The sequence below is a fragment of the Anolis carolinensis genome, chromosome 3 (genome assembly GCF_035594765.1).
Source record: "Anolis carolinensis isolate JA03-04 chromosome 3, rAnoCar3.1.pri, whole genome shotgun sequence".
In the NCBI taxonomy this organism is placed as follows: Eukaryota; Metazoa; Chordata; class Lepidosauria; order Squamata; family Dactyloidae; genus Anolis; species Anolis carolinensis.
This window is the reverse complement of record NC_085843.1, coordinates 265518670-265807027: the sequence shown is the minus strand read 5'-3', so window position 1 is coordinate 265807027 and position 288358 is coordinate 265518670. Positions and strand designations below refer to the sequence as shown.

The 288358-nt window shown below is 38.4% G+C and overlaps 1 protein-coding gene across 1 annotated transcript; it reads left to right on the top strand.

Moving 5' to 3' along the window:
- Positions 1 to 49866: 49866 nt before the first annotated feature.
- si (sucrase-isomaltase) lies at positions 49867 to 215874 on the top strand. The gene is made up of 94 exons (XM_062976725.1): positions 49867 to 50059; positions 54757 to 54874; positions 58056 to 58129; positions 67392 to 67512; positions 68247 to 68356; positions 69201 to 69352; positions 71112 to 71283; positions 74525 to 74624; positions 76117 to 76229; positions 79993 to 80118; positions 83451 to 83582; positions 90005 to 90124; positions 93591 to 93704; positions 95099 to 95183; positions 96707 to 96824; positions 98647 to 98818; positions 100802 to 100918; positions 101028 to 101182; positions 103613 to 103697; positions 106604 to 106660; positions 107376 to 107500; positions 108094 to 108182; positions 111015 to 111064; positions 122379 to 122549; positions 127614 to 127763; positions 129506 to 129712; positions 130492 to 130646; positions 133967 to 134135; positions 135409 to 135505; positions 136140 to 136252; positions 136357 to 136482; positions 137074 to 137202; positions 139046 to 139153; positions 139981 to 140043; positions 140811 to 140945; positions 141851 to 141935; positions 143338 to 143476; positions 147748 to 147881; positions 149012 to 149046; positions 149141 to 149257; positions 150361 to 150509; positions 153344 to 153428; positions 153533 to 153589; positions 156037 to 156161; positions 157357 to 157445; positions 157818 to 157867; positions 158161 to 158334; positions 159527 to 159679; positions 160126 to 160332; positions 161119 to 161273; positions 161456 to 161624; positions 163105 to 163201; positions 163295 to 163407; positions 163623 to 163748; positions 166777 to 166905; positions 167411 to 167521; positions 167734 to 167796; positions 168624 to 168740; positions 179691 to 179775; positions 181301 to 181439; positions 181595 to 181728; positions 182318 to 182352; positions 182462 to 182578; positions 183430 to 183578; positions 184514 to 184598; positions 184713 to 184769; positions 185667 to 185791; positions 186149 to 186237; positions 187094 to 187143; positions 187449 to 187622; positions 189534 to 189686; positions 190115 to 190321; positions 191220 to 191374; positions 191571 to 191739; positions 192559 to 192655; positions 192749 to 192861; positions 193152 to 193277; positions 196496 to 196624; positions 197252 to 197362; positions 197575 to 197637; positions 198739 to 198855; positions 201031 to 201115; positions 202834 to 202972; positions 203242 to 203375; positions 203763 to 203797; positions 203906 to 204022; positions 204991 to 205139; positions 205907 to 205991; positions 206102 to 206158; positions 207048 to 207172; positions 208754 to 208842; positions 210737 to 210786; positions 211423 to 211590; positions 215277 to 215874. Exons 2-94 carry the CDS (start codon positions 54757 to 54759, stop codon positions 215352 to 215354), a joined length of 10797 nt encoding a protein of 3598 aa, XP_062832795.1. The 5' UTR covers positions 49867 to 50059; the 3' UTR covers positions 215355 to 215874.
- The last annotated feature ends 72484 nt before the right edge of the window (positions 215875 to 288358 follow it).

The following is a 288358-nucleotide window of genomic DNA, read 5'->3' as shown; positions in this document are numbered from 1 at the left end:
TGATTTTTCTTCCCTGTTTTCTACACCCACTGTTCTCAAATATTCCTCATATTTTCAATTGAGATTATCCAGAGGCATAGGAACCTTTGAGCCGAGCAACAATCATGGTCATTTATTTAGTGAGGAAATTTTCACCACAGTTACCATGGATCTAACCAGGTATTATTGTTTGGATATACCAAGCAGTTCTGGACTACTCTGCTTTGGAATTGCCTTGGATGCTCCATATGGAGTCCACTTGAACCAGCATGGAAGTACCTTGAAATCATTTTGTAGTTCACATGTCTGGCTGGACCAACAATAGATTAATGCCAGTGCCCTGTCCTCCTGGGGGCTGCTGCTACCACTTCTGCTGTTTCACCAGGTAGAAACAGTGACCTGGCAGAGCCTTGCTGGAATATATCACTTCTGGTGAGGTCATAGCAGGGCTCCCAGCCATGGTATAACAAGAAGTGACATTGCCAGGAAGGTCTTGCCAGGAACTGCTTCCAACTGATGAAACAGCAGTGGGTGTTTCTGACGTGTGGAAACTGCGTTGTCCCAGATCCAGCCAAAACCTACTATCTATACACAACACTGAGTGTTGCTCCAGAGTTGTGGCTCTTCTTCTGATGACCAAAGGCTGGAAGCAGCACTTATGCTATAGAACTGACCATAGTTCACATGAACTGCTCACAGTGAGTTCAAGGTAAGTTTGTTTTAATTGGCAGATGTAGACATGGAGTACATCCAGTTGCTTTTTTCACTTGGGCTTTCCTTACTAGTTCTGAAGATCTTAGTAATATTTTTCAATTGATTTACACACACTTTTCATTGATGAGCAATTTTAGTCATTTTTCTCAAATAGTAGGTCACAATTGTTATGTTTAGAACTGATCAAACTTTTTTGGAACTGAACTGAATCACAATGCATTTTTAGATTTAAATGTTTATGAACATGTACTTGTATGTAATTTATGATGAAGAAATAACGGAGGAGCACCCTTCCATAAAGTCACTAGAAATGCACCACTAGCCTTCTCATACCAAATGGGCTTGAAATAGTTGTAGTTTTTTGGCATTTCCTTTAGATTTTGCTTCTAACTGATTTATAGAGTCAAATTGTCATAGGATAGCACTAGAAATGTCTGCTAATCGTAATGGCTATATATTCACCCTAATATCAGAGTTAATAGGTCTGTTTATTGCAGTTGCTAGAGAACATATGTTGGAAGGTATTGGTGAATGCATGCCTTTTGTGAGCTTCCATTAGGCATCTGATTGGTCATTGTAAAAACCAGAATGCTGGACTAGATAGGCCATTAATCTAATCCAACATAGTTTCCCTTTTGTTCCTGTTTCTCTTTTCTGAATACAAGTCTGCTCTGAATTAGTGATATGAAATCTTTAGACAAGTTCTGTGTATAAACATACTATTAGGCCATTCCAGAGGATGATGTGATACTCTTTAATTGTTGTTGGCTATTTGACAACTTCTTAAATCTGCCTCTGTCCTCTTTTGCGCTGTTGGCAAAGTGCATATTGAACAAACAAGGATTGGGGAAATTGGATTCACTCCCTTGTTGCCAACAGGTTTAAGCATAATCAACAGATGGTTTCTGAAAGAATAATCCATCTTGGGGTAATATCAACACTTTCATTTGCTTTACCCTTTATTATATTGGTTTATTTTCAATATAAACTACAATCAGAGCTCATTATCTACATGATGTTACATCCTTCTCTAAATAGAAGAATGTACAGAGTGTGAAAAATTAGAGAATTGTAGCTGGTAGTGGAGATTTGAGCAAATGACTTATAAGAAGCTTTTGAGTGTTATCAGCAACTGTAAAATGCAGCTCTGAGAATATTTACCCAAGTGGCCATGATAATTGAGGTGAAAGAATATGTGTCTGTTTCAATAGCTTTAGACATGGTCCTTCTCTCATGAACTCATCCATTAACTGGTAATGGTTTTTATCTATCTATTATTTTTAATGAATGTCCTACTGCTCTATAGCCATGTGGCTCTATACAAATACAAGCATCCTTTTCAAAATGTTTTCCATTAGACATGCAATGTTTGCTTTGTCGTTTTATCTTTCATGCAACTCTATTTAGTAACTAGTAAGTGTTAAACAGAACAATCAGACCATATATCAATACATGAAGTTGAAGAAGCCTTCTCATCATACAAGAAGCTATGTGGTTAGTTGGGCAATTCAGCTGAAAGGGTAATCTTCCAACTGACAAGCACCTTCCGTTGTTCAATGTGTTTATATGGCTGGCCTCAGCTATGACACAACTACTTATAGTCAGAGATCCAGTAGGATTCTGCCAGAAACCGATTGTTGCTAAGAAGGCTTGAAGGAGGAGGGGTTAGTCTGGATTAGCCAAAGTGGTGCCGATCCATCTGCACATGGATCTAAGCTGTCAACGTAAAAGTGCCCGTAGTTGATGGAACTGAAGGCATGGTTATCAAATTTGTAGATGAGACCAAATGCAGAGCAGGCAGGTGGTGAATATCCTGGGGGGGGGGGGCAAACTAGCAGAAAACATTTTAGTAGGGTACCTGCAATGTACTATAATGAGGGTTGGAAAAATATTATATCTGGCTTGAAAGCTGTACATGTGAAAAGGATTCTCAACCCAGTACAGGCTAAACATCATACAGTGTCAGAAAAATCATACAATGTCAGAAAAACCCAATGCCATTCTAGGCTGCTTCAACAGCAGTATAATATCCTAACTAAAGGAGGTAATCTTACCACTATATTCTGCCTTAGTCAGACCTCACCTGGAACACTGTTTTCAATTTTGGGCACCACAGTTCATATAGGGTATTGACAAGGGCACATCTACACTGACATGTTATCCTAAGTGGGGAGGGGGTTAATCAGCTCCATGGTGATTGTATGATGGATAGTAGGCATGTGTGATCCAGGAAAAAAAATTGTTCTAACCTCAGTTCGAAAGTAGGGGGTGCTGGTGCTTCGTAACTAAAATCATTTCTGAATTTTGAAGCAAAAAAAATCAAAACTTTTAAAAAATTCAGAATATCTTTAATTAATTCATTCTTGGCGGACACACATGCACAATAGCACAAAACAGCACTGAGGGGGGAACTTTAGAGGACTCTCCCACCCTAATTTTGAGCTATCTTGATGAAACTTGCTATAGTGGTAGAACACATTTATCATTGCTAGCTCACCAAATTTCAGAACGTTTCCCTTATCAGGTTTTTGGTGAATTTTCATAGTTTATATAAAAACCATTTTTAAATAATTGCAGAAATCTGTTCCTGGTTTGATAGTATTTTCCTGTTTCATTGGATTGTTTTTACTTTGAAAATTATTGTTCTATTATGGAAACTTTGTTTCTGTGGCTGAAACTCTGTTAAATTGGTGGACAGTGGACATTCAGCAAACCATAATATGCTACCATAACACGATGTCCCTTGCGCAAAGACAAAGTTCAGGCGGTGTAATAAAGTTTTGTCATGTTTTTGTGACAGAACCAATTAGGAAGTGACAGTTACCAACCAGGAACAGAAATCACAGCACACCATCAAACCACTCCCGACAGATGCCCATCGGCCTCAGAATAAAGAAATCTGTTCCTGGTTTGAAAGTGTTATATCCCATTTCACAGGTCTTTTATGGGCTGAGTGTTTGTGGCTTGAACCCCGAGGGCTTGAACCCAAAGAAGGATTCAGCTATGTGTAACGTGGCTGGGGTCCCTAGAATTAGGGAATACACTCCAGCAGAGAGGGTTTTTGGAAATGAGTCCCACGCAGTGCTTTGAGGAGGCCAAACAAACAAACAGACAGAACAAGAGAGGCAGGACCTTGGTTGAACCCAAAGGATTCATCAGTGTAACTTGTCCAGGTTCCCCAGACTTAGAGCACCCAGCAGAGAGGGATTCTGTGAGTGATGGGACATGCAGTGCCTTGAGGCCAAACAAACAAACATAAAATAACCCCTTTCCCCTAGTACCAAAATACCACCCTACTTTTTAATCCAAAAAATAAAGGCTTCTTCTAGCTGCTTGTGCTGGATTTTAAAATGAAATGCTTCAGATACTTAAACAACTTTGCCCTACCAGACCAATACCACCACCAACCCCCACTTTATTATCCAAAAAAAGCTTCTTCTAGCTGCTTGTGCTTCATTTTAAAATGAAGTGTGTCAGATACTTAAAGTAACTTTGCCCTACCAGACCAGTTATACCACCACCAACCCCCACTTTTTATCCAAAAAATAAAAGCTTATTCTAGCTGCTTGTGCTTGATTTTAAAATGAAATGTGTCAGATATTTAAAGTAAGTTTCGCCATCCCTACCCCCACCTTTTTTGTCAAAAATAAACGTTACTTCTTTTGCTTCTTTATTTTAGAATGTTAAAAGAAAAAAAAAAACAACTACCCTCTTTCCCACCCTTTTCTTCTTGATTAAGTTCTTCTTTCAATGGCTGCCCCACAACAACAGGCCAGGCAGACAATTAGTGAGTAAGACAGCAAAACAAAAGACCAGCCTTCAAAATCGCGGTTTATTTCCGAAGGGCTAACGCGTGTCGGAACCCCATTCACAAATTGGATTAAATATTATTTTAATCCGATTTATGACGATTCCGATTAATTTGCACATGCCTAATGGATAGAGCTGATTCATGTCACCATGGGCCAAAGCTGCTTAATGTGGCCTTCTACTGCATTAAAAATCTGAGAATCTAAAGCAAATCACTATTTGTATAAGCCATTTGACCAGTACCGGCCACAAGTATTTACACAGCCATCCCATATTTTCCAGACTCAGGTGGCCCAGGGATACAGGATGGCACTCACAGTCCCCCTCCCATAGTGACAGCCATTGGGTTTGATATAGCTAGTGTCTGTCACTCATTGCCTGAAGTGATATCAGCCAGAGCGCAAGGGTGATTGGAGAAGGAAAGGGGGGAAAGGAGAACACATTTTTTTTCTCTTCTCCCCTCCCTTCTCCTGCTGGCCACCACAATGAAGAGAATAGGAAGGGACCATAACTGAATGGTCATGATTCTCTCCTGCCTCTGTAATGGCCAGGGATGGTGGCGATCTAAATAATCCTGGGGACGATCTGGCATTTGCCATGGTAGAACAGCCCAGGGATAAGTAGAAACATCCTCTGCCACAATTTCTCCTCACACTTGTATGAAGAGAAGTGGGAATGTGAGTTAGCTTATTCTTGACCAATGAGAGAACAGATCCCCATCATTGGCAGTAGACACTACCTGATAAATGGGGACTGGTGGACATTCAGTTTCTACTTATTCCATAAAGCAGATAATATGAAAACAAATCAGCCATGAAGGATTCTGCATTTGTAACTGCCTTAGTGAATTCTGGCCATTGTTTCCATAATTATTGCCATACGTGCATGTTTTCATACTAGGAGCAACCTACAAAGGAGTATAATAATTCCACATGAAATTAGCATGTCTGTCTTATTTGTTGACTTTACTAACTTAATTTACTGCTCAGTCTCATTTAAAAAGACAAAAAGACACATATCATTGACTTGCTCAGTGTTCTTAACCCAAACCTTCACAGTGTGTTGGCTATTTTGGAGAATATTACAGAAAGTTATGGGCATAATCAACTTGAATGGCATTAACTAAGATGTAGATATTTTTTCTTGTAAAAATGTCTATAAATTAGGCTAATCTGGGGAACTGGAGATTAATTTCTTTTCCTTTCTTATAATGGTGTTTGGTGCAACCAATCCTTCCTGATACACATTTACTAACTCAAACTCTGTACTTAGCCTAGATAAGAATAACTAATTGCTAACCTCCATCTGTGAATAGAAAGTGAGAGAAACTTTTCACCTTAAATTGAAAATAACAGGAAAACAAAAAGTTTAAAAGTTTTTTAAAGAAAAGAAAGTATACTCTTCTTGTTCAGGTTCCTTTGTATTTCAAACGGCTTTGGTTTAGCTTAATAACTCTAACTTGAAGTGGGCTATTCTTCAGCTCTCCAGTCAAATGAAAAAAACAGACTATACAACTCTCACAATGAAACTCTGGTCACCTTCTTAGCAAGTGAAGAATAACCAGCATAAGTGCCATAATACATGATGTTTCAAAAAGATGGACCCAATTTGAAAATACTATATCTCCGCAACCACAAAATGTCTATGAATAAAACTCGTACCACTTGAAAGAATGGGGCAAAAAGTTTCTAAATGATTATCACTTGATGCATCTCCCCAAACACTTTTGAAACACACACTGCACGGCAATTACAGAATCAGTCTTACTGAACTGTGCTTTATATTGTGGAGTTGCCATCTTACGAATGATTGAGGTTAGGGGCTGCCCCACCCTTTCAAGTAGTAAGAGTTTCATTCATGGATGGTTGGTGGTTACAGAGACATAGTAATTTCAGATCAGTTTGATAAATTTAGTTGTTCCATTTCAGAAATATCCTTGTATTTTAGAAATTACATATTATTTAATTAATATAGTTATTTAAAACCTATACTTGTAGCTACTAAATAGAAAGATCATTTTCAGCTATCTTCATAAGCATGTTTACCCAGAAGGAAGCCCAGCATTTTCAATGGAATTTACTTCTTGTCAGAGTTTGGAAATGTTACATTTTTGGAACAGTCATTGTTTAGTTGATCAATTTACACAAAGCTGTGTATAATTGGTCTCTTAATAACACTTGATATGTAGGCTGTTTGGCTTACCCCCCTCACCCCATATACATGCATGGCTTCAAAATATCCCCTTCCCCTTAAAGAAAATCCATAAACCAAACCTTGATTTTGCCATTTGATTTAAGAGATACCATGATTCTCTTCTACTGCTGAGGTGGCTCAGGGATTCCTTTTTGTGTCACCGAACAGGATTGATCTAGTGTCTGGGATGCTGGATTGATCCCACTTCAGTTGTTACTGTTGAACTATCCCCTGTGATAGATTCACTTTAGGGTCAAATACAGACCAAATGGAAATCAACACATTCTTCCATCTTTGTTTGAGCTATGGACCCCTGGAAAAAAAATGTTGGTAAAATAGTTCAAGGTCATCATCTGAACAAGCTGGATCTTTCCGGTGGTAGTAGTGGTGCTGGAGTTGAATCAGCCATGCACCTTTAATCATTTGGCACATAAATCTTGGGGAATTTCAAACTGACTTCATTCAATTAGTTTTTTCCTTTGTCTCCATCTGAGAAAAGCAGCTTTCTACAGTGTGATAGAGAGTCACTTGGTTTCTTGTGGAAGAGAAGTAATGGAGGGAAACCTTTTCCATGCAGTTCTTCTGGTTTTCATTATACTATACTGTCAAGGTCCTTATTATTAAGTTAGAGGAGGCAGTGATAACTCACAGATGCATGAGCCATAGTCCCTTCCACTATAAAGCTGAACTGGACACAGAGTCGTTTTTATACTCTTTGTCAATTTCATTTTTCACCCACTTCACTTTGTAGTCTTTGAGATTTACTGTGCAAAATATTGTGAATCTATTGGTACTGACTGTGTACAGCAGGCATAAGAGTTTGTGTATTCAGTTGCCTAGTGAAATTTAAATAAGATGGAATCTGACTCAAAGAGGCTAGGGTACATGTTGGTGCCAGAACAACTGCAGTCTAACCTGCTAGATTAAAGCAGTATTCCTAAACAGAATATATATCTCTAATTTATCTAATACCTCATGACCTATGAGGATGCCTGACACAGAAGTGGATGAAACATCAGGAGAGAAAACTTCTGGAACATGGCCATACAGCCTGAAAGACTCACAGTGTCACGACCCAGGCTGCAGAGCACCAATAACCATACACCGAGGCCAGATTCTATCTAATATCTTTATTGAAGGAATATATAAAGTTAATAAAAGCAAGTGTATGAAATAGTCCAGAAATAGACCTTTCAGGAAAGGTCAAAATTAGTCCAAAGAAACACTGTCCAATATGAAATATTAAGGTCCAAAGTTGTAATCCAATAACCGAAACACTCACTTTGCCAGGCAAAGTGAGGGGAGATGACAAGGTCCTTTAGTCCATGGAACTTGAGCGAGGCTAGGGAGTAACTTGAAACAGGGCTTGATACAAGGCAACAAGGAACGAGGAGCAAGAACAAGATCCGTGGAATACTTGGCAAAATCCGGAAAACAAGGCAAGGCAGAGTCCTGGAAAACAAGGCTGAGTCCTAGGAAGCAAGGCAAGGTCCGCGGAGGTAAACAAGGCTGGAACGGGAACGTAGGCTTGGAAACAGGGACGAAGGCTTAGAAGCGGAGTAGCGCTGTCCACACACAACCTACTCCAGTTGCTGACGAATTGACTCCGCAAGATCCCTTTGTGGGCAAAGCACCTAAATAGGATCTAGTTTTCCCACCAAAGAGCAGTTCCCTGGAGAACCAGAAACGAAAGCTATTCTCTGAGTCCAGATGCATGACTCCTTAAAGTTTCCCATGGAAAGCAGGCTTAATCAGCTGAATGCTTAGCAGCTATCCTAGCACTCCTGCGGGACGCCTGTTGAACTCCCCTCTGTTGTTTACAAAAAGCATGGCGAGAAAACGTAGGAGATTGTGGCTCGGGGCTTGTTTGACAGACTTCTGGAAGACAAATCTCTTGCAGGTGCAAGGTTTCCAAATCTGGCTGGGAAAGTTCCAATTCTGGCTGGAACGGTGAAAAACCCAAGTTTTCCTCTTCATCTGGCACCACAGTGCCAGGAATGGGACTACATTGCCCATGGGTCATCACACTATCCCCCCCCTCAAGCCCCCTCTCAAAAATGGGCTCTCTCCCCGAGGTGCGGGACCGCGGCTTAGCAGGGTAGTTCTGATGGAAGCGGCGGGCTAAATCGGGGGCATGGACTGCGGAAGCGTCTACCCAAGAGCGTTCTTCGGGGCCAAAACCCGCCCAGTCAATGAGATATTGCAGGCGGCGGCGGTGAAAGCGAGAATCCAAAATGTCCTGAACCTCGAATTCTTCCTCCCCATCCACTAAAACAGGAGTGGGGGCCGGCCGGTCTGCATCAGGGCGCACACCATCCGCCGGAAGGAGCAGGGAGCGATGAAACACTGGATGAATGCGCATAGAGCGCGGCAGTTGGAGTTTGAAAGTCATGGGGTTAAGTTGCGCCACCACTGGATAGGGGCCAATGAAACGGGCATCTAACTTCCGGCAAGGGCGATGGGAGGGCAAAAAGCGAGTGGACAGAAGAACCCGATCTCCTACCTTGATTTCGGGGCCCGACTGGCGATGTTTGTCCGCGTGGCGTTTATAGTCTTCCTTGGCTTGGTCTAATTGCTGGAGCAAAAGTTGTTGCACCGCTGTGAGTTCTTGCAGCCAGTCCTCTGCTGCGGGAACCTCTGAGGTTTCAATAACAGGAGGGAAGAAACGTGGATGGAAGCCGTAGTTTGCAAAGAACGGGGTTTCTTTAGTTGAAGCCTGGACACCATTGTTATAGGCAAACTCTGACAGCGGTAACAGGGAAGCCCAATTGTCCTGTTGATAGTTTACATAGCAGCGAAGATATTGTTCCAGAGTGGCATTGGTGCGCTCTGTCTGCCCATCCGTTTGTGGATGGTGAGCCGAAGATAAACGAGAGTCTATGCCCAATAGTTTTTGTAGTGCTCTCCAGAAACGAGAGGTGAATTGGGACCCACGGTCTGTGACCAAACTCTTGGGCAACCCATGCAATCTGAAAACGTGCTGAAGGAATAAATCTGCAGTCTCTTTGGCCGTGGGAAGGCCATCGCAGGGAATGAAATGGGCTAACTTGGTAAAAAGGTCCACCACCACTAGGATCGTGGTGAATCCGCAGGAAGGTGGTAGATCAGTGATAAAATCCGCAGAGATTATTTCCCATGGGCGAGATGGAGTAGGAAGGGGATGCAGAAGCCCTGAGGGCTTCTCCCGTCTTGTCTTGGAGCGCTGACATATTGGGCAGGTATTGACATATTTTTCCACATCCTTGCGGATCTTAGGCCACCAGAAATCTCTTAGGATCAAATGCATGGTTTTAAATAGTCCGAAATGCCCTGCTGGCTTGCAGTCATGACACAGACGAAGTGCCTTTTCTCTGCCCGGTCCTGGGGGAATGTAGACATGATTTCTATAGCAAAGTAACCCATCCTTAAGCGAGAAGGGAAAATGTAGTCCTTGGCGAAGTTGATCCTGAGCCCAGGCATCTGTTTGTTGACTGGCCCTGATTTCCTGAGCACAAAGGGGCCCTGGAGTTGAGGGAGTAGATTCAATTGGGGTGGATTTAGTGTTTCCCATTGTGAGCGTGGCAAAGTTCTCGGGCTGCAGCAATTGGGACTCAAAAGTCTCCTTGCGCCCTGCAGCATATTCCGGTTTTCGTGACAAAGCATCTGCCTGTTTGGTCTGGGCTGGGGTTACATAATGGATTTGGAAGTCAAAACGCTCGAAGAATAAAGCCCAGCGTTGTTGTCTCTGATTTAGTTTGCGAGCAGTTCTTAGATGTTCTAGATTCCGATGATCAGTGTGGACCTCAATGGGAAATTTGGCCCCTTCTAACCAATGTCTCCAAGTTTCAAAGGCTGCCTTTATGGCCAAAAGTTCCTTTTCCCAAATAGTGTAGTTTCTCTCTGGGGCAGTCAGTTGACGAGAGTAAAAGGCACAAGGGTGAAGATGTTCTCCCACTGGTTGCAAGAGTACCGCACCAATTGCCACATCGGAGGCGTCCGCCTGTACGACAAAAGGGGTTTCAGGATCTGGGTGCTGAAGGATTGGCTGTGACGTGAATAATTTCTTTAGTTGTTGGAATCCTTTCTCAGCTTGCTCTGTCCAGCGGAAAGGCTGTTTCCCTCGGATGCAGCTGGTGATTGGATCAGACCAGCGGGCAAAGTCTGGAATGAACTTGCGGTAGTAGTTCGCGAACCCCAAGAAGCGTTGCACCTCTTTCTTGTTGGTTGGCGCCCGCCATTCCAATACTGCTGTTACCTTGGCCGGGTCCATGGTGAGCCCTAGTGGCGAGACACGATAACCCAGGAAATCTACCTCTTGTAGATCAAAAGCGCATTTTTCCAGCTTGGCATAAAGTCCATGATCCCGCAATCGTTGTAACACCATTCTGACGTGGTTCTCATGTTCTGATTGCGATCTAGAAAACACCAAAAAATCGTCCAGGTAGATGATCAAGAACCGGTCTAGATAATCCTGAAAGATATCGTTGACAAAATGTTGAAACGTTGCGGGAGCTCCACATAAACCGAAATTCATGACCAGGGTTTCGAATAAACCGAATTTAGTCTGGAAGGCAGTCTTCCACTCGTCCCCTTCCCTGATGCGAACTAGATTATAAGCTCCTCGAAGATCCAGCTTGGTGTAAACCTTAGCCCCTCGAAGCCGGTCTAAGAGGTCCGAGATCAAAGGCAGGGGATACCGGTTTCGCTTAGTGATATTGTTCAATGCTCTATAGTCCACCACCAAGCGTAGGTCCCCTGACTTCTTTTTCACAAACATCACTGGGGAAGCGGCTGGGGATTGAGAGGGTCTAATAAACCCCTTGCGGAGGTTTGTCTCTAAGAACTCCCTGAGAGCTTCTTGCTCTGGTTCAGTCAGGGAGTAGAGGTGTCCTCGCGGGATCGGGGCCCCCTCCACCAAGTCAATGGCACAGTCATAAGGTCTATGTGGGGGTAGTCTCTCGGCTTCTTTTTCATTGAATACATCCCAATATTCTGAGTACTTCTTGGGCAAGGTGATAATGGGTTCAGCGTCTGTGGCATGGCAGACCTTGGCTACTAGGCAATGGTTTTGGCAATATTTTGAAGCAAACTGCAGTTCTCTGTTGGACCAGGAGATGCTTGGGTCGTGGAGTGTCAGCCATGGAATTCCCAAAATCACAGGGAAGTGGGGAACCTCGGTAACAAAGAAGGAAATCTCTTCCATGTGTTCCCTTATCCACATTCTGGTGGGTTCCGACCACTGGCTTACTGGACCTGTCTTGAGGGGGCGGCCATCGATGGCTTGCACCACCCGGGCGTTCTTGAAGTCATGATATTGTAATCCCAGAGAGTCGGCATACTCTCTATCAATGAAATTGTTTGTGGCTCCTGAGTCTATCATGGCATGGACCATGACGGGTCCTTTTTTCACTGACCACAAGGTGACCACTAGGAGAAATAGGACCCCGGTTGGCGGCTCTTGAGTGGGGTTTTTGACCGGGCTGGCGAGCCTCTCTACGCCCGGTCGCCGGCTTCCCCCGCCGGCTGCGCGCCAGCCGCTTCAGATGTCTTCGTCTCCGTGGAGGACGCCGCCGCCAGACGAGCGGCGGGCTTCCCTTTGGCTGGACACTCTCTGGCAAAGTGGCCCCCGTTTCCGCAGTACCAACAGAGATTTAGGCGTTGGCGGCGGGCCTTCTCGGCGGCATCTAGTCTGGGACGCACGTTGCCCAACTGCATTGGCACCTCCTCGCTTCCTCGGGGGTATGGGGCTGGTGGCGGGGGTCTCCACACAGGACGCGGCTGGACGCCGGTGGGAGCGGGAGGTTTCGCTCCAGCCCTACCGCTCTGGCCTCGAATCCATTGCTTTCTGTTGGCAAGCATGACTTCAGCTCGTAAACATTGATCAATGAGTGCTTCAAGAGAGTGTGGAGGATCCACCTTGGAGATTTCCTCCAGCATCTCGATGTTGAGACCCTCCCGAAATTGTCCTCTGAGGGCTACATCGTTCCAGCCGGTGTTATGGGCCAGCACTCGGAACTCGGCTATGTACTGGGACAAGGGTCTGTCTCCTTGGGAGAGGCGCCGGAGTTTGTGGCCGGCTGCCTCCAAATTGTCCTCGATCCCCCAAGTCGCCTTAAGGTGGTCCAAGAAGTGTTGCGCTGATCTTAGATGTGGGGAGACTTGGTCGAACAGTGCCGTCGCCCAGTTGGCCGCTGGCCCGTCTAGGAGACTGTAAATCCACGCCACCTTGATGTCTTCTTGGGGAAACTCGGCAGCACGGGCCTCTAGATAAGCCTGGCATTGGCGACGGAAAACATGAACCTTAGAAGCTTCTCCGGAGAACTTGGTTGGCAACGCCATGGCCGGGAGACGGATTCCGCGCTCCTTCAAACCCCTAATTTCCCCATCCTGCGCATTGAGCTTGTCACGGATGCGGTCCACTTCGTCCTTGTCGATGGTGTAGCTGAGTGGCTGGCCACCCGGCACGGTTCCGGTAGACATTCTGGCCTAGGTTAATTGGTGCTTAGGGTGGCGGAGTCAAACTGTCACGACCCAGGCTGCAGAGCACCAATAACCATACACCGAGGCCAGATTCTATCTAATATCTTTATTGAAGGAATATATAAAGTTAATAAAAGCAAGTGTATGAAATAGTCCAGAAATAGACCTTTCAGGAAAGGTCAAAATTAGTCCAAAGAAACACTGTCCAATATGAAATATTAAGGTCCAAAGTTGTAATCCAATAACCGAAACACTCACTTTGCCAGGCAAAGTGAGGGGAGATGACAAGGTCCTTTAGTCCATGGAACTTGAGCGAGGCTAGGGAGTAACTTGAAACAGGGCTTGATACAAGGCAACAAGGAACGAGGAGCAAGAACAAGATCCGTGGAATACTTGGCAAAATCCGGAAAACAAGGCAAGGCAGAGTCCTGGAAAACAAGGCTGAGTCCTAGGAAGCAAGGCAAGGTCCGCGGAGGTAAACAAGGCTGGAACGGGAACGTAGGCTTGGAAACAGGGACGAAGGCTTAGAAGCGGAGTAGCGCTGTCCACACACAACCTACTCCAGTTGCTGACGAATTGACTCCGCAAGATCCCTTTGTGGGCAAAGCACCTAAATAGGATCTAGTTTTCCCACCAAAGAGCAGTTCCCTGGAGAACCAGAAACGAAAGCTATTCTCTGAGTCCAGATGCATGACTCCTTAAAGTTTCCCATGGAAAGCAGGCTTAATCAGCTGAATGCTTAGCAGCTATCCTAGCACTCCTGCGGGACGCCTGTTGAACTCCCCTCTGTTGTTTACAAAAAGCATGGCGAGAAAACGTAGGAGATTGTGGCTCGGGGCTTGTTTGACAGACTTCTGGAAGACAAATCTCTTGCAGGTGCAAGGTTTCCAAATCTGGCTGGGAAAGTTCCAATTCTGGCTGGAACGGTGAAAAACCCAAGTTTTCCTCTTCATCTGGCACCACAGTGCCAGGAATGGGACTACATTGCCCATGGGTCATCACACACAGCAACCCAATGATTCTGGCCATGTAAGTCTTCAACAATACATTATATCTAACTTGCTTGTAATCCACAGAATGCATGAGAGGGTGCCGAGAAACAAACAGGATGTAAATATCTGCCACATATCATTTAGGATAAATTGAATCCTGCACTAGATCATAAGGAATTTACTTTGAACTCACTTTGTCTCTTTAGTACTCAGGTAAATAAACTAACATGTGACCCACTTCAAAGCATTCCACAAAAACTGTGAAATGTGTGAGCCACAAAGATGAAAATAGCCTATCCGCTGTGTAATCATTCCATTAGACCCTCGGAACTTAAGATAGATAACCCTTGATTTATTTTAACCTCATCCACAAGGCAGGGGCATTTTAGGTTCACAGACAAAGGTTTTCTTGAAGAATCTAAAAAGAACAAAACTTACAGTGCAGGACTTCTTCAACACTGTTGCCTCGAGAGTTTTAAAAACGTATACAAGTTGAAATATATATTTTATTTACATACAAAAATGAGGGAAAAAGGAGGGGAAAGTCAGGAGTTGAGGGAGAGAAAAAAATTCAAGAATTTTCTCAATTTTTGTTCATGGGATAAATCTCCCCCATCCCCTGGACCAATATAGCATACTGGGATGAAAATTGTCCCATGTTGTTTTTCAGGGAATAATAAGAGGAAATAGCAGTAGCATGCTCTGGTTCTCAGTAGCTCAACCATACAGGGAACATTGGAATTTTCACTGGAGTCCAGATTAAACAACAAATACACAACTCTAGCATTCAATAGACTAGAAAACTGAGGAGTCTGAATATAGCCAACAACTTAATGGATCATGGTGGGGTTTTTTTTTTTTTTGGATATGCGGTTCTTGCACATGAAATAGCATTTTGCACAAAAGTAAGTTTCCAGCATAAAATAGTGCTTTCTGAGAACTACAGTTCTGGACAAAAACAAGTTTCCTGCACCTTGTCCTATCTCACCCAGCATTTCTTGTTTTCTATGGGAAAATGCTATTGCCCTCCAACATAGAAAAAGGAGAAGAGACACGGTGAAGAACTAAACTGGAGTCATTTCTTTTAATTCCTAATCTGCAGTGAAGTCATCTTAGCATGGGATTCAGTTGCACTACATGAAGAATGTTGACATAGTTGAGGAATGATTTTCAAATATTATCTAGTAATGAGGAGAAAAATTGTAATATTTTCCTCCTCATGATTTCTTCAACTGCTAAAGGTGAGCACTAGATGCCTCATGCAATCCTCTTTTCACACATGGTGACAGCAATAATCTTGTCAATGTTACCAGGAAGATCCTCCCAGACCAACAACTTTGTTCGAAGCCTGACTTGGGCTGATCTTTGCCAAGTCTACGTGCAAGCCTGGGAACTTCTTTTCATCAAAAGGATATGCAAATAGGAGCCCACTCTTCTTAATTCTTTCCCAGAGTTAGCAGTGACTGAATTCAGAATTCATACTACACTCTAAACACTTCCAATTCTAACTAGGCCCTTGATACAGGTTAGGTAAAAAAAAAAATACCACTATCTCCACCCCATCCCCATTTGCCAGCCAAATGAAATGGACCAAAAATTCCCACATTGTCCCAAATTGACACACTGAGCCATAAGGTGCTGTGGAAGTGGGCTTATAAAACCTCTGAGCTCCTCTCCCTCAACCCAACAACATTGCAATGTTGAGCAGTGCCACCCAGAGCATCTGTTCTCTTTTCAGAGGAAAGGACAAATCTGCTCCATCTTTGCAATTCTCAGATCTTCTTATGGACATAATGTGCCAATTTTCTGCGCCAAAAAACCCAAAAACTTTGCCTGGAATTTCTTTCTCAAGAGTTCCCAACAATCCTGAAACTTATTATTTCCCATGTTCCAAATATTTTCAGATGTTCTTTCCATCCCTAATGGGTAGTACTATCTATGCAGCATCTTGGAGCAAAACCTGTCAACATGGACAGCCTAGGAAATTCTTTGTGAAATCTAAGTGATCTTCGAAATGTCTGACAATAAATGGATTACAGCAACATACCTAACCTCTCCAACGGGAAGGTGAACAGTCTCTGACAGGTGTCATTTCATTTGAGAGTAAGCAAGAGCATTGTTGGTGCATTATAAAACAACTGGAATTTGCAATTAGATGCAGGTACATTCATAGCAAAGTCATGCATTATATAATGTACAGAAAGATTCAAAATAATGAGAGACATGAATCCCTTTGCTTTGTTACTACATTCCCAGAAGCAATAAGAATTCAGAATTTATTTATAGTGCTGTGTTTCATGGTGCAAATATGTATTACAGAATGCTCATAATAAAAAAGCATGAAATGAATGAAAGTGAGTAGAACATAGGGTGTTGATATCCCACATCTCAACAACAATCTTCCATCATATGAGAGGTTGAACTTTATTCATATCCCTGCGAGACTTCAATTCCAAACTCTTTTTTTTTTTTTTTTTTTAAAGGTCATCTAAATTAAATCCAAACCTAAAGTGACCTTTTAAGTGTCCAAAATGTGGCCATTTGGCCTTCTGAGTGTGTTGCATACCGGATCCAAAATTGGCCACCAGTTAAGTAGCTCATCTTTTGGCTATATATTGAAAACATCCTTTGATATGACCAATTATTGATAAAGTTTTTTTTATGCTTTTAGCAGTAGGAAAGTAAAGTGCCCCAGGGAAGTAAATCCTTTTTTTTCTCATTTGTAAGGAAGTTTTTGAATTGAAAGGAACTGGAATACAAAACTATCTGCAGCAACGCTGTCAAAAACAAGTCTCCTCTGTAAAAACAAAGGTCATTATTCTTTCCACTCTCTTAAAAAAGAGCAAAGTCCTAGGAACGATAACTGCAGCCTGGTACAAAGGGCATATGGCAAGGAGGGGTAGGGCCAATGAATCTATCTCCATTACACAGGCATATCAGTTTAATACCACTTTTACGGCTGTGGTTCAATCCTATGGAAGCCTAGGATTTGTAGTCTGAGGGGGTACTTAAGTTTTTTTGGTGTAGCTCAGGCTAGAGTTTATAACAGAATTCTAAGTATATCAGCAACCTAAAAATCTTAGAATCTCACAGGATGTAGCATGGCAACTTAGTAACAACCTATATACAACCTGTCTCTGTGTTGTTTGTGTAATGGCATTGAATGTTTGCCAAATATATGCACATTGTGATCCGCCCTGAGTCCCCTTTGGGATGAGAAGGACGGAATATAAATACTGTAAATAAAATATACTGGATATAGGACTTTATCACATGGAGGTGGTGAACTGGCACAGTAGCAGGAATGTCACCTTTGGTCCCTATTACACAACATCAATAACTGTTGCTGGTCTACTACCTCTCTGCAATGCTGTCACAGTTCTGGGACTTTGTGCCATCAGAGTGCTTCTGTCTCATCACCTGCTGCACTCCCCATAAAGTATTTTTATTGAAATAATAATAACAACAATAATTTAAACAAACAAACAAACAAACAAGGAGGTGGAAAGTTTTGTTAAACATGCAGAACTTTAGCTTCACAGAGGTCTGAGCAAAGCCACCCATCACCATAAAAGTAGGTTGGGGTTATCCCATGTCATAGAAATGGTGTGGGATAGCAATAACTATGTGATCATGTCCTAAAATCTAATCATTCTCTTAACGTTTATTTGGCAGAAATTGACAAAAAATGAAAAGGACTCCTCCTATATGAGCAATAAGTAGTTCTAATGGGAAAATTGAGAAAGATATGGCTGTACAGATGTTGCTAGCCTGGTATTCCCTTGAGCTCTAGATAGCAGAACAAAAAGTGACAAGTGATGGGATATGTTGTTCATGAACAGCTGGAACACATTCACTACCCCCACAGCATAACAGCACAGGTTTGTTCACATCAAGAATACAAATGTAACCATTGTGTTACAGCACAATGGTTTCCCCTCACAATTCCAAACACCCGTTGGCTCCATTTACTTTGCTCCTGTGTCTTGCATTTTTGTTTTGAAACTTAATTTGTATTTCTTTTCTACAAGGGGACACAAAAAAGATGAGCTCATCTGAACAAAGGGGAACACATTGATTGAAGTTCTTATATCATCTATCAAAAGCAAGCACAAGGGTAACTTTACATAAATATAACTTAAGAAAAGCAATACAGCCACAGAAAGAGTGAGGAAGAAGTCAACCCTCCCCTTACTTTTTTCTTGTTACTGAACAAAAACAAAGAAATAAACCATTCAAGTTCTTCCCAGTTCTCATCTGTTACAAGCTACTTTTTGATCTTAATGCACAGTTGATTGTTTCAGAGGTGAGCATGAAACATTTTTTTCCTCTTAGCATAACAATTATAAGAAAGCAGTGCCTGTGTTCACAATCTTCAACCTGTACTTCAAAATGAATTAGAAATATCTATGGTCATGATTCACTTGCAGATCCATGATAATTATCTGCTGAGTTATTTATTTCTTCTCCCACTTTTTCATTAACTCGCAGATAACAAAAGAAAAAGTCCAAACTACAAAATATATGGAATCACAACCACAAACTCAAAAAGAAAAAAAAGCAGTTGGGCAATAATTAATATAATAAAAAGTACCTGAGGAATGTGTCTAGAATTTTCAGAGACAAAGGCAATAAACTTCTCTGAACTTTTTTTTGTTTTGAAAAAATATATATATTTGACATCACACTTCATGGGTTCTATTTGCAAAATAAAATTAAACCAATTGTCCTTCAGGTCTTGTTGAATTCCAAAATCCATCAGCCTGAGGTCCAGGAAACAATTGTCTAATGCCTTCAAGTTTTTCAAATTTCTTGAACTTAGAATACATTGCTTTGAACAACATAGCTTGTCTCGCTGCATCTGTGAAATTTTAACAAGTAACTCTAATGGTCATAAAATGAATACAGAATCTGTTTTATTCTTGTTTAACACAATAATGCATGACATAACATTATACAAAGTCCATCTTGCCAGTATTTTCTTCTCTAACTAGTAGCAACATCACAAATTCCAGAAAGAGATCTTTCCCAATATTTGAGGTCCAGTTGGAGATGTCTGTTTTTGATTGTAGGTTCATTTTCATAGAAAACTCATATAGCCCAAGTAGAGGACTTTCAGTTTGTACAACCCGTAGTTTCCAACTTTTAAAAAAATCAATCTGTATTAAATATATAGTATGGTTTTCTTGTACATATATACAAAACACTAAAAATATCTTGTACGTCTTAGCATAATCAATCCAGAACTCTCCCTAGAAAACCCTGGCTCCCTAGAAAACAAGATGACTGAGCAGGGATTTTCAGAACATTAAGAGTAGACATGACTCACTAGAAGAAACAATAATGTTTGGTATGGCAGAAGAAAGCAGGAAAAGAGGAAGTTCCTATTACAGATTAATAGATCTAGGACCTCTTCACACAGCCTATGAGGGCTGTGTCATTGCTCTGGCAGTCATCGGCAAAAGGGGAGGTGCAGGGGATGCCTCCTGGCACCTCACGTGTCCTCGCTCCTTCTCCCATCACATGGTGGGGATGGGACAGGGCACATTAGCACCCTAGCCCCATCATATGGGGAAAGGGGGAGGAAAGTGTGGGTACCATTGGAGCTACCCAAAAAACACTTTCCTCCCCGTGATGGAAGAGGAAACATCTTCTGACACTTCCCTTCCACTTTGGAATTAATGTGGGAGGGGCACGCTGTGCATTGTCTGATGGCACTTGACAGGCCTCATCCAAGATGCAAATAAAAGCAAAACAGGGCTATTTTGCCCATGTGAAAAGGTCCTTAAGGAGGCTATGGCCCTAAGTTTGCAAGACCTGGACAGGATTGTTGACCATTGGGTGACTTGGAGATCTCTCATTCATAGGGTCAAGTTAAAGTCAACCTAACAGTAGTTAACCACCTCAACAAATGATTTTCTTTTCCCTTTAGGCAAGGTAATACCGTACACTACTTGAATAATTCTAAGGCAGGTGTACCGAAAACCAAAAACATTTCTCTTCACAAATAAGTGCAAAACATCTACTTTCAAATTAGATTTTCTTTATTTCTAACATACATTTTCAGAGATAATAAGTTCTGGTGGAGAAGGGTTTTTTTAGTTTTAAATAAAATCAAACTATCTTAAATTTGCTTCTTGGTGAAAAGGAAAATAAATTGCACCAGGATTTCTTGACATTGTTAAATTACCTCAGTTAAAAAAAGAGCAAATGAATTGTCTGCCTTGAGTGATGTTTTTAAGACTACAGATGCACTTAGAGAAAAATCAGATGAATTGCTGCAGCAGAATTTCATTCAATGATCTGTAAAAATCTCCAGTTTTTCAGGTAATAATGTGATTTTAAGCATGGATTATTCCTATTTTTAATATTGCAAAGCAAAAAAAAACAACCTACATAATTCTGATTAACTGGGTAAATTATGGCGAATAAAGAATAAGTACTGGAGATGCCCAAACAGATACACAGTAAGACAAATCTGATTTGTCTTACTTTTTCAGGTAATTCCTCTAAAAAGCAATTGGAAAGTCTTGGAGAGAGAAAACCATTAAGAGTTCACTTAGTTGAAAGAAGCTATTCATATTTGCCATTAGTATGGGGATGGAGCAGCAATGTCAAAAGAAGCAACAGTGTTAGATGTTCCATGCGTACCCCTGAAAGTACTAGTTTTAAGGTAAATTTACAGAGCACACTGGAAGTACTAAGAACCTATAAATAAAAATATCTTGCTCTGTTCCTCCTAAGTCATCGATATTAAAATGTACAACTTTGCCCAAATTGCTCTTTTGGAGTGGGGCATTGTCACAGTTATCTAGATTTTTAATTAGTTTTTGCATACTTCCTTTACCTGCATGATTGATGATGTTTTGCATTGAACATTTAATTTCTCTGTAATTTCATACTCATTTATTTTTATTAATTGTGTCATGTTTTCTTATGTGAGGCATTTGATGTTCCTTTTGTGAAGGAAAGGAGCAAAGATAAAAACACATTTCCTGGTTACAAAACCAGATTTTTAACTTTTGAACCAGGTGAGGATTTCTCTTCATCAATACAACTTTTAAAAATGATAGCAGTTTGATTTTGTAACTTTATAGTTGCCAGAAAGTTCCAGTCTGACAGCATAGTCCAAAACTTCATTCTCCATTATTTGTCATTTTCTGTTATAGAATAATCACTGTATGTGCTAAATTATTAAACTTTTGCAATAAGTACTGTGCATATTATTAGGATGTAAATCCTATGAGAAAATATGTAAAGAGTCCAATGCATCTCTGTTCATAATATGAGGTTCATGTGGAAGGGATTGCATTCCAGACTGGAATTAAGACCTAGCAGATACACTATGAATTATGGGTCTAGTTTAGAATTTAATGTGAAATGAGGCTTAGACTTTCAGCATCTCAGGGTAAACACACATCCTTGATATTTTTATGATACCAGTCACATATCTATCTTGTGGCTGAGTTTGATTGTCTTCCAAGGGTAGAGTCTTGGCTGTGAGTTCGTAAATGACTGTAGAAAGTTATTCTGGATCTGCATGGTTGTTCGCAATGTGGACATAGATATCCAGATGGAAGGCAGTCATGACAAAGGTTTGCTTGATGCACTTTCCTCTTGGCACATTTTTCGTTTTTGCCGTCTATTAGTGCCTCTTCAGGAGCCCCAGTGGCACAGTGGGTTAAACCCTTGTGCAGGCAGGACTGATGACTTAAAGGTTAGGTTGCTGACCTGAAGGTTGCCGGTTTAAATCCAACCCAAGAAAAGTGCCTCTATCAGTTCCAGCTCCATGTGGGGACATGAGAGAAGCCTCCCACAAGAATGGTAAAAACATCAAAAACATTTGGGTGTCCCCTGGGCAACATCCTTGCGGATGGCCAATTCTCTCACACCAGAAGCAACTTGCAGTTTCTCAAGTCACTCCTGACACTAAAAAAGTGTCTCTTCACATATCTGACAAGAATCTGATATTGCATTGATGGATAGATGAATCTACATTATATTATAAGATAAGGTAAGATACTATATATTATATTCTGTGTTAGCCAGTCTTGGGATATCACTTCAGTCCTCATACAATTTTTTAAATCAGGGTAAAATGCTCAAGTGCAGATCTAAACTGACTCCTTATCTCTGGGCAGATCCAGTGGGGCCTTGAACCTGTAATAGGGTTGACAGATAGCACCTTAACCATCTCCTTATCACAAGCGTCCTGCTGATCAGTCATCATCTGTAGTAATATCAGCTGGAGCAGCAGAATGATGAAGGAGGAGATACCCGGAGAGGTGGAATCATTCCCTCTTTTCCCTTCTCTGATCACCTCCTTGTTCTGGCCAATGACTAATTGGCAGGACCTACATTGTACTCAGAGACCACTGTGAAAAAGAGAAGGGGGGGGGAAGGATGGTGAGTTCCATCCCATTTCATCCTAGTCTGTCAAATATGAGATGACCGTGTAAACAATTGCAATCAGTTCCATCTCAAAATTGGCCTTAAACATTCTATGGTTAGCTGTATATTGTCATACTTTCAGTCAATTTATGTTTTAAACTGGGGACTAGAAAATAAGGAACCTCATGCTGTCCCTATTTTTTTTATCCCCAAGAATTCCAGAGTCATAGGAATCCCCTGCTTTTTGAGCTGATGGAGCCTCATCATCAAAATGCTTTTATAAAAGCCCAGTTCAGAAGTTGTAATAATTTTAAAAGATACCTAAAACCCCTCAACTGCCCTCAAACCCTCAAAACCCCTCAACTTTAGTGAACTCACTAAATAAAAGAAGTGTAGACAGGATGCTTTCTAGTTTTATTGAAGGATTATTTTTGAGCAAATGTCAATTGTAAATTAAGAAATGTGGCCTTTAAAAAAAGTGTAGTGGTGGGAGTGAAAATTACTTTCCCACTCTGTACTTCCCCATCTCTTATTCCTTTTGGAATACAAATGATGGGAAGGCTTTCTAAAGAAATGTAGGGTAAATCAGTCTCCATAGCCAATTTTGCCACAAAAATACAACACAACATCAACAGAGCCTGATTGTATTTTGTTTTAAAAGTAGGAGCCTAAAAAATGCCTAATCAAACATTTTACTGGAAAAGGCTGGAATACAATTGTAGAACCACATTAGGTGGATGTGTTCTTTGAAAAAGACTCAGAGGCCATCCACACTGCAAAATATAGTAGCTCTATCCTATGAAATCTTGTAATTTTTAATTTGGGGTGGCAAATAAAAGTAACTATTACACAAAATTACAAATCCCAGCATTCTGCTGTTATTTAAATGCTATAATTCTACAGTATGTATACAACCTCAGGGCCCCTTCCAGACAGGGCCCATTTCCTGGGACCTGTTGGATTCCAAATGACACAAAGTTAGGTAAAAGCAAAGTTATTTGAGACAAAGCAGGTAAACCCTGCTTTGTCCTGAATTAATTTGATACCCTATTAGACCCAGGCCATCCTGAAAGGCATGGGTATAACGGGGCCTGTGGATCCTGGCTTATGGGCAGTTGTGGGACTACCTGGAGGTCAGTCCCCATTGCCATCTTGTCATGAACCCTTTTAAACAAAGGTTCTTTTTATTGCAATTTCAATGTGAGAGGGTATATCAGAACTCTTACACTTACTAAAATAATGACATTGGACATACAGATTCTATATAACTACATTGAATCCACAAACAACCTACAGTTACATTGGCTAACAAAGAAAGAAAGAGGAATTACATTTTACTCAGCATTCACATTACATATGCATTCATTCATCGTCATCCATGCATCGCCATTTCTCCTGCTGTATCCTAGAGAAGAACATCTGTTAGGCCAGACCTGCTTTCCCTGCAGCCTACCAACACACACTTCCAAAACTTCCAACATGCATCCTCTTTCCCTAAGAATAAGGTCAAAGATAAGATCCCTGTTTTCCTGCAGCAGAAACTGATTCCCTGCAAGCGTATCATGACTAGTCCAAAATCGCACTCCTTTCTCTTCCCTTGAGAAAAGGAAGCAAATGCCCAGAATCCTGCTTTCCATTGCAGATCAGACACTCCCAAAGTATACCATCTCTCTCCATAAAGCATGGTGTGTGAACAGCGCAGCTGTCCGTCACAATTTTGGAATATTAGAAGGTGTCTTACATAGCAATATTTCCTGCTGATGTTGTTCCAAAGTGGTAAATGAATGATAGATGTTTTTCCAGCCTGGGACATGTTGATTCCATATGAAATCCTGGACAGATATTGACTCTTTTTAATTGGTATTGGTAAACGTAAACAGCCTTGTGCTGACTTCCTTCTTAACATAAGGAACCTTGTAAACATTTCCTTAACTTAAAAAGCCATTGTCTCTGATAATGTAAACAAGTTGTTTTTCACCAAAAGTTCATCAAGTCAACAATGTCAACAGTTAATCATTGTCACAGTTCTCATCAGCAACTTTTAATTACAGTTCCTGAGTATAGTTGTTTTCCAGGCAATATTTTAGGATTGTGTCTTCAACCGAATTAGGCTCCATTCATACATCTCTCATACAATTTCATTCAAATCATACATCACATTTATTCATGACAATCTCACTTCTTCAGGCTTCCAAAAGCTTCCTGCTCTCTATTCTCAGCTGAACCATGTATTCAGAGATGGTCTGCAGCTGAAAACTAAATTACACAAGATGATTAAAAAAAAAACATTCCTTTAAAGGCCTAGATCTGTGAAACTTCAAGTCAGTGCTTTGATCTTTACTAAGAAATGCGATTCTTGCAGAATGGAAGAAATTTTCTCAATGACTTGTGTTAGTGAGCCATAGATACAATTATCACACAAATATATGGACAGTAGGGATTTCTGAATAGCTTAGTTTTGTAGATTATGATAAGAAATACCCAGGGGTCTATTCACACTGCAGAATTATAGCACTGTTATTCCACTCTAATTGCCATGATTCCATCCAATGGAATCTTTGGACTGATTCTTTAGGGAGATGTAAGTTGCATCTAGATAGTAGAATTAATAGCCACCACTTTAACTGTCATGGCTCGATGCTATGTAATCCTGAGAACTATAATTTGTCAAGGCACCAGCAGTCTTTGGAAGAAAAGGCTAAAGACCTTGTAAAACCACAATCCCTATGATTCTATAGCATTGAGTCATATCAGTTAAAATGCATTAATTCTACATTGTAGATCCACCCATATTTAGGATGTTTTCCCACCAGTGTTATAGCATGGAGGCAATCATCAGAGTTGTTTCTGCAGAATTCTGGGAAATGTAGTTCAGGAGGAATTCTCAGCTAGAGAGGTCCTCAGCTTCACTAAACTACATTTCCCAGAATTTTGTAGGAGCAGATCAGATTATAGTCTCCATTCTATAACGCTGGTGGGAAAACATCCTTAGATTCCTCAGCTAGAGAGCTTCACTGCCTAATTAACTACAAGCCCCAGGATTCCATAGTATAGAACCATGGTCATCAAAGTGGAATAATAGTGCTACCATCAAATATAGTGAGTGGTCCCCTTGGCTTTATTCCAATTTTAGTTATATCATACCGATTTGATTGACTGGTGAATTGAAAGCAACATGAAATGAAATGAAACTTTATTTATAGTCTGCCTTATCTCCCCGAAGGGACACAGGGTGACTTACAACAAAATATACACTGTGGACATCTATGGACATCCTGTTTTACTTACCTGGGACAAAAATTGAATTAAGGCCCAGATCATCATTGTGGTGAGGAAAGTGCAAATTAAAACTTCAGTAGATTTTGATTTCATTCCAAATGTTTTGACACAGTTTTCACCAGTTTAGCTGCAAGGAAATATGCATTTCAATATTATTTTGAGATATATATCTCACAATCTTTTTGGTTTTCAGATAAATATGGAGATGAAGCAGAATAATGTAAAAACTCCATAAATGAATTATACCAGAAATAGATAGATTTGCCCATTGTTAGATATGACACACCTTTAAAATTTGATGACATATCTTTCAAATGTTTTGAAAATGATCTGTCAGAATGTCCCACACAAACAGTAATCAGTGTGCACGTTAAGGGAAAATGCCCAACTTAAATAGTTTGTGAATTGCCTTTAAGCACAACGAAACTCCTCTTCTTTTATGTTATTATTTTCTTTACTCTCCTTGGAGACTCATTATTCTTCTCACCTTCAAACACAAAGAAGCAATAATAGATTGTATTTCTCTGGGATCTTGAACTAGTATGTGAAGTAAACTTCTGAAGTGCAGGGCGTTTGATTTTAAACGTTGTTTTCAAAAAGGCCAACAAAACTGCAAACCAGTATTTTTTTTAAGAAGAAGATATAGGTAAGGAAAAGAAGAATCCAAAGGCTATGGGTTGCCTTATCTTTATAGAGGTAATAGAAGCCTTTCACTTTGTGAACATGCAAGTATGCTGGTTTTTGAAAACAGATCTTTTTTACATTGCATTTTAATGAGATCACTTGCCTTCTTGCTAATCTTGGTTCCCTTTTTAATAAACCATGCTGATAATAGGTCACACACAAGACATATTAATATTACCTGGGAACAAATGACTCTTTAATCATGGAATAAGTTCCCATTCTATGATTGAGTGAAAATGCATACACTTATTTAGCTGATAAGGGATTCATAGGATGATGGTAAATATTCCAAATGAGCAGGTGCCTTCAAAACATATTTGAAGTGCTTTCTATATATGACTTTTCTTGCAACCATTCCAAAGTCATAAAATTTTACTTTTTTATTGCTTTGCAAATGCAATTTACTATACTATTACAAAAACCCATCCTGGCATTCTTACACAAGTCAAAGAAAGTACAGTTGGAGCTAAGCCCAAATATACAATAGCAGTCTAAGCTTTGTGACAATGCAGAATTTACACCATCTTTTTATCATTTCCCGGCATATTTTCTCATCAACATTAAATGAACCCACTTCTCCATATTTGTGGGTTTTTTTAAAAAAGACAACTAGACAACAGAGCTAGAAAAGACAACTGTTTCAGCACAAAAAAATATGGGGAAATCCTGTAACCTTTTTGAAACTAAATCAGAAAAAGAAATGTGTGATGTAAGCTTTTGTAGACTCCAATCCACTCTGTCAGATAAATGTGGAATGGAATCCGTCAAAGCTTATGCTGGAAATGTTGAATCAGATGGCAGTATACTTCCTTTGGCAGTCGGAGAAAGGCTTCCTCTTTGCAGTAGGTCCTCTGAGTAAAGCCATTCATGTTATACAGATTATTTTCCTTTTTATTGATTTATTTTTGTTTAAATGTCAGAATTTTGCAGTTCCCTAGAAACACAATTTTTTTTTATTTCCCCATTGGGTTGGAGGTTACAAACTTGAATAATTGCACAACAAGAAGAAAATGACTTTGAGCAGGACTTCTTAAGGTTACTTGACTCGTGGCCTCTTTTCATAGATGAGGTTTTTAAGGACAACAAGCAGAAAGCTATGCACTCAGAAGAGGAGTCACAGAGAACAGTTATGGTGTTATCCCGTTTGGAGTCTCAACCTAGAAGCTGTGATGCTGGGAGAATATCAGATGGATTGTGACGAGTCATCTGTCTGCTGTGAGATCAGTCAAAGGAGAGAACCACAAGTGTGATGTATGTATGTATGTATATGTATGTATATATGTAGTACTCAGAAGCCATGGGTTGCCTGCTGGAAAACCATTTTCAACTGAGTGTGAAAAAGTCCTCAGCCTCTATTTTGCCATAAGATAACTTAATAGCTAGGGAAAACTAGCTATTTAAGGGGTTTTTAAAAGTCTTTTGCCAATTAAAGTTTTTTTTTTTTAGGTTTTTCGCCAATTAAAATTTTTTTGTCACCTTAGGTTCTCTAATCTTTTCCCCCCCATAATAAGCATGTAGTTTGATTGTTTGATTAGTACACATTTATCCTCATATATATATTGTATTTTGGGATAAAACAGGCAAAAGGCTGTAAGGATGAAAAACCTAATTTTGCTCTATGCCTAGAAAATAACTTGCAATCAATGGAAAGCTCTCAGCACCTGTAAAATTCCATTCTTGCTACCTTATCAAACAAGGCATTTTTCATCCTGCCTTATGAGGTGGAGGCTCGTTTTTTGGAACAGATCCAGTCAAACCCCATCATATGACACAGGCCATGGACCCATTGGTGGCCAAAGTGGCGAGGAAGTATTGCAAGGGCTTCCTTGCCAACCACAGTAAGGGAATCAACTTTGGGGTAGATCCAATGAAGCTACTCATGGTTTTCACCCTTTCTCCCCCATATGATAGGGAAAATGACAATACATCGGGCATCGGTATAATGAGGTCCATAGATTAGTCAAATATGAGTTTATGGACATTTTTCAAAAGATGTCTTTTACACTGACCACATTACAACAGGATTGCTCATATTATTCTTATACAAGACAATGTCAAAGATGGAAATTTGGTTCAACATGGCATTTCACCCCTTGAAAATCATTGGACTATTGTCTGTAAGCTAGTTTTCAAGCACATCTGCTGTTAAATATCTCTTATGGCAGTAGTTCTCAATCTTTGGCCCTCCATTTGGTGTGGACTTCAGCTCCCAGCATCCAGCAACATTGTCAGAGGCTTCTGGGAACTGAAGTAAAAAAAAGGACAGGGAGATCAAAGGTTGAGAACCCTTGTCTTACGGAATCCATGGTAATTTTATAGAGCCTTGTTAAGGTTAAGATTTTGAGCCCTGAACTGAAGTTTCGGTTTAAATATTTCTCTCAAATGTAGGACTCCTAAAAACTTCCAATTAGATTAGACGGACAACTGCAAAGGGAACAGGGGTCATTTTTCACCCATTCATCTCCACAACCTTTGCCATTACCTCTAACATGACTAGAAGTGACATCACATCACTACATTTCAATTTCTGGCCAGTTGTTGGTGCCTTCTTGGTATGTGTGAAATTGGATTGTAAACCTGAGGGCAGGAAACTGTCAAATTAAGAATTTAGAAACTGTGCTGGGAATCTTTTTAGATTAAGGTTGGGATATAAATACCCCAGATTAAAAAAAGAAAGAAAGAAAGGCACTTGGAAGATCATGGGACTCTATGCTGAAAAATTATGTATTTTGCATAAACTTTGGGCAATTTTAGGGTTTCTGATTATCAAAGGTCACCACTTTTTTAAAAAAGAAAACTAGCCTAGTCTTTATGAATTTCCGTGTGGTTTTAGAGTCCACAAAATGGGCCCCAAAGACCACATGCTGACCACGTACCATACTTTCCCCTCCTCTAGACATTTAATAATTTAATAATTTCAGTTACATTCACATTATAGTTTAGAACATTCTGAGCAAAAGTGACATTGGTATACATTGGCATCAGAGGTGCTACAGCTACATAGTCAAGTAGAGGAAAGACACATCAAGGAAATATCATAGTATCTAGTTCAGCATTTGTGAAACTCAAGTAGAGTTTCTTTGGTTGCAAATATTGGTCTCTTGTCTTTCCTTCCACCTTTAAGATAGTGGTAAGAATAGATTAATTACAATAAAACAAAGAAAGAAACAACATAAGCTAATAATCAAATTATTTGTAAAAAATTGAAGAATAACATGCTAGTTTTAATAAATGCCAGGCAGCAAAGGATAGATTCTAAAGATCAAAAGCATTTTAAGGGCACTGCTTACTTTTTCTGTAATATGTAAGGACAAACAGGTACAGGAGTATCACTTAGGGTATACGTAAGATGTAGGAGTAAAGCAGTTTAACACTATTTTAACTGCCATGGCTTAACACTGTGGAACCATGGGACTTGTAGTTTTATAAGGTTTTTAGTCTTCTCGGCTGATGCCTTGCCACACTACAAATCCCAGGATTCCATAGCATTGAGCTATGGTAGTTAAAGTGTTGACAAAATGCTTTAATCTCATTATGTAGGCCCCTTCCATACTGTGCTAACATCCCAAGATCTATGTGTTGTCAAAGGCTTTCATGGCCGGGATCACAGGGTTGTTGTATGTTTTTTGTTTTCTGGGCTGTATGGCCATGTTCCAGAAGTATTATCTCTTGACGTTTCGCCCACATCTATGTTAGGCATCCTCAGAGGTGTGAGGTATGGAGAAACTAAGCAAGGAAGGTTTATATATACCTGTGGAAAGTCCAGGGTGAGAGAATAACTCTTGTCAGTTGGAGGCCAGTGTGAATGTTGTAGTTAATCACCTTAATTAGCATTGAACAGCTTCATCTCCTGACTTCTTCCTTCCTGGGGGTATCGTTAGCTGACCCTGGTTGATTTATGTCTGGAACTCCTCTGTTTTCAGAATGTTGCTTCTTATTTACTGTTCTGATTTTTTAGTTTTTTAATACTGGTAGCCAGATTTTGTTCATTTTCATGGTTTCCTCCTTTCTGTTAAAGTTGTCCACATGCTTGTGGATTTCAATGGCTTCTCTGTGTAGTCTGACATGATAGTTGTTGGAGTGGTCCAGCATTTCTGTGTTCTCAAATAATATACTGTGTCCAGGTTGGTTCATCAAGTACTCTGCTATGGCTGATTTCTCATGTTCTTTGACTCATGTTTGTGCCTCTCATGTTCTTTGACTCATGTTTGTGCGCTGTGTTTGGTGGTCCCTATGTATACTTGTCCACAGCTGCATGGTATACGGTAGACTCCTGCAGAGAAGAGAGGATCCCTCTTGTCCTTTGCTGACCGTAGCATTTGTTGGATTTTCTTTGTGGGTCTGTAGATAGTTTGTAGGTTGTGTTTCTTCATCAGTTTGCCTATGCAGTCAGTGGTTCCCTTGATGTATGGTAAGAACACCTATCCTCTGGGTGGATCTTTGTCTTTACTCTCATGGTTTGTTTTTGGCCTCACAGCTCTTCTGATGTCCATGGTGGAGTAGCCATTGGCCTGTAGAGCCCAATTTAGATGGTTTAGTTCACCTTGGAGGAGGTGAGGTTCACAGATTCTTTGTGCACGGTCTGTCAGGGCTTTGATTGTGCTTCTTTTTTGATGGGTGATGGTTGGAAGCCAATGGCCACAGAGAATATTTTACTTTTTTTCATTGGTATCATTCTCCCATCCTCTTTTTTCCTGGGCTATTTTATTAATTTTATGAGTCATTTTATTACAATTTAGAAGAATAGTTCATAATCATGCATAGAAAAGTTATCTGCTTTATAAAAATAAGGCACACAAATAAAGAAAAAAAGAAGAAGGCAAAGGCCCTGTTTACACTGCTATATAATGCAGTTTAACTGCATTGAACTGCATTATATGAGCCTATACTGACCAAGGCAGTTTCAAACTGCAGTATAGATGGGGCCAAAATCAGCTTGTTAAAATGGCTAGGTTTCTAAAAAAAAGCATTGCAACTTCATTTTTGATGCCAGTCACCCTTCTATTGAGAGAAATTACTCCATAAATTGGAATGTTCCAATTGGGAAGACTTCTTCAATTGCTGGCACATACCTATGTAAGATATTCAGGATGAATTTTCTAATAATCTTAAACTATTTGTTCATATGTAATCTAGTTTCCTTTCTTTCCACTTTCTCTCCTTTCATGTACTTTTTGTACTTTCATTACACATTACCTACCAGTGGATGTTAACTGTTATCTAAAAAGGATTAGTGGTGATTGTGGAGAGAAGAAGGAATGCATTACTGAACACTTGTATACCTAGTGGCAGATCCTCAGGGCTTATCCTATCCAGGGTTAGTACTGGCACATAGATTTTAGCATATTCTGAGTAATACCCGTCCCTTTCCATGCCTTATTTTATGTCTTGCAGAAAGCAGACTTTTACATTATTCTCAAAAGTGGTTCTCAACATTCCTAATGCAGCAACCCCTTAATACAGTTTCTCATGTTGTGGTGACCCCCAACCATAACATTATTTTGTTGCTATTTATTTATTTATTTACAGTATTTATTTTCCACCCTTCTCACCCCGAAGTGGACTCAGGGCTGATCACATTGCACACATATTAGGCAAACATTCAATGCCTTAACGTAGAACAGAGACAGAGACAAACGCAGGCTCCGAGCTGGCCCCGAACTCATGACCTCTTGGTCAGAGTGATTTGTTGCAGCTGGCAGCTGGCTGCTCACCAGCCTGCACCACAGCCCAGCCCTTCATAACTATAATTTTGCTACTGTTATGAATTGTAATGTAAATATTTGATATGTAGGATTTATTTTCATTCACTGGACTAAATTTGGCACAAATACCTGATATGCCCAATACTGGTGGGGTTGGAGGGGATTGATTTTGTCATTTGGAAATTGTAGTTGCTGGGATTTATAGTTAATCTACAATCAAGGAGCATTCTGAACTCCACCAACAATGGAATTGATACAAACTTCCCACACAGAACCCCCATGACCAACAAAAAATACTGGGAGAGCTTGGTGGGCATTGACCTTGAGTTTTGGAGTTGTAGTTCACCTGTATCCAGAGAGGTGGACTCATATAATGATGGACCTGGACAAACTTGGAATGAATGTTTCCTTATGGTCTTTGGTGACCCCTCTGACATGCCCCTCATGACTCCCCCAGGGGTCCCGACCCCCAGGTTGAGAAACACTGTTCTAGAAGTTACTTCAACTGAGAGTGGAGAAGACAGAGAAAGTGCCATACATCCCTCTATACACATGAGTTGTTCATATTAAAAATAATGTTCAGTTTGGAAGTGTTTTATTAAAGTTTCTTTTTTCTTTAGATAACAGGTTTCATAACAAACAATCAGGAGAAATATCAAGTCAGTTTGCTTTCTCAAAACAGGTTCTTTTGCTATATTTTGCTATGTGTAAGAAGCTCCTTATTTGTCTTAAAAGTTCACCTGCCTTTTCTCCCCTCCATTCTTTGCTTCTTGGCTGTTCCTCTTTTATCTTTCTGCTTCACCCACACATGCTTCTATTTTGGTTGAGAGAGGAAAAAAAATCTTGAGCCTAGAGAAGAATTGAAATGATAAGGAACAGTCAGTGTTTCTGATCTTATGTTCTTAAAATCTCCAGTGAGATTCTCTCTCCCTTGCACACACACTGCCCTAAAGCAAGGGGGCACCTAATTACATCTTGATGTCTGCAAATATTATGACTAATATTATAGCAGGACGATAATGATGACGATGATGATGCTCTTGATAATGGCAGGTTGGCTTCAAAGCAGGTAGTTTCCTAATTGAAGGGTTGTTTTGGGGTAGTCCTCTCAGTGTCATTTAAAGGGATGCCATATGCAAGTTTATAAATCATTGTCATCAGCATCATCCACCAGAGATCAAGGATGGAAATCATGTGGTCTTCCACGTGTTGTTACACTCCAATCCCACATCAGCTCTTATTTAGATAAGTGGTGAATGTGATGGAAGCCTTATGTAGGCAGGTCTCATGATCTCAAAACCCTTGGACTCCTCATTATTTTACTCCAAGATCCCTCTCTGGATCTGATACATGACCCTCAAGGTGGCTTCTATGTGATTGATGAGTGACTTCAGTGTGATAAAGTGTAGCCACCAGTTCTCTCTTTCTTAAATGAAAACAGACAAATTTAATTTGAGAAAATATAACCAGATAAACATGAACTTCCCAAACTCTTTATACATCCAGCTTTCAAGATCTATTCCCAGCTTTCAAGATCCCATTTTGTAGTTGTTAATTGCCTACAAATCTGCTTCAACCTAATTATTATTATTATATTTATTTATTTATTTATTTATTTATTTGTAGACGGCCCTATTTTCCCAAAGAGACTCAGGGCAGTTTCTATCACATATGCCAAACATTCAATGTTGTTATGGAGATCTCATGAATGAGAGACTTACAAGTTGCCCTATCCTCAGCTCTTCCAATTGGTTCCCAACTAACTGGTTCTCAATGTATATATTTATTTCCTTGATTCCCAGAATATTAGGTGATAATAACAACCTGCATGATATAAGCACTCCCAACATCATAATGGGATGTATCATTTCCAGTTTGATCTGTACTTTACTGTTTCAGATCAGCTTTAAAAGTCATCCTGGTCATTCTGTACATAAAGTCGTTATATTTCTTTCACATGGTCTCATTCACAGCTAATCACTTTATGAAAGACAATTTCGATAATACAAGCAAGCTGGCTCATGGCTATCTTAAAGATGAGTCTGAATTGATCCATTTTCAGATTAATGTTATTCTTCTAGGCAGTTTTTTCCTCTATGAGACAGTCCTGAAAAACTAGTTTTGAAGGTTGTTCACAGAAAAGAGCTTATTCTGTACAAACTACACAATTTTGTGTAGAATATGTGTTTTTCTGCTCAGAGAAGAACTATGTCATATTCTGTGCAGCCCACATACCATTGTAGTAGAATATGAATTAAATTATGATAATTCCTATTTCATTCAAAAATCTCCTCCTTCTTCCTGATATTTGCAAAACACCCATATCGTGAGTGCTTTGAATATATGTGAATATTCATTCTGTAGTCCTCTCCTCCTTCTTACTTGATTTATATATATGAGTATATATATATCTTATATTTTCTCACCAATAATGGGACTCAAGGCAGATTTGTTTTTGTTGTTGTGTGTCTTCAAGTTGTTTCTGTCTTGTGACAACTTTAAGGCAAACCTTTCCTGTTTTATTTCAGTTTTTAACTATTTGCCAATATTTGCCTTCCTCTGAGGCTGAGGGAGTGTGACTTAATGAAGGTCACTCAGTGGTTTTCATGTCATGAAAAAAGTATTGAACCCTGTTGTCCAGTTATAGTCTGATGCTTAAACCATTATACCACACTGGTACTTATCTCTCAGGAAAGTTTAGCACTTGCTAAAAACAGTGCAGATTAAAACTATTAGCAAAAAAAGAAAAAAAGAAGAAGTAATTTAACAAACCTTGATAGGAAAAAATACACACATATGTGATTATACCATTAGGGTGCTTCCCTGCTCCATTCCACCCTTTCATCTCATGAGATGAAAAGTCATTTTACCAGTCCTGTTTATTATAGTGGTTAGTGCTGGAGTAGGACTGTCACTCCAGGTTAAAATGTGAGTTTAGCTGAGAAGGTAAATGGGTGGTATTGGGTCTGTCACTATGGTCTATCAGTTGGGGCTCAACTAAAACTATACTCCATCAATAGGGGTATAGTGTCTAGATCAAGGGAAGTAGTAGTATTGGTCACACCTAATCTGTAATGTTGTGTAAAGTTCTAGGAACCACAATTCAAGAAGGATATTGAAATGCATCTTATATTTAATCTTTGTTTTGTGTATTTTAATATGTATTTTGTGGAAATATGTTTTAATATGTGTATTTTAAATAATGTTTTTAGTTTAATGTGTGTTTTAGCAATGTTGTAACCTGCCTTGAGCCATAAGGAAAGGCGGGCAAGAAATAAAGAACCTCCTCCTCCTCCTCCTCCTCCTCCTCCTCCTCCTCCTCCTCCTTCTTTTCTTCTTCTTCTTCGTGATTTTTTTTTAATGTGTAAGGCAAAAAAAATTAGGATCACTTAGTTTTAGATGACTGTATTTTTCCATAGTTATATTTTCCCATAAACACTCTGCTCCAATTTTGCTTTCTTCTGGAGTGCAGCATTCATTTGAATGCAGCAGGGGATCTCATGCTGTTCTTTCCATGAGGACAGGTCTGGGAGATCAGGGCATATTTTAATTTACATTTTACATTGATTTTCTTTCCAACATGAAAATTCATAAGGCTTATCACAGCAACTGTATTAAACATAGAAATGTTTTGTATTCACTCTGCAAGATTAAGGCTACGAGACAAGAGAGCCCCCGTAGAATTGTTATTCTCATTAAGAAGGAAAATGCAGGTGTCTATGCAGTTCCCAAATATAAAATGAGATATATGTCCTTGAAATTCATCAGGGAATGAGTCAGGTCAGTCCTCACCCATTCTTGCTATCAGTGACATATTGACCTTTTGAAACAGGTGTCAACTAAATCTCCTTTATAGCCCTGTTTCAGTATGGTTTAAGAACTAAACTACATGTTGCATTAAATACTGTGTTAAGGTCATTTGCTCTTCTTAAAACTCCCTGGTAGGTATGTGTCCCATAGTCCAAATTGGGCCCCTCCTACACAGAGAAAGGGTCAGCTTATTTTGATTCTTTGCTTTGCAAAATTAGCTTTCTTTCATGGAGACAGTTATGATTGTTATCTTCCTTCTTTTCTTCTAGCATCTATGCCATGGGTTTAGCGTTAGGAAAAAAAACATTTAGCCAATAAATAAATAAATCTATGGTTGTGCTAGACCCTCTCCCCCAATCCCATCCCATTTGGTTCTGAATCCAACTACAATGTTAGATCAAGATTTTTATTCAATTCAGTCTGGAATCTAAAACAAAAAAGCAGAAATGTCAAGCTTTGCATTGTTGATTGAACTGTATCGGTACCCATAAATAGATGCAACCGTTTTATTTTACATTATGCTTGAACAGTGTAGATTTGTCCAAGATTATTAACCCTTCCAAAATACAGGCTAATTACTCTTGAACATATTTTAAAATGTGCCCCCCCCCAAAAAAAAAATTCAAGGAATTTTCAAACATGGTGGCCCCTTCAAAGGGAATTACTCCTGCTGAATTGCAGACACAAGGGTTTACTGGTTTTATATGAAATATCTTTAATATTTGTTTTAATAGGTTTAACATTTGCTAATATGTCTCTTTTTCTGTAAAATGGCAGCATCTGTGATGTGCATATCCACCTTGTTAAGTAAGACTTACTGTGTATATATAATTAGCTCACAAAGCACAGAAAATTGGCACAAGAAGAGAGCTTTTAAAAGATCACATTGAATCCAGATATATACCAAACCAAAAACAAGTCTATACAAATTGAATAAAAATGGGATGGAGATGATGGAAGCACAGCTGCCTCATATAAGAACCATCAAAATTATGAGATCAACATGGAGACTTCTGTTCATAAAACAGAACTATAAAATAAATAAAAATGGACCTGAATTGAGAAAAAATTAGGAAAGAACCAGTGAAGGTATGTACTGTGGCAACACCCTTGCCAAAGTATTTTCATTTTCTATTTATGGTTGTGAGAGATGGACTGTGAAAAAAGCTGACAGGATAACAATTCACTCATTTGAAATATGCTGCTAGAAGAGACTGTGGACTGTTAAAGAGGCAAATAAGTGTGCCCTACAGCAAATCCCTATCCCTAGGAGCCAAAATGATTACACTGAGAGACTCTCCTACTTTGGACATAGCATGAGAAGGCATGACTCTTTTGAAAAAATAACAATGCTCAGCAGAAAGCAAACAGAAAAGAGGAAGAAAGAGCTAGAAGTAATGTAGCACAGTCAAAGCAGGTTAATACTCACCAGAGATCTGCTATCAGACCATACTTATCAGAATTATTTGCATCACTTAGCATTCAGTGTTGACCTTTCCATTGCCTCCAAGAGTTATTCAACAAGACTGATTAAAGTATTGTTATTATTATTATTATTATTATTATTATTATTATTATTATTATTGACACAAAGACATAATATGACACAGCAAATGAGATAGATATGCTGGATTTTGTATCACAAAATCACAAGTCAAACACTTCCCAAGTGTTTACGACTGTGTGATGTATTTTTGGATGATGCATGCCGATCCCAGTAAGGTAGCCTTTTGCAGTTGACAGATTGTAATTTTGTCAATGTTTACTGTTTCCAAATGCCGGCTGAGATCTTTTGGCATGGCACCCATTGTGCGGATCACCACAACAAAGTCTATACTGGTTTGGTCGTCGCCCAGGATAAAAAGGACCGCGGTGGATGCTGCTGATTCTGGACATCCATCGACAAGCGAGCTACAAAATCAAAATACAAATGAACAGTCACAGAAGCAGCAGAAATATACAATGCCAGAAAACCACACAATCATCATTATTATTGGCAGCAAGATATATAGCCAAGAAAAAGGCTTAAGCCACAGGTTTCTAGCTAAGCATGAATTGTTAAACTAAACTGTCTTTTTGGATTATTTCATGGCAAGTACAATTCATCTATAAAGCTTTCTGCAATGGTTTGTGTTTAGATAGCTGTTAGATTTAAGTTTACTCTGTATTTTTACTGCAATCCTGTTGCCCTTTTGGCATTTGGACTATTGGAAATAAGCATGACAAACCTCAATGGACTTTAGCTCTACGTAGACATGTGCCAGACTTACTAAAGAGTTGCAATTTTCTGCAGACCTACCTGCGAGTAAACCCCATTGTCTTACTTCTTATTATATATTTGATTAATAAAGTGGTGGAAGACGTGAATCCAAAAGTTGTGAGAGGTAAGAAAAATAATAAAGAGGAAAGATAGTGAAGGAGGACAGGAGAAGCTCAGAAGGAGAGGTGTGAAATTAAGAATCAGAAGAGTAAAAAAAAGGGGTCTAAGCAGAAATGCAGGAAAAATAGATTTGTGCCATACTCATGCCCACAATTTCCCTAGATTTATTTATCTACTCCTCATACCCCATCTATCACTTTCTCTAACTCATCCTCTTCACTAAGAATTATTGTCTTTTTGAACCAGTCCTACTTCTCATGATATGTCCAATGTTTAATAGTCTCAGTGTACTCATTCTGGCTCTCAGGGATACTTCTGGACTGATGTATTCTGGGGCAAGTTATTTGTCCATTGGGCAGCCCAATGTCTCTTTCAACAGCATATTTCAAATGAGTGGATTTTCATCCTGTCAGCTTTTCTCACAGTCCAGCTTTCACAAACATAGATAGAAAATGAACATATTTGGCATGGGTGTTGCCATAGTACCTACCCTCACTAGTTTTTCCTGATTCTTTCACAAAACAGTCCCATCGTTACTTATTTTATATAGGCTTTTTATGGACAGAAGTCTCCATGTTGATCTCACTATAATTTTAGTAGTACTACTTGTATGAGAGAAGGATGCTTTCCTTATTCTCATCCCATTTTGGCTCTATATTTTTAGACTAGGTTTTTGGTTGGTTCTCATATGTGTTCAATGTGTTCTTTTAAAACAGACATGGGTAAATTTCAGCCCTCCAAGCATTTTAGACCTCAACCCTGAAATCCCAGCCAGATTACAGGCTGTTAGGAATTGTGGGAATTGAAATCCAAAACACCTAGAGGGTGTTCCAATAGAGTTTCCCCGTACCTTTTTAAAAAGCTTTTATCTTTGCCTTTCTTCCCTCTTTGCACAGCCCAAGGTTGTTTCAAATATTCTCCCGAATCACACGTAACTGTTAGGAATGTGCAAAATTTTCGGAAGTTATGTAAGTTGTAAGAAAATTTGTTTAATCTGTACATCTGAAATAATATCCGACACGTGGGTGTGGCCCACAAAATTTTTAGAATCGAAAGTTACCCAACACTTTTTAATCTTTATTTTGTAAATCTCGGAAACCTCCCTCTTAAGGTCAGCTTCATTTTCATGGCAAGCAAGCAAAGCAAAGCCAAAAAGGTTCCCATTCCTCTAAATTACTGGCCTCTCGCCATTAGAAGAAGGAAAGGAGGGAGAAAGCAGAGTTCCCTGGGAAGAGGCACAGAACTCTGGGAAATGTCGTTTTGGAAGGCAAGGAGCGCTATACCAGAGAATTCAAAAGGCTCTGCCCTAAACTACATTTCCCAGAATGCATCGGCATCAGAAAACCCCAATAAGGATGGGGGGGGGAGAGAGATTTGCTCTTCCATATCCAGCCAGAATTCCAATAAATTTGTTAATATTCCACACTATGAGTTTTGTTCCTGTGGTATAAATGTCCTTTTCTAATTGGTTCCATCATGAAAAACATGATGAAAGTTTATTAAACTGTAAAAACTTTGTCTTTGCGGGAGGGACATCGTGCTATAGCACAAATGTTTTTCAATGAATATCTCATCAAGTCTCAGCCAATTCAACACAGTCTGTGCCATGCAATCAAAGTTTCTGGAGTAGAACAGCTACTTTCAAAGTAAGGAATACATCAGGAATGGGAAAACTTCAGCCCTTCAAGTATTTTGGACTTCAACTCCCACAATTCTTGACAGCCTGCCAAAGGGCCTACAAAACACCTGGAGGGCTGAGGTTTGCCCATGCCTGGACTACATCATTAAACAGGAAATAATACTTTCAAACTAGGAATTTTCTTTATTATTAAAAATCATTTATAACAACTATGAAAATTTGCCAAAAATATGTGGATACGTGAAACATTCTGAAAATTGGTGGGCCAGTAGTAGTAAATGTTTTCTACCAATGTAACAAGTTTCACCCTAATAGCTGTAAAAATGAGGGGAAAAGGAGCCCCTGAAGTTTCCCCAATTATAACAATTATGTGCAATTACTATAACAAAGAAAGTAACAAAATTTCGTTACTCTCATTATAGTAACCAATTTTTAACTGATACTTTAGAAACACTTTAAAAACAAAGTGTCAGCATCCCCCCCCCCATTTTGCAAGGACTTTTGAAACTTTTAAAAATTGATCACACATGCCCAATGGCTGTACTTTCAATGTAGAGAAGCCACATGAAAGCATACATAACAGAGAATTTCAACTTTGTTGCATAACTTTAGGTGACTCAAGCAAATTCCAAAATTAGTGAAATTAACATTTCTGGGAAACCAACACTTCGCAAAAATCTGCGTCCTTATCAGCTGTCATAAAGACAGGTGCTATGTGAGTAGAAAAGGATGGCAGTGAAAAGATATTATGAGCTGGATCAATTCCTTGGTTGTGCAATCCAATATACATTCAAAGAAGGATAGCTGGGTAGACAGATAGATTTATCCAACTAGCTAGATAAATAGATAGTAGACAGACAATCAAATAGGTATTTCAATGTTTATACATGATTGAAAGGAACATAGAAATTGGTGGTATGTATGTTCATGATTCAAGACAAGACTTAGATAATGAAGAAATAATTTGCATAATGCACATATCTGACTCCTTGGTTGTTGTAATCCAGACAGAAAGAAAGAAGGAAATTCTTACTGTCTTCTAAGGATGGTGAGAAGAATTAGGCAAGATAAAAGCTATATGAACACTGGATGGAAGGAAAGACCAGAGAAAGAGTAGGGGAGGAGGAAAAATAGGATGAAAGTGAAAGGATTTGCAACTGAGGCAGATCTACTACAGTGTTAATGAGTATCGAGATGGAAATAAGGAGGGAGATGCAGGAAGGAGTGGAGAGGCGGGGGGAGAGATTGTACAGCTTGGAAGAAAAAAAATCACAGAGAAAAGAGAAAACTGGGCACAGACTAGGACTAATGGGTTTTGATTAATTTTAATCAGAGATTTCCACAAGAGTTGATTTATTTGTTGAATTAATTCAATATATCTGTTCCTGCTGGGATTTACAAGTGTGTTTTAGCCAATGACTGTTTCTTTAAAAAATGTGATCTCTTATATTTTTCAGGCCCAATTCACAGTGCAGGTTATAACCTATAAAGCCCCATAGGCTTCGGATCCAACCTATTTTCAAGACCACATCACTTTCTATGAACCGGCTTGGGCTTTGAGATCTGCTGGGGAGGCCTTTCTTTCAGTCCTGCCACTTCTCAAATACTGTTGGCGGGGATGAGAGAGAGGGTGCCTTCTTGATGATGACTCTCTGGCTCTGAAATGCCATCCCTAGAGAGATTAGTACCCACTCTCCATACTTTTCAATCTAGCCTAAAAACATGGCTTTTAAACGGGGCCTTTGACTCTGAGTAGTCTGAAATGGGTGCATATGAGGATTGATTATTCACATTGTCACTTTAGTTTGTTAGTTGATGGCAGCAAGTTTTCTGCGTTTTATAAATTAACAATTTTTACTATGTGAAGTTGTGTGCATTTGTTGTGATTCATGCTATAATTTTATGTTGTTATTGTTTTTATTCTTATGTATTGTATATTTTATATGTAGCACTTTGGAGTTCTTTTGTGAGCCTCCCGGCGTCCCTTCAGGGAGATAGTGGCGGGATAAGTTTATTTATTTATTTATTTATTCTCCTTTTAGAGCATTAAATGGAAAAGCAGTTGAGATAGAAAGGGGAAGATATAAATCCATTGAAATATTTCTCTGGTATTATCACCAGCAACATTTAGATATTAAACCAATGCCTACCACTGGATCTTAGCATTACAATATTGTGGCATTTTGACATTGTTTCACATGACTGAATAATTTTTACTATGATTTTATTGCTTTTATTATAAAAATATAGTACCCCAAGGGCAATTAAAGTCTTAGTTATGACAGATTCAATACATGTGGAGAGAAAGTACGGTTATTATTTTAAAAAGTAGTATTTCAACTTATCCATGTATTATATCAAATTTCATAATTTGGGCCCAAAACCTGCCCTCAACTTATACATGAAATTAATTTATACATGAGTATATATGGTAGTTATGACCATCAGTTAGGAAAGTTTTATAAGTAGATAAATTCATGTTAAATATAAATATTCATGGACACTGATCATATGTCTATACTCTATCAAAGGCAGTATGAGTTCCAGCTGTTGGATAATGGGAGCAAAGGGCTTTAGTTGCATAATATAGATGCACTATGGGCATCTGTTTAACCACGATATGAACAGAATAATGGAGAAGGTAGATTTTTAGTGTGACCCAGCATGGTTCTGTTTATGTTTTTACTAGATTCATGTCTGCTTTTTCCATATATTTCTAATATAGTTAACCAAAATAAACATCTTCAGTTTTGATATGATATACACATGACTTTGTATTTCTCATATTAAGGCCATTTTTGTTTATTACTGATATGTGCAAAGCTTAGCAAGAGAGCCCAATTATTCTTCTGAAGAATTTGAGTCATCTGCATAATGAGATCTGCTAGGTTTCATGGACTCTAATACCCCAACATTTTCTTGCCCGCTGAGTAGCTGTAGGAGGCTGAGAATTTTCAACTGTTTGCCTACACATAATTTTGCTGCTAATAGCAAATGAATTAAAAGGTCTTTATAGCTTCCCAACCACAATTCGAGAAGATTAATTTGGAAGCTAAGCTAGTAGTTATCATGGCATGCAATTTTTTAATTTAAATTTGCTCTTCAACTTTTAAAAAAATAACTTAATGTATGTGATTATATGCATAGACGATTATTGTTTTATATTTGATTGAAGATGCATTGGTAGCATGATGGAATAATGGATTTAAATTGGAGGAAAAGAGATTCCACCAAAACATTAGGAAGAACTTCCTGGTGGTGATAGCTGTCCAGCAGTGGAATATGCTGCTTCGTAATGTAGTGGAGTCTCCTTCTATGGAAGTTTTAAAACTGACACTGGATGGTCATCTGTCAGGAGTGCTTTGATTATATGATCCTGCATGACAGAATGGGGTTGAACTGGATGACCCTTGTGGTCTCTTCAAACTTTATGATCCAATGATGAATGGTGCATGCAAAAATGACTATGGACTGGAAAACAGCTAGTTAGGACATTATCACAGTACCTTTTAATTCATGTTCCAGCCTCTTCACCAACAGATGAAAGTTGATTCTCCTCATAGGATGTTCATAGGAAAAACATAGATAGACAGAAAGCAGGGTTTTTTTTAATTAAAAAAATAGGGAATTCCCTTTAATCAAAATTCCCTTTTATTAAAAAAAATAGGGAATCTCTTACCCACACCTTTGAACTGAGTGATTTCATATGTGATTAGGTGGAAATGATTCAGATCCAGGGTCTGGGCATGGGGGTGAAGCCCAGTGTGGGCTGAGCTTCTGGGTACAAAACCAAAACATGACCCTTTTCTTTCCAGCTGCAAAAAACAAAATTGAAGCTTTTATCTCATTTGAGAGCACTTTAACTGCCATAACTCAATGCTGTGTGATCCTGGGAGCTTTAGTTTCACAAGGTCTTTAGCAGTCTCTGTTTTTGAAGAGACGCCAGAGCTCTTCAACAAAGAAGGCTAAATGCCTTGTGAAACTACACTCTGAAGATTCCATAGCATTGTGCCATGACAGTTAAAGGGATGTCAAATTGCAAATCCCATTGACATCCAAATAAAGTTTTGATTCCAGTTTTGTATTTGTAGTTATTGAGAGGGGAATGGGTTAATTTTTGCTGAGTGGCTGAAAGAGACGTCACATCTTCCCCAACCCCTCTATTCATTTTGTCCCACTCAATGCTCAACTGTGGCTTTTCCTCATTGCACAGCACAGCTCAAAGTGACTTCAAAAGCATGCATACTTCAACATGTCAGGTTAGCCATGGACCATCCCATCTGGTTTTACCATATTTTAGGAGTCATGTGTAATAATGTCCTTAATCTCATCTACAATAGACTCATTGACTCAATCACTGAATTGTTAGCACTGCTTCAACAGAATTTCTCCAGTTAAAATTTGAGCAGTCGTTTTCACACTGCACAGTACAAGTCGTTCCTTAGTTACAAACATCTGACTTACAAATGACTCAAAGTTAAGAACAGGGGTGAGACAACAGGAAGTGAGAAAAATCTACTCCTTGGAAGAGAAATTCACTCTTGAAAGAGTTATCATGGAAAAACAGGTGTCTCAACTAAAGCTTTCACACCAATCCTTGTTTCCACAACAGGCCAATTTTTTCATAATCTAATCACAGGGACAGAAAGTGAAGTGAAATCTTCTGAACAGGGACACAAACAGCAAAACAAACACCACATGGGTGTTAAACCTTCCCTATGCTATCCAAAGCTTTTATATATGTATGCATATATATGGCTGGAGTTACACTTAAAAATGTACCTGTTCCTACTTACAAAGAAATTCAACTTAAGAACAAACCTACAGAACCTATCTTGTTTGTAACTTGGGGGACTGCCTGTATACTATATTAACAACTCCCCCCCTTTCTCTTTCCCATTCTGTATTTTTTTCCAATTTCTTCATGGTCACACATTATGTAGGTAAGGTTGGAACTTACAACAGAAAAGCTTTCAAAATTCATGTCCTATTACACATTTTATTGGGGAAAATTGTATTCAGGCCTTTGAGTAGGGCTTGATTTCAATTAAGTGACACTTACTCCTATGTAAGCAGGATAGGACTTGTCTACCACGGTAATAAGACAATTTTCCAAAGAAGATCAAACAGAGAAATCTGAAGATATTTTTCTTCTTTTGCAGATTTCAGCCAGCTCAGATTTCTAGAGTCAGTATTCATTCATTTAAAACGTATGAGTGCACATACCACTTTCTTTCATTAGCTTAACAATGCAAGGTTAAAGGATTTAAATAAATAGATATTAAATTAAGAAGGGCATAAAGAATAATGGGGCCATTAGATATGTGATCTTTTAAACTAAATTAAATTTGGAGTTTATAGTTCCTGCATGCAAAACATATGATTTACCACTGCTTTTTGCAGACTGTGCTTCTTGATTAGGAAGTGGACTGCAAGGAGACAGAAAGGACTGAGCTACACAGAAGAAGGTTCTGCATGTGTTCAGAAAATTTCAAACCGTGCAGATTAAAAGTTCTCCACCCCTCCTGCAGTGATTGCTCTTTGTAGCTTGCCACTTATTGCTGAACTTGATGTGGATCACTGTACTCTAATTGAAATAAATCACTCTTCATTAATCTTTAACAAAAAAGACATTTGAAAAGTGAGTGAACTGCTCATGTCAGTGGTGTGGAAAGAAAAGAGAAATGTGATGAATTGGAAACTGAACTGAAGGGTTTTTTTTTACAATGAGATCACATGCTATAGAACAGCCAATTGTGATTTGGCAGTTGCTGGACTTTTAAAATTCCCAACTCACAATCATATTATAGGTTTTGTAGTTCATGTAGGGGTGGAGTCCAGATTAGAAGCAGGCAATTTTAAAAATAGTAGAAGAGGGTTTTTTTTTAATGCAACAATAACAAAATGTGTTCCCCTGGGGTCAATAGTGACTATATCCATGCCTTTCTGTGTAAATGTTGGACACCACATCAATGAACAAATTTGTTAACCATAATGTAATGACATACTTAAAAGACAGTGTTTAAGGTAGTTAATTAACCCCCAACTTCTAACATTTAACACAATCAATTTAACATTTATATTTAACATTCCAGAATCTCAAATCGCTCCTGACACACACAAAAAAATTCCAGAATCTGATGTTTTCTAATGAGATAAAAATTGAGGTAAATTTTGGACTTGAGCTGGCACCTGCTTTAATCTGTTGAGGTCATTGTGGATGTTGATTCTGTCCACAGGAATATTAGCAACCCCTCCTAAATGTCATTTGAAAAATAGATAAGCATGCCCTCTATTCTGTCATCCAAGGTATTTATAGATGTTGCACTATAGCACTGAGCCTGGGACAAACTGTGGCATCTCCCTAGTCACTTCTCTCCAGGATGAGTTATAGTGTGTAGACTGAGGGGAGTAAAAGTGCTACTGTATTTTGCTTTAGCTAGGCCTCACCTGGTATACTGTCTCCAGTTTTGGATGTTACAATTCAAGAATGCAAGCTGGGATGTGCCTGGAGGACAATAAACAAAGTGGCAAAAGGTCTGGCTATCCTATGAAAATCAGCTTAGACACCTAGATATATTGAGCCTGGAGAAGGAAGGGGCTAGGAGGTGATATGGTAGCCATGTTTAAATATTTATAAGGGTGCCATATTGAAGCAGACTTGCTTTATGCTGTTCCAGGGACTAGGGGCACATCCACACAGCACCTAAAATGAGTGAGTGCCAGAGTTTTTACCTGGGGCATCCAAATGATGCCTCAGGTAAAAATGATATCCTTCAGGACAAAGCAGGAAAACTCTGCTTTGTCATAAATTAATTAGATACTCCATAAGATCCGGGTCTTCCTGAAAGGCCCTGGTCTAATGGAGTATGGGACCTGTTTGAACTGCCCTCTTGGAAGTTCTGGGACTTCCAAGGGGGCAGTTAGCACAGGCCTTTCACGTTTTCCGGCTGATTCAGCCCAGAATATCTAAGAAGGCTCTAACCTCCTCCCCAAAACTTCCCAAAAAGTGTTTTAAAAAATAAAATTACTTACCTGGCCACTATTAAACTGCTGCCAGAGCTCTCCTGGCACATAGAAATGGTGCACCAGGAGAAGGGGGGAAGAGGAAAATTGTTCCTGCTTCCCTTCTCCTGGTGCGTCATTTCTACGCGCCAGGAGAGCTCCAGCAGCAGAGTAATGGCAGCTAGGTAAGTTATTTTCAGGAGCCCAAAAAGTTCAGGATGGCAATGGAGACTCACCCCAGAGCAGTCCCAGGACTACCCAGAAGTGAGTCTCCACAGAAAACCTTGGTTTGTTCTGAATTAATGTATTTTTACTGGAGGCATCGTTTGGATGCCTTCTGTATAAATCAAGACAGGTTCTAGTTTTGGGCCTGTCTGGATGGGCATTCGGTCAATTTTTCATATAATTCAATGTGAAACAAATGTTAATGTTGGTGGTTTCTTTGGAATCATGTGAAACCATCAACCCCATCTTGAGTAATGATGGTATATATCCTAACAATAAACTTCCAACAGGAATGGAATTTGAAGAACATTAAGCAGTGGGTAAATTACTGAAGACTATTTTTTATTTCCTATATATTTTCTATCCCATTGTACAAACTTCTATTTTTCTATACTGTTTATATAACCCAATATTTTTGTTCTTTACTTGTATGGAGTTTTCAGTATAGAACTGAGATAGATCTTCTAATACATACTGACTCATTTTCTCCCCTGCTGAGTTTGGTACTGATTTTTTTACATTTTCATAACAAATAGTGCCTTCATTTATTTTGTTTTGGTTATGTGCTGTTGAACATTTTGAGTTTTGTGTTCAGAATAATGAGGGCCTTCGTGGTTTTTGGAAACTAGAGAGAAGTAGGTTTTAGATTAACATTAGGAGAAATGTCCTAAAAGCAGGAGCTGCTCAACACTGTAATATAGATTATGTTAAGAGGCAGTGGTCTTTCTATCCCTGGCATTGTTTAAGCAGAAGACAACCAACTATCTTTTGGGTTTGCAATAGCTTCAACATTAATGTAATAGACTGGACATTGCACTTTCCAATTTAGACAGTCTTTTAAGAACATAATGTTTTTGAAAAAAGACTTCTGAAATTACGTATTGTGATTACTGTTGCATTTGGTCAATGTTTAACTGCTTTAAATATTTAAAATTAAAATATTTAAAATTGTCTGAAGTGTTGCTAATAGTTTAATTTAATATTGATTTTGTATTAAAATACAATGTATTATTAAAACTAAATTGTACTAACTTTGATTTTAAGTCATATTAACTCCTGTTTTTCAGGTGGGGGGTGGAGGGAGGGATATAATGCAGGGTGATAATGACAACAGATTTTTAAAAGGTTGCAGATGAACTGTGGCAACAGCAATCATAAGGGTCTGGGAAGTGAGTTTTATGAGTAATGCTTGAGGGAGTTGGGTATGTTTAGCTTGGGAGGAAAAGATTGAGAGGTGATATCACAGTCCTGTTTAAATACTTAAAGAGTTATCATGTGGAAGATGAAATAAATTTGTTTTCTGCTGTTCTAGAAGTTAGTACCCAAAGCAATGAATTCAAATTGCATATCATTTCTTGCATGGCAGAAAATATGCCACATAAGAAATGTTACTTGTGGCATCATAGATCTTGCAAAATTGAAACCTATAAAGCTGCAGCATGTGAGATTTCTACAGGAAATGATCTGCCTTGGGCCACTTTAGGACTATAAATGACCTTTTTTCCCAATAGGAGGTGACCTAAAAATTGAGTTCAGAATAGCACTGAAGATGTAGCAAAATAGCCTCCATAAAAATGTTGTAGCACATTTGTAAAGAAATGTCAATTGTGTGTGAAGTACCTGATCGTAGACTGGGACCCAGTGCCTCTCCTTGTTCAAAGGACCTATGTTTGAGATCTTCTGTAAAACTCCTTCTCTCTGTCCTACCACCAACATTTGATGAGAAGACAGCAGAAGTCCTTCTCATCATCTGGTTCCAGACACTGGAGTTTCCTTTCCTTACTATCTTTCCTCAAGTAGGCAAAACCCTTTTTATTATCCAGCAAATCTCTATTTTTTTAAAAGGAAAAACTGTGTGCTAGACATTTATTTGCTGCTTTATTAATTTTATGATAATTTAATTGCATTTTGACATTTCAGCCCTGTGAATGGAATTCTATAGTGGTGACCCTTGTGGTCTCTGTCAACACTATAGGTCTATGTAACATTAGCTATAAAATACCATCATGTTTGATATCTTTCAACTACAAGTGTAATTCTTCCTTCATTTTTACTAATTTTTGGCTAAATGAAAAGAAAGACTTCTTAATTTTATTGGGGGGGTCTTATAGCATTATTGTTCATTATTCCCCATTTCTTCATTCTTTCTCTATTAGTCCATAAGAGTACTTCTCTAACTAATGGATTGGAGTGGGAATCACACAGCCCTCTAAATGCTGTTGGTCTGCCCATTCCTAACATAACCAATAGTGAGGAATGTTGGGAGCTACATTTTAAAAAGTCTAGAAGAACACATGATTCCATCCAACAATAGATTAATTATATATTAGTGATATTAAAACTGTATTAGCCACACCATGAACTCACTTTAAATATCTTTTCCCAAACATTATGAAACATATGTAATTGATAACATTGAGGTTAAGGAGCATGGAAAAATAGATAAGAACACGTGAACTTCCAATGAAAGCAATAAACTACATTGATCTGCTGCTCAGGAGTGGCAAAAAGAGAAATGATGCCTGTACTTTTTCTGTTCTTCCACGTGCTAAATGTCACATAGCTGATATGTGAGGGGAATATATTATTAATTAACTAGCCATTCCCAGGTTGTAACAAGATGACTGTGAATATGTACATCATCTACTGATAGCCTAGTTAAAGTATAATGTAATAAACTGATAGGAGAATGAATCAGTACATATAGCCAGAGGTAACAAGGTAAATCATCACTACTATTCCTGGGACTATCTACCTCGTACTGATATATGGATGAAATCAAGGAAGCATAGAGGTATCTATTAATGCATAGTCGTTGCTTAAGTTCACCTGTTGTCTAAGTAACAAGTCTGCAAATGTTTTACTGTGAATCAAACCACCACAGAATGCAAGAGAGAGTTGTGAAGTGCCTTAATTTAATGTTTTAAAATAGCTGTTGAATTTGTGCGTGTGTGTGCATGTGTGTGTGAGAGAGAGCAATTTCTTTTTAGTTCTCAATAATGATCCTCCAGGGAAAAAAGTTGGGCTCTTAACTGATCTATTGTGTTTCATCCTCTTTAAAAAGTTGTAGCTTATACTTTGAGTTTGCAGTGTAACATATTATCTATCTTTAAAAAGCAGATATCTTGCAAAAATATGTTTGTTTATGAACTGGGTTCTGCATCTATACTGAAGAAATGGAATAAAAGGAAGGGCTCATGAATGAATCTAAAATTTGACAACATTTCTTTGATGAAAAGTAATACGTTTTAGTAATGAGAGCAGAAAATAATCTAATAAGTGGTGTGTAGCCTAAGCATAGTTATTTGTGATGCAGTAACATCCTCACTGGAATTCTATAAATGGTTGAATGCAAGGCTCTATAAGCTGATTCAGAAACATTAAAATATGGCTGCTTTATTAAGAACCCCCCCCCCCCCCCACACACACACACACATATATATATATATGAAGCCTATTGGGCCTTGGGGGACTGCATTGTGAGATGTATTGTTACAACAAAGAGAGAAGTTGCTGGTGTAGTTGCGAGATCCATTACAACAGTAGCACTGAAACCACATCTGATTTTGTCATGCCTTGGAGATTAACAAGAACCCACCTGGTGCCAAATTTCAGATGAATTAAGAGGGTCTGACATCAAGCGAACTCATATTCCAACAAGAGTACCATTAATTGGGATAAAAATGGTGATAATACCAAAAATGTCCAGTCCAATAAGCCTTAATTGGCAAATATAACAAAGCTGTGTAAAATACAGTGTACATTATACAAGAGAAAGCTTCACTTTTCTCATACATTCAATTTGCAGACTTCATTCAGAAAGCTTGCCAGTGTGAGGCAAAAGTTAAAATCTTGGGAGTTTAATAGCATGATTACTTTGTCTGGATCTGTTTGTTGTTTCATAAAATTTAGAACTTGCAATAACAAGCTTGATCTTAGTTCCTGGTAGAGCGGGCAGTGCAGAAGAATATGTGGGATGGAATCCAGCTGTCCTGGGCTGCAGGAATAGAGCCTCTTGTCGCTCGGTAGGCCGTTGAGTCTTCCTCTATGGAGTGGGGATGGCATAAAATTAAATCTAGCCAGCATATGTGGGGTTAGTGAGCACTGCAATATAATAGGTTGTGTTTTCCTGTGTAAATGGAATTGCCAAACTGTCAACCTGCGTTCCATATGCAGTTTTATGCTTAGAATCTGCACAATACTCTATAGAGGCCACTATTTGGTTAACCATTATAAAATTTTGGTTACATATCCACTTCCATAGCTCCAATAACTCACTGACCCAACTCACGCTGAGTGAACTCCATCACTCAAAATGGCGCACAACAGTCCTAGCAAAGATAGAAAAAAAAATGGGCTATGAAAGTGACTCCTTGAATATGCTAACTTTCACTGAGACCCTCATTAAAGAGAGGTTGCTAGCAATGGACCATCAACAACTGCAGAGCTTGGCCAATAAATCTTGTTCGCCAACAAATTTGGCAATTCCATTTACACAGGGAATACCAAAATGTATCACTCCTTTATAATTATCTCCTACTCTAAAGGAGCTCCCCCCTCCTTTGAATGAATGGAGGGTAGGTAATTATATATTGAGCCAAGAAAGATAATTCCCTCTTTAAAAGAGGACACAGATTTTGTAGAAATTACATAAGTAAATTTAAAAGCTATAGATGCAAATTTACAGGTAAAATTACATCTCACCTGAATGAATTGTGATAAGTCGGGCACTATCTATGCTGCTAAGTGTAAAGCTCTGTCTGCTGTGTATTGCTGCTAATGCATGGCACTTGTTCCTATTTAGTGTTTTTCACCTGTAGACTGACATGCACTGGACAGTCTTTCACCTAGAAGACATATTCTAGTAAAGAAGAGTTCTTTGGACAGTAGAACACATGATCAGCCTTTATGAATGAAGGAGGAAGTTATAATACAAAGCATGATACACATTTAGCTTTATATGCTATATTTATATCATTCTTTGTTACTCATTTATTGTGTGTGTGTAAATCTTTAGCATAAATGCACTATTTCATGACTGAACCGAAAGACCATATTGGATATCAAATGCAAAAAGAAAAATCACATTAAACATCCTGCAGTGGAAAAAAATGTCCAATTGTTTATACAGGAAAATTTACACAAGTACAAAGGCGTACAGTGACTGGAGTTTGCACCACTTTAACTGATGTAGCTCAATGCTATTGCTCAAATCCTGGGATTTGTAGTTAGGTGAAGTACCAGTACTCTTTGGCAAACAAGTTGAAAGCCCTTGCAAATCTATAATTCCAATGATATCATAACATGGAGACATGGCAGTGAAAGTGCTGTCAAATTCTATTATTTCTACAATGCAATTTCATTCTAAGGCACTGAGAGAATTTTGGTAAGATGTGTCTTCTCAAATGTAACTTTAAACTTTAATTGCCTTTGTGCTACTCATTTGTTTACAACTTGATGTTTTCCAAAGTTGCAGTTCTTTAGCCTCTCACATAGTAGTCTGTCCCGATTAATTGGAAGGGACTTATTAGAGAGTGCGCCTGATCAGCCTTTTAACAACTAATTTGCATCAGTCTCCTAAAACACAGATATCTATATTTAGAGAAGGAACATAGAGTAAGAAACCTTGACCTTCATTTTTCACCTAGGTATTTTTGAGTTCATTTACATCATTGCAAAGACATTAAAACACTTCAGCAATTTTTAAAAAAATTAAAATTTAACTATCCCAACAATGATTTTTTGTCAATACAAACAAACAAAAAGGTTGTTTCCACTGTAGTTTGGCAATCTAGTGAAAAGTTTTTATCCCAGTGACAAATTGAAACCCAACTGGTGTATTGATCTAAATGCTAGAGATTGGTTTAAATGATTTTTATTGTGAGTTGCAGTTAAACATTAATGGTACCATGTCGTTGTTTACACAAGATTGAGCAGTTGGCTGAGGAATCCTAACACTTCAACAGTCAGCATTTGTCAAAGATGGGCACCGTTCCTAACTTTACTAAATATTCAGCCTCCCTAAGGATTTCTGCCAAGATGAGCAGCTGCTATATTTATTTCTTGAAAAATCACAAGCTAAGAGATCAAATTTACAGTGTATTTTAATCCAGATTCTTGTTGGTTTCCTTGTACAAATGAATGCACTGTATATTTTTCAGGAACTTAATAAATCAAAATGCTTTTATGGAGTATTTCTGTTTTCACAAGTGCAAAGTTTTTCATCCAGGAGGCATTGATCTCCATCCACAAGACAGGTGTCCTCCTTTTTAAAAAGATACCTATGAACGTCATTTTGTAGAATTTGCAAAATGGCTTAAATAGCTACAGCTATTTCCATCAATAGTATTACTTCTACACCTGAAGTACACCCAGCTGACCTGAGTCCTCATGGGGAGAAAGGGCAAGTTAAAAAATATTATTATTATTATTTATTTGAAACACAACAAGATGAGTCCACAGCAGACACTCTGCTGGCTGTTGAATTGGATCACACGTCGGATACTTCCCAAGTGTCTAGGACTGTGTGATGTATTGGTGAATAATGCGAGCAGATCCCAGTAAGGTGGCCTTCTGCAGCTGGCAGATGGTAATTTTGTCAGTGCTGATTTATTATTGTTGTTGTTAGGTTTATTATTATTGTTATTATTATTATTATTATTATTATTATTATTATTATTATTATTGCAGGACACAGCAAACAAGATAGATATGCTGGATTTTGTATCACAAAATCACAAGTCGAACACTTCCCAAGTGTCTAGGACTGTGTGATGTATTTTCGGATGATACACGCAGATCCCAGTAGGGTGGCCTTTTGCAGTTGGCAGATCGTAATTTTGTCAATGCCTATTGTTTCCAAATGCCAGCTGAGATCTTTTGGCACAGCACCCAATGTGCCGATCACCACTGGGACCATCTGCACTGGTTTCTTCCAGAGTTCAATCTTAAGGTCCTGATAGTGGCTGAGTTTTTCCTACTGTTTTTCGTCAATGCAGTTGTCACCTGGCATGGCAACATCAATGATCCAACCCTTTTTCTTTTCCACAACTGTGATGTCTGGTGTGTTGTGTTCCAGAACTTTGTCAGTCTGGATTCGGAAGTCCCACAGTATCTTTGCGTGCTCATTTTCCATTACTTTTGCAGGTTTGTGATCCCACCAGTTCTTTACTGCTGGGAGGTGGTACTTGAGGCATAAGTTTCAATGAATCATTTGGGACACATAGTTGTGCCTCTGTTTGTAGTCTTGTTACAAACTTCTTCTTCTTCTTCTTCTTCTTCTTCTTCTTATTATTATTATTATTATTATTATTACACCTGTGGGGAGAAATGAAGAACAAAGCGTAATACTTTGTTTAATCTTAAAATGACATGGTTATATTTTAACTATTTGGTTCAAAGAGCACATGTTTGTAAGACAATGAGATTAAATTTTACCTGAATGTTTCTTCTTATGATTTTTTATTTGCTTGTTTTACTCTCTCTGTCTAGATGGGTAAGAAGAAATTCAGTGGATTAGAAGTCACTCTGATCACTCTCTTCATTTTGGTGGTGATTGTAGCTTGTGCCTTGATTGGACTTCTAGCAACAGGTCATTCTGGTCTCAAAGGTAAAACCATAAGTTTCAGTGAGCTATATATGGAAAACACTTAAATAAAAGAAGTATGTTCACAGAGTTTAGGCATCTCTGTTCTATAGGATGTTTCTCATAAGATTTTGACTACTACACTTTGTTAATTGACATCAACCCCATCTACACTAATAATTTAATGCAGTTTGAAGTCACCTTCAAAGTGCAGCATCTAGACAACAAACACCCACTAAAGCATGTAAAATAAAACCCTTACTGCACATTAGTGCTCTTCTCAGCCTCAAACTGGTTCCAAGGTTTCCTATGTAATCATCTACACAGTGAAACCACTTTCTTCAATACTGGTTTGCATTAAATAGTCAGTGTAGATGTGTCCCAAGTAATTTTCATCTTGTAGGGTGTGTCTACACTGACACTATAATGTAGCTTGGAACCAGTTTGAGAGGAACCCATTTCAATGAGCAGGTGATTACATTGCCATACTTGAAACTGAAGCCAAGATGGTGATTACATTGACATTCTGGGGGCTTTCCCTTCATTTCCTGCAGAGATGCTCATTAGTACACTGAAAGGCTATAGGATTTTTTAAAAAGGGAAAGTGATATCTGATATCAATGACCCTCTCAGGAAGTCAGTTAGCCCCCTGCTACCCAGCCATACTCTTGGGGAACTTTTCAGCAGCCCTTGTTCTAGAGTCTATTATGCATATTGGCAAAGGTCTACAATGTACTCTGCAGTCTACAATGCACTCGGACTGTCCCTTTAAGAGTAGAGTGTGATGGAGAGGCAGAACTTGAGACTGATACCTTATATCAGTTTCAAGGTCTGCTTCTCCATCACACTCACACTCACATGTGGAAAGTGGAAACCTAAGCGCTGGCAATACATTCATCTTACATTCTTCAAATGGTCAGTATTACTTTTTTAAAAAATCAGGAGAAACAACAATATCCAAAAACCAAGAGATCCCTTGCCCTGCCCATAGCCTTTTATATTAAAGAAGTCTGACACCTCTTTAAAGCCACTTCTTTCCATGGGATAAAATTGTTCTGCCCCAAACCCCATAGGATAGAAGAGACAGTGATCCAGGGTAAAACCATTGCTTTCCATGGGATGCTATGGTCCTGCATCAAACCCCATAGAATACAAGATTGTTTGGCAATGAAACAGGACAGGAAACTTTGATGGTTCCTATCCTGCCTGTTTTTAATTGGAACCATGTGAGTAAAATGGGATAAGAGGTAAGAGCTCTGAACACGACTCTCAATGTGATAAGGTGATATGTTTAAACTGAATAATGACAAGATTGTTTTCCCAGTGTAGGCTGCTAGTTCATTCATAACAACACATGTGATGGAACCTTCTACCTGCCTTTAGTGTTTGCAGTGTGAAAGATATTATATGAAACCTTATTGGCATTGTATATTAACTTGAACCTGATTTTTAACTTAGTTCTGAAAATGGTGCATTTATTGTACTCTATAACCCCATATTACATTTCACTGATTTTTATAGGAATATTTGTCTCATTTTGCTTAATATTTTTAACACTCTTCTATTGCAGCCCATATGATTTTTTAAAAAACAAGAACAAAAAACAAACAAGCACGTCACTTTGGAAATATAATGTCCCATAATTTTCTTTCATAGTTTACTAAGTCAAAACATGGCTTAGTTTTGAAACATGCTATTCAGTCCACACATAAAACGGTTGGAATGAAAAAGAAAGCAAAACAAGTGAACTCAATTATTATTTTTAAAAATATCATTGCTGTGAATAAAATGTCTTAAATACAAGCAATTTGTCTAAAGTGAGCTGTTAGGGAATCATTGTAAAATAAGTGGGTTTTTATAAAATGTTTCTTAAATGAGAGCATGCTGGTGTAGCCTCAATGCTCTGAGGGAGAGAAAAGCAAAATTAGTTACTGTGCAATTATTAAAAATAGTGGGTTTGTTTTTACAGTAAGTGACACATTTGTGCTTTCAGCTATTGGCTTAGTAGTGAGAACATAGAAATGTTAAAATTTAGGTTACTGTGCTTTGCTGAACAAAACCAAAAGAACAGATATAAAAATTGAGATTAATTAAAATCATGTTCTCTACTTATTACATTTTTATAACTAATTTGTAGTCTTAAAGCTAATATCAAATTTATAATTCAGTCATTTGAACTTGGAAAATATATCTTCTTGTACTGAAGTCATGGAATCTCACGGCTACAAGAAATTCAAGGAAAGTAATTTTTCCAAACTCCCTCAATCAATTAGTCAGCTAAAAGAAACAACTGTTTCCATATATGACACAATGTTCCAACTATAAGTACAAGAATCTTCATAAGAGTAGCATGTGGAACAATAAGGGATATGATGCCAAAAATGTATTACTAAAACCAATTTTCAGTTATTGGCCCGAGCTTTAGGAAGAGTGAGGTGTCCATTTCAGGTACCTGATGAATTTGGGTGTCATTCAACCACTTCTTGGTCATTGGATTTATAACATTTCTATTTTTACTGTCAGGGACGAGAGAGGCACTTTTGATTTTCTGTGCATAAGTTGCAAAATAATTAGACTGCCTTGAGTTCTGATCCACTGCTGAGACACAACATTTTCTGGTTGACTAGGAACAAATTATTATTGGTCAACTCTGAATTTGTCCAGGCAGATTCCCAGATAGTCAGATGTGTAGAAATTCATTTTTGTTGGATCTATCAATTGCCCGAATCCTTAGCTTTTTGTAGATAGTCAAAAAGAGGAGAAGGCATTGGAAAATCACAAACCCCAATTTCTAGGCATAAACTATAGTTTCTACATACCGTTTATATGTAGAATATCAGCTAACGTTCATGGGTTCTCAATTTGTCATTTCTGCTACATGCTCTGAGTCTGCCTAGAGCTTGCAACCATTTAAAGATATGGCTGTTCATCACAACATAATTAAAGTTTGTTCTAGCTCATTGCCTGAAATTTATTAAAATGAATTCTTGATGTGAACATTGTTTTGCAGAGGCAGTTACAAGAATTTGATATAATTTTTTTCATGTGTAACAACAAAGGGCCATGTTATTGTGTTTCAAATATATAGTACTGCTGTTTTTATTCTTCATATAGTTGTTAATATTCTAAGTCCTAATAGTAGTTGTGGGACTAATAGTAATAATACTTTGGCCTTCAGTTGATGTAATTACTTGTTTTCTCATAGACTTTTCACCAACATGTCCAGCTGTAGAATTCTCTGACCGAATAGACTGTATTCCAGATCAAGTGGCAACAAAGGTATGAAAAAAAATCACATATGATTAAAGTCACTAATAATTAAACACTTATAGGTAAGATCAGGAAATAGAATAGGGATCCAGCCTGTGCTGGATGGGGTCACACTGTCCTTGAAGACACAGGTCTGCAGTTTGGGGGTCCTCCTGGACTCAGCGCTGAACCTGGAGGTCCAGGAATCCATGGTGGCCAGGAGGACCTTTGCACAATTAAAACTTGGGTGCCAACTGCGCCCGTTCCTTGAGAAGCAAGACCTGACAATGGTAGTCCATTCCTTAGTTACATCCCATCTGGATTACTCTAATGCGCTATATGTGTGATTGCCTCTGAACAGTGCTCGGAAATCTGGCCCAAAGAGCTGCAGCCAGATTGCTCACTGGGGCTTCTTACAGGGAGTGGACAACCCCCCCCCCCCCCCCGGTTGAAGCTCCAGTCTGTTTCTGGACAAAATTTGAAGTGCTGGTTATGACTTTTAAAGCCCTAGATGGTTCAGGTCCAGGCTATTAGGCTGACTACACCCCCTTGTATGAACCTGCCTCGGCCCTGAGATCTTTTCTTGATCCTACCTCCATCTTAAGCTCAGTTGGTGAGAACGAGAGAACAGGCCTTCCTTCTTGGTGTCTGCCTCTCGACTTTGGAACTTCCTGCCCAGGGAAGTTAGAATGGCCCGCTCCCTGCTGTCCTTACAGCAGCAGGCTAAAACCTTTTATTCAGGCTGGCTTTTAAAGAAGAAGATTTAAAAAATCAGGGGCTACTGTGGTTTTTAAAATGTTTTTGTGGATTAAATCTGAATTGTTTTAATATTAATGACGTTTAATACTGTTTTAATATTTTTATATTGTATATTTTAAGTTGTATTTTAATACATTTAATTGTAAGCTGGCTTGAGTCTCTGTATGGAGAGAGAAGACGGGATAATATTATTATTATTATTATTATTATTATTATTATTATTATTATTATTATTATTAACAATAATAATAATTCACACAGTGATGCTATGTCCATCATTTTAACGTGCAAGCATGCATTTGTTCCCAAAGTATCACCAGAGGTAGTTACTTTGGTGAAGCTAAGGACATTTGAACCTGATGAGTACATGGATGGGAGGCTACCTAGGAATCTCATGTGGAACTGCATGATAGGAAAAAGAAAACAATGGAAGATAAACATAATAAATGCTATCATTGTTTAATTGTAACTTTCACAGTATGGGCAGAGTTGCATTTTTTGTGAGTTGAGAGATATAAGTGAATTTCACTGGTTTTCTTTCATCTGACATGATTAAGTGTCCTCCCCTTTATTTGGAGTAATGCCAACCTTAGCACTGTTGTGTGGAGAAGCAAATACACACTAAACCAGAGGGATATTGCATGGTATATTTTTCTTTTCCTTCTCTTATTTGGGCCTCAGTGCATCTACATGTGTGGGTGAACTGTTTCTATTGCTCTGTTTCTGTCTCTTTTTCTCTCCCCTTGTACACTGCCATATAAAATCTAGATGATCTGCTTTGCACTGGATTATATGACACTATAGACTCATATAATCCAGTTCAAAGCAGATAATGTGGATTATCTGCTTTAATAATCTGAATTATATAGCAGTGTAGAAGGGGCTTCACACACACACAAATCATAACAGGATATATCATATGTATATAGTTAGCATAGAATGGGGCTTGTAGTGGTGCAGGTCACCCAGTGGACCATGGCTGAAGATATTTAGTGAACATGTAGGCAGGTAAGGTCCAAGAACTATGTCAAATGCATGGGTTTGTTTAGTTCACTGTCCTTCACCTACTCTCACACTTGGAATTGCTATTGACCTCTGCTCAGCTAAACAAACCAGAAAGCAATTAGTGTTCTCTATCATTTATTTATATAGGTGAAAATTCGGGAGCGGTTACTTTTAACCCCGGATAAGAGTTTTTTCTCAGCAGCAAATGCCCTCCATCTAGTAATATTTGCCTTCATCAACTATTAATGCAGTTATTAGTGAAATTAACTGTACTTGAGCTTTGACCTTTCCTCCCTCTTATCGTTTTTATGAGAACTATTATCATCATAGTGTGGGTGTCATTGATTATTATGAATACTAATATGCTATTGGGCACTTTTGGTTCCTTCTCTTCACTTTTGATAAAACTGATATGTGTTAATTTGTTTTACAAGGGTGTGTGCAGGGATGAATATAATTAATTTTAGCAAGTTTTCTAGTATTGCAGCTAATGTAGCTTTTCTTTTGTGTTAATTATCTGTGTTATAAGTGCATTTCTCCAACTGGGCATTGGAGAAATGCACTTATAACATTATAGGTCAGATTCCTGTTACAAGAAACTGTGCTTCATCATGATGTCCAAATGCAGCCAGTATCACTGAAAAAAAACTGCATTCCTAACCAAAACCACATTTTTTTACAAATATATTCTGATGTACATGGAATAAATCATTTGAGATATTTTTTATCCCATTTCATTGTGGAGCTAGCATTCAACAGAGTGCCCAGTATCTTAATTTTACTTCATATTGTGCTCATACAAGAACATTCCATGATGATACTATGATGACTATGATCTGAGAATCCAAATCTCATCTCACCCAGGACTAGCTAGCTGGTCTTTAGCAAAAATAGGTATCTCTGCCTGAAACTTTTGACCTTCTTTGTCAAGATCATGATTAATATTTCCCAATCTACTGGGCTTCAAAAATGTTTACCATGCAGAGTTGCAGAGACAGTGGCTCTTTAAGTGGTCTATAGATGTCTAAATCATATGTTTCAAACTCAAGACCTATGGGTCGAATCTGTCCCACCATGTCATTTTATGTGGCCCTTCAGAAGCTGGACTACAACTCCTGTATTACTCATCATTAGACATCATGATTAGAGCTGATGGTAGTTGTAAAACAATACCATCTGGAAGGCTCCAGTTTGTTCTGTTTAGTCAGAATAGTGGGGTTTAGATTTAGATACAAGGCTTGTGAATATGATGTCTAACTTTAAAATGTCCTTTAACCTTTTCCCCAACCTCAGAGCCACAAGTGCTGTTGGATTGCAATTCTCATTATCCCCAGGCTGCATGGCAGATAATCAAAAGTGATGGGAGTTGTCATTTTGGTCTAGGGAAACAAATTGGATAAAAGCTACAGAGCACTGACCACCATGTTAAAAAATGTCCATGGGTTCAACACTTCTTTGAGACAAACAAGATCAATGTGGCCCTCAATAAAAATGAGTTTGACATCTCAATTCTGCTTCTTATCTAGGATTCTTTTAAAAAAGAATTGTTTGTGGTTTCTAGCATCTTGGATCAAAATATAAACACCAAGAGAGTGTATATATTTTATTGGCAGTACATTCAGATATATTAGGTATTATTTTAATATGTTCATGTAATATGTGTGCAAACATTGAGTAGATTTTCATAAAATAAGACATAGAGGAAAATCAGTCATACATTTTCCTTCAATGCATAATTCAATAAATAGTATTCTTCCTTTTATAGGGTGACCCATATGTCTGATTTTCTCTAGAATGACTATAAGTTAATTTTATCATTACCACTATATCACTAATTCTATTTATAAAACAGCCTGAGAGAAGAGAAAGATTCCTTCAAGTGAAAATCAATGCTTATCTTGGCTGCCACCAGTAAATTTATGATCATTTGACATCATCATTATCTAACTCATTCTCAATAAGATGAAATTACATCAAATAAAATCTGTTAAGACTGAACCACATCAGTTTTTAGATCACAGGAAAAGTTCTCATCTTTGGACATTTCCAAAATATATAGTGCCTTTCCAATAGCAACACTTGCATTCAAAGAAACAAAACAATATCAAAACTCTTTTTCTCCCTTTAGTCATAGAATAAACTTTCCCCCACCCGCGCAGCTGGGGGAGGGAAGTGGATTTGCCCCCTCCCAACGAAGAAAAGACTTCTAGAAGGGGACGGGGCTTCTAGGAAGCTGCCCACCTCTTAGATCACTCACTTTTGGAGCTTCGACCCACCCACCCGCCACTAACAGTATAGCAGTAGTGTAGTCGCTTAGATGGGCCGGGTAGGAGTTTTTTCCCTCCCATGTTCTGGGAGGGTTTTTCGCCTACCCTATACTGTGTGGAGTGGTAAATTGGGAGGTGTGGTCATTTAATTAGGTGGTCAGCGGAATGCTTAGGGGAATCTCTTATTTTGGTGTGCACCACAAGGCACCTCTGTTTTGGTGTTGGCCAGAGGCGTGAATCCTCGCTTAGGGTTTGTACAGCCCCGACGAGGGTGAACGATTATGGCCTTGGAATGGGAGATTTTGACCTCATTTGTTTCGGAGGCAAAACTCTCCAACACATTCCCCTTTAGGTCATCCAGGTTTAGATAGACTGGGGACCTGGTGTTTCGCCCTAAATTCAGTCTTAATGGATGGTCGGGTATGACCACTGATATTGGCTTATGCCTTACCAAATTCTTAGATGGCTAAGGATTTTTGGCCCTAGTTCCAAATTAAAGTTAAATAGGTAACTTTAACATTCATGCTGAGACCCCCTTGACTGGTGCAGCTCAGGATTTCATGGCCGCCATGACGACCATGGGGCTATCACAAATTATAGCTGGTCCTACCCATCAGGCTGGACACACACTCGACCTAGTTTTTGTGGCGGACAGTGGAATGATCAGAGTGGAAGAACAAAACACCCTTCCTGTGTCATGGTCTGATCATTATCTGGTCAGTTTTAGGTTTTCGGCGACCCTAAACCTCCGCAGGAGTGAAGGACAAATTAAGATCGTCCGCCCCAGGAGACTGATGGATCCGGAGGGATTCCTGAGGAATCTTGGGGTCCTTCCTGCCATGGAGCCTGGTGATCCTGTCGACATCCTGGTTGATCTCTATAACAGGGAAGTGACCAGGGCGATAGATACGATCGCTCCCGAACGCCCCATCACGTTGCGTCATGACAAGCCGTCTCCCTGGTTCACCGGGGGGCTGGCTGTGATGAAGCATACGAGGAGGGGGCTAGAGCGCACTTGGAGGAGTTCTCGGGACGTGTCCGACTGAGCACGGGCTCCAGCCTTTCTTAGGGCGTATACCGTGGCTATACGGGCAGCCAAGGAGTCCTATATGACTACCCGTATAGCGTCTGCAGCAAATAGATCATCGGAGTTGTTTCGGGTCATTGGGGAACTCCTTCAGCCACCTGTGGTGGAGGAGACTTTTGACGACCCAGCAACTCGGTGTCGCGATTTCGCACACCATTTTGCAGACAAAGTCGCTCAGATACGCCTTGAGCTCGACTCCAATTCCACCACAGTGCCAGGGGAGGTGATTGAGGCATCTGCTTGTCCGATTTTGTGGGATTCTTTTAGGCTTGTTCTTCCTGAGACCGTGGTGGAGGTCCTTGGGGCTGTGAGGGCAACCACATCGGTTCTGGACCCTTGCCCGTCTTGGCTAATTAAATCGGCCAGGGAGGGGCTGGTTGATTGGTTTGTGTTGATCATTAATGCATCGTTGGAGCAGGGGGTTTTTCCATCTGACCTGAAACAAGCTGTGGTTCGTCCACTCCTTAAAAAGGTTTCCCTTGACTCCACGGTGCTGAACAATTTCAGACCAATCTCCAACCTCTTGGGTAAGGTGCTGGAGCGGGTGGTTGCATCAACTACCTAGATCAGTCACAGTCTGGTTTCAGGCCTGGTCACGGCACCGAGACAGCCTTGGTCACCTTGGTGGATGACCTCCGTAGAGAGCTGGAAAGGGGGAGTGTGGCCCTGTTGGTTCTCTTAGACATCTCAGCGGCTTTTGATACCATCGATCATGGTATCCTTCTGGGACGACTCTCTGGGATGGGTCTTGGGGGCATGGTTTTGTCGTGGCTCCGATCCTTCCTGGAGGGTCGATCCCAGATGGTGAAGCTGGGAGACGCCTGCTCGGACCCCTGGCCTTTGAGCTGTGGGGTCCCGCAAGGCTCTATTCTGTCTCCCATGCTCTTTAACATCTACATGAAACCGCTGGGAGAGGTCATCTGGAGTTTTGGAGTTGGGTGTCACCTCTATGCAGATGACGCACAACTCTACTACTCCTTTCCACCTAATTCCAAGGAGGCCTCTCAGGTGCTGAACGAGTGCCTGGCCGCTGTGACTATCTGGATGAGGAGGAACAAGCTGAAGATCAATCCGGACAAGACAGAGGTCCTCCTGGTCGATCGTAATCCTGACCGGGGTATAGGGTGGCAACCTGTGCTGGACGGGGTTACACTCCCCCTGAAGCCACAGGTCCACAGTCTGGGAGTCCTCTTGGATTCATCGCTTACGCTCAAGGCTCAGGCGTCGGCGGTGTCTGGGAGGGCCTTCACACAATTGAGACTCGTGCGCCAACTGCGACCGTACCTCGCGAAGGCTGATCTGGCCGGGGTGGTCCATGCCTTGGTCACCTCCAGACTGGACTACTGTAATGCGCTTTACGTGGGGCTGCCCGTGAAAACGGCTCGGAAGTTCCAACTAGTCCAACGAGCGGCAGCCAGGATGTTAACTGGGGCCCCTTACAGAGAGAGGTCAACCCTCCTGTTCAAGGGGCTCCACTGGCTGCCATTTACTTTCCGAGCCCAATTTAAGGTGCAGGTGCTTACCTACAAAGCCCTGAACAGTTTGGGACCATCCTACCTCCGTGACCGCATCTCCGTCTACGAACCCACGCGTTCACTTCGGTCATCTGGAGAGGCCCTGCTCGTGATCCCACCTGCGTCGCAAGCGCGGTTGGTGGGGACACGAGACAGGGCCTTCTCCGTGGTGGCCCCCCGACTCTGGAACACCCTCCCCAAGGATCTCAGACAGGCCCCTACATTGGCAGTCTTCAGAAAGAACTTGAAGACCTGGCTGTTCCAATGTGCCTTCCCAGATTAATAGGAAATCTCCAACACCAAGTCCCATAAGCACTTTATTAGAACTAAGATCGTATATCACACTCTGCACTTGCCCTATAAGCCTTATATATCACCTGTCACATCAGCACTTTTAATCTTGTACCCATTACTCTGGCCCGGCCCAGTTTTATTGTGTTTTAGCGTATTGTTTATTGCTTGTTGTTTATACTGTTTTAATTGTTTTTAATTTGCCTTTTGTTTTGTATTGTTATATTGTGTGTTGAGGCCTTGGCCTTTGTAAGCCGCATCGAGTCCTTCGGGAGATGCTAGCGAGGTACAAATAAAGTTTAATAATAATAATAATAATAATAATAATAATAATAATAATAATAATAATGGTAGGAAGCAAGAGAGAAACTATTCAAATAACGTTAAAAAGGCAAAGGCCTACTTTTAATGTTGCAGATAATACATCTCAGACAAAAGCTTATATATTCAAAAGAAAGTTACCTAACTTTGATTGAAATGTTCCTAATCCTGCGTTCCGTGTCTCTGTAAGGTATCTTGAGGCAGGTAGAAGTCTCATGATGCTGCTTACTTGAACAAAAGATTATAAAGACTTTTGGGAAGAAGAGTGAAGTGCATGCATGAAGCAATAACACATTAAGTTATATAGATCTGAGAAACAGAGGTGAAAACAAAACAGAAAGCAAGCACCATAGGGTCCCCTTGCCCTAATTTCTCTAAAAGGTTGATGCTTTTTCATTTCCAACAAAGACTTGGCTCCCATCTTCAAGATATCTCATTGTGTATATGCAATTATTCCAAAATCTGGGAGGGGGGGTCTGAAAACTAAAGCACTTCTGGTCCTAAGCATTCCAAATAAGAGATACTCAACTTGCATTACCTCCAGCATCAGAGGCAACCTATCTCTGAATATTGATCCCTAGAAACATCAAGAAACAGACTTCTGGCTAGGCGTTCTTAATATGTAAATAAATGCAACTAGAAGACTAGATAGGTATTTGATTTGAACTCAGTTTGTCTATCTGTAAATGAAAATGAAGCAGTGTGCAGACTTCATAGATAATGAAAATATCAGGCAAAAGTTAGGATGCCCTATATCCCTGACTCCGATCCCAGGTTTTCTGTTTATCCCAGATTATCTGGCAGTGCGGACTCTTATAATCCATTTTAAAGCAAGGAAACCTGGGATCAGATCCTGGGATACAGGGCCTGTCTGGAAGGACCCTTTCCCCCCTGCCTTCTGAACCTGGAAACTGGTTGTGGAGGGAGGGCCTTAAGCAATAGCAAAAAAGCACTTTTTTACTGACAATAGCACTTTTTTTCTTCTCTTTCTATTAGTCCATGCCTTTCTGAATGTGTCTGAACATAATTATCCTGGTGTAGCCATGAACTACAGTTTAATTGTTCTTGTTGCTGTTGTTGAACTAGAGTTAAGTTGTCATTGCTGTCATTATTGCTGCTGCTATTTATTCCTTACAAATGGTATCCTATTCATAATATTATTGTATGGCAGCTTTCTTTGTGAGTGCTAGTAACACCTTGAAGAAGAGAACTTTAATAACAATAAATTCTGATGAAAGCTTCAAATGATCAAGTACTGTGTGTATACCATATCTTTTCAAATGAATCCATTATCATTTGAAGTTTGTGTAGAATAATGCAGAAGTCCTTGGTTTTCTATTAGAGGTTGATAGGACACAACTGAGGAATTGTATAAAACTTGCTTGCATTAGAAATATATCATTTGGTGTGGTTTAAATGGTGGTTTGAGTTTACTTTTTCTGGTTCTTAGTATCTTCTGGCTTGCAATGACTAAAGGGAGAGGTGTAAAGAATTCTTGGCCCTACTACTGACGATAAATGATAAATGTGTGCACAAAGAATGATATGATGGTTCTGAGAAATGAATAGAAGGTCCTAGGCTGTTTCCAAGCTGAGCAATTTCTTAAGATTACTGGCACTGATAGCCTACCAGGCTGTTTTCCAATACATGCAAATTATATATCAAGAAGTAAATATCAAATATGTATAAACTGAAAATAATGCTATATCTGATCTATGGACATAATCTAGCTGATGAGAGGCTGATTCCAAGCTTAACCAAAGGATTATTTCCTCACAGAGGTAGAGGAGCCTGTAGAGGAATTTCTGTGCTTAGCAGGGACTCTTTGTGTTGCCATTAGCAAGCAGATGACTGAATTTCTAGTACCTTGTGAAATATACTATTGTCCAAGTATTGGGTACTTTGATTATACTTTACCTGCATGACAGGGGGTTGGACTAGATGGACCATGTGGTCTCTTTCAACTCCATTTATTCTATGATTCTTTGTATTTTTATGTTGCTATCCTTCCTAAAGTAACTTTGCTTTTTTTTATTCATAATATAAAGAGTCTCTGCACACTTCGTGGCTGCTGCTGGAATCCTCAGAATGAAACATTCATCCCTTGGTGCTACTTTTCTAATAGTCATGGGTACAAAGCTGATGGAGGCCAAAAACAGACAAATACAGGTAGGATTTTTTTTTTTAGCTCTGGATATAATAAATGTACATCTTAATGTTATGAAGGCCAGCATAACTAGGTGGATCAGCTGTTACATCCATGATATGATCACAAATGCAAAGCCTTCACCCATGATAGATAGTTAGATTAGACAAAAGATACAATTATGAGTATGTCATAAATGGTTTACTATCAAATTCCATTGCTTGATCTCTGTTTTCCTTTAGGAACTTACTTTTCGCAATTTATTTGCATTTCTCTCAATCTTTCTTGTGTTTATTTCTTGCCATTACTTTATATTGGATTGGAGCTCTCAGGTGGTGACTTGGACTGGCATGGAAACTTTCATGCATTTAAACACACTATTTCTGGATTTTGTTTGTTGACATACTTACCCTCAGAATTAGGATTATATCACAGCATTCCCCCATTAACTGGATTGTTTGTGCATTTCTTTTCAATTTGTCAAAGCAATTGCCATTTCAAGTGTGCATACTGTTTCATACAAAAAACTGTATGAAGATATAAATGTGTAAGACGAGATAAATAGTGAGTCTTAAGGGACACAAAACAATTGTTTTAGTCCAGCTTTCAGAATCCAATGAAATTCTTGTTCATTTCTACCATATTTCTCTTTTGACTTTTGTTTGGGAACATTAGGATGCTTTTGGTTCAAGGTATTGAAATCTATGCAGCTATTGTAAATAATGATAGAAACACTTTAATTACTTTTCTTATTAAGGATTTGAAGTTAAACTAAAAAGATTGCCTGCGCCATCCCTGTTTGGAGCTGATGTTGGAGAAATTCTCTTAACTGCAGAATATCAGACAGCAAACCGCTTTCGGTTCAAGGTTAGATTATTTCTTAAAGCAGTAATCTTCAACTGCTGGGTCAGAACACACAACTTGATTTTTTTGTAAGGGGGGGGGGGGTCACTCCAACAGCACTAATGCCATGTATGCATGTGATAAAAATTGCATAACCCATGCTTGTCTTCATGTGTGTTTCTTAAGAATGGTAGAAAATTCACACATGATGTGTATATCATCTGAGATTTTCAGAGTAATCATATCTTTTTAGGCATATAGATCAACATGATAATCATTGTATGCAGAACTAGAGTAGAAAATATATCTTAAGAATCAAATGTTGTTATTCTGAAATATTCTGGGCCAAATATGCCAAAATACATAAACCATATATTACCATGTCAAGAATAGCTATGGATAGTCATCTAGAGAGAGCAGCTGGTGCACCTAAATCTAGTACTGATCAGCTCCTCGTGGCTATGAGCGCCATAATTTTGACATCCATATATGATTCCAAAATCAGATGTGATCTGGTGCCTTCAGGGTATTCAAATCTCCCAGTAAAAACAAGTTGATCAGGAAAAACCCTTTGAATTTATGATGATATGATGAAATAAATAAAAACAAAATTATTAGTGAATGAGTCAGGAGAATGCTCTATAAATTAGAAAATTTGTGTGGATTCATGAACTATAGCAGGAGCGGGAAAATAAATAGAGAGCTTATGTATATGTATACATCATCTAACCCAAATAATCATGTTCATTAAATATATGCACAGTCATAACTGATTCAGGATACATCATGATAAGGGAAAGCTGATATGCACAAAACAGGAGGTTAGTCCTGGAATCCCTTTTAACTTTACTGTTTTTCATTTTTACAGATTACAGATCCTGCTCATAATAGATATGAAGTTCCACATACCAATGTTAAACCCTTTGTGGGACCCAAAGCAAGCAATCCAAACTACAGGGTTGAAATTACTGAAAGTCCTTTCAGCATCCAAGTGATTAGGAATACCAATAATAAAGTTCTGTAAGTTAACCATTTCATTTAATTATAAGTAACACTGAGGCTAATTATTTCTAAGTTGTTCAAAAACATTTTCATTTTCAAGAAGAATGAAATGAAAGCATTTTTTTCTAAAACGGCAGTTTTCAGTAGTTTTGTCTGATTTTAAGGGAATTGAAGATGGTTTCAAATTCTGATCACTACTCGTAGAAAAGACACTCATCTTGTTTCTGCTTTGATAGATATGATTGATTGGGTACATTTTGTATTATTCGGTTGGGTGGATTTTATATTATTTATTGTTCTGTATTAACTTTGGTTTGACGGGTGTTGCATTATTTCAAAATTACAAGCCTTTCTTGGTAAAACTAACAGTGAAAGAAAAGAGGAAAATGTATGTAAACACAGTGTGGATTTTGAAATATCACCGAAGTCACTTTTGCTCTTCTACAGAATATTATTTGTATCAATTTTGACATAATTTAAAGAAGTCTCCCACAGGAAGCTATGGGCTAATTTAACTGTTAGGTCCAAATAGAATAGACCTGCTGAATAAACAGAATGTATTAACTCAACACTCTCAAGTTGTTTCAGTCCTCATCATGCACAATTTTTTTAATTGGGTGGACTTTTAATTGAAAAGTTTACAAACATTGAATTTTTTTTTCAGTAAAATGCAGACATTTGAAAAGTGAATGCACAAAAAAGTATGTATTTCAAAAATGTATGCAAATAGGCTATAGACAATTGCTGGATGTGTGAAAACAATGCCTAGAATCTGAGGAAAGTTCACAAAATCTGCATTTTTCTAAATTATGAAGCATTTGAAAACATTTTTTATTGAGACACATATCTCTATCCAATTTTTTAAAAATCTGATACACCAGAAAAAGGTAAAAGTTTCAGTGTATCTGTACAGGCAATCCCTAACTTACTGACATCCAATTTACATCCAACTCATGCTTAAGAATTGGTATGAAACAACAGTGAGAGGAAATTTCCCCTAGGAAAGGAAATTCCCTCCTAGAAGAGTTGTGGGGAAAAGATGTCTCCACTGAAGCGTTATCATCAATCCTTATTTCTACAACAAGCCACATTTTTCAAAATCCAATTCTCACAGGGACAGAAAGTGAGGTGAAATCTTTTGAACAGGGGCACAGACAGCAAAAGAAATGTATCAGGGGTATTAACTCTTCTCTATGTTATCCAAAACGTACGTGTGTGTGTGTATGTGTATGTGTATATCGCTTGAGTTACACTTTAAAAAATGTACCTGTTCCAACTTAGATGCAAATTCAATGACCTGAAATCCTTCTTATTGCTTTATTTAGCATTACAAACAAAAATATACCCCTAAGCAAGCATGAAAAACTATGTTAAAGATACCAAATGCTGATATTTCCACATAGAAATGTGTTTGAAAACACAGGGCTTATATATATGGGCTCATTGTGCAGTTGCTCCTGGCTGTATCTATGATGTTTTGTAACTTCCAATGGTTAACTTCAGGTTAACATGATTTAGTCACATGTTAAGGAAGGTTGTGAGATCCTAAAGACTTTGGTTCAAACTCTTGAACAAATTCATGGCTTTGGCATAGTGTGAGCATCAGAACTGTGTCTGTTTTGAAGCGGTCTGCTGCCCACATGTCCCACCAACATTCATATTTCACTTCCATTATAAGTGAAGAATTTTTAAGAATATTAATTCCTTATTCATATATTTGCATATATAGAAGTCTTCTGTCCATAAGCATGATAATATTTTTTCACTATTCCAACAGCTTTGACACCAGCATTGGACCACTTGTGTATGCCGACCAGTTCTTGCAACTCTCCATCAGACTACCCAGTGAAAATGTTTATGGAATTGGAGAACATGTTCACAAACAGTATAGGCATGACTTTAACTGGAAAACATGGTCAATATTTACTCGGGATGCTCTACCTCTTGGAGTAAGTAACAAAATTGTACCATGCTATTATCATGAAGCCATTTCACTGCAGTAGAATTGCATCTTCAACAAATAAATGTGAAATGTGATTCCATTATTTCCTATTTAAGAAGGAAATGATTATTGCTAAAAGAAACTATTAACAATGCTGACTCTAGTTTTTCCTCAAATAGGTTATCCATTTGATGAAAAAGCTGAATTTTAAGTATTTCCTAGGGGGATAGGGAGGGAAAGAAAAATTGGTGTTTGCCATGTCCCAACAGAGGCTTTTATTATTTTCTTCATAAACCCTCAGTTATCCTCTTAGTTAAAATGGGCTTAGTAATTATCTGTATAGTTTTCTGTGGGAGGGAACCTTAGTTAGACCATGTCCCTTTAAGCCCCCCCCTCCTTCCAGGCAGAAATTGCAGTCCATTAGTTCTTCTCAGCAGTGCTTTTGCAGCCATTTTAGTTAGTTAGGGTACCAGGAGTCTATAGTTTGCAACATATTGCATGTTTAAGGTTTAAGAAACTCCAGTTTAAAGTTTTTATTGGGAGTTTCTAACTCTGTTCTTGCTGAAAATTGGACACCCGAAATTTAACTTGGGGGACAGAACAGTGTTTGAATTAGGATTAGGGGGTGGGATCTACCCTTGAATTCCTATTAACAATTCCAGATGAGTTGCATAAGGATCTCTCGTGAGAGATAGCTCTAGCACAGGAGGCCTTCAGTGGCACCTCCTCCCCCATCAAGCGTATGACTTGCCCCAGGCCGTGTGCAGACAAGGCATGCTTGCAGCCCTCCATGGGGCCTTCTCTTCCATTGGGCATGCAGCTTGCCCCAGTCCCGGCGAAGGGCAGGGCCAGGATACATAAGGGCGGATTGTGCCGAGGCCTTCTTCTTGGTCATGTACATGACTCACCGTGAGGGGGAGGTCAATGGAGAGAGTTAGAGCAGCCCTGCTGCCACACTGAAACTACAAGGAGGGAGAGGGAGGCAAATGGAGAGAGAGAGAGGGGGGGGGGGGTATATAGACCAAATAAACTTCTTTGTGAAAAGTGGTATTTTGGGTGGTGGGTGCTTTGATTCATTTGTGTTCTACGGGGAGTGGTTCTGGGGGTCATAAATTTGTTAGTAAGTACAGATTTAATGAAGCAATTTCGATTTACAACCCTCTTAAGAGGGTTTTGCGCAGCCCTACTGGACACCTTGTAGGAGTAAAAGGAATTATGGGCAATTCTTTCACACTTTTTAAAAAGCCTGAAATATTCCATGAGTGCAACATCAGGCAGATTTTACAACAGGTGTGGCACTGTTATGACCCTATACATCCAGGCCTGTAGCGAGGGGGGGGGGTTAGGGGTTCAACCCCCCCCCCCCCCGAAATTTTTCAGGTTAAAAAAAAACCTGGTTTTTCATGTCTTCCAAATGGTGCTGCATATGTTTAGGGTGTAATTCTTCACTAATTTTGTTCCTGAAAGAAGCAATACATAATTTTAGCAATGTTCTTCCTGCTAGGAGAAAGTCTTTAGAAACTGCAATTTTTCAAAGACAACACATTATTTTTAGTTTTATTTTATGAGAAATTTGGATGTGCTATTTTTGCATGGTAAACAGCAATTTCTGTGTGAAATGAATGTCATTCAAAATTTTCACAAAATCATTCTTGAGTTGCAAAAATTCTCATTTGTCCAGCTTTCTTCCACATCAGGGTATCACAACTCATGAGAAATACATTGTTTGACTATTTTTCAAATAATATGGTTCTTTCTACCCAGTGTTGACCAATGTGTAGGGGACTGGACCTCCCATTCCACTCTGTTCTCGTGATGGGGTTCTACTATGTTGTGAGGGGCAAATGGCACAACTTTTATCACCATTTAGGAACCTCCAGAAACTCTTTCTGTCAGGCTTCTAACATGAATCACTTCCTACAGAACAGTGGTTTCCAGGTTTTTTGAACTCCAGCTACTACAATTCCTAACCACTGTTAAACTAGTTGGGATTTCTGGGAGATGAAGTCCAAAACAACTGTCATGGCTCAATGCTATGAGATTCTGGGATTTGTGGTTTTGTGAGATATTTACCCTTTTCTGTTAGAGAGCTCTGGTGCCATAACACACTACAAATCCTAGGATAACATAGGATGGAATCATGGCCGTTCAAGTGGTGTCAAACTGCTATAATTCAGCAGTAGGGATGTCTACATTTCTAAGTAAGCTTATGCTGCCAATTTTTTTTTAGTCTTTGACATGTTACAATATTTATTTGAACACTGATATTCTAGACTAACATTGCTATGTCTTTGAGAAATGGGTTAAATCCGATGTGTTAGATATACACTTCTAAGTATAACAAATTAGAAGGTTAGCTTTTTAAAAATATTTTGGGGCTTTAAATAATTGGATTTCATTGCTAGTTATGCACATTGTACTACGGACCGCAGTGCCACACAACAATGTGGCTGGAAGGTTGGCGGTTTGAATCTGCGGGATGGGGTGAGCTCCTATTGTTAGCCCCAGCTTCTGACAACGGAGCAGTTCAAAAACATGCAAATGTAACTAGATCAATAGGTACCGTTTCAGCAGGAAGGTAATGGTGCTCCATGCAGTCATGCTGGCCACATGACCTAGGAGGTGTCTACGGACAACACGGGTTCTTCAGCTTGGAAATGGAGATGAGCACCACCCCCAGGGTTGAACTCAACTAGACTTAATATCAAGGGGAAACCTTTACCTTTACTATGCACATTGTGACCATTAGAAATGCCTTTGAGGCATACAGTCTCTTATACATAGCTGCAAACAAGGAGACAAAGTCAATATAGCTTAGCCTAATGTGTGATTGTTTTTTGTAATAAAGTGACTATTGTATGACACCCCACAGTCAGTAGTTTTTAAGGACCTGTTTTTATTTTTCTAATTACTTTCATTTATGTTATTAGTTACAGATGAAATAAACAGATTTCATAAAACTGAATACAGTAAGCTGATTGTCACGATCCAAATTCTAGGATACCTATGCTAATTGAAGTATACAGCCTCAGTTCTCATAACAGGCCAAGAATTCAAGCTGTAGTATCAGACTATTGGTACTGATTAGTGTTAGGGATAGAGGTAGTGGTGCAAAATGTTTATTTTAATTTATTGTGCTTTAGTTCTTTGATAACTGACTAATTGTGAAGATTTATAAAATCATAAACAGAGGTGCTGCATATTTCCATTTTGCTTATTTTAATTGGCTATTTATTTATTTATTTAAGGCTATGGATAACCTTTATGGTGCTCAGCCTTTCTTCTTGTGTCTGGAAGATGCCAGTGGACACTCTTTTGGTGTATTCTTGATGAACAGCAATGCCATGGGTAAAAAAAAAAAACCATACTATTTCTGATTATGGTGATGTTCAGGTAGCTCTCTTCATCCTCCTATTTATTTCTATCCTGCCTTTTCCATGGGATTTGGATTCTAGAAAAAAAGTTAATTTCAGAAGTTAACAGATTTAGATAGAATTTTGTTGTTGTTAGCTACTGTCAAGTTGACTTATGGCAACCCTATGAATAAGAGAGCCCCTTCAAATATGAATACATGAATAAAAACTTAGTGTTAAAATATAATCAGAGAAATCTATAGCAATGAAAAAAAAATTGAATAGATCTGTTAAATAGATAAGAAATAAAAATACTTAATACATTATTAACCGTTATTTCCTTATTCATGGTTTTGTTGAAGAGGAAATTTCAACAAGTGTTGCTTGTCACTAAACTGTGTAGCAAGCAACACCTGCTGATATTTCCTCTTCTACAAAACCACTAAAGCGGTGGTTCTCAGCCTGGGGTCCCCAGATGTTTTTGGCCTTCAAGTTCCAGAAATCCTAACAGTTCGTAAACTGGCTGGGATTTCTGGGAATTGTAGGCCAAAACACCTGGGGGCCCACAGGTTGTGAACCACTGCACTAAAGGTACAAAGGCCAAATTCATTTTCAGATCTGGCATTCCTAAAACTGGAGTAAATAATTGCTATAATAATCTGATTTCAATAGGTGACCAATCAATCCAACAGTTCCTATTTGTAATATATGCAATATTTCCTTTTTTATTTTCCAAATTACTGCTATTCTTGCAAATTGATGTTTCTAGTCAAGCTTTTTAACAGAGTCCTTTGAAAGGGTCCTCTGCCTGTGTTTATTCAAACAGTGTCTTGGAAAAATTGCAATTTCTACAAAATTGAGGTTACTATTTCATGGCAATGACTTAGGCCCCTTCTATCCCAGGATCTCATCCCATATTATCTGCTTTGAACTGGATTATATAAATCTACACAGCAATATAATGCAGTTCAAAGCAGATAATCTGGATTTTATATGGCAATATAGAAGGGGCCTCAGAGTTGATTGTTAAGCCCTTTTTCACAGCCAATATCAACATGGCTCATACTACAAAGGGATGAAAAAACATGTGCTTTGTGTCATGTGAATTTGTTACATATGAAATTCTAATTAGTATAAAACCAGAAATGATTTCTGACCATGGATATCTTGGCCTTTTCAGGGGACTGAGTAATTCATCTTATTTACCAAGATACTGTTCTCTAGAGCAAAGTAATTTTCCATAGGGATCAACGGAGACGTTATATAATGAAAAATAGAATGCATGCAAGTTTGTACTCATAAAACCCTTTATACCAGCTGTGAACTCCGAGATTTGTAGGGCTCACATTGGTAGCAACATGTTTGGATATTATAATGATACAACAAAAAACAAATGATTTCTTTTTTCCACAATGTGAGTTGACCCTGGTGAACTATGTCGAACACGTTTTTGTGTTTCACTAATGTTAAGATATGTCTTCTGGCAGATTTTGCTCTCCAACCTGCCCCAGCGGTTACATACAGAACAATTGGTGGAATTCTAGATTTCTACATATTCTTGGGAAACACTCCAGAACAGGTTGTCCAAGAATATCTAACGGTATGTTTTTGCTTCCAGTATCTTGTGGATATAAAGAACCCATAGCCCAGTTAACAATTAGTACTTATGTGTTAAAATCTTGTAGTACCAATGTTACTATGATCAAACACCAAGTTAACCTTTATTTTGATACACATATCTTTTATTTCAGTCTAGAATCTTTGCAAGAAATGTTTTCAGGTGTAGTAAACACGTTCAGTTCTTTTTTTTTGAAGATGAAAGGAAGCAATGAAGCATAGATGTAGATCATGACAAATGATTTACTCATTGAATTTTCCTTTGCTTTTAAGTGTTAAACATTGCTTAGTGTTTCCCTTTAGTCATTCACCTTTGATTTAGTTTATAATTGAAAATAAAATTTCATTATTTAAGGGTTCACCAGTCCAAATTAGGTAAGAACAGTCCTTATTGAGACATACTCTTTCATTCCAAAACCAGTCTTTGTTTTTGTTTGGTCTTTGAGTTAATCAAGGCAGATTGATTTATCATGTAACAAAGCCGATATATACCAACAATCTTGTTACTTTAAATGTACATAAAATGCCTATTTGTACAGAGTTGTTTTTCATCCATGCTTCTACATAAAAGCAAAGAAGTCATAATAATTCCTGTTGTGTGTAAACATGTTTGTTTCTACACTGGTGGTTTATAAGCATAGAATACAATAATTTATTAAAATGAAATATTCCAAACACCGGTTAAGTATTCCTTATCTAAAATTCCAAAATATAACATACTTCAGAATAAGGTTGATTGAAATAATGACATCTTGGTTTTGTGGTGGTTCATTGTACAAAAACCTTGTTTCATGCACAAAATTATGAAATTAAAAATATTGTGTATAAAATTATTTTCATAAGGTACATATGAAACATGCATGAATGTCATGTTTAGATCTAGATCCTGTCCCCAAGAGTTCTCATTCTGTATATGCAAGTATTCCAATTATTATTTTAACATTTTGAATAAGGGATGCTTAGCCTACAGCCAGTAAGGTAGTGCTCAAGATCCTGCAAGGCAGACTCCAGCAATACATGGAGCGAGAGTTGCCAGATGTCCAAGCTGGGTTTAGAAAAGGCAGAGGAACGGGAGACCAAATTGCCAATATCCGCTGGATAATGGAGGAAGCCAGAGAGTTTCAGAAAAACATCTATTCCTGCTTTATTGACTATTCTAAAGCCTTCGACTGTATGGATCATAATAAACTGTGGCATGTTCTTGTCTGTCTCCTGAGAAATCTGTATAAAGACTAAGTAGCCACACTAAGAACAGACCACGGAACAACAGACTGGTTCAAGATTGGGAAAGGAGTATGGCAGGGCTGTATACTTTCACCCTACCTATTCAACTTGTATGCAGAACACATCATGTGACGTGCAGGGCTTGATGAATCCAAGCCTGGAGTTAAAATTGCTGGAAGAAACATTAACAACCTTAGGTATGCAGATGATACCACTATGATGGTTGAAAGCGAGGAGGAGCTGAGGAGCCTTATCACCAAAGTGAAAGAAGAAAGTGCAAAAGCTGGGCTGCAGTTAAACATCAAGAAAACCAAGATTATGGCAACCAGACTGATTGATAACTGGCAAATAGAGGGAGAAAGCGTGGAGGCAGTGACAGACTTTACATTTCTAGGTGTGAAGATCACTGCAGATGCAGACTGCAGCCAGGAAATTAGAAGACGTTTACTTCTTGGGAGGAGAGCAATGGCCAACCTCGATAAAATAGTGAAAAGCAGAGACATCACACTGGCAACGAAGGTCCGCATAGTTAAAGCAATAGTAATCTATGGATGCGAGAGCTGGACCATAAGGAAGGCTGAGTGAAGGAAGATAGACGCTTTTGAACTTTGGTGCTGGAGGAAAATCCTGAGAGTGCCTTGAACCACAAGAAGATCCAACCAGTCCATCTTCCAGGAAATAATGCTTGGCTGCTCACTGGTGGGAAGGATATTAGAGGCAAATATAAAGGATTTTGGCCACATCATGAGAAGACAGGAAAGCTCGGAAAAGATCATGATGCTGGGGAAAATGGAAGGAAAAAGGAAGAGAGGCCGACCAAGGGCAAGATGGATGGATGGTATCCTTGAAGATACTGGCTTGACCTTGAAGGAGTTGGGGGCGGCGACGGACGACAGGGAACTCTGGAGTGGACTGGTCCATGTGATCACAAAGAGTTGGAAACGACTGAGTGAATGAAGAAGAAGAAGAGCCTATAGTTCAAATTAAGTTTAAGAGGCATCATCACAGAGGTGGATAAATGTTTTCACAGAGAACTCCTTGGATGAGGAGGGATTTTTGAGATTCTCTGAGCCAAAATGTTACAGGTTTGGATTTTTGCCTGGAGAAAAATTTGTAAACACTGCAGCTGGAAAAGAAGCGAGCCATTCAATCTAGTGGTTCTAGACAACACACTGGCAGCAACATTGTTTTTAAAATAGAAATATCCAAACTGTGTTCAAATACAGTTTTATGTAGTGCATAACTGGTTTGAGAAGTCCAGCTGACAAACTGAAATTGGGTAAGGATTCATAATGGTTGCCACTGTCGCACCTCAGAATAGTTCACCTTGCTATAGACACTCAGTCAGACACAGGAAAAGTATTTTGTAATTTTATTGAGCAAAAGCAAATATATAAATCAAAGCAGGCAGTTGAAAGGTTTTTCAAAGTTGCAGTAAAAGAGTCAATAGGAATCCAATTAGTTCATAAGCCATAAAAATCCATTAGTCCATAAACCATAGCAATCCAATAATCCATAAATCAAGGCAGTATACAGTAGATTCCAAAAACAAAGGCCCAAAGGTACAAAGATCCAGGAAACTTCTCTTAGGCATGAAGCAAGAACATCCACACAGATGAAGCGAGGATTTGCTTTGACGAAGATCTATCTGCAAACACACCCTTTTAAAAGCACCCCAGGAAGGCATTTCTTTTCCCTGAAGAGGCCTCTCTTGCCTCTCTCTTCCCCGCCAGCCTCACACTCCTATGGGGCTGAACTCCTTTCCATAACAACCAGTCAGCCCTAGATAATTCAAGGTCTCCGTTATCTTGCACCTGGACCAGAACTTGTATCTGAAACCCAGAATCCCCTTCTTCATCCTCACTCTGGCTATACTGTGGCTGAGTCACAACAGCCACGATCACTTGAAAATCTAAAGATAAAGCCATACAAATTGGGCCTAGAAATTCTGCTTCATAGAGATGTCACTTTTTACAGATAAAGCTGTGATTCCACTATTACATCATGATGTCCCCAGTTTATCTAGGTCTGGTTTACATTTCTTCATTATCAAAAGTACCATCAAACACACAGCAGCCAAAAATGGAATGATGAAAATTAGAAACTTAGTTAGATGCTGTCCTAGCTCAATTATCAAGCCTGGAATAAAATTAAAATTGGAAGAATGTGGTTGTTTGGCACTATTTATGACTCAATAATGAAGCCAGAATGTAGATCTACAGTTCACAAGATCCAAATTCTTATGTCCCGACCATATTGTGAACCATAGTAGTTTTGGTGTTTTAAAAATGCTGAGAATGACATGTTTAGGATAACATATAAGTCATAGACAATAATTAGGTGTAATGCTCTGTGGAGAGGTTCTTTGGAGGCTACCATTTCTTTGGAAAGAATAAATACCCCATTCCAAATTTAGAGGTTTGTCTATACCTTTGACCTCCTACATGTTTTATTTCTCTGAAAATAAGGTGAAGCAAAATAATAGTAACCCATTAGTTTCTTTTTATGCTTCAAACTTACAGCTGATAGGACTTCCATGGATGCCATCATACTGGAATCTGGGATTTCAGATCTGTCGCTGGGATTATGCTGATCTTGATGATGTAAAAGCTGCTGTGGAAAGGAATAGGGCAGCTGGAATACCTTTTGTAAGTATAGTGCAATTGTAGTGAATGATTTTTTCATATAATTTTTATTGTAAAGGTTTGAGGAATGGGGAAGGATACAAGAGTGGATATGGAACAGGGGCATTTAAAACATTTTACATCTTTGTCTTTTTCCATTGTTATTTAATACAAAAAAGGTTTCTATGATGTTAAAAAAGAAAGTAGAAAAAAGATAACCTTAATTTTCTAATCTAAGACAGTAAGGTAGAAAACAAAGGAGATAGAAAAGCTGAGAAATGGACCATCTATACATCATTTTGTAGAAATTTTACCTTATGACCTCATCACATGGACAGACGGATTTCAGTGTATGTTGGTAAGAGGGCAAGGCAGGACAACGTGGAGATGGATTTGCCGTGTTGCTCTGTCTCCCAGCTTAAGGACCTCCATGAGATGGGTTCTTAGTCCTTAACATCTTATAAATTTAATCTTGTGGAGCAGGTTATTGACTGAAGGTAGAAATCTAGGGATAAAGCCACAAAAATTGGCCCTAGAAATCCTGTTTGGGATGACTGGTTGGATATAAAATAGATGTGTATGAAGGAAAGATGGTATTGAGATTGGCTTATTACAATATGAATAGAGGTCGGCTGGAGTTTTCTTGACCAGGTTATCTCATTCTGAATACGAATCCATGAACTATAATTGTGGGGACACTATCATTGAGTTGATTTGTCCTATATTTGTATGCATAAGATTGTTTAATTGGATCCTACCTTGGAAAAGCAACTTACCTGCCATTAGTGATATGCATAGAGTGGGGTGAAAAACCAGGGAAATCAGAAATGAGGAGTCATTCACTGGTTATTCACACTAGAACTTAAATAGTAGAGAAAGAGTATGCATCCCATCTGAAATTATGTGTCTGTGTCCTGTAGAATTCTGGGGCTTTGAGGAGGGGATTTTAAAATGCTCAGCCAAAAAGAGATCCTGGGCCCACTAATCTACAAGCCCCAGAATTCTGCAGGAGGCAGCCACAGGATTCTAGATGGGGTGCATACTCTTTGCCTACTCTTTGGCATTCCAGACATTGGGTTGCCAAGTGCTGTGAACACTTTCCTCTGATGTTTGGATTTGATGTTCCCAGAGACTTGTAGGTTGAATATTCATGTAAATAATCTATATAAATAATCATAGGATTAATATTAGCTGTTAGGTAGCAAATATAGTGACTGAACATGGGTTAATAATATGAATGTATTATTTTAATAACCTGGGATGACTAAGGTCATTCCGAACCTTGATTTTTTGAATAATTTAAAGTGACAAATCGTGTTATCTTTAACTGGAATTTGAGTGTACTAGTCTGGCCTTTCCATAATAATAATAAAAGTTTTCTAAGGAATCAAACCAAAAATATGTAGAAAGTAAAATTAAAGATTGTACTGTATAAGGAGTGATACCTACTGGGAGCCAAGTAAGAAGATTCTCTTCCCTGGAGGTTGGAGAACTAAAATGAGAGCCAGTACCAAATTTTGTTACACCTGGGAATCATTAGTTCACTTATTGCAAAAAACAGCTGCCTGTATTGAATGTCAATTTTATATATTGAAAGTCAATTTTATCACATAGTGAAAAGGTATATTATTGCTACTCTTAATGATGTTGGATCTGTGGGAAACCAATTTTCTATGGAAACTTAATGGAAAATGATGCTCGTGATTTTTATTTATTTTTTTGCCTTTTGAAATCCAGTTTTTATTAAACCCTTTTACTTTTTATATATTAATGTGAAATTGCATAAAATATAGACATAGAACATGTTACTATGGTAATGGAAGATGAGAGTATAAATTATACATTACAAAGCAAATGGTTCTTATGTGGCTTTACATGCATTAAACTGCACAGTTAAAATGTATTTCAGAATAAATTTACCATTGTAAAGAAAGGGTGAGAGTGATCAAGGCACTTTGTAGAAAAGAAGCCTTATCATATATGCTCCCATGATGAGATTGAGAGATCAGGCCTTTGGATGTCACACCTGCAACTGTTTAATGGTGGTTGAAATATTGGAAGCAGACTTTGTGCTCAAATGCTCTTTCTTTTAGACTATTATGTGTGTCACATTAAAGAGTTATTTCCACAGTGATATGAACTAGATTATGAAATCAGATGTACTGCTAATTGTAACCCTGGTTAAAGACAATCCTAACTAATATTAGTGCAGACCTAATAGTTTATTTTAGATTTTAAATGTAGTTACACTGAAAAAAAAACTCACATTTCTGCTCTATTTTTGTGTTTCCAAAACAATTATCCTTCGCAGTAAGCTAGGCCAATGTATAGTGTCTGATCCAAGGCCACAAAATGATGCTTCTGTACTGTAGAATTAATGCAGTTTGATTTCACTATTACTGCTATGGTTCAATGCTGTTGATCCATTGGAGTTGTAGTTTTAAAGGTTTTTAGCATTCTCTGCTAAGGACTGCTAGTGCCCAGGAATCCATAGAAGTTAAAGTGGTATCAAACTGACTTAATTCTAGAGCAGAGTTTCTCAAACTGTGCTCCTCCAGATGTTTGGGACTTCAGGTCCCACAATTCCTAACAGCTGATAACATAGCGGGAATTTCTGGGAGTTGAAGTTCAAAACACCTGGAAGAGCACAGTTTGAGAACCACTGTTCTAGAATATAGATGCACTTCAAGTGGAAATTTGGACATGAATTTAAGCCCTTCTGCACTGCCATATACAATCCAGATTATCTTCTTTGAACTGGGTTATATGGCAGTGTAGACTCATATAATCCAGTTCAAAGCAGATAATGTAGATTATCTGGTTTGATAAACTGGATTATATGGCAGCATAGAAGGAGCCATAGTCTAATATGCTAGTGATTCTGCTAAACTAAAGATGGTAAGGAGAAGGAGAACAACATGAAATAAGGTAGAAAGGGTGTAGAAAGGGAGTAATCTCTGATCTCTTGTAAAATTTGAAAGAGGACTGACGAGGGGAAGCTCAACCTTAAATAGCCTGATGCCTCTAAATTAGCCCCCCCCTTTTCTTGGTGCCAAAAGCTTTGCCTGCCAGCTGCAGGTGCAGCAACTATGCTTAAGAAAACTAAAATATTTATGCTAGCATCAGTGTGAATGAAAATAATATTTCACTAGTATGTCTTGATATACATACGAGTACTTGGTAAGTGTGTTGTTTTGTTTTGACAAATGTTTTCTTATAAGGTGCACTACTGTGTTGAAATTCTCAACTCTTTGGGAGGACAATGATTTTTAAAAAGAATCCAATATAAATTATAGTTGAACAATGTGGAAGGTTGAATGCTTTTAATATGCAGATTGTTGTTATTTTTCCTTTAGGATGTTCAATACACTGATATTGACTACATGGAAGATACCAAAGATTTTACCTATGACAAAATAAAATTTGCAGGCCTTCCTGAGTTTGCTCAAGACCTTCATGACCATGGACAGAAATACATCATAATATTGGTAATTCCAATGCATTTTAATGATTTTGTATACTGAAGAGGAAAATATGGAAACTTTGTTTTACCTCATTGTGCTTTCAAGTACCAAGTAGTTTTGAACTTTATTGTTACATTTTTTAAAAAAGGATTGTTTATCTACCAGATGTGGTGATAAGACCAAAAAACAGGATGGAGTAATGAACCAAATTCAAGACATTTGGAGAGCAGATAGTTTTTTGGGATTGTCTGCCATAAAGGATATATCCTTCGATCATGATATCCCTACTGCCTACTATCTCTCCACATACACACACATGCAAAGAGAGACACATATGCTGGGACCAGGATGCCATATGCTTTCAAAGCATCAGTAGATGTTTTGCTTTGTTTCCTTAACTCCTTTGCTGAAAGGCAAGACCCTTCCACACAGCCATATATCCTAGAATATCAAGGAAGAAAATCCCACATTATCTGCTTTGAACTGAAATATATGGCAGTGTGGACTCAGATAACCCAGTTCAAAGCAGATATTGTGGGGCTTTCTGCCTTGGAATTCTGGGATATAGAATATGGAAGGGCCCAAGACTCCTTTAAAGGCAAAAAGGAAAAGGTCCCAGGAAGGGCGCTTCTTTAACCCTGTAGCTGAAATCCAGACTCCCTTGAAAGGAAGAAAAGAAAGGATCCCAGGAACAGAAAAGGGGTCCTCGTAAATTCCCCATTTCTGCCAATTGGCCTGATCTTTCAGCTGCCTAGCCAAAAACAGATACAGTATTCCCTCACTTATCGCTGGGGCTAGGTTCCAGGACCCTCCGCAATAAGTGAAAATCTGTGATGTAGGGACACTATATTTATTTTAATATTTATACATTATTTTAGTAGTTATACACTATTTTAAGTCTTTATTAACCAATCGTGTGTTGATAAATCACCTCCTTCTCCCGTTGCCGCTTGGGCTCCTTTTCTCTCCCTATGTCTTCTCCTTCCTCTCTTCCTTAGGCTGTAAATTGTAATTTTTTAAGATTTACAATAGTCTTTGAGTTTATTGAAAAACCGTGAAAAGTGAACCATGAAGTAGTGAGGGAACACTGTATTTCCATTAGCCGAATTTCAGGAGGCTCCTGAAAATGGATCTGGGTGCCCAACGAAATTCAGATACCAAGAAACAGATCACCCTCCAGCCAAATTGCACAAGCCTATTGTTTTAATACCCCAGATTTTGTTGGACTGCCAACTGCCATTACTCTGAGTTACCATAAGCAACAGTAAGTAGATTAATGAAAGTTATAGTCCAACATTTCACTTTGAATCCCATGCTGAAGTAAGGCCAGATAGAAAACATGCAAAACTTTTGGAGCTGAGAGAATCTTGGGAGGGAAAATTAAAAATGCTTCTTTCATTCCCAATTAGCCTTCTCTTCAATGACATTTATCTGGCAAACAATGCAAAATATCCTGTTGCCAAGCATGGCTAGGAATGGATATGTAAGATGTGTTTTATAACCTTAATGTCAAACCCAAACTTTGGTCCTCCAGATGTTTTGGATTTCAGCTCTCAAAAGCTTCCACCATCTTGACCAATGGTCAGGGATTCTGGGAAGTGAAATAAAAAAACCCCTACAAGACAAGAGTTTGGGAATCACTGTCCCAATCCCTTCATTGTTGAAAGGAAAGCAATTTCTTTTCTTTTCTTTTTTGAATATTTTTATTACATTACTATTAATTTTGGTAAAAAGAAAAGAAAAATCTTTACAATTCATATAATTAAGTCTTTTTGTCGTGATACAGCCACCTCTTAAAGAGCCACACACAATAAGAAAAGTTCTAAAATGTTTATTAAATGATATTTTAAACTCAGAAACACTTAACTGCAGTGTTTCTCTTCAAAAGTAAGAGTCTTAGTTCAAAAGAAGACCAAAAACAAGAACCAAAGGATAATCCGGATTATCTGGCTTGATAATCCTCACTAAAAGTAACAGAAAGATTACCAGAACTGACGCCATGCAATGCTGTGGCGCAAAGGGCTGGAGAGAAGCAAGACACTCTCAAAAGGCAGCAAACAGAAACATAGTCGAAAGCCAGGCCGAGTTCCAGAGACCAACAAGAGAAAACCAGGATGCCAAGCCAGGAGCAAGCACAGACAAAGTCAGGAGCCGGACCGGGTTCAGTAGCCAGAAAAGTCAAAGTAGAAGCACCAAAGCATGAATGCCAAGGCAAATGCCGAACTGGAAGTGCCAGAACAGGAAATCTGAGGCAAACACCAAGCTGGAAACGCTGGAGTAGTCACACCGAAGCAAATGCCAAACTGGAACCGCTAGAGCAGGAATGCTGAAGAAAACGCCGTTGTCAGGAGCCGAACTGGAGTCAGAAGCCAGGAACACCGAAGCAGGAATCAATCCAGATTATCAGGAAGCTGTACAGCCAGGACCCAAGGAAAACAAGCAGCGACAAAGCAATGTCCCCAATACAACACCTTGCCTTCTGCAAGGCCATAGTTCTCACAACTCCACTTTTAACTACTAATCGGAGTCTGATGCTGATGAGGCCTCCACCCTGTCCTCATCCTCCGCAGCTGATCTAGACCTCATCTGTGGACCATGCCATCCCTCCAGTCCCTCCAGTCCAGTCCCTCTTTGTTCAAGACTTAGATCTTCCCATGTCCCTGGAGTATGAGTAGCTTGCCACTCCCCTGATGCAGCCTCATTATCCACATTTACTTGAGTCCAATCATCATTCCCCATCTCACTCCCAGACCCATCATTCCCAGGAAAACCCACAAATAAATCATTCGATATTGGAGCAATGAGTATGTCCCGGATCTTCTTCCTTTCTCTCTCCTCATCCGACTCCTGCTCCCATGTAGACCTTTTAGTTCCTCTACTCTCTGTAAAATAATCTTCCAGCATGGACTCCTCATCACTAGAAAACCCATAAAACGTCTCATCCTCTGAAGGAGCCATAAGTATTTCCTGGACCTGCTTTACTTGTTGTTCTTCATCAAGCACCTGTTCTTTATTAGCCCTTTTTCTCCTTCAAGCTATTTCTCCCATAGAGCCATTACTGCCCCTTGGCCCAACTACAACACTTTTCCTTCCCCCAGTGTTCTACCCGTTGTGCTCCCCATCACCGGAGTCCATTTCTTTATAGTCCAACCAGAACCTCATTTCTTCTGGTGGGGGTTGATTCCCATCTTCTCTCCTTAATGTTTCTTCAATAAATTTCTTCCATATACTTTCAAAATCATTTTTCTTCCTTAGGCCTTTTTTGACATTTAAATTGCATGTTAATTTATCATTTATTGCTAATTTCCAAATGTCCTTGTACCAATCTTCTATTTTTATTTCCACCTCCCCTTTCCAATTTTTTGCTATTAATAACCTTGCAGCCGTTAGCAACATTGTTACCAAATTGTTTTCATTTTCTTTCCATTCATCTGTATTGTAAATAGATAATAGTATAGTCGCTGGGTTTGTATTGATTTTTTTCTTCATGATACTCTCTATTTCTACTATGACCTTTCCCCAAAAACTCTGTACATACTTACATTCCCACCACATATGAATATATGTCCCCCTTTCTTGACAAACCCCTCCAACATTTTTCTGAACAACTCTTATCCATATTATGTATCTTTACTGGGTCAAATACCCCAATAAAGGAAAGCCATTTCTTTGATATTTGGTTTTTCCCTTTCATAGAAGTCATAGGCCTTCCACATTCACTAGAATTAGGGGCACAGGACTTCAGTGAAAGTGAAAAATCAAAGATAAAGAACTTGCTATTTTTTTTAACTTGAGGGGACACCCCTCTAGGAATTTGTAAGTTTTCCAGCATGACTCTACACTGCCCTTTATCTCAGGATCAGATCTCAGATTATCTGCTTTGAACTGGATTATATGAGTCTCCACTGCCGGGTCCAATTCAAAGTGCAGATGATTACCTATAAAGCCCTACACACTTCGGGTCCAACCTATCTTCAAGACCACATCTCCTTCTACGAACCAGTGTGAACATTGAGATCTGCTGGAGAGGCCCTTGGTCCCATCACTGTCTCAAATATGGTTGATGGGGACGAGAGAAAGGGCCTTCTTGGTGGCGGCTCCCCAGCTCTGGAATTTCCTACCTGAAGAAATTAGACTTGCCCTCACCCTTCAGGTCTTTCATACAAGTTTTAAAACATGTCTCTTCTGACAGGCCTTTGAGCCTGTGTAATTCTGGTCAGCCCAATGACCCGATTGTGCCACTCCACACTTTATTGCTGATAGTTAACTTATTTCCAGGTTTTATTGCATTTTAGGAATTTTATAATTCTTATATTTTAATGGGATTTTATGTACATTACTGTTATATACCTATGTTACATATTTTAAATTTGTGTATTTGTATTCTATGTATTGTGGCTCAGATGTGGCACTGTAGTGCATCTATAGGGCCACCCTGAGTCCCCCAGGGAGATCGTGGTGGGGTACAAATAATAATAATAATAATAATAATAATAATAATAATAATAATAATAATAATAATAATAATGTAATCTGGAATAATCATATAATCTGGGATCAGATCCTGGGATATAGGGCAGTGTAGAAGGAGCCTATGTTAACTTCATCTGGAAGCTGGCCACAGAATCACACTGGAGGAGCTAGAGATTCCTAGAGAAAGCCTATCAAATTTGCAAAAGCCAAAGCCACAAACATGAAAGGCCAACTGTATATAACTTTCAAAATTTTGAGTCAGCTAAATAGCTTCCTAAACTTGGAGGCTTTTAAACAGAGGCTGGATGGCTATCTGTAGAAAGTGCTTTGATCGTGCTTTTCCTACATAGTAGGGGGTTGGACTAGATGTCCCATGTGGTCTCTTCCAACTCTGATTCTATGGTAATTTGAGGAGCCATACTAGATTAGGGTTGCCATATCTTGTAATCTGTGGGTCTAATTTTTATTATATTTTCATGATGCCAATTAACCTAATTCCACCACTTAGACTAGATCTATAGTGCCATATAAAATCCAGGTTATCTGCTTTGATCTGGATTATATGGCAGGGTAGATTCTGCCTATATCTCTTTTCATTTTTTTTCCATTCTTCACCTCAACTCATCTCATGCCCATACAAGCTGCCGCTCCTTTGTTTTTTGCATTCTACTGCCTGCATAGTTTACTTTCCTTCCTCTTGTACCTAAAAGGGAGGATTTGACATATTCCTTGCAGGACAATTTCACATAAGAGTTCCTCCAAATTTTGTTTCATATCTCGGCTCAGCAGGGGCTACAGTTTTTATTTCTAAAATATTAAAGCTTGCAAACTGGTCTGGATGATGGTCCAAAGTGCACCAGATGAAACACCTAAACTCTGGGGGGAAAGCAGCCAAACTGTAGGAATGGAAACTTTGTATACGTTAGGCCAACTGCTTATCTAGCTCAGCATGTTGACCTGAATCCTACTGTTAGTTTCAACAGAACGATTGAACTAATGGAAGGTACATAAGTGTTGATTTTCCATTTAGTGCTCTTGTTTGCACTAATAGCAGCTTTAGACCTCAATTCACAGTGGCCAGGTGCTTTTAAAGGCTCTAAGCAGGGCTTGAATACAAGAAACTTATCTCACTTATGTTTTCCATCAACTGGTATTTAAATGCATATTGTTTCTGATTCTGGAAGTAATATCTGGACTTCAATTAGGCAGTTATAGCTTTATCTCCCATGGCAACTTTATCTTGGCCACTTATTCTTGAACAATAGCAACATGTGTTATAGAGCAAATATGATGTAGAACAAGGCTACTTCTACACTGCCATATAAAATACAGACTATCTTCTTTGAACTGGATTATATGGCAGTGTAGACTCATAAAATTCAGTTCAAAGCAGATAATGTGGATTGAGTTGCTGTGAGTTTTCTGGGCTGTATGGCCGTATTCCAGAAGCTTTCTAATGTGTATTATCCACTTTGATAATCTGGATTATAGGGCAGTGTAGAAGGGGCCCTAGGCAACTGAGATTCACAGACTACTAATTTTGCCTCTGATATCTGTAGTAATATGCTACAGGTTGTTGTGATGTGTCTTTAAGTTGTTTCTGACTTACGTCAACTCTATATGTCAACTCTGTCAGGTGACCCCATTATAGAGGTTTCTTGGCAAATGTTTTCGGGGGGGGGGGGGGTGCCATTACATTCCTTTGGGGCTGAGAGAGAGTGACTTGCCCACCATCACCCTGAGGGTTCCATGGCCAAATCCTGCTCTCCTGGAACCCTGATTCAATATTCAAACTGCTGGACATGCAAACTCTTGGGCATAAGCATTTGTTGTTTATCCTGAAAATTTCCATAGGTGGCGAGTTTTATTGTTTTAATTTGTCATTATTTGACAAGGTATTAAGATGATTATTCAGTTGCATAATTCAGTAAAGACTAGCAAAGAATAACATTTTCTGCTCTTATTATTTTTAGGACCCAGCCATTTCTATTCATGATCTCCGCAATAATACACCCTATGAGACCTATAGAAGGGGCAATGAGATGAAAGTGTGGGTCAATGAGTCAGATGGAATAAAGCCTCTCATTGGAGAAGTAAGTATTAGCTAATCTTTCTAGGAGGCTGAGTACAGCTATGAGAAAGCTTTCTTCATTTTCCAGCAGCTCTGCCTATGACACAGAGAGAAGGACCTTTCCAACAGATTTAAAAACAGACACATTTTACATCCTTCAAAGAGTCCATTGTACTCAAGGGCAAATATTTTCAGCCATTAGCTACTAGAATGACCTTTTAAAAATGGGTTTGGTGCATTTTTGACAATCTTTCACATTTGGAGGCTTTTATAAAAAAAATGATTGTGCCAAATACCTTGGCACTGATACTTTTTTGCATGAAATAATGGGGTTTTTTTTAAACTATAGAGAAGTGGGGAAGAGGGTTGGCACATATTTTATAGATACCTAAAATGCAAAAAATATTTTACAGGAATAGACCATTTTCTCAGCAGTATGCCTTAATTGACTTCCTTTGTTTTCAAATATGAGTAAATAATTTGTACATTCCTTTTCTGCATGTAGGAGGGGTGGAGAGGGAAAGCTGCCTTAAATCCTGCTCTTGGAGAAAGACAGCATGTACATTATTAAATTAAACAATTAATACAATAAAAATAAAATAAATTGTAGCTTCAACACTGGCCTCTTTGGGAAAATTGTCAGATAAGATTTCCTCTACCCCAAAAAAACAGCTTGCCATTATGTCCAGCAAAGAAGAGAGAAGTGACAATAGTTTATTGCACTAGTTTACTGAACTTCAGTCTGTTTTTTGTTTTGTTTTTTGCTTTAGGCTTTTTTTTTATATAGATATAAATATTATATATTTATATATATATAGATATAAATATTTGCATCATTAATATTCAAATGTGATTAATATGTAATAAAAAGAATTGGAGTTAATTTCATGTGCTGCAGTAAAAGAGCTCTATATTCCTTTCCATAGTTCTGGAAATATTGAAAGAGGTGTTAACAAGAAATAAGAAAAAGTAATTAAAATAGGTGGATACAATTTTTGGGAGGGTGAGTGTGTTACCAGAATCAGCTTTCTGCCACTGCAGGCCGAGTAGGGTCATTGCCTGGCACATCTTGTTACTTTGAAAGCCAGGAAAAACGTGACCAGTTTGAAGGTAATGATTATTCACTTGGTCAGGTGGATAACAGAACAGTGTAATTGCCAAAAGAACTGACGTAACTCATACAGAAAAGTGCTGCACATTTTATAAAGTTTGGCAGATATTCATACCTCCCACTCCCTCCCCTGGTTTGTTTGTTTGTTTGTTTATTTGCTATGTTTCTATCCCGCACTTCCCATCCCAAAGGGAACTCAAAGAGGCTTACAGTTTGGCCACTTCAGTGCCACATTGCAAATATACAGTGTATAAATATAATACAATATAAATCAAAGCACATTTAACATAAAATACAAAACAAAAATCACACAAAGCATAATAATGTACAGAAATAATGTATAAATAAATATTAAGTATTGAAAACATTTAAGACCAGTCATAATTATTGCAGAGACTCATCAATTAAATAATATATTTTGCTAAGCTTAAACATCAGTGATAAACATGAGCCAGCGAGAAAATTAAAAGAAGTCTCCATAAATTAAAAGTCTCCTCCTTTTCAATGGCTGAGACTTCCTGCTGACATCACAACTGGGGTGGAGAAGAAGAGAGAACCATCCAAGCTCTAAAAATATGTTATACATTTTGATATATGGTAACATTTTCCATACAAGTTGTCAGAAAGTGTCTCATGATTAAGGGGTTTAAACCTGTATTTCTTTTTTAAAAGCACACATGTGCATAGTCCATGATGGTAAGAAAAACGAAATACCACATTATTGTTTATTGATTCATTAAAGGAAGTGTAACACTCCTGGGCAGCGTGAACACCGGGAAGCAACACAGAGGCCAATAAACAATCTAATATCTTTATTAAAGCAATTAAAGATTCAAACAAAAGTAAGCAGAATAGATAGTCAAGCAGTTGACCTTTTAGAAAAGATCAAAATTAGTCCAAAAAGTGAAAGTCTTATGTCCAGTATTAGAGTCCAAAGTCCAAAGTCCAATAACCGAAACACACTCAAACTTACTGGAAGTTTGAGTGGGGAAAGGAGCAAAGTTCCTCAGGAAAGTACTTGAAGCAATAGTCCAAAGCAAGGTTTCAAGGCAAGGCAAGGCTGTTCATGATGGATCTGAAACGCAGTCCAAACTTGGCAAGGGACGAGACACAACGCCCGGTCTACTCGAGAGTAAGTGTGCCAACAGGCCGCTTGGAAGCTCAGGAACAAGAGACGATGTATTCTTCAGTCAAAGTTAAGTTGACATCGCGACAGAGATTCTGGGCGCAGAACTTTTATTGAAGTTCAAGAGCTCCCCCAAAGCAGGTGCTTGACTCCCCAAATCTTCCCAAGAGAAACGAGCTGCTAACAATGATGTGCCAGATGCCTGCCTCCCCAATTCTTCCCAAGGGAACTGGCTTAGCCACAATCGCCTCGCTCTGCTAATCTTGCACTTCTCCTTAAACTTTGTCTTTGGGAGCGGTCTGTTTTGAAAGTAGCCCTTCTATCAAACTCCAAACTCTCCGGAGATCCGGGGAGAGCCGGCACCATCCCAAGGGCATTCCTAATTGGCTCTGGCACGGCAATGTCAACAGGAGACATCTGGAAAGGAATTGAATCTTGCTGAGGTGGGAAAAAACCCAAATCCTCTTCAGTTTGATCAGCAATGGCTGTGGCCTCAGGGGCCAAAGGAACCTGAGACCTCACAGGAAGCCATGTTTCTGCGTTTGCAAGCACTGAGCAAAGCTACTCATAACAGAGTCTTGTGAAGGTCATAGAATCACCATAAATGAAAGGTGACTTGACAACAAAAAACAACATACAGGTTGAGTCTCCCTGATCTGAAATGCTTGGGAGCATAAGGGTTTTTTTATTTTGAAATTACCTGTATTTGCATATTTATTTATTATTTATTTATTTACAGTATTTATATTCCGCCCTTCTCACTTCGAAGGGGACTCAGGGCGGATCACATTGCACACATATAAGGCAAACATTCAATGCCATAACATAGAACAGAGACAGAGACAAATGCAGGCAGGGGCTGATCAGAGTGATTTGTTGCAGCTGGCTGCTAACCAGCCTGCGCCACAGCCCGGCCTATACAACATTTATATGCTAATATAGTCATGGGATCATGTGTCCAGTGCCCACTGAGTTTTTCCTTAAGGAACCCTGAAAGGAGAAAAGCCAATCTAACTAAATAAAAATAATCAAGTTCAGTAGCTGACTTATGAATGTCGTTTTAGATTTCATTTTTTTCTCCATTTGGAATATAAAACACTAATTTATTGGAAAACATCTATGCTGGTTCCAGTTCAAAATATACATAGCTAAAAGGATTTCCATTACATTTTTGCCTTCTCCTCCAATGCATTTTATGGACTGCTTTATTGATTATTTCTCTCACACGTTTTCTCTTTTTTTAACATGCAGGTGTGGCCAGGAATATGTGTCTATCCCGATTTTTCCAATTCTGATACTGTTACATGGTGGTCTAATGAGTGCGACACTTTTCACAAAACTATTCCGTTTGATGGATTGTGGATTGTAAGTGCTACATATTTTAATTCAGAAGGGTACTTTCTGGCCAAATGGTTTGGGGAAAATATATTTCCATACCAAATAGAAAGGTCTGTTGGAAACTTAAAGACTATTTGCTTCATTAGAGACAGGATCTTGTGCACCCGATTCCATGCCATCAGATGATGTTACGCTCATTGTGAAGAACCATATAAGCCTTAAACATTTTTATCTTGATATACGAAAATATTATTCATAGCAACTTTGTATACCATTTTTTTCTTTGTATTTTTTCCAATGTACATTTTAGTGAGCCTTTTTTCTTTTTCTGCAAAATAGCATGTGGGCCTGGAAATGTACTGAATTCATACTACAAAATGTTTCCAGACCTGTTGTGTAGTCTGGCAAATATGGGTGTGGTACTTCTTTAATAGAGAAAGAAACCTGCCTCTATCCAATGAATTACTCATAAATTCCTACTAGTGCTCAAACTGAACCACAACAGCAAGAAAAGAAAAATGATGGTGGGATAAAACTGCAAATCAGCAATAATGCTCAGTGGCATGGTTTAATAAAGCAGAGATGTGGGTCTCAGGCCCTGGAACTGAAACGGATAAGACCATTTTTTCATGGCACAATTGTTTGATGATTTTCCTGCTTTCAGATATATATTTTCTGAGTGATTTGCAACAAGGAGTGAGGATCCTTTTGGCCAGTGTGGTAGGAGAAAGGGACCAAAAGGATGAGCGTTTCTTTCTCATGAAAGATAGCGGGAAAGAAAATATAAGTGTTGTGATGAACATATAGAATCATAGAATCATAGAGTTGGAAGAGACCCAAGGGGCCATCCAGTCCAATCCCCTGCCAAGAAGCAGGAAATCATATTCAAAGCTCCCCCAACAGATGGCCATCCAGCCTCTGCTTAAAAGCCTCCAAAGAAGGAGCCTCCACCACTATCCGGGGAAGAGAGTTCCACTGCCGAACAGCCCTCACTGTGAGGAAGTTCTTCCTGATGTTCAGGTGGGATCTCCTTTCCTGTAGTTTGAAGCCATTGTTACGTGTCCTAGTCTCCAGGGCAGCAGAAAACAAGCTTGCTCCCTCCTCCCTATGACTTCCCCTCACATATTTGTACATGGCTATCATGTCTCCTCTCAGCCTTCTCTTCTGCAGGCTAAACATGCCCAGCTCTTTAAGCTGCTCCTCATAGGGCTTGTTTTCCAGACCCTTGATCATTTTAGTTGCCCTCCTCTGGACACATTCCAGCTTGTCAACATCTCCCTTGGCACCCATGTTAAAGTGCCTCTTAGGTCCTGCAAACTCTAGACTATATCTGAATGTGGGAGAAAGTGTGCAATCTCTTATTCAAAATGTTCTAATTTTCTCTATTTCTTAACACATTTTACAAATTCCTTTCTCCCTAGGATATGAATGAAGTATCAAATTTTGTTAAAGGATCCACATCTGGCTGTGCACAAAACAACTTGAATTATCCACCATTTACTCCAAGTACGTTCTTGAGTTAAAATCCATAGCCATTCAGTTTGTGTGATTGTTGCTGAAAGCAACATACTGTATATAATAGTTTATAACCTTAAATGTTGGACTATATGGAAATCAGACCGGTTGTTATTTCCAAAATCACAAGGAAACTTTGCTAAAGTACAGTTGTATTGCAATTGGCAGCTGGGGCAGATTTGAGGGCTGTTTTCTGGCTACTCCATGGACTGTTTAGATGGCCAAAAACATTTTTTTAAAAACGGAACTCCTGACTACCTGGAAGCATCCAGAAGTCAATTTCTAATTTTGAAAAATTGTTGGTGCTTTCTCTTTTCTTCTTTTCTCCTCCTCTTCTCTTTCTCCTTCTCTTGAAATGTTTAACAGTAGAGTGGGGAGCTGAAACCTATTTAAAAGGGTTTTTTTTTTGCCTCAGAAAGGGCCATCCATGAAGTCTGGAGAGTTTGAGAACTATCTGCTGTGCAGAATATACACAGAATGAAATGCTGTCCATTTGCGCTCTCCACTCTGCATCACATTGATTCTCTCTCTCTGTTTGATATATTTCACTTGGAGGTTGAACTGAACTATAGTTGAAACGACTCCTCAGAAATAATTTACAACTATGAAACTGTACAGACTGTTCAAATTTGGCAGCTCAAACTCCAGCATTGGTAATCACACTGTTTCTGTTTCTAATCTTACAATTGTTTAGTGTTGTAGGCAAAATCTAAGTATGACAAAGTGTTACAATGTGAAATACATCCTTTTAGGGTTTTTCTTTCAATCTGCTATATTCATTCACACAATCAATGTTCACCCCCATGGTCAGAATTTAGTCTCTGTTGAATATGTTCAGATTTCATTTAACCTCATTTTAGTGGAATTTCTTTTAAGTAACATTCTTTTTCTTTCCTTCTCTTATCATTTTCATTCAGACTCTTTTTCTATCCACTGCTTGCATCTTTTGGGGTCCTGCTGGATCCTTCTTATACATGCCTGGTATAGTTTAGGCTATATAACAGTCATAGGCAAACTTTGGCCCTCCAGGTGTTTTGGACTTTAACTCCCACAGTTCCTAACAGCAGGTAAACTGGCTGGGATTTCGAGGAGTTGCCCATTCCCTGAGCATTTTTTCAGCCAGACAGGGGGCTGAAACCCTACTTGTCTGTATGCCTGGATGATGGTGATGGCAGTTCTTTGGTTCTTCCCCTCAAAGGAGCTCTGAGATAATAAAAAGGACTAAAACCTTGCCTTGCCTCTTACCACTTTATTCAGAGATGGGAACTGTTCCTTTATACTCAGAGTAAAGGTACAGTATTTACATTGACTTGTAGATAAGTTGATCCAGCTTTTGGGGTTTGATTTTTGACTGATATTTCTAGACTTATTCATGAGTATATACAGTATTCTGTGTTTTTAAAAACTGTTCTTTCCTTAAGTGTAAATCCCAGTTCTTTACATCATCCTGAGACTTTGTATACCAAAGCATTTGTTTTTCTTGAGTGGAATTTCTTTGCTCTTTGTTCCCACAGAAATTCTTGATGGTGTCATGTACTCAAAAACACTTTGTATGGATGCAGTGCAGAAGGCAGGCAAACACTATGATGTACACAGCCTCTATGGATTTTTCATGACTACTGCTACTGATCAGTAAGGAATTCTTCCTTTCTTTTAAAGTTAATACTTTCTAATTTGCATGTAACAAGCTTTGGTGAACAAAGTATTTGACCAGTGAAATGTCAGTTTAAAATTATATGATCCTTTTTTTTTTGGGGGGGGGGGGAGGAAATCAAGTTGTTTGGAAGTTTTGATTAAAGATGCAATACTGTTTCCTGCATGAATATTCAGATGCCTCATAGCTTAGAAATATGCCATGCTTTAAGGTAAAGAGGAGTTGTTTATGTCCTCCAAATAGCTGCAGACAGTGTTTTAATGTTCATTGCCAATTCCAGCTGTTGGGAAGAAAAATAATCTGCAGAAAAATACTCCATCTCTTCACATGCCAATTTTCCCCTATCAGTCATAAAGCTTTCATTTCAGTTACTACTCCTTTTGTTGAATTTTTTCTTGCTGTTTTTATATATATGTATCTCTTCATGTTTTAGAATGTTTTCAATGAGTCATAGGGTGCATTTATGGTGATGAAATTGTGTAGTGTGACACCATTTTAACTACTGTAGTTCAATGTGAAATCATGGGAATTATTGATTTAACAAGCCTTCTCTGCCAAAAAAATGCTGGTGCTGAACTACAAATCCCAGGCTTTCATAGCATTGAGCTATGGCAGTTAATGTGGTATCAAAGTGCATTAATTCTGCAGTGTAGATGCAGCCATAAACAGATATGACCTCTTGAAGGTTGTCCACTTGCACTAGTACTGGAATGTTCAGCATATTTACCATTAAAACACTTAATGCACCAAACACTCATCTTGTTTCCCTGTAAAATGTTCATCATCATCATCATCATCATCATCATCATCATCATCATCATCCAACCTTTTCCCTAGTCCTCAGATAAAGATTAAAACTTCATGTTACTTAAACACACAAAAGCAAAAATATTAATAACCTATCAAAGTAATTTAAATGCATATCCATTTTAAAACACAAATGCAAGTATTTACAGCACATTGCTGAAAGCACTTTTCCATAAGCCCAAAGGACAATGGAAGCAAGATTGCCTTGTGAGTCCAGATGCTTCCAAACATCCCTAAAACACAGGACAGGGGACCGAGTTTAACAAACGCAGTACCTGAGAATCCCGGTACATCGTCCCCTGTTGTCCTTACAGTTGTTTTTTTTATCTGGATTAAGATGGAGGGCAGATGGGGGATATCCAGCAGAAGTTTTTTTAAAAAAAAAATCACTCCAGAGATGCGCATATGCGATCCAGCTCATAGTGGAGCAATTGGTTTGTTTTTGTTTTGTTTTGTTTTAAAAAAAATTCTCTTGCATCTCTGTTTCTGCCCAATTCATAAGTCAAGCTTTAAGATTACAAAGTGTAAACAACAGAATTTACATTTCCTTTTCCCTTCTGCCTAAGTGAGCTACATGTTTCTGTGTTTAACAACTGATCATCTGATCAACTGTTTTGGGCTTGAAAGACTCGCACATGCTCGGGAGGAGTCCAGACAGAGGAGAGGGAAGGAAAGGACATGTTTTCCATGCCTGCAGGGATACACAGGCATGGAGAGTTGCACTTTTTTCAGGAGGAATTGAGTTTAAAGGGCACCTTTTAAACACATTTTCTAGTCCCTAATCCAATTCCTGCTGATGGCTCCTGTATTTTGGCTAATCATTTAGCTGTTTCCCCTCCCCCTTTTAACCGGATTTAACCTGGGTTATAATTCATGTATAGAAGGGAGGGAAATGCTACTATAGGAAGAAAACCTGGGTACATTCCTTAAACATAGTGCTTAACCCAGCATGGAATTTTTTGTTCTAATATCATGTAATATTTCTTATTTTAGAGCTCTCCAAACTGTTTTCCCTGGCAAGAGAAGCCTTCTTCTTTCTCGATCTACTTTTGCTGGATCTGGAAAATTCTCAGGGCACTGGCTGGGTGATAATGATGCCACCTGGAATAATATGAAATGGGCCATACCAGGAATGATGGAATTTAATCTTTTTGGCTACCCTTATGTGAGTCATTCCTATTCTAATAATAAGGTGTAACTGAATTGCTAGCTATGCTCGTAAACAACATACCATACTGTTAGTTTGACTCTGATCCATATCTTACATTACTGTTTGGTGTGATGATATGACTATTTGATGGTTTCTCCCCCCATTGTAATTCCATCTGCTGATTCTTTCTTTGGGATGCATCTCTTTGGGGGTACAGCACATGTCTCTAGGAATACAGTGCATCCTAACGATCAGGCTAATAAAAATTGTGATCCACTAAGCCAGTCTATATCACTTGTTTGAAAATGCATTATCTTAAAGTGGGGTAAGACATGAGTGGCTAGGATCATCTGATGAGACAGTAGCCAATGGAGACAAAGCCAGTAAGTGTTTTGATGAGTGAGACCAAAAGCTTCATAACACCAAAAGAATAAAGAAATCTATGACCGCAGTCATGAGAAAACATAGCTGCTGATTCTGAGTGTCCTAGGCCATAGAAGAAATAAAACAAAATCACCTTGCAACCACTATGAGTAATTCATATTGCTGGTTTTGAAGCAGGAGAACTTCTTCCAACTGTTTATCTGACACAATGGTATTCACAATTTACTATGAATCTTCCAAAAAGTTCCAGAGACACTTCAGGGTTTTTGAAGAAGTGAATAGTTGAATTGGGTAAAATCCAGTATCCACACATCAAACATCCACCAGTGCATCACCAGCGAGAAGCAACTCCCTTGCTGGCAGTATCGCTTCTCCTAATCTCATTGTTGGCTGCCCTGTTGTGATCTTACAAGAAGAGACATTGCTAGCAAGAATACAGCTGTAGGACTACTTTTTGACTGGGGAAACAGCAGCAGTACCCATGTGCATTTAGCCCAGTTGAGTGGGCTAGTAAAGGGCCCCAGGGTTATCCCATGTTGAATCTGGAACAACTCCAGACTACAAGTCTCCAGATTAATTCAGATGGTGTATTTTCAGTCTCGTTACATCCCGTATAGATTACTGCAATGCGCTCTACATGGGGTTGCCTTTGAAGACTGTTCAGAAGCTTTAATTGGTCCAACAGGCAGTAGCCAGATTTATCATCAGAGCAGCGTACAGGGAGCACACAACTCCCTTGTTGTGCCAGCTCCATTGGCTGTCAGTCTGCTGCCAAGAACAAATCAAAGTGCTGGCTTTAGCTTATAAAGCCCTAAACGGTTCCGGCCCAGTTTACCTATCTGAACACATCTTCCCCTATGAGCCACCTCAAAGATTGAGATCATCTAGAGCGACCCTGCTTTTGGTCCCACCTGCTTCACAAGTGTGACTGACAGGAATGGGAAATAGGGCCTTCTCGGTGGTGGCACCTTGGCTATGGAACTCCCTCCCTAGTGACATAAAATCAGCCCCCTCCCTCCTAGCCTTCAGAAGGGAAGTAAAAACCGGGATCAGGCTTTCGGATAATAGCTCAGTGCAATAATAAATGTGGAATATGAAGAATGATTATGGAATGGCTTTAGACTATGATTTTTGGATGGCATGAGTTTAACTGAATGTAATGTTTTTAAATGTTAATATGTATTAATTTTTTATTGGCAAATATTTTAAGCTTATGTTTTATATGTGTTTTTAAGGCATTGAATAATTGCCATATGTAAGCCACCTTGAGTCCCCTGCAGGGTAGAGAAAGGTGGGGTATAAATAGGGTAAATAAATAATTTCCAAATGTCTGGCTCGAAAAGGAGGGGAAGTTCTTTGAGGTAAAGTCAATTAGGGTAAAGTATCTTAGAAAATGGCCCATGCCACAAAACTGGTCATTCACTAAGCTAGTTAAAGGTCTTTTGCTCTGAAGGCTCTGTCTCTCCATATTTAGAAATAGACCACTTAGTCCCAGCAGCTGCCTCCTCCCATGGAAACCACTTCATAGTGCATCAAGAAAATCCTGATCTAGGTTATGTCATTGCAACCTGAAATGACATTTGGACACTTATTTAATGTATATATAATTTTCAGATTGGAGCAGATATTTGTGGATTTCTCCTAAATGCCACAGAAGAACTTTGTAGACGGTGGTTACAAGTTGGCGCATTTTACCCATTTTCAAGGAATCACAATGGTGAAAACAATGATGTAAGTTCTTTTTAAAAGCAGATCAGGTTTTTTCTTTTCTTTGTGGAACTCCCCCCCCCCCCCCCACACACACACACTTTTCACTAACAATTTGATAATTCGTTTTCAGCATAATGATCCTGCATCTTTTGGGAAAAACTCTCTCTTGGTGAATTCAACCAAACATTATCTAAACATACGTTACACCTTGTTACCATATCTCTACACCCTCTTTTATAAAGCACATGCCCATGGAGAGACAGTTGTGAGACCTGTTCTACATGAGTAAGTAGACACTTTTGTTTTTAAGAAAATATTTTCTATTTCTTGTATTTATAATTGACAATAAAAGATTATGCATTTCTCAAAATCCATTGAATATTATTATAATTTAATCCCTAATACTAAATCTTAGTATTTGTGTCAGTATTAATGTTTGGCCACAATACTAAAATCTTTAGATGCTTCAATGCAGAGGGTAGACTACTTCTCTAGATTTAAGCTCTGTAAGAGATGAAGGTGGTGGTGATAAATTAACACTCTCTTGGGCAGAGATCCAACATTCAGAGGATAAGGTAGGACAAGAGAATACAGGTTGAGCATCCCTTATTTAGAATTCTGAAATCCAAAATATTCCAAAATGGGTGGCTTAGATAGTGATATCTTTGCTCTCTGGTGGTTCAATGTACAGATTGCTTCATGCACAAAATTAGTAAATATGTCGTGTAAAATTAACTTTTGGTTATGTATATAAGATATTAGGCTTGTGCAAAAAATCAGAAAGTGTCATACATCGAATCAATTTTGTATTTATTTATTTATTTATTTACTGCATTTATATCCCAACTTTCTCATCCCAAAGGGAACTTACAAATAGGCAGCAGTTTTATGACATAAACATACATATACTAAAATAAACACTTACATTAAAAATATAACATTAAAACAAATCAATTTAAAACCTAATTAAAATGGCTCATACTACTTACTACATGATTTCCAACATGCATGAGTAGTCCCCACCAATAATTAAGAAATTGAAACTTAAGATGCCTTCGTTTCTTAAGCTTTGATTCCTTCTTAAGGTCCTGTGATGCAGTTAAAATTCAAAGGTCAACCAAGCCCTATTTAGAGGTGAAGCCAAACTTGTTGGCATGTTTCTCATACAATCAGGGCTGGTGGAGGAAGGAGGGGGAGGCAGAAACAGCTGCCATTTTGGCTTTAAATTCCAGGGTGTGCTGGATTCACACTCTGGAAGGGATTGAGGGAGGATAGTGTAAGCGAGACTTCAGGCAGGCAGGCAGAGGAAGAAGAAACATTGAAGAAGCAAGGGAGAAAGAAGGCAGAAGAAAGCAGTAAAGTTGGGGAAGCTTAAACAAAGAAAGAAAGGAGTAGAAACATGGCTATGGACTCAATGGGGCTGCGTGTGCTGGGGCTGAGTTCTGCTGGTTGGGGCTGGTGGCTCTTTTGAAAAGGGACTACTAGCTAGCACTTATAGTAACAAAATTTTTGCCAGGTACACTTTAGAAACAATTTAGAAATAAAGTGCCAGTGCCCCCTTATTTTGTAATGCATTTTGAACCATTTTTAATGGATCACACATCCCCAGAAGTGGAACATTATTTCACATTAAGGACATGACCACATTGATGAGGGGCAGTGGGGCAATCCCGGAGCCCAGCTTCACCCTCACTGACACCTCTGCATCACACGCAGGGAAGTGTCACCATGTGACTTCTACCCACACTGGCTCCGTTGTTCCTTATGGAAAATGAGAAGTCTCCTGTGTTCTGGGCAAAGCATCATAAAACGTTTGCACTACAGTTGATTGACAGAACCCCACCAGAAGTGAGTGTGCATCATGTGATGGCCAGCATGGCACTCCATGGATCAACTGTGCTGCAAGCATCATAGGATACTTGTGAAAACATGTGTGGTAAAGTCATAAGTGAGGTTTTGTAAAATGAAAATATTCTCATTTGTGACCTATGATATCATACAAAAGCACTCATAATTTCATTTCTTACCCTGGTAGAAAAATGTGAGCACTGTTTCCCTTTCTTTTAAAAATTAAATATAAATTAATGTACCCAAAAAAGTACATTGTGAAAACTCTCACAAACGTTCTTTCAACAATTGAGGAGTGGCATGAAAATGGATCCATTAAACTAACTGTATGTTAAAATGCATTGATTTCCATTTTTAAATTTCTTACCCTGGTAGGGAAGTTGGTTGAATACTGTATGGATTCTGGGAGATGCAATAAAAACGAAGCTGACAGATTTTCACATCACCGCTCCTAGATTGCCATATAAACCGTTGATTATTTCAACTCTCAGGCCCTGTAATTTCAATTTCCAGTTCAGACTTGCCCATAAAGCTCCTCCTCATGGCATGCCCTTAGTAATCATAAAGAGATTGGCATTGCATTCCCTTGGTGAACTTCTATTCTTGATTCACATTAAATTGAACTTTTGAACTATACTCTTCAGAAACAAAAATGTCCAGTCCTGTAGAGATGAGTTAAAATAAGGTTGCATAGACATGTTGCTGCTCATCTCTGTATTAGATTACAATACTGTGCTACTATATTATAATTTGCAACATTTAATGTAACAATGTTTTGTAACTGTTCCAGAAGAAATGCCTCATTAACATGATTTATAGCCTGAGATATACTCCATCAACAAAATGAGTGTCATCTTATTTGTACAGGTTTTACTCAGATGAAGCCACTTGGGCTATTGACAGACAGTTCTTGTGGGGACCTGGGCTGCTTATTACTCCAGTCCTGGATGAGGTATATCTAATTTTATTAACTTGCAATATGCCTAATTAATCATTTATAAAGTATATAATGCATGAATTCAGCATTTGTTGAAAATTCTACTGTATGAAATCTAGACTGGAATATATATTATATCCATGGGTTATTATGCTCTCTCTCTCTCTCTCTCTCTCTCACACACACACACACACACACACACACATATATATAGCTAGCCCTCCATATCCATGGGTTCAGAATACATGGATTCAACTAACCACAGCTTGAAAATATTTGGGAAAAAATCCATACAGTAATGTATAGATATACCCTGCTGTAACCTCCCACCATTCCACAGATCTTCAGCTCCCTCCAGTACTTGTTCAAAATTGTGTATAAGGGATTCAATTTTGCTATGCCATTGTAGGTAATGGAACTTGAACATTCAAAGATGTGTGCATCCATGGAAACCAGCCCCCAGAAAATGAGGGTGCATTCTCCCTCCCTTTCTCTTTTGCTTTTTGAATTTTCTGAGTCTCACATAAATTGTGTACATGGTTTCCCTAGAACCCATTAGTCAAAATTTTCCAATTCAGACACAATGAAGGACTCCTGTTATTTTTAATTGGTTATGGAAAATGAGAAGTGATTGGAGTGGCCATTTGCTCCAACAAAACACATTTGACTCACACCTGAACTTTATACACTCTGAAGAACATATTTTTATGAAACATATTAACTTGAATTATTTTAATCTTAAAGTTCAAATAATATAAAAAAATCTCACTCCACTCATGCTCCAATGTCACAATTCATTTTACATGGGAACAAGAGGGGACAAATCTATTCAATTCACCAGAGTGAAAAAAGCACTTCTCACACATAGGCTTGACCTTATAAAAGTTACTTTTTTGGACAATTTGTGAAATCTCCCAGCGACAATAGCCATTGTCTATGCAGGCAGGTAACTTCTGGAGGCTCAGTGTTCCAAGTAGTAACTTTAAACAAATTTTTTAAAGCTCTTAAGCTGCAACTACCTTGTAATTCAATTCAAACTTTTCAGGAGTGACATAACACCAAGAGGCTTTTCACATTGCATGGTTATGATTACATCTTTCCAATTTGGCTGCCATCACTGCATTTTACAGAAACCTTGGATTTGTAGTTTGCTGAGGCTGAGAATACTAAACACCCCTCCCTAACCAGAACATCTTATTATTCCTTGGGCTGAGGAATAGAGGTTAAAGTGGAATCATACTTTAAAGTATGAAAGGGATTGGGAGAGGCAGTGGTAACATCACACAGTCTAAACAATTGAAAATTCTTAAGAAAAATTAAACAAAAGTTCACTAAGAAAATTTAACAAATGCTACAATTGGCAAAGGATAAGAGGAATCCTGTGCCCAGGCACAAATCAAAGATCATTAAAGGCATTGCAGACTACTTCATCCAGAAAAATCAGCAATTATAAGCACGTCATAAACAAAGCTGGGCATAGAATATTATTTGAAAACACAAATTCTGGACCACTCTGACAACCACTTTGTCAGACTGCACAGCCAATGAAATCCACAAACACATGGACACTTTCAACAGAAAGGAGGAAGCCATGAAAGTGAACAAACTTTGGCTACCACTATTGAGAAACACCAGAATCAAGACAGTAACTAATGAACACCACCCAGATACAGGAAAACCACAGGCAGCAAGCCATCCAGGGGACAGTGAACACTGCCCAGACATAGGATGCCTCCAGGTAATAAACACTCCAAGGGAACAAATGCCTGGCTACTTCCAAACATATATACACTCCGTTTGCCTCACTGCCAACAGAACCTCTGAAGATGCCATAAGAGAATGCTGCTGGAACATGGCCATGCTGCCCTAAAAACTCACAGCAACCCAGTCTTTTAGGAGTTATGAAGAACTAAGCTACCTGTTTGAGTAAAAATAGGCTCAATATATGTCGAAAAATCCCCATTTCTAGTTACGGTTCCACTTTATTTATCTTTACAGTTTCCATTGGGCTTCTTGCTTGACCTTCCCCCATCTGATGTTACACTTTTTAAAAGTCATGCAGAGGGGAAAGACAGAGCAGATTTCATTCCTTCCTAAAACATTTATGTCAGTTCTTCTGACTAGAGATCCTTGAGACGGCTTACAACTTTTTTTTTTAAAAAAGAACAAGCTTAACAATATCATTGTAGCAGCAAAAATAAATGTCTGGAAAAGTAGGAGAAGGATTGTATACCCACCTGGAATTCAAGGAAGCTACTAGATGTCAAGCCAGACTAATAAATCTATAGAAAAGAGTAGCTTTTGGAAACTTCTGAAATAAAATGAGATTTTGTTTTGTTTGTACCAGCTAGGTATTTTAAATATGCAACTGTATCATCTTGGCATGAAAGGATGAATAACTGTGGTGGTTTTCTTCCTACTGCAGGAGAAAATGAATATTTCTCTATAGTATTCTCCCCATATTTGAGTGTCCCACAAATTGATTTTGAATGTTCCCAAATGTTATGATGGAATTATTCTGTGGAACAAAAGCCACTTTTGGCACATTAAATTGTGTGTGTGTTTTTTTCTACAGAGTAATTTCCCCACAACAATTTAGATGTTCATATTCCAGATTGTTCTGATATATTTCCCAGTGGTTTTTCCCAACATTTGGGAAATCTACTTTTTTAAATGTGAAAATGAATAATTGAAAACATTGTTTTCATTCTTAGTACCATCAACAGTGAAATGAATGGGAGCGGTTTTGTCCTGTTGCATAATCCCCTTTGAAGGATACACGTAAAAGACAATTTTGTAATGGATTGCACTCTGTTTTGAGGAAATCTCAAAATAAATTGCATTATGTACTTCTATTGATACGGAAATTCTGTTATGTGAGGAGTTCCTCTAATCTCTTTTCCTGTTTATTTATATTTCAGGGTGCAAACACAGTGGATGCCTATATGCCTGATGCTGTGTGGTATGAGTATGAAACAGTAAGTATATAGCTATAAAAACAACAACAAAATGTCAAATTAAACATGGCATCCTTCAGTGAGCTTGGGCACCAGTTTTAAAATATATAGCAATATGTGATGCTAAAAAGGTCATAACACCATGACCTGCTACCAGAAAGCAAGTTCAATGGCAATTCTGTGCACATCTAGTGGTAAGACTCCTTGACTTTCAACTGGGCTAACTCTTGTCCACAGACTCCCATTGATACAATGGAAGTGTCTAACAGAATTGATAGTATGAACATCCCCAGTTGTATCTTCCTCTGCATCCCATAAAACTAAAAATACTCCCAAAAAAACCCAAAGGAGGCACTTTTTGAGAGAAGAAAAGTGCTGCAGGGAAGAAGGAGGGTTTGCTAAGACTGTCAGAATAGTAGATGTAGGCATAGGACTGCAGATTAAATAACTGTTTGCACACATAGATTTTTAGAGAAAGAGATTTTCAATATTTGATATAAAACAACATAGACTTCTAAGGAGGACAGCTTTTCTTCCTAGACTGATCAGCGGATTAATATAGTGTGTCATTTTATGATATCAATCTGTTGAAGTGAGAGGCTTTTGAAATAACAGTAACCATGTGATTTCTAGAGAGATGAGAAAAATACAACTCTTCTTTGGATGCACTCAGTTGGAAATTCAATGTATGAATACTGTAAATTTGTATTGTGGCCTTTTCATTTCCATGAATTAGGGCAGAAAGGCAATTTGGAGGAAACAACAATGTCAGATGTATCTCCCAGCAGACAAACTAGGACTTCATCTCAGAGGAGGCTACATCTTTCCTACTCAACAACCAGCTAACACAACTGTTTTCAGGTACTCTCTGTAGGCTGGGTTTGAAGTCTGTTTTAATCTAAATCCTTTTAATCTTTGTAGATTCTTAAAATATTTAGATAGAAGGTTAGCATCATTGTTGTAAGACCAGTTAGTTGGTGTACTATTAATGCACACTCCCCTATTTCAGCTATCAGTTAAAAGTTTGTACAGGTTTTCAGTAGTGAGCAGTATAATTGTCTTTTCATATTTTTTTGCTTGTATTCTTTTTATTTTATTTTCTCATTTTCCATCTATATTAGACTATCTATTCAAGTGCTAACCAGGTCTGACCTTGTTTAGTTTAGAAGACCCCTTATTTGATGTGTCACATTCATACAGATTGAATTTCAGTGTGACAATGAACATTATGAACATTTTGGTAATGACTGAACTTTTCATATGTTTCATATATTTTCAACATGCTATGTAAATCTGCACTGATGTTCACATTGTAATAATAGCAATCAGATACTAAAAATGACTCTATTTTTTAATGAAAGGCATTTATCATTGCCAATTACTTTATTGTCCAGACTTTTAAAATGTTAATGCTTCAGGTGACATGAACCCTAAAAAGATCACATTTTTTACAGTCGTGTAAACCCTATGGGGCTTATAATTGCCTTAAATGACAACGGAACAGCAACAGGAGAATTGTTCTGGGATGATGGAGAAACCAGAGGTAATCTCAAATATTTTATACTAAAAGACAATACACAGGTCCAGAGGTCTAACTGTATAATGCCAGCTTGAGAACTAAGTGCCTCTATCACAATATTTGCAAAATTGAGATAGAATGACTCAATCATTGAAGTGATGTGTATAAAATATAGGTATGATGCTGATAGTGATTTTCTGTTCAGAATGATCACATTGTGCAAATAATTACCAAAAATACAGATGAGTGAGCCAAAAGTGGATACAAAATTATTTCTATCAGTGGCTAGCATTACATGCATGCCAACTATTTCTGAATTGCTATTATCCCAATTTTTGAATGAGTCACAGATCCTTCAGGACTGCATGACTTTCTGAAATGTTTTTGGGACCTCAATAACTCAGAGACTCACTGATTAAGTAGAAACATTTACAAATGCATTTGTTATTAATTGTAATAAAGTTTGCCAAAACAGTTTGGCCTTTTGACTTACATCTAGATACTATCTCTCATTAATGTAGAAGTACCAAATTATGGTATAGATTGTCAGACAACATTTATACAATTGACTCAGTGGGTGTAGTCTAGTATTTTATACTTAGGATCTTGCCTCTGATAGAAAATATGGGGTTTTTTTTGTTCTTCAGATGAACAACCAACCTCCCAAGCTGTCTCTAGTTACTGATATCCAGCAGAAGACTGAGCTTCTGAGTTAATAAATTGGCTGATTATTTATTTATTTATTTATTTCAATTATTTACACCCTTCCCTTCTCACCCGAGGGGACTCAGGGCAGCTTACAAGTGGCAATTGATGCCGTTACACCGTTACACAATGAACTAAAATGTTAAAACAGTTAAAACGGTCATAAAATACAATATTCAAAGTTTAAAACAATGCAAAGTGCTTATGCCATTCATCCACCAGACCTTATACAAGAGCCTTAATTCAGACCGTGTTGAAGCCAACACATACTTATTCTTCAAACACCTGCATACATAGCCAGGTCTTCAGTTTTTTCTGAACCCCAGAAGGGACAATTGTGGCATCCTTTAGTTTTATTGATAGGTACTTCTCATGCTTCAATATATTTTTTTTTATTAAATTAACCAATGCTTTTTTAAAAAGAGAGAGAGAGGGGGGGGCCAAATATGGCTAGAAATCTTTTTTATTTGTTTCATCAACCAATTCACTCCATTTAAATGGATGAGAAAGATCTTGAAAGTCTTGGATGCTCAGTACCTGCTGTGTGCATTTCTTTTGCTGCTTAAGATTGAAGATACGTGCACACATGCTCTTCTTAACAGCTGTTACTATAGGAAATGGTACCATCTGCTTTGCAATCCTAACTCTCTGAGGCTGAAATGGCAGTGCTAATTCCAAACAGCATACGCCTTTGATAGACATACCATTTATTAAGCTTTCTTTCTCTATAACTCTGTGGTGTTTTCAAGTTTTGAACTTTGAAAGTAAGAGCGTGGGAGTGAAATGTCACAAGTGCAGTGAATCCCACGTGTAAACTCAGAATATTAGAATGTCAGGGTAAATTCTAAATTATTTAGTACAAACATTCCCACTATTTCTACTTCATTTCAGAGCAGAGACTGCAATTTTGTAGCTGTAGGGCTTAAGGTTGCCAATTTACCAGCAATAATAAATTGCCCTGCCATCCTCTTTTGCCTTTAATAGCAGTGTGTGAAGATCAACAAGTGGGTGTAAAGATAAACATTATCCTCTTTTAATTGCTCCTTAGCAATCCAGCCATAAAAGCATAAATATAGTGGACAAGGCAAATGGTGGTAACTCCATTGAACCTAAACATAGGAAACACACACAAAATGTACCTTTCTGTACCAGCATTTTAAAATTCTTTATTTATCAAGTCTATATAGCTATTTCTTTTCCATTTTTTGTTTCAGTGGTCCTACTGTTCAGGTGCATAAGGAACCCACCTTTTGGTTTGTTTGTTTTTTCTTGATAGGTCTTAGAAGCAAAAATGCCAACGGAGAAACATTTCAATGCTGAGAAGACCTTTACTTCTCATGTTTTAAATAGACAATACACACAGTTGTATACAACAACAATTAGTATATTATCTCAAGAGTTTGGAACATTTTTTAATATATTTGTATAAAATGACCAGAACTGGTCAGGAATCTTGCCCAAAATAACATATCAAAGCAATGATACTTTGATATGTTCACCTGCCCCACCACATACATATTACATGTTATCACCTTTCAAACATTAATTCCAGCATTTGACGTGCCCAATAGGGATATAAAATATTAATTGTGTTTGTTTTCACAAGTGAGAAATAAAAAAACCTGTTTATCCAACTAACAGTTTAAAAGAGATTAATAGTAATTTATATTATCACTGTTGTGGGGGTGTTGGTAAGGTATTGGTGATGATGATGATACTGATGATGATAATATTCATCATTTCTTGGAAGTGTTTTGCAAACATTGTATGAAGATCTTTTTGTGCAAATCCCCTCCTGCCTCTCCTTTCTTAATACCTCCCAAGACAAGAAGAATCACTGTCGTTTCTACTGTGGCGTGGTCAAAACTTCTTGCATTTTTAAAAGCATGTCATAATCCCTCAATGTGATGCAATCATTCACCTCAAATTTTAGAAAGTTTGCAAATACTTTTACATCCTACCTACCATTGTTATTCCATATTTGGTGATTCTCTCAGTTGCATTTTATTTTTCTTTCTGCCAATAATGGATTTTGTTTGTGAACAAAAGTCAGTTTGGCATAGGCATGTAGCTACTGGTAATCAACTTTATTTAATCAGTGTTTTTCTTTAAGATATTTATTTTAAAAATGCATTTTCTTTTATAATTTAGGTACAGTGGAAAATAAAGCTTACCTCTTATATCAATTTAGTGTCTCCAATGTAAGTATGCTTTCACCAGGAATAGAGATAAGCAACATTATTTGCTAATTCTTGCTCTCTGTGGATATTAATGTCAAAAATCCAGAAATTATCTGAGAATATGAAAAATGTTTATATTTCTAAATATTTTGTTTGACAGTTGGTATCAGATAGTTGATAGTGAATTTAGTATTGCTAGTGTTTGATAGCTGTCAAAAAAGTAGCATTTATGCTACTGTCATAAAGTAGGATTTCAAAATCCAAAATCCATATTTGATGTACCGTGTTATTTAGCAATGGTTAATAGCTGCCATATTGTTGCTGTGTGACTTTAAGTTGTTTCCTCCCCCCCGCCTTCTTTCCCATGTTGATCTGGTGGCCCAACCAGCAACAATACATTCAAGGAGTGACAACCTCTAGCAATTTTGCTCCTGGTGATAGCCACTAAGCCAAGGAAATGACAGTGATGGTAACTAAGTTTGGTGCCACTAGGCTATGTGGACTCCTTTCCACCACCAGACTGACTTGGTGCCATACAGTGTGGGCATCCACCAGCTTGAAAGACTTTGATATCTCTTCCCTGCTTCCGAGCCCTAGTCCTACTGAAAATAGACCAAATTCTAAGGAATCCTGGAATATAACTTGATATAGGATACATTATGTTTAGAACTTACAAATTAAATCTTCAACTTCCCAGGTGACTGTGATAAACAGTTCAAACTTTGAGCAGTGGAACTGCAAATCTGAGGACATTCTGAAAGTTTGTAAAGATTAATTGCAGTTCTCTGCTTATCAAGAATTCTCTTGTCATTTGCCTTTTACAATATATCCTATGTAAAATCATATTACGTATTTTTGACATTAATATTGAAATATGAAATTTATACAGAAAGCTTTTCCTTTCTGTATACATATATGTGGATTGTAGTGCTAACAACAATAATGAAATGATTGTTTATAAATAGCTGACAATATTTTTTATCATTCCTATCATGTACTTAAAAATATTATAAGAGTTTATATAAATCAGCCATGAAACATTTTCCTGCTCTCCTGTTGTATAGTCTTCTGTAGGAACTCTCTTAGGCACAGATCTGCAGCTTTCTTTGTAACGGTTTATACCATATATCATAATGGCAGGCTTGTAGATACTGCTTCTTTGGGGTTTGAACTGGTGTTGTTTTGTGAGCCTACTGTTCTTCAGCTATTATTTAAGTATGTTTTATGTTGTTGTCAATTAAAAGTAAAAGCATTTAGATCAGTGGTTCTCAATCTGGGATCTGCAACTCCCAGAAATCCTAGCTGGTTTGCCAGCTGTTAGGATTTTTGAGAGTTGAAGGCCAAAAACATCTGGGGACCCCAGGTGGAGAACCACTGATTTAGATGATATTTACCATTCCTTAGACCTTTATTATGAAGGGGAGAACAATTAAAATCGAAAACACAATTTTAAATAGGAGTAGACAACATTCTGATTAGTGATTACCTATCTGTTCCAACTTACCTATCTCTCAGAAGTAATGTCTTAGAAAAACTCAAACTTTATTGAACAAGGATATCTACCTAGTGTAACTCTTTGGAAAGTCTTCTTCACTCCATCTGCCACTATGACATTTACATTCTCATTGTCAATTTTTTTTTTTTTTTTTTTTATAAATTTTTTATTGAGTTTTCAAATAAAAATTACAGTACGTGATTTAGAACACATTGGGTTCTTAGAGGAAAAAAAGTGCAATAAGTGAGTTGAAATTGAAGTAAAAGATAAAAGAGAGAGACAAAGAAAAAAGGAAAAGTAAAGTAAAATAAACAAAAATATAAAATAATTGGTCACTTCCATCTCTCACACAGATACTTAAAGAAAGATTTCTATCTTTAATTGGTCTTTCCGTTCGTTCTGCTTTGGTGTCAGCCTTTTTCTCTTTTGTTTATATATTTATTTATTTTTGTTTTATTGAATTCTTCCATCATTAACATATTCTATTGGGGTTAAATTAGCACCTTCATTTGCCTTTCAATCAAAAAGTGCTTAACCAGGTCCCAATTTGTTTGCTTTTTGGGAATGCCGTAGTTATTTTTGAGGAAATACGTCAATTTATCCATGTTCATTATTTCCAATATTTTGACTAGCCATTGGCTCAGCTCCGGAATTTCATTCTTTTTCCAATATCTGGCATAGACTATTCTTGCAGCTGTTGTAAGATAATTGAAGAGAATTTCTTTGTCTTTGTCCTTTTCTATATTGATCATCCCAAGAAGGAAGTATTTGGGATCTAATTCTATATTAATTTGCAACATCTTTTGTATTGCTTGGTGGATTTTCTTCCAATATATTTTCGCCTTTTTACAAGTCCACCAACAGTGGTAAAATGTACCCACTTGATCATTACATTTCCAACATTTGTTTGAGATTTTCTTATTGAAATTTGATAATTTTTGGGGGGTCCAATACCAGCGGTAGAACATTTTGATCCAGTTTTCTTTTAATTCGGTTGCATAGGTGAATTTCAATCTAGAGTTCCAAGCCTTTTCCCATTCTGCTAGATGTATTGTTTTGCCTAGGTTTTGGGCCCATTTAATCATGTTTTCTTTTATTGGTACCGTTTCTGTTTCCCATTCTATTAATTTTGTATAAATTATAGATATTTGTTTTTTTTCCATTTTCATTACCTTGTCCCAAAAAGTCTCTTTTTCTTCAAATCCTAGTATTTTATCTTTATTATAATATTCTTTTAATTGTCTGTATTGGAACCATCCCAAATTGCCGAATTCTTTGTTAATCTCTTCTTGACTTTTCAGAATGTATGTCCCCTTTTCCTTAATTAGGATATCTTTATATTTGGGCCAAGTTGCTCCTCCTATTTCTCTTCTCTGGCATGCCTCCAGGGGGGAGATCCATTTTGGAGTTTTCTGGTATAATTTGGATTTATACTTTTCCCAAATTTTTAGAAGTGAAGACCGAATAAAATGATTGCCGAAATTTTTTTCCATCGATTTTTTCCCATACCATAAATATGCATGCCACCCTGCCCTTAAGTCTGTTCCTTCTAATGTTATGGTTCTAGTGTTACTTAGTGTACACCAATCTTTCACCCACATGAGGCCGCAAGCATCATGGTAAAGTTGCAGGTCGGGGAGGCCTAGTCCGCCTCTTTTCTTATCGTCTATCATGTAAATTCTCTTAATTCTTGATTTCTTACCCATCCATATGAAGTTGTTGAGGTCCTTATTCCAGGTTTTGAATTTCTGTGTGTTTCTAATAATAGGGATATTTTGAAATAGGAATAATAACTTGGGCAGGATAGTCATTTTTATTACCGAAATTCTACCTAATAATGATAATTTTGCATATCTCCATCTTTCTAGGTCCTTCTTTATTTCTTTCCATTTTTGGTCGTAATTATTCTCTAATAGTTGGGAGTTTCTCGCCGTTATATTTATACCTAGGTATTTTATTTTTCCCCTGGTCTGTATCCCCGAAATTTTTTTTAGTTCTTCTTGTCTTATTTTAGTCAGATTCTTTGGTAATATCATGGTCTTTTCCGTGTTTATTTTTAAACCCGAGACTTCCCCATATTCTTTTATTTTAGCTAGCCAGTATTGTATTGTTTTTATGGGGTCGTCTATTATACATATAAGATCATCAGCAAAGGCCCTGACTTTATAATTGTGTTTTCTTATTTTTACTCCTATCAATTTGGGATCGTCTCTGATACTTTTTAAGAGAATTTCTAGTGAAAAGATGAATAGTAGCGGGGACAGCGGGCATCCTTGTCTGGTTCCTTTACATATTTCGAATTTTTGCGATTCCCCTGAATTTATTTTGATTTTTGCCTCTTGTTTATCGTAAATTTGATTAATCGCATTAATAAACTTATAACCCATGTCCAATTCCCTTATTAATAATTTGAAGAAATCCCAGTTTAGATTGTCGAATGCTTTTTCCATATCGATAGTGAGTAAGGCCAATTCATCTTTCTTTGTGAATTCATAAAATTCAATTATATTTATTATTTCTCTTACATTGTCCTTCATTTGTCTTTTTGGTAGGAAGCCCGTTTGCTCCTCTCCTATCCAATCTTTCAGGAATTCTTTCATTCTTTCCGCTAGTATCGTTGTAAAAATTTTATAATCTGAATTTAATAGGGATATTGGCCTATAATTTTTGACATTTTTAGGGTCCTGTCCTTCTTTTGGAATCATAGTTATTGTTGCATTACGCCATGAATCTGGAATTTTTTGATTTTCTAGAATTTGGTTCATAATCTTTTTAAGATAAGGTATAGTTTCTTCCCCAAAAACTTTGTAATAAATGCCGCTAAGGCCATCAGGTCCCGGGGCCTTATTACCCTCCATCTTATCTATGGCTCTCTTAATTTCTTTATCCGTTATTTCTTTGTTTAATATCTCTCTCTGTTTTTCTGATAGTTTTTCCAATTTTTGGTTACAAATGAATTGGGATATTTTGTCTGATTCAATCTGATCTTTTGAGTATAATTTGCTATAGAATTTCTTAAATTGGGCCATTATCCCTTGTTCTGTCGTGTAATTAGTTCCTTCTGAAGTGATTTCTGTAATACTGTGGGCCTGCTTTTTCTTCCTAATTTTCCAGGAAAGCCATTTCCCTGGTTTATTAGCATTTTGAAATTGTTGTTGTTTTATGAATTTTAGTTTTTTCGCTGTTTCATCTAATTCCATATGGATTTTCTGTTCTCTCAAGCATTCTAGTTCTTGTTTGACTTTTTTATTATTTGGTTCTGATTTTGATTCTTTTTCTTTTAAGGTAATTTCTTCATTTATCTTGGTTAAAATTCTATTTTTCTCTTTGTTTTTTCGGGCACTTTGCTGGATGAAATGGCCACGCGTGACAGCTTTACTTGCATCCCAAATTGTTTGTATTGCTGTTTCCTCTATATCGTTTATTTGAAAGTATTCCCTCAGAATTTTTTTGTTAATTTGGATATCCTCTTCAGATTTTATTAAGTTTTCATTTAATCTCCAGTTTAAATCTCTTTGGGTTTTATTTAATGTGAATTCCAATGGGCAATGATCTGAAATGTACCTGGGGGATATTTCAATTTTAGTCACCTTTGGGATCAGTGAAGGGGTCATCCATGCCATGTCAATTCTAGACCATGAATTATGCCTATTTGAGAAATATGTAAAATCTCTTTCTCCCCTATGGTGTATTCTCCAGGCATCCCTGAGCTCCCAATCTTGTAAGGTTTTAATAAAATTTACGGGTAACTTGCCCGATTTTGAATTCTTTTTTCCCTTTGTACTGTTTCCTTTCTTATCCCAGTCCGGGTCCAGAACCCCGTTGAAGTCACCTATAATCATTAAATCGTCAAATTCCTGTTCCGCAATTTTACCTTTTAATGTTTCTAAAAAGGTTTTTTTTGGTCCATTCGGAGTATAGATGTTGCAAGTTAATATAATCTGATTGCCCACCCTGATTTTTGCTCCCACCATTCTTCCCTCATCGTCCTTAAATGCTAGTTCTGGGTTTAGTTTTGGGTTTATGTACAAGACCACTCCCTTTTTTTTCCCCGAGGCCGATGAAATGAATTCTTTCCCTAGTTTTCTTTGGATTAGGTGTGAGGTATGTTTATGGCAGATGTGTGTCTCTTGCAGAGCTATTAAATCAAGTCTCAACTTTTGCAGGTGATTAAATAAACTATTTCTTTTATTGGGTGCGTTCAAACCGTTAATATTATTGGAATAACATTTTATTTGCATTTTCCCTTCTTCTTCTTTTTTTTTTTTTTTTTTTTAAATTAAGTTAGTTCTGGTTTTGAGAGGGTCCTCTTTCTTCTTCCTCTTCCTCTTCTAGATTTATTAGGTTTGGTGTTCGTAATGTGGTTACTTGCTGGACTTTTTCGGGGGATATAGTTCTAGCTCTCTTTCTCTCTCTCTCGAGGTCTAGTACCGGTGGGTTTGGTCCGATCTCCTTCTTCATTAAGTTCATATAAAATTCCTTCGCCTTCTCTTCCGATGTTAGCCATATTCTTTCGTTATTGTAGGTTGCCATGATTCCTTCCTTCCGTTCCCACCGAAAGCGGATGTGACGTCTTTTTAGTTCTTCTGTCAGGAACGTATATTTTTTACGTTTTTGCATCGTACTGGCAGGGTGTTCTTTGAGTATTGTTACTTTTTGACCTTTGTAACGAATCGTATTTTTTTTGCTTGTCCTCAGTACTTCTTCTCTTATTTTCTTTTTATCGAATTGTACTACCACATCTCTTGCTACTTTATGTTTTTTGGAGTAATTAGTAGTGACTCTGTAGGCTCTTTCGATACTATCTTCCATCTCATCGTCCTGTACTTGTAAGAGATCAGCTAGGATTTGAGTTGTGATTTGTTTCAAGTTTTCTTTAGGTTCTTCTATAATGTTTCTTATTCGAACTTGAAACTCTAACTCTTTCATTTCCAATTTCTCTTGTCTTTCTTCTAGTCTGATGTTCTTTGCTTCTAGTTTATCCAATCTTGCTTGAAGTTTGTCCTGATTCTTCTCCATCTTCTGTTTGTCTTCTTTGACTTCCTTCATCTCTCTTTGTAAATCTTTTATTTCTTTCTTCACCTCTATAAATTCTTCTGATAATTCTTTTCTCATGTCTATCATCTGCTCCTGTAGGTTTTTTTGACTTTCTGTGATTTTCTGAAGTTCTCTCATCACATCTTTTAGATTGATCTCATCCGAAAATGATCCTTTTCTCCCAGTAGCTTTTTTTTCTTCTATCTTCAATTTTTGCGTTGACATCTTCTTTGGTTATGCTATTGTAAGGATTGGATGTTATACAGTATTATGTCAATAGTCTTATCAACTACTACGCTCAAGGCTAATTCTATTATCACGTAGGTTTCTATATAGTCACTTAGATTATGCTCCTTAAACTTAATTTGATGAGTCAGCTCCTTTTTTTTTGAATTATAAAATGTTATTGAAATTAATTAATTAATTTATACCAAATTAATTTATACAAAAACAGAAATCAATAGTGAAATTGATAAGAGTTAATTTTTTTTGATTAATATTTATCGTAAATATGAAATGTATTTTTCTCGATATAAATAAATGAGTATGAACGCTTTTGGTTTAAGGTATGTTTCCTCTTTTTGACCTTCAAGCACCCCTCCTCTTTTTTTTTTTTATATTTGGGGTTAATCTTAACCTAGCACCTTATCTAGAACTCTCTAATATCCAGTGTCCCTCTCTTGTACCCAACCATACTAGAAGAGTAAACACTGCTTTCTTAGCTTCAGAGAAAGCCTAAAGAGTTGATTAAATACACCTTCTGCCCCGACGCCCTGTCTTAGGTTCTATCCAGTCTATGTATTCTTTACCCCTCGTACTTTACTTAATAATTTATTCTTTCCTCTTTCTCCCCCCTTCTTCTTCTGATCCTCCTATCCTAACCCTCCCACAGCTTTAACCAGTCTAATCTTTCCTTATCTCACCCACAAGTTCATATACTTCTCCTCTTTATCTGCAGTCCCTCTTCAGTAGTTCTCCTATTACAGTCCGTTTTCGTCCTCTCGCCTCCTCCGATCCCTTCACCCGTCTACTTCTCGTCCTCGTCTGTCCTCGCCTCGGGAGCTTCGCACCACCTCCTCGTCTCTGCGTCTCCGCGTCTGCTTCTCGTCCACGCTCCTCTCGCCTCGCACTCACACCACGCGCCGTCTCCCGTCTTTCGTCTCCCGTCTCGTCTCTCCTTCCCATCTGCTTCTCGTCCTCGCTACTCCTCGTTACTCCTCCTCTCTTGTCCCCAAGCCGAAGCCCAGAGTCCAAAGGCCAGAGTCCTAAGGCTCACTCTTTTTCCCCTTCCCAGTCCGCCACGCACTTGTGGCCGTCGTAGCTGAGGCTGCCTTCTTGATTTCTCTTTAGTTTGACTTCCGCTTGCGCGCTTCCGTGTTCTCTCTCTCTCTCTTATCAGGGTCTGCTGGCCTTCAATGAACTCAGTAGACTAAACAATAGCCACTCCAGGTCTTTTTATTTTTTTCCTCTTCTCTTCCGGATCCAGCCTTAACCCTTTCAGTGCAGCTCAAGACCTGAGGTTTCTCACAGCAATCAACAGCAATTTCCCTCAATAAAGGTTAGTCTCTATTGACTTGACTCTTTATTCCTCATATTTCTTCCATTATCCCCCTAGGGTTTAGGTTTTAGGTTTTAGATCTGGTCGGTTACCTTAAACATTGTCCTCTCTGTTCTCATCTCCTTTCTTCAAGCCGACTCCTGTTTCTGGTATCTGTGGGTCGATCCACTCTTAAACCACCTTTTTTCTGTATCTTATTGTATTTCCTCTCGATCTTGGAAGTATAGCCCGGCTTCTGTTCGGGCCTTCTGCCCTTCCGTCTCTCCCGACCCGCTACCCCGCTCCGATTCAGATCCTTCAGCTGGCCTCCTTGAGGGAGACCAGCCCTGGGATCCAAAAAAAAGAGCCTTGTGGGTTTGCTGTCTCCAGGAAACTCGATCCGTCCCGGAGAGTGGGCGAAAAAACTGCCCTACCCGGTCAATGAAGAGAACGGTGATCGCGAACTCCGCGATCACTCACCCAGTCGCCATGATGCCATACCCGGAAGTCCCTCATTGTCAATTTTGATAGACTTGCCTAAGCTATGATTGATCTTTTTTCTGTGACCATCTTCTTGCTAATGCTTCTATATATTCCTTTCCAGCAAAAAAAAAAAAAGTCTCATTCTTCTCGTTCCATGAGTCATCATCATTTTTACTCTCCCTAATTTATTCTATATTCTTCCTCAACATGCTTGAACTCTACTGCTTTTTTCTGCATAGTCAAATGCCCCCCACTTTCCTATTCTTTTTAAAGGTCCCCTTCGCTGCTTCTATGTATCCCCCACTGCTTTTCTCTGGGTCTTATAGTCATAACAGTTGCTGGAGCAACCATAACAATTACTGCAGTGCAGCTTGCAATCAATCCATCATTCTGAAGTGGGGAGTTATTTAAGATTGTCTCTTCAATTTGTTTCAAGCTTTATAAAATAAATATGCCTGTTCTAAATATGTCCTAAAGAAAGATCAGGCTACAACATTCAAATGAACTGAACAAATATAATAATGGGAAGATCAGTACTGGGAATTATGTATTTTAAAAAGGAATTTGTTATATTTTCCAAGAGGTTCTTTACTGTTGTATATCTCAGCAGTAACTAAGAATTTTATTAGTTTTAAAAATAAAATCCTGAAAGTTTTTCATTCATTAGAAAAAGACAATTTGGCATGTGATCTTCCCTCTGCACCATTTGGAAAGGTCATATCTTGTTCCTATAAAGCTAAGTGAGAAGTTAGAGATATACTACAAATGGACTATTATGTTCCTCATTAGTTTTTATTCCTTCTCCACATTCTTGATCCTTCTTTGCTACTATTTTTAAATGTTCCCATCAGTAATAATGTGGCTGTATCTTTGCTACTGAAAAAAATGAATTAATTGCACATAAATGGTTTTTTATTTTCAGATTGTAACCAACACTTGCATTCTGAGGAACATGTGTTGTACATCTGGTATTCTCTTCTTAGACTAGGATGAATAATTAACAGCACTTAGTGGAAGGCTTTTTTCTCACTAGGCTGATAGTACTAGTTCTATCATGAGAGGGAGAATGTCTATACTGATTTCTATCATCAGTCTACTTTTCTCCTGCCTTCTTTCCCCCCAGGTTAGTTTTCCAGTTCTCTTGGATTCTCAGTACAAATTTCTCTTTCTTTCACAATACTCTTAAATATTAAATTCAGGGATAGTGTGGAGCTAGAGTGGTCTGATAGACTTCTTGTTATTGTTGAAGAAGAGACTGATGTTGCCATTGAAAGGCAGTGTGGCCTGAAACCCTACTATTTTCAGCCCAAAGGTGTTATTTATGTTAATCCAAAAATGTGGTGTAGTAAAGGGCACATTGGCTATGCTCTGGACTTCCACCCTTCCTCAAAATTGGTATTACTTTACTAAAGGCCCCCGGTGATGCAGTGGCGTAAACTGCTTAAACCAAGCTGTTAAAAACATGCAAATGTGAGTAGATCAATAGGTATCACTCCAGCAGGAAGGTAACGGTGCTCCATGCAGTCATGCTGGCCACATGACCTTGGAGGCATCTATGGACAACGCTGGCTCTTCAGCTTAGAAATGGAGATGAGCATGACCCTCCAGAATCGGACATGACTAGACTTAATGTCAGGGGAAAACCTTTACTTTTACCTTTAAAGGCAGGGGAGAGATGTGAAGGTAAAAAGGAGGATGCCCCAAGAACCCCTCCAGATATTTACTGCTTTTCCTTCTTTAGCAACCACAACCCTTTGCTTGTTATTTTAAGGATTTTGCCTTAATATTCCCGCAGATCTTGACTTGGGATAAAGCAGGCCCTCTGTATCCATGGATTCAACCATACACACTTTTGAAAGACATATAATGTTTTACCATTTTATATAAAGGAAATCATTTTACTTGACTATTGGGACTTAGGCATCCATGAGTTTTGGTATTATAATAAAACCCCAGTAGATAACAAGGGACCACTGTAGCCATTGCAAACAAAAATAAATAGATAGATTTATATTTTAAGAATGTAGGGTGTCTGCAGCAAGCAATTTGCTTTAGATTTCCCCAGACTGTAATGACATCTAAATGCACAGTACTGTGATACTTGATAGTGGTAGAGAGAGTGATAGAGACTTCTAAAAATGCCTACCTATTTTATTTGCCTATATATCTGTTCATGTAAACATTTCTTAAGCACAAAAATGTGATGGAAGTGAACATTTTTAAAGAAGCCCTTTCCAATAACATGCTTCTTGGAACTTGTCAGGTTTTTCTAGATGTTGTCATCTCCACATCCATTTATTTTGTTATTAGTGATGTGGCCTGTTTGTAGTGATTTCTTAAATTTTCACCAGGTTTCTTTCAAATGTTCCTTGTCTTTAAATTGAGATATGATTTACTGCTATGGTGGTCCTATAACCTGACAGGCAGATTTTCATTTGATTATTGTTAAAAAAATTAGAACTGGTGCATAATCATGCTGTAACTCTTAATAAGAATAATAGGGAGAAAGGTGGACTGGGTATATATTTCCAAAGCAACTTACAAATTGTTGATTGGATAGTTTCTGGTCTTAAGGATTATAATATAATAGGACACAATGCATAAGAAAAATGGATAGTAGTGTAAGAAAGGAATAATCCAATTCATGTTGTATTTACATTAGAAGACTTTGTGCTGAAATTATTAAAAATAATCAAATAAAGCACACACATGAACCATTGTTTTACTGCTTTATCAGCCCCTCAACCATTAACAACAGTGTATGTATTTTTGATGTCTTCCAGGATGTCTTAACTATGTCTGTGGCACACAATGGTTACCAAGACCCAAATAACTTAGAATTTCAGGAAGTCAAGATCTTTGGATTATCTCTAGAACTTACAGAAGTGAAAGTCACATCAAACAACGTGGCTCAGAATTATCCTGTCAATGTCAATTATATTGCTGCAGATAAGGTAAATGGTGATGAATGTTTTCATAAATTCCTAGAAAAGAAATGTTTCAAATAGAAGTCTCATGTGTTATATCTGGTCATTTCAAAGATATCTGGTCATGATGTTTGACCTGGGAGGAGGGAATATATTTACCAAACAAAAATAAAAGAAATGCATGGCCTTTACACATCCATCAATTTTTCACTTTTAAGCCTGATTTTTTTAAAAAAAATCTGAATGAAAACATTTGGGAATATTTTTGCTTCCCCCATAACTAAAAACTAAAATGAATTTATTGCTCACTGTCCCAACCAGATTCACTAAGTATAGATATTAGGCCTGTGCAATCAATGTAAAAAAGTTTTAATACACATTACAAAATTGGGGAGGGGGGCGAATAGTTTTGGAGGCTGTTTCCGAAATTATGGACCTAATTTTTTTTGTTACTATAACGAAGTAACACATTTTTTAACCCAGGGCATCCACCCCCCCCCCCCAAGTTTCAGAAAGAGTCACACATCTACTGATTTTTGGGGATTTTCAAAAGTTTAGACAAAAACATTTATCCCTCAAAAAGTGACAACAGCAATCTTCTTGAATGTCTGTCTAACAGTGTGTTTATATGACACACAATTAACCATAGAACTTCAACTTTGCACAGATTTATACTATTATTTACTTACTTTAGTCCTCTTTGCAGATTTAATAATTTTATTTATTATTATAAGATTGACTAAACGGCTGGCTGCTGGAGCCCTCATTGATCATTTCTGATGCTGAGCACTGGATTCTGGGAAATGTAGTTTAGGGCAGGTCCTTTTAAATTTTCTTCCATGGGGACCTCACCTTCCCAAACTACATTTCCCAGAATGTTGTCTTCTCAGTTTCCTGTCCAGCTCAGTTAGTCACGCCTCAGCTGCCTTTCTTTATGGTGACTGACAAGCTGCCTTGATCTTAATTTAAATACTAGCAGTGGCCTCTTTCACTTTACCAAAGTTGCTTAATGCTTATACTGAAAATTAAACTGACTTTGGGAGGCTTTCAAAGGTTACACAATATTAACAAAAGTTATTGATGAGTATTTTGATTCTTTAAAAAATTCTCCCCCTTTCTTGCATGTTTCTTAATAGTGATTTGTTTGCACGAATCTAACGAATTACTAACAACTTACAGGACTAACTATAGTTTTGCACAGCCCTAATAGATATTTCGAACATGGAAAAGATTGTCTTGTCCATGCAAGTTAAGATGAGTGTTAAAAATAAGAAGGAAACAGATTTAAGCCAAAACTTTGAAAACCTATTTGATATGCACAGTGATTGTTGGTTTGAGCTTCTAAGTTGTTATGGTGAGCCCAAGGCAAACATATAGAGTTGTTTTGGTGAAAAGTGTTCAGAGAAAATTTTGACCTTGTTTTCCTTTGAGGGTAATAGAATGTGACTTGTCCATGATGGGTTTCCATTGGCTGTGGAGATTTTAACCCTGTTCTCTAGAGTCTCAGTCCAATACTAAAATCATAACACCCTGCTGACCGACATATACTGTTATTTAACTTTACTGTGGTGGTTTCATGCTATGGAATCTTGAGATTGGTGGTTTTGGAATGGGCCAATAGAATTCTCAGCAAGAAAACTCTAATAACTACAGACTACAAATGCTTGTGTTCCATAGTATGGAATTATGCCAGACAAAGTAAAACAACAGTGCTGTAGTGTGATTTTTTTTACGTGTTATGGCATTTGTATGTTCTTCTGTAAGCTGCCCCGAGTCCTTCTGGGAGATGGTGGTGAGGTATAAATAAAGTTGTTGTTGTTGTTATTGTTATTGTTATTATTATTGAGCCCCTGATTCCAAATTGATGTAAGTGGTTTCGGTTCTCCTACAGTCCTTCTCCCACCACATTCTTTCATTGCTTAATATCAAGAAATGTTTGAATTTTGTTAAATACTTGTCAAAAATGAGCACAGGTTACCCCATGCTCCCTTTCATGCCTATGGACAAAGATCTATTACTCACAAGGTAGCTTTTAAAACTACCTTTCTTTCCTTTTCTCACTCCAAATGATGAGATTCATTAAGTGCTTTAGTTGCTCTAAATCAGGGGTCCTCAAACTTTTTAAGTGGAGGGCCGATTCACAGTCCCTCAGACTGTTGGGGGGCCGGACTAGGATGAAATAGTCCAAAATTAGGATTGTTGTTGTTGTTGTGTGCCTTCAAGTCGTTTCAGACTTAGGTCAACCCTAAGTCTAAGGTTTAGGACAGAGGCCAGGTCAATGACTTTGGAGGGCCTTAGTTTAGTGACCCCTGCTCTAGACGATCTTATAAGACCATAGGTAAGCAAAGAGACCTCCACAGACCATCTAGATCAGGGGTCCCCAAACTAAGGCCCGGGGGCCGGATGTGGCCCTCCGGGGTCATTTACCTGGCCCCCGCCCTCAGTTTTATAATATAATATATTGTATATACATATCATATTGATAATAATATTATAATGTAATACAATATAACACTAATAATACCATATAATATTATTAATTATATATCCTATATTACATATAATATTGCTAATAATATTACAGTATAGTGGTATAGTTCAATATAGTAATATATAATGCTAATATTGTGCTATGCTAATAATATAATATATTGTATGTACATATAATTTGTAAGCCACTCTGAGTCCCCTTTGGGGTGAGAAGGGTGTGATACAAATGTAGTAAATAAATGCAGTAAATAAATAAATAATAAATAAATACATTTTAGACTTAGGCTTGCCCAAAGTCTGAAATGTCTTGAAGGCACACAACAACAACAACAACAACAACAACAACAACAATCCTAATTAACTTGACTATCTCATTGGCCAGAAGCAGGAGCACACTTCCCATTGAAATCCTGATAAATGTATGTTGGTTAAAATTGTTTTCATTTTTAAATATTGTATTGTTCTTTCATTGTTGTTGTTGTTGTTGTTGTTTTTGCACTACAAATAAGACATGTGCAGTGTGCATCGGAATTTGTTCGTATTTTCTTTTCAAATGATAATCCGGCCCCTCAACAGTCTGAAGGATTGTGGACCGGCCCTCGGCTTAAAAAGTTTGAGGACCCCTGATCTAGATGGTTTCATAAGACCATAGGTAAGGAAAGGGACCCTCAAAGGCCAACTAGATGATCTCATCAGGCCATCAGAAGACCATAGATAAGAAAAGGGACCCACAAAGACCATCTAGATGGTTTCATAAGACCATAGGTAAGGAAAGGGGCTCCCAAAGGCCACCAAGATGATTTTTTTTAAAAAAAACCATAGGTAAGGCCATCTAGATAGTCTCATATGACCATAGGTAAGGAAAGTGACCTCCAAAAGTCATCTAGATGGTCTCATAAGGCCGTAGCTAAGCAAAGAGACCTTCAAAGACCATCTAGACCAGGGTCCTCAAACTTTTAAAGCAGAGGGCCGGTTCACAATCCTTCATACTGTGGAGGGACCAAACTATCATTTGGAGGGGAAAAAATGAACAAATTCCTATGCACACTGCACATGTCTTATTTGTAGTGCAAAACAACAACAACAATGAAAACAATTGTAACCAACATAAACCTATCAGGATTTCAATAGGAAGTGTGGGCCTGCTTCTGGCCAATGAGATAGTCAAGTTAATTAGGATTGTTGTTGTTGTTGTGTGCCTTCAAGTCATTTCAGACTTTGGGCGAGCCTAAGTCTAAAATTATTTATTTATTTATTCATTTACTAGATTTATTTATTACATTTATATCCCGCCCTTCTCACCCCGAAAGGGACTCAGAGCAGCTGTATGTACATACAATATATTATATTATTAGCATAACACAATATTAGCATTATATATATTGAACTATACCACTATACTGTAATATTATTATATGGTATTATTAGAATTATATTGTATAATATTATTATCAATGTTATATGTATATACAATATATTAAATTGTTTAAAATGATATAAAAATATTATATTATAAAACTGAGGGTGGGGGCCAGGTAAATGACCTTGGAGGGCCGCATCCGGCCCCCGGGCCTTAGTTTGGGGACCCCTGCTCTAAATAAAAGGAAAAAAAAGTTTGAAAATATTTATAACATGATAGAAAAAACTATTGAGAAACCCTCCTGAGAAGAACCCTATACAGACAAGAATTTTTGCAGTTTGGGACTAATTTTTTGTAAACGTTTCATGTGGTTATTTTTTCAAAAAGCAAATAACATTTTATGTGCAGGAAATAATAGTGCTGGATTCAAATATTATTTCTTGAACAGAATTTGCATGTGTGTAGAAAATACTACCATTTTGTGTAAACTTCCATGTGATTGATTTGCATAGAAAATAATAGTTCATGTGCAGACAATAATATTGTTTTCTGCATTTGTATTTGTGCAAAACAACCACACGTGAATTTTTCACATAATACATTCCAACTTACAAAGTGTCTTTGAAAACCTATATATTTTTGTTGGGAAGAAAATTGCTGAACTCATTGCTATCTTTAAGAAGAAACATAGTGAAGAATTATATCTCTTTTCTGAATAAAAATAAATTAAAAAAATTGGAATGTTAACTGTACAGTAGACAAGATGAATGATATCCATTTTTGTGATGTAGTATATTATTATTATTATTATTATTATTATTATTATTATTATTATTATTATTATTATTGACACAACAACATAGTATGACACAGCAAACAAGTTAGATATGCCGGATTTCGTATCACAAAATCACAAATCGAACACTGTGTGATGTATTTTCGGATGATGCGTGCAGATCCCAGTAAGGTGGCCTTTTGCAGTTGACAGATCATAATTTTGTCAATGTTTATTGTTCCCAAATGCTGGCTGAGATCTTTTGGCGCAGCACCCAGTGTGCCAATTACCACCAGGACCACCTGTACTGGTTTTTGCCAGAGTCTTTGCAGTTTGATCTTGAGGTCATGGTAGCAGCTGAGTTTTTCTTGTTGTTTTTCATCAATCCGACTGTCACCTGGTATGGCGACATCAATAATCAAAACTATTATTATTATTATTATTATTATTATTATTTTCTTCATAGGTTGCCCATATAACAGGTCTTCAGCTTAAACTAGGTGAACCACACACAGTCTCCTGGAACCAAGTCTCTAAAGACAGTGATAAATTTGATTGTTATCCTTATCAAGATGCAACACAAGCAAATTGTCAAGCGCTAGGCTGTATCTGGGAGGTAAGCATGACGATGGTGATGATGGCGGTAGTGTAAAAATCAAGTGGTCTAATGACTAAAAAGTTGCTTTCTGTATATGTTTATATAAATTTTTGCATTTTAGATGTGTGTTGGTTGAAGCTGCATCTACACCAGTGGTTCTCAACCTGTGGGTCCCCAGATGTTTTGGTCTTCAACTCCCAGAAATCCTAACCACTGGTAAACTGGTTGGGATTTCTGGGAGTTATAGGCCAAAACACCAGTCATCTACACTGTGGAATTAATGCAGTTAACAGCCCTTTTACTGACATGGTTCAATACTGTGGAATCATGGGAGTTGTAGTTTTACAAGGTCTTTACTAAAAGAGTGCCTAGCCAAACTACAAATCCCTTGATTCTGTAGCCTTGAGCTATAGCATATAAAATGGTCTCAAACTGCATTAATTCTAGATTAATGCACCCTTAGTGTAATATAATTGAATAAATTCTCATTACAATTGACTAAGCCCTTTCACTTTTCTTCTTAGTTTGGTTTTGTATATCATCATTGTCAAGTATGTGATTTCAAAATCAAAATAGAATCTAGAAACAGTGGGAAAAAAGTTGCATTGTAGCAGAATTTCAGCTAGCTAATCTCTATGACAAGGGTATTCCCTTCTCTCTGTATTGCAATGTATTTATTTTCCCATTCACACAACATTGCATGTTTTCTGTTTATGTTCAGTTGTTGCATCTTTGTTTTAAAAGGTTGTTTCTTTGTTAAGAAATATTTTTGCAATCTTTCTGATTCTTTCAAGTATGCTGAAATTATCTCATTCCTGTTTCCCACTAGCATAATTGAAGTGAGAAAATCCTAAAGTCTCGACTTTTTATTTTTGGTGCTCATTCTAAACATTAATTTGATGCTGTGTTTTTAGTGATGGCCTTGCAATTCCAAGAAACGTGCTTCTGTAGTGTGGTATCTCAGGGCCAAAAGAATATGTGGAAGAGAGAGGGAGTGGGAAGAGGAAGAAGGAGGGAGTGAAGGCTCTTTTACTAAAATAACTTGAAGCAAGTACCAACATTGCTCCACTTATTTCTCTAATTTTTTGGCACACCCTCATAAGGATCTTTCATGCTTTCAAGTTACACCCAATACTGTTCCAAGTTTTGACCTGTTTATGACTTACCCATGGACTTTCAATTAAGTTTTGATTATAGAGTCTCACTTTGGGGTTTTGGCCCAAGTTGAATCAGACAGCCTCAGAATTAATCTGAGTTGAATCAGACTGTTTTCTAAAGCACTAAATCAGGACCTGAATTGGACTATGTGGTTTGTGCATTTATCTGGTTTCCAGTGCTTCTTGATTGATTAAATTTGATCTGGATGCATTAGAAACTGCAGCAGTGCACCTCCATGGCAAAGCATGCCCCTGAGCAACTGGAACTGAATTATAGGCTTCTTCCATTACTAGTCAGATTTCCCTGCTGAATATTGTTATTTACTAATTTCAGTAGCAGTTTGGGTTGTGGAGGGAGAACAGTAGTAGGGTCTGAACCCCCAATTTCTATATGAAATATCTTGGACAACTCTTTCAAAAACACTAAATTCCAACTCTGCCCCAAATTCTTTGAATATATTTTGAAAAGCTGAACTAGTTGCAATGAGTTCTGTGTGAATTTGTCTATCATTAGTACAGAAATACTGAATTTGCTGAATTCCTTTAACATTTCCTAACTGATTAGCTCTTACATATGTTATAGCAAAATGTTTTTTTTTTCAGGCTTCCCCTACTCCAGGAGTTCCATACTGTTACTTCCATAACAATGCTGGTTATACTGTTGACAAGGTTCAGTACACATCTTCTGGTTTTACTGCAGACCTTAGCACAAGCCAGAGATCTTTTAGATCTGCAAAACTGGCCATAACTCCTATTAACACACTGCGCTTGGAGGTTAAATATCATGAAAACCACATGCTTCAGTTTAAGGTAAAAATATTAAATGCATTGTTATGTATGTTGTTTACAAAATATGTCAGAAAAACATGTGTTTGTAGACAAGTTTTTCTTTCATTCTTATAGAGCTTTCCCCCATCCTTAAATAATCAGAGAAAAGATCAGTACAGCATCCAATCTTGTTTCATTGATAGGCCTTTCCAAAGAAATCATGTTATCATAGTTGTTCACTTTTCTTTCAAGTAAAATAGCTTTTGTTGTTGTGTGCTCCTTTACCATTTCTGTTCACCCAGTGGGTTGAAAACCCAGTGGGTTTTCATAGCTGAACAGGGATACAATTCCTGGTCTCCAGAATCATAGCCCAACACTCAAACAACTACACCATGCTAGTTCCAAAATAGTTTAAATGAGTGGAAATAACTGACCATAGAAACACTTTTATGCAGCTGTTGTGTGATAATAGAAGAGAAAGCTGTCTTGGTTTTTAGAGAAATTGGAGGGCAGAAATGTTTTGATAGAATAACTTCCTTTGCTATTTCCTCTACTGCTATACAGCTAGTGGGTATTTTAGCACTACTTATGTGCAAATGCCTATCCCGTGATCAACTGACACATTTATAGAGCCAACAGGACTGTGCACAGTATTTCTCTTCCTTCATTTTTCCATCATGCAACCCAGGGCAAAATACAGAACATTCTCTAGAATTTTACTTCCCTAATAATAGCCAGCTCCTTTTTAAGCTTAATCAAATTGGTTCCACATGTTCAGATCCTTATCTTCTGTAAGTCTAATACCTATTCTTTTTTTGTAGATTTTTGATTATAGTAATAAAAGATATGAAGTTCCTGTCCCATTGAACCTCCCCAGCACTCCTGCAAGCACCCCTGAAAATCGTCTCTATGATGTTTCAGTTCAAAACAATCCATTTGGTATACAAATTCAGCGCAGAAGCACTGGGACAGTCATGTAAGTGGGTGTTTTATATTGTAATGTGGCTATATTCAGCACTGTGTGTTTAATGATATAATGACAGAGCTTGGAATAATTGTTTGGCTTCTTCTCCCTAACTGACAATGTAATATAAATGGCCTTATTTATACTTGGAGTAGATTTAAGTATAAGGGGATAGGGAAAAAATGATTAGATATACAGAGTCGAATGGTAATAGCAATTCTCCTCCTGCTTTGGAAGTGAATGTGTTTCCCTTGGAAATCTGTAAACTTGCAAGACTTATTATGCATTTCATAGAAAGAAATTGAACAAAGTCAAACATATATTTTTAAACTGTACATGACTAAAATTCACACATTACAAGTGCATAGAAACACTTTAATCGATGGAAGCCTTGCAAATAGGTGCACCAAAATGAATAGTAAGACACCTAAATTTACATGGAATTCCATGCAGAGTGTCCAGTACATTAAAGGAATAAACTGAGAATGTGAATTGGAAATGATGAAATTGAACCAGAATGGGAGAAATTTTCATTTTCCTCTGCCTGTACAAAATGATGTGATTTTTACTAATGCAGGAATCAATGCATTAGACAGATATTGATTTTTAAAAATTAATAGAAGGGAGGGAACCTGCACAGTTTTCCATTGTACAACAAGTTGAAGTGAGAAACATACGTAATATCTCACAATAGCCCTCACACAGCAATTAAATCCAATACAATTACAATTGCGCTGCTGGTATCACATTAGATATATTTCCAAATTCTCAATATCATAATTAATCATATGATTCTAAGTTATTTTATCCAAATCTGCCTTTTACGTTAGTTTTTATTCTGTTATTTTAAGAATATTTGGCTTCACGTCTTCAAAACTGTGTATTGATTTATCATACATGCTTACACTGATTGCCCCCTGGAAGTATGAAACCACTCTATACAACTTGATTATTATGGCTAACATATTTAAACTCTTTACCTTTTACACACACACACACACACACACACACACACACACACAAGACAATAGCAGAAAACCCTTTTCACTTTCCCTTTTACCTTATTTTGAGAAAATAAAACCTAAAAGTCCCTGAAGAAGTCCCTATAATGTGAACAAACTATGTAACAGGGAAACAATAACCTTCTTCCTCTCAGTGACTTCCATTACAAAATAGGCAAGGATATCTATTCAGATTATTTACTGTACAACCCATGTACAAAACTGCTATTATTTTAATGCAAAAGTATCATGGTCTGATTTTCTGTCTTCCATAATCTTAAAGACAATCCTTGAGATTATAATATTTGGAAGGCATAGGAAGTTTAAAAAGCAATTATTGCAAAATAATTTATTGTGTGCAGCTATTCTGGACTCTGAAAATTACTAAATGAATTAAAAACAGAAGAACACTTTGAATATGTGGAGTGTCATATCCATCATCTTGTAAATCATAATATTTTAAGGTATACAATAGATTTTGGAACACTGTACCCCTATAAAAATATAGGCCACATCCAGAGGACCATTTTGAATTAATGTGTCTGGTTGCCTTTTAGTCAAATTCAATGGTCACTGAATTTAACGCAACTATAACTATAACGCAAGGCAGATAAGCATGGACAAATAGTTTTACTTCATCTTGTGTTTTAAAATTTTACTTTTAAAAAGTCTTAAAATGTTTCCAGTTAATTTGGTAGTTTAGGTAAGTTACTATCAGAAATAAGCAAAAACATTCAAAAGAGACAGTTATTCCTGGTGTGGAAAAGAACACCTTTTATCTGCCAGGTACCTATTAAAGATGTGTGGGACCAGCCATAAAAAGGAATTGTGGAACTGTTTTTTGTGGTTTAAACCTCTCTAAGTATTTAGTTCTGCTGTAAGCTTTTCAGTAAATGCTTTGTGGACCAAAGAATTTCCCCTGTTTCCATTCGGATCAGCAGGCAACAGACCAAGCCTTAGCTTAGCCTTTTCTCTCCAATTTCTGTCATATATCAAAAGATCAGACAGCATAGATAGATAAAGTACACTATTAAACAGAGAAGCACAACACAGATATATTATAGATAACTGAAAACCTTTCCAAGCTTTAAAGTATTTTCCCCTCAAATTCTGAAGGATTTCTGATCATTGTTATTGCCTTCATTACATCATTTGAAAGAAGATCCCTTTATTGAACCCTTGTGTTTTAACAATTTCTTAAAATGAAGGTATTGGTAAAATGCTTGGTGGAAATCTGGTGTTTGTGACAGTCAAATTCTAAGCAGATTAGTTTCTGTGAAAGCGTTTCCAAAAGCTTTGATTTGTTTGAAATTTTCCTTGCAGTACCATAGGTATATAGCATGCTTCTGTTGATGTCCCTGCTGGCTGCATGATGGCCAGGGAAAAAGGTGTCATCCTATATTTCAACATCCTGAGCCCCTTATTTAGCTTTTATAAAATTGCCAGTTGAAGGTTTTCTTGATAGGGCCTTTGCACTCACTGCCCCTGGACTCTGGAACTCTCTTCCTAAGGAAGCCACAATAGCCTCTTCCCTAAATTCCTTCCATTGGCAGACAAAGACTTTTGACTCCAACAGGTTTTTTAAACAGAAAGGTTTTTTTTTAAAAAAAAAAATCTAAGTCTGCTGTACTGTTTTAAATGGAACTATTTTAATTGTTTTTTATCTTTTAATTCATTTTAAATTCATTAATTTATTCTAATATTATAAATGGATTAATTCCAATTTAACGTTAACTTTTTATAATGTACCCTTTTAGCTGTATTGATCTTTTTAATTGTAAGCTGACTAGAGTTCAAAGTTTGGAGTTATGACAGGAAATAACAACAACAATAACAACAATAGAATTTGAGAATTTGAACACAATAGAACATGAGAATTTCTGAACAACTATAATAAGGTTTTTGAGGGTTTTCTTAACACATTGCAGAGGTTTTTTTCATCAGTTATGACTTTTCCAAAGATTATTGAGCTCCCATTTTGCACTATTGTGTTTCACTACTTAGGGGGCAGGTATTGGCATTTTTGTAGACTCTGAGACTCAGGTAGGCAGTCTGGGTGCAAAATGCTGGATTTTGGGGAAAACTTTAATGGTATTTTTGTCCAAAATAATGAGAGAATGACGATGGGTTTGGGAAGTAGCCGAGGTGCAAACAAAAGTATATTAGGCTCATATCAGAAAAGGTCAAATAACTTTTTACTTCATATCTACATTTCTTCAAGCACTAAAATCTAAACCAAAAGAGACTTCTAATCTCGGGGTCCTTATATATCATTAATATTTGATTGCTGGTCACTTATTCCTGTCAACAACAACCTGCTCTTTTTTGCAGCTGGGATTCACAATTACCTAGTTTCATCTTCAGTGACATGTTCATTCAGATTTCAACTCGTTTACCATCACAGTATGTATATGGCTTTGGGGAAACAGAGCACAAACAATACCGGCATGAAATGGACTGGCATACTTGGCCAATGTTTGCAAGGGATCAGTCTCCTGGAGTGAGTATTGGCTGTTGTTGTGTGCCTTCAAGTTGTTTCCATTCTATGATAACCCCAAGGGAACCCTGTCATGAGGTTTTCTTGACAAGATTTGTGCAGATCATGTTTGCCCTTATCTTCCTCTGGGGATGAATGAGTGTGACTTGTCCAAGATCATCCACTGAGTTTCTATGGCTGAGTAGTTATTCAAACCTTAGTCTCCAAAATGGTAGTCCAGTGTTCAAATCATTGCACCACACTGGCTTGTTGTAATTTCCTCCTGTACCATCTTTATTCCAAAGAGCAACTGGGCAAGCTCTATGAGCTGAATCTGGATTAAAGTAATGGCACTTAGGTCCCATTGAGATCCATTTTAATACTTGATCATAAGGAGAGTCCCATTACAATGGTAGTTAACTGGATTGAATTTATTTCACATCCACCCTGGTTGGATTTGAGGATTGGATCTTTAGATGGTAAAGTCCAACCTTTTACATGGTCAATTTTGGCATGCTTCATTTTGGAATGAGTTACATATAATAAGAGTTCACATGACACAAGGAATATCTGGTTATATGGATCCTCATGCAAAGTCACATACTTGTTCTTGTTGGGGAGAAGAAGTTGTCCTCTTAATTTATTAACTATTTTTCAGTAATATTGCTTTTTTTAAAGGAGGGCAACCACTCCAGCAAAGACAGCAGTCAAAAGACTAACTCTCACAATATAAAAAACAATTTCTTCAAAGAACAGTTTTTTAAAAAAAAAGCTTAAGAGGCCTAGGCCAGTGTTCAGATTTTAAACTTCTGGAGGAAGATTTAAAGAACATTGCCTTTTTCACAACAACAACAACAGCAAAAACTTACATTTTTAAAAGTACTTTGTGCAAGAATATCTGGAATGACATTTTCATGAAAAATCCCAGAGTACAAAAAGTCATGAAGAAATACTCATGATCTTACTCAGTGGAGAGAAATTTTGAAAAACCTTTTCAGTCTCACGTCTGACAAAGAGATAAGCAATGATTGTCATCCTTTAGACATTCATTCTAGCTTTCTACAGAAGTAAAATCTTATCATTAAATTTGCAAAATGGAAAAAATCTTGGCCATCTCATTCCTGTATTACCTATTAGTCTGAACACTGAATAGAGAAACTGGAAAATGAATATTCATTATTTCCTTGATATAGAAATTTCTGTCCCTTTTTGACACGTGCAGAACTATGTTGGGAAGAAAATGGATTTTCTAAACAAGTTATTTGTTCACTGTGTGTTTTTTCTTTCGTGCCTACAGTACAAATTTAACACTTATGGAGTTCAGCCCTTTTACATGGGTTTGGAAAATGATGGAAATGCTCATGGAGTTCTTTTGCTGAACAGTAATGGAATGGGTCAGTTATCTCTAGTACCTCAACTATATTTGTGTTTTTGAGCTATAATGGTGTCACATTTCTAATAGATGGATTGTGAGTCATGTGAGTCCTCAGCCTGACTTTTCTTGCCCCTTCTTGTCATTGAATGAAGAGATGAAATGCCGCTTTTGGTTTAGAAAGTACCTTAGCTATTTACCTATAAATAAGAGCAATAAGACAACAGATCATTTCTGACAAATGGGGGAAACATATCAGGATTAAAAATAGTGCATTGTATATGAATTTAGTTACTGTACTCTCATGGGATTCTCAGGAAGTGGTGTTAATCAAGCTAAATGTCATTTGTGTCTGTTACATGTGATTTTACTCTGGTAGATGCTTCTATGACTAGGGGATGCAAGTTAGTATAGTTTCTGTGTACTCCGGGCAGAATTTTAAATTTTTAAAGCAATATCTGCTAAGACTTTTTGTCAGACTTCGGCAGTCTAGAAGAAGAGGGTGTGTATGGTGGAAGCTCCTTCTTTGGAGACTTTTAAACAGAGGCTAGATGGCCATCTGTCAGGGGTACTTTGTACTTTTCCTCTTCCAATTCTATGATTCTATGAGTGTTATGATAATTCTGCATTTTATTTCTTTCATTATACATTTCCAGAGGTGAAATTACAGCCTACCCCAGCTTTGACTTACCGTACCCTAGGAGGGATTTTGGACTTCTATGTAGTGCTGGGCCCAACTCCAGAACAAGTTGTTCAGCAATACACTGCAGTAAGACTGACATTATTTTAAAAAACCTGTTCTACTAATGCTCTCATTTTTCACTTTCTTCTTTTGTCATCATAATAATCTTTATTTTATTTTATTATTAATAGCTTATTGGACGCCCGGTCATGCCTCCCTATTGGGGTTTAGGATTCCAGTTGAGCCGTTATGGATATGAAAATGACGGAGAAATCTCTAATTTGTACAATGACATGAAGGCAGCTAAAATTCCTTATGTAAGTTCTGTGAAGATATGCATAATTATTATCTTGCCTTTGCTTTAATATCTAAACTGCCTGATTCCAAATCCTGAGGAAATAGTGGTAATAGTAAATTGTTGTCATCATCATCATCACCATCATCATCATCCTGCCTCTGTCTGTGGATCAAAATGAAGAAAAACAGATTAAAATACAATAGATGGGAAAAAAACAGTTTAAAAGACATTACATCAGTTAAAATGCAAAATATCTGTTAAAAGAACATAGCACTGGTTAAAAGAACATATATATTAAAAGCAGTTGCTTTATAATTTTAAACTAATAATTTAAAAATCATCTGAATCAATACCATAGTTAGCCTGACCTTTCTCTGATGGGATTAATTGGAAAGGTTTTTCACAAATCGTTTCCCCTAAGAATATTCTTGTGAGGTAAAGTATTCTGAAAACTATTGGTCAGGGATATTTATTTATTTCCTATCCTTTCTCCCAGAACCGGAGCCTAAGGGGACCATAACTAAGACATCCAAATGATGGGGATGTTTGAATGCAAACAAATTAAACACAATTGAATTTAAAGCATTCATAATCTTCTTTTTTTCAATAGGATGTACAGTATGCAGATATTGATTATATGGAGCGGCAGATGGATTTCACACTCAGTCCCAAATTTTCAAACCTTCCATCTTTGGTTGACAGGATTAAAGAGGATGGCATGAGATTTGTCATCATTTTGGTCAGTGTGCATGTTACTCTTTGTGCATGGTATATGTTTGATTTACAAAGAAATAGTATACTTCATTTATTGGTGTGGTAAGAGGAGAGATACTGCTGCTATGATGCCAGAACTGGCCTTGTAACCTATACTTACCCAATCTTCTATGGCCCCTTCTACACTGCCATATAAAATCCCAATTATCTGCTCTGAACTGGATTATATGGCAGTGTAGAATCATATAATCCAGTTCAAAGCAGATAATGTGGATTATCTGTTTTGATAATCTTGATTTTATGGCAGTGTAGAAGTTAGCCTAAAGTTCCAGTGGCAAGCTACCAGTGAGAAATACTTCCATTACGAATGGTGTTTCCTTCTCCTTGGTTTCCTCTCCTTAGAACATCCCCTTGTTAGCTTGGGGGCAAAAAGATTTTGGGGCCAAAAAGATATGCTTCAAACTTCTTCATCTGAGCTGTGTCCTTTAGTGTGAAGTTTCTATACTAATGATGACATGCTGTGTAACTGTTAAATTTCACTGGGGTGGCATTAGTAGGTAGAATAGAAAACAGTTGGCCATTTACATTAGTGAGTTAATGCATTTGCATATTTGATTATTTGTGGATTTGATTAATACATTTCTTTCTAGGAGGCTCTATCCTCCAGCATGACACTGTAATCAATGTCATAGAATCATAGAATCATAGAATAGTAGAGTCCAGTCCAACCCCCTGCTAAGAAGCAGGAAATCGCATTCAAAGCACCCCCGACAGATGGCCATCCTGCCTCTGCTTAAAAGCCTCCAAAGAAGGAGCCTCCACCACGGCCCCGGGGAGAGAGTTCCACTGTCGAACAGCTCTCACAGTGAGGAAGTTCTTCCTGATGTTCAGGTGGAATCCCCTTTCCTGTAGTTTGAAGCCATTGTTCCGTGTCCTAGTCTGCAGGGCAGCAGAAAACAAGCTTGCTCCCTCCTCCCTATGACTTCCCTTCACGTATTTGTACATGGCTATCATGTTTCCTCTCAGCCTTCTCTTCTGCAGGCTAAACATGCACAGCTCTTTAAGCCGCTCCTCATAGGGCTTGTTCTCCAGACCCTTAATCATTTTAGTCGCCCTCCTCTGGACGCTTTCCAGCTTGTCAACATCTCCCTTCAACTGTGGTGCCCAGAATTGGACACAGTATTCCAGGTGTGGTCTGACCAAGGCAGAATAGAGGGGGAGCATGACTTCCCTGGATCTAGACACTATACCCCTATTGATGCAGGCCAGAATCCCGTTGGCTTTCTTAGCAGCCACATCACATTGTTGGCTCATGTTTAACTTGTTGTCCACAAGGACTCCAAGATCTTTTTCACATGTATTGCTGTCAAGCCAGGCGTCCCCCATTCTGTATCTTTGATTTCCATTTTTTCTGCCGAAGTGAAGTATCTTGCATTTGTCCCTGTTGAACTTCATTTTGTTAGTTTTGGCCCATCTCTCTAGTCTGTCAAGATCGTTTTGAATGTCTGTTGAAAGTGGACCACAGAGTCTTACTGGAGGACCTAGAGTTTTCTCGATAAAATGTTTTTCTAGGCATTTATAGGTCTTCTAGCACAATAGAGTCCAGGAGGTCCTATAGATTCCTAGAAAGATGCTATCTCCTGTTAAAAAATATTTTAATTCACAACTTTTCACTTTTGTGGAGGTTCTCCACCCTATCCCCATGAAGGTTGATTGAGTAGGGTATATTTCTTTTTAGTTGCAGCAATAAAATTCTTCCACTGCAATTAATGGTTCTTCAGCCAGCAAATATTGCATTGCTAAGAAGTATTATGAGTTGTTCAGTTTTTGACATACATTTAAAATGTAAATCTGGTTCTTCATTTCAGGATCCAGCCATTTCAGGAAATGAAACTAATTATCCAGCATTCACGAGAGGTGTTCAGGAAGATGTCTTCATTAAATGGCCCAATGGCAGTGGTATCGTGTGGGGGAAGGTATGGTACCATTATTATCAGAGTTTGTACCACATCTGAAGAAGTAAGTTTATAGCCACAGAAATTCATTCTGAAATAAAAGCTAGTCAGTGTTAAAAGTGCTGCCACATTCCCACTCACATCCCTACACTTCTTTTTTATTCTGCAAGAGGCTGACATGCCTATTTCTTTGAAAACTAACAGAATCTGTTGCATATTAAAAATTCCTCAGAATACTAGCCATTTCACATTAAAATACACAGCCTTTAAAAAGTCCTTCACTTTATTTAAATAATTCCTGCAGATTTTGTGTCTTTGTAGGTTGGTGTCCCATAAAAGGAATAGTCTATTAGCAGAAAAAGTGGATGACAAAAGAATTGTAGAGTACTGGAGAAATGCTGCTTTAATATAGTGATACCATTTTGGTATGTGTCAAATGACACTGAAAAAATAATATGTGTTCAGTTATATGTTGAAACTGTAGAAAAGTTTCATAAAAAGCAAAATGTTTCACCCTTGGATTATTTCATATTGCAAATAGACTGTAGTTCTTTGTTTTCCTCATTAGTAAGAGGAAGAGTCAGTTTATACCATTTGTTCATTTCTGAGGGGATAACATCTATATCACCACATAATTTCATTCTGGTGGAATTCAGTGACATAGTCATGTTAGTTTGAAACAGTACAGAGAAAGATCTTGTAGCACCTTTAAGACTAACAGAGAGAAAGATGTGGTTAGCATGAGTTTTTGTAGACTGAAATCTACTTCATCAGATGCAACAAAGATCCCTTTGTATAATTTCATGTTGTTATTCTGCTATTTTCCCCTCAAAATATGTCCGTCTTAGGTATGGCCTTATTTGCCTGATGTCGTTGTGGATCCATCTCTAGGCTGGGATGAAAAAGTAGAAGTAAGTGTAGATCACTGAAATACTGTTTTCATTCAAAGACACTCAAGAAAATTTTGATGCAATGAAGTAAATTCTTGGGGTAGGAGATGCATTTAGCCCAGAAGCTGCACTTGACTCACATTTGCCAAATAATATGGAAACATAAGAGAAATTTGAAAGACACCAAAGCCAAAAGCCATGGTCTGAAAGAAAATTTCTTCGGCATCACATTTCAGGGATGGAAGGGATAGTTGAGTGTGTTTGTGTGTGTGTGTGCGTGCGTGCATGTGATGGATCTATTCTCCAAGCTTGTATCTAGTATACATCAATTGTTAGGGAAACAAACAGCTGATGATGGCATTGTCACTCTCATGTGCTTCATCTGGGCTTCACATACATTTTTGGTGGAATAAAAAATTACTTGACCAAATGGGCTTTTAGTTGACCCCATATTATTGTTTTGTTTATGTTCCATATGGCACAGATGAGTAGCACACAATAGTACATGGTCTACATGAATGTAATTATTTCCTGACTGTCATTTGCTAAGTTTTTTGTTTAAAATAGTTACCAAATTGAGTTGACATGTATTTGTAAAGTTTCTAAGTATGCACCCACGCTTGGAAAATCACTTCCATAAATCAAGGTTTGGTGTCTGTGTGCATCATGTTAAGAATGTGCCGTAATGCAGATGGACATTACCACTTGCTGACTTTGGTTTTGGTTGTAAATATGTAGTTCCATTTACTTATTTTCTCATATTCAATTTGCATTATCTATTATTTTAGAAATACTGTGCTTGGGCTGCATTCCCAGATTTTTTCCGTGAGTCTACAGCTGACTGGTGGAAAAGGGAAATCCAGGAATTCCACACTAACCCTACAAACCCAGAGAAAAGTATTAAATTTGATGGATTATGGATTGTAAGTTTTCACTTTTTTCAAGTTAATTGTCTCATTTATCATGGAGCTATGGCAGTTACAGTGGTGTCAAACTGCATTAATTCCACAGTGTAGATATACTCTTCTTCTTCCACAAGTATTCTGTATATGATCACTATCTATCTATCTATCTATCTATCTATCTATCTATCTATCTATCTGTCATCTATCTATCATCTCAATGATAAAGGTTTTCCCCCTAAAAGCATGTTCTTGGTTTGCATGGTATGTGTTTTAAGCAGTTCTGTGTATCTTTGATATATATGTTCATGGAAACACATCCATGAGGTGTTTCCAAGAATGATAGAGTTTAAACAGGCCAAGATAAGCCCATCAGACCTTGGGTGAAAACCAAATTCTTTATACATCTTTAGCTGGAACACAACTGTTTCTCCCCCTGTCTATCTAGAAACAAATACTCATTACTTATATCTTCTTAAACATCATAGATATATTACAGTACTGAAACTTGGATGTTACAAAAGCAAAGATCAATATTTAAATGGTTTATGGTTTTCCTGTCTCATCCAAGTGCATTTTGCCTATCATTTGAGGGCAACATGAAAATGATAGTGAGGGCATGAACAGGGCACCCTTGAGCCCTGTAGCCTTTAGTATCAGTCTTGAAGATGCAGGCAGCCCAAAGGCTGCAGAAACACTTTTCTATTTTATTCACTTTGAGGACAAAAAAATCATTTGGAATCATTGAAATGGAAAGGACCCCAAGGTCTCTTCCAGTCCAACCTCTACCATTATTTTCCTGTGAAAGTTTTAGTCAAAATTAAGAGTACTATATAGAATATACTCTGAGCATGAAATTATATGGAGTTAACAAAAAGATAAACAAATATTATAATGTATTATGTGTTTTCCCTCCAAATTACAAGGATATGAATGAACCATCCAATTTTGTCAATGGTGCAGTTCATGGCTGTGGGGACTCTGAGCTAAATTTTCCTCCATACATGCCAGGTACATTGTTTTATTAATGTTGTTTCCTTAAAAGATCTGTGTTGAGTTTGTTTTTTCACATATCCATAGTTCTGATTTGAGTCAAACATACTCAAATAATACTTGTCCAGTAATGGACACATTTGGAAGGTCATATTTCCTCCAGACTAGGATAAACTGTGTGGCTGCTACTCATTTTGATAACATTAAATGAAATAACGAAAAAGTCAGCAAGATACTACTGTGGCTGCTACAATAGACAAGCCACTTCTGAACCATAAATTCCAGAAATATTTACCAGTTGTTATCTGAAAATTTGGCAATGAATTTCAGGTGTTTCATTGTCTCTCCAGCTGTAATGCACATTTTGAATTAGACAAGTTGCATAGCTGGAAGCAGTGTCTAAACATAACTGATTTTATCATAACCTCCCAGTATTCTGATTTGTCAGAGACAGTTCTAATTAATCCTCTCTTAGCCCACTTTCTTTGCTGTTTTAAAAACATTCCAGTTTCTTTCACATACACCCTGACTTTCGTGAATTACTATAAAGTGAGTTCAATGTGTAAAAGGAGCTTGAACCCAATTTACTCATGGGGGGGGGGGGGGGAGAGAGAAAAAGAAGGGGTAGAAATTTTCTCTTTTCTGTAAACTCAGGCAAAAGCAAAAGGTAGCATCCTCAAAATTTTAATTATTCTTACATTCATGTTTATCATATCGATTACACTGCCATGTTCTTGGTTTTCATCTGAGAAACATCAAAGGGTTTAATTTTGATGAAAACAACTTTAGGGATACATGTAGCTTAATACCCTCACTTTTCAAAGGTTTTCTTGTGTACCTGGTCCACAGGGCAAGCTGAAGTACCAAATACAAAGAAATTATAGGTGATACAATATTATATAAAGATAATACAACTGATACATCATTTTCAAAACCAGAAAGATATTACTGCCAACAGATTTTTTTTTTGTCCAAGAAAAAATCATTGAACATTGACACATGGTCAACAAACACCAACAAAAAAAAGATCCATATTTGTCAATTTTAGAGCATTCTTACAATATTGGAGCAGAAACCTGATCATCCAAAGATATTTGGTTCCCTGGATGAAAAAAACAAAAAACAAAAAAAAAACCAATAATTCAAACCAGAATACAGAGTACTTTGATTTAATCAGTATTTAAGAAATGATGGATTTAAGAAGTTGCCTTTTTTTAAAAAAATTATTGGTTTTGTTGTTTATGTGTATCACTTTGAAGCCTCACATATGAAGAAAAGTAATGAATCTGTGCTATTCATAAATGATTATTTTAAGAAGTTACTTTTGGCACAAGAGCCAAGAAATTTCACCAGCACCTGTTAAATGTGACATTTCCCTTCCAGCCTTTTATTGACAGTTTTTGACTTATATCTTTATCAGGCATTGAGGGAAAGGATGCAGGATTGTGTAGCAAAACCCTGTGCATGCAGAGTCAACAGCTTCTGCCTGATGGAACTCAGCTTCGACACTATGACGTTCACAATATATATGGGTGGTCTCAAACTAAGCCTACATATGAGTAAGTAATTGCTTTCCTCTGTACTATCTGCTTCAGAAATTTCTGATATTTGCTGTAGTGTTTCCTTATGCAATTTTTCTCTATCCCTACTGTCTTCCAGTTTACTATGCATTACTGCGTTTTCAAGTGCGTCATGTCCAATGAGGTGTCTAATACTGGAAGATATGATGTGACTAGACAAAATAAAAATATGCAGAATAACTATATAAAAGATAGGCAACAGTAATTTTAAATATATCAAATAAATTAGTTAATTTCTCACATCTAGTGTTGTAGCAAGGGCATTAGTTTCTGTTACAACTGTTTCCATTGCAACTATCATGTCATTAGATCTTTTTCATCACCCTCAGACTTTAGTAACAGGAGAAATAATCTCCAGGAAGCCATTTTCTTTGTTGTAAACACACTAGAACTAATGACATAGTGCAATATTTAGAAATGGTTTATCATAAACTTCAATAAAGACAAATGAAAATTTTACTTTTAGGACACAAAAATTCGCAGTTATAAGATGGGGGATACATAACTCAGAAGTAAAAAAAAAGTACCTTGGAATTCTTGTTGATCATAAATTTAACATGAGCCAGTAGTGTGATGCTGCAGTAAAGAAGGTGGATGCTATTTTAGACCACGTTATTAGAAGCATGGGTTCCAAGTCAAGGGAAATAATAGTTCCACTATATTAGTGATTCTCAACCTGTGGATCCCCAGATGTTTTAGCCTTCAATTCCCAGAAATCCTAACAGCTGGTAAACTGGCTGGGATTTCTGGGAGTTGTAGGCCAAAACACCTAGGGACTCACATGTTGAGAACGACTGCACTATATTCTGCACTGCTCAGGCCTCATCTGGAGTGCTGCATTCACTACTGGACACCATAATTTAAAAAAAAGGATATAGACATGTTGGAGCAGATTTAAAGAGGAATCATAAGGATAAGAAGAGATCCAGAGAATGAGATATATGAGTATATTCAGCTGGGTGAAGAGAAGAATGAAATGGAATATGTTTGCACTCTTTAAATTTATGGCACCTCTTCTCTGCCTCAGAAGGTAGGATCAGGTCTAATAGTTGATAGTTTCTGATTGGGCATTAGAAGAAATATCTTGACAGTAAGGATTGGACTCAATATCTGATGAGGCCTATTCCAGTTTTATGGACACTTAAATTTTCAGCTTTATTAGCTTTTCAAGCACTAAGAGCTGCTGTCTTATTTTTAAGCAAGTATATTTGAACAAAGCATTATGAAACCTAATTGAGAGCAATTATTTGTACACCATTATAATGGTAATGTGCATAAAAAATAATGTTGGGTGAGCTTAATTGCTGACCTACATTGTGAAACCACATCCTTTTAATGTTGTTAAATATCAGTGTTGATTACATGCCTGCAAAAATTATCTTCCTGCTGAGTCTGTGAGAAGGATTCCTCTTACGAGATGCCTGCCAGGTCATACTCCAGACAATGCTGTGTGATGCAGATGGAGAAAATTCCACTTGGCCTGTAATGTAGACTGTTCTGTCATTCATTGATGCCATAAAACAGTATTCGCCATTTTGACAATCCATTAAGAATGTAGCATTTTTTTAAAAAAAAAAAATCCTTGTTCCAAGTGTAGTATGTGATGGACTACTTTAATTAAAAAGCTTGTACTGTTTGGGCAAAATTCTATGCGAGGATATGCAGATGGATTGTTTTAAATTGAACGTCCTGTATACTCATTCCTATATTAATAACCTGAACAATTCACTTCAAAAAATAAATGTTAAATAGGAGCAAGAGGATACTTATTATGTGCAGAAAATAGCCAAGACTTTTCTCTTGATGAATTTCTTCTGTACCAAGGCAGTTAAATTGCATGCTTATTCTTTATTGATTTACATCCAATTTATATAAAGTCTGATCTAATGATAATATATCTAGGTAGTTTTCTTTCCAATTGAATAAGCAAGCATTCGATTTTTTTAAAAAATCCTATGACTTTAAAGACCTTAAAGCCCTTGGTAAGTTTGATGTTACCATGAGGAGAGGGAGGGGAAAGGTCACGTTTGGTTTTTTAAACCTGGCAGCGTTCCAGTGTTAGCTGTCTGTCAAGATGCTAACACAAATGCTGACAAGACAGGAAAGATTTAAAAATTCTTCCACTGTCAGGCAGATCCACTATGATTTGAACACTGTCAGAAGGCAGTAATTCAGCACTCTGTATAATGATTATCTTGGATGCTGAAAAGGAAGGATAAAGCAGAAAAGAATGAAATATTCCTCTTCTCCTCAGATGGTGCCTCAGTCAATAGGTTTTGCTAAGTTCAAACTGACTTTGAAAGCATTCAGGAGCTCTGTTTGGAAAATACTAATCTATTAAAGGACTTTCTTCCGGGCACTTGGTATAATGTAGAACTAAGCTGAAACCAACTGACTTGAATTCATTTTACCTTTTGTTATTATCAAGAAATTCTTTCATTTTTCTCATCAAATCTCTCCTCAACATAACTGATTTGCCTACAAAATGCCAATAGACTTTTACATGTGCAGAAAGCTCCTCAAAAACCGATACTTACAGTGTCTACTAAGTCAAGGGCAGGGTTTGGAACAAAAATTATGGATTTTGATATGACTCATAGATAAACTGAGGTTATTTTGTGGAGGGTCATTCAGAAATATCAGACATGGCACCATGATGGAAAGAATAGAGGCTGTGGGTGCATATATTAGGTTCTTCTGGGATGAAATAAGATCTCACCTTTCACTGTTTTACTCAGAGAAGCAGATTGTTACTTTTTTTCAATAAGAGTTAAGATCCTAAGATGTTGGTGTAGACTGACTAAACTTTCTAGATTTATATATGAATATAAATGGTAGGTTTCAAGGGCAAAGTGAGATTTAGAGAATATTAGTATTTGTTTTCATTATTGTTATGATAAGATGTTTACTTTCCCAGCAAGAATGAGATTTTTTTTATTTTTTCTATTCTATTCAATATATTTCTTAACTTACAGTGTAGGAAAGCTCTAAATTTTGGGAGCTAGGGGGTATGCAATTGCTAAGCTTGTTTGGCCAGTCTTCATTGTGCTCTCCAACAGTCAAAATTGTTTGGAGATTCACCAGTCCATGTGACTACTCTAGATTTTGAGAGAAAGTAGTGATTTATGTATGTATTCATAATGCAAATAAACAAATTTATCTGTTTTTAATTATGCCCATTTATAGATTAATTTTCTTAAAGAATAATAATTGTCACCACCTAGGTTTAAAAAATATGGAAATGTAATGGAATATGTGGAAAGTTATATGGACTAGAAATTGACATATTTTTCCATTCCCATAATCTGTAATGTTATTCATCAGTCTATTTCAAAATTGGATTTTGTATATATTTTAAATATTTCAAAATATCTTTTCCCTTTGCAAGTGGCCAAATTAATATATTACTTTGGATAAAATAAAATCATGACATTTAGCCACACTGAAATCAATGGAACAAACTGGTAAACTGGTCTGCCATCAATTTCATTTGGAAAAAGGTTCAGTTAAGTTAGCATATATCGAGTCCTGTTTATGTTTAGAAACATACATTTTCTTTATAGAGTCAGTATGGTTTTGTATTGGTCTATGACTCAGGAAAACATAGTTTGAATCCCTGTTCAACCACGAATACCCATTAGGTGACCTTGGGCAAGTTATATTCTCTCAGCCTCAGAGTGAGGCCATGAGGTTAAAAAAAGTTGATCATCTCATTTTAGTATCACCATAAGTTGGAAATGACATGAAAGTATGTTAAAATACTCATTTCTTCTTGCAAAATAAAACTAGAGCTATACTTCCTTGTCTCAAATGCACTCTGTCTCACATGTATGGGGATATCACCATGGAGCATTCTCCAACTACATGTTCCATGGAAGCAATCTCATTACACTGGACCATTTGTTTTACCAGTCCAACTTTTCCACTCTGTTCTTGAGCATTGCTCGTTAATTTAATCTAATCTATTTCTTACTAGAACCTGGAAATGGGAGATCAGACAGGAAATCATACTAGTTAATAGTCAGATGTACAATCTTCAGCTTCAGTTTTTCCCCTAACCCCAAATGCCAATTGATGTTTGTATAATTATACTTGGACACAATTAGCTTCCATGTGTTGATATGCTACACTGAGGCACAGAAGCCTTGAAACAAGGAATCTCAATAGAGAAATTTTAATTGAAATGTCAATTAATTCTATGTCTTTATGCATCTACATTTTTCCTAACTGAGGTTTCTTTCCATGTTTAGTGCCCTTCACAGTGTCACTGGACAACGTGGCATCGTCATTACTCGTTCAACATATCCTTCGAGTGGCAAGTGGGCAGGACATTGGCTTGGTGATAACTTCTCCCTGTGGGATCAGCTTTACAAATCTATAATAGGTATGTGACATTAAATTGGACATGATTTGCATGTTTTATTTTTAATAAGTTTATAAACTTATAGACACCCTGTTATTTGTGCTTCAAGTAACATGTTTTTTTTACATTTAATTAAGATTTTAATGTTGTTCATGGGATTTAGTAAACCATTTTGAAATCCTTAAATAAAAAAAGCTTTCCTAGAAATGCCATCATAATATAATTAATGACTATAAACAGATACTGGCCAAACTTTTACATTTGAGAATAACCTTATTCCTAACAGATCTGCATCCTTCCCCTTTCTATGACAGATGCTGTCATTTATTTGGAGGGGATGGTTGGATGAGAAAGTAACTGCTGTACTTAGCTTGGGGAGGAGAATAAGGATGTGTTTGTGGATGGAGACCATCCTCCTTTTCTATCCTCTGGCAGACTAGAGCAACCATATATATATGGCCTGAGGGTTTCCTTGTGCCCCAATCTAATCAAGTAGTCCATGTGGGCTTTGATAATGAAGAATTAGTAAAAAAAACAAACAAACAAACAAACAAACAAAAACAGAACAGTTATGGATGAATAATTCTAGGTTATGGCTTGGTAACCACAATAGTGAGTACCAACCATAGTCGAACTTACTTCTAATAAATTATCCCTATTAGGTACATAAAGTAACATTTGAAAGTAACAATATGAGTGGAAATGAAATTATTGTTTTTGTCTAAGGAGTGGTGTATGATTGATTGATACAGTGTATCAATTATGCTCATTCTTTCAGAAATTAATATTATTAGTATTCTTAAATATAATTGATATTAGAATTTACATTTAGTTTTTTAAGGAATTTTCAAACATTTTTGTGGAAAGTGAGACTTAAAAATTAGGGTGTTTCCTGTTCTGGGACCATGCATTATTTCTGAACAGTTTTCCTCAGCCCTGTACTCTGAAATCTTTGATTTAATGGAGATTGGATTCTGCAATTTTCTATATGCAACTTCCCATTTACCACATTTGACCTTTTTGTTGTCTACAATGCAGTTTAACCATCTGTATGTAGAATAGTCTGAGGGTAACACAACCCAGATGTTCAAGAAGTCATTGTTACACTGATGGAGGAAACATTTGATAAATTGGTATTATTTTTGTTACAGGCATGATGGAATTTAGCCTCTTTGGAATGTCATATGTAAGTCTGAGTCACCCTTCTCCCCCTGCCCCAATAATTCTTGTTGTTTGATGACTGAAATGATAGGAATCATTAATATTGGTTTTTTTTTCAGACTGGTGCAGATATCTGTGGCTTCAACTATGATAGCAATTACCAAATGTGTGCCCGATGGACACAACTGGGCGCCTTTTACCCGTATTCCAGAAACCATAATGGCATAGGATATTTGGTACATTTAACCTCATAGTTTTAATTACTTTTTTATTTTCTTTGTGTAAACATCTTGATTATCATAGCCTTATTTCTATGCACTTTTTCTTGGCACATCTCAACTCCTTTCATTTCTCACCGTATCTCTCCTGCCAGAAATACCTTCTCAACATTCATGTACTATTAATTCTTTCTCTTCTTTCAAATCCCACTTCAGAACTTTACTTTCTCGTTACGTGCTTGCTTTACAGAAATTAGATGGATCTATAAAGTCCTAATGCAACATTATTCCTGAATTTCCTTTCCCATTAACATATCCAATCCATGTCTGACCAATTTGTGTAACCAGAGTTTATGGGCAGGTTCTATGAAAAGCTGAAAGCCACCATATGTGTTCTAGATGCTTGCCCTTACTAGTTGAGTGGGTGAAGAAGGTAGCCAGTGCCTCACATGACATAATTCCAATTTTTCTCCTGAAAACAATTGTGAGGCCTTTGTTGAAAAAGCCATCTCTGAATCCCACTGTAATGGATAGTCATCAGCCAATGTCCAGCCTACCCTTTTTAGCAAACAGCATTTTCTACTCAGAAATATTATTTTATGTACAAAAAAAGCTGTTTCATGGACAGAAGAAAGTGTTTTTTATAGAAAACACACACATGTGAATTGTATGCAGTATACATCCCAAATTGTGAAGGCTTTTCTTACAAAGAACTTCAGTGAAAAATTGTATCCCTAGAGTGAAGAGTTTGACTTACCATGAAAGAAAAAAGTGGTAAAGGATTTCTCTCCATCCCAGAGGCTTCAACATCACTTTTCCGTTATTATAAGTGAAATGGCGTAGTGGTGGTGTTTCTAATCTGGAAGGGAATGGTCTACTGAGAATGGCATGGTATCATAGTGCAGCATTGTTCCTAGGGCCAATGACTGGCATGGCACAGGGGATGTGTGACCCTACTGGTACTTCCAATTGTCATTTGCCAAGAACAGATGGCCCCATGAAATGAGGGGATATATTTAATTCAGCTCTATCAAAATACTTTTTGTGTGACTACTATAACTTGTGACTAACACTGTTTTCAAGTTCCAACAATTATATTGACTTTTCATTTTCTTTGAAAGAGGCAAGATCCTGCAGCCTTTGATGAAAAATTTCAAGAAATATCCAGAAATGTGCTCAATACCAGATATACTTTGCTTCCCTATCTTTACACACTGATGTATGAAGCGCATGCCCATGGTAACACAGTTGTGCGGCCTTTACTACATGAGTAAGTATTAAATATTCCAGCTGGTTCATTTGATAGGAAAATTTACTAGGTAGCATTTTATCATCTCAAAAAACATTTTGCATGATTTTAGTTTTTAAAGTCACGAAGAAGATTACATATGCATTTACTTGATACCATATTTACATGAAGCAGCTGGAGGTAATGTGGCAAACCTTATGAATAGCAATGCAATTATCTTTTCCCCTCAACTTCTGTCCTTTCAGTTGGTCATAAAAAATAGAGAATGGACTTAGTATATACCTGATTTAAGTGCTGGTCTTAGAAGCTCTCCTTGTTATGTATTGTTATGTTGACATTTATTTATGACAACTTAATGAATGAGAAACCACTAACAAATCTTGTTCTTAAAAGCCCTGCTCAGGTTTAGCTTGGGTCCATTAATTGCTTTTTAAAGTTAATTAATCTATAATATTCCTTTCTCATTCTGCATTATCATCATTTTTACAAGAAACATTTTTACAAGAAGCAGTTCATGGGATCTATAGATTTATCCTCCAGATGACTTGATGTTCTTGTCAGCTTTCGTAATTGCCCATCTTTCAAATTCATACATAGAAATCAGAAATGATATGTTATGGCTAATTCTAATATTGATATCCCATGATATCTTTACACTTGAGGCTCTAGTCTATATTTCTAAGTCTAAGTGTTCTAGTTTCTTCCCTACAGTTTCCATTTTGATTGATGACTGACCCAAGGAATAATAATAACATTGATATATACCGTATCAACTTTAAAGTTATGAACATTTTCTATGGTTGTTTTTCTTGTTTTTTTTAGTATTCAGATGTAATGCTTCTTTTGCACTTTCATCATCATAGAATTATACAGTCACATAGAATTACAGAATAGGCCCTATGTGCAATCAGGTCCAACCCTCTGTTCAATTCAGGTTTTCTATTTAAAGCATTCCCAGTGTGCAGCTTCCAGCCCCTTTTTGAGAAAACCTCACCATATCTCTTGTGAATTGGTTACACTGCCGAACTGCTGTCACTGTCAGTTCTTTCTAATCTTCAGTTTTTTAAACTTTTCTCAGAGGTTATCCGCAATCTGCTGTATTTTTGTAAAATGTGATAATATAGTTTCATAAATATATCCAGTTTTACACCTCCTTCTTCATAGTCTTATCTTACTTCCCTTGTGATTCTGCTTATACATTAAATAGATGGTGTTTTAAAATGTACCACAGACTGACAATTGAATTGGGGAATAGCTAATACTGTGGCATACTTCACAAGTAGCAAACAGTACATTCAAAATACAAATAAGTAATGGAAGACAGGTGCTTTAGGATGGAGAAACATTGATTTTAAAATCAAGAAATCAGCAAGACTGAGAAGGTTTGGAATTAAGCAATATAGGAAATTTCTAAAAGAAGGGAAAATGAGTGAAAGAAAGAGCTTCAAAATGCTTTGCTGATGCACACAAAGGCATACACCAGAGAAAAAGGAGGAGGTTTAAGAAGCTGAAGAATTCAGGAGAACTGTGATCCAAAAATAGATTCTAAAAATAAGAAAAGCTAGTTCTCCTTGCTCCTATTAGTATTTCTTGTGAAAAGTAAAGAGGTGTTGGCATTGTTTAAAAGCTTGTACTTTTCAAATGCGGCTTGTCTTCTTCCAAAAGAGCCACAGAGTTCAGGAGCTCATTCTCCACTCTGCCTCTTGTTGTACAGAGTGTGGCAGAAGGCATCTCACTGCCAAAGACTTATTTGCAATTCATATTAATTGTGCTGTGCATCTCTGGACTTTTTTAATATACTGTAGTACATCAGAGTACATATTATTTAATTAAACAATTAAATACAGAAATTTCTCTTTCTAGTAGCAGGTTGAGTGACTTCTAGCCTGAAGAATGTCATCTTTCAGTACTATCTTTTGTTTCTTTTTATATCATGCCATCATAGAGTTTCCAAAGTAATGGGCAGTCAGAACAAGCATACAGTGTTTTCTTCCATGTAGTACTCAGAAGGCTTAGATAATGTGCCATTGTCATTATCTATGAGATTCTTCACCAGTGTCATCTCCTACAATAGCATCTTTTCAAGAGTTTCTCTGTCATTCTCATCACTAAAACTATCTGCACTCTTTTGTGGAAATAGTCATTATTACTAACTGAAGAGAATGGATTCATCTTAGTCTAGTAGGTTCAGTGTGAGAATGCAGCCTTGCTTGACCCTACTGGGAAATTAGGCCCTTTCTGTGGCATTCTGAAAGTATTATCCTAAACCTCCAAGACATTCTCAAGCCATTTCATCATATTCAGTTGCATATCTAAGAGAGATCATCATTCTTTAGAGACGTTTCAAGTGTGGGTGAAACTATTGAAAACCCAATGGTGGCTCTGTTAAAGGTATTTTTTAAGGAAAGCATTTTGAGAGTTTATTTAACTAAATATGATTAACATATATGAAGGTAAAAAAGGCATTCACCTAGTTTGCTTTCAATAATAGGGCATCCATGTGTAGCTTTTGGTCCTTTCCCATATAATTTGGATGTAATAGTAGCATTCTGCAACAGAATAAAAATCACAAAAAGTTGATTTCTTCTAAGTCACGCAGGGCTCAATGTACGCATCCCAATCTGCAGTGGGAAGAAGAGGATGAGGGGCAGTTTTCCATGTCATATGCTTAAGCCTATTCATTAAGCATATTCAGTGATCCAAAAGATAAAGGTAGATTAAGGACACAAGAACAAAAATCAGTTTTCTGGCTTTAGCTCACTTCCTTTGTAATTATGCAAGGTACAGTAATCCATGGCAATATTTTTCCAGTGACATTTTCACACTAGATAATAATTTGCTTGGTTTATTTTCAGATTTGTAGATGATAAAGTCACATGGGAGATATATGAACAGTTTCTCTGGGGACCTGCATTGCTTATTAGCCCTGCACTGCATCCAGTAAGTACCGATATATAAAATGAATAAATACAAATATGCTTTAAAAAATTAACAAACCTTAGAATGCTTTTATCTAACATTAACATATGTATTAAAATTTTCAGAATGTTACAGAAGTGAATGCTTATTTTCCCGATGCCCGCTGGTATAATTATTACACTGTAAGTGATTTTTTTCTATTTGTTTTTCACTATGGATCTTGGCCTTCTTTGTAAAAAATACCCTGCCAAATATGAGAAATGTAATTCAGATATATTGGTGAATGTGTAGGAACTTTAGATGTCATTGTATCTCATGATAATTTACACACTGTTGAAAAGATTCTGCTTGCCCAAGTTGGTGTATTAATTTCAGGATGATCCTTCCACTTAATGCAGCCTTCTGTGGTATATTGGTTATATATTCCAGAGAGTTTTTCGATTCTTAGGACTTTATCACACTACCCTGTTGTCTCATTACACTCATGTTCTTTAAGCAAACACTTTCACACTTCACCACAATTGCACAATACTTCTTTAATGTGAATTCCTTTGACCAGTCTTTCATATAGCCTCACTTTCTACCAGTGTATGCTCTACCCAATGACCTGTGTTTTTCTCTAATTTTCTTTCCCCTGTTTTGCTACAATTCAATTGCAGCATTCCCACAAGAACTTTCTTTGCTTCACAACATTGTGACCACAGTAGGTCACACATTATCACACAAGGAAAAGTGATGTAAGAACAACAGTAATTGATTAATTAATAGGTTTTCCCCCATCAATGAACTATGAAGTCACTGAGATTTTCCAAGTTTGAGCCTCAAATGATTTTCAGTACTTGAAGGAAAAAAATGGTAACATTACAAGCCAATTTTAATATCTTCTGGCATATTGTTGATTACGTGTGAGAGAGTGTGTGCTGGTACTTCAGAAAGCCTATTATTATTATTATATTATGACACAGCAAACAAGATAGATATGCTAGATATTATTATTATTATTATTATTATTATTATTATTATTATTATTATTATTTCCCACCTTTATCTCTTTATTGAGACATAAAGCAGCTCAAAGGAGATTATACAATAATGATTCAGATGCAATTTGATTATGGGAGAAACATATTGACTTGTGGTAAACTCCATCCAAGGGCACTTCTATCATCCTGCAATTGTGCTTTGCCATCCTTGTGTGATTTTCCTTAGTAGCAGTGTTGTGGGGGAATAGAAAGAAGCTTAAGCGAACTCAGGTTTTTTGACTTGGATAAGTAGAAGTATTTTCTGATATGGTAAAGTCACCACTGACTACAGCTGTATTACCTGATTCATCACCACTGGAAATCTTTAATAGTGATGAATCCCACAAGGTCAACATAAAAAGTCTTGTTACAATTTTCAGAGGACCCACAGAGACACAAATGTGCACACACTATTATTATGGTGTAATGTAATGTGATATAGGTGTGAATTGGCAAGAGGAGAAAAGCTATGGGCAAAAGAGCTGTAACATGGCATAGAACTTCAGCCAGTTCCTAAATGAAAATTATCAGTGAACAACAGAATCATACAATTTATTTAACATATTGCATTTATTTATTTCATTCTTCTTTCTAGAAAAGACCCAGAATGGGTTAAAATTAGTGACTGGCAAATTCACTAATTAATTCAACATTGGCTCAAAGGTTATGGAGCACACTCACATAGCCACACAAAATCAACAACATGCCAGAACATATCAAAATTGGCTCCCCCTCCCCCAAGTTCTGAACATAATTTGAGGCTACTTCCGTACATAACTATACACTTGTTAAATGCACCCTGTGACTGTTGTTTCTCTAAAATCTAAAGCAGATTGATACAAATGGAACACATAGTCGTAGCCAGGCCTGTAGCGAGGGGGCGGTTTTAGGGGTTCAACCCCCCCCCCCTGAAATTTTTCAGGTTATAAAAAAAAACCTGGTTTACTCATGAATATTAACTGGTTAAGCAAATCCCCATGCTAAGTCTATGAGACACAAAACATTAAGAGTCCCTCCAGGCACTATCTCAAGCAGATATTGACAGGTTTGTAGCGGGGAGGGGTGTGTGCTAGGGGTTAACCCCCCCCCCCCCCCAAATTTTCAAAACCCCTCCCGAATTTTTTTTCTGGCTACGGCCCTGGTCGTAGCTAACATTAGTTCTATTTAGTTTGATTAATTTACTCTATAACTATGTCTATAACTATATATTTATCATATCTTAGAAAATCTGGTCTAGAAAACACTGACCTATTTAAAAACTAAGCAGTAGTAGTTGAGGAACAAAAAGGGTCCTTTTTGTGATTTGTTCATTTAAATCATTCTCTAAGTTACTAAATTTTAAAGTCCTATTAATCCTTATGGGAATCAAATGAATCTGACTTTCACATGAGGCCAGCAACAATTTGTCTGTGGAAAAGAGAAAGACACCAAAGTGAGCAGCTGAGAAGAGAATCCAATTATTTTCCCCTAAATTGTATCCATTGTAGTTTGCTGTAATCATCACAGGATGAGGGATTTTAATATTAATTTTGCTTGAATTTAACTATGAAGAACATATACTTTCATGTTTGAAAACAAAACTGTGCACTTTTGATTTTCATCATTAGAATGAAGTTGAGGGAATAAGAAAAGAATTCCAGAACTTAGCCACTCCCCTTGAGCACATCAACCTTCATCTCAGAGGAGGCAACATCATCCCATGGCAACTCCCTGCTTTGAATACCCAGGCCAGGTACAGCCAGATTTGCTGGAATATTTGTGCAATGGCTAGAGTGATGGAGGGTAAATTAAAATGAAGATGACATAGATATTTATTAGTGGTTTATAAATCCATTCTGTTTTATTCTGTTTTCATTTTGAATTTTGGGTGCCCCTGGTTCTGTTTTTGGGAAGAATCTGGGAAATTAGGAGGGGGCCATTGGGATTCATTATTCAAAACCCTGAGTTCAGTTTTCATTTTGGGAAGAAAGCGGAACAAAAACAGAACAGAACTCTGTCCCATTTTGCACACCTCTAATATCTGCTGGGGCTAGGAACATGGTGGCTGCATGACAATGAAAAAAAATCCTCCACTAATTAAATACATTGCTATTTTTATCTATTGGAAATTGACCATAGAGTTCCACCTAGAGGTTCCAAGAGAGATAATTTTAATCAATTGCTCACTTATCAATGAAATAATGAGACCAGACAACCATATAAAAAAACTAGGTCAACTTTATTAATTGTTACCTATTTAAATTTTATTCATGAACTGCAATAACTCAAAGTGGGGATAAACGTGATGCTGGATAAACTGAGGCAGTAGGCTCTCCCAGACCAACACCTCAGCTAACTTGTGAGAGATATCTGAGTCCCCGGAGTGCAATTCCACCTAAGTTGTTCCCAGAGCGACTGCTCAGAAAAGCTGCCTTGAATATTCCAACCCCAAGCTACAAGGCCACAGTGGAATCAGAATTCCCCGGCAGCTACAAAGCTATTTCCATTTGCCCCCAATTTGTTTGCCCAAACACACAGCTGGGGGTTTCTGTTCTTGGCCTTCACCCCAACAGGGTGCCATAGATGCACATCAAGTTAAAAAGTGAGTCCCAGCTTCCCACAGGACAACCTATTCAAAGCTTCACCCTGAACCAATTGCCCAGAACCTCAAGGCTAAATGGGGGGGGGGGCAGGGGGTAGGGGGAGATTCCTACCCATCCCTGAAGTCACCTGTAAGTACATCATTATAGATTGGGAAGGGTGGGTCAACGTTTCAGCTATGAGCCGGCAACAACAGGGGTGACCACACCTTAAATAGCATGCTCCACCCCAAATTTAAAGAGGCCTCCTTACATTGATGGCTAAGTTTCAGTAGATTTCAATACATGTATTTCTGGTCTCATTTATCACAGAACATTGGCTGTTAAATATTCCCATTTTCTTTTTAGCCGAAAAAATATGATGGGTCTTACAGTAGCTTTGGATGATAATGGGGCTGCACAGGGACTTCTATATTGGGATGATGGAACAACAATTGGTAAGTGTAATAAATGTAATCCTGAAAAATTCTATTGGGGTTTTGCATATGTAATATCAATACTTAAAATGCTATTGTGATACAAATAAAGTCCCATCCCCCAAACCCGAGGACTGCATTTTGTCAAAAATGATCAATTAGGGTATGTCTTTCTGCAATCTCAGCCATGGGTTGGCAAAACCAGAATGAAAATTGAATGGCATTCCTGTGGTTTCCTGCATAGATCCATATACCGCACACTACCCCCGTGTGATTTAATATACACAACAATATACAGTATAGAAAATTATTAGACCATTTTAATACCAAATGTGCATAATAATGATAAAGAGACCATATTCAAAAAAATATGTTCTTATTTTCTTTTTACAGATGCATATGAGAAAGGTCTTTATCTTCTGCATACCTTTAATGCCAGTCAGGTATGTATAATGTATCTTAAGCAGCTTAAAGAACTTGAACCAGATGTCACCAAAATTACTTCACATGCAATGCACTAAGGTTGTTGTAAATTCCAGTTGTTTTACAGAAACCATCATGATGTGGGTTTTGTCTATGGTATTGTACTAGTGCTCTATTCATTGCTGTTTCCCCAGCAGGGCAGTTCTCTGTCTTTTGAAATAAATTGCACATATAAGGGGATTGGAACGAAACGGTGATTGAAGCAAGCGGTTGTAACATAGTAACTGATAATATTATGGGAATTTTTTTTCAGAATGTGTTGAACATTGGTATTGCTCACCAAAGATATTTTGATCCAAACAATTTGAAATTCGGTGAAATTAAAATCCTTGGAGTAGTATCCACTATCACTCCTGTTGTTATAGTGCTTCAGAATGGTGCAGAAATTCCATCCAGTCACAGCGCAACCTATAATGTTTCATCTCAGGTAAGAAAATAGCAATATTATAATTGTGAATGCCATCTATCTTAACATGGTTTCTGGTTTGCTGCATTGTCCAATTAAGTGTTATTGGGACATTCACAAAGAAAGTATGAATATTGCTCTCCTTTCTATTGTTTCTAAACATGCTATTTCTTGTTTAGTAGCCTAAAATCATCATGATCACCAATACCTTTATTTTCCATTATTTATTCTAATCTAATTGGTTTCTATCACCACATCACGTTCCTAAGAATCACAAACCTAACTCTGTAATACATGAAATTTTTGATGAGATACAAATACATCAATTTCTCAAATACAATCATAATTTGGTGTTCTCAACCACTTAGAAATAAAAAATCAGGAATTAAAACAGTTCTTGGAAACTTCCTGCAGCTTGTGTGAACTCTTTTTAAATACTTGGCAAAATGTGGGGCAGTTCTACACTGAGCAGTTATCCTGAGGCCAGTCTGGAATGGCAAACACTGAATTGTCTCTAGGGTTGGTTTACATCACCTCCAGTCCTGGTTGCTGTGGAGGTTGGATGGATTTCTGATTGTTAAGCAGCACTGAACCCACCTTAGCATTCATTCCCATTCTCCTCGTGGCAGCAACCAGTGGGCACAACATGTATCATGTTAGTTACTCATCACCTGGAATCATGTTGACCAGGGAGAAAGTGAAGTGGGAGATCGGAGAGGAGGGATCACACCTTTCTTTTCGCCACCCTTCTCCAATTGCCTTATTAATCAGGCGAGCATCACTCCAGGTGCCACTGGGTGCTGTCCTGTGTCCTCAGGCCATCCAAACAGCCCAACAATACATGGGCTTAAATCTCAGTTTCCTCTAGTTTCTGGAGAAGAATTCAGGTCAACCTGTGGTTAAAGGTTTATGGCCATGTTAAGCAGCTTTGGCCCATGTTGTACAGCAAGGAAATCTTACTTAGGATGTCTGAACAACAAGGTACAATCTAAATGCATCACATGCAAGTAGTTATTTTCAAGTTTGTTTTCCAATAAAAGAGATCTGCCAATTCTATAATAGTTTTTAGCTCTCAAGGGGCATCCTTCATAATAAAGAACACATGGCAATCCAAATCTTAATTTGTATAACATCTTTAACCAAATTAGCATATGATTTATGGTATGCATTAATATGAAAGTAAGTAGTTTTATTATTAATATTATTTTCAAAGGTCTTACACATTACAGGCTTGCAACTTGCAGTTGGGCAAGAATATACACTGAGCTGGGAACCAGAGAAGTTTCAAGATACAGACAAATTTAACTGTCATCCATACCCAGAACCAACACAAAGCACTTGTGAAGCTCGTGGCTGCATCTGGGAGGTGAGCAAAAGGGAAATGGTGAAAAGGCCTATATAGTTATCACAGACAGTAAGGGAGTGATTCCTCCCAGTTTCAGGCAGATCAAAACATGACAGGAATGTTACCTGTAAAGAAAGAAATTTCTCAGAATAAGCAAGCACAATTGACTACTCAATCTTGGCATTCCTTGCTTTGAGAGCCCCAAAAACCAATGGAATTCTTGGCCGAATCAATATCCAGATCAAAGCAAGTAGTCTTACACTATTGCTTTGGTTACATCAAACCAGAGAATGAGAAAAGGCTGTGGAAAATAAAGAGGACTTTAGAAATTCAGATTCTATTGCTGAATATTGCTATTTCAACAGATTAAGTTTACAATAATATAAAGGCATAGACCTAAATTTGCAACTGACTAAATGTATTTAAATCATAAAGATATAATTTTGTCTTTTCTGATTATTTTTCAGGTTGTTTCTACTCCTGGAGTGCCACACTGTTTTTATCCCAGTAATTATGGGTATTCTGTCAGTAACATTCAAACCACTGCTGTGGGCTTGACAGCTGACCTCCACAGGAACACTGAGTTTCCTAACCCATATGGTTCTAGGTCACCAGCAGTGGACCTGCTTCGTTTGGAAGTGACATATCATTACAACGACATGCTGCAGTTTAAGGTAAATTGTAGCCTCTGAAGATACTTTTTCCTCTTAGGATCTGATGTCTGAAAGCCAGAGAATATTATGGTGACATTGTCCACACAACGTATGTAAAGTTTGAAAAAAATCACAATGTGCCATCATTTGTTTGTACTGACACAGAAAAGTATAAAAGTTTGGCCTCAGGGACCAGATGTTAAATTTTGATTATATTTATGATCAGCAAAGGGCAGACATACATCCTGGCATTCACATTGGGACAGTCATTTTTAACAGAAATTGAACTATGGATGTTGGCATAAATTGCATTTTTTCCATATAAGAAATTAACATTACCACTTTAGTCTTCTTTCTGAGAAAATAATTAGAAAGGCTATTGAGAGTTCAAGATTTATTCTGTGCTATATAATCATGTGAGTGTGTGTTTTTTGTTGCAGTTTATTCTTTTAGAAACATAATTTTCTATACAGAAAGCAGATTATTTGATGTAGAGATGTCTTTTTTCTCAAACAATGGTATTTTCTGTGCACAACTGTACACAGAAAATGCTGTGGTCCACTTCCGCAGGAGTATTTCTTCATTCAGTCCGGAACTGTGAATATTGTTGCCGATCTAGAGTTCTCCTCTATATTGTTTCACAGTGTTGCAGAGATTGTATCAATTCTTTCAAATTGTATCATTGATGTCAAATATTCCCCAATATTCTTTCTAACTTTTACTGAAACCCCTTATTATATCAGAAGAATAACATAGGTATACACCACAGTTTACCACCACTGAAGACTAATGTTGTCTTGTCCCCAGATCTATGATCCCAACAATAAAAGATATGAAGTTCCAGTCCCCCTCTTCACCCCAAACAACCCTGAAAGTACAGATGCTAATCGGCTCTATCAAGTAGAAATCGTCAACAATCCATTTGGCATACAGATCAAAAGGAAAAGTACAGGCAGTGTTATGTAAGTGACATCTTTATGTTTTAATTGATCAAATTTAACGTGCATCAACTGGAAAACACAATGTGATCCTGCCTATGAAAAAAAATGTATCAACAGGATAAAAATGGGATATGTCAAGTTCTAATGTCTTACGTATGTGGTATTGTGTGTGCTATCCAATAATAATAAATCTTTTCTCATAGCTGGAATTCCCAGGTCCCAGGCTTCACCTTCAGTGACATGTTCATTCAGATTGCTACACTCCTGCCATCACAGTATGTATACGGATTTGGAGAAACTGAACACACTCGATTCCGGAGAGATATGAATTGGGAGACTTGGGGAATGTTCACCAAAGATCAACCTCCTGGAGTAAGCAGAGTGCTTTCCTTTCCTTTCATCATTCAGTTACTTTCTTGATTTGTGTATTCGAGCTTGGAAATTTGAGTGAACATTTTTAAGGAGCTAAAAATTCTTAGAACATTTTGCAATGCGCCAGGTGTATTTTAAAAGAAAACTGTAAGCTTAGGAATACAGAATGCCTTTATTTACCCTATTAAGACAATATATGGTGATAATGCTAACAATGTTCCAGAGTTCGCTGTCAGAATAAGGTCTCTTGAATCAGTCTATAGCTTGAGTATTAGACCATTCTAGGAGTAACAATGACAATAATAATGTGTCTTAGAAACTGCAAGCAATGGCTGTAAAGATTCAAAAGGAGATGTGCTCACAATAATTTGACTTCTGCTATTTCAAACATGTTATAAGAGCCAAAGTAGGCACTGTCAATGCAATTCCTGTAGGAACTCCATTATTTTGAGCACTCTTTTCAATGGAACAGTTTGGTTATTTATTTATTTATTTATTTGCGACATTTATATACCGCCCTTCTCACCCCGAAGGGGACTCAGGGCGGTTTACAAGTATATATACATACAATATATTATATTATACAACTATATTGCAATATTATTAGTAATATTGCATGTAATATAAATATACAATTATAATAGTGAATTATAATTATTATTACATTGTATTACAACATAATATTATTATTAATATTAATATTATATATATTCATGTGTGTGCGTGTGCGTGCATGTGCATACACATACACACACACACACACACACACACACACACACACACACACACATATATATATATATATATATATATATATATATATATACACATATACAGAAACACACACACACAAAGCATGTTACTGGTAGGAGGGGCCTTCAGCTGGAGCAAGGAGACAAGATGGAGACTGTCTTTGCTGGCTCCCTCTCTGCTCTGGCATCAGAGCGTCCGTTGGAGATGGTGGGAGGGGTTCATTCAAAGCACATGCTGCCACGAGGCACTCAAACATTTGTATGCTATCCTATTCAAAGGGAAAAATTAGAAAAGAGCTATAAATGTTTTATTTTAGTAATATATTTGGATAAAATTTGAAATTGCATAGTCCCTCCAGAGTGTATGAAGTCTAGAAAACTGCAGAAAACAAAATGTTAGTCACCTTTAAATGTTGTGGTGTTATATTTAAATATTTGCCATGTAAATAATATTCACAGAATATTTTATTCCTGAGGGATGTATTAATGTTTTACATATCTAGTAAATATATATACCTTTACTTTAAAAAATCTTGATAGTACTAGATGAAATTTAGAAATTGCACAATCATCTTCTTGTCTAATCTAATAACAACCTGTACAGTTTGAGTTATATTTTAAAATATTGTGTTCATTAATTTGCCAGTTGACAAGAAGCTTTATTTATCTGAGTTCTTGTAACCTTTATTTATCTGATATTGTTGTATTTGTGTGTGTTTTTAAAATAGTACAAACTGAATTCGTATGGTTTCCAACCCTTCTACATGGGAATGGAAAATGATGGAAGTGCTCATGGAGTTCTTTTGCTGAACAGTAATGCTATGGGTAAAAGAATGGCATCTATATCTATTCCAAACACAATTTCATTTATTGATAATACAATTCAAGCATACTAACCCTGTTTTCTGGATTTTTCAGATGTCACCTTCCAACCAACACCTGCCCTCACGTATCGCACAATTGGAGGAATTCTGGACTTTTATATGGTTTTAGGGCCAAATCCAGAAGAAGTTGTTCAAGAATACACCAGAGTAAGTCAGATAAAGTATTTCATTTACATACCATGATCCAGCCAAGAAGACTGTGGTCTGTGCCCTGTCTTCCATGGATGTTATCAATATAAACACATGCATGTGCCTATCTGCATATTATCAACTGCATCCATATTTTGCTGTATTAGTAACACTCTATTTCTTGTATCCTTGACATTCCCTTTTCTGATGTTTTTCAAAACATTGCATTGTAGCTTATAGGAAGACCAGTCATGCCACCTTATTGGGCCTTGGGATTCCAGCTTTGCCGCTATGGATACAAAAATACTTCTGAAGTCCGTGATCTGTATAATGCAATGAGAGCTGCTAAAATACCATATGTAAGTTTCTTGCAAAATAAAAAAAAATCTGTTTTTTTTTTACTATGGTCTATAAACCTGTAAGTAAAAAAGAAATATTTAAAAGCACAGCCAGACTGGAATTTGTTATAATCCCATTCTTTTTATTCAGATGGGATTTAAAAATGATTTACAATAAGAAATATGATAACAACAATAAGAAATGATAATACTGATAATAGCATTTTATTATTTATTGCTTTCTGGAACAAAATGCTAATAGTTTACATATCAAAACGGTGTATAAATAAACAGGGTCTTTATATAAAATGATGATACATCAAATAACCATCTTCTTCTTCTGGACTGTACACATTTACCTGGGAAGAAGCAGCCAATGAGGAGGCACCTGAATGACTGTTGCAGGTTTCCCTTTGGTTCACCTGAAAGTATACATTTAGATGTGCTCAGTCTTCAAGGAATTGTGGTTTCAGATGAAATTATTTCTGACTGTTAATATACAGTATAGTCTCACTTATCCAAGCCTCGCTTATCCAAGTTTCTGGATTATCCAAGCCATTTTTGTTGCCAATGTTTTCAATATATCGTGATATTTTGGTGCTAAATTTGTAAATACAGTAATGACAACATAACATTACTGCATATTGAACTGCTTTTTCTGTCCAATTTGTTGTAAAACATGATGTTTTGGTGCTTAATTTGTAAAATCATAACTTAATTTGATGTTTAATAGGCTTTTCCTTAGTGCCTCCTTATTAGCCAAGATATTTGCTTATCCAAGCTTCTGCCGGCCCATTTAGCTTGGATAAGTGAGACTGTACTGTATGTCTCTGTACTTTTGTTAGAATTATTCCTTCTTTTTATCACATATTTGGATGCTATGGCACAGGACAAGATCCAGTCTTGGGGAAAGTTTGTGCTTTTAAGCCTATATTTCATGTGAAGTAATGCCCGAGCCTTTGAGAAAACTATGGTGTCTGGCTTTACTCGGGGCTTTTCTGAATACCCTTAACAGGTCCCTTAACATAGAGGCACTTTAGGCAGGATGAAAGTTAACCAAAGTAAGTTTACTGGAAAGAAGAAGAGCAAAGGGCTAACTCCAACCCGGACTATTGAAAGATAACTAAAAACAATACATTACGAATGAAGAATTTGTTGAATGCAGTCATCTTTCTGCGATTCTGGAAGTCTCTGAGGCAAAGGACTTCATCTCCTCTTTGTGAAACTTAGGCTGGCCACAAGCTTCTGGTGTCACTGGGACTGGTGGTGTATGCAGTTTGTACTGTACTGTACGTGCTAAGAATGCCTGTTTGAATTGTTGGGGCCTAAAAATTCCAGACAATATCCAGACCTCCAACTCTGTAGCTCTAATGTGGAAAGAAAAAGAAAGCCTAGCAAGAAGGCTGTATGAGGCAAATGGACTGAATCAACTGAGACTGTCCTCTAGGCGGGTTTAAAAGCTCCACGCCAAAACTAATACAAATGGAGGAATCTACACTATAGAGGAACCTAAACAGAGGGAACTGAAGCAAAGGAGAAAAAAGGCAGAGCCAAGACTTCACATTTCCCATAGACAGCCCCTTCCCCTTTAATGGATCTTCAGGGCTAGAGACATTCTAGGGGCAGGGAAACCTTCCTCATCTTCAGATGGCAGATAATGGCTTTTTAGTTTCCTTCTCATTTGATGTCCTCTTGTTTTGGTTAGCACATCATGTCCCCTGAGCTATGTATCTGTGCTTCATCTGTAGAGCTGTAACTCATTTAAATTGTGGTCATTGGCCTAGCCTAATGGTTTTAGTTTCCATTAGCCTTGTTCCAGCTTCTTTTCACTAGCCATGCCATATTCTTTTATTAATTTATATCTCACATTTCCCCTTGTAGTGGGACTCAAGGCATCTTACAAATTTCATGTTATGATGGCAGTAGGAAGGTTCTAGAAAGAATATAAGTAACTGCGGATTTGAACAGTAAAAATTGCATGTAAACATATCTGTGTAGAATAGGTTGAATCGGAAGAAATAGTTCAGCATATACAAGCTGTGTTTCAATAATGGAAAGGCCATTTATACTTCACTCTTTAATTTTGTACATGGCAAAGAAATGGAATCCATGCTTGTTCTTGAATTTGGACAAACAAAACTGCAAGTATAATAGAATTTGCATTACAGGATGTAAATCTAATATGATGTTTACATTCTATTTTGTGGAACAGTTTGAATTATTATTTACCTGTTTGGAGCCAATTCAGTGTTACTTGAATACAGGGCTATAGAATTAAATTAGAAAACTAAATTGAAAGTGAAATTTTCTTATCTCCTAAAGCCCTTTGTTCATGAGTGTTATATTGATCCTAGCAAAACGGCACTCATGAATAAATGGTTATGAGAGATAAGGCTTTTTCCTGATATACAGTGATAACAAAGAAAGAAACTGATGTGCTTTACACAGTAATATTTTTCAATAAAATTGTTGCATCCCATAAATGTAATTATCTAATATTTAAAATTGATAATGCCTAATTGCAATGTGCTATGCCTATAATTAACTATCTATCTGGGACTATAACATTGTTGGTTTCTCAGTAGCTCAAACCTTTTTCCAATCAACAACATCAGAAATGACAACTTCTTTTTTTAAAGTTACTATTGGTTGAATATTTAAACTACTGATACTTGTGATTGCTCAATCTAATGTTGCCTATATGACTGGCATGTTTTGGATTCTGCATTGGTATCTGTGATATTTAAGGCTATTATCTATCATAACAAAGTATATGTAAGTTAAATTTATAACAGTAAATATGCAGAAATGCTGACTTATTCAAATAGATGGGGATGGGCAAATCACATTCTACTTTGTATATAGCTGAGTAAATTATTGACCAGGAATTTCAGATTTGAATTTGAGGGAAAATAGTGTTGTTGTGGTCATTGCAAACTAGTAACATTTTAAAGTCCTGCTTCTGTCTCAGTACAGAACTGAGTTTTGTTTCAAATTACTGTATATATGTATGTGGCTTCACTGCTTCACTTTTTTTATTTTAACACAGGATGTACAATATACAGACATTGATTACATGGAAAGGAAGCTAGACTTTACTCTTGGCAAAAACTTCAGTGATCTACCTGATTTTGTCAATGAAATAAAAGCAGATGGTTCAAGATTCATCATCATCCTGGTTAGTGGATCCTTCTCTCCTTAGTTTTCATCATAATACATCATAGTATGATGCATTTTGCAGTCTTAGTATTAGCGGGCTTGCTTTTCTTATCCCTGTGTATTGGTATCTCCTTGTGATGTGCATGTACATAAGTACACACACACACACAGGTGGCTGTACTTTTTAGTCTGAGCAAAGATTTGTGTAGCTCAACAAGTTGTCTGAAACCTTATCTCCCATAATCTCATACTGAGACCTATTTTTTATCCTGGGAATATAAATGGGGGGGGGGGGGCTGAAATGAGAAGCCACAAAATTATCCTTTCTGGCCAAATAATTAAGGTGATCATTTTATTGTGCATATATATCACTAATAAAAATGCTATTTCATAAAGTACATTTGTTTACATTACATTTTGTGTTTGCATTTTGTTTCTAAAAAGTATGGATGAATGGATGAATGAAAAAAAAGACACATCTACTGATTTACTGGAAAGGTAAAAGTGTTTTGTTTTCATTATAGGATCCAGCAATTTCAGGCAATGAAACTTCATCATATGAGACATTTACCAAAGGTTTGCAGAACAAAGTCTTCATTACATGGCCTAATAGCACAGACATCGCTTGGGCTAAGGTACTATTGCAAATTGTCATCATGTTCAATGTGACTTCCAAAATACTAATTGTTTGTTGTATGAACAAAGATGACTAGAATGATGAGAGATGTGCAGAAGCAGATTTTCTACATTTAGTTGTCATTCTGCCTTGATTTAGCTTTAAGAATCTAAAAAAGTAGACTATTTCTGCTATTCTGCAGGTCACATTTTCTTTTCTCTTTTCCACTAGGTGTGGCCAGATTATCCTAATGTAACATATCCTGAAGACTCAAGTTTGGAAGAACAACTTGCGGTACATACATTTTGGGATCTATCACATTGATTACCTTTAGCATTTTTTAAGAAGCATGTATGGACCAAAGATACAGCATAAAACAGCATAACTTAACAAGCAGTAACACCCCATCTACATTCTAGTAGATGTCATCCATCAAAGTAACAAAGACATCCCTCTCCATAACCAAGCCTGAAACCAGGCTGAAATAGATCAAAAAATCTATATAATCAAGGATCACTTGGAGATAGGAAGTGAACCTACACTCTAGACCAGTGGTTCCCAACCTTTTTTTGACCAGGACCAACTTTGCCCAGGGCCTACTTGAATAGGAACCACTTAAACCAAGGACCACTTAAAGCAGGGACCACTCTCCAACCTAAGTACCAAAAGGGTTACAAATCAGTTTTTGGTCAACTTTAGATTTGGTTTGGGTGCTGTTCAGAAAATTGCATTGGATAAACCAAATCAACTCTAGTTTCTGAAACAGAACATATGCCATCCAGGTTTGCGGACCGGATTTTTGTTCTCACAGCCTACTGCTGGGCCGCGGCCCACAGGTTGAGAACCACTGCTCTAGACCCTTAGCCTGTTTTATAGGATATGATAAATGATTATGAGAAGAGTCCCTCTTAAGTACTCGTTTGCAGGTTCCTGATTTCCACACATTTCTTTGAATAATAAAAAATTATTTCAACAAAAATAGTCTTAACAATATATTAGATGCATAATTAAAATATGCATTGCATCTTATTTTGTAAAGCACACTAGAAGCTGTGCAAAAGTGTGAAACTATTTATTTATTTATTTATTTAAATCTATTTTGCTTTCTCTGTCACAATCAGTGCTGTCGAGCTGATGTCGCTTTCCCTGATTATTTCCGCCCTTCCACCGCACAGTGGTGGCAAGAAGAAATAGAAAACTACCATGCCAGTGTTCTACAATTTGATGGCCTATGGACTGTAAGTGTCATGCAATATACATTTCACACAAGTAGGAAAACATCTTTTTGCACACAGACTCACAAACCTCATCAGGTGCACTTTAAACTAGATCCACTGGGGGAGGGGAACAACAGCCTGGCGAACACTATATTACCCACGACCACAGGGAACCGCCAAAAGGCTAAATGGAGGGCTGCACAAACACAGCAAGGACCAAGTACAGAGAGCACAATAATCCCAAATAAACAGTTCGAGGGGAGGTCACAGGGGCTTACATGTCTTTACACTAATGCTCAGAGCATGGGAAATAAGCAAGACGAACTCCAACTCCTAGCACAGCACCACACATACGATGTCATAGGCATCACTGAAACCTGGTGGGATGACTCCCATCACTGGAATTTAACCATTGAGGGCTATAACCTCTTTCACAGAAATAGAACAAAGGGGAGAGGAGGGGGGGTAGCTTTATATGTCAAAAACAGTTACGTTGCAGAAGAAATGCAAGACTAATCCGGGAAACCAGCTTGAAAGCATCTGGATAAGAATCAAGGGAACCGGGACTCAAAAAGATCTTGTCGTGGGTGTCTACTACAGACCTCCGAGTCAGGATGAAGGACTTGATTAAGCCTTCTGTCAACAGCTGACCAAACAGGCACAAAAAAGAGATATAGTAGTCATGGGCGATTTCAATTATCCCGATATCTGCTGGAAAACAAACTCAGCCAAGAGTACAAAGTCCAACAAATTCCTCACTTGCCTTGCAGATAATTTTATGGTCCAGAAGGTAGAAGAGGCAACAAGGGGATAAGCAACTCTTGATCTAATCTTGTGATGACCCATGGGCCTTGTAGTCCTGCTCAGGACATTGTAATTCCTGATGAAGATGAAAACTTGGGTTTTTTACCTTCCCAGTCTGAACTGGATTCTTCTCAGCCAGATCTTTCCCAGGCAGATCTGGGAACCTTGCACCTGCAAGAAAGTTGTCTCCCAGAAGTATGTCAAACAAGCCCAGAGTCTACTTCTCCCGTGTTCTTGCGCCGGGAGTTTTGTAAACAACAGAGAAGTTTGGAATCAGCTTCGCGCAGGAGTGCGAGGATTGCAGCTAAGAATGTGGCCAATTAAGACTGCTTCTCGTGAGAATCTTTGGGGAGTCTCACATCTGGTCTCAGAGTTTAGCTTTCGGTTCTGATTCCCAGAGAACTGCTTCGGCGGGAAAGTTAGACTCTATTTAGGTGTTTTACCCGCGTAGTAACTTCGCGGAGTCAATTCGTCAGCCTACGGAGCGAGTTGTGTCTGGACAGCGCGCTCCGATTCAAGCCTCGCTCCTGCTCAAGCCTTGCCTTGCTATCCAGCCTTCGCCTTGCTACCCAGCCTTGTTTATCCACGGACTTTGCCTTGTTTCCCAGGATCAATCCTTGCCTTGTTCCACGGATTTTATCAAGTTATTCCACGGACCTTGTTCTTGTTCTTAGTTACCTTGTTCCACGTTCAAGCCTTGTTTCAAGTATCAAGTTATTTCCTAGCCTCGCTCAAGTTTCATGGACTAAAGGACCTTGTCATCTCCCCTCACTTTGCTTGGCAAAGTGAGTGTTTCGGTTATTGGATTACAACTTTGGACCTTAATATTTCTTATTGGACATTGTTTTTTGGACTAATTCTGACCTTTCCTGAAAGGTCTACTCCTGAACTATTTTCTACACTTGTTTTTATTAACTTTATATATTCCTTCATTAAAGATATTAGATAGATTCTGGCCTCTGTGTATGGTTATTGGTGCTCTGCAGCCTGGGTCGTGACAGTTTGACTCCGCCACCCTAAGCACCAATTAACCTCGGCCAGAATGTCTACCGGAGTCGTACCTGGGCCGAGCGGCCAGCCGATTACCTACACCATCGACAAGGAAGAGGTGGACCGAATCCGTGATAAGCTCAATGCACAGGATGGAGAAATAAGGGGTTTGAAGGAACGCGGAGTTCGTCTTCCGGCCATGGCGTTGCCAACCAAGTTTACTGGAGAAGCTTCTAAGGTTCATGTCTTCCGTCGCCAATGTCAAGCTTATCTGGAGGCCCGTGCTGCCGAGTTTCCCCAAGAAGACATCAAAGTGGCATGGGTTTACAGTCTTCTAGACGGGCCAGCGGCCAGCTGGGCGACGGCACTGTACGACCAAGCCTCTCCACACCTAAGATCAGCGCAACGCTTCTTGGACCACCTCAAGGAGACTTGGGGAATCGAGGACAATTTGGAGGCAGCCGGTCACAAACTCCGTCGCCTTTTCCAAGGAGACAGACCTATGTCTCAGTATATAGCCGAGTTCCGAGTGCTGGCCCACAACACCGGCTGGAACGATGTAGCCCTCAGGGGACAATTCCGGGAGGGTCTCAACATTGAAATGCTGGAAGAAATCTCCAAGGTGGATCCTCCCCAGACCCTCGAGGCACTCATTGATCAATGTTTACGGGCTGAAGTCATGATTGCCAACAGGAAACAGTGGGTTCGAGGCCAGGGCGGTAGAGCCGGGGCAAAACCCCCCGCTCCCGCCAGCGTTCAGCCACGTCCGGTCTGGAGACCCCCACCACCAACCCCATACCCCAGAGGAGGCGAGGAGGTGCCGATGCAGTTGGGCAATGTGCGTCCCAGACTAGATGCCGCCGAGAAGGCCCGTCGGCAACGCTTAAACCTCTGCTGGTACTGCGGGAACGGGGGCCACTTCGCCAGAGAGTGCCCAGCCAAAGGGAAGCCTGCCGCCCGTCTTGCGGCGGCGTCCTCCACGGAGACGAAGACGTCTGAGCCGACTGGCACACAGCCGGCGGGGGAAGCCAACGACCGGGTGTAGAGAGGCTCGCCAACCCGGTCAAAAAATCCATCCAAGAGCCGCCAACCGGGGTCCTGTTCCTTCTCGTGGTCACATTATGGTCAGCAAAAAGGGGACCCGTCATGATCCACGCCATGATAGACTCTGGAGCTACCAACAATTTCATCGATAGAGAGTATGCCGACTCTCTGGGATTACAATATCATGATTTCAAGAATGCCCGTGTGGTGCAAGCCATAGACGGCCGCCCCCTCAAGACGGGCCCCGTAAGTCAGTGGTCGGAACCCACCAGAATGTGGATAAGGGAACATATGGAAGAGATTTCCTTCTTTGTTACCGAGGTCCCCCATTTCCCTGTGATTTTGGGAATTCCATGGCTGACTCTCCACGACCCTAACATCTCCTGGTCCAACAGAGAACTGCAGTTTGCTTCACCGTACTGCCAAAACCATTGCCTCGTAGCCAAGGTATGCCACGCCACAGACACCGAGCCCATCATCACCTTGCCAAAGAAGTACTCCGAGTATTGGGATGTATTCAATGAGAAAGAAGCCGAAAAATTACCCCCCCCATAGACCTTATGACTGTGCCATTGACTTGGTGGAGGGGGCCCCGATCCCGCGAGGGCATCTCTACTCCCTGACTGAACCAGAGCAAGAAGCTCTCAGGGAATTCCTAGAGACAAACCTTCGCAAGGGATTCATCAGACCCTCTCAATCCCCAGCCGCCTCCCCAGTGATGTTTGTGAAGAAGAAGTCAGGGGAACTACGCTTGGTGGTGGACTACAGAGCATTGAACAATATCACCAAGCGGAACAGCTATCCCCTGCCCTTAATCTCGGATCTACTGGATCGGCTTCGAGGAGCCAAGGTTTACACCAAGCTGGATCTTCGGGGGGCTTACAACTTAGTTCGCATCAGGGAAGGGGACGAGTGGAAGACCGCCTTCCAGACCAAATTCGGATTATTCGAGTCCCGAGTTATGAATTTCGGTTTATGCGGAGCCCCCGCAACGTTCCAGCATTTTGTCAATGACATCTTTCAGGACTATCTAGACAGGTTCTTGATAATCTACCTGGACGATTTTTTGGTGTTTTCTAGATCACAATCAGAACATGAGAACCACGTCAAAATGGTGTTACAACGATTGCGGGATCATGGACTTTATGCCAAGCTAGAAAAATGCGCCTTTGATCTACAAGAGGTAGATTTCCTTGGTTACCGCATCTCGCCTCTAGGGCTTTCCATGGATCCAGCCAAGGTCTCAGCAGTATTGGAATGGCGGGCGCCAACTAACAAGAAAGAGGTACAGCGTTTCTTGGGGTTCGCGAACTATTACCGCAAGTTCATTCCAGATTTTGCCCGCTGGTCCGACCCCATCACTAGCTGCATTCGTGGAAAGCAGCCTTTCCGCTGGACTGATCAAGCAGAGAAAGGGTTCCAGCAACTAAAGAAACTATTCACCTCCCAGCCAATTCTACAGCACCCAGATCCTGGAACCCCTTTTGTGGTGCAAGCGGACGCCTCTGATGTGGCAATTGGGGCTGTACTCTTACAACCGGTGGGAGATCACCTCCATCCCTGTGCCTTTTATTCTCGTCAACTAACCACCCCAGAGAGGAATTACACCATTTGGGAAAAAGAACTACTGGCCATAAAGGCAGCCTTTGAAACTTGGAGACATTGGCTAGAAGGGGCCAAATTTCCCATTGAAGTCCACACTGATCATCGTAATCTAGAACATCTAAGAACTGCCCGCAAACTAAATCAGAGGCAGCAACGTTGGGCTTTATTCTTTGAACGTTTCAACTTCCAGATCCATTATGTGACCCCAGCCCAAACCAAGCAAGCAGACGCCCTGTCACGTAAACCGGAATACGCTGCAGGACGCAAGGAGACCTTTGAATCCCAACTGCTACAACCCGAGAACTTTGCCACGCTCACGGTGGGGAACACCAAATCCATTCCCATTGGTTCAACTTCCCCTACTCCAGGACCCATCTGTGCTCAAGAAATCAGGGCTAGTCAGCAAGCAGATGCCTGGGCGCAGGACCAACTTCGCCAAGGTCTGCACTTTCCCTTTTCGCTTAAAGATGGGCTGCTCTGCTATAGAAATCATGTTTATATCCCACCCGGACCGGGTAGGGAAAAAGCGCTTCGTCTGTGTCATGACTGCAAACCAGCAGGACACTTCGGACTATTTAAAACTATGCATTTGATCCTAAGGGATTTTTGGTGGCCCAAGATCCGCAAGGATGTGGAAAAATATGTCAACACCTGCCCAGTATGCCAGCGCTCCAAGATACGAAGGGAGAAGCCCTCAGGGCTTTTACACCCCCTTCCTACCCCATCTCGCCCATGGGAAATAATTTCCGCGGATTTCATCACTGACCTACCACCTTCCTGTGGATTCACCACGATCTTGGTGGTGGTGGACCTTTTCACCAAGTTAGCCCATTTCATTCCCTGTGAAGGCCTCCCCACGGCCAAAGAAACTGCGGATCTATTTCTTCAACATGTTTTCAGACTACATGGATTGCCCAAGAGTTTAGTCACAGACCGTGGATCTCAATTCACCTCTCGTTTTTGGAAGGCACTACAAAAACTATTGGGCATAGACTCTCGCTTATCTTCAGCTCATCATCCCCAAACAGATGGGCAAACGGAGCGCACCAATGCCACTTTGGAGCAGTATCTTCGCTGTTATGTAAACTACCAACAGGACAATTGGGCTTCTCTGTTACCACTGTCTGAGTTTGCCTACAACAATGGAGTTCAAGCTTCTACAAAAGAAACGCCGTTCTTTGCAAACTACGGCTTCCATCCACGTTTCTTCCCCCCTGTCATTGAAACTTCAGAAGTTCCCGCAGCAGAGGATTGGCTGCAGGAACTCACAGCGGTGCAACAACTTTTGCTCCAGCAACTGGACCAAGCCAAGGAGGACTATAAACGCCACGCTGACAAACATCGCCAGCCGGGCCCCGAAATCAAGGTAGGAGATCGGGTTTTTCTGTCCACTCGCTTCCTGCCCTCCCACCGCCCTTGCCGGAAGTTAGATGCCCGTTTCATTGGCCCCTATCCAGTGGTGGCGCAATTAAACCCCGTGACTTTCAAACTCCAACTTCCGCGTTCAATGCGCATTCACCCAGTGTTTCACCGTTCCCTGCTCCTTCCGGCGGATGGAGTGCGACCTGATACAGACCAACCAGCCCCCCCTCCTGTTTTGATGAATGGGGAGGAGGAGTTCGAGGTTGAGGACATTTTGGATTCTCGCTTTCACCGCCGCCGCCTACAATATCTCATTGACTGGGTGGGTTTTGGCCCTGAGGAACGCTCTTGGGAAGACGCCTCCACAGTCCATGCTCCTGATCTAACCCGTCGCTTTCATCAGACCTATCCCACCAAACCGCGACCTCGCGCCTCGGGGAGAGGGCCCCAGTTTGGGAGGGGCCTTGAGGAGGGGGATAGTGTGATGACCCATGGGCCTTGTAGTCCTGCTCAGGACATTGTAATTCCTGATGAAGATGAAAACTTGGGTTTTTTACCTTCCCAGTCTGAACTGGATTCTTCTCAGCCAGATCTTTCCCAGGCAGATCTGGGAACCTTGCACCTGCAAGAAAGTTGTCTCCCAGAAGTATGTCAAACAAGCCCAGAGTCTACTTCTCCCGTGTTCTTGCGCCGGGAGTTTTGTAAACAACAGAGAAGTTTGGAATCAGCTTCGCGCAGGAGTGCGAGGATTGCAGCTAAGAATGTGGCCAATTAAGACTGCTTCTCGTGAGAATCTTTGGGGAGTCTCACATCTGGTCTCAGAGTTTAGCTTTCGGTTCTGATTCCCAGAGAACTGCTTCGGCGGGAAAGTTAGACTCTATTTAGGTGTTTTACCCGCGTAGTAACTTCGCGGAGTCAATTCGTCAGCCTACGGAGCGAGTTGTGTCTGGACAGCGCGCTCCGATTCAAGCCTCGCTCCTGCTCAAGCCTTGCCTTGCTATCCAGCCTTCGCCTTGCTACCCAGCCTTGTTTATCCACGGACTTTGCCTTGTTTCCCAGGATCAATCCTTGCCTTGTTCCACGGATTTTATCAAGTTATTCCACGGACCTTGTTCTTGTTCTTAGTTACCTTGTTCCACGTTCAAGCCTTGTTTCAAGTATCAAGTTATTTCCTAGCCTCGCTCAAGTTTCATGGACTAAAGGACCTTGTCATCTCCCCTCACTTTGCTTGGCAAAGTGAGTGTTTCGGTTATTGGATTACAACTTTGGACCTTAATATTTCTTATTGGACATTGTTTTTTGGACTAATTCTGACCTTTCCTGAAAGGTCTACTCCTGAACTATTTTCTACACTTGTTTTTATTAACTTTATATATTCCTTCATTAAAGATATTAGATAGATTCTGGCCTCTGTGTATGGTTATTGGTGCTCTGCAGCCTGGGTCGTGACAAATCTTAACAAATGTGGAAGACCTGATCAATACAGTTGAAGTGGTTGGATCCTTAGGGGCAAGTGACCATGTGCTCCTGCAGTTTGCAATACAAAGGAATGCTGAAACTAAGACAAGTCAAACACGCTTTCTGGACTTTAAGAGAGCTGACTTCCAAAAAATGAAGGAATTACTGAGCGGCATTCCATGGACGCCGATATTAAAAAACAAGGGAGTTAAGGATGGATGGGAGTTTTTCAAAAGTGAAATACTCAAGGCACAAATGCAAACAGTGCCAACAAAGAAGAAAAATAAGACAAGTGCAAAGAAGCCAGAATGGATGTCCAAAGAACTTCTAACTGAGCTAAAGCTCAAAAGTGACATGCACAAGAAGTGGAAAAGGGGAGAAATCACCAAAGAAGAATTCAAACGTATAGCCAACACCTGTAGGGAAAAGGTTCGCAAGGCTAAAGCGCAAAATGAGCTCAGGCTTGCCAGGGACATAAAAAACAACAAAAAAGGCTTTTTTGCTTACGTTGGTAGAAAAAGGAAGAAAAAGGAGGCGATAGGGCCATTGCAAGGAGAAGATGGGGTGATGGCGACAGGGGACAAGGAAAAGGCAGAACTACTTAATGCCTTCTTTGCCTTGGTCTTCTCACAAAAAGAAAGCCATCTTCAACCTCAGCAACATGGAATGGACGAAGGATTGGGGGAAATCCAACCCCAAATAGGGAAACAAGTTGTCCAGGAACACCTGGCCACTCTAAACGAATTCAAGTCCCCAGGGCCAGACCAACTACATCCAAGAGTACTGAAGGAACTAGCGGAAGTTATTTCAGAACCACTGGCAATTATCTTCGAGAGTTCTTGGAGAACGGGAGAAGTCCCAGCAGATTGGAGGAGGGCGAATGTGGTCACTATCTTCAAGAAGGGAAAAAAGAACGACCCAAACAATTACCGTCCGGTCATCCTCACATCAATACCAGGCAAAATTCTGGAAAAGATCATTAAGGAAGTGGTCTGCGAACACTTAGAAACAAATGCGGTCATTGCTAATAGTCAACACGGATTTAACAAAAACAAGTCATGCCAGACTAATCTGATCTCTTTTTTCGATAGAGTTACGAGTTGGGTCGATACAGGGAATGCCGTGGATGTAGCGTACCTGGATTTCAGTAAGGCCTTCGACAAAGTCCCCCACGACCTTCTGGCAAACAAACTAGTAAAATGTGGGCTAGACAAAACTACGGTTAGGTGGATCTGTAATTGGCTAAGCGAACGAACCCAAAGGGTGCTCACCAATGCGTCGTCTTCATCATGGAAAGAAGTGACAAGTGGAGTGCCGCAGGGCTCCGTCCTGGGCCCGGTTCTGTTCAACATCTTTATTAACGACTTAGACGAAGGGTTAGAAGGCACGGTCATCAAGTTTGCAGACGACACAAAACTGGGAGGGATAGCTAACACTCCAGAAGACAGGAGCAGAATTCAAAACGATCTTGACAGACTAGAGAGATGGGCCTAAACTAACAAAATGAAGTTCAATAGGGACAAATGCAAGATACTTCACTTCGACAGAAAAAATGGAAATCAAAGATTGTCAGGACCCAGGCTGCAGAGCACCAATAACCATGCGCAGAGACCAGAATCTATCTAATATCTTTATTAAAGGAATATATAAAGTCAATAAAACAAGTGAAGAATATATGTGATATTAGAGTCCAAAGTTGTAATCCCAAAACCGAAACACACATGGGGAAATGACAGGGTCCTTAAGTCCAATGGAGCTTGGCAACAAGGCTGGAAGCAAACTAGATTCTTGGCAAGCAAGGCTTGATACGTGACTACAAAAGACAAGAAGCAAGAACAGGGTCCGTGGCGAGGTCCGTGGAACAAGGAAAGCTTGATGCTAGAACAAGGTCCGTGAAACAAGGCTTGGAACTTGGTCCTGGAGGCAAGGGACTGGAGTAGCGTAGTCCACACACGATCTCACTCCACAAGGTGACGAATTGACTCCGCAAGGATTTCTTTGCGGGTAAACACCTATATAGGATCTTGTTTTCCCGCCAAGGAACACTTTCCCTGGGGAACAAGAAACGAAACCCATACTGTGTCCAGATGCATGACTCCTTAAAGTTTCCCAAGGGAAACAGACTTAATCAGCTAATTGTCTGGCAGCTATCCTGGCACTCTTGCGAGTCGCCTCCCGAGCGCCTCTATCTCGATTATAATAATCCCGGCGAGAAAATGGGGGAGATTTCTGCTCAAGGCTTGTTTGGCTGACTTCCTGTGGACAAACATCTCGCAGGTGCAAGGGCTCCAATTCTGGCTGAAACGGTTGGAAACCCAAGTTTGCCTCTTCATCAGCCACAATAGTACTAGGAATGGGACTACATGGCCCATGAGACATCACAAAGATACAGAATGGGGGACGCCTGGCTTGACAGCAGTGTGTACGAAAAAGACCTTGGAGTCCTTGTGGACAACAAGTTAAACATGAGCCAACAATGTGATGCGGCTGCTAAAAAAGCCAACGGGATTCTGGCCTGCATCAATAGGGGAATAGCGTCTAGATCCAGGGAAGTTATGCTCCCCCTCTATTCTGCCTTGGTCAGACCACACCTGGAATACTGTGTCCAATTCTAGGCACCACAGTTGAAGGGAGATGTTGACAAGCTGGAAAGCGTCCAGAGGAGGGCGACTAAAATGATTAAGGGTCTGGAGAACAAGCCCTATGAGGAGAGGCTTAAAGAACTAGGCATGTTTAGCCTGCAGAAGAGAAGGCTGAGAGGAGACATGATAGCCATGTACAAATACGTGAAGGGAAGTCAAAGGGAGGAGGGAGCAAGCTTGTTTTCTGCTGCCCTGCAGACTAGGACACGGAACAATGGCTTCAAACTACAGGAAAGGAGATTCCACGTGAACATCAGGAAGAACTTCCTCACTGTGAGAGCTGTTCGACAGTGGAACTCTCTCCCCGGGGCCGTGGTGGAGGCTCCTTCTTTGGAGGCTTTTAAGCAGAGGCTGGATGGCCATCTGTCGGGGGTGCTTTGAATGCGATTTCCTGCTTCTTAGCAGGGGGTTGGACTGGATGGCCCATGTGGTCTCTTCCAACTCTACTATTCTATGATTCTATGATTCTATGATTTCTATCGTTTTTGTTTCACTAACAATAGTATTATTGTATTATTTTAAAAATCAGGTAAATTGCCATAAAGAGCATACCTCATAATTTACAATCTATAAAGCATAATAAACAATAGGGTGGGGAAAAATAGCAATTAGGCATTGAAACCAGATAGAAATACTTCAATGATGGTCCACATTGTTGCTCAAGTACAAGCCAAGGTAAACAAATGTTTCCCTAGGGTTCATCTCAAAGGTGCGTCAAGATAGGATTTATGGATATATATTACAATATAATTCCAGAAAAGTAAAGTCACTACCTGATATTTATTAAACATTTTTTAAAAAAAGATTGATGTTATTGATGTGTTGATTTTAAACATGTATGCTGTAGTTCATAAACTGGTGGTGTTTTATTATATATATTATAACTTTCAGATTTATTATGACAGACAAGTATGTGTACTCAGAAATAAATATATACATTTAGATCTTGAAATTTGATTATATAATTTATCATTGCTCAAATATTGGAAGTAATGCACAATCAATTTACTATTGTGTCTTAATGTTCTTAATTTGTTCATATTTTGGTTTTTCAAAAACTCTACAGGACATGAATGAACCATCCAACTTCATTGATGGAGCTATTGGTGGCTGCAGAAATCCAGATTTAAATTACCCTCCATATATGCCAGGTAAAATAAAGTTCTTAATACACAGTGCCTAGTCCAGCTCTTAATGAGTAATTAAGTCCCATAGAAAACTGACTTGATTTCTTGATTTTATTGATTCAAATAAGTGGTTCTGAAAGACATCGTTGACAAAAAAAATTGACCAAGAGAAATCTAGTGACAAATTTTGTGAACTGTGATCACAATGATGGAAATACCATAACCTTACCATAATAGCCTTCATAAATCAAACCATTACTTTTATTTACCATAAATAAATAATGAAGTGTTGTTGGCTGCTGTCAAATTGACTTCAGATTATTGTGATCCTATAAACAAGTGCTCTTCAAGTCATTGTGGTTCAGGTCTTAATGATTCAGAGCCATGATTTGTTTCCTTAGTTGAGTCTATCCTTCTGCAATGTGGTCTTCCTCTTTTCTTACTGCCTTCTACCTTTCAAAGCATTATTGTCTTTTCTAGTGAGTCGTATCCGTTCATGATGTGTCCTCAGTTTGACAGTCTCAGCTTAGTCCTCTTGATTTCTAGGGGTAGTTAAGACTTGATGCACTCTTTATCTTTTAGTCTTTTCCAGTGTCACATTTCAAATAAGTTCACTTTCTCCTATCACTTACATTTAACCAAATTACCATGTTGAGAAATACACTGATGTGTATATTATGAAAGAATGTAGTTCTTACATAAATAGGTAGATCTTCAGAAATTATGCATTTGATCTTCACTATATGTTTGTGGAAAACAATTTTTTCCCCTCATCAACCTAGAAATATTTTAACCACCAGACTACTGGCAAACAGTCTACAGGACTCTGCTTTTGGAAATTTCTCTTTTGAGGATTTAGATATTCATGGATTTGATTAATATATTATCTATAGGAATACAGGTCCTCCAGTGCAATTCTATGGTCAACTCCCACTGGAATTTTACTATAGAGTTACATGGAATGAACCAAAAGATTCTGAAACTGCTTTAAATGGTCGGTGTAGACTCATATAATGCAGTTTACCAGAAATTGGTAACATTATATGAGAATACACAACACAACTTGATGGCAAACCTTTTAGAGATGTAGTGCCCAAACCGGGGAGGGAGGGCACAGGGTGTGGCATGAAAGGGAAGAGTAGGAAGCAAGTGGGGCAGGCAAGTGAGTGAGTGGAAGCACAGGCAAGTGGGCAGGCAGACAGGGGAAAGGGATGGCGAGCAGGAGGCAGGGGACAGCTCATGTGCTAGGAGAGGGGACACTGAGTCTCCCTTCTGGCATGCATGCCATAGGTACACCACCACTGCTCTATACTGACCATATTGTGCAATTTCAAATTGCATTTATATGGCAATGTTGATGGGGCTTGTATTTATTTATTTAATTAATTTATATACCAAGACTGATCACTGAAGCATAGCAAAATCCTCAGTTCCTGTGAAGAAGGCAGCAAGTTTTGAATCATATCCTGATGAAGTGATTTAGTTTTATGATTCATGCAGTGCTATACATTTCCTCTTAAACAGTATCTTCTTACTCTATCTGTGTTAGCATTGGTCTTAAGAGAGAGAGGACTGAGTCTTGTTACGATGTGCATGGAAAGTGAACAGCAACTTCCGGATGGGACCCCTGTGAGACATTACGATGTACACAATCTGTATGGATGGTCACAAGCAGAGTCCACTTACTAGTAAGTTGTTTGTATGGTTTTATATTTTTAAAAGTACTAAATTCCTCAACCAAGATTTTTTTTTGTCTATTTAGAATATAGAACTTGTTGTTGTTGCCGTTTGTATTTTTAAAAATGTTAACATGGTTAACTTTGTCTTTTTATCTTCACCAAAGTGGTATGCGAAACGCCACAGGAGAACGTGGGATCATTATCACCCGCTCAACATATCCATCCAGTGGTCGATGGGCAGGACATTGGCTCGGTGACAACTATGCAAGATGGGATCAGCTTGATAAATCTGTTATTGGTATGAAACATATGTTATTTGCCAGGAAATGTATTTCAAAATATTTATTATGAACACATTTAGTGAAGGGATATGTTATTTATACTTAGACTGATCTCATGCCTGGAACCAACCAATGTATACATTCTTATGTGTTGTCGAAGGCTTTCATGGCCGGGATCACAGGGTTGTTGTATGTTTTCCGGGTTGTATGGCCATGTTCTAGAAGTATTCTCTCAGAACCTCTGAGGATGCTTGCCATAGATGTGGGCGAAATGTCAGGAGAGAATACTTCTAGAACATGGCCATACAGCCCAGAAAACATACAACAACACTATACATTCTTAGTAATACACATATTTGCCACAATACACAGAAACTTCTGATGTATATGCAAACTATTTCCCAAATCAGCACCAGCCTATTATCTCTAGATACTGTAAAACCCATTTTGCTTATTTCAGTATATATATTTGTGAAGGCAGGGCAGGAAAGTACATCCGATAGGTTCAAAATATTTGTAGAAAATGTATTTTCTACAGTTTTCATATGAAATGTGTTCATTATTCCAGGAGACCCTAGAAAATGGTATTCTGTCTTATTTTGATAGGTATCTTGGAATTCAGCCTTTTTGGAATCTCTTATGTAAGTTTTTTAAAATCTAACATTTTTTTGAAAATTCTTTGAAACACATTCTAGAAATATACTCTGGCATGGGATATTTTAAACTTCCTCTTATTTTAATGTCTTTTAGTCTGGTGCTGACATCTGTGGATTCTTCAATGATACAACCTATGAAATGTGTGCCCGGTGGATGGAGCTTGGAGCCTTTTACACTTTCTCCAGAAATCATAATGTGTTGTTAACTCGGGTGCGTCAACTCTTTTTGGCACTGTGTTGCATGCATTCATATAGTGACTGCATCGTTCTTTAGTAATCTTCTAAGAATGAAAGGGAAGTTGCTAGTTTGAACAATACCCTTAGTCTGATCCTTATATCTAATTTTCACTGATGAGGAGACAATTTTTCCTATTACCAGTTGATATATGAGTGGGAAAGACTGTACTCATAATCATTTAAAAGAATTGTAGAAGTTAATGGACCAAATTAATGCAATATTGTTTATGCTAGATATTGTTTAGATTATAATATGGCATGGAATGCTGTGTATATAAACAGACATCTTCTTAGTGTGTCACAGACACATCATTCAATGAAATGGTTCATTGGATGAGAGAATCCAAGTGAAATGGAGAAACAATGGTCCTGTCAGTGATGGGCATATTTGAAAAGACCTTTAAACACACGTTTAGAAAAGTTTGATGTAATATTCCTGTTTCAGTGGCTGGAAGATAGAAGTAACATCAGTATTAATTTATCAACAAAGGATACTCTTAATACTCCAGTTACCTCATGTTCTGCTCTAAAGGCAACTGGTATTGATAAGATGATTTCCAGAAACCCCAGCTAAGTCACTAGATATACTTTTTTTCTGTTTGTGACCATCTTCATACTAGTTCTACAAAACATTACCTGTTAACCTCACACCCATTATATTCAGTTGAATACAAAGCTATTATGTATAATTAAAAATATATGCATATCTGTAAGTCTCCACATCTACTATAACTCATCGATGTTCCCCAGCATTTACTTTTTTAGTAATGGAATCGAAGAACAGTATTCTGTAAATCTTGAATGAACTGAGTGATTCTTTTGCAGAGGCAAGATCCTGTCTCCTTTAACTCAACATTTGAAGATATCTCACGGAACGTGCTTAACATAAGATACAGATTGCTGCCCTATCTCTATACCTTAATGCATAATGCCCATGTTGATGGCAACACAGTTTCACGTCCTTTGCTGCATGAGTAAGTATTAGATGGCCTCATGCTGTGGAATACAGTTGAATAAATTTGTCATTGCATGATTTGGAGCAGAGTGAGGCGAACTGAGGTATTTTTCAAAGAAAGTCAGAAAACAGCTCAAATTAGTTTTAGCACCTTTTTTCTTTGGAATCATTGCTGCAAGATCCTACATCTTTCTTCTTCCACAATTCCCCCCCCCCCCCAAAAAAAAATCTTCCCCTGAAGCATCAGAGCAATATTGGTTATTGTTCTCTTTTGAAAAGCTATTTGGGGGTTTCTTGCTTCAGAACACCAGTCTTAGTTTGGAACCTAGACAGCATCAGACATGATCAGTACTGGGATGGGAGACAAACAAAGATCACATGCTATTGGCTATATTTCAGAGGAAGAAACTGGCAAAATCACTTCAGATAATTCCTTGCCTAAGATAACCCCATGAAATTGATGGAATCACAGTAAACTGACAAGTGACTTGAACCAAATACTCACATAGAGAATAGTATTTAACATAAATTCAGTAAGCCCATCAGGCCTCAGACAAAATAATGGAGTTGGCATCAGATCAAAGGGTGTGTGAGTATATATAGGGGAGCACATTAAACTTCTACGGGATATTTCATAGTGCAGAAAGAGTGTGTTACAGTTAGGAGTTGCTTCATAGTACACTCAGGTTGTGAATCAGAAATATTTATTTATTTATTTATTTATTTACAGCATTTATATTCCGCCCTTCTCACCCCGAAGGGGACTCAGGGCGGATCACATTACACACATCAGGCAAACATTCAATGCCTTTTTAACATAGGACAAAGACAAACAACAAACATAGCTCCGAGCGGGCCTCGAACTTATGACCTCCTGGTCAATGATTCATTGCTCTCCCGTCTGCGCCACAGCCTAAGTAATCCTTCAATAATTCTTGTTTGCTATGTTCTCAGGTTTCCTAATGACAAGACAACCTGGGACATCTACAAGCAATTTTTATGGGGACCAGCATTAATGATTAGTCCTGTACTTGATCAAGTAAGCAATCTTATAATTTCACTACTTATATATAACTGGATCAACACATACATGAAATGCACTCACAATATTTCTATTTTTCTTCATTGTATGTTTAATCTTATTAAATCCTAGGGAGAGGTGACAGTCAATGCTTACATACCAGATGCACGATGGTATGATTATCATACAGTAAGTAATCTCAAATTGTTTTCCCCTGCTTTGAAAGCTAGATACAAATTTAAGAAAGACTGGGTTTTTTTTAACCAAAAGAGGTATAAACCAGAAAATGATGATGAAAGTCCTAATAGTCTGCCTAAGCACAAGACCTGTGCATGACCCCCAACAAGCTCACTTGGCTATGGCTACTAAAACATTTCTTTGAACCCTCTTTATTGTCATAATCTACTGCTTGTTTATTATCTGTCAATCAGTCACAACAACAATTGCACAAAATCTACTGACTTTATGCCTAATCTGCAGGTTTTAGTTACAGAGCAGAATTGAAAGAGAGAATGATTCCGTCCTGCCATATCTCATATTGAAAATGACAATATAGACGTACATGCTAAAGGTTTCTACCAGTATGGTGAAATTGTTGGTGTGTTGGACTACAACTCCAGACTTGGGTCCAAATCCTCATTTTGTGATGGAAAACCACTGGGTGACCTTGAAGAAGGCACACACTCTCAGCCTTAAAAAAAGACAATGACAAGACCTTTGTGAACAAATTATCTCAAAAACAACTGCATGATAGATTCCCCTTGGAGTAGCCATAAATTGGAAATAACCTGAGCACACACAACAACAAAAACACAAAAAGCCAAAATATTTACCCATGTGGGGCATGTAGTAGTTAACGGATCAGGTCCAAAACCTTAGAATAACAATTTCTGTGCAACTGGATAGTATATCAAATCAGGTGACACTTTGATAAAGCATGTGGTTTAGGAAATCACAGAAAGACAAAGAGACATTAGCCAGCATTTGGAATTATGACACAAATGCATGGGAAGCACACTATAATTTAGATGTGACATTTTCAACTTCTCCTGTAGATCTTTGATTACCATGTTGAATTTCTTATAGGAGGCAGATATTAAAGTGCGAAAACAATTCAAGACATTGGAAGCACCTTTAGAGCATATCAATCTTCATATCCGAGGCGGTTATGTAATTCCCTGGCAGGTGCCTGATATTACTACCAATGCCAGGTAAGGACATTCTCATCAAGTGGACCTCAGTGTCATGTATATTTGTCTAATCTTAATCTTAAGTATCATGTGCTGCAGCATGCCTAGTAGAAGTAACAAATCTGGTTTTGCACATAGACATTTCTCCCAAGATTTTTTCTAGTGCATCAATGTTTTAGCTATGCGGCAACAGTAACAGGGGTGACCACACCTTTAATAGGATGCACCACCCCGAAAGTATATTCCCAGCAGGGTCTATTTTATTTTAAACAGGCCTCCTTACATTGATAGCTTTGTTTCAGTAGATTTAAATACATGTATTTCTGGTTTCGTTTATGACAGAACATTGACTCTTAAATATTCCCATTTTCTTTTTAGCCGAAAAAATATGATGGGTCTTACAGTAGCTTTGGATGATAATGGGGCTGCACAGGGACTTCTATATTGGGATGATGGAACAACAATTGGTAAGTGTAATAAATGTAATACTGAAAATTCTATTGTGGTTTTGCATATGTAATACAAATAAAGACTAAAATGCTATTGTCCTGTCCCCCAAGCCTGAGGGCTGCATTTCCTCAAAAATGATCAGTTAGGGTATTTCATTCTAACAGTTGATAAGTGTAATAAATGTAATACTGAAAAATTCTATTGGGATTTAGCATAAGTAATATAAATAAAAGAAGCCCCCGTGGCACATCGGGTTAAACCACTGAGCTGTTGAACTTGCTGACCAAAAGATCAGCAGTTCAAAAACAGAGAGCAGGGTAAGCTCCTGCTGTTAGCCCCAGCTTCTGCCAACCTAGCAGTTTGAAAACATGCAAATGTGAGTAGATCCATAGGTACTGCTCTGGCGGGAAGGTAACGGCGTTCCATGAAGTCATACCGACCACATGCCCTTGGAGACAATCTACAGACAAAGCTAGCTCTTCACTTAAAAATAGAGATGATCACCAGCCCTCAGAGACGGATACGACTAGACTTAATGTCAGGGAAAACATTTAACTTTACCTTCAAATATAAATAAATATTTACAATGCTATTGTGATACAAATAAAGTCCCCTCCTCAAGAGCTGGATTTCTCCATAAATAATTAATTGCACCATGTCATTTCTACAATCTCATGAGTGAGCGAAACCAGAATGAAATTTAGATGACACCCCTGTGGTTTCCAACATAGATCCGTATATCTCACACACGTGATTTAGTATACACAACAATATACAGTATAGAAAATTATTAAACTATTTTCACATCAAAGATACAAAATAACAATGAGACCATACTCACAACATTATTATGTTGTTATTTTCTTTTTACAGATGCATATGAAAACGGTTTTTATCTTCTTCATACCTTTAATGCCAGTGAGGTAAGTATAATGTACCTCAAGGAACTTAAAGAACCTGAAACTGGACCAGATGTCCCCTAAGTTGATTCACATTCAATGCATTAAGGTTCTTTTAAATGCCAGTCATTTTATAGAAGCCATCATTATGTAGGTTTAGTCTGTGGTAAATTGCACTACTGTTCCATTCAATACTATTTCTCCAGCAGAACAGTTCTGTGTCTTCTGGAATAAATTTCACCAATAAGGAGATTGGAATGAAATGGAAACTGAGGCAAATGGTTGTAATATTGAAATTGATATTGTAATATTTTAATCTTTTTTTCCAGAGTATCCTGAACATTGGTATTGCCCACCAGGGATATAATGATCCAAACAACTTAAAATTTGGTGAAATTAAAATCCTTGGAGTAGTATCCACTATCACTCCTGTTGTTATAGTGCTTCAGAATGGTGCAGAAGTTCCATCCAGTCACAACACAACATATAATGTTTCATCTCAGGTAAGAAAATGGCAATATTATCATTGTGAATGCCTTCTATCTACCCTAGCTTCTGGTTTACTACATTGTCTAATTCAGTGCTTTTGGGACATTCACAAAGAAGGTATGAATAATACAATGCCCCCCCTTTCCATTGTTTCTCAAATATTGAAAGTTATTCCTAAACATGCTATTTCTGAACCTTTAAATAGCCTAAAATTATCATAGTCACCAACAACTTCTTCTAATCTAATTGGCTTCAATCGCCACATCACATTCCTAAGAATCACTAGCCTGACTTTGTAATATTTTTTTAATGTATATTTTATTGGTGTATATAACAATTAAATAATAACAACGAAAAAGTGAGAACAATAATTTTTGACAGAAAGTGAAGAAAGTATAGAAAAAGAAAAGAGAGAAAAAAGAAAAAAAGAATATATATATATATATATATTCCAAAAAAAAGAAAAAAGAAAAAAAAAGGGTTGATAAAAGTGACTTCCATCTTCGCCTTTGCGTTTCCCATTCTATATAAACAAAAGAGGGTGCTACAAAAAAACCCAATATTGAATCAACCTCATTGTCTATATTAGTAAGGACAAACCCTAAAAAAAGAGATATTGTCCTTTATTTATAGGCTTAGTCATTACTTCTTTCCTTTACCAAGAGCTTATGAAGAAAGGTACAAAAAAGTTTCATCCTTCTATTCTTCATTGCTTATCCTTCAACTTCTTTTTGTTTCAAATTCTTCTACTTTAGACCAGTCTGTGTATCTTATAGGAGTCCCTGTATTTTTCTTTAATAGGCCTGACTTTGTAATATTTGAACATTTTGGACAGGATATGAATACGTCAATTTCCCAAATACAACCACAATTTGGTCTTCTCAAACACTTAGAAATAAAAAAATCAGGAATTAAAACAGTTTGTAAATTTATTGGAAAATTCCTGCAGCTTGTGTGAACTCTTTTTAAGTACTTGGCAAAACATGGGGCAGTTCTACACTGAGCAGTTATCCTGAGGCCAGTCTGGAATGGCAAATACTGGATTGTCCCTAGGGTTGGTTTACATCACCTCCATTTCTGGTTGCTGTGGAGGTTGGATGGATTCCTGATTGTCAAGCAGCACCGAACTCACCTTATCATTCATTCCCATTCTCCTCATGGCAGCAACCAGTGGGCACAACATGTATCATGTTAGTTACTCATCACCTGGAATCATGTCGGCCATTGAGAAAGTGAAGTAGAAGGTGGGAGAGGAGGGATCATCTCCTTTTCACCACCCTTCTCCAATTGCCTTATGCATCCGGCAAGCATCACTCCAGGTGCCACTCCAAGTAGCCCAAAAATTTACATGGGCTCAAATCTCAATTTGCTCTGTTTTCTGGAGAAGAATTCAGATCAACCTGTGGTTAAAGCAGCTTTGGCCCATGTTGTACAGTAAAGATGTTAAAACAATCAATCTTACTTAGTGTTGCCAGGATGTCAAAACAACAAGCTGCAATATAAATGCATCACATGCAAGGAGTTATTAACAAGTTTGTTTTGTATGTAAATATCAAATGAAAGTAGTGATTTCAGTTATCTTAACCATGAATTTTTTTGTCAAATTAACATACTGTAAACAATGGTGCATGCTGGATACACTCCAAAATACAGTACTTCCTCTTTTTTTACATCTTATTCAGTCTATGTAAGAATAAAATATTTTCAATATTTAAATAGGGTGAATCCTTTCCAATAAAAGATATCTACCAATTCTACAAGGGACATACTTTCTGGCTCTCAAATAAGGGGCATCCTTCATAATAAAGAACACGTGGCAATCCAAGTCTTAATTTGTATATCATGTTTAACCAAAATAGTGTAATATTTAAGGTATGCATTTTCATGAAAGTAATTAGTTTTTATTATTCATATTATTTTCAAAGGTCTTACACATTACAGGCTTGCAACTTGCAGTTGGGCAAGAATATACACTGAGGTGGGAACCAAAGGTGTTTCAAGATACAGACAAATTTAACTGTCATCCATACCCAGAACCAACACAAAGCACTTGTGAAGCTCGTGGCTGCATCTGGGAGGTGAGCAAAAGAAAATGGTGAAAAGGCCTATATAGATATAATAGGCAGTAAGGGAGCAATTCCTCCCAATTTCAGGCAGATCAAAACAGGACAGGAATGTGACCTATAAAGAATGATAGGCAAACACAGCTGACTACTCATTCTTGGCATTCCTTGCTTTTAGAGCCCCCCAAAACCAATGGAATTCTTGGCTGAATCAATATCCAGATCAAAGCAAGTAGTCTGACAATATTGCTTTGGTTAGATCAAACCCGAGAATGAGAAAAGGACTGTGGAAAATAGAAAGGATTTTAGAAATTTAGATACTATTTTTGGTTTTGCTATTTAAACAAACTAAGTTTACAATAATATAAAAGAATAAATTTGTAACTGACTAAATATATTTATATCAAAAAGATATAAATTTGTCATTTCTGATCGTTTTTCAGGTTGTTTCTACTCCTGGAGTGCCACACTGTTTTTATCCCAGTAATTATGGGTATTCTGTCAGTAATATTCAAACCACTGTTGTGGGCTTGACAGCTGACCTCCACAGGAACACTGAGTTTCCTAACCCATATGGTTCTAGGTCACCAGCAGTGGACCTGCTTCGTTTGGAAGTGACATATCATTACAACGACATGCTGCAGTTTAAGGTAAATTGTAGCCTTTGAAGATACTTTTTCCTCTTAGGATCTGATGTCTGAAAGCCAGAGAATATTATTGTGACATTGTCCCATAAATTTTGAAAAAAATGCAATGTGCCATCATTTGTTTTTATGGTCACAGAACAGTGTGAAAGTTTGGCCTCAGGAACCAGATGTTAAATTTTGATTATATTTATGATCAGCAAAGGGCAGATATACATCCTGGCATTCACACTGGGACAGTCATGTTTTATGTAAATTGAACTATGGATGTTTTCATAAATTTCATTTTTTGCATTTAAAAAATTAACATTACCACTTTAGTCTTCTTTCTGAGAAAAAAATTAGAAAGGCTATTGAGAGTTCAAGATTTATTCTGTGCTATATAAATCATGTAAGGGTGTGTTTTGTGATGCAGTTTATTCTTTAGAAACATAATTTTCTACACAGAAAGCAGATTATTTGATGTAGACATGTATTTTTTTTCTTAGACAATACTATTTTCTGTGCACAACTCTACACAGAAAATGCTGTGATCCACTTTCTTGGGAACTTTTCATTCAAAAATATCCAGAACTATGAATATTGTTGCTTATCTAAGATTCTCCTCTATATTGTTTTACAGTGATGCAGAGATTGTATCATTTTTTCAATATTCCCCAATATTGGGTTGTTGTGAGGCCTGCCATAGATGTGGGAGAAACATCAGGAGATAATACTTCTGGAACATGGCCACACAGCCCGAAAGATATACAACAACCCTGTGATCCCGGCCATGAAAGCCTTCGACAACACATTCCCCAATATTCTTTCTAACTTTTACTGAAAGCACCTGTGATATCAGAATAATAACATAGTATGCACCACAGTTTCCAACCACTGAAGACTAATATTGTCTTGTCCCCAGATCTATGATCCCAACAATAAAAGATATGAAGTTCCAGTCCCCCTCTTCACCCCAAACAACCCTGAAAGTACAGATGCTGATCGGCTCTATCAAGTAGAAATTGTCAGCAATCCATTTGGCATACAGATCAAAAGGAAAAGTACAGGCAGCGTTATGTAAGTGAAATCTTTATTTTTTTAATTGATCAGATATAATATCCATCGTCTGGAAAACACAATGAGATCATGGCCAACTTCCTGCCTGTCATAAAAAGTGTATCATCAGGATAATAATGGGTCATGTCAAGTTCTAATTCCTTTAGATATGTGATATTGTGTGTGCTATCCAATAATAATAAATCTTTTCTTGTAGCTGGAATTCCCAGGTCCCAGGCTTCACCTTCAGTGACATGTTCATTCAGATTGCTACACTCCTGCCATCACAGTATGTATACGGATTTGGAGAAAATGAACACACTCATTTCCGGAGAGATATGAATTGGGAGACTTGGGGAATGTTCACCAAAGATCAACCTCCAGGAGTAAGCAGAGCGTTTTCCTTTCCTTTCATCATTCAGTTACTTTCTTGTTCTGTGTATTCGAGCTTGAAAATTAGAATGAACATTTTTAAGCAGCTAAAAATTCTTAGAAAATTTTGCAATGTGCCAGGTGTATTTTAAAGGAAAACTGTATGCTCAGGAATGCAAAATGCCTTTATTTACTCTGTTAAGACAATATATGGTGATAATGCTAACAATGTTCCAGAGTTGGCTGTCAGAATAAGATCTCTTGAATCAGTTTTTAGTGTGAGTATTAGACCTTTCTAAGAGTAACAGTGACAATGATTGTGTGTCTTAGAATTGGAAACAATGGCTGTGAAGATTCAAAGGGTGCTGTGCTCAAAATAATTTGACTTCTGTTAGTTCAAGCATGTTATAAGAGCCAAAGTATATACTGTCAAGGCAGTTTCTCCAGGAACTCTATTATTTTGAGCACTCTTTTCAGTTTGGTTCATTTCAGTTTGTTTCAAATATGGCCAAAGTTGTTTCATTTGCAAAGCACATGCTGCCACGAGGCACTCAAAGATTTGTATGCCATCCCATTCAAATGGAAAAATTAGAAAACAGCTATAAATGTTTTACTTTAGTAATATATTTGGATACAATTTGCAATTGCAGTAGTGCCTTCTGAGTGAATGGAGCCCATAAAACTCATCTTGTTGTCTAATCAAATGACAACTGAGTTATGTTTTAAAATATTGTGTTCATTAATTTGCCAGTTGACAAGAAGCTTTATTTATCTGTGTTCTAGTAACCTTTATTTATTTCATATTTGTGTATTTGTATGTGTTTTTAAAATAGTACAAACTGAATTCGTATGGTTTCCAACCCTTCTACATGGGAATGGAAAATGATGGAAGTGCTCATGGAGTTCTTTTGCTGAACAGTAATGCTATGGGTAAAAGAATGGCATCTATATCTATTCCAAACACAATTTCATTTATTGATAATACAATTCAAGCATACTAACCCTGTTTTCTGGATTTTTCAGATGTCACCTTCCAACCAACACCTGCCCTCACGTATCGCACAATTGGAGGAATTCTGGACTTTTATATGGTTTTAGGGCCAAACCCAGAAGAAGTTGTTCAAGAATATACCAGAGTAAGTCAGATTATTTATTTCATTTACACACCATGATCCAGCAAAGAAGACTGTGGTCTGAGCCCTGTCTTCCATGAATATTATCAATGTAATCGCATATACACATGTCAATGAATACATCATCATAATTCAGTCTTGAACAAATTTGCTGATCTTCTTATGTTAAACTTGAATTATAGAGTAGATGCATGTGCCTATCTGCATATTATCAACTGCATCCATATTTTGCCATATTAGGAACACTAGATTTCTTGACATTTCCTTTTCTGATGTTTTTCAAAACGTTGTAGCTTATAGGAAGACCAGTCATGCCACCTTATTGGGCCTTGGGATTCCAGCTTTGCCGCTATGGATACAAAAATACTTCTGAAGTCCGTGATCTGTATAATGCAATGAGAGCTGCTAAAATACCATATGTAAGTTTCTTGCAAAATAAAAAAACCCTGTTTTTTAATATGGCTAATAAACCTGTAAGTAAAAAAGAAATACTTATAAGCACGGCCAGACTGGAATTTGATATAATCTCATTTTTTTTATTCAGATGGGAATTTTAAAATTATTTACAATAAGAAATACATCAATAAGAAATGATAATACTGAGAATAGTTTTTTATTGTTTATTGTTTTCCTGAACAAAATGTAAATAGTCTACATATCAAAACAATATATAAACAAACAGGGCCAGCTAATCACCTCCCAACAAAGGATCCTCCCCAGGCAGGAAGCAGCCACACTTTGATGCTGAAAGGCCATTCAGTGCTAATCAAGGTGGTCAATTGCAACATTCACATGTTCCCCAAACAGAAAATAGTTCTTTCTCCCACCCTGGACATTCCACAGATATATAATCCCCACTTGCCCGGTTTCCAACAGACCTCACAACCTCTAAAGATACCTGCCATAGATGTGGATGAAACATCAGGAGATAATGCTTCTGGAACATGGCCATATAGCCCAGAAAACTCACAGCAACCCTATGAAAGTACCATTTTCTTGTTAAAGCACTGAGCTGGAGACCGAAAGGTCCCAGGTTCAAACCCCGGGAGCAGCATGAGCGGCCGCTGTTAGCTCCAGCTCCTGCCAACCTAGCAGTTCGAAAACATGCCAATGTGAGTAGATCAATAGGTACTGCACCAGCGGGAAGGTAACGGTGCTCCATGCAGTCATGCTGGCCATATGACCTTGGAGATGTCTATGGTCAACGCCGGCTCTTCGGCTTAGAAATGGAGATGAGCACCAACCCCCAGAGTCAGACATGACTGGACTTAACGTCAGGGGAAACCTTTACCTTTACCTTTACCTTTATCTCATGTACAGGGAAAAAGCAGCCAATGTGGAAGTGCCTGAGGGACTGTTGCAGGCTTTCTTCTGGCCCACCTGGAAGTATAGATTTAGGTGTGCTCTGCCCTCAGGGAATTGTGGATTCTGATGCCTTTCTGAATGGTTAAACTTACTTATATAAGTTGGTCATATCTGTTATGATGACTATCTTAAAATGTTGTACATAAATGGGTTGGCAGAATGTTGGATAAGCGAATATGTTGGATATCAAGGAGAGATTAAGGAAAAGCCTATTAAACATTAAATTAGATTATGATTTTACAAATTAAGCACCAAAATATCAAGTTATACAACAAATTTGACAGAAAAAGTAGTTCAATACACAGTAATGCTATGTAGTAATTACTTTATTTGCGAATTTAACACCAAAATATCATGATATATTGAAAACATTGACTACAAAAATGCATTGGATAATCCAGAACGTTGGATAAGCGAGTGTTGGATAAGTGAGACTCTACTGTAATTCCCTCCTGGATTAACAATTATTTCTTACAGTTAATATATGTCACTGTTATGAATAACTTTTCACTAACTTTAAGGCATAGGTTCTTTTTATTGCAATTTCAGTGTAAGAGGTATATCAGAACTTCTACAGAACAACAAAGGACAACATTAGAATATAGCCATACACATTCTATGCAACTACATTGGATTTACAACAACCTACAGCTACACTGGCTAACAAACATACGAGGGGGTTACATTTTCACTCAGCATTCACACAAAATATGCATCCATCTTCATGCATACCAAATATTACGATATTCTTTCTTGCTCCTTGGAGAAGCACCTGCTTAGGACAGACCCAGCTTCCACTGCCACCAGTCAACACATAGTTCCAAAATGCCAAAATTTCAAAATGCCCAAAAGAACATGCACTCCTTCCTCTTCCCATGAGAAAAGGAGTCCCAAAGTGACCAGACTTCATTCCCTGCAAATCTGCCACTTTCCCATACACCATCTCCACTGAGCATGGCGGATGAACAGCATATCTGTCTGTCACAATTTCTGGATTGTCATAACGTTACTTATATATTTTGATGATGTTGTCCCAAAGTTGTAAATGAATGATAGACTTCTTCCATCCTGGCTCCATCTCAGTTTCCCTTATATTGGGACTCAGGATATCTTACAAATTTCATGTAATGAAAGCAGTAGGATGGATCTAGTAAGAACTGAGGAAACTGCAAATTTGAATTTTAAAACTTATGTACAAACACATCTGTGTAGAATAGGTTGAATCGGAATAAATAGTTCAGCATGTACAAACTGTGTTTCAGTAATAGAAAGGCTATTTTATACTTAAATCTTTAATTTTGTACATGGCAAAGAAACAAAATCCATGTTTGTTCTAGAATTTATAAAAGCAAAACTGTAAGAAGTATAATAGAATTTACATTACAGGATATAAATCTAATATGATTTTTACATTCCATTTTGTGGAACAGTTTGAATTAGTCTTTACCTGTTTGGAGCCAATTCAGTGTTGCTTGAGTACAGGACTATAGAATTAAATTAGAAAGCTAAATTGAAAGTGAAAATTTCTTATCTCCTAAAGCCCTTTGTTCATAAGTTTTATATTGATCCTAACAAAACGACACTCATGAATGAATGGTTATGGGAGATAAGCCTTTTTCCTGATATACAGTAATAACAAAGAAAAAAACTAATGTGCCTTACATGGTAATATTTTTCAATGAGGTTGTTGTACCCCATACATGTCATTATCTAATATTTAAAATTGATAAAGCCTAATTGCAATGTGCTGTGCCTTTAATTAACTATCTATTTGGAAATATAGCATTTTTGGTTCCTCGGTAGCTCACACCTTTTTCCAATCAACAACATCAGAAATGACAACTTTTTTTTTCAAAGCCACCATTGGTTGAATATATAAACCCCTGATAATTGTGACTGCTCAATCTAATGTTGCCTATATGACTGGCATGTTTTGTATTCTGAATTGGTATCTGTGATATTTAAGGCTGTTACCTATCATAACAAAGTATATGTAAGTTAAGTTTATAACAGTAAAGAAGTATTTCAGATTGGAATTTGGGGGGAAATAGTGATGTTGTCATCACTCCATCATCATTATCACCACCATTACTTCCAAAATCCACAGGCCTCCAAACATGCCACTCCCCAAATTTGGGAACTGTAGTCAAAACTAGTAACATTTTCAAGATCTGCTTCTATCTAAGTAAAGTACTCAGTTTTGTATCAAATTTCTGTATATATGTAACTGTGTTTGTGACTTCACTGCTTCACTATTTTTATTTTAACACAGGATGTGCAATATACAGACATTAATTACATGGAAAGGAAGCTAGATTTTACTCTTAGCAAAGACTTCAGTGATCTTCCTGATTTTATCAATGAAATAAAAGCCGATGGTTCAAGATTCATCATCATCCTGGTTAGTGATTCCCTCTTTCCGTAGCTTTCGTCATAAAACATTATGGTATGATACATTTTGCATTCTTTGTATTAGCTGACTTCATTTTCATATCTTAGTATAACAGTATCTTCTTGTGATATGCATGCATACAAGTGCACATACACACACAGGTGGCTTTACTACTTAGTCTGAGCAAAGATATGTGTAGCTCAACAGGTTGTTTTATGGCTTTTCCTCATATTAGACCGCCATAATCTACTGTTGAGACATATTTTTTGGGGAGTATGTGGGCTGCCAAACTCTCAAACAGAAATGCTGGAACAAAGAACCCAACAAAGAAAAACAGGAATTGGAACAGGAAATGTGTGTGTGTGTGGTTAAATTAGAATTCACAAAATTCACCTTGCGGGTGAATTAATTAAGGTGATCACTTTCCTGTGCATATTTATGACTAATAAAATGATATTTCATGAACAGTCAAGTTGTTTACATTACATTTTGTTTTTCCATTTTGCATGTGTTTTTGACTTGTCAGGTTTTTTTTTTTTTTGAAAAAGGCAGTTTTTAAGTAGATTGGATGAATAAAAAGGAAAGACACATCTTCTAATTTATTGGAAAGGTAAAAGTGTGTTGTTTTCATTATAGGATCCAGCAATTTCAGGAAATGAAACTTCATCATATGAGACATTTACCAAAGGTTTGCAGAACAAGGTCTTCGTTACATGGCCTAATAGCACAGACATCGCTTGGGCTAAGGTACTATTGCAAATTGTCATCATGTTCAATGTGACCTCCAAAATACCAATTTTGTTGTATAGGAGAAGATGACTAGAATGACGAGAGATGTGTAGAAGCTGGTTTTCTACATATGGTTGTCCTTCTGACTTGAATTAGCTTTTCAGAATCTAAAAAGTATACTATTTCTGCTATTCTGCATGTCTGGTTTTCTTTGTCTCTTTTCCAACTAGGTGTGGCCAGATTATCCTAATGTAACATATCCTGAAGACTCAAGTTTAGAAGAACAACTTGCGGTATGTATATTTTGGGACCTATCACATTGATTACCTTTAACATTCTTTTTCAGAATGATGTATGAACCAAAGACACAGCATAACTAACTAGAGTAACTCCCCATCTACATCCTAGGAAATATCATCCATTAATGTAACAAATACATCTATCTCCATAAACAAGCATGAAACCAGGCAAAAATCTATTTCATCCAGGATCACTTGGAGATAGGAAGTGACCACACATTCTACACCAGACATGGGCAAACTTCAGCCCTCCAAGTGTTTTGGACTTCAACTCCCACAATTCCTAAGTGCCAGTAGGAGTTGAAGTCCCAAACACTTGGAGGGCCGAAATTTGCCCATGTCCTGTAGGGTAGGATACATGGTTATGAGAAGAGTGACTCTTACATACTGGTTGTTGATCTGCACAATTTCTTTCAGTTATACACACACACACACACACACACACACACACACATACAGTATTTATATTCCACCCTTCTCACCCAAAGGGGACTCAGGGCAATGTACATACATACACATGGAAAACATTTGATGCCATTAGACATACAACATACAGACATAGACACAGAGGCAATTAAACATTTTCCAACCTCCGGCTTCATGAGGGTATGCTCGATTCTGGCCCTGGGGCAGCTGCTTCATCATCCACTGTGACACCGAGTCCTTGATGGAGTACTTCCTCATTCTTCCACATGCTGCTGAATGTTTTTATGGTGTTGTAAATTAGTTATATTTAGGTACTGCATAAAGCGGTACCTAAATTTCCTGCTCGACAGATGGAACTGTCTTTCGGGTTGCTTAGGTAAACAATCAGCTAGGCTATTTAATGGTTAGGTGCTCAATCCAACCCAGGCTGGCTTCGAACTCATGACCTCTCGGTCAATAATGATTTATTGCAGCTGGCTATTAACCAGCTGTGCCACAGCCCGGACCCTTGAGATAATTATCTCAACAAAAAGTATCTTAGCAGTATATGAGATGCATAATTAAAATATGCATTGCATCTTATTTTGTAAAGCACTCTGGAAGCTGTGCAGAAGTGTGAAACTATTTTTTTAATTTAAAACGCAATTTTGTTTTCTCTGTCACAATCAGTGCTGTCGAGCTGATGTCGCTTTCCCTGATTATTTCCGCCCTTCCACCGCACAGTGGTGGCAAGAAGAAATAGAAAATTACCATGCCAGTGTTCTACAATTTGATGGCCTATGGACGGTAGGTTTCATGCAATATTCTATTCCTTCCATTTTTTTTTATTTGCCGACAATATCATTATAGCATTACTAGCTGTGCCCAGCCATGCATTGGCCATCATTTGTTGGCCAGGTAGAATAGCAGTGAATAGCCTTGCAGCCTAAAAGCCTGGCCGTTTTCTTCTTATGGTAATCCTTGTTTGGTGAGCTGGAATACAACGGAATAGGCTTGCTGCTTGGAAATCTGAGTACTTGTGTTCTAGGGGTATGTTTTTTTGGGCTGTTAGAATTGCAATGAATAGCCTTGCTGCTTCAAAACCTGGCTGCTTGTTACCTACGGGAATCTTTGGTTGGTCAGCTTCAATAGTACAGAATAGTATCATTGCTTCAAAGCCTGGCCGCCTTCTACCAAGGTTAATCCTTTGTTGCTCTGGTTGAATTGCACTGAATAGCCTTACAGCTTCAATGCCTGCCTGTGTTATACCTAGGGGAATCCTTGTTTGGTGAGCTGGAGTAGCACCCTCAATCAAAAAGCCACGTTGAAACCTGGCTACTTCCTTTGTAGGGGAATCATTGTTTCTCCAGCTTGAATTGCACTGAATAGTATTGAAGCTTAAAAGCCTGGCTGCTTTCTACATAGGGGCATCATTCGTTGGCCAGGTTGAATGGGACAGAGTAGCCTTGTGGCTTCAAAGCCTGGGAGTTTTCTATGTAGGGGAAATCTTGGTTGGCCAGGATGAACAGCACTGGGTAGCTTTGATGCTTGCGATCCTGGCCGCTTTCTACCTTGTGGAATCCTTGGTTGACCAGGTTGAATGGCAATGAATAGTCTCGGTGCAGCAAGTATGAATGCTGATATTAGTCACCTTGATTAGCATTTAATGGCCGTGCAGCTTCAAAGCCTGGCTTCTTCCTGCCTGGAGGAATTCTTTGTTGGGAGGTGTTAGCTGGCCCTGGTTGTTTGCTGTCTGGGATTCCCGTTTTCAGAATGTTGTTCTTTATTTACTGTCCTGATTTTAGAGATTATATTGTTCTGTTTTATTATAGCACAGTAATTTTATATATTTATAATATTATATTATTTGCTTTGAACTAGATTATATGAGGCCCCTTCTACACAACTGTATAAAATCCACACTGAATTGGATTATATGGCAGTGTGGACTCAATACAACCCAGTTCAAAGCAGATAATGTGGATTATCTGCCTTGGCATTCTGGGTTATATAGCTGTGTGGAAGGGCCTTGAGTCTACACTGTCATATCATCCAGTTCAAATCAGATAATCTGCATTTTATAGGCAGTGTGGATGAGGCCTAAGTGAGGCCTAACTCTGCCTGTGCGCAGGCCATTGTGGCTGAGTGGGTTTCTAGAAGACAAAGTAGGTGGGGCCAAAGTGGGTGGGGCCTACCCTTCTGACTGCAGCCAGGGGGAAAAACCAGCTCTTTCTCATCCTCTAATTTGGACTTGATTTTTCTAGGCTGTTTTTGTTTGAAAGACATAGCTTGGATGACTATGTCTTTGTGGCCAAATTTGGTTTGATTGAGTTCAGTGGTTTTATTGTTTACTCCCTAGAAAAATGGCAGATTACATATATATATATATATATATATATATATATATATATATAGAGAGAGAGAGAGAGAGAGAGAGAGAGAGAGAGAGAGAGAGAGAGAGAAGAAAAAATCAGGCATCAGGAGCATACAGCATAATTTACAATCTATAAAGCATAACAAAAAACCCGGTGGGAAAAACAGCAATTATCCATCAAATAAAAATACTTCCATGATGGTCCCAATTGTTGTTCAAGTACAAGCCAAGGTAAACAAATGTTCCCTAGGCTTCATCTCAAAGGTGCATCAGGATAGGAGTTATGGATATAGATTGTAATATAATTCCAGAAGAATTAAGTTATATTTCATATATTTTTAAAAAAATGATTGAGGTTATTGAGGTGTTGATTTTGAGCATGTATGCTTTGGTAAACCTGTGATGTTTTATATCTATTATGACTCGTAAGTATTTTATGGTTCTTTATGGCAAACGTGTATTCAAAAATAAATATATGCATTCAGATCTTGAAATTTGATTACATAATTTATCATTGCTTAAGTATTGAAAGCAATGCACAATCTACTTACTATGGTGGGTTATTGTTCTAAATTTGTTCATATTTTGGTTTTTCAAAAACTCTGCAGGACATGAATGAACCATCCAACTTCATTGATGGAGCTATTGGTGGCTGCAGAAATCCAGATTTAAATTACCCTCCATATATGCCAGGTAAGAAAATTTTCTTAATTACTCATTAGGAGCTGGACTAGGCACTATGTATTAAGTCCCATAGAAAACTGACTTGATTTCTTGATTTTATTGATTCAAATAAGTAGTTCTGAAAGACATCTTTGACAAAAAAAATTGACCAAGAGAAATCTAGTGACAAATTTTGTGAACTGTGGTCACAATGATGGAAATACCCTAACCTTACCATAATAGCCTTCATAAATCAAAACCATTACTTTCTATAAATAAATAATGAAGTGTTGTTGGCCGCTGTCAAATTGACTTCAGTTTATTGTGATCCTATAAACAAGTGCCCTAAAAGTCATCGTGGTTCAGGTCTTAAAGATTCAGAGCCATAGTTTGTTTCCTTAATTGAGTCTATCCATCTGTAAGGTGGTCTTCCTCTTTTCTTACTGCCTTCTACCTTACAAAACATTATTTTTTATAGTGAGTAGTACCATTTCATGATGTGTCCTCAGTTTGACAGTCTCATCTTAGTCCTCTTGGCTTCTAGGTGGAGTAAAGATTTGATGCATTCTTTATCCTTTCTGAAGTCTGTCATGTCTTTTCCAGTGTCATGTTTCAAATAAGTTGACTTTCTCCTATCACTTACGTTTAACCAATTTCCCATGTTGTGGAATATATAGATGTATATATTACGAAAGAATGTAGTTCTTAAATAAATAGGTAGATCTGCAGAAATTATGTCTTTGATCTTCACTGTATGTTTGTGGAGAAATACATAATGGATAGCAATTATTGCTATTCATTAACCTAGAAATAATTTAACTATCAGACTACTGGCAAACAATCTATAGTACTCTGCTTTTGCAAATTTCACTTTTAAGGATTTGGTTATTTGTGGATTTGATAAATATGTTATCTGTAGGAAACTAGGTCCTCCAGTGCAATTCTATGGTAAACTCCCACTGGAATTTTACTATAGAGTCACATGGGATGAACCGAGAGATTCTGAAACTGCTTTAAATGGTCTCTGTAGACTCATAATGTGGTTTATCTGCACGAGCAACATAATATGAGACTACACAACTGATGGAAAACCTTTTAGACATGTAGTGTTCAAACCGGGGGGGGGGGGCATAGGAGGTGGCAAGAGAGATGGTGAGCAAGTGGGGGAGGCAAGTGAGTGAGTGGGGGTAGAGGCCAGTGGGCAGTGGGAGAAAGAGATGGTGAGCAGGAGGCTGGAGACAGCTTATGTGCCAGAAGAGAGGACACTTAGTGGCCCTTCTGTCATGCATGTCATGTCTTTCTGAAAATTTTGATTATTGTTATAAACTTCTTTAAAGATAGATGCCAATTTTTTTTCAAAATTATTATGAAAGACTGCCAAACAGCTACATGAAAGAGATACTTTAAGACATTGTTGAATGAACCAGAATACATAACAATAAAACAGTAGTTTGAAAACAGGTGAAAATCCTAGGGATGCACAAACCTTCTCTCTCTCTCTCTCTCTCTCTCTCTCTCTATATATATATATATATATATATATATATATACACACACACACATACACACACACACACACACACACACACACACATTAGATTGATTACTGAAGCATAGTAAAATCATCAGTTCCTGTGAAGAAGGCAGCAATTTTTTAATCATATCCTGATGAAGTGATTTAGTTTTATGATTCATGCAGTGCTATACATTTCCTCTTAAACAGTATCTTCTTACTCTATCTGTGTTAGCATTGGTCTTAAGAGAGAGAGGACTGAGTCTTGTTACGATGTGCATGGAAAGTGAACAGCAACTTCCGGATGGGACACCTGTGAGACATTACGATGTACATAATCTGTATGGATGGTCACAAGCAGAGTCCACTTACTAGTAAGTTGTTTGTTTGGTATTATATTGTTAAAAATACTAAATTCCTCAACCAAGAAATTATTGTGTCAGTGTGTAAAACAGGAAGAAGAATACAGGACTGTTACTTTTTGCCACAAGCACGTGTTCCTTCCCAGCATCTTTTAATTTCAATTGCAGTTGATTTTTTAAGTCACATATTCTCTATTTAGAGTATAGAACTTCTTGTTGTTGTAGTTTGTATTTTTAAAAATGTTAACATGGTTAACTTTGTCTTTTTATCTTCACCGCAGTGGTATGCGCAATGCCACAGGAGAACGTGGCATCATTATCACCCGGTCAACATATCCATCCAGTGGTCGATGGGCAGGACATTGGCTCGGAGACAACTATGCCAGATGGGATCAGCTTGATAAATCTGTTATTGGTATGAAACATATGTTATTTGCCAGGAAATGTATTTCAAAATATTTATTATTAACACATTTAATGAAGAGATATGTTATTTAAATTGAGACTGACCTCATGCCTGGAACTAGCCAATGTATACCTTCTTATAAATACACATCCATGACACAAATACACAAAACCTTCTGCTGTATATGAAAATTATAACCCAAATCAGCACCCAGCCTGTAATATTATTTCTTGATAAAAACCATTTTGCCTATTGCAGAATCAATATTTGTGAGGGTGGGGAAGGCAAGTACATCAAATAGGTTCAAATATTTGTAGAAAATGTATTTTCTACAGTTTTCTTATAAAACATTTTCATTATTCCTGGTAACCCTGGTATTCTGTCTCATTTTCATAGGTATCTTGGAATTCAGCCTTTTTGGAATCTCTTATGTAAGTTTTTTAAAATCTAACATTTTTTTGAAAATTCTTTGAAACACATTCTAGAAATATACTCTGGCATGGAATATTTTAATCTTTCTCTTGTTTTGATATCTTTAGTCTGGTGCTGACATCTGTGGATTCTTCAATGATACAACCTATGAAATGTGTGCCCGATGGATGGAGCTTGGAGCCTTTTACACTTTCTCCCGAAATCATAATGTGTTGTTAACTCGGGTACGTCAACTCTTTTTGGCACTATTTTGCATGCATTCAGTTTTCTTTTTTAATCTTCTAAGAATGAATGGGAAGTTGCTAATTTGAACAATACCTTTATTCCAATCATTATATCTAATTTTTACTGATGAGGAGTCAATTTTCCTATTACCAGTTGATCTATGAATGGGAAAGACTGTACTTCTTAATCATTTAAATTAATTGTGCAAATTCATGGCCCAAATGTTTGCAATATTGGCACCATGGCATTCCCCAACTCTTTTAAATAATTGCGAAATAAACAGTGAAAGGATCAACTTCTTTTAGATACAAAGTATCCCTCTGGGTGTTCATTTTCCTTTAATTCACTATTCTGGGAGCAAAGATTGCTAGTCAGTTATACCTACCATAAAGCTAGATATTGTTTAGATTATAAAATGGCATGGAATGCAGTGTGTGTATGTAAACAGACATCTTCTTAGTGTGTCACAGACACATCATTCAATGAAATGGTTCAGTGGATGAGAGTGTCCAAGTGAAATGGAGGAACAATGGTCCTGTCAGTGATGGGCATATCTGAAAAGACGTTTAAACACTCACTTGGAAAAGGTTTGATGTAATATCCCTGCTTCAGTGGCTGCAAAATAGAAGTAACATCAGTATTAATTTATCCCCAAAGGATACTCTTAATACTTCATTTACCTTGTGTTCTGCTCCAAAGGCAATTGGTATTGATAAGATGATTTCCAGAAACCTCAGCTGACTGTATAGCAATCACTAGATAGTTTTACTTTTTTCTGGTTGCAACCATCTTTATACTAAGTTTACAAATATAACCTAATAACCCACAACCTTTTTATATATTTCTATAAATCTGCAAATGTACTATAACTCATCTTATTGATGGTCCCCAACATTTACCTTTTTAGTAAGAGAGCCCAAGAAAAACATTATGTAAATCTTGAATGAACTGAATGTTTCTTCTGCAGAGACAAGATCCTGTCGCCTTTAACTCAACATTTGAAGATATCTCACGGAACGTGCTTAACATACGATACAGATTGCTGCCCTATCTCTATACTTTAATGCATAATGCCCATGTTGATGGCAGCACAGTTTCACGTCCTTTGCTGCATGAGTAAGTATTAGATGGCCTCATGGTGTGGAATACAGTTGAATAAATTTGTCATTGCATGATTTGGAGCAGAGTGAGACAAGCTGAGGTATTTTTCAAATAGAAAAAAGCTCAGATTAGTTTTAGCACAATTCTTTCTTTGGAATCATTCCTGCAAGATCCTAAATCTTCCTTCTTCCACAGTTTTTCCTCCCGCAAACTTTCCCTGAAGCATCAGAACAATATTGGTTATTGTTCTGTTCTGAAAAGCTATTTGAGGGTTTCTTGCTTCAGAACACCAGTCTTAGTTTGGAACCTAGGCAGCATCAGACATGATCAGTACTTGGATGGGAGACTACCAACAAAGACCACATGCTATTGGCTATGTGTCAGAGGATGAAACTGGAAAAATAATTTCAGATAATTCCTTGCCTAAAATAAACTCATGAAATTAATGGAATCGCAGTAAACCGAGAAGTGACTTGAAAGCAGATACTCACATAGAGAATAGTATTTAACATCAATTCAGTAAGTTCATCAGGACTCAGACAAAATAATGGCACCAGACCAAAGGGTGTGTGTGTGTGTTTGTGTGTGTGTGTGTGTGTGTGTGTGTGTGTATGGGAGCATATAAAATCCTAATATTGAGAAATCATTTAAAATATGTGTATGCAGATATACGAGTATAGAAAGAGTGTGTTACAGTTAGGAGTTGCTTCAAAGTACACTTAGGTTGTGAATCAGAAAAATTAAGTAACCCTTCAATAATTTCTTGTTTGCTATGGCCTCAGGTTTCCTAATGACAAGACAACCTGGGACATCTACAAGCAATTCTTATGGGGACCAGCATTGATGATTAGTCCTGTACTTGATCAAGTAAGCAATCTTATAATTTCACTACTTACATATAACTGGATCAGTACATAAATGCACTCACAATATGTCTATTTTTTCTTCATTGCATGTTTAATCTTATTAAATCCTAGGGTGAAGTGACAGTAAATGCTTACATACCAGATGCACGATGGTATGATTATCATACGGTAAGCAATCTCAATTTATTTTCTCCTACTTTGAAAGCTGGATACAAATTTAAGCAAGATTGGATTTTTACCAAAAGATGCATAAAGCAGAAGATGATGAAAGTCCCAAAAATTCTGCCTAAGCCCAAGACCTATGCATGACCCCCAACAGGCTCACTTGGCTATGACTACCACATTATTTCTTAGAAACATCTGTATTGTTATAATCTACTGCATGTTTATCATCTGTATACCAGTTGCAATGGCAATTGCACAAAATCTAGTGAGTTTGTCCCTAATCTTCAACTTTTAGTCAAAGAGTCGAAGGGAAAGAGAGAATTCTTCTGTCCTGCCACATCTCATATTGAAAAGGACAATATAGAATAACATGCTGCAGGTTTCTGCCAGTATGGTGTAAGTGTTTGAGCATTGGACTATAACTCCAGACTTGGGTCCAAACCCCCACTTAGTCATGGAAAACCACTGGGTGATCTTGAACAAGGCACACACACTCCACTTGAAAGAAAATCAGTGACAAGACCTTTGTGAACAAATTGTGCCAAGAAAACCGCACCATAGTTTGCCTTGGAGTTGCCACATGTTGGAAATATCCTGAGCGCTCACAGCAATGAAAACACAGACATCCAAAGTATTTATCCATGTGGTGCATGCAGTAGTTGATGGATCAGGTCCAAAACCTTATTGTATTCATTTTAGTCCAACTAGCTAGTATACCAAATTAGGTGACAGTTTGATAAAGCGTGTGGATTAGGAAATAACAGAAAGACAAAGAGACAGGAGCCAGCATTTGAAATTACGATGAAAATGCAGGGGAGTCACACTAGAATTTAGATGTGACATTTTCAACTTCTCCTGTAGATCTTTGATTACTATGTTGAATTTCTTATAGGGGGCAGATATTAAAGTGCGAAAACAATTCAAGACGTTGGAAGCACCTTTAGAGCATATCAATCTTCATATCCGAGGTGGCTATGTAATTCCCTGGCAGGTGCCTAATATCACTACCAATGCCAGGTAAGGACATTCTTATCAAGTGGACCTGAGTGTCATGTAGATTTGTCTAATCTTAAATATCAAAGCTGGTTCTGCACATAGACCTTTATCCCAAGATTTTTTATATTGCACTTTCTCCATTCACCTCAGATTTATAATATTCTTCTGCTGCTTATTTTTTGGTTGATGACATAGTCTAGTTTTTAGAGGTGGACTGACTTCAAGAACTCACTGAATTTCTCTTATGGGCGGTCCTTGACAATGTGGACATCTATATCCACATGACAACTTCACAAAATCCAAGTCAGGGAAGGGGAAATGTAGTAATAAACTGATTACAGGATATTTTCTTGTCTTTTTAAAAGTTAGTTTCACTGCCAGTACAACAAGATCAGAAGTATGTTCATTGATTAAGTAATGAGTATTCTCCCTTTCCACCACAAATCACATGGCATGCATAGAATCATAGAATCATAGAATAGTAGAGTTGGAAGAGACCTCATGGGCCATCCAGTCCAACCCGCTGCCAAGAAGCAGGAAATCGCATTCAAAGCACCCCTGACAGATGGCCATCCAGCCTCTGCTTAAAAGCCTCCAAAGAAGGAGACTCCCTCACAGAGAGTTCCACTACCAAACAGCTCTCACAGTGAGAAAGTTCTTCCTGATGTTCAGGTGGAATCTCCTTTCCTGTAGTTTGAAGCCATTGTTCCGCGTCCTAGTCTCCAGGGCAGCAGAAAACAAGCTTGCTCCCTCCTTCCTATGACTTCCCTTCACGTATTTGTACATGGCTATCATGTCTCCTCTTAGCCTTCTCTTCTGCAGGCTAAACATGCCCAGTTCTTTAAGCCGCTCCTCATAGGGCTTGTTCTCCAGATGACAACATTTCTGATTCTCGCAAAATGAAGGTCAAATGTTAATTCATTTCATTTCTCATCCTACCCATCTCTTATCTGAGAATAGGTCCCATTGGACTACTCATAGACTTGTATAGGATTGTCACTGTTAAAAACAGAGGCTTCAATTTAAATGTATAAGATATGGAATATATGCAGTTTCACAAAAAACGTAAGAAATTACTGTCATGTTATTAAAAGTGTTTGTTTTTAAGTAGTACAATTTTGTATCAATTTTTACGATACATAATTTTGTTCAGTGATACTGGTTTTGCTACTTTTTTTTGGTTTTATTCAAGTAAAATCTGTTTTGCTAAGGAGCTTTAAAGTTTTTTTTAATTAATTTTTTATTCTGATATTTTCACTGATATAGGTGTATTGCTGTGTTCCTAATAGTAATGTATGTTTTTTTCTTGGAGAACTACAATGAACGTTTTTTTTAAAAAAAAAAAAAAATTGGGAATGAGACATTTTTACTTCTTTAGAAGTTTCAAGGTTTAAGACAGAAGTCTCAAAGACTTCAAGTGTGGCCAATCAGGTCTATGTATGAACTGTCTTTACATGCATGTCTAGATCTGTGTGGATCAATTGTTTAAATTAATAGGCTACAATGCTGAGATTAAAATCATATTTCTAGTGCCTTGGAGGAAGGTCTTTGAGGCCATGACATTTTCCTTTTGGTAAAGTTTTATATATTTTTTTCTTCCAGCCGACAAAACCCCATGGGCCTTACCATTGCTTTGGATGACAATGGAGTCGCCCGAGGACAACTTTTTTGGGATGATGGAATTAGTATTGGTGAGTATTTTGTTAGTCAGGGTCAACCACGGGTTCCTACTTATTACATTTCTATCTCATTCTTCAACGGTATATTTCAGGGTTGTGATAACTCATTTCATTCTTAGGTAGGTTAAAAGACAGTTAAAGGACATTTTCTTATGTAAAGATGGAGCCTTGGCATTGAAGCCATCTCTTCTAAGATTCTAGTCTAGGCCTTTATGCTTCCCCAAAAGGCACACACCATTCCTATGACACAATCATTTGATAGTTCCTCAGTTTTTGAAAAATCCTTACTCTATTCTACAGTATAAGGTCCGGATGCCTCTCAATGGCTTATTTACTGACCATTAATGCTGAAAACTAAAAAAGCAAATACCTCCCCCCCCCCGCCCCCAACACACACAAACACACATAAACAAACATATATATTAAATTGGATCCAGCCTTTGCATAGAAAGATATACCCTTCCAGAGCTCAAATGAAATTTTGGGAAGAGTTCCACTATCTTGTAATCTTAGAACAGAGAAGAAACATTAAAAATAATTAATGTGATTAAAAGACTACAAGACTATTTTGGCTTAGCATAGATATAATGTCCTTGGTTTTCTAACTAGCTAAAAGATGAAAAACATGACACTGGCCACACTATTTGGTTTCTGACGAAGGATTAGCCTTTTTGAACTAAATGTAATTTTTTATACACACACACACATTTGGTGGCATCTAAGAAATAGCAATTATTTGCCAGCAGCTTTTACTTTTTCTTATATATATGAAAAACTGAACTGAACTCAGTGAATACGTAATGCCAACTGAAATGTGCTGCTCTTTGAAGACACTCCCACTTCCATTTACTTACTCCCTCTGTGTACTGACATATGTTTGAAAGTTTAGAAAAGCATTGAGAAATGCTTCTTTTAATGATCTTGCTTAAATACTCATACAATTTTCATAAATATGTACTTCTCCCCTATAATTGAAAACCAACATAATCCAATTGTTTGAAGTGATAGACCCAGGATTGGGAAGATGCAGATCTGTATTGCCACTCAGCCTTAATTCCTTTTGGATCACAAAAAGCTGGTCACTGAAATTTCTTATACAGAACAAGACAGAATTAGATTATAATAAAGGTTTCCTGCATATTAAAAAGGGGAGATGTCGAAGGGGTACAGGAAAAATACATATTGTATTAGAAGTAACTCTTTCCATTCCAAAATTTCCCAAACTGTCATTAGATGAGGGCCATGCATGTGTGTTGCCATGAATTCCTAGCAGCAGAGACTTATGCATAAGGGTAATTCATCAATCTAGAAGAGGGAGGAGGAATCAAGACAATGTGTCCTTTGAGAATGGTGCCCAGTGGACACCAATGAGGGAGTGAAGGCCTCAGAGGGAGAGCCCCCTTCCACATATGTGCATATTTCATTTAGTACTGCTAAGCCAACTAGTAAAAAAATAAAAACAATATACCAACTTTTAGGAAAACCTCTATGTTTTTATGCAAGGCACACCTATACAGACCACTCAATGTTGATAGGTATTTGTGGGAAATTTTAAGGAGGGGAACAGGGAGCTTAATCTAAAACCTCAGTATCATTTTTGAACTGGATGGGCATGATGTCTTCTTAGTTTCAATAGATAGGGCTTACTCATCACATATGATACTGGTACTGTCCTGGGGTTTGAACACCATAGACTTGATCCTATCTTGGATGTTCATCTCTTGAGCCAAATGATCTACCAATAATTTCAGGATCAAAAGTACAGACTCTGCTTAAGTGGGGGATTTTGCAAAATCCGTGACTGTTCCCCTTGCTTCACTTGCAAATCCTGGATTCACTTGTGCTTCTTCTCATCTATACTAAAAGCTTAGCAAATTATCCGAAAGACAATACTTTTCTTTTGCAGATACATATGAAAATGGTGACTACTACTTCTCAAGATTTCAAGTATCTGAGGTATGTGCTTTAGCACTTCCCTTCAAATGATTTAAGGGAAAATAAGCATTTTCTATAATACAGTTTCTAAGCATTCTTAAATGTTTTGAATGCCATGCCCCATTGTAAAACTATTTTCCACATCATTTCTTTGAACTATAAATGTGATATATCAAAGCTGGGTCCCAACAGGGGGTTCAAGGCCCAATAATTTTCCTGGCAATGCTGCACCATTTTGTGACTGCAAATTGGCCAGCAATCATACCTGAACTGGATGTGTGTTCCTTTTGCAGTGGAACTCCCTTTGGTATAGCAGAATTATTTTGAATAACTGAAGAAAATTTCAAAAGCAGTAGTATATCATGGGAGTTTGTTGTACAAAGAAAGTAACTCATTTTGTTGAAAGTAACTGTTGGATATCAGCCATTATTTTAAGGTCACATCAAAATACCTGGCCATAGTGCTTAAGTAGGTTTCATGATCAAATATCATCACTTGATATGCAATGATTGTACAATGAACAAAAAGGTGTGAATTTTGTGTTGTGTCCATATGGCTGGTTTTAAAGTCAGTTAGAACGGATGTAATTTGCTTCAAGTATATTAAGCCTATGCCTTCATTTTTATTATGACCATTTATTCTTTTTGCTCTTTTCAGAATACACTGAATGTTTCTGTGGACCACAACAACTATTTAACTGACACAGTTGATTTGACAATTGGTTATCTGCACGTCTGGGGACTTACAGCACCAGTTACTGATGTTACTGTTACTTATGATGGGATGACAGAAACTGCTAGTCATCAGTATGATTTAACAAATCAGGTAGGTCAAATACTCGAATTATTGGTAATATTGTTGGCATAAACTATAATAATTTTATAACTTTATTTTTGTACCCTGCCTACGCGAAGATAGGCAGGAATAACCAATTCAACAGATCTGTTATAATTAGCACGATGACCTCCACTTTGACACACTAGCTGATATTTCACTCATGGTTTTTATTGTTTTGCTGACCTCTTCCATTTGCACTATGTTAGAAATGGTCTAACTGCAATATCATTCCCCCGGCTACCCTATCTGGACTAATAGCAACAGTGCCAGACCCTAGAAACATCCCCATAAATAACAAACAATCTGTGTCTTCATTTTGTACAAGTCACATAGACCTCAGATAAAGATTACCAGATATGTACTACGTATTGCACAGGTGCACTTCAGATGCAACCATGGTAGTTAAAGTGGATTTTAGCATGATAATCGTGTGGTGGGAATGGATCTCTGGTGTGAGAGACTCATTTTTCTTCTGTTCAGTCTCCATTGCTGCAACTTCTGGTAAAGAAAAATTAATTCCACAACTGGAGATAAGAAAGTGAGCTGATCTCTACAAAGTTCTGTAGTAAGAGTTGGTTACTCATGGGTAATGATGGCCAGCACAGAATTCCAAAGAAGGTTAGATATCACTTCTCCTGAAAGTAGTCTTGGAAATGCTCTTGTTATTGCCTTCTTGCATTGCTTTTATTCAAATATTAATGAACCAATTGCTAATAAAAAAAAAACCAAAAAAACATGTCAGTAATTTTTGTAAGCCAGTGGCTCACATTTCCCCCTTCTAATAAAATGTATCTCATATTGAGGTAATCTCTCGCCTAGCTCTTCTTTTTCTCATTTTCGCTGCCAGTCTTTTTCTTCCTTCTCCTGACCTTCTGCTGCTATCGGTATGAAGGAAAACCTTTTAAGTTTTTGCTTTCACCATCTTTTCCCCACCAGCTTTAGAAAGCTAAACTATTTTCATTCCACATCTCCATGTGGTAATTTAAAAGGTATCTTATCTTCCCTGCCCTCTCCTTTTTTATAACAAGCGACATTTTTAAATGAAATTGAGATATCCCTGACTATAGTGATAGCTAAATCTTCTTCTTTCGACATCTTGCATTTGAAGCTGGAAAGTGGGAAGGAAAGAAATCTAAGTTCTGACTTTGAGAACTTTTCCTGGCATACAAAAGTCTGTTTCCAAGAGTTTTAATTGAAGCTAAACATTTATTTGGGTTACAATGTCCTATCTTCAACTTGAATAGAGTCATTTCTTTTCTCATGTTTAACCTTTGATCATCTGCCTACCTTTGAACTTTTGGATGACTATCCTTTCTTTGTTATCGTTGTCCCATTTCTGCCTTCAGTCTTGCATAATTTTACCTTATAATACACTATAGAATTGTTCAAATCGCAAATCAAACAGAATGGTTTACGTTGCTTTGTATGCTCTTTCCTAATATAATCCAGTGCTTTCCTGTCAAGTTCCTAAACTATAACAGCACACTAACAAAACTATTATTTTACACTGAAAATTACAACAGGTTGAAAAAAATATGTGAATCTTGAGCCAAGCTCTAGTTGTTCCTAATTTGGCTGCAACCAATAACAAAAATTCATGCTAGTAACCCAACAGTACAGCTAGAAAAGACAGCAAGCATGCATAGTAGTTTGAATGTTGGGTTACAGCTTCTTGAGACCAGGGTACAAATCCTTGCTGTGCCATGAACATCCAAAGATATTCATGGTAGAGACTCTTGGTCCCAGAAAACCCTATGGTACGTTTGCCTCAGGGTCATCATAACTCAAAAATGGCTTGAATACACAAGAACAACAACCACAACAAAAAGGGATGGAAAAGCATCCCATTGGATTCACCAGTCTCTATGCCAAAAAATCAATCTTGTCTACAGAATTCACAGATTTGCAAACCTGATATAATGTATCTGCTAAATAAAATGTGCATTTTAAAATGTATATGGTTGAAATGTATAAATTTAAACCTGATGTATGCAAAATGCTGAGGGCTGAGAAAAGAACTTCAATTAAAAGATGGGTTGACCCTTTATTCCTTTTTAAAAGGTCCATTTATGATGTGAAATAAAGCTTCTACCACCTGGGCTTGGTCCCATCAGAAACAAATTGTTGTGAGGCAGAGAGAGTCAAAATATAACTTTACACGTTGGAGGCCCTCCGAAATCTTTGTTTTTGAACTATAAACTTCTTCCAGCAGCAAGCTTATAATTAAGTACTAGTGTCTGAGCTTGCACATTTTCTTCTGTTCTCCTAATATGTTTGTGTTTTTGTTATGAATCTTTATAGTAAAAACCTATAATAAAAGCAAGGCTTATTATTGTAATAATATTTGCAAGCTGTTTTAGAGCCTTTCCAGAAGAACAACTGAATAAAATGATTTAAATAAATAATGACTTCTTTGGGGTTACTCTCTGTGAGAGAAATACCTGCAAAAATATTTGCTGCAGAGACACATATTGCTTTGAAATCCGAGCGGTAGTTCTGGATCACAAAATAGAGTATGTAATGAAACTGGTGAGGTGGAAACTAAAGAATAATCAATGTGATATCTTAGCAAGTAGACTAAGTATACAAAAGTTTATGCTACAAAAATCTATGATTGCCATTCCTGAATGCTTCTGAAATGGATAATTATCACCCAGTGTCCAATTTTCCATTTTTGTGAACTGGCCAAAAAATGGAATGTGTGATAGCTTCCCAATTCTAGGATTTCCTTAAAGAAACTGATTATCTAGATCTTTTTCAATTTGGTTTCAGGACTGATAATAGGACAGAGACAGCTTTAAATGACCTAGGCTGAGAAGTTCTGCTGGACTTTTCAGCAGCTTTTGAAAATATTGTCTATGGTATCCTTTTGGGCTGTCTTGCTGGGATGGGACTTGGAGGCTCTGTTCTACACTGGCTCCATTTCTTTCTGCCCTATCAAACCCAGAATCCCCAAACACTGGGGATTCCTGCACCATGGCTAGGTCTGGGCTATTTGGCACATTGCATCTCTCTGCATGAGCAACCCCAGGCTCTGATATAATAATAATAATAATAATAATAATAATAATAATAATAATAATAATAATAATAATAATAATAATAATGACAACTTCCCAGCAGTAAAGAACTGGTAGGATCACAAACCTGCAAGATTTTTCTTCAAAGACTCTGGCAGAAACCAGTACAGGTGGTCCTGGTGGTGATCGGCACATTGGGTGCTGTGCCAAAAGATCTTAGACGGCATTTGGAAACAATAGACATTGACAAAATTACGATCTGTCAACTGCAAAAGGCCACCCTACTGGGATCTGTGAACATCACCCGGAAATACATCACACAGTCCTAAACCCTTGGTAGTGTTCAAATTGTGATTTTGTGATACGAAATCCAGCATATCTATCTTGTTTGCTGTGTCATACAATGTCATTGTGTCAATAATAATAATAACTTTATTCTTATATCCCGTTCCATCTCCCTGAAGGGACTTGGGGTGGCTTGCATGGGGACCAAGCCCAGCATTCAGATTTGTTAGTCTTTTAGATCTTGTTCTTGGCATACCTCATACCCGCTCTCCACCTAATGAGTCCTTATGTAACATCAAGCATATATGTTTCATTTTATGCATTTTTAAAGGTAGGATTAATTAATTCTCTTTAATTTCCCCCATTTAGATACTTGAAGTTGACCTCACTGGCAAAAATTATCTTATCTACAAATTAAGTCAAGTGAAATGGGTGACAACCACTTAGCTGCCTGTGAAAAAATAACAGCGCAAGGACACCTCCACTGTGAAACAATTATTTGCTTTTACACTGTATGGGGCAGGGTGGGATCTTGGAAACACATAAATAAAGAAATGGCTGTACCCTGAATGTAAGTAATATTTGTAATAAAATACTTTAATTTTTATTTTTATATATAAAAAAGGAGAACATATACAATGGTGACAATTCTGGATTGTTGCTATAGCCGTTGAATTAGACAAAAATGAAAACAGAGTATGTTTAATTTATTGAAATACAAAAAGGTAATATTTTGTAAAATAGGCTGTAGAATTTTTAAAAGATGAATTATTGCAGCAAAACTGTATGATAGGAATCAGATGTTTTGTTCCATTTTGCAGAGGCTAAATAATTAGCATGATGGACTATGTAATCTTTCCTTATGATGATGTTTATAAAGTTCTGCATAGAAATGTGTTATTAAATACAACAGATCTCTAGTTTTTGTAATTTATTTGATTATAACAATAAAATTTAATTAACAATGTCACAATGTGTACATTACTTGCATGTGTGAGTGCATATATCTCCGTGTGATATCATCAGGCTTGTGCTTCTCAGTTCAGAAATGAGTTTCATGCATTCTGCCCACTTTTGGTCTAAAACTATTTAGCTGTTTGTGATTCCTTTATTTTATCATTTTTAAACTTATTTATTATGCAATGCTTTTGACACGAAGAAACTTCCCCCCACTGCGCAGCTGGGGGAGGGAAGGGGATTTGCCCCCTCCCAACGAAGGAGAGACTTCTGGAAGGGGGGGCGGGGCTTCTAGGAAGCTGCCCGCCTCTTAGATCACTCACTTTTGGAGCTTCCACCCACCCGCCCACCGCTAACAGTATAGCAGTAGTGTGGTCGCTTAGATGGGCCGGGTAGGAATTTTTTCCCTCCCATATTCTGGGAGGGTTTTTTCGCCTACCCTATACTGTGTGGAGTGATAAATTGGGAGGTGTGGTCATTTAATTAGGTGGTCAGCGGAATGCTTTGGGGAATCTCTTATTTTGGTGTGCACCACAAGGCACCTCTGTTTTGGTGTTGGCCAGAGGCGTGAATCCTCGCTTAGGGTTTTTACAGCCCCGGCGAGGGTGAACGATTATGGCCTTGGAATGGGAGACTTTGACCTCATTTGTTTCGGAGGCAAAACTCTCCAACACATTCCCCTTTAGGTCATCCAGGTTTAGATAGACTGGGGACCTGGTGTTTCACCCTAAATTCAGTCTTAATGGATGGTCGGGTATGACCACTAATATCGGCTTATGCCTTACCAAATTCTTAGATGGCTAAGGATTTTTGGCCCTAGTTCCAAATTAAAGTTAAATAGGTAACTATCAATAAAGTTGCCCAGTTTTAAACCCAAGCTTACTTGTCTTGTCTCATTATTTCGGAGGGTTGGAGGGCAAATAAATAAATGAATGCATTCATCATGTTCATTTCAGTTCTGCAGCTAACAATTTTAACTGAGTGATAGATGGATCCTTTCCTTGCCAAACAAGATCCTCAGCATTTGTTCATCATATTTCCCAACAGTATCCTCAACTATTCCCACCATTTCTCCCACTTCATTTAGCAGGTGGATTAATTCTAATCCTCTGATAACAAAAGAAAAGAAAGGCACAAGGAAGCTTTTCTTTCTTCCACAGGCAGTGATACTACCCCAAGAATTCTGAGAAATATTTAGTTGTACATACGCCATTCTAATTGTTGTCACAGACTGAAGCAACTTATTTGGACTTGCTGTTTCTGATCTAGGAACTAACCCTGGTGCTGTGTGTGAACTTTCATGTATATAGAGTAACCACTCCACTCCTAAAATAAAACCGATACTCACAGAATGGGATTGAGGTTCATATGTTCACTTTCTCATCTTGGATTTTTATCTGAGCTACAGATAAATAATATCATGCCCGCTGATCTGTCAGTCCCACCACGTTCATCCCCAACACCCTTTTCCTATAAGTAGAAGAGGAGCCATGGGGGTGGGGGTGGGGGTGGGTCATACTATAAGCCATTATAGTCCCACACCATATTCCCATTGGACAACCAACTGCAGAACATGAATACAACATTTTTAACAATCTAATCTCAAAGAATATGGCAAGCATATGCATTAAAGGTAACATAAATATTTTTCTTGAGAAAAAGGGAGTTGGAAGATTGTTAAGGAGGTAGAGTTGTAATAATGTATCTCCCTTTTCTAATTAAACACTACATATTGCTTTTAAGGCATGTATTTGCTATATTGTTTAGAATAAGGGACAGCTTCATCATCTTCATATCTATGTTTCTAAAACAATTACAGTCTTAATTATTCAAGGAGACTTACGAGGAATAAAGGACATTTCATCAATTAAAAAATAAAATAAAATTGCAATTAATCCTGTTCCAGAGCTCTAGGTACAGGTTAATATGTTGGCTTATTGCAAGGACACTATCCACTTATTCATTTGAGATTACATACAAATGTCCTAGTAACCAAGCAGTGTGCAGAACATAATGTGGTATAGATGGGGGGATATAATGTAGCTACCAGATGAGCCTATCATTTCAGAAACAATACATTGGAAGAGACAACAATGGCTATCCAGATCTATCCCCTGCCATGGAGGAATACAGAATCAAAACATCTCCAACAGATGGCTATCCAGCCTCTGCTTAAAAGCCTCCAGAGAAGGAGACTCCACCACACTCCGAGGCAGCATACCCCACTGCAGAACAGCTCTTACCATAAGGAAATTCTCCCTAATATTTAGCTAAGTCTGTCCCTCAACGTTTCCACCTCCCTCATTTCATTTGGAAGGGGCACTTGTAGGAGGGCCACAGATGTGAAGTCTACAGTCTGGGTAAGTAGATTTAGGAGGAAAAAACTCCATCATGGAGCTTAGCCTCTGTCTTTTTAGACCAGTGGTTCTCAACCTTTGGGCCTTCAGGTTTTGGACTTCAGGTCCCACACTTCCTAACAGCTGGTAAGCTGGCTGGGATTTCTGTGCGTTTAACATCAAAACACCTGGAGACCCAAAGGTTGCCAACCACTGTTTTAGACCACTGGCATTGATGCCTGCTGTGTGGAAATCAGATTTCCCTATGGAAATCTACTACTGTGTCGGTAAACTAGATTTTACCCTTGGAGTTTGTGCAATATACAAACATCAATGTAAAAGCTCACGCTAAATAAGATAGAAATAGGTAGTTGATGATAAATAGATAAATCCATGCCTTCGATGGATAACAAGGTAAATTGATGTTCTACATTTGTTGATTCCAACCCCAATAAATGTATCATGCTAAAGATATGCCACTCCAAAGTGCGGCATATTATAAGCCACGGAGAAACACTTAAGACACCACTGGAATTCTAAGCAGAGAGCAATTAGTTCAGACAGAAAAGGCTGTACGGGATATATTCTGCAAGATTTCACTTGAGATACAAATTTCAAAGAGCAATGGGCCATTATGAAGATATTATGTTATCATTAAAGGCATTTCTCAAAGAGATTATTATTAATGCCCAAACAATTGCACTGTCAGATTCAGAGTTGAAGAGATTATTTCAAAAGACAATGTAGCTTACAAAATATGGGCAAGTGAGAAGGTTAGCCAGACAACTGTATTGAAAGAGATTAATCATGAGATTTCTCCAAGACTCTTAGTAATATCCAAGATAAAGTTGACTGCAGCACTGTAAAAGACAAAGAACACTTGTCATGAGAGATTGTGTTATATGAAAAGAATTTAGAAATACTGACTAAAATCTTAATTTGTTCCTTCATGTCAATTTGCTTCTCATTTTGAAGAATCAAGTCTGCTTTAAATCTAAAAGAATTTGGCTTCATTTATTCCTTTCTTCTTGGGGTCTTAGATTCATGCCAGCCACACACCAGCCAAAACCACAAACCATCTGAGCTCTATTTAAAGTGCTGATATTAACTTTAAAATCCCCAAATGGCTTTTGATTTCAGATGGCAAAGTAATGCATTTGCTGTTCCCGAAACCCCTTGTGAGAAGACATGTACCTCATGAGAATAATTTGCAAAGTTTAAGGGCATGTTAAGGAGCCCCGGTGGCGAAGTGTGTTAAAGCACTGAGCTGCTGAACTTGCAGACCAAAAGGTCCCAGGTTCAAATCCCAGGAGCGGAGTGAGTGCCCGCTGTTAGCTCTAGCTTCTGCCAACCTAGCAGTTTGAAAACATGCAAATGTGAGTAGATCAATAGGTAACGGAGCTCCATGCAGTCATGCCGGCCACATGACCTTGGAGGTGTCTACGGACAACGCTGGCTCTTCAGCTTAGAAATGGAGATGAGCACCAACCCCGAGTCAGACATGACTGGACTTAACGTCAGGGGAAACCTTTACCTTTTACCTTAAGGGCATGTTGCAGAAATATTGTGTTCCTGAAAATGTTAACACTTTTAAAAATGTGAGTGGCACACAACTGAAAAAAGTATACAGAAACGAGATTTTTTTTGTGTCAGGCGTGACTTGAGAAACTGCAAGTCGCTTCTAGTGTCAGAGAATTGGCCGTCTGCAAGGACGTTGCCCAGGGGATGCCTGGATGTTTTAGAGGCTTCTCTCATGTCCCTGCATGGGAAGCTGGAGCTGACAAACAGGAGCTTACTCCGCTCCCCAAATTCAAACTGTTGACCTTTTGGTCAGCAGTCCTGCCAACACATGGGTTTAACCCATTGCACCACTGGGGGCTCCTTAGAAACTATTAGCCCCAGATTCCTAAATCATTGTTAAGATCAATTAACTCAGTGGACATGAAAGACAGTACTTTACTCTTTCATATCCTATATGATTCCTTTCCCAGCTGTTTTAAATAGTCTTTTAAATTGCCTGGTTAAAAGTCAAATACAGTACACATATTGAATCAGCAGTCCAATGGTTTGTATAGCATTTATCATACTGAGGAGTCCAATAAGAATTAAGAGCTGGTTGTTCCCAATTGAATGTAAGTCACTCTTTTTCATCTGTAGTTGTCATGCCCGCACAGAGGCTTCTGCTGTTTTCTTTGTTGCACCTCTTTTGTCCCTATCTTTGGAATAGGTTTAGTTCCTTTTTGTATAGTTTTCTGTGGGAGGGAACCTTAATTAGACCCTGTCCCTTTAAGAACCCACACCCCCCCACCCTCAGAGGCAGAGCTTGCAGTCTTCCTCAGCAACTTCTTTGCAGCTAGTGATTCTGAAGGTACACTGCCAAGAAGCTGTAATATCTTACATGTCAAAAGTGGAGGAAACTAACTACCTCATCAAATGGGGTTTGAAAAGCACCAAGGATGCTGCCCATCCCACTATGTTACTGGACTTTCGGCGAAGTCCCCACACACAACTGGAGTATTGAGTCAAGGCAGTTAATGTGGTATAAAATGCACAGTATCAATGCACCCCTAAATGTGCACAGCATTTATGACAAAACTCCACATAAATGCCTCTGATCCACTTATCACTAGTATGTGAATGACCCAACTATGATTCTGTCCTATGGGGTTTGTAGTTTGGTAAGGCATTTGAGCTGTTAGCTCTGAATTTTGAAAGCCCTTCCCTAAACTGCAAATTCCAGGATTCCACAAGATGGGGCCATGGCAGGTAAATATAATCATAGCACTATATTTGTAAAAGAGCTTGGAGTAAAAAGAACAAGTGCCTTTTTCAAATGTCCAGTCAACTGCAACTTCTCTTTCTACTCTTATGTTCAGGACTGGAAACTGACATTGAAAAATATGCCCTGGATAGGATTCCTTCCTCAAAATCATTTCTGACAAATTTTCCTTGTTTCGTACAAATTCCTTGGAAATCTCAGGTGCAAACTGTGGTGGAAGCTCTCTGCTCCACCCTCAGCTACCCCAAAAGACCCTAGAATGCAAAATGCCTCCCCAACTCCCACAATGAAAAGAGGACGTTAGAGGCTATTTCTTCTTGCTTAGAAACACGACAGGATGAGCATGTTGATAAGCAAATCTACAGCATCCTTCCGTACGGGCAGCTTTTGTTTGAGGCACGTGACAGCAAAACCTGGCAAGTGCTGTGCTGCAGCTGTAGCTTGCCACAGACAACTCAGCGGGTAATTGTAACACAGTGGACGTTGCCTGCATGGATGAACTCTTATTACAGCCTCGCAGATGGTTCTAACAGATCACATTGACTTTCACAAGGGTACTGCAGAAACTGGCATGCCAGGAGACCTGTCTTTCAAAACTGTAGCACAGTCAACCTGAAGACTTTGATGATCAAATGACTCTGTTGCTTATTTACCTTCTGGTATTTTTTTTTGTTCCCTTTGGATACAGAAATAGCAATTGACTGTGTCCCTTTTCTTTATCACTTCCTCTTTCTTCATTCCCCTCTGAATAAACTGAGGAGGTGGAACATGCTAATCCCAACCCCCTTCTTTACATGTTTCCATTTACCTCAACATGTAGAGAGCATCTGATATTTTCAAGCTAAAAAAGTCAGGTTTCCTACAGGCATGGAAAGCTCACTGGAAGACACTATTCAGAAAGTGACATTTTACATGCAAAGAACAATGGAAATTAGACTGAGACAAGGACTTGTGTAAGCCTTCTCATACATTCACCTTAAACATGTAGGTAGCATCCCCAAAAGATATCCAACAAGCTGGGCCAGGTTGATAGTTCAAAGCCTGGGTCAGGGTGAGCTCCTAACTTTAGCCCAGCTTCTGCCTACCTAGCCTATCAAAAGTAAAATGCGATTAGATAATAGTTATGTTTAAAAGCAGGAAGGTATTTAGACACCCATAAGGAAATGCCACCTCAAAAGATTCACCTCAATAACTTTTAAAATGAGGGAGATATTAGCCCCTGAAATTTTCCCATTGGCAGTGATGTCTTCCTTATTGAGTACCTGCGGCAACTATTAATGAAGTACTTATGAAGATTCATAAGTTCGTTAGAGTTCCAAAATTTTTACCCCAAAAATTTGGAAAGGACTTTACAAATGAAGGGCCAGTACCCCCTACTTTTGAACACAATTTAGAACCATTTTTTGTGTCAGCCGTGACTTGAAAAACTGCAAGTCTCTTCTATTGTCAGAGAATTGGCACATGCCTACTATATATACCTCTATCTATGTACAATTGTCTGTCTTGTCAGTGTATAAACAGCATTGAATGTTTGCTGGATATGTATGTTCTTTGCTACACTCTGAGTCCCCTTCAGGGTGAGAAGGGTGGAATATAAATACTTTAAATTAATTAATTAATTAATTAATGGATACCTCTATTGATGACATTTGACTTCTGTGGATGGTGTACATTGGTGATGTACATTGAGTTTTCACATTTTGTTTTTACACAACAAATCTGTAAAATTAACTAGACAAGTTGGATTGGTCCTAATGCACCAGCAGACATCTGAACCTTCTCCTATCCAACAGGCTATGTATGACGCTACAGTGACTCATAGTACCTTCAACTATCACTTGAAGGTACTATGACACATACTCTTACAGAGATTACAAAATTTGGGAAAGTTGATTCCTAAGTGTTCTTTAGCTCCCAATACTATGGAAATTAATTTTGCTGCATGGTCATAGCAGCTGTGGGATTCAAAGAGCTGTAGTCCAAAGACTGAGAGCACTTACAGACAGCAATTATTGGTGGGTGAAAAAGGGGTTAAAGTAATTCATTTTATCAATGTTGCTGTCTGCATGGGCACCCAAAATAATTGGGCTTTTCCATTACTTGTCCCCACTGCAGCACAGTAACTACCTATCTGGAATGGGGACAACTCAAATCCCCCACTTAAACCTTTAAAATAAAAGAAAAACTTACTGGGCTGCCATTATGCCTCTATGCATGCTTCCTGATGCATACCAATGTTGTGACAGGAAGATGGGGGCAGGAGTGATTTACTCCCCTCCCCACCTCCTAGCACAACATTGATATGCACCAGGAATCATGCTGTGAGGCATAATGGTGGCCTGGTAAGTTTTTCCTTTATTTTAAAGGTTTTAGGGGGGTTTGGGGGAGGGGGTGAGTTCCCTTTTCACTGGGGTTACGCATGGGGCCTGAAGAGCGAATTGGGCTGTGAAGACTATCCAGTCGTCTGTCACTACAGGGCCCATACTTCATTAGATGCAGGTCTTTCAGGAAGACCTGGGTCTAATGGAGTATCAAAATAATTTGTGGCAAAGCAGGGTTTTCCTGCTTTTTCACGAATTCTTCCTCTTTTACCTCAGGTGTCTTTTGGATACCTCAGGTAAAAATCCAACAGGGCCCGTATTTTGGATCCTGTCTAGATTGGCCCTGCATCCTCAAAGTCCTTTCATATGGCTTGTCACATACATAGGAGATTATATACAAAGAAGGGCAGGAAGAGTCATTCCATATTTTTGGTCTTTTTTTTTAGATGTCATTTGAGAAAACTCCTTTGGAGCTCACCTACTTCTTTGTTCTACTATAACATACCTGCTCATTCCCTTCACTGGTTTTCTATCATCTCCATTACTGATTAGACAGTATGGAAGTCAAATGGAGACTTCTAATCTGTTTGTTCTCATAATGGCTCACATTATTGGAGGGGGCAAGTGAATCCATCAGCAAGAAGAGGTGGAGGATGAAAATAGCCTTGAGACTGTGCAGTACAGGAGGTATCTTGTAGTAAGGTAGGCCATGACAGACTCCTACAGTGGAGATCACTCATGTCAACCACTGGGATTCCTGACAGGCTGGTGATTCTAATGAGACTTTCAACCCTATGGTTAATATGCTCTGGAGTGCCAAAGACTCCAACTTGTCCTCCATGCTGTTCAATATCTTCATAAAACTAGTGTGAGAGGTCATAACATGGTTTAGAGTCTATTTCTCCTTGAAATGGGCAGGATAAATTGAAGCTAAATCCCGATAAGACTGAGACTGTATGGATTGATAGTTCTTGGGTCCAAAAATTGAGTAAACAGTCTTTCTTCCATGTACCTAAAGCAGCAGGTACATAGCTTGGGAGTACTCTTAGATCTGAAGATGTAACTGGACTCTGGCTCAGAGTTCTTGGTGTGAGTGTGTGCCAGCTATGGCCCTTCCTGGACAGAGATAGCCTAGTCATGGTAGTTCTTGCACTGGTAGTAACTTCTACTATAATATGGGGTTACATATTGTGCAGTCTTTGAAGAAGACTCGGAAGCTATAACTAGCACAAAAAAGCAGCTGTCTAATTGCTGATAGGAAGAACATATAGATACCATATCATGGCAGTCTTCAAAGAATTGTACTGGCTGCTAATGCATTTCCAGCCTGAATCCAAGGGGCTTGTGGTGACCTTTAAAGCCCTAAGTGGTTGAAATCTTCCCTTCCTATATATGCCTGCCCTAGGGTTAAGATCCTGTATGTTCTGCTAGTGAGACCATGTATTTATTACACACAGAAGAGAGTCTTCTCCTCTGTCGTACCCAATTGTAATATGCTCTCTATTCACTGACCAACACAATCTTGTTATTAAATATATCTTCCATAAAGCCTAAATACTTTAAAAGTGCCAGATCCTGTCTTGGAAGCTAAGCTAAAACTGAATTGTTGGACTGCAATTCCAGAATCCTCTAACCAATACTGCTAATAGCCATACTGCTTGGGGAATCCTGAAGCTGTTTCCAGGCTTTAAATCTAATTACTCCTTCTTTCACAACCTGTGCTGCTTCTACTGATATAAAGCTTCTTTGCTTCTTCATGGAAAAGAGAATAGATGTTTTTCCTCCTTTAAAAATGCATTTCATCACCATGGCAAAGGTTTAACTTTAACTACAGCTGTGTCCATTTCTTTTCCTCTGTAGCTTTCCCAGACTGAGCAACCATGAAGCTAGACAAAATGTGCTCATATTACCTCTAGTGGCACAATCGCATTTCAGAAAGAAATCATTGCTAAACACTCTGAAAGCAGTGGATGAGAGGACCATTCATCAAAATTATCTGGAGTAATCTCTGGAGAGAGTAGATATACTTTCCCTTTTCAGTATGATGCTATTTCTCTTCAATACCCTTTCACTTGTTTAGTAGAAATAGTTCTTATGAGAAGGAATAGTTCTTTAAAGAGAAAGAAATAAAATAACAAGACACTTACACATTCCCCCAGATCCTTGACAACAAATGGAGACTGTGAGACCTACTTTCCTCTCATTCTTGTAACCATCAACTGTCAATCCAGTCAGTTTCTCTACACATAATTGAAAACAGGGAATGCCAGGGAGTACCTCCACATCTGCTTGCTCATATATTGAAATTGTTGTTGGATTCCAATGTGTTAAGCAAAAGCATCTAGATAAACTAGAGAACTGGGCAGAAATTCATAATTTGAAATTTAGTGGAAGCAAATGCAAATTTCTACATGTACACCAAGGGAACCAAATGCCCAGGTATAAAGGCATGGGTCCATAATACTGCATGCAGAAAGGACCTTACTGTTATTATTTATCATAGGTTGATTATGAGCCAGCAGTGTGATGCGGTAAAGAAGGCAAATGCTATTTTAACCAGCATGAAAAGAAGCATGGTTTCCAAGACAAGTTATCTTACATTCTGTGCTGGTCAGGCCTCAATCTGGGTGAAACAATTCAGTTGAGAGGGATCAGAGATGGACAATAAGAATGATAACAGATATAGAGAAGAAAGCATATTCAGGAAAGTTGAAGGAGCTGGGCATGTTCAGCCTGATGAAGAGATGACGGATGGGTGACATGATTCAATACCTCAAGGACTATCACAAAGTGAAGCAGACATGGCTACACTTTGCTGCCCAAGATGGTGGGATTGGGTTGACTGATTTTAAATTACAGGAAGGTGGATTTTAATTGAACTACAGAAGAAACTTCTTGACAGTAAAAACGGAACCAATTCTTAGAGAGATTGAAGTCTTAAAAAAAGGCTGGATAGTTAACTGCTGGGGTGCTTTAGCAGGAGAACCAGCACTGAGCAGGGGGTTGAACTTGATGGCCCATGAGGTCCATTCCAACTATGATAGACCAATGCAATCCTTTGAACCAATGACAGATGTACACCACCGTTTTAAAGGGTGGAGTCACTGCATATTTTGCTACATATGCATATTAATGCATGACCTTGCCTATAGGTGTATATCAATAGATATGTATGCAAACAATAAATATAACTTGAATGAAGAGTTTCAGGATTCTATGGCCACCATTGGACCATCTATGAGAAAATAAAGAATAAGAATGACAGTGTCAAGAATTCTGTTGGAAAAATATGTCAGTATGACCAAGGACATTGGAGAAAGTAATGTTCTATGTCTTTTTGTTCACTGGCACAATTTGGATTTTTAAATTCTATTCTAATATGCTTGGATAGCAGAAAGTGACCACAATCTTGAGGGGAAACCTTATTATTTATTATATTAAAACAAGGTAAGGTTTCCCTTACCTTCACTTTCTCCAGTGTCCTTGAATATCCTGGCATATTTTATCAACAGAGATCAGGGATAACAAAGCGATTAGAGGAAAGACATGTTCCAGTTTATCCTTTGGGAAACACTAGATAAATAAATGTGGGCTGGGATCAGGGCCGGCCGGAGATATTTTTTAATGGGAAGCGGGGGTGCTGAAAAGCGCCCCCGCCACCCGCGCCCTGGCCCCGCCCAGCGTGCCCTGGCCCCGCCTCCCACGCTGCGTGGGAGGCGGGGCCAGGGCGATTAGTGAGGGGGGGCGGGGCCACAGTTGGCCCCGCCCCCGCCCAGCGTGGCCATTTTGCCCTTAGTAACAAACTAAGGGCAAAAATGGCTTATCTGGCTGTGCGCATGCGCACAGCCAGATAAGCCATTTTTGCCCTTAGTTTGTTACTAAGGGCAAAATGGCCTAGGTGTGCTGTGCGCACGCGCACAGCACAGCTAGGGCATTCGGGCCTGACTTCCTGGTCGCGGCCGGCGACCGCCCGGGCGATCGCCGGCCGCGACCAGGAAGTCAGGCCCGAATGGGCTATCTGCGCTGTGCCCGTGCGCACAGCGCAGATAGCCCATTCGGGCCTGACTTCCTGGTCGCGGCCGGCGATCGCCCGGGCGGTCGCCGGCCGCGACCAGGAAGTCAGGCCCGAATGCCCTAGCTGTGCTGTGCGCGTGCGCACAGCACAGCTAGGCCATTTTGCCCTTAGTAACAAACTAAGGGCAAAAATGGCTTCTCTGGCATGCGCACAGCCAGAGAAGCCATTTTTGCCCTTAGTTTGTTACTAAGGGCAAAATGGCCTAGCTGTGCTGTGCGCACGCGCACAGCACAGCTAGGGCATTCGGGCCTGACTTCCTGGTCGCGGCCGGCGACCGCCCGGGCGATCGCCGGCCGCGACCAGGAAGTCAGGCCCGAATGGCGCCCCTAGCAGCCAGCGCCCGAGGCGGCCGCGTCCGCGGCCGCCTAGTAACAACCGGCCCTGGCTGGGATCCTGGATTGGACATGCCACTATGATGCTGCGGCTATTATGGTTGTGCACCAATCTGTTTTCAAAGACACTCTGGCTGATTCGGCTGGATTGGGCCCCCCACCAAATTCCAGAACACCAAAACAGATAACAGTTTACCCAAATCACACAACTCTTGTGGCTATGCTATATCTCCTGACCTGACCCTCCAAAATCAACTCTAAAATCCAGGGGATGGAGTTCTACAGCAATGGTGAGCTGGATGCTGAAGGATGACATGTCTCGCACCCTCCTGTTAGTTGAGTTGCAGTGTGACAAGCTAAGGCAGGGAGCCTTATGGGATCCTGCTGCAAATCCTCAGTGTGCTGTGTCTTGCTGACAAGAGGAGGCTGGAAGTGTCAGTATTCAACAGACCATATTCCTGTGTTCAAAATATTATTTGCACAGTTCAAAATTCAAATGTCAAAAATTCTTTAAAATATTAAAGATGTTTAAAAAAGGGTCTGAAAACAATGCAAAAATTAAAACAAACAACCGAGGTTTCCAAACTTCCCAACTCGGAGCCACAGATAGAAAAATTAGTGAAAAGCTTTAATATACTTCTATGTTTTGGAATTAAATTCAAAATAAATTGACTATTAAGTGATTGTGGAAATTACCAGCTGCCTTTGGGGGCACCAGTTGCCACACATGAGGAGGGGAAGAGACTGTGAGTAAAAAAGGATCACCTATCTATCATTATCCTTTGCATTTGTCATTACCCTCCATATTTCAAAAGCATCAATCTTAGCAGCAGATAATCTTTTGTGTCTGTGGTAAACTCCCTGCATGATATAAATCCCTGAAATTCCATTGTTCTAGGAAATTTACATAGATGCAAAAGATTATTCGCTGCCCTTATTTACTTTTAATACAGAGAGCAACAAGAATGGGAATAGGGTGTGGAATGTATCAGAGCTCTCCAGAGGTTATTCACTGTACCCAGAACAGGAACATCTGAATAGAGCTTATACATCTGAATATGTATACTAAAAAGTACAATGTAATAAAAATATGGAGCTTCAGTTGTTTGTAAAGAACCCAATATTCCTCCAAGGAATTGCACTGTGCCTTTAATTCAAATCCATTCACTATCCATTAATAATTACTGCCATTAAAGACGGGGAACATTGTGTAAAATTAAACAGTTGGGACTTAATTGTACAGGAGAGGACCGTGATGCAGTTTCCAGGAATCCCTCTACAGAGATAAAAGAAAATGTGTTATATAATAATAAGAAATAGTTTTTAAAAAGCAGACTGCCTTATTCTCCAAATTGTCAGGCCCATACTCTCTGGTCATTTTACTATTTGTTTTTTCTCTGATTTCTGTTTGTTTACTTCAGAGCAACTAAACAGTTTCAGCATTTGCAGACTCAATTAACACTTGAGCTCACGCTAGTTAGATTGCCAATGCAACTTTAGCACATAGAGATTCTCTGGTGCAGTTTAAGTTATTCCTCTCAAAAAGCTACATTTTTTTCTTTGAGGCTTGATTCAACATGAACAAAAATATGAAACAGCAAGTGAGCATACAGGAAAGCTGGAAGGTATGAGAATACTAGCATTTTATTATGCCCAAAACATATCATTTCTCTTTCTTCACTTGAAAAGAACAAGAGTTCAGTGATAACAAGAACAGATATCATCTACCCCAGAGTCAACTTTAGAATATAACAACATTACTTCAAAGGTCCCACTTTAAAGCAACACAAAGATTCTGAAGTTAGCAACATCTTTTAAGAATATTTCCTGATGCATCGGAGGAAAGTTTCACGCTCTCTGCAGCTGACATTTTGACAAGATATGCTAAACAAAAGATCTGGTCATGGAAAGAAAGAAATGGGAGGGGAATGACACTCTTTTTTGAGCTAATGACAATGTATCCAGACAAGTTGATTATTCTGTTACATTGAGGATATCTTGTCAAAACTGGAGCCCATGACTCACATATATTATTTTGATCTTAAGCAACGACATGGGATACTTATTTGAGAGCTAACAACTCCTTAAAATATCAGTATCTTTGAAATACAGTGTTCCCTCACTTATTGTGGGGGTTACGTTCCAAGACCATCCACAATATGTGAAAATCCACAAAGTAGGATATTTATTTTGATATTTACAAATTATATTAGTAGTTAGGTGGTCTTTCTCCCCTTCACAAGCACTTCTTCTTGGCGGCCTCCTCTCCGGCGCCTGCCAGTTTCCATTTTGCGCATGCGCCTCCCTCTCGTCAGCATCCAGAGAGGCCCAGCTGGATGCCGACGAGAGGGAGGGCACATGCACAAAAGGGAAACTGGCACCTTTTAAGCATGTGCCACCACTCAGAAAAAACTGTGAAGCAGTGAGGGAGCGAAAAGTGAACCGTAAAGTAGGGAGGGAACACTGTATGTGCTTTTTGTGCATGTGTATGACGCTATTGCTATCTATAACAATATCTTGTTAATTTACTTTCTCTTGATACCTCAAAGGGTTTTCTTTGAAAGAATACTTTTATAATATAGAAATCCAAAGGTGTGAGGTTCATTCAAGAAGATAACCTAAGAAAAGATTTCTTATATATTTACTGTGATTGTGGGGACAGAATCAATATCACATCAACAAGTCTTCATTTGAAACTCTCTTTTGTTTGGTAGAGCTTCTACCATGTCATGACAAGTACATAAGCATTCTCGGAGTACCTCAGGGACCTTTTCCTTCTCCCTGTGAATGGCAGACATTGAATCAGTTTACTATTAGGAACTGTATAGTGGTGGAAATTTGTTTCCTTTACATTGGGCCCTTTCACTATCTACAATGATAGCATTACAATACCACTAACTGCCACAATTTCCAGCCTATGGAATCCCGGGGTTTGCATATTTTCTGTGCTTATAGCTGTCATGGCTCACCAAACTACAAACCTAAAGATATTGACATGGCAGTTGCAGTGGTTTTTGTTATAAATGGGTTACAGCTATTCTGGAACAATTGTTTCACCCATGTGAGAGAAAAGTATATTTATCTTCACCACTCTCTGATGATCTTACAAACAAATTTGTTTGACAATTTTCAGAAGAAAACTGAGTCTGGCAATAGTGAAGTTTCTGAATGCCACCCACTTGCATGATACACACTTCAACCCAACCCATTTCAAACTGATTTCAGAGCAGAATGTGGAGTCGAGACTGTTATGGTTGTCTTAATGCAGTGATTTTCAACCTGTGGGTCCCCAGATGTTTTAGCCTTCAAATCCTAACAACTGGTAAACTGGTTGTGATTTCTGGGAGTTTTAGGCAAAAACACCTGGGGATCTACAGGTTGAGAACCACTGCCTTAGTGTATGACCTCTGTCTTAACACTGACAAGGGGTGTGAGTCCCATTTGGTGGCTCTAGACCTCTCAGCAGCTTTTGATACCATCAACCATGGTATCCTTCTGGAACACCTGGAGGGAAATTGGAAGCACTGTCTTTCAGTTGTTCTGGGAATACGTCTCTTGCAGGTTCAAGATGGTGATGTTTGAGGGTATACACTCCCCCCCCCCCAAAAAAAACAACAAAACTGTTATGTGGCATCCCAGAAGGTGCCATTCAATCACCAATGCTTTTTAATATTTACATGAAACTGCTGGCTGAGATAATCTGGAGGCATGAGGTGGGGTGTTATCATCATGCTGATGACATCCAAATATATTTCTCCATGCCTTCAAAAACAGCCTCAACTAAGAATAACATGTATTCTCTGAATGAATGCCTGAAGGAGATAATGGGTTGGATGAGGATAATAATAATAATAATAAAACTTTATTTATACCCCGCCACCATCTCCCCAACGGGGACTCGGGGCGGCTTACATGGGGCCATGCCCAAAACCATACAATATGACAAAATATAAAACAACATATAACACAATTTAACAATACAATAAATAATAACATACATACATATAGGATAAACAAATTGAGTCTGCATCCAGACAAAACAGAGGTGCTTGCCATCAAGAGTCCTAATCTGGGGATCCCATTTTGTTCTGGATGGGGTTACACTCCTTCTGAAAGACTTTGTTTACAGTTTGGGAGTGTTCCTGTGTCAGTCTCTCCAAATGTCAGTCCAGGTAGATGTGACAGCTTTGGCTGACACACCAGCTGTGCCCTTTCCTAGATTTGGAGGACCTAGAGATGGTAGTGCATGCACTTGTAACCTCCAAGTTGCACTTCTGCAATGCATTTTTCATTGGGTTAACTTTGTACCAAGTTTGGAAACTCAAGTTGGTCCAAAATACGACAACCAAATTGGTTGCAGGAACATCCAGGAGTGAGTATATTACACCCATAGTAAAGTCACTCCACTGGCTGCCACTTAGTTTCCAGGAAAAGTATAAAATGTTGGTTTTAACATTAAAGCCCTACATGATTTGGGTCCAGTTTACCTACAGGATAATCTTTTTCCATACACTTAGGTCTATCTATTTCTTCCGGCAGGCCTACCCAGCGAGTTGTAATCATGAATTTTAAACTCCTGTCTTGTGTCTACTATATTTTAAGCATTATTCTGTGTATTTTAACATGTATTTAAAGAAGCTGAGCGAGTTGGGAAGGAGACTGAGAGAGCACTGAATTCTGGGAAATGTAGTTTAGAAAGACAAGGACCCTTGTGGCAGAGAATTCAAAAGGCACTGCTCTCAACTACATTTCTCAGAATTCTGTTTGCATCCCCAATGTCCGCCAGTAGCATCAGCCAGCGTTCCAATAAATTATTGAATCTGCAAAGAGGATGCTAGCAAGTAAATCTATGCTAGACTGGGAGGAAATTCCTAAACTGAAGTTCCATGGGTTATGTTGTGTTGTGTATCATTGGCATCATTACTTAATGAAAAAGTAGTTACCCCATTATAGTTATGATATGGAACCCATCCAATTTTGGAAATACTTTTAAAAATTATTCCTTCCCTACTCCATAATTTAGTAATGGCTATTGAAACTTTTTTCATTAATCTCTTAGGCCTATTATACATCTATTTTTTTTTTAAAAAAACTAACAACCTCAGGATACAGTGCTAATTCTGGCAGCATACTCCAGTTAAGAACCATGGCATTCCCTGGAGCCTGCTGTCTCCCACTAAACGATGCTTGTGGGGCTCCATGGATGAACTAGGGCAAAGCTGGTGCATACGCTGCCATGACAAGACAGGAATCAATGGGGGAAGCCACGCAGGTGACACATCCCCCCATGGGATTAGCTGAATCAGGAACTGGGCAATGCAGGGCATGGGGCAGCGGGTTCCCCACGCTCCCCAACGAGGGTCACCGGATTCGCCATGATGCATGATGATTTCAGCGGCCATGTGACAAGGTCGCATGTGTAGTTGTTTTCCATATTGGACTAGGACTTCAGAAGAACTGTGGTTAGAATCCCTGTTTGACCATGGAAATTCACTGGGTAAGTCACACTCTCACAGTTCCAGAAAAAGGTAATGGTACACCTGACTGAACAAATCTTGCCAAGAAAACCTCATGATAGGTTCACCTTATTGTCACTGTAAGTTAGAAACAACATGATGATACACAACAGCAACAACAATTTATGACATCTGGGGTGTGGGGCTTTGTCACTATTCTGCATTCCACCATTTAAAAACTCAATATATTTATTTATTATTTATTATTTACAGTATTTATATTCTGCCCTTCTCACCCCGAAGGGGACTCAGGGCAGATCACATTATGTACATATAGGGCAAACATTCAATGCCCATAAACACATCGAACCGAGACAGAGACAACAGACAGACAGACGCAGAGGCAATTTTAACCTTCTCCTGAGGGGATGTTCGATTCTGGCCACCGGGGGGAGCAGCTACTTCATCATCCACTCTGATGGCACTTCCTCACTTCCTCATTCCAACATTGTAAATTAGTTAAACTTGCCTCCCCACTTTTATGAGTGGTACCTTATTTCCTACTTGATAGATGCAACTATCTTTCGGGTTGCTAGGTCAGCAACGAACAGGGGCTATATTTTATTTTTAATTGACGGGTGCTCACCCCGCCAGGGGCTGGCCTCGAACTCATGACCTCATGGTCAGAGTGATTTATTGCAGCAGCTGTTTACCAGCCTGCGCCACAGCCCGGCCCCAATATATATATAAATATACAATTTATATATTGTATATATATTTAAAAACCTAAAAAGAAATGTGCAAACTTTGGTAAGTTTTAGTGAAAACCAAAAAAAACCCAGATATCATTCTGTGATGTCTCATGGGCCATGTAGTCCCCTTCCTAGTATTATTGTGGCAGACGAAGAGGAAAACTTGGGTTTCCCACCGTTTCAGCCAGAATTGGAGCCCCTGCACCTGCAAGAGGTTTGCCCACAAGAAGTCAGTCAAACAAGCCTTGAGCAGAAATCTCCCCCGTTCTCTCGCCGGGATAATTATAATCGAGATAGAGGCGCTAGGGAGGCGAATCGCCGAAGCGCCAGAATCGCTGCCAGACAATTAGCTGATTAAGCCTGTTTCCCTTGGGAAATCTTAAGGAGTCATGCATCTGGACACAGTATGGGTTTCACTTCTTGTTCCCCAGGGAAAGTGTTCCTTGGCGGGAAAACAAGATCCTATATAGGTGTTTACCCGCAAGGAAATCCTTGCGGAGTCAATTCGTCAGCTTCAGGAGTGAGATCATGTGTGGACTACGCTACTCCAGTTCCTTGTTTCCAGGACCTTGCCACGGACCTTGTTCTAGTTCCAAGCCTGCCTTGTCCCCGGATCTCGCCACGGACCTCGTTCTTGCTTCTTGCCTCTTGTTGCCACGTATCAAGTCTTGTTTGCCAAGAATCTAGTTTGCTTCCAGCCTTGTTGTCAAGCTCCATTGGACTAAAGGACCCTGTCATTTCCCCACACTTTGCTTGGCAAAGTGTGTGTTTCGGTTATTGGATTATAACTTTGGACTCTAATATCACATATTGGACATTGTTTTCCTGGACTATATTTGACCTTTCCTGAAAGGTCTACTTCTGAACTATATTCTTCACTTGTTTTTATTGACTTTATATATTCCTTTAATAAAGATATTAGATAGAATCTGGCCTCTGCGCATGGTTATTGGTGCTCTGTAGCCTGGGTCCTGACACATTCACAGTTATATGCACTGACTATATTTTAAATACCTTCAAGATGGGTAGTGCAATCTAAAATAAGGGTGGTAATATTTTTAACAGGTGATCAGAAATGTGTTTCTTGACATGTAGAAATCTGGACTGATAGGAAACTTTGCAGTTCAGGACTTACTTTGCATTTGTGCATGGTTGCTTTGCACAGAAAACAGCATTTTCCGCAAAAGAAACATAATTTTCTGTAGTTTCTAAGGGCCCTTTCACACCAGGAAGAAAATTATTTAAATGATTGCTTCCTTCAAAAATGAAAATAGCAAAACATTATATTTCTAGTAGTACCTCACAAGATGTATCAGTTGTAGTACATCAGGATAAGGTACACATTGTCAACAGAACAGTTTTACACTTAGGACCTCATCACATGGAGTCCTGCAGGGTGATTTGCCTACCATGCTGCCAAGATGCTTCCTCCATGGAGCCCCACTGGAAGTCATCATAGGTCATGTGATGGGCTGCATGGGGTTCTGAGTAGCAAACGTTCTGACAGCACCCTAGGATGCTAAAATCACCTCATATGATGAAGTGGTAAGTTACATAAGAGATCTGGTAACTGAGCTGCTGCTGCCAGACCTGCTCTGCTAGGTAAGATCTTACCATAAAGGAGTCTGAGAAGTGGCAGAGAAGGATTAAACAAGTTCCCAGCCTTCTCTAGCACAGAGGCATATTCCTACTATCAGGATGAAGAGAGTGCTTACCAATTTTCAACATTGCTAGACCAGGAGATGTTTGGTCTCAGTAGCTGACCTAGTATTGCCTCAATTAGCTCTTGGCTATCTTGGACATTTAGGACTGCATTCCTAACTTGTTTTTAAAAAAGAAGAAAAGAAAATCCTCAAACTTTATAAAATAGATGAGTTAACAGTTAACACTTTTGATTTCATGAAAACATTAATTTTCTAGTTAGTAATTCATGTTACTCATAGTGTTCTGAGAAAAAAAATAATAGTACTAAACAACTGAAACCAGAAACATCTGTTTCATTTATGGACTGATGAGCACCTGCCATTGCAATCCAAATTTGCATTACGAATACCATTGAACTATATGACAGAGAAGTCTTATCTTGTTTCTGTCATGCATGCTTACACAAATTAATACTGGTGTATTTATCAAGCACCATAGTATATTGCATAAACTGTAGTTGGCAAGGTCTACTTTTAAGCAAAGGATCATTCCTACATTTGGAGTGATGAAGGTTTTGTTCAGATAATATAAACTGACTATGTTTCATACCTCTTAGACCCATGTGTTGTTTTCAAAAGAGTTGTTTTTTGGGTTTGTCTTCTTTATAATTTTCAGATGAGAACTGGCATGAAAATAGCACAGCCTGATAGACAATAAAATATGAATTGTAGGACTAATATGCAATTCTATGGGCAAGAAGATATGCCAGATCTGCTGTTCTGAGGACTGAGCGAAAAGTGCACCCATTGAGGAGAAGAGATAACTACAGACACCTGCTTTTACTTTCATCAGAAGCTCTGAAGTCAGAGAGGATAGAAAATAACCCATACTAGGGATATGTTCAGGGTGTGATGACAGGCTATGCCTATGCCTTCCCTAGATACACACCTTTAAATCAATGCCACACTTGAAAATTCGGTGGATCAATTCTTACCCACTGAAACAAAGAGCCAGGGAGAGTGAATGGCTTAGAATATGATTTTTCTACTGTCTGTAGGTTTTCCGCAAAAAAAGGGAAAAATAATGTAGGTAGCTTGCAATTCTCTTAGGATTCATATTCACAGATCTCATCAAGTGATCCATCTTATCCTATCTTCAGTGGAATAAGTCAGAAAAATCTCACAGTTTTAATGTATTTTTCCTTATCAGACTTGGTGTATTTATTTGAATGACACTTTCCATGCATGCAACTGCAGTTAATGTTTCATATATTATGCTTAATGACACCAAAAATAGATACCGTAGTCATATCACCATGACACATTTCCTGTGACATCCCTCTCTCAGGATTTGCCCCTAAAATTTCAGGAAATGGGATAGCTCTGACCTGGCAATCCAGCTTGGAAAGGCATTCCAGAAATAGGCTTCTCTCATGTAGGCACTGTCTTCTTTAACAGGCTATCTATGAGAATGCTTCTTAAGTTAGATCCTATCTAACTTGAGAGTTAAGAAGGACCTTCCCTGGTTAATATTTGGATGGGGGTCCACCTAGAATACCAGATGCTCTAGGTTATATTTCAAAGGAAGAAACTGGCAAACCATCTCTGAATATCTGTTGCCTAAGAAAAACCTATGAAATACATAGAGCCATCATAAGTCGACAGACAAATTGAAGACACATGTGTATATAGATATAGGCATAAGTGCTTTTTAAAATCTCAGTTCATTTACTGCAGAGATGGAACTAACAGGACACATGCAACCCATAAAGCCACCCCAAATTGGTGAAGGATATTCAGAAAGATATATGTTTACCAATACAACCTATTTCATTACCCAAACCCTCACAGGAATGCTATGTACCATTTTACAGAATTTTCTAGTTTGGTAGTTCACTTATATTTGTTAGATTTTCTTCCAAGCAGGGATGGAGTATATGTGGCTTAAAAATATGATACAAATACTCCATGCATGGAGCCCCAGTGGCGAAGTGCATTAAAGCATTGAGCTGGAGACCGAAAGGTCCCAGGTTCAAACCCCGGGAGTAGCGTGAGCGGCCGCTGTTAGCTCCAGCTCCTGCCAACCTAGCAGTTCGAAAACATGCCAATGTGAGTAGATTAATAGGTACCACTCCAGCGGGAAGGTAATGGTGCTCCATGCAGTCATGCTGGCCACATGACCTTGGAGGTGTCTACGGACAATGCCGGCTCTTCAGCTTAGAAATGGAGATGAGCACCAACCCCCAGAGTCAGACATGACTGGACTTAATGTCAGGGGAAACCTTTACCTTTACCTACCCCATGCATGGAAATTCAGCAACCGTTGGCAACATATTTGTGATGGGGATTAATTCCCTCTCAGTGTGGCTCTTTGTGTCATTCAGAATAATAAGAATCACGTAAAGAGCTCTATGTACACAAAGTTCCCTGGGGCAGTAGTTTGGTTCCCTAGCATGTGAATGACCAGGCTGGATTTACAAGCATAAGTAAGCCATAGTTTGAGGCCTCAGATTTTGAGGGACTCAGCCTTTGTAAATATGGACATAAGAAACTATGTTATGGTTTTGGTTCATCTTCTAGCGTGTTTCTGTCAATCCTAACTGATGGTGGCTCATGGTTTCAGGTATGATTCTTTCCTTGCCCTACCTGGGGATCCCTGGCATTTCCTGGTAGTCTTTCATCAAAGTATTATCCCTGGTAAAGCCTCCTTAGCTTCCAAAGTCAAATTACAGCATGTATGTTCAAGATAGTTTTTTAAAATCTGAAAACAATCGATAGATAGACAGTGTTTTAATTACACTGGTTGAACAGGCATTTAAAGCAACATTGAGATACTTACTCACCACAATTTTGAAATAGGAAATCTATCTCCAGCCCATAGCTGTAACATGGCTCCTAAAGCACTTCTCAAAAAACACAGTTTCTCTGCTGAACCCCCCCCCCCCAACTAAAAACTCCATATCCTTAATAAGCAAAGGGGCACAGAGAAGTCTCCTTTAGGTGGATGCACTGCAACAAGCTCCTGAAGAGACTTCCAGCAGTCTTGAGGAAGTTCCTTATGATGCCATAGACCCCTTCTACACTGATTATCAAATGCAGATTATCTGCTTTGAACTGGATTATATGACAGTGTAGAAGGGACCTGAGTTAAAGTAAAGGAGCAGGACACATCCCTGCTGTTTCCTCCACTGACACAGAAATGGCTATCTTAGAGGGAGTGCAGCTGAGAAAATGCATGGTTTAGAGAGTAATTTTGGTCATTGCAGAGTTGGAACAGAATTCTGACTCCTACAATGATTTTTGAAAATGAAGTTACAATGACATAAGTAGGAATTGGATAATGGTAATTCACTAATGGGATGCCATTTGCTATTTTCTAAAGCTTATAATAATGGCCAAGTTATGACATGGTTTTAATATATTTTAGTAGAAACTGATGTGATTAAGCTAGTGATCAGACATGACAAAAATAATTTATAGTATGCCGCATGTGACTTAATTCTATGGGACGTGGGGTGAAGAATGCGGTTTCCATCAACACAAAGGAGCCTCAAGTCTTGTTCTTCATCATTGTTGCCTTTCTCTTATGGCATATATTCCATCTCAGAAAAAGGAGGGGGATACATTCTTCTCACCAGGTGACTGATTGTTCAATTACTGCCTTCCAATTCAAGATTTAAAAGATAATTCAAGCTAAAAGATGGGAAATAAGCTAGCGAAAATTAGCCAGCAGTTACTGAGCAGCAGGATGCACCGTCAGGATAGGACAAGGCTGTATGTATGCCACTGCTTCCCGCAGAATGAGGTTCTGAACTCTTTAGTGAGTTTAACTTGAGGGCATTACTTTAAAAAGAGCATGTCAGGCCCCCTTCTGAACTCACACCATAGGGAACAAAGTCTCATGTTGGAAACATTTTGAAAATAATGGCTCTGTCAGTGGGCCATTCAGATTTTAAACATAAAAAAATGTGTGCTATGAAGTGCATGCCCACTGTGTTATGTGAGGGGGGGCATGTGGGGCACAGAGAAGAAGTAATGCACAAATATAATTTTTGACAGGGTTTGCCAGAAAACAGAAAAGCAAGATTATTGTTTTCTATCAATATGTGTGTGTGTGTGAACATATCACAATTATAATTGCTGAACTATTAGTTTTATTTTCTCTCAGATTCTTATTTTTCCAGATCAAATGTGCTTAATTTCACTCTGCAAAAAAAGAAGAAAGAAATCACCTGTACATTTCTTTTCCTAACATGCACATATATTTTAATTGCCTTCCTATAGAATTAAGTTTCCCCTCCTTGCCAGCTGGGAGAGGAGGGCTATTTGCTGGCCCCCAGTGGAAGAGGCCTATGGGTCAGTAGTTCCAGCTGGGACTACTTGATTGGGCCAAGGCTGGTCTATTTAATGACTGTAGGCCTGCAACTCTCGCATTCGAGTTTATATGTTAGCCCACCCTCCCGCCTTAAAAATAGTGTGATTTGAAAACTATATATTACTGGAGAAGACAGTATTGCAACGCACATGAATGTAATAGCAATGGAGCCAAGTTGCACAAATGAATTAGGGCATCCCAGGATCTTGTGTCTCTTTTATTAAAAGACGTGGAAAATTAGTCCCATCTACCAATTTTGCCAATTTTACTTCCTCATTTGTAACTTGGGGTAATAGAACATAAAGCTGAGAGGAAGAATTTTTAAAATTTGTATCCAGCTATAAGAATTTCAGGGACTATTTTGGATAGCACAGTGAGGAAGAGAAATGGTATCTGACTTGGTCTTTCTTATTTGTGCTTCTTTCTCTACCATATCAAAATGGAACCAGCATAGCTCCCACTGGGGGAGAACAAGATCAATTGACTAAGGCCCCTTCTACACTGCCATATAAAATCCAGATTATCTGCTTTGAACTGGATTATATGTCAGTGTAGACTAATATAATCCAGTTCAAAGCAGATAATCTGGATTTTATATGTCAGTGTAGAAGGGGCCTAAGATTATATTTGTACAAATCAGAATACATTCAGTTCCTTATATTATACAGCATAAACCCATTTGATCAATGAAATTTGCATGAGCATTCAGCAATCGATTTGATGGGTTTACTCTAGTTGGGACAACTATAGGGTAGAAGAAGATCATTATTTGTTTATCCTGTTCTTTTTCCTTTTCCTTCTAAATAGTAGCAGATAGAATACTAAGAATCAATGTTTGCAGGGAGATCGTGCAATGAAAATCATTGCCATTAACGCATGTTTTATAGCCCTACCTAACATCACATGAACTACAGTTTGGGTTAAAACTCCTGATTGCTTTAATTTCTGCAATGTGCTGCTACAAGTACTTTAATTTTACTTTTATTATTGTGTAGGAAAGGACACGTGTACAAATACACACACGCACGCACAATCTAATCCATAGTAAAAAGGGAACAAAATATAATAAACTGAATGTCATGGACCTGAAATAGCCATCATCAAAGCAACTGACACTTCTTATTTTAAAGAGAATCTTCTTGATATTATGAAGAGCTCACATCCGCAAAGGGAAGTGCTTTCTCAAAGGGAAAATGAACCCTTAAAAGTTAGAACTAATAAAAATCAGTGCCCTATGACTCAAGAAGCTTTCAGTGACAGAACTGGGGCTTTAGACAGAAAGATAATGGCACATCCTTTGTGAACAGGAGCTTTACAGAAACAAGTTCAAAGAGGTGAACAAATTAGAACTGCAATCTTAAACTTACTTCCTTTCTTTAATGGTAACATCAGTTGAAATGCATACCGGTTATTTTGATAACAAGAAAGCTTTCATGGAAGATTTAAGAAAAAATATTTACTTTCAGAAATATTAGGTTTCACTCTTCACAGGCACAGGTAGGTTCTACATAGTGAATCATGGGCTTTCTCAGAAGATATACATCCCATTTCATTATTGGTTGATATTTTCTTCTCATTTATGTTCTAATTTGAAAAACAGCACCAAACTGTCAACTGTATGAAGGAGTACAAAAAACGAAGACATAATGCTTGACAAAACAAAATTAAGGATTTCATATCATGCCTGAAATTCTAGCATGTAGACATTTATAGATCCTATGGATTGCAATGGGGTTCAGGTTTCTGCAGTCCTACGCACCCACACCCACTTACTTACATAGGGGTTACTATGACAGATCATAGTGGGACTCACTTATTCTCCATCCTGAGATTATGAGAGGACAAAGAAGGAGGAGAAAGAAGAGAATTAAATAAGCATACTGTGGTAGTATTCAACACCTGGCCTTGAGTACAGGTTGGGTTTGAACTATCCAAAAAACTTATATGAGTCTTACTGGATTGTCAGGTATTTTGAGTAAAGTTTTTATTCGTTCCCACATTCAGAAACACATTTGGTGAGGACACAGGAGAAAACATTCTCATTGGCTAATCCTAGATAGTGGGATTCCTTCCCACATGAGTCTATGTTGACCTGGTTTCTATTCATATGCAGGTGAAGACTTTTTGCAATTAAGACAGGTCTGTGGCTTTTTACTAGTTGACACAGAAGAATTTCTTAATAAGGTGTGCTGTATAAGTGAGTTCCACTCAATATAGGTCCCAAATGTGGGCAACAGTCAGCCATTTGGCAGGCAGCATGGCGGATCCATCGGGCAGCGGGGGAAACCATTGCCCCGTGCCCTGAATCACCCTCGTCACTGCTTTCCCCATCACATCGGGGAAACTGTTGCCGCCTGACTTCCCCCTGCACTTGGCCTTGTTCTAACTAATGAGAACATGGGAAGCCTCCCATGTTCTCTATGCTTCGTCCTAGGATGCTTCCAAGACAAAGGTTTTTCTTGGCAAAATTATTGGTGAGAAGGTTTAATTTTGCCATCCTCTGAGGTTTAGAGTGTGTGACTTGCTCAAGAGATTTTCATGGCTGAGAAAAAATTCAAACTTTAGTTTCCAGAGTCATAGTCCAAGCTCAAATCATTACAAGTTGGCTGGACTATCTTTTAATCTATATTGTCAACTGATTTACAATAATGAATGAAGTCTGGGAGATGAGTAACATCGCATAAGTAGTGCACAGAGTGGATTCATTTGATAGTCAATACCCACCCTATCTTCCATGCTGAGGAACAGCTACAAGATGACAGGATTGGTGGGCTCACCAGATCATGGGCTTGACACCAGGGAAGGCTGTGTGATGTCTCAGGCCTCATCTCCACAAACATATAGTGGAGTTTGAAACTGCATTATATTGCAAAGCCGATGGGATCTCAGCCTTGTTGCCTGTTGGTCTCATTTCCAAGATCTCATATTGGGAACCAACTGAACAAACCACTCTACACTCTTGTTTCCAAAACCAGTGAAACATATTCATCATAACCAGACAGATGGAACAGAAATAGTACACATGAGTAATCATTATACTATGACAGTTTACTATGGAGTCACAGCCAAACACACTCACAGAATGGAATCCAGCTGTGATTTCCTGGAGAAAAAGTAGAGCTGGATTTCTCACCCAGTCATTGGGAAAATTACTACCCAAAACAGAATGATAGAAAGCTGGGCCATGCTTTGAGATATTTTTTAAAGCATTTTGTGTGCAGTGGGGGAAAAGAAAAAAGCTTCAAATATATAGGCTCACCCATTCTGTTTCACTGAGCTGGATTATAACCCAACCTCTATTCTCCTCTTAATCAACAGAAAAACTAGCAGGATTCAGTAGAAAGCTTTAAGGCCAAATATCATGCCTGAGAGCGTGTTTCATGGGTATTATAAATCTCTGGAAATATAGGTTGTTATCGGAAATGCTGACATCTTTCCATGCCTACATTCTCTACAAATGATTATGAAAGATTAAACGGATTTGGTAGTATTGCCCAAGGAGACAAAAAGGATTTTAAAGAAAAAAGTTTGAGGGCTTTTTTAACAGGGGAGGACAGACTAAGTATTTCTAGACACATCCCATGCTTCTATTAAAAGAAGCAAAATCCTGAAAAAAGTGAGTGTGCATGTGTGAGTGTGTATATCAGTTTGTTACATTCTTTAAGAAAACTGATTAATATGCCAAGTAGGAACCAGGAATTTAGAAAGTTATTTTTTAAATGAATGATTACTATTACATCTACATTTTTTAAAAAGTGTATTTGTTTGTTTGATACTCTGCCTTTCTTCCAGCACGGGATTCAAGGTGTGTACAATTAGGATTATCCAGTTCTTCACTTTTCTCTTTACTTAGTACTTAAAATATCTAAAATGTAAAAGGGTCTCAATTCTATAAAAAAATCCCTCTCAATTATAAAGTTGTATCTTTATAATACAAGTAGCAATATTACCAGCTAGCTACTTTTCGATTTTCTCAAAGTATGATCATTATTGCTTTTATATTATCCACTTCCCTCAAAACAATATTCTCCTTTGGACTTTTTATGATGCTACTTTCAACTTGCTGTATAAAAATGCATGCAATAAATGTCAGCTTTACTTATATGTTGAGGGCAGTTTTGATATCAAAATTATGGATTTTGATATGACCTATTGAGGGTCACCTTGGGTTTAGCCTGCCCAAATTCTTTCGGCTTTCCTCTCTGGGGAGCTTTCAAAGATTTGCCATCACCATTTTCCCACCTGGAAATTCAAATAGGCTAAAACAGATTACAGGGAGTCAGTGCTTCTTTTGGGTTCTCCCAGGACAAATTAAGATTGTCCTGGGAAGCAGGACATTCTGAGAAGGGAATAATTTCTTTTTTGATGAGAGTTAAGACACAGTACATACTTTGACCTATGAATAAATTAATCCAGGATTTTTGAATAAATTTTTGACTATCATTTCTACACGTGTATATGAGTATATGCAGTATGTTGGAGAAACTGTGTACATACATCTAGAAAACATTGTATGCACCAAAAGAGGGGAGGATGGAAAATAGATTAATGGAAAAAATAAATGAAAAATGTATATGATTGATGACATATGCAACAGGACTCATAGATAAGTGGATATATCCATCCCTAATAGACCACTGCTTTTAAACTGTGGATCCCGACATGAAATTGGGTCCCCTTAGCTTACGGTTAGGGTCACAAAAAATTGGCAACAGTAAAAGGTTGCTGAATATCACCCCTTTACACAGATCTGTTAGCAACACCATGTAATGTTTACAGTAGACTGCAGGAAATGCTTCAGCTGTACTTAACAAAAAGGGAAATCAGCATGTTTAGCAAGGCTTGCAAATTCTGAATTATTATCATTAATGTTTGATTTTATACCTATTTTATATACCTGTATACCAGTGGTTCTCAACCTGTGGGTGCCCAGATGTTTTGGCCTACAACTGCCAGAAATCCTAACAGCTGGTAAACTGGCTGGGATTTCTGGGAGTTGTAGGCCAAAGCACCTAGGGATCCACAGGCTGAGAACCACTGCAGTAAATACCTATATATTTATTGGGCAGAAATGCGTAACAAGAGGAAAAGTTTAACAAGTTCCATTTCAGATTACTTTATTCATATATTCCTTTAGACTCCACCATCAATCATGGAAAGGGGAACTGAACCAAAAGATCAGCAGTGGGTGAGAAGAGAAAAGAGGCAAAAATCTAAATAATATTACTAAAAACAAAGAATATTTGAATTACAGTTTGTAAAGTATTTTAAAAACATAGTCATAATCCAAATGATAAAGAATGAGCACATTGGACATGTTCCTCATACAACCCATGGAACCAGAACCCAGCTTCTGGTTTTTGGGCATGGAAGCTTGTTGGAAAAATCAGATGCATGCTTCAGCCCCTTTAACTGGATTATATGGCAGTGTGGACTCAGATAACCCAATTCAAAACAGATTTTGTTAATTATCTGCCTTGATATTCTGGGTAATTTGGCTGCATATCTGCAGCTGAGATCAAGCAGAAACTGCCTTCCTTTTACATCTCCAGTGAGTATAGTGGAAATCTAGAACTGAGACAGCTGCTTTTTTTCTTCTGGCTATAACCAGATGCTGTTTCTTCATCCTTCCCCTGGCTGATAAATGACCAAGGGAGCATATGGTTGGCTTTCACAGGAATCTTGTGGTACAGAGATAAATGATGCATGATGCTAGCAGATAACTCCTGATATGAATGTAAGTAGGATATGTCCATCCATAAAGTCTCTGTCCATATTGACTAAAAAATACTGAGACTTATATTCCAAAAAGGGGGAATGTTCAAACTCTGATACTTGGAGCTCTGATGCTTGAAGTAGAATTTTCAAGCTCTGATAACAGCCCAAATAAGAACTTCACTAATGCATATTTTCCAAGTGATTACCCTGTGAAGGACTTGACCCAAGTGAAAAGCTACAGAAGCGAAATAGCAAGGTTTCCTCCATGGTGCAGCAATATCCTCCTGACATAATTCAATTAGCCCAGTTGTAGATGTTATACAAACCAACGTGAGCTAATCATTTCAGGGGAAGTGTGATAATATCATAGTTGATGGCAAAGTGTGAGTAATTTTCTGAATGAGGATTTGTAGGGTTGAAACAATATGCTCAAAATTATCTCATTGGAGACACAACAGACAAAGTGCACCAGATCCTGTGGGCATAAAAATTATATTAGAAATTGAAATAAGATACCGTAATTGGAAAACATAATTATATCTCAATAGGATTTCCTAAAGAAAATAATATGTACCTGAATCTGAGTGGTGAATAGTACTGTGGGGGAAGGTACCTTTTTATTGGCATACATGGTGAGAGATTGTTGCAGGTGGTTCAAAATGCCGGATATGGCACATCATGGGGAGGACTCCGGCCCGTTCTACACAGCTGTATAAAATCCACATTATCTTCTTTGAACTGAATTATATGACAGTGTAGACTAAGATAATCCAGTTCAAATCAGATAATGTGGATTTTCTGCTCTGACAGCCTGGATTATCTGGCAGTGTAAAAGGGGCCTAAGATAACCCAGTTCAAATCAAATAATGTGGATTTTCTGGTGTGATAAACTGGATTATCTGGCAGTGTAGAAAGGGCCTCAGAGGCTACTTAAACACTGACTCCCTTATATATGCCTTTTTGGATTGCACTATAGGCAGTACAGCATGGGCATCCAAATCAACCCTTGACTTGCTTTGGACTGTGTCTCTTTGATCTGGATGCATATATATAATCTGTGGTTCTTTCATTCTTTACCTTAGTGTCTCCTTTGGTTGGGCTTGGGTGTTTAACAGAGATGCTTTGCACTTGCTGTGGTGCAACCTTGTCTACCTGCAACCTATCCATTGTCCCCTTTCAATTTTTGTTGCTTAATTTTAACTATTTAATTTGAGATAAGTTTATTCATTGTTTTAATTTAGGATTAGTTTTTTGGGGGATGGGGGGAATGAGAGACAATAATCCAGATGGTTTGAACCTGGGAAGCAGGTGTTGTTTCAATATGCGATGTTGCGGGGAACTAGTTGTTCTTAACATGGCCTTGAGTAGAGGTGGATTTCTTCACCTATGATATACCATTTCGGAGTGTGGTTTTGGAACACTGACTAGGTATATATTTTTTCCATGTGGTGGGTTTAGGCTGTCTCTGGTAGCCTTTAGGCATTGGCATAGACTTTGGAGACAGGAATATTGAATGGGGCCATGCATTTTTCTACAACAAAGAGAGAATCATTTTGGCCTCTCTATTAAAGGAATTCCAGAGCTTAGGAGCAGCCTTTGGTACATTAACACTGTAGAACTGGTGCAGTTTGATATCACTTCAATTTCCATGTTTCAATGCAATGGAATCATAGGAATTGTAGTTTGGTGAGTCACCAAGACTCTATGGACCACATCACATTGATGAGGTCCAGCATCATGATTTGACAGCCTCCAAGGTGAATCAAAACAGCAGCTGGGCAATCCCGGTGCCCTGTCCACCAACTGACCCTTTCTCATCCCCTGTGGGAAAGTGTCGCCACTCCACTGAAGTACCATTGCTCCTAATGGAACATAGGGCTGCTTCTGTGTTGGCGGTGGCAACATTCCACCATGCTACCACCCCTGTTCACCCCCTGAGCCCCACCAGAAGTCGTCTACATCATATGATGGGCAGCATGGGGCTCCATGGGTGAACTGGAGCAGAAGCATCCCAGGACGCTTCTTCTGCCCTGTGTGATAAGGTCAAAGGACAAAGTCCAAAGATCTTGGAAAACTGCAACTCCCATAATTCCATTGGATTGAGTCTGTGCAGTAAAAGTGTGTCTCAAGTTGCATTCATTCTATAGTATGAATGCACCTCCTAAGAGTACCCCATTTTATATTCCTACAAGCTATGTCTTTGGGCCTCTCCTTCTCTCAATACATTAGCAGGCCCATAGGGAAGGATCATAGTATTTTTCTACTTTGGTACTAGTTTTTACTTTGAATGTTATATCATGATGTTTATGTTTTTGTTTTTGTTGATGAATTTTTCTTGGTTTTCTGAAGTACTGTCTTTAGTCACTGTTTGTATATGGACAGTTTGTGTTTTATATTGTTAATGTTCTGTGCATGACTCAGAGAAAGCATTTTTGATACCAGTGGTTTAACTATAGTCTAGAACACATGCATAAAATTGGATTGATGATTTTTTTTTATTTCAAATGTTAGTTTGATATGCTTGCATTTAAAACATAGTATACATTGCTTGAACACATTTCCTTCATTGACTAAAACAAGTTTAATCACTGATTTGCACATATATGAAATACATGTACTTTTAAAATGTGCACATTTTTCAGATATCCATCAATGAGAACTCCAGAATCCTGACCATAACTTTTGTTTGTGCTCTTAAAAAGAAATCCTTTCTTGCCTTTATGCAATGAAAGATTTTGACTTTGTGGTCAGCTTGATTTATCATCCTTTTCAAGCAGTTACCCTTTGTTCTGTCTGGGTCACTAAAATGGTCTACGATAACATACAGTTAAGCACAGAAAGCAGCACTATTACTGGATGCATTTTCTTCCTGGAGATTCCATGACCTATATGGACAGAAAGGATTTTCTTTGCTACTCCTTGAAAAGAAACCTTTTCTTTCTAGGAGAGAAAAGACATAAGTTAAAATGTCCAAACTGTCAATTGTAGGATGGAAGAAGGGTTCATAGAAGAAAAGGGATAAAGAGTTTCTCTATGTTGAGATAACATTCCCTTGTTTATTTTTCACATCTACCTCCTGACTCATCATCAAAAGCACAGCTTGGAAAAAGTTCCATTTTTAACTTTGACTCTCAGAATCCTTCAGTCTCAAGATAATTTTTTTCCTATTCTAGGAATTTTCACATTCCTTCATCTAATGATATGCAAAAAGTAAACTCCATGGCAAAGCTTTCCAAACATTTCTTGTTGATGACACATTTTTTACACATGCATCATTTCACAACAGATCATTTCACAACAGAGTAATCCAGTTTTATAGTAATACTGAAGGTTAAACCAACCCCTTATCAGAGATATGGATACATACATATATTGTAATAACAAAACACTTTCAGTTTAATATATATGATTTGTAGGATAATACACATTTACAAGATTTTTGTCATTTCTAATTATGTATGCATATCACATGTCATGACACACCATTTAGAAAACTCTTCCCTAGAGAGTAGTAGTAATCCTTTCCATAGTAACAACCCATTTGTGGAATTTTTTGTTTATTCATTCAGTTGCTTCTGACTCTTTGTGACCTCATGGACCAGCCCATGCCAGAGCTTGCTGTCAGTCCTTGCCACCCCCAGCTCCTTCAAGATTAAGCCAGTGACTTCAAGGATACCATCCATCCATCCATCTTGCCCTTGGTCGGCCCCTCTTCATTCAATTTCCTCCAGCATCATTATCTTTTCCAAGCTTTCCTGTCTTTTCATTATGAAGCCAAAGTGCTTCATATTTGCCTCAGCCTTCCTTATGGTCCAGCTCTCACATCCATAGGTTACTATGGGGAATACCATTGCTTTAACTGTGCAGACCTTCGTTGCCAGTGTGATGTCTCTACTCTTTGCTATTTTATCGAAATTAGTTATTTCACTCCTCCCAAGAAGTAAACATCTTCTGATTTCCTGGCTGCAGTCTGCGTCTTTGCGGAACAGCCCCCAAGAAACTCACCTAGAACCTGCTTTGTATTTTGTCTGGTGCCAGTGAGGATTTCATTTGTTTTCTATGGATTTAAAAAACCTTTTAAGAGACTTTTAAAAACTTCTGAAGATTTTTCATAGCATTGAAAGGCTTCAGTAGATTGAATGCTTAAGATCTGTTCATGCTGTGAGAGTGTCATTGTACTGATTGGTTTTATTGATTCTTCTCCACTGCTGTTTGATTTTATGCTGCATTTGTGTCCTTGTGTTGTTGAACTGTATGCTCATTTTTAGTTCTTGTTTTAAGCTGTCAGAAAGAATCTTACTTAGGGACTATTATAGAAATAATACTACCATTACGTCATCACTATCACCAATTGCATTGTTATAGGCATAGTCTGTGCTGTTTATCTCCCTGTTGTGTTGTTTCCATACAAAAAAAGCATATGGAAACAAGAATGATGCAGGCAGAGTGTTAAAGAAATTAAAACGGGCCCACAGAATTCACTGGGGTTTGTTTCCAGGACCTCCTGTAAATATCAAAAATCAATGGATGCTCAAATCTCATTACATACAAAGCATTCTTCATATCTAATGACAAATATCTCAACGACTTACTCTGTGGAGTTTGTTTCAGATATTTTTGACATGTGGTTGGTTGAATTCTTAGATGCAAAATGTATGGATACAGAGGACCAACTGTGGTTATATACAATAATTGGTTACTACCTATCAGTTTCCCCCTGTAATCAAAGTATAACTACAATCCATTGTTAGAGTAATTTTAAAAGGGACTTCATTATTTTTGTAGTGCAGTTATAACTATTTAATAACACGTTAGTAATGGAAGTGTAGAATGTACACTTGGAAATGGAAAGGTGATGTCACTAAAAGGTAAAGGAGGCAAATGGCATCATTCTGTTGCTGTTCATATTGTACCATGCACTACGCGGCATGCTCAGTTGAGACAAAATTGCAGCAACTGGCAGGAGATAATGTTTTACATTAAAGTTCAGTGCCCTGTGGTATTCACAAGACTCTTATTTGGATAAATGTGGGTTTGCAAAAACATAGCTCTAGGAGATAAATTGAATGGAATTAGGTAAAATATATATAGTTTGTGAGGATAGATGACTGTTATAAAGAAAGTGATGCAATTGCAACAGCCTCTTAGGATGTTTCATTTTAGGCTACAATCTTATACACACTTTCCTGGGTGAAGGTCCAACTGAACTCATCAGGGCTCAGTGTCTGAGTAGATATGTGTACAATTATATTGTTAATCTAGATTGAATATTTCTCTACAGGCAAAATGTTGTCTTGTGGGTCAATCAATACTCACAGAAAGATAGGGCAGAATAGATACTTGACTGCCAACATTGTTTCCATGCTGAATTTTTTTCCATCTTGCCTTCAAGAAAGCTAGTATTTGTTCATTTTTGCATATGAAAATCCCTAAGTTTTTAATTCCTCACCTAACAGGCTCATATTTTATTACATAGTCTCAATGCATTTCTTTACTTGGTGAGGGATTGCTTTGATTTTTGCTCTCTGATTTTTCTAAAGTCAAGACTCGGACAGAAATTGGCTTTTTTAAAAAATTTCCAAAGGAGGTGTCAGTTTGGAATATTGGACAGTATGTCTTACTTTATTTCATTTTGCTGGATATGTATACTAACAACCTCATCAAACGAGGCTGAATTTGACAGTTATACTGGTTCCCTTTCCCTTTTGCCATGTAGCCCACCGGCTCCTATTCCATGACACGTAACTTCTAGTGGGGCTCTGTGGTATAGAGATCAACAGGGCTAAGCCAGGCAGTGGATGCTTCCTTCATGGGATGAGGTAAGGGTGAAGTTGGGTGATGTGGGGCATGGGGTAACAAGTCCCCCCCCCAACAGGCACAACTGGAGTCGCCATAATGTGTGGTGATTCCAGTGTCAAATGGAATGAGGTCATAATGCTGCGTCTACATCAGCCAATTACTATGCAGTATTCAGCTCTGCTTCAGATACAGAGTTCCATTCCATCTCACCACTGGGACCACATTCGAACATTTGTTCCATAACTAGGTCCAGAATTCTTTTGATAGTTATGCCACTGATAACAAATATAAATACATATAAGCAGCACTAATTATTATTATGTATGCTGGAACTCAATTGACAGACCCAGTCTTTTAGGCTCGGAACATGCCCATATGTATTTTATAAGTGTTTTTATGAATGTCTGATGTAATAACTTTTTAATTGATTCACAATGTATTGTATAATTTTATATATGTGTTTTATTGTAAGCCGCTCTGAGTCCCCTATTGGGTGAGAAGGGCGGGATATAAATATTGTAATAAATAAATAAAATAAATTTGAAGTACTCTTGAGTCACTGTTTCACAATGGATTCTTTTGGCTTTATTTTGTTGTGATTACCAATGCGATTTAGGCGTAGGTCTCTTGAAACCCAGTTTAGTCTACTAAAGCATTTAAAAATGATAACTAAGCTAAATCTAATATTCATTATTGGTTGTTCCCTGAATATCTGGTTAAAAAAAATTAAAAATCACAATTTACTCTTGCTTATAGCCAACTATGAATTATGATGCATGAAATTGTCTGAAAGATCATCATCTAAGTTTGTGGCCACTTCCATATCTTTTCACAGTTAACTATGCACACACTCTGCTGCAAGTACGTATCTGGAATTATAATACACATTTTAATCTCTTGACCTGAGGAAATGAACATATAGTTCCTGTGTAAATCAGGCTCGCTTGTAGAGATGTTGGCCTTAACCTGTATCTGGGGTGAGGGGGATCTAGCAGGAACATAAGAGAAATGAGTAATACTTTTTAGCTGTGCAGCATTTTGTACCCTACTTTGGGAGAAAGCATACATATATTTATACATATGATATCAAGCAGCAACAGTGAATAGTGATCATGGGAAGAAAAATATACAATTAGCCAGATTATTTGGAAGAATCTGAAGAGCCACGCAATGCCATCTTTGATGACTCAGTCAATGACTTCAGCAAGACAATAGGAAAGGTAATACCTAGATTTCAGTTACAGCTAGCAGGAACAGAATTGCTGCATGCAATAATAGAGAACCAATAAAAGAAATGGAAAACTGAAGAATGCCAGATGCTTGTGATAAAATAAATAAAGGAATAAAAGAACAAATTCTTCCTCAGGGTCATAAAAGTGGCCTCTTCTTCCTGATGTTTTCTGTAGTACAGGTTTCAGGCAGAACAAGCAATTGTTGGTTGAAGGAAATATATCCAAAACTGCCTTGAAGCATTTCTTCCCAAAGGAAATCAAAGTTCTGAGCAACAGCATTTCTTGTGTACGTGTTTCTAGAATTATTTTGAATGCATTTACTCGGTGTTCATCAGTGGATCTGTGAAATGACCCCCACATTCAATTGTTTTTGCGTGAGCCTAAACTAAAGAGAAGCTACACTTTATATTGTGTGTGTTATTAGCATTTAAGAATGCATTTAAGAGAAAGATAAAGCCTGACATTGAGAGCTTAATGCATATTTATATATTCATTTGATATGTATATCACACCAGATCCAAAAAACAAAAACTCCCATGGCACCTTAACGAGGTAATGAAGTTTTCCTATTCCAAAGTGCTTTACAATGCAAAATTACACATTAAATACAAAATGTTGTCATAATATAGCTTCACAATGTGAAACATTCAAAAGCAGAGTAGACTAGATGCAACAGTTAGGAAGCTGTTTGTGGGCTCAATGGGGAATTCAGCTCCCTGTGTGATATAAACACAAAGGAAACCTTAGACCTCATCACAAAAGCCAGATAAAGCATCATGATTCGCCTGGCTTTGCTGCCAGACAGAGGGGCATCAAGGTGAATCTGTCACTCCATGTGCCACTCCCTCGCAGCGATGAGGACCCGTACTGGCCCCTGTTTTGGAAAAGATGCCTCTCTCAGAAGTCACACAACATTGAATGATGGTCGGCATGGGGCCCCATCCCCAAGACGGGGTGGAAGCATCCTAGGCCCACAACTTTAGATAAGTTGAAGAGTCTTGGCTTCAACATGGATCCACATCCTACATTAGTTGATCAGCATGCTAGATGATGAAGACCAGTCATAGCAGTCTGACTGCTGGGTAGCTCTGAAATGACAGATATGGGAAATCATACAGATGGGTGCTACTGCATGGTCTCCCTGTCATCTGGTAAGGGACAGAACCACTTGTCCCCGAGGTGGATTCTGCTCCATTTTACCTAACTCAATTTCCCTTGAGAGAACCACCAACACGGTCTTTGAGATATCTGACCCCAACCCAAGCTATTGGATCTGAAACCTATGCTAAAACATGGGAAACCTCCTCAGCACAGCCCTCTGGAAACAGTGGGCATTAAACACTGAAAACAGTTTGCACTTTACATTTACAGGTTTAACTTTGGAGATTTGATTTATAGTTTATCTCTATGAATCTCTATCCTTCAGAAGCTGAGCACAAAGTTAGGCTGGAGCACCTAATGATTCCTAGAGAACACTTATCTTGGCATTTGTGAGTCCACTAGTAGATTATTTATTTATTTACTATATTTATATCCTGCTCTTCTCAACCCTGAAGGGGACTCAGAGTGCCTTACAGATTATGGCAAAATTCAATGCCGCATTATACAACAAATAATAAATATATCAAATTATAAAACAATTAAAACATATAAATGCAAGAAAACAGATTAAAACATAGTTTTGATGGAGCAGATGTTCCATCAGGGGAAGAATGAACCACAAAACTGGGGTTGTGGTGGCGTTCACTCGAAAGGGCCCAGGTCAATCAAGGACCATGGCCGGAAGAAACAAATGCCAGTATCTCTTTACTGACCCCAGGATGCCGAAACGGAGGCTGGTCAAGATGGAGTCTGGCAGCACCAAGCAGCCAGAGTGAGTCGCCAAGGGCAGCAAGGAAAACAAACACTGCCCCTTCCCTCAAAGCCCCTGTTGATGGTACCTTCACTTCTTACTCTAGTGGATGACCTAGAAATTCTTAGAGAAAACATTCGTCAAGGCATTTGTAAGTCCTCCGGTACAAGCATCTACTGGGTGGTGGATGGGGGTAGAGATTCCTAGAGAGGTGTTCTCTGAGATAAAAATAGTGTTTTTTTCACTAACCCTTTTCCAGTGGTGCTGCTAACTGGGGCTGGCTACAGGCAGCATACAGCTTCTCTGTTGCTATAGCTCCACTGGTTGCCAGCACATTTCCAGGCACAGTTCAAAGTTGTGGTTTTGACCTACAAAGCCCTGTATGGCTCTAGTCTAGGTTAAGCAAAGGACCATATCTCTTTCTATGAACCTGGGAGACATCTATGATCTACTGGGGAGGGCCTTCTCTCTGTCCCACCACCTGCTCGAGCATGCTTGGTGGGAACATGGAGAGGGTCTTTTCAGCGGCTGCTTCCAGACTGTGGACCTTCCTCCCAAGAGAAAGCAGGATGGCCCCATCCCTGCTGGCCTTCCACATGCAGATCAAGACCTTCTTCTGGGAGCAGGCATTTGGGGAAGGATAATGACCAGGCTTTGGGAAGGTTGTGGGTGAGATTGGGAGAGGGGACTGTGAGTTTTAAAGGCTATTTTACATGTATTTATTATACTTTAATCTGCTTATACCACACTGTACTATTTAATTGTTTTTTAACTTTTGCATTGTACTTTTTAAACTTGACTAATGTGTCGGATTGTTAGCCAACTCGATTCCTCATGAGGAGAAAGGTGGATATAAATAAAGATAATAATATCAACACCTGTGAAACTTGAGAGCCTACTGTACTAGCTAAACCATTGAGCATCAGTATTGTACACTTCATTTTGAGACACTTGCTTGCAGAAAATACAATGCTCTTTGTGAAAATATGGTCATCTTTTTTACAAATCAGTGTTTTTTTGCTGAGGAAATACTTTACAAATTGTTTTAAAAATCTTTATATGAAGAAATAACTGAGAATATAGTAATCTCAATGAACAAGTAAGAATTATTGATATTTTACATTCGTCCATGTAAGAACAAAATAAGCAAAGATTACATTGCTTCTTCCCAGTCATTCAAGAGGCAATGCCATATGATATTTGACATCTTGAACCAACGCACTCTATACTGCACTATTTCATTGAAGGTACCACTGGTAGTTTGCTAAAGATGCAATTTCTCTGTTAGTAATATATACCGTCAACTTCCTTTCATTGTTCAGGACATTTCACCCACTAAACTATTAGTTCCTTTGGAGGAAAGAAGCCAATTGTACCATTTGTTCACTGGGAAGGTTAGCTGTTTTCAGAAATATGGAGGAACTTGTGGTAAATGGGCAGAAAGTGAGGAATAAATAAGAGGGGGAGAGAGGGCAGTTGCAAATAAATCTTTATGATGACATTTCTCAGTCATTTAAATGGGAGCAAGTCTTGGCAATGGATGCAGGTGACAAGAAGCAACAAAGATTGCTGGTTCCTGAGGAAATGGGTTTAGTAATTGAGGTGATTTTCAAGGCAGGTGTGTTGAGATGTAATCTTGTAAAAATCTGAAGAAAAATGTAAAAACATGAACCTCTAGAAACAACGGTCAGTGGAGTGAAATTATAGCAACAACAGAAGAAAAGACAGGCATTGCAGCTGGTTAAACAACAAATTGCTTGAAAACACTGAGGTAAAACAAAGAGGGGAACAGATGCTATATCTCACAAGGTGTCAGCTGCTCTCAGACAGGCACTTTAACAGCACCAAGTATAGATGAAATGGCAAAGGAGTTTATATGACGATAGCTGCTTTTTATAAGGCTTCGGAATCCCATTTTACAAACTGTAAGTGTTCTAGGTGACTGGTCTGCTGTCCAAGCAACCTTAATGCCTATTGCTCCCCTTTGCTATTTGAGGAAATCTATCCCTAAGTCTGTTAGTCATTTCAGTTTAGAACACATAGAGAGGTAATGTGCAATTCACCTGGATAGCAATTCACTGGAAAATGGTTTCCCAAACTCTGCTCTTTCAGATGTTTTGGACTTCAGCTCCCAGAATCCATTATCATTGAACAAGAAAACCGAGCAAAATGTGGACTGAAAACCAAGTGAAATCTCCAAAGTTGGAGATGCTCTAGAGTTTGGCTGGACCTTCAAAGCAACCCACAATTAGGGCAAAATTTAGACAGCAGAATTGCATTCAATGAAGACTGATTCTCTGTCACATAGGCCATCACTGGCATTCCCTTTTCACTGGTGTCAAGTCTTCTTCTTTTTGTGGCTGATTTCTCTGCTGTCAGCAAAGGAACCCACAACAGCCAGGAGTTCTCTCGAAGCTCTGTAGCCATCCAGTCTTGGCCTGGCTGGATCATGTAGATTTTGCTCTGCTTCAGTTTAGAGACAAAGTGTGCTTGCTTACAGGGCCAATCCAGAACATTTCTGCTCCACACTGGTTGTGGATTAAGTGATCAGTGCAAATAATCTTTTAAGTTTGATTGTACGTGTGCACTGCCCATTGATCTCATGACATAGCATGGGATAAGAATGATTAAAAATAGAATAAGGCAAATGGTCTGGGTTATAGTTATATTCCACAATATCTGTGATTCTTCAAAGACTGGGGTAGCATCCAAATAGGTCTCCCAAGCCACCATGAGCAACGACAGCATATCCTTATTTTCCCCTTCCTATGTCAATATAAGTATTCAGTGGCTGAAATCTTTCTTTGGAGGTCTTTTGACTTGAAGTAAAATTGGTCTGGAGCCTTCTCTAGGAGTCCTTTGATTAGAGGTCAACAATAAAGAACAGAATTTCAGCCAAAGCTAATCTTTATTATCTGTGCAGGCGGAACTTCAGAAAAGTAAATTATGACATCATGTTTGGGGTTTTCTTGTTGATGTTTGGTTTAGAAAATACTATTTTTTATGAAGAAAGTAGATTGGCCCTCAGTCCTCACATAGCACTTGCCCACCAGTTCTTTAGGCAAGAACCAAGTAACTCTTCTCAGTGGCCTGCCCTCCAGCATGTGTGAACATTTGTACTTCTTACCTATATCTTCTTAATGGAGGGCAAAATCCTCTCTGCTGGAATACCCCTCCCCCCACCCCCAGCCACCCCCACTGTTTCAAAGCACTGGCAGGTAATTCCTCTCCCTCCAGACAAACAGATTCTCTTGCACAAGATGGAAAGAGTTTATGAATGTCCTATATTGTGATACTGAGAGTGGATGATTTCATAATGAAAAAGCAATAGAAATGAGGATGGATTCTACACGTAAGCTGCACAGCTTCAGAGAAGCTAAGGATTAATTTTCACCGACAGCATCCAGCAGAGTTTTGATTTCAGCAAAGTGACAATCTAAGCCCAAGGTGTATTTATAGTAAATGTCACTGCTGGAAATCACAGAGGTCAGCTTCACCAAACGTCCTATTGGTGCTTTTTATTCAACAAAAATAGAAACAAAAACTAAGGAGCACATCTCAAGTCAGTAACAGATAACATTTTATTAGGTAAAACGTCTAGGAAACAAAAAAGCAATCTGATGAAGGAAATTTCAATTAGAAATAAATAAATAATCAGCCATCTTATTATAATACCAGTATACTTTCCTGTCATGAAAAGCTTGCTGTTAAATGAAGTTTTTAAGAAAAATGTAACCAGCTTAGCCATAAGTCATTAATGTGTGAGTTGGATAGATATTTGCCCCAACAATCAACTAGATAAGGTTATTTTAATAACTGTGTTGAGCACAAACAAAAGGATAACATTTCAACCATGGGTAAGGAATATGTAGACCTCCAGATCCAGACTACAAATCACATAAATTGTAGCCATCACCGCCAGTGAAGATAGATTATAAGAAGCTCATCAACATTGCAACAGCTGCTCATTTCTGATGCAAATTTATTAGATGACTTGACAGCTAGAAGTGTAGACACAGGGAAGCCATCATGGTTTAGGAAACACTCCTTTGATGGAGGAGTGGTAGGAGGCTTATAGTAGGAGAAAGAGCAGTGTGCAAGTGGAACAAAATTGTAGAGTTAACTACTTTTCAACTGGCTTTTGGAAATGTTTTTGGAATTGCCTGTTAATTCATAGAGAGGTGCAAGTGAAAAGCCTGGTTTCCCAAGTTGCAGTTTGGTTCTGGCCTGCTGTTTATAGTCAACTGTCCTCCTTACAAAGGGATTAAGGGCAGGTGAAGCATTGGCTTGAATGGAAGTTTCCTTGAGTATTATGAGCAATTTTATAGCAAACTACTTCAGCAAGTCTCTGGGCGGGATGTGTTCCAAGTCCTTTACTCACCATTTCCTTTCAAAACTTCCCAATAGCCCACTTGACAGTCTTGGAGGTGATACCACTGATAATCAGCTCTGTCCGTTTTTCACCCTAGTTACCTCCAGCTGATTCTATAAAAAAAAATTCTTGAGCCTTTCTCACAAATGCTCTTTCTGCCAGCTCCTGCCTAGATGAAGGCTATTGTTACACTTCCAAAAGTAATAAATGAATCTCAACAAAGAAGCAGGGCATAAATATTTAAATGCTGCAGAAGACCACTATTATCGTGCTATGTGGGTTGCAAACTACATTGGCTCTATTCTACAGATATTTAAACATACCCAGCAGATAAACAGTGTCCCTAAAGAAGATCGAGTTACATAGAAGTTAAATTTTACTGTGCAGCATTTGCATAGAAATTGCTGCTGCTTCCTTTGGCCTGCAAGCTGGAGGAAAGGAAAGATGGATTTTAAAAAAACCAAAGAAGGATGACTCACTCAACAAGTATTAGATAAAATTGCCTGGAAAGGTTCTGCTGTGTCCAATAGAGTCAACACGTAATATAAATTTCCACCCAGTAGTTTTTCCTCCTCTTTTTCTTTAGTATATCTAATATTAGATGTCGACTTTTGTATAGGAGCCCACCATTGGCTATTTTCTGTTAATGTTGAGGTTCGTTGATGTTATTGTGTGCTTTCAATTTTATTCCTATGAATTTAGGAATTTATCACAGGGTTTCCTTTGGGAGAAGGTTTACTATTGACTTCTACCGTGGTTGAAAGTGTGTGACATACTCAAGCTCACTCAGTGGGATTCCATGGCTGAATCCTGGTCTCTTCAAGTCCTAGTTCAATACTCAAATCATTGTACTATGTTGGCTCTCTTTCATTTGTTTTTTTTAGTACTTATACCTTTTAAAACATAAGGATAATAAGTAATGAACTATTTATATTTCCCTGCTCGATACTTTTCTATGGCAGCATAGCATAAACGAGGAAGAAGAGATGACAGAAATATTAAGCTTTCTGTAACAATGCTTATCTATCCCATGTCTTATCCTTGTACTTTCTCCATCATTACTTCTGTTCATCTAATGTGTAAGTCTGAAAAAGGAGCCTCCTCTATCTCTTCTTCACGTAATCTGGAACTCTGTGTTGCTAATTCAGGATGAAATTCTGCATCAAATGTTGTGATGCCTAACATGACAATGAGAGAATTGTGTTGCTGACATGACTTGCAACCATGCCAGTAAATTGTGACACCATGTACTATGTCCCAGGACATGAACATCGGAGCAATTACACATTCGTTATGCTGCTGACTCCTTTTGTAAAATGGTCCCAGAGATCCACCCATGATAGAAATCCTATGTCAGCCTATACCTAACCAAGTATTTAACTGTGTAATGCCTCCTGGACCACTGTTTCCTATTCACAATTGCTACATAGTCATAATGTTGACATTATTGCTGCAATCATAATTTGTCCCCCAACCTACTTTACCAAGGCATCAGTTGCATTGGGAGGAGGAGTTCCATTCTGACAATGATTAGAGGACAGTTGTTCTCATGAGGTTTAGAAGGGTCAGGGCAGAAGAAGTTATGTAATAGGTTAAGTATAAGCGAATACAGGATTCTGACCCATGTCTCTGCTCCCCTCCTAAGAAGGCAGGCATTGTGAAACATTACTGTTCACCTTTATGTGATTGCAAGTCAGTTTATAATGACATTTTCAGTCAACTTATAAAACAAAGGTTCTCTGTTTACTAAACTAATCAACTTTCTTATCTTTATGATGCCCTGTTATACATCTTTGGAAACTGCACAAAACATATAACAGTAGAAACCATGTTATAGTACTCAGGCCACTAACCTGTATACCTTATCACTCATTTTGTATAGCAGCAGGTCTTCACACAGGAGTCATCCTTGTGTGAAAGTATCAGGGACTGAAGCTGAGATTGTTTGTATACAGTGAATCTGCCATATGCAGAGATTTGCCACTGAGCCTTTGAGTATTCTCAATTTATGTGTCATTGAACTAGTGTGAACTAGGGGTCACTGCTTTGAGTAACTTTTTTTTCCTGTTTTCACATAATGAAATGTGTGACCTGTACAATAAATGCAAGTTTAACTCATACCAAGAAAAAAGGAGTAAGAGACTGGTATTGGGTGAACTAAAATAAGAATTGTATTTAACAAGTTAGAATTATTTGTTTCCTTCTTTTCTATTAAAACCATTAGTTCCAGGAGAAGAAGTTGAGGGGGGCCCTTACTAATAATACTTTATATATATTTTGCTGAAATCTAATTTTATCCCAATAATTCAAATAACTACTTAAAGACTTTGGCAAATGTGTGAAGAAACCTACACATTTTTGAAAATCTGCTCTATGTGGAAACAGCCAAACAAAATCATCAGCCCTCCATACTTCCAGTGTTAAAAAAATTCTTTCACGTGTGCCACTTATGTTGATTCTTCTTATTTCTTTTTCTGGATCAGCATAGAATGGACAAAATGTGGTTTTCAAGAAGAGGAAAAATCTATTCCTTTCCTACTCCGACTGAAAAAGAATTATCAAAGCATATCTCACTGAGCAGGGCAGATGGATAGCAAGCCAATTTAAATGTGGGCTGTATGGAATGGACTTCTGTAGACCCACACTCCATCACGTTATCCCTTTGCTCTGCCTTCTTCTGGGGATGAGAATAATACTGTTTTTTTTCCAAATGGGTTGAAGCAAACAAATGAAAGAATGACACAGAAGAAAATGCAATGCATTGTGTACTAGAATAGGAATATTTCAGGGATCTTCCTTTAGATTTCATGCAGGGATTTTCAACATTTATTGGAGTCCATTTTAAAATTATAATCTTCTGGAAATATTTAGAGTGCTAGCGTAATTAAAATGTTTGTTGTATTTGCATAGCGAGGGTCATCCTTTTATCTACATGGTAATGATCTTGTCTTCTTAGTATGAGAATCATTTGTGGGTGGATACGATGAGACGGGAGACATTTAATGAGCTACCAGGTAAGTACAATAGACTTTGCTTTTCTTTGAGTCATCAATCCACCCTAATGCATTAATAGGAATATAATGTGAACCTATAAATGAATAATGTTTTAAATGAATTTTTCAAATGTTTGTCATTATACAAGCATTTTTTTTGAATATCGGGTAATTGATGGAGACAAAGGCTAGACACATAATTCTAAATTTCTAAGCCTTCTGATGTATGTGTAAGTGAAGCCTTTGGAAATCCGAATGAACCCTTGTTTTTAGTGAATGCCTTCAAGTCTTTCCCACATAAAAATATCCAGTTCATGCAAATGAGATATCCTTTTCAGCATTTCTAACAAAAGAACAATATAGGGTTATAGGATTTTAGGATTGAGTAGAGTACTAGTTAGGAGTCAAAGGTCTATGAACATTTTAAATCACATTAATAAATTTAATAAAAATGGTCAAATACACTAATGTAAATGTCCAGCATGATGACACAGGCAGAAAAGGAATCATAAGGCTGGTGCAGTCACTTGTATTCAAAAGAGAGCTGCTTATTGGCCAATTGGGAATAATAAATACATCATCATAAATTAAGTGAGATATTCCTGTCTACAGAATTTACTTTGCAATTTACAGTTCATATAAGCCAAGTGCGGGATGTTCATTAAGTTCATCATTACAGCTTCATTTTGAGAGTGGGACCCAGATAACCATGCATTGGTGACTGCAAATCAGCTTCTGCATGTTTTTTTCTTAAAGGACACAGCTATTGATTACATGTAGGGAATTACTGTAGCATACTCTGAATCTTATGTAAGGTTACACATTTACCTTTCTCCAATGAAACTATTACATATATCTACATGTTCAAAAATATCCCTTTTAAGAACTACGTTTGCCACAATGTGCTGCTATCAAAACCACAAGATCTCTAATAGGCATGTGCATTCTCAATATGTATCATTTATGTCAGGGGTCCCCAAACTAAGGCCCGGGGGCCGGATGCGGCCCTCCAAGGTCATTTACCTGGCCCTTGCCCTCATTTATAATATAATATTTTTATATCCGTTTTAATAATATAATATATTGTATATACATATAATACTGATAATGTTATCATTTTATACAATACAATACTAACAATAATATCATATAATAATATTAATTATATGTTATATATTACATATAATATTACAGTATAGTGGTATAGTTCAATATAGTATAATGCTAATATTGTGCTATGCTAATAATATAATATATTGTATGTACATACAGCTGCTCTGAGTTCCCTTCGGGGTGAGAAGGTTGGGATATAAATGTAGTAAATAAATGTAGTAAATGATTTTGGACTTAAATAAATAATTCTGGACTTAGGCTCACCCAAAATCTGAAATGACTTGAGGACACACAACAACAACAACAATAATCCTAATTAACTTGACTATCTCATTGGCCAGAAGCAAGCCCACACTTCCTATTGAAATCCTGATAGGTTTATGTTGGTTAAAATTATTTTCATTTTTAAATATTGTATTGTTCTTTCATTGTTATTGTTGTTGTTTTGCACTACAAATAAGATATGTGCAGTGTGCATAGGAATTTGTTCGGTTTTTTTCCCCAAATGATAATTCGGCCCCTCAACAGTCTGAAGGATTGTGGACCGGCCCTCTGCTTTAAAAGTTTGAGGACCCCTGATTTATGTGCTCTGAGGGCACACCTGGTAACACTGCCACAAATGATTATAGCCAATAGCCCATCTCCTAAAAAGATCTGTAGTTAAAAGAAATCAGAAATATTAATGTGAGGCAATTGCATAGCCTAGGAGCAGCTGTAGAAAATATTATTTTCCATGACCTTACTAAATCTGCCTTTGGTGATGTTTGGACTAAAAAATGCTCTTCCCCTGACAATTTAAAACTCAGGTAGACTCATTGTCAAACAGCTCAAAAGTTTCCTTTTAAAGTTCACTGAAATATACTCCCCTATGGTTACCACTCATTACTTCTATATGAAATAAAATCTACTGATAAGTGTCCAAAGATAAGTATTCATCATGTCTATTCTTGAAATGCAAGAAAAGAAGAAAAATGTGATTAGGTTGGATAACAATACATTTTCAGAATGCACTGTCCAGTTTTAAAAAGGAGGACTCTGTCATTCAGACTCCAAGCGAAGATGCCATGAAAATAATCCAGGTGACAGCAGAATTCTTAGAGTGCTCAAACTGAGTAATTGTAGCAGGTGATATAGATCTCTTAGTGCTACTTTGCTACTTTTCAAATGTATCAAACAGAAAGCCGTTCTTTCTTCCTCCATGAAAGAACAGTGCAATGCTAATGTGGGATATTCAAGGTGTAGAAAAGAAAATATAGGCCAGAAAAATATGTGACCTATTTCTTCTGCTCATGTGATAGGCTATGATTGCCCTTTCAGATTATGTGGCAAACAAAAAGGTATATGGCAAAAATAATTTAACATGAAGTTTCTTCCTCTTAAAATAGGAAATTGAAGTGGATCTGGTTTTTCCTTTTGCTCTAAGGACCTCATCACATTGATAGCAGGGAATTCACCAACAGCATGGCAAATCCGGCGGCCAGCATGGAAACCCGTCACCCCTCATTGCCCACATCACCCTCTTACCCATCCCACAAGGGGAAGCATCACTGCCTGGCTTCCCCCCACGTTCATCCCATTCTTCTCAATGAGAACATGGGAAGCCTCCCATGTTTTCTTCTCAACATCCTACAGTGCTTGCAGGACACTGGAAACACACAGCCCTGCCGGAAGTAGCCCTACATTGTCTGATGAGCTCCAGCAGACTCTCTGATTCCAGCATCCTGCAAGCGCCCTAGGACGCTTAAAATTGTGACTATGATGAGGTCCTAGGACTCTCTAGGGGCCACATAACCTTCCAAAGAATTCCAAAATAAAACAAGGAAGAACAAAAGCATTCAAACTTAGAGTCTACTTAGAGTTTGGAGGTAATTGTTTTTTAAAAAAAAAAATGTTGAGCAGTGTATGAAGCCTTGCACCTTATATAAAAGATGAGTTGCTATAACTGGAGGTTTCTGAGAGAGACAATTCTCCAGCAGGGGAAGAAATGGACCAGTCTGGGAATCTGGAGGGATTGCATAGCATTGGGGGTGGAGGGATGTCAGTCTAAAGCTCCATTTTTTACCTCTGCTCTACAATAATGTGAAGAAAGGTATTGACAAGGTGGAATAAATCCAGGGAACGATCAACAAAATCAAATCAAATGTCTGGAAACCAAGCTTTATGATGAACTTCCTGACATGTCATTTTCAAGAGACGGGGGAATCTACGGAGGAGCCTGTGCTGTCAGCAGACCCCTCAGGTACTTTTTTTGGGGGGAAATAGGGGGCTGGGGGGGGGGCTGGATGCCATCCCGGGTCAACCAAAGGTTGACTCAGGATGGCATCTAGCCACTCTCTGAGGGAAACCCGAGGTTGTGGGAGAGGGTGGGAACTGAAACCCAGGAGGAAGCGGGTTATTTTAACCTGCTTCCTCCTGGAGTTTAGGTAAGTGTAGAAGGGCCCTGAGAGGTGACATGATAGTCAACTTTAGTATCTGAAGGGACATCATATAGAAGACTGGAGCAAGCTTATTTTCTGCTGCCCATGGCATGAAATAATGGATTCAATTAGGAAGAAAATATGTCCCCTAAACATTAAGAAGAATATCTTTGCTTTAAGAACATCTCCATGTCCAACCTTATAACACCCGCCTGTTTTCTTTTTTCTTTTTTTCTTTTTACCAAAATGTGTCCATGTTCAGTAGTGGGCTGTTTTGTCATACTTCTTTCTGTTTTTGGCTCAGGAAATGTCTTTCCCAACTACCCCCTAAACCACCTGCCAACTTTGTATTTGTAGATGCCTGTACACTGACACTGAGGTAAGGGGGTACTCCTAGCCCTTCAGAGCATTTTTGGGGATGCAATGGAAAGGGATAATCATGCCAGCCACCTCTAGTGTATTCTGCTGCTCTGCCAGTGGGAGTCCAGTATCCAGTTAAGGCTAGAAGTAAGGCAAGAAAGTGACTAGGTAAGGCTAGAAAGTGGTAAGGCTAGAAAGTGACTAGGTTCCTCTCTCAATTCCTTTATGCAAGAGGGTGGACATACCAGAATTAAAATGTCTGCATGCAATTTAAGGTTACAAAAGCGAAGCTGCACACATGGTGGTACCATGCAAAATGTACTTTGACTATACAGTGTTCCCTTGCTACTTTGCGGGTCACTTTTCACTCCCTCGCTGTTTAGCGGGTTTTCAATTAATATTAATGTACACATTTATCACAGTATTTTTGCTGTTTTGCAAGTTTTTGTGGTGTGTAAAGGGTTTTGGAAGGGGGGAAGGGAGGGTGGAGGGTAGGGAAGAGTTGGAAATAAAAAAGGTTATTTAGCTTCCATTCTTCTTCTCTGCCAGCGTACTGTATATTGTAACTGCTAAAATAAAGTACAGCCTGCATTGTAGTAAGTGGTCTGTGGTTTGGTCTCCTCCACACATAGAATAAATATACTGTCCCTACTTCACAGATTTTCACTTATTGTGGGTTGTCCTGCAACATAAGCCTCGCGATAAGTGAGGGAACACTGTATAGCTGGCTGCACATTTAGTGACTTAAATTAGTTGTGCCAATTTGCCATTCAACACAAGAGTTGTGTAATCCAATTTAGTTATGACTACCCATTAGTCATAACTTCGCCCCGGTAGCAAAGTGTGTTAAAGCACTGAGCTGCTGAACTTGCAGACCAAAAGGCCTCAGGTTCAAACCCCGGGAGCAGCGTGTACGGCCGCTGTTAGCTCCAGCTTCTGCCAACCTAGCAGTTTGAAAACATGCCAATGTGAGTAGATCAATAGGTACTGCTCCGGCGGGAAGGTAATGGTGCTCCATGCAGTCATGCCGGCCACATGACCTTGGAGGTGTCTACGGACAACGCCGGCTCTTCAGCTTAGAAATGGAGATGAGCACCAACCCCCGGAGTCAGACATGACTGGACTTAATGTCAGGGGAAACCTTTACCTTTACCTTACCCATTAGTGATGTGCGCGGTATTTGTTTCATCTGTTTGATTCATCTATTCATTTAGTATTGTCCATTCAAATGCATGAAATGAAAGATGACATTTTTGGATAAACAAAAGGTGACATGAAAGAGAAAGCTGCACGGTTACCGTGCTTGCTTTCATTTTCATTTTGGGTTGCGTAACAATAAACAGGTACTGACAGAGGGCTACTTTCCCATTACAGCTGATGTGTACCAATGAGTGTTAATAATAATATTAATATTAATAACAATAGTTTATCTGGGACCCTAAGCTAAGTCTGACAGAGGTTTGCTTCCCCATATCAGCTGATGTGTACCAATGGGTGTTAATAATAATATTAATAATAATAAAAATCATTACTCTGGGACCCTAAGTTGAATCTGACAGAGGTCTGCTTCCCCATGACAGCTGATGTGTATCAATGGGTGTTAATATTAATATTAATAACAATTGTTACTCTGGGACCCTAAGCTGAGTCTGACAGACGGTTACTTCCCCATGACATCTGATGTGTGCCAATGGATATTAATAATAATATTAATATTAATAACAATAGTTACTCTGGGACCCTAAGCTGGGTCTGAGAGAGGGCTGCTTCCCCATGATAGCTGATGTGTGCCAATGGGTGTTAATAATAATAATAATAATAATAACAATAATACTCTGGGGAAGACTCAAATGTTTAAAAAGTTGATGGGCTAAAAGGGATCGAAATGCGCTCTGTGTGTGGCGATTTTCACCCCTCTAGCGGGGGGGGGGGGGGGGGGGGGTGAGCCTCAGAAGCCCTACCATTGCCACCAATGGTCTGAAAAATGTCTTTTCTTTTTTGTAAGAGATATGAAAATTCTATTTGTATAGGTGCCCTATTTTCGGAAATGAGGACAAATACAAAACTGATACAAAATGAAAGAAATTAAATAAAACGAACAGGAATTCCATACAAATACGCACCACTACTACCCATACTGAGATTAATTCTATGCCAGTATGGTGTAGAGCAGTTGTTCTCAACCTTTAGTCTTCCAAGTGTTTAGGACATCAACTTCAACAATCCTTAAAAGCTGATAATCTGGTTGGGATTTCTGGGAGTCCAAACCAATTGGAGGACCAAAAGTTGGGAACTGCTTGCGTAGAGTTTTAAATCTTGGACTAGGACTTTGGTACACCATGATTTCAATCTCAGTTTAGTCATGGAAACCTGCTGACAGACTCTCTCAGTTCCAGAGGAAACCAATAGCAAATCCCCTCTGAATAATGTTTTACCAAGAAAATCCAATGTTAGACTTGCTATAGGTTTATTATTAATCAGAAATGACTTGAAAGCACAGAACAACAAATCTTAGCATAAGATCTCAGCTTGCATGTGCAATTGAATGCTAGAGGATATATAATTGAGTTTCAAAAATCGATTTATTTCCCAAAGACATGCTGGTTAATGCTTCAAATAATCTAATTCTTTACAAATTTAGGTCCTGTGGTGGACAGTGAACTATTTCTGCAAGGGTTCCTTGCTGATTTTGGTGAAAGTGATGTTTGGTGATATTACACTGTACTTTTTCAATCTTTACTTTGAAAATATCTTTAAAATGGAAAAACTGGACTTTTGACCTATGTGTGCATGTCATCATTAATAGTATTAGTAGCATACAAAGAAATCTCCAAGTTTCAAGAGGTTATACTATATATTTAATATACCTGAGTGGTATTTAGATAAAAAGAAATAATTTTATTTTGATCAATATCATATGGTTATTATTAAAATATAATGACCACATTAATTTATTTCCACTAGCAAATAAAACTATTTTGGCAGTTGTAGTAAAAATTCAAGTAACCCATATTCAACATGCTTATGAGCTTTCCAGTATATTTGGAAAATAAGGGAAATGCATATTCAGTCTCATAGTAATTGTTTCTTTTTATATAGATTACAGGTTTGTATTTTAAAAGGCATACTAATAGGCTTGCCTGATTTCTTGAATGTCATAAAGGAATTAAAGAGAAAGACATCGCAGCTCAGCCAAATTGTTGACTGAAAGGGTGCAGTATAGAGAAACTTAGACCTAGATTTCACTGAGGTTATGAATGTGTATTTTGGGGTGCATCTGCATTGTATAAATACAGTTTAACACTACTTTAATTCCATAGCTCAAAACTATGGAAAGCTAACTATGGAGTTTGATGAGTCACCAGCAATTTTTTGCAAAGAAAGTGAAAGACCTTGTAAAATTACAACTCCCATGGGTCTATAACAGTGAACCATGGAAGTAAAATTGGTGTCAACCTCTGTTAATTCTACAATGTAGGTGTGCCTTTTTTGTGCCACTTCAACCACAAGCTAAGGCTCCTATAGCAACATTTTTTCTTAGAAAAATATAAAGGAAAATGTGCTTATCAGAATGAATGCTGGACTATAAGACTTCCAATTTACAACATGAATAATGAGGATTAAGATGGAAATAATGATTTCAATTTATAGTCCAAATTTCTTTGTGATAACAGCCAGCAACCAATTAAAACACAGACAAATGAGACAGAGGTACTCATACGATCTGAAGGAGAACTGCATTAAAATGTTCCACAGGTGGTACATAACTTCACAAAAATTAGGACAATTTTGTAAGAATATGCAGACCACCTGTTGGAAATGCAAGAAACAGGAAGGATCCTTTTCCACATGTGATGGACTTGTGACAAGGCGAAAAAATTCTGCAAAGATATTCATGAGACAATTCAAAAAATTCTAAATATTAAGTGCCAGATGAAACCAGAACATCTCCTTCTAGGAATCACAGAAATGAAACTAAAGAAAAATGACAAATTATTATTTAAGTATATGATGACAGCAGCGAGGATCATCTATTCGAGACAGGAAGAAATACCGGATTTAGACCAATGGTTACTTAAAGTAATGGAAATAAAAAATATGGATAGACTAACATATTTAATAACTAAACAGCAAGGATTACCGAAGAAAAGTACAGACTAGCAATCCTTCCTAGACTATATTAGGAAAGAGAAGAAAACTACAATAATATAAAGATAGGTCTATAACAAATATGCAGTCTCGGAAGATTTTGCTAATATAAGGAAGCAGTTCTGCAACAAATAACAATAAACCTATGGGAAAGATTTTCCCTCCAGCTACTATGAAGGTAAGAGGAAGTCCCCACCACCTAGTAGCACAATTCAGCTTCTCTGGGCAGCCACCCTAACGGTTCTCCCCATCCTCCAAGTGACAGTGGTATACCTGTTCTCCATCATATACAGTAGAGTCTCACTTATCCAACATAAACAGGCCGGCAGAACGTTGGATAAGCGAATATGTTGGATAATAAGGAGGGATTAAGGAAAAGCCCATTAAACATCGAATTACATTATGATTTTACAAATTAAGCAACAAAACATGTTTTACAACAAATTTGACAGAAAAAGCAGTTCATTACATAGCAATGTTATGTAGTAATTACTGTATTTACGAATTTAGCACCAAAAATCACAATGTATTGAAAAGATTGACTACAAAAACATTGACTACTAAAAGGCAGACTGCGTTGGATAATCCAGAAGGTTGAATAAGCCAATGTTGGATAAGTGAGACTCTACTGTACATCAGTTGGGGTGATGGGGCACCGAAAGAGAAAGCTGAGCCTAAGAAACATGGAAGAGCAGTGGATACAGTTGTGGCCAGTTCGGCTTGAAACTCCACAGTCCCCAAGTTCCATAAAAGGGCAAAGATGGGCTATAAACTATTAAAATGACATATTTTTTTACTGTTAAATCTAAAATTTAATAAGTTTCTGGAAATGTTGTTTCTGTGAATGAGTGAGGCGTGCCTAAAGAAGTATTCATGACTTGGCGTTTCGGTATCTTCTTGGGGAGAGTTTTTTCTGGCCAAGATTAACTAATTTGCAAATATAGGGGTCATGGTATCAACTACAGTCTACTCTATAGACCGAAACTGGAATCCATTTTGCAATACATTAATTTTAGCAACATAATTACAGTCTTGGCTCAGAGCCAATAGGAATTGATGCATGTTAAAGAGTTTGATTGACTTGGAGTTAAAGATAGAAATTCTTGGACCACTCAGTAATGTCAAACAAAGGGTAAAATCTTTGCAATGACAGGTTGGCTAAAGCTTCTGCAATAGCAGCAAATTTACATACTACCCTCAAAGAAAAAGAGAGACAGACAGACAGAAAGATACTAACTATACTTGGGTCATCTTTTTGAGTTTACTGAGAATGAGCAAGCAGAATGGCATGTACTTCTTGTATCACACTGGGGTTATTGTAACATTGATGGTGAACATATGAATATAGAAGAGTTGGATAAGGAAATCTAGGTTAAAAAATCCACATTCACAAGCACTATTTAGGAGAGATATGCACCATATTTGTCTCATTTGTTTCATTCGTGTTTCTGTTTCGTATCGTCCATTCAGATGGCACAAAACAGAAAGATTCCCAACAAAACAAAACTGACTCAAAATGAAAGACAGGCAGGAGCCGAGATCGGCTCCAAGCCTGCTTTTTGGATCAATCAGCTGTAGGCCTGTGAGGCCTGGATGTGTAGGCCGAAAGCCTGCACCTGTAGGCCCAAAGTTCCCAGGCCTACAGGTGCAGGGTTTGGGCCTACACACCCAGGCCCCGCAGGGCCTACAGCCGATTGCCGTTTAAAGAGCGATCCTTACTCAGCAATCAGCTAGGCCACAACTAATTGCTGAGTAATGATAATAATAATTTATTTGTTTAACCAGTCATATGACCATTTCAAAGTGCAACATGAATAAAAACAAGGCAAAAAGGATGGGAGGACAGGCAGCTGACCATCTGTTTGCCGACAAAATCTTATTTTCCTGATCGCTCCTTACTCAATAATTGGCTGTAGTCATGGCTAGGCATGACCCAAAGCCTGCACCTGTAGGCCCGGGTGCTCAGGCCTATGGGTGAAGGCTTTGGGCCTATGTGGCCAGGCCTGGTGGGGGGGGGGGGTTAGTAGTGGCTGGGTCATCCTGCACCTCTCCCCCCCCCTTTGCTCCTTACCAGGCATTTGAATGACGCTGGCTGATGTTGTGACCTTGGCTGGTGCCTCCCCCCCTTCTGAAGAACAAAAAAATTGAAATAAAACAAAAACAAAACTAATGTCTGACCTCCCAATTTTGGGAGGTCAGGCGAAATGGATCAGGGCCTTGACGAAAGCTGGGACACAAAACAGAACAAGGTAAGTCCTGAAAGCACATTTCTATCATTTAGTCACAATTTTGATACTATTGCCAAAATCAAACCCTCCCAAACACACTTACTTTATATGTCATCAGCTGCAGGGGAGGAAGGAGGTTCATTCTTCCAGATATTGGCACAAGGATGAATGATTTTCCATAAGAGTTAATGTGATTCAAGGCTTCATTAAGTGGTCTTGGACCACTGTAACCCAAATCAGCTGCCTGCATGATGTAACCACTAGGCATGTGCGATCCATGAAAAAAATGGTTAAAAACTCGCTTCGAAAGTAGGGGTGCTAGTGCTTCATTTCTAAAGTAATTTCAAAATTTTAAAGAAAAAAATGTGAAACTATGAAAATTCGGAATATTCGTAATTACCTCATTAATGGCGGACGTGCATGCGCAATGGGAAAAACAGCACTGTGGGAAATTTAGAGGACTCACCCACCCTCATTTTTTGAGCTATCATGATCAAGCTTGGTACAGTGATAGAACCCATTTACCCCTGCTAGCTCACTAAATTTTAGAATGTTTCCCTCTTGTTTTTGGAGAATTTTCATAGCTTTTATAATAAACCATTTTTAATAATTGCAGAAATCTGTTCCTGGTTTGAAAGTCTTATTTCCTGTTTCATTCAGTTGTATTTACTTTGAAAGTCCTTGTTCTACTTCAGAAACTTTGTTTTTGTGGCTGAAACTCAGTGAAATTGGTGGGCAGTGTCCCAGCAAACTATAATGTGCTATCATAGCACCCTGTCCCTTGTGCAAAGACAAACTTTTGGCAGTGTAATAAAGTTTTGCCATGTTTCTATGACAGAATCAATTATCACCCAGGAAATGAAATCATAGTACACCATCAAATCCCTCCTGACAGATGGCCATCAGCCTCTGAAGAAGGAAATCTGTTCCTGGTTTGAAAGTGTTATTTCCTGTTTCACTGGGTTTTCTGGGGCTGAGAGTGTGTGACTTGCCCAAGATCACCCAGTGAGTTTCCATGGCTGAGTGAGGAATCAAGCCACAATAGTAGCCAAACTTTCAAACCACTACACTATACCATGCTGTCTCAAAACGGGCCCACTGCTAGCGAGGAGGAAAAATGCTCAGGAGTGGGTTTATTCCTATGGGGCTTAGCCCGCTTCTAACCAGGATGGAAAGCACTCAGGAGTGGGTTTATACTGATGTTACAATATGTCTTAGGAAAAAACCTCAGTTTTTTGTTTTTTATGAATGCTCCCATGAGAAAATGTATAAGGATGTGGGTGAACTGCAATTCCCAAAAGTCTTGTGTCAACCCTCCCAAAACTCCCCAGGATTCACAGCTGGCCATGTTGGGTCTGTGTGCCAAGCTTGATCGAGATCCGTCACTTTTCTTCTTATCCCAGATTGTATAGCAGTGGGGACTCATATAATCCAGTTTAAATCAGATAATCTAGAATCAGATCCTGGGATATAAGGCAGTGTAGATTCATCATGAAGCCCCTTCCATACTGCCCCTATATCCCAGGATTTGATTCCCCTACACTGCCAGATAATCTGTGATAAAATAATCTGGGATCAGATCCTGGCATATAGGGCAGTGTTAGATTCAGCCTGATTCCTCATCCACACTGCTCCTATATCCCAGAATCTGATCCCAGATTATCTGCTCTGAACTGGATTATATGAGTCTACACTGCCAGATAATCTGGGATAAGAAAATAATCTCGGAGTGGGTTTCTTCTGATGGGTCTTAGCCCGCTTCCAACGAGGAGGAAAAGTGCTCAGGAGTGGGTTTCTTCCTATGGGGCTTACACATACACAAATATAGAGTGAATTTTAAAAGGAATACTGCTAAAACAGATTTAAAATGCAACCTTTTCCTTTCCCAGAATGATACGTGAGTCCCTTTCCGTCTCAAATCTAGAGACAAAAGTGGGGTGCCAATAATAATAATAATAATAATAATAATAATAATAATAATAATAATAATACCACCAGGGTAATTTAAAATAAAAGGGGGAGCTGTGAAAAATCCTTAGCAGGGTGATAGTTTGCTTTCTCTGCTCATTTCCAGTTTTCTTTTCCCTCTGAAACAGAAAGACACATACCAACCTGGGTGGAGGTTTACTTAGAGGTCTAGTTTGGGATTTTGCCAGCACAAAACTGGAGTGAAATGATCTGGATCATTGATTGGGATTGATCCCCCTCCTTTTCCCCCTTTCCTCACTTAAAGCTTCTCGCATAGGCAGGAGGGGAAGGCTGCGAAGGGGAAGAGGAAGTGGTTTGCAAGGGAGATCTTGCAGAGGCAAAGCAGCAGCCACCAATGTCCTTTGCAAACCAGACTCCCTCCGCTTCTGCCACCAGGATGGGAAGGGGGATTTCTCTCCTGGAAAGCAACGGGTTTAAGACCCCCATAGAAACCAACCAGAATGGAAGGGGGATTTCTCTCCTGGATAGCCAGGAGAGAAAACGCTCCAGGCTTGGTTTCTATGGGGCTCTTAAACCCCAATGCTAGCCAGGAGATTGGTTGAATTAAAACACTTTCTCATATATCCAAAGGTTATCCGAAGGTATTCTGAGGCATGGGCACCAACGCTTCGAATTGGAAGGTTAAATTTGAAGCACCAAACCACCTCAGAACCCCGTTTGGATTTATTACAATTAACAAATTTATTACCATTAACGACAATTCCGATTAATTCGCTCATGTCTAGTAACCACCATTGAGCTGATTCCCTTCAGGATAAATGGTTTGTGTAGATGTGCCCAGGGAATACATCTAAGGAGAGTAGTACGGATTTGCTGAGATTTATATATTGTTTTAGGACATGAACAACTAAAGTGGCATCATTATTTCCTAATGAATACTTCTCTGGTCTTCTGGTTCAGTGGGTAATTGTTTCATTTTAAACTCCAAGGATTAGAATATCAAGACTGCAAAGATAACAAATAGGACACTGAGCTCTATGTCTGTGTGATTTAAGTGGTTTAATTAATGGAATGAACAGTGAACTGTCTAAGTTAGCATTCATAACAGTTGAACAGTTTTCTATTTCAAAAACACTGAATATTTCTTGAAAATAATAATAAAAATATGATGTGTTGTCCCTGGGCATGTTTTCCCATGGTGGCACAGTTCTAATTTTTATAGGCAACATATTCCTGCCTCATCACTCAAAAATAGAGAGAAGAGAGAGAGATCTATTCTGAAAGTTTCTTTGAACTCCGTAAGTCAATGGTTTCCTATATAACTGTAATAAAAACCTCTGGGAAAGAACCTATTATGAGGACTGTGTCAGCAATTTTAGCTTATTACAGATGGCTTGTTCCCCTTTCTGCATAACTATTTAATGAATTTAAACTAAAGATTGTATAATTTCATAGCTGGTAGCAACCCAGTGCTTTTTTCCTCAAGTTTTTAAAACTGAAATTACAGACCAATTTAGTAAGGGAGTTTAATGAAGAAAATAATTCTTAAATGCTGCTGAACTATATTTGCCTTCAGTCATATTACTAGAGATTCAACAGCAGACTACTTCTTGCAAAAGACATTCCAGAAACCTAATGTGTCAGACCACAAAACACAATCGAAACACGAGGGAGGCCAGGATAGAATTCAAATAGTTTCTCTCATATTGGGTAAATGTATTCTAGTTTTGCTTGAAGAATGCTTCTACATCACTGATATTCTCAGAGTCAGTGGGCAGTTGTTTTTTGTTTGTTTGTTTTTTTAAATAATAACAAAACTCAGCTTCTTAAGCATTAGCAATACAGGCAATCCCCAAGTTACAAACCTCTGACTTACAATGACTCACAGTTAAGAAGAAGGGTGAGACAACAGGAAGTGAGAGAAATCTTCCCCTAAGAGAGGAAATTCACTCCTGGAATAGTTATCATGGGGAAAAGGGGTCTCCACTGAAGCCTGATCACCAATCCTTGTTTCCACAACAAGCCACATTTTTCAAAATCCAATAATCACAGGGACAGATAACTTCATCAGACAAAATTAGTGACCTAGGGCTCTTTCACCCCATCTAATGGATGAAGCCCCACGGAAGCCATCACATGACCTCGTATGACTTCCGGCAAAACCCCCACTTTTATTGGATTTTTTAAAAAATGGCTTGTTGTGGAAACAAGGATTGGTGATCAGGCTTCAGTGGAGACATATTTTCCCCATGATAGCTCTTCCAGGAGCAAATGGGGTGAAAGCCTTGCTGCCCCTCTAGTTTCGCCTTGATGCCAGGCAAAGTGGCATCACGCCTCAGGAGGAGATCATTCAAGTGCTGCTGGGAAAGTGAGTTCCCAGCAGGGCCCTCTCTGGAAAAGGGGCCTAGGGAAGGTTTCCAAAAGAAATAGATGCTGCTGCTGGGGGAAGAAAGAAGAGAAGGAGCCTTCCGCAACAGGCCTCTGCCTTAGGTACAGAGAAGGAGTCTCTGCTGCAGGCCTCTTCCTCATGTACAGTGCAATTAACCCCATCATCTCCAGTAGCCGAAAGATCCAGCCTTTCTTGATTTGTTCTCCCCACCCATCCTGTTTTTAGGGATTTAGAAAACAAATCACAAAATTTTCCGAATCAGTTTCAGTCCAAACAAATATGTGCATAGCCCTAGTGGCAGGGCAATTCAGCCTACTGGAAGGTCATCTTACCTTGGCTGTCCCTGTTGCAGTTACCAGATGGACATGGAGTTCTGGGACATCAGCAAAGGTGATACTGGGCCATGTGGACAATGGACCAGATTAGAGCTTGTCTATTTGCCGAAATTCTAGAGTATGCCCCAACTTCATATAACATGGACTAAAACTGGGTTAATCCAGTTTACTCTGTGTTATGAACCAGAAGTCCCTTGGATATCCAGGACTGACTTCTGGTCCAAATAGGGTCTGTGCAGACAAACACCGAGTCAATTAGCCATTTGGAATGTTTCAACCTTCTATAGTATTGAGAAGATGGAGTTATGAAAACTCCTGGCAAAACTTTCTTGATTTTTCCTTCTCAGCATGACCTTTTACTGTTTTTGTACAAAAGAGCTGCTGAAGTCATAATGTTGTGACCAAGTCATAGATATGCCTTAGGCTGCTATACTATGGGTCTTGTATGCCTCAGGCCAGTTTAGGCTCTTTGTAAAATCTATTGTTGCTTATTGCAGAGTTCTGTTATCTATGAGCACAAAAGCCTGGAAGGTGAGCTCAGCAAAAAAAAAAGTGGGCAATATCCTGCATTGACATTACCTAGAAGGAAAAGGCATTGATTTGACTTTGGATTATAAAAGACAGTAAATGTGAATCTGACTAATATGTATTACCATTATTATATTCCAGAAGAGCTTGCATTTAAAGGGTTAATGAGATACATTTGACAACATTGTTAGAAAACAGGACTTGACATTATCTTTGAAAAGAGAGAACATCTGTGTCTTAGAAGCAATTTAAAGCTTTACATAGGAGTTGCAGTCTGAATAAAGGCACGGAAAATCAGATGAAGATATACATCTCTATCTGCATTGCAAGATTCATAAGTTGCATCAGAACAATGAACTATGTAGATTATTGCTATTTGACAGTAGTTCTTCTGACAAGTATCTTTTTCAGGGCTTTTTCAATACATGGATACCAAGTAGCACTGGAACATTCACCTTCAGAAGTGTTATTTCTGGATAATGATATCCATGTAGATCAGTGGTTCTCAACCTGTGGGTCCCCAGGTGTTTTGGTCTACAGCTCCCAGTAATCCCAGCCAGTTTACCACCTGTTAGTATTTCTGGGAGTTGAAGGCCAAAACATCTGGGGATCCAAAGGTTGAGAACCACTGATGTAGATGAACATTTGATTGTATCCGCTTGCATGTGGCAGTTTATGCTGGGAGACTTACTTGAATAATGAATACATAGAACTCCTATATTGGATAAATGCATATACATAACGTTACATTGCTACAGTGCAATTATTCTGTTAGAACATGAAGTCCTGAGACTGAAACAATTTTGCAGAGCAGTTGTTAATTGGGTCACAGAAAAAAATGTAGCACTTTCAAACCAACAACAGCAATAAGGCACAAATGTTGGTGAACTCTGAAGTTTTAAAACTACAGTACTAAATTCAGTAGGAGAAACTCAGGCAATATACCTTCAGCAGATCCCCTCTTCTGAATGAGTATGGCACTTTCTTACTCACCTTTGTGTTCATTTATTCTTGTTCTCTGAATCTACATTATATAACTGATCAGGAGGAAATACAGTGGTGAGTGAATGAAACTGTCCTTGCCACTGTGACCTGTTCACATAGATAAAAAAAGAAGGAATAGCAAAGTTGGATGAGAAACAGAACCTAGTTCTCCTCTAAAATGAATGTGATGCATTTGATAGTTGATCTTCTAACATTTGACATTATGTTTCCTATGATTGCCTCTATCTAAAGATGTAAACATTGCTTATTTGAGACCCACCACCAAGAATAAATACTATTCTCACTACTTTTTGATGTCTGTACAGTTTTCTAGATTGATTCTTTTTTTCTTTTTCTTTTTCTTTTTTTTTGGGGGGGGGGGGTTGTCTTGCTAGGAAAAAAATATTTGTGGAAAATGTATGTGATTTTCTTGAGCAGAAAATATGTTCTATGTAGAACATGTGTAAATACAAATGTGTATATTCCTGGACAAAAATATTATTTTGTGCGCACGCACACACACACACACATTCCAAAGAAGATACAAGATAGCTACATTTTTTTAAAAAAATGAAGGGATATATAAACTTTATATTAACACAAATTGCATACATTGGATACAATTTGGGTAAAAGTTAGGTAAAGTATTTTTCTCTATGTAGGTTTTTTAAAAGTTATATTTTCTGCATGAAACACACTCCACAATTTATAGGCATCACTGCTTTTTGTGATGGAAATCCCCATGTTTTCATACACAAACTAATTTCATTCAGTGAAATCCCAAAGTGTGAAGAATCCTGCAACTGTTTCCTTTTTTTTTGTTCAATTGTTTCTCAACTCTCAAGACCTTATTTCTTCACTAAGAAAGCAAATATTAATGAGTATTATTCATATCCAGTCTTTATTATCATGGTAAATACTCCAGGAAAATGAGATGAAGTGTCTCAAAAGTAATGGGAACAGCCATGGTGAAAACAATTGTTATTGTCAGGACCCTGGCTGCAGAGCACCAATAACCTTACACAGAGGCCAGTCTCTATCTAATATCTTTATTAAAGAAATATATAAAATCAATAAAAACAAGTGAAGAATATAGTTCAGAAACAGACCTTTCAGATAAGGTCAAATATAGTCCAGAAATGTATTGTCCAATATAAGATATTAGAGTTCAAAGTTTTAATCCACTTGACCGAAACACACACTTTGCCAAGCAATAGTGTGGGGAAATAACAGAGTCTTTAAAGTCCAATGAAACTTGACAACAAGGCTGGAAATAAACTTGATTCTTGACTAGATCCAAAACTGGAGGCAAGACGAACATGAAGCATGAAACAGAGTCCGTGGTAAACCGTGAGACAAAGCAAGGCTTGAAGCTTGATCCGGGAAGCAAGGAACTGGGAATACGAAGCCCACACACGATCTCTCTCCTCAAGCTGATCAATTGACTCGGCAAAGAATCCCTCGCGCCAAACACCTATATTGGGTCTCGTTTTCCCGCCAACAGAACTCTTTCCCTAGAGAACGAGAAGCGAAACCCAACTCTGTCCAGATGCATGACTCCTTAGAATTTCCCAAGGGAAGCAGACTTAATCAGCCATTTGTTTGGCAGCGATTCTCAGGCTTCTGCGATTAGCCTCCCTGACTCCCCTATCTTTGGAATAATTTTCCCTCCTGGAAAACGGGGGGGGGGGGGGAGTTCTGCCCAAGGCCTGTTTGGCTGAATTCTTGAGAGCAAACATCAACATCCTGCAGGTGAAGAGACTCCGGCTCTTGCTGAACTGGCGAAAACCCCATGTTTTCCTCTTCGTCTGCCACAATAGTACTAGGAACAGGACTACAAGGCCCATGAGTCATCACAGTTATAAACACGACATCCCATATAGAACTTCCAGTTCTCAGAACCATTTTTCATATTTCTAAGAAATAAATCATATATGATTTTGGGGCTGCTGGAAATGATCCATATTATGTTTCACTTCTGTGTTTTTACAGCACTACCACCTTCCAAAGGCAATTAAGCAGCTATTTCAAATATTTGCTTCTTTAGGATGTCCCATTTCAACATTATTTATAACCACAAGCCTTCCTTTAGATGTTGCTAGGATTCTTCTTTCTTTTCAAAACTAGAAAGAAATTGTATTGTTCTCTTTTTCTGTCACTGTACAGGGTTCTCCCTGAGGGAATTATAATTGGAAAGAGACACAGTTTCTCTTTCAGGCTCTCAACTGGTTTATCCCTGACAGCATGCTTATTTTGCCCTCAAACACTTTAGTTAGATTTTCTCTAATTTATCATACCTTGAAGGAAGGCTTGTGGTTTTACAATTACTAGACTCACCTCTAGCACAGGTTTGAAAGAGAAGTGATACATTGTCTACCCTATTGTCCTCTCCATTTTAATGATCATACATATATATTTCTGTGAGAAGAGCAGGGTTGCTACTTCGTTCTTAAAATTCCATAGAAATAGAAGATAAATATTTCTGTCTGGAGAAGAATGCAATTTAGATGATCAATACACTCAAGCCCACACACTCTTCAGTAGCACTTGAGAATCTTGACAGTTCTTCAGATTTATCTTAACTAAAGAGAACTTTGAAGAATGTATGTCCCGGTTGTCCATTGTGGAAGGCTTCATCTCACAAACAGCACTCTTGAGCTTTCCATTTTCTAAATGAGCTGCCTTCCTGAAGCTTGACTACTAAACTAAACCACTTTTACTTCATCTTATACAGTGTTCATATAAATACTACTAACAATAACCTCCAAGCACAATAAAACCCGTTTGTGTTTGTTAATAAGAAAACTGTATGAAAGACTATTTAGCTATGTGGTTGTTGTGTGTTTTCCTGACGTTTCGCCCACATCTATGGCAGGCATCCTCAGAGGTTGTGGGGTATATACTAACCTCTGAGGATGCTTGCCATAGATGTGGGCAAAATTTCAGGAGAGAATGCTTCTGAACATGGCCATACAGCCCAGAAAACACACAACAACCCTGTGACTCTGGCCATGAAAGCCTTCGACAACACATTAATTAACTATGTGTTTGTGCATGAAAGGCTGACAAGGTACATCACAAACATTTGGAAAGATAAAATGAAACATTTTTCATAGCTTAGCTTATTGTGTCCCTTTTAAAAGAGACACAATAAATGAAATGGCATTGACAGTTCAGAATAGAAATGGTATAGCCTTATCTCCTTATGACCCCTTTTTGTGAAAATCCTTTGGACACTACTTTACAATCTTACTGTAGAGAATCAAGCTAGATATAATAATGACATAGGGTACAGATGGCAAAAACTTTGGCATTTTTTTCTCAATTCAGATTTTTTAAAGTTCGTTTGCCAAACCGGAAGATATTAATGCTTTTTTTATATTTTTGGTGCTTTCAAAAAGAAAGAGAAATGGAAATCTAATTCATGTTCACCAAATTCTGGTAAAGCTCAGAAAAAAGAATAATAACTCAATTTAGTGCAACAATCATGGTTGAATCTGTACAATCATCCAAACAGTCAAGAAAAAGTTAAGTACTAAAGCACTACATTGATGATTTTGTCCAACACATTTTCTCCCACTTGTTTTGAAATTTCAAGTTCTTTCTGTTTCAAAATTGTGAACATTGATAAATTGTTATCAAAAGCAAAATAAACAAACAAAAATCTCTCATTCCTATAATGGAATATTCAAGTGCCGTTCACTGATTTTTACTGCATGACAAAAAGCCCCAGGTTCAGTGCCTTGGATCAGTAGTACAAAGAAAAAAGATTTAACCCTTATGCCCTTTCTCCCATCAGAACTCCAAATCAAAAGACTTTCATGAATAAAAATAACCACCATATTTACATGAGTACAATTGTACTCTCTGTTTTAAATTTTTCCAGCAAGTGCTATAAAGAAGCTTACCGCATCTCGATAGTGGAGGTGATACAATTATCATTTATGAACACGAACTCCATGAATTGATCGAATCCCTTTTAAAACAGCTGAAGTCAGTCATCACTGTATTTTAAATGCATATATTACAGTTTAACAATGTATTAGTGAACTGGATACTTTCAATTATTGGTCTTGAATAATCCACTATTTCACATCAATGGACACTAGCACAATGGAAGAGAAAAGAATGCATCATTTTAAACAGTTCTATCATATCAACTAAATAAACCCAAACATTGTAACTTGGCCTCATATGGGAGATGTTTCAGTCCCAGTCTCTGTGGACATCTCTTTCTGCCCGTTTCCCAGCTTTATGGTATCTTTTTTTCCAGGTGAGGTTAACAGAATTGCATACACTATTTTGTTTCATGGACACGCCAATGATTTTACTGCATAGAGCACGACGTCTTAGACATATTTTAACTTTGCCTGCAGCTAAAGTCACAAAAGTCCACAAAATCAGGAAACTAGTTAATGGTATAACAAACTGATAAACCAGTGGCACTTTCTATGGCATATGGGAAAATAAATAGCAATGTAAATGAAGAATCAGAAGAAGAAACGATGAACACACTTCTACTGATAAATCACTCCAAGCTACCCTTGGCCATTTTTTAGAAGTACTGGCTGTTAATTAATAAACAATAGTCAATTTTGCCTTAGGCCTAGCCTTGAGTCAAATGTCAAAAGAAATCTGTTCCACAGATGCATTCAGAATAACAGAAACAAGTGGAAAATTACACATTCATATATAAATGTAGGTCCCATAGCAATATGTTCCAGTATGGATTTTTCTTTGTTTAGGATCAACACTCCTCCCATTTAAACTTAGTTTCTTGGGATTTTTATTTTTATGCATTTTTCTACAATTCATGCTCACTAAGAATACTCTGTCCTCATTGGGATTCCTCTCTCCTAACCACACAAGCCAAGAGCCTCTCCCCCTCTCTCTCTTTCTGCAAAATAAATATATATATATATATATATATATATATATATATATATATATATATATAAAATCTCCAATCCTTGCATTCCCTCAAGTCTTGCTGATGCTTCTTTCTTGCAAGCAAGTATGACATTTTAGCTATCAGAAAGGAACAGATTTTATAAAGAAAACACCTGCAGGGCCTAAGGAAGAATGTATTTTATTCCAATGAGCACAACACATTTTGGGCAATAATCGTTCTTCAAGGGCATTGTGCAAACTAGACATGGGCTTCTGGCTATCATTTTTCCCAGAGGGAAAAACAATATAGAATATTGTGTGTAAGCATTACGAGAGTGTCCTTGAAAATGGTCCAGTTTTGAATATATTTTGCAAGAAATAAAAAGTCTCTCACTATTTTCTTGCCCAACCCCACTCCCCCCCCCCCCGCAACCAATTTATTGACCATGGGGTAGTTGGGAGGCAGATTGCTGCTGCGTAATAATAATAATAACAACAACAACAACAACAACAACAATAACTACTACTTTATTTTTGTACCCACCTCCATCTCCCTGAAGGGACTCAGGGCAGCTTACATAAGAAAGGCAGTCTTTCTTACTCAAAACACAATATAATAACATAGTTATAAAACAACACAACATAACAATTATTAAAACCAAGACATCAATTGCTATGTACAGAGGGTGATTAGTGTAAAACTCTGAGTAAAGTCCATGAGTAAAATAAAGACGGGCGGGGTAGGTCAAGGAACCTATAAAATGGGGGGCAATGATAAAGTGCAGCACCGTTTGAAAACAAGATATATGGCTGATGGCCCCTTCACACAAAAGCGCACTGGAGCATCCATGTTTTTAGACTCCTGCGGAAGGTGGACAACGAAGGAGCCAGTCTAATCTCATTGGGGAGTGAATTCCAGAGTCACGGAGCCACTGCCGAGAAGGTCCTCTCTCTTGTCCCCACCAACCATGCTTGAGACGGAGGTGGGAGTGAGAGAAGGGCCTCCCCGGAAGATCTTAGGGCCTGTGTGGGTTCATAGGGGAGGAGGCAATCATGGAGATAAGGAGGTCCCAAACTGTTTAGGGCTTTGTAGGTGATAACCTGCACCTTGAATTGGGCCCTGAAACTTATCGGTAGCCAGTGGAGCTGCTTAAACAGGAGGGTTGACTCATCTCTGTAGCTAGCTCCAGTTATTAATCTGGCCGCTGATCTTTGTACCAGCCGTAGTTTCCAATGGTCAATGGTCAGGGGTTCGAGCAGGAATCTCCCAGCTTCACCTACTGGTAACGGCCCTCCAGGAAGGAGCAGAGCCATTGCAAAGCAATGCCCCCAATACCCATTCCGGAAAGCTGTACCAGGAGGATACCATGGTTGATGGTATTGAAAGCCACTGAGATGTCCAAAAGAACCAGCAGGGTCACGCTCCCTCTGTCTAGCTCTCTTCAGAGGTCATCCATCAAGGTGACCAAAGCAATCTCCATGCCAGGCCTGAATCCAAACTGCAATGGATCTAGATAATCAGTCTCAATCAGGAATCCCTGGAGCTGCAAAGCGACCACCCATTGGCCGATAATTGACGGATCAAGGGATGGCTTTTTAAGGATTGGTTTAACCAATGCCTGTTTTAAGGCAGATGGAAAATGTCCCTGATCCAGTGAGGCATTTATAATCTTCACAAACCAATTTGCCAACCCCCCATTGGCAAGTTTTATTAGCCAAGAAGGGCAAGGGTCTGAAGTGCATGTAGTCACTCTCACAGCTTCAAGGATCCCCTCGACGTCATCTGGGTGAACAAACTGGAACTAATCCATTAACAACGGACAAGCAGGTTCCTCGGTTACCTCCTCTGGTGCTGCTTCAAGGTTGGTGTCTAAGTCGGAGTATATCCGAGCGACTTTGTCTGCAAAATGATGGAGTTGTCAGGTGGTCAGGGACAGCTCCCCCCATCACAAGGATGGAAAAGCTTCCCCACCACCTGAAACAACTCTGCTGATCTATTAGATGTAGACGCAATGCAGGCAGTTGTGAAGGTTTTCCTGGCTGCCCGCAATGCCACGGAGTAGGCCTTAAGAGAAGCTCTAGCACATGCTCAGTCGGATACGCCTCGAGATTTACACCGGATGCACTCCAGTCTCCGTCTCGACCACTTCATCAAAGCCAGCTCCTCAGAGAACCAAGGAGCTGGATTAATTCTATGTGTTGAGAGGGGACAATCAGGGGCGATTGTGTCTACCACCCTGGCCATCTCGGTGTTATAGAGATCATCCAGCTCTTCAACAGGATCACCAGCTTCCATGACAGGAAGATCCCCAAGAGACATCAGGAATCCATTAGGATCCATAAGTCTCCTGGAGTGGACCATCTTAATCGGTCCACCACCCCTGCAAAGGTTTAAAGTTGTGGTTAGTCTGATCAGATGATGGTCAGTCCAGGACAATGGATAATGACATTATGCTCAGATTGCTATTGCATAGCAATGACATCATACACTAGGTCCTCTGAAGGAACTAAGTACAATACTTGAAGACTCCTAGAAGACTTGAACGGTACCTGATTGGGAGGCCACTAAGGAATACAAGTTGCCGTAGGCTCAATTTCAGAGAAAGGAATTAGCAGAATGACCTCTTGCCTATGAAATCCTGTGGAAGTTTTGAAGTTGCCATAAATTGACAGGTGATTTGGAAAAACACACACACACAAACACACACTCACACACACACACCATCAGCTTATCCAAGCCTGGAAAATTGAGAGCCTCATGATAATAATAGTCTCATCTATAATCGAAACAGCTGCAACCAATTCCTTCTCCTGACTCTTAAATGTGTATGTGTGTGTGAGAGAGAGAGAGAGAGAGAAGAAAAAGAGCAAGGGAGAAAGAGTAGACTACCATAACCATATAAAGCCAAATAAGACCCCATCCTAAAATGTTAGTCTGGCATGAGTAAAAGTTTAGAGCAGCCTAACCTTTGAGGTTGTCCATTCTATTTGTAACACAACCCTGTCCTGCTCCCTCTGCACCGTTTTATGGATCATATGTGAACAGTTTTATAAGCTGACTTTCGAAGTACTATTTCCCCACTACCTGTGGGCTAAATATGACACACATACCTCAAACCATTACTATTCACTAATTTTAACAAAACCATTTCCTTATTTCCATAACTAAAAGAATTGGAAACAGTATTGGTCAATAATTCTTATCATAACAAAACTGAATTCCTTACAAATCTGCTTTGGTCAGTTCAATAGGTACAGGTATTCCCAGCATAGATTCCATGCTGTTTCTGTTTGCCTTATATGGGAATAATAGCATTAATAATAGCTTCACATCAATATTAGGGAAGCTCCAGCTTTTAAGAGTTTAAAAAAATCAAATCTCTAGATTAACAAATTGTTCAGTTTCAGTTTCACCACTAGCTACTTTCAGTGGGACACTGGATTATATGAACAGAAGGATGGAGTGGCCATGGGGAGCCCTCTCAGCCCAGTAGTAGCAAATTTCTATATGGAATACTTTGAAAAACAGGCCCTAGAAACAGCACCAAAAAAGCCAACTGTTTGGTTCAGATACGTAGATGACACCTTCACAATTTGGAGCCATGGAGAGGAAGAACTCAGCAAGTTCCTGGACCATCTTAACAGCATCCACCCAAACATCCAATTCACCATGGAAAAAGAAAAGGAAGGAAAACTGCCATTTCTAGATGTTCTGGTCATCCGCAAACCCAATCAACAATTGGGCCACACAGTTTACAGAAAACCTACACACACAAATAGATACCTTCATAAAAACTCCAACCATCACCCAAGTCAAAAAAGAAGCACAATCAAAGCCCTGACAGACCATGCACAAAGAATCTGCGAACCTCACCTCCTCCAAGGTGAACTCAACCACCTAAACTGGGCTCTACAGGCCAATGGATACTCCACCACAGACATCAGAAGAGCTGCAAAGCCAAGAACAAGCCATGAGAGTCAAGACAAAGATCCACCCAGAGGAAAGGTGTTCTTACCATACATCAAGGGAACCACTGACCGCATAGGCAAACTGATGAAGCAGCACAACCTACAAACTATCTACAGACCCACAAAGAAAATCCAACAAATGCTATGGTCAGCGAAGGACAAGAGGGATCCTCTCTCTTCTGCAGGAGTCTACCGGATACCATGCAGCTGTGGACAAGTATACATAGGGACCACCAAACGCAGCGCCCAAACAAGAGTCAAAGAACATGAAAGGCACTGCAGACTAATTCAACCAGAGAAATCAGCCATAGCAGAGCATTTGATGAAGCAGCCTGGACACAGGATATTATTTGAGAACACAAAAATGCTGGACCATTCCAACAACTATCATGTCAGACTACACAGAGAAGCCATTGAAATCCACAAGCATGTGGACAACTTCAACAGAAAGGAAGAAACCATGAAAATGAACAAAATCTGGCTACCAGTATTACAAAACTCCAAAATCAAAACAGTAGATGGGAACCAACACTCTGAGGGCTTGACTGAACAAAGGATGCCCCCAGGCAAGAGACAAAACATTTCCAATGCTAATTAGGGTGATTAACTAAAACATTAATGCTGGCTCCCAGTGACAAAGGACTCTTGCCACACCTTGGACTCTACACAGATATATATTCTTTCCTTTCCTTACTTAGTTTATCCATACCTCACAACCTCTGAGGATGCCTGCCATAGATGTGGGCGAAACGTCAGGAGAGAATACTTCTGGAACATGGCCACACAGCCCGAAAGACATACAACAACCCTGTGATCCTGGCCATGAAAGCCTTCGACAACACAGTTTCAGTTTTCTTTGTCCAAAAAACTCCACCTAAAACACTCAAATCTTCCCATTCTGTATATGAAGTTGTTTTTAAGGCTCAGTAACTTCTTATCCACCCCTATACTGCATTGTTAGTGCCGTATTGCTGTTGCTTTTTACTACTTTATAATGACAGAACTGTATAATAGTATAACTGTAAAATACAATCAAAACTTAATTAGAAAAATCAGTGTGTCTCAGCCTATCATAGTAATGGGAATTATTTTTTTGCTTGCTTCTTCCTCCATTACAATACTGGGTGGAAAAGACAGGAGAAATAAAGTGACTCAACAGAGCAAGTTC

Excerpts from the sequence above, each read along its gene's own strand:
- si (XM_062976725.1), top strand. The coding sequence starts at position 54,757 with ATGGGTAAGAAGAAATTCAGTGGATTAGAAGTCACTCTGATCACTCTC. Across the intron at positions 68,357-69,200 it reads CAAACCGCTTTCGGTTCAAG|ATTACAGATCCTGCTCATAA; the intron begins GTTAGATTATTT and ends TCATTTTTACAG. Across the intron at positions 203,798-203,905 it reads GCCTTTTTGGAATCTCTTAT|TCTGGTGCTGACATCTGTGG; the intron begins GTAAGTTTTTTA and ends TGATATCTTTAG.